The 288358-nt window shown below is 39.2% G+C and overlaps 9 protein-coding genes across 16 annotated transcripts in view; 4 read left to right on the forward strand and 5 right to left on the reverse strand.

The window, feature by feature from the left end:
• slc30a7 (solute carrier family 30 member 7) overlaps positions 1 to 4086 on the forward strand; it is a 22610-nt gene extending 18524 nt beyond the window's left edge. Inside the window, exons 9-11 of the mRNA XM_079807737.1 lie at positions 1014 to 1104; positions 2593 to 2742; positions 2842 to 4086. Of these exons, the coding sequence (XP_079663863.1) occupies positions 1014 to 1104; positions 2593 to 2742; positions 2842 to 2889 (289 nt within the window). The 3' untranslated portion in view covers positions 2890 to 4086. The remainder of the gene's footprint in view (positions 1 to 1013; positions 1105 to 2592; positions 2743 to 2841) is intronic.
• Positions 4087 to 8036: 3950 nt separating this feature from the next.
• Positions 8037 to 25547, reverse strand: dph5 (diphthamide biosynthesis 5). Its single transcript, XM_079808661.1, has 7 exons — positions 25171 to 25547; positions 22453 to 22577; positions 21320 to 21428; positions 15142 to 15262; positions 13569 to 13608; positions 10506 to 10609; positions 8037 to 10349 (listed from the first exon to the last, which is right to left on the reverse strand). Exons 1-7 carry the CDS (start codon positions 25303 to 25305, stop codon positions 10117 to 10119), a joined length of 867 nt encoding a protein of 288 aa, XP_079664787.1. The 5' UTR covers positions 25306 to 25547; the 3' UTR covers positions 8037 to 10116.
• Positions 25548 to 81872: 56325 nt separating this feature from the next.
• On the forward strand, positions 81873 to 85048 carry s1pr1 (sphingosine-1-phosphate receptor 1). The gene is made up of 2 exons (XM_079807516.1): positions 81873 to 82009; positions 82726 to 85048. The coding sequence occupies exon 2, from the start codon at positions 82926 to 82928 to the stop codon at positions 84012 to 84014; it is 1089 nt and encodes a 362-aa protein (XP_079663642.1). The 5' UTR covers positions 81873 to 82009; positions 82726 to 82925; the 3' UTR covers positions 84015 to 85048.
• A 1845-nt stretch (positions 85049 to 86893) lies between these two features.
• Positions 86894 to 95622, forward strand: zbtb37 (zinc finger and BTB domain containing 37). Of its 3 annotated transcripts, none has more exons than XM_079808035.1 (4): positions 86894 to 87415; positions 88391 to 89361; positions 91022 to 91121; positions 91331 to 95622. In XM_079808035.1, the coding sequence occupies exons 2-4, from the start codon at positions 88421 to 88423 to the stop codon at positions 91850 to 91852; spliced, it is 1563 nt and encodes a 520-aa protein (XP_079664161.1). In that variant the 5' UTR covers positions 86894 to 87415; positions 88391 to 88420; the 3' UTR covers positions 91853 to 95622. The 3 variants fall into 3 exon arrangements, with proteins under 3 accessions (XP_079664161.1, XP_079664162.1, XP_079664163.1); XM_079808037.1 differs by having other exon boundaries at positions 87344 to 87415; positions 88388 to 89361; XM_079808036.1 differs by having other exon boundaries at positions 86901 to 89361.
• serpinc1 (serpin peptidase inhibitor, clade C (antithrombin), member 1) lies at positions 94842 to 104625 on the reverse strand. 3 transcript variants are annotated; one of them, XM_079808040.1, is made up of 8 exons: positions 104313 to 104625; positions 101494 to 101852; positions 101199 to 101414; positions 100984 to 101121; positions 99139 to 99357; positions 98879 to 99053; positions 96395 to 96459; positions 94842 to 96310 (listed from the first exon to the last, which is right to left on the reverse strand). In XM_079808040.1, exons 2-8 carry the CDS (start codon positions 101845 to 101847, stop codon positions 96131 to 96133), a joined length of 1347 nt encoding a protein of 448 aa, XP_079664166.1. In that variant the 5' UTR covers positions 101848 to 101852; positions 104313 to 104625; the 3' UTR covers positions 94842 to 96130. The 3 variants fall into 3 exon arrangements, with proteins under 3 accessions (XP_079664166.1, XP_079664167.1, XP_079664165.1); XM_079808041.1 differs by having other exon boundaries at positions 94930 to 96310; positions 101494 to 101848; positions 104313 to 104554; XM_079808039.1 differs by lacking the exon at positions 104313 to 104625 and adding an exon at positions 102053 to 102988 and having other exon boundaries at positions 95141 to 96310; positions 101494 to 101848.
• Positions 104626 to 108193: 3568 nt separating this feature from the next.
• On the reverse strand, positions 108194 to 139097 carry rc3h1a (ring finger and CCCH-type domains 1a). Of its 2 annotated transcripts, none has more exons than XM_079808028.1 (20): positions 138992 to 139097; positions 133123 to 133555; positions 126539 to 126659; positions 124203 to 124448; positions 123945 to 124120; positions 123351 to 123551; positions 123009 to 123141; positions 122803 to 122921; positions 120542 to 120654; positions 120176 to 120463; positions 118632 to 118825; positions 118219 to 118550; positions 117977 to 118138; positions 117441 to 117587; positions 113833 to 114037; positions 113662 to 113746; positions 113462 to 113564; positions 113138 to 113269; positions 112792 to 112880; positions 108194 to 109989 (listed from the first exon to the last, which is right to left on the reverse strand). In XM_079808028.1, the coding sequence occupies exons 2-20, from the start codon at positions 133351 to 133353 to the stop codon at positions 109833 to 109835; spliced, it is 3234 nt and encodes a 1077-aa protein (XP_079664154.1). In that variant the 5' UTR covers positions 133354 to 133555; positions 138992 to 139097; the 3' UTR covers positions 108194 to 109832. The 2 variants fall into 2 exon arrangements, with proteins under 2 accessions (XP_079664154.1, XP_079664153.1); XM_079808027.1 differs by having other exon boundaries at positions 108699 to 109989; positions 112792 to 112883.
• A 520-nt stretch (positions 139098 to 139617) lies between these two features.
• On the reverse strand, positions 139618 to 158803 carry stil (STIL centriolar assembly protein; the record flags this gene model as incomplete). Its single annotated transcript, XM_079807109.1, has 16 exons — positions 139618 to 140834; positions 142446 to 142735; positions 142826 to 142970; positions 143098 to 143299; positions 143383 to 143509; positions 143579 to 144565; positions 144657 to 144783; positions 144914 to 145023; positions 146709 to 146856; positions 147227 to 147313; positions 147452 to 147535; positions 147620 to 147861; positions 156309 to 156490; positions 156591 to 156706; positions 158524 to 158631; positions 158718 to 158803. 16 exons carry the CDS (start codon positions 158801 to 158803, stop codon positions 140111 to 140113), a joined length of 3765 nt encoding a protein of 1254 aa, XP_079663235.1. The 3' UTR covers positions 139618 to 140110.
• A 3259-nt stretch (positions 158804 to 162062) lies between these two features.
• Positions 162063 to 202271, forward strand: eps15l1a (epidermal growth factor receptor pathway substrate 15-like 1a). Of its 3 annotated transcripts, none has more exons than XM_079808046.1 (26): positions 162063 to 162111; positions 166031 to 166072; positions 166191 to 166280; positions 166369 to 166416; positions 166488 to 166583; positions 166662 to 166727; positions 166822 to 166947; positions 171199 to 171258; positions 171407 to 171649; positions 171727 to 171884; positions 171969 to 172125; positions 174828 to 174890; positions 175463 to 175548; positions 177257 to 177289; positions 177420 to 177492; positions 178790 to 178951; positions 179038 to 179235; positions 179430 to 179594; positions 182297 to 182402; positions 182630 to 182680; positions 188990 to 189126; positions 189218 to 189278; positions 192052 to 192134; positions 192324 to 192414; positions 195147 to 195352; positions 199188 to 202271. In XM_079808046.1, the coding sequence occupies exons 1-26, from the start codon at positions 162085 to 162087 to the stop codon at positions 199332 to 199334; spliced, it is 2775 nt and encodes a 924-aa protein (XP_079664172.1). In that variant the 5' UTR covers positions 162063 to 162084; the 3' UTR covers positions 199335 to 202271. The 3 variants fall into 3 exon arrangements, with proteins under 3 accessions (XP_079664172.1, XP_079664174.1, XP_079664173.1); XM_079808048.1 differs by having other exon boundaries at positions 195147 to 195305; XM_079808047.1 differs by lacking the exon at positions 177257 to 177289.
• Positions 202272 to 207141: 4870 nt separating this feature from the next.
• Positions 207142 to 210003, reverse strand: klf2a (Kruppel like factor 2a). The gene is made up of 3 exons (XM_079808420.1): positions 209530 to 210003; positions 207978 to 208872; positions 207142 to 207874 (listed from the first exon to the last, which is right to left on the reverse strand). The coding sequence occupies exons 1-3, from the start codon at positions 209599 to 209601 to the stop codon at positions 207699 to 207701; spliced, it is 1143 nt and encodes a 380-aa protein (XP_079664546.1). The 5' UTR covers positions 209602 to 210003; the 3' UTR covers positions 207142 to 207698.
• Positions 210004 to 288358: the final 78355 nt, after the last annotated feature.

Here is a 288358-nt window from a genome sequence, read left to right on the forward strand (position 1 = left end):
ACACATTACCTAATGTTGCTTGACCACAAAGAGAGCTGAGTAGTCAGTAAAGCTATAGATTGTTGTGGAGCGTAGTGCTAATGTTACTCATCTATGCTCTCAAAGCAGGGCAGTGAAAGTCTGTGGCACCTGACAGGAACATTTCAGTCTAGTCAAGACACGACTATCGTGAAACCGAAGCCTTGTGAGTAACATGATTGCAGTTTTTATTGATTTATCAAAACGATGTTGGGGCAAAATAAATGAAAATAAATGAAATTGCCGTTTTTGACTTTTTAGGAAAGGCCACATTTGCTTTTCAACTTTGTGAAGGTCCTACTGAGACAACGATCAGCTTCTCCACTTTGGCGTGTCCCAAGCCGAGGCTAGGGTTTCAGGGAGGAGTTCAGGAGAACATGGGGGTGATAGAGTAGATTAGGGACCGGTAAAGGAGTCCAAACCAAGGAAGCCTCTAATAGTTCCCAGATGGAGCAGTGGTCAGGCCTTGAAGGTTTGAAAGAGGACTGATGACTTTGTAAGATGCTGGCCTAGCCAAGACCTAGCTTTGATGGGGCAGAAACGCCTGACTGGTTAGGAGAGAAATAGTCTTAGTCCTCTCCTAACCAGTCAACCGTTTCTGCCAAGTGATTCTTCTGCAGAATTGAATGGGTTTGGATGTCTATCCTAGTGTGTGTGCAGGGTTGCTTACCGGCGCACGCTCCCTACAGCTGTTGGAATGACATCAGCACAGCTCTCTCCTACTCCACCCCAACTGTAAGATGGGCAAGTTTATGTTGGACCATGTTGAGCATGCTCTGAAATAATCACGACAAACAAGAACTCTTTTCATTAGGATTATGACAGAATTTCCTCTCCTCAGCTTTACAAGAAGATGTGTCGAGCTGTAAAATCACAAACTGAATCATACCCGATGACATCTTTTAATGTGTGGCGTCCCTTCCTGTTGCCAGAGTTTGGCTTGTGCTTGGCGCTCCATTGAGTTCACTCATTTCTCACTTTCCTCTTTCCCACAGTGTGGTTCCTCTGCTCAGGGAATCCATTGGGATCTTAATGCAACGGACGCCTCCTTCTCTGGACCATGCCCTTCCTGAATGCTACCAAAGGGTGAGTCGTTTCCGTTGCCTGGATCCTGTTCTTCATATTTGGCTACTTGGTTAGACAAGAGTTTCATGATAATCTGGGATATCAACTGGAATTGTAGCCAAGTTGTCCCAAAAATGAACTAGCTAACCCAGTAGCCACATTAGAAGATTCTGGAATTGGACACCTCAGTGAGGGTTAGAACTTGCTGCAAGGTTGTCCTTAAACATTTCTAGATAATCAACGAATGTGGCCTTGACACCTTAATGACTAGTGTTGTCACGATACTGGAATTTCTAACTTCGATACGATACCTAAAAAAGTATCGATATTCGATACGATTTTCGAAACCACGGGGGAAAAATGCTGCATATACTGTCAAATAGATATTTTTTATATAATTTCTTTTTTTTCCCGTCTATTGAAGGTCTAGGCGATTTAAAAATGTCTTCTGAAGAGATCACTTTATATGATAAAGCTTTTAAGGTTTTTCTCATATATAAACGTCGATCAATTACCATTACAATTATCTCACAAATATTTGCTAACTAATAGTGTTGCAATAGCTACAGCACAAGGAAGCTTGATTTCAAATTGATTTTAAAAAGACGAGTAAACAGTAATGAAATAAGAACAAATAAACAAATTACTAACAATAGCGCAAATAAATACAATAGAATAAAGATACAAATTAAATAGACTGCTTTATTTTTTCAGGTAGCCTACGTCTAACAGTATTCATGTAAGAAACCGGAATTAAAAAAAAACAAAGTAATCAAATTTAAAATAACATTGGATAATCTTCATTATAAAAAATTAAATACAGATTAATCCATTAAAGTTACACAAGTTAATCAGTCAAGAGCAGTAAGTGATCGTTTGTCTTGCAGTTTGAATAATAAATAACTGCTGTCCCTTTAAGACCTGACGCACGCATGGATCCCAAACACTCCTGTTACACATTCTTCTGAACTGTTTACGACTGTGTTTACGTTAATACTCACCAAGATGGACATTGAGAAATTTTTTGAGTGTATTTGACCATTAATAAGCTGGAAAAAGGAGCTCATTTTTGCCCTTGTATGTCAGAGGCGGCTTTATTACGGTATGTGTGTGTGCGCTTCAGATGCGAGCGAAATCAGCGGGAATGGTAGAATTAACGTTATGTGCAATCCCGCACGAAATTCAGACCCGTCACGCCAACACTAACACGCTGTCATGAGGAAAAATCCAGCAGAACACGCGTTCGCCCTGTTTAGAGGGTTAACCGGACGGAATGAGAGGAGGCGGGTGTGTGTCAACTCGCTGTCGGTCGGAGAGGAGAGCGCGGCTGGTATCAATACTGTAGAAAAGGAATATCGTATCCTTTCAGATATTTCAGTATCGATACATATCGAAATATCGATATTTTTGACAACTCTATTAATGACCGTCAGAACCTCCTCAATTTGTCCCGTTGCAATATAGCCATTAACCAAGGCAGCATTTGCTAACCAGTAATGTTCTTTGCAGGTCCAGCAGCTTCAGGGTGTCTACAACCTCCAAGAACCTCACTTCTGGACCCTTTGCACAGACGTCTACATCGGCACACTCAAACTCCTCGTGGCGCCCGACGCAGATTCTAGATGGATTCTCAGCCAGACGCACAACATTTTCACACAGGTGGGGACTGTTGGAAAATGCGGCTTTCACAACATCATCCTACTCATTAAAGGTCATTTCTAAGTTTCCATTACATGATATTTTCTGCCCTGTGCGCAGGTTGGTGTCAGACAACTGTATGTTCAGATTGAAGTGGCTGCGATGTAGGAGTCCAACACACTTCTCCTGATCTTTGGGAGTCCTGGGACCAAAGGCCTTCTGTGCTGCTGTGGGGAAGTTCTCCACCTCAACCCATCTCTCTTTGGGTTTCTGTCGCTCCACCTCCATCTTGGATCAAGATGGAGCTGGTGCAGTCCAGCAGTCTGACTCCACTATTGCCAGAAAATGCCAACAACAACACCCGACCAGCTACAACAATCCGATGTTTCGAAGGGAAGCAAGAACTTGCAACATTTTTGCACCCTCTCGGCCATTTGAAGTTCCCCATTGCTTTTTATTTTTATGATCCCACAAAACGGTTTCTTTTCCTCTCAATTGTCGCCCTTTTCCATGATTTAGAATGGGGTTTTAATTATTGGTGGTATGAATGTGGAGTTCAGTGGACATTTGTAAAAAGAAACTAAAACAGCAGTATGTGATTCATTGACTCTTTTTTTTGTACATCATCGCCTGCTTTGTTTCGGTTGCACAGTTGTAAAGAGGTGCAGAGTTTGTTCGCTTATGCCATTATGTAAACATAAACAGATTTGCCTGCATTTCTTAAGTGCCTTTTTAAAAACGATCATGGACAATCGCTTGGACCGCGTTTGATGGTCAACATGAATGCGATGAAAACTGGATCTTTATGAGTTCTGTCTACAATTAAAACATTCCTTTGCATTTGGCTTTGCTGGTTAATGCATGGTGTATGAACACGTTTCTCAAACCTCATATCGACCGAATGACACAGAAGCAGCTGTTTTCAAACGTGAATCTAATGACTTGAATGGAAATTGTTAAACAGCTCCAATTTCATTTTTTTTAATGCACAAGAAGGTACAAACATCAGAAGCCAAGTCCGACATATTTGCAGTGAAATGTCAGAGGCTATTACTGTTTATTTCCTTTCAAGTAATAGGTGGAAACAGTTAATCAAGATCGGTTAGTCCTGTCTGGACACACAGACCTTTTCCAGTTTAAAATGGCTTGAGATTTCCTTCAGTGATTTTCTCCATATAAATAAACCTTTACCTTATGTTTCAGCTGCAATTATAAACCTGAGCTAAACCAAAAAAAAATATTCTGCACTGCAATGGGTTGAAGAAACGACATCTGCAAATGTTCAATTGCTTTTGAATGGTCCAATTATGTATTTTGAGTTATGATTATCTGGTCAATATTACATAAAACAAGTGTCAAACGCATGTTAGTTTTGATCATTTTTGGGGTAAAATATTAATGAACCACATAGTGATGTTTTATCAAAGGGTTATTAGTTCACCCAAAAATGAAAATAATGTAATTTATTACTCACCTTCACCCAAATGAAGATATTTTTGTTGAAATCTGATGGCTCAGTGAGGCCTGCATAGCCAGCCATGACATTTCCTCTCTCAAGATCCATTAATGTACCAAAAACATATTTAAATCAGTTCATGTGAGTACAGTGGTTCAATAGGCCTATTAATATAATAAAACGACGAGAATATTTTTTGTGCGCCAAAAAAAAAACGAAATAACGATTTGTATACTGATAACCGATTTCAAAACACTGCTTCGTCGAATCAGCGAGTCGATTCAAGTCAAAGTCACATGATTTCAGCAGTTTGACACACGATCCGAATCATGATTCGACTCGCTGATTCGATACTCCGAAGCTTCATGAAGCAGTGTTTTGAAGTCGGTTATCACTATATAAGTCGTTATTTCGGGGTTTTTTTGGCGCACAAAAAATATTTTCGTCGCTTTATAATATTAATATTGAACCACTGTCACATGGACTGATTTAAATATGTTTTTGGTACATTAATGGATCTTGAGAGTGTAATGCCGCGTTCCAGGCAACCCGTAACCCGTGTTTTTCCAACCTTCTACCCGTGAAAGTGGACTGGAACGGCAGTCAAACCCGTGACTTCCCACCCGTGAACTCGTACTAGATCGATGTACTCCCAGCTACGAGTTTTGACGTCACGTAGCCCGCGAAGCAACAATGGCAGCCCCCTACGGATGCAGAGTTTATTAAACAAATATACAAATAACATAAAATAAAAGGTATTACAGCTTTTCTTGCCGTCTGCGCTGTTTTTCTCCTCTGTTTCCCTCAAATAAGCAAGGAGTAAGCACCTTTGGCGATAGAAATGATTGTAAATGAGCATACACCCCGTACGGTCCGCCATGCTTTGTTTACATCTAACAACCACACAATTCCTTGCGCTCAGGCAGTTTGGCGTGACTTTACCTGGAACACTACAAAGTCGTGAGTCGTGGTTTGAAGTTGTAATTTACGGGCTCAAAAACCTGCCTGGAACGCAGCATAACCCTTTAACAACGTGCAGATAATTCAATCTAATTAAACACAAGTGGAGCACATATTAAGCTAATCAATTTAATCAACGATAAGAAGTGTAGCAGTTACCTTCTTTCGTTGACCCTTTTTATTTTAGCATCGCTCCACCCCCCCCCCCCATCTCCTCACTTTGATTTTAATAAACTCTTATTAGACGTCAACACGATCCATAATATAATACGGTCTAGTCCTAGACTAGTATCTCTATCTCGGAGGGGTGGGTTCGGGCCAAAATGTGTTTTAACTGTTCAAGAGGGAAATCATGTAATTGTGAACTCCTGAAAGGCATTTGGGTTGAATGCACTTTTCAACTCTACCACTGAAAGAGTATAAACAATTTCACACTGAAATTTCACTTCTCCTTTGTAAGAATGAACAATGTTTTAATCCTGTCCGTTGCCACAGAAACAGTTTCAACCAGTTCTTAAAATAATGTTAACTGAAACTGTTCTGCAAAAATGATATGACAAAGCAGGCCTTCATTATACTGCAGGGGTGCAAACGTGTCGCCTTTCGACGAATTCGCCGATAAAAAAAGGTAATTATTGTGATGAGTTTTTGAAAATGGAGAGAGGTCGGAGTCACTATCAACAGACTCTTATGGAGTTACATTACTCATTCAAGCGAGGTAAAAAACAACAACAACACACATTAACATGAGGTTGCTGTGCTGCGTGGTCAAGAAAACTTTTCATTTGCATGCGTTAAGCATTGCGGTGAAAAAAAGTAATTTTAAGCCCTTGAATCGCAGCGATTTCTGACCGCTGTCTGAGAGGCAGACACATTGAGTTATAATTGATGCTTTATTGGCCTTGAACGGTTAAATATACATACGTATGTTTCAAAATGGCCCTCTTTGCAAGTATCCTCGTGTAAAAAGTCATTTATATCTTATATGAAAGTAAACAAAACCGAAAGAAAAAGTGTAACAGTATCATTCACATTAATCAAACAAGAGAGAAAATCTCTCTGCTTTTGACTAATCCTCTTTTGTAACTTTAATCAGAGTAAATATATATTTCATTTACACAATGAAGACTATGTAGTGTTTTTATACACATGATTAATTTATACAATGCATATAGCATTTAATATTTGTTCTCCTGTAGTTTTTTTTTGTTTTGGTCCTATTGGTTGTAATTACTTGTTCTTATTTCATCACTAACCGTTTACTTGTCTTCAGTGAGCTTTAGTTTATTTATATATATATATGCTAGTAGTTTTTGTGATATTGACATTGTTGTTAAGAATTGTGAAATTTATATGGTATCAAAAATGTTATCATAAAATCCTTATTTTAAGCAAAAATAACTATATCTTGATAAATAGTCTATCATTATTGTTTATTGTGATATAAGACTTTGGACATATCATCCACCCCTATTAAGGTAAGCATCTGTTAAAGAAACATTATGATAAACTTTTAATATTTCAGTAATATGTCAAGCTTGAAACTATTAATTAGCTTGACATGGCCGACTTTTAGTTGGTGTTATTTTCACTACTAACATTACTATTTTGCCAATGAATGCAGCTTTACTATCATAACCATAACATAATAAAAATTAAAAAAATAGTGGGAGGAGGGGTGGATGGGGGTTTGGGTTCTTGACACCTTTTTCAGTCTGATGCTGCTCCATTGGGCTGTGATTATGGGGTGTGTTTCAACCGAACCAGGAAAGAAAATGCCCACTACAACCCATCAGAGCAACGGAGTAAGTGACGTATGTTGAGCGACGCATAGTTGTCAACAGAACTCTACATGCACGCTGGAAGAAGTAGAAGAAGAAGATGAGTGTAAACGATCTTTGCCGGTGTTGAAAAAAAGACATTAAGGATACACGGAGTACTTACCAACACGATCATCATTTTTGAGAGAAATAGTAAAGGTGAATGAACATACGAACAAGTTCTCCGTTTAGGATTAGAACGAATTCAACCCAAGCGCTCTTTGGTGACGTGGATGATAACGTCACTGTTGATCATCTGTCTATCATCGTATAAAGCCCGCCCTGACAATATTATTGGTCCGTACAGCTCTGGTTCGAGAATAGTTGCTTCACAACGGATCATGTCCAGACCTCAAATGTTGTGAGCGCGGCTAAATTCGGCTGGCATCCAGGCTACCCCTCATGAGTTTACACCCCTGAGTTCTTAAAAACAATCAAATATATCTAAAGAATATTTGGTTGTTAAAATGTTTTTAATTTTCTTTAAAAAAAAAATCAAGAACCACTTTATTTCTTTTTTCTTAAAGCTGCACTATGTAACTTTTCCGTCCAATAGAGGTCACCTGTTCAAAACAAAGGCATAGTTTGATGACGCCATGTTTGAGCGCAGAATCTTGAGACATGTTGTCTTCACCTCACAGCCGGTGGGAAAGAGTCGGGATAAGACTCGGGCAGAAATCATGTTCATGGATGAGATTATTAACATTACTGTAGTATGAAGCAGAGCAGGACCGAGTGTTGTGGATTTGAGCAAGGCCACTGGAGCGATTGTTAATGAGAAGTGCGGCGGGACTTTTATTATGCCACAGTCGCCGGCGCCACTTCTGGTCATGAGTATGAGGTAATGTAGCTCTGTTCATCATATTAGATAGTAGAGGTCGACCGATAGTGGATTTTACAGATACCATTAAGATAACTAGCTTGGACCGCACTTGCCGATAACCGATTAATCGACCGATAGTTTTTAAAATGGATACTGGATAAAAAAACATATTTAAAACAGTGCTGAACTTTGAAAATGTGCTAAATTAAAAACATATAAATATATTAAAATGAGAAGTTCTAACATAAATTCTTCAGAAAATATTTTAAACATTAAAATATTACAGGTCAAATTTGTTTCTTTACCTATAATCTAGAAACATGCATGTACATTTCATAGGTAACACTATGCAAGTCCCTATGCAACAAGGATGTATTAGCTTACATGAACTATAAGCATTATGCATTTACAGCATGTATTAATATGAGCCATACAATTGTACCTTGATCATTCATGTTAGTTCATAGTGCATTAACCAAGGTTAACAGATAAAAATTAAAACTCAATTTAATGTTGATATTAACATACTAACGATGAACAATACTTGCACAGCATTTATTATTAACCTTAGTCAATGTTACAAATGGAATCTTATTGTAGTGTTACCATTTCATATAAATCCAAACAGTCTGCTTTTTTAGTAGGAGATTATCTAATAAAAAACGAATGGGCTTCTGCATTGTTTATGTTTCTGTCGGCAGCATGACGATACAGTTTGCCTTCTCACATCACTAATTTTATATATGCAACATTTGGGTCGGACTTGCGTGTGTTTTTTTCCCACATTGTTTTAACTTCTTGAGGTACTGCTAATGTTAGCGTCCTCTCAGCCTCGTCGACAAACATACACAATGCTGTTATTTATCTGTTAATGCAGCATCTAGTCAAGAAATTAATTACTTTATAATGATTTGCAAACAAGTACTGAAGTGCTCTGTATTCATACCGTTTCGCTGGTGTGTTTTAAACATCTGATGTGTCAGCGCTCTCTGTGCAGCGTGTGCTCTCCAGCGCGCAGCCTCACGTGGTAATGTAAACAACACACGTGAGGTTTTTTTATTTGGCCTCTAGAGGCCGCTCTCGTGCTATATAATGCCAACAGACCCTTCTCAGAGCTCTTGCACTGTGTAATAACAGCGTACACGTCAAGTATAGGGAAAACTTTTGGATTTTTGCCGATAACCGATTGTTCCACCAATCAACTATCGGCAAAACCGATGAATCGGTCGACCTCTATTAGATACATTTGAGTGTGTTAAATGATGTTATGACGTTACTCTGTGCGTCCGTTCAGCGGCTGCTATGACTCTTGTTCACACTGCAGTGAGAGTAAAGCGTTTCTGCAAAATAAATCCAGAAACCGAGGGGAACGCAGATATGACAATTGCGACTCCCTCACACGTCCCGGTTCCTTGGTTAAAATAGCAATTTTCTCACGATTTACAAATAGTTGGAAACATTTGAGACATTGTAAGTACTCAACTGAACAAAATATATAACACTGGCCTAGTGGTTTTTGGATATTTTACTCAAATGATTTTACATAGTGCACCTTTAAAGGTGGAACCTTCATTTGAACCAGTGACTAGTTTCATGAAAGTTGGTGAATCTTGGGCTTTGACGGCAGTAAAAAAAAAAAGCAGATGCGTAGAATAATAATCTCTGAATTCAACACATGAACTCGTACTTGACTTTGTATAAACAAACGAGAAAGAGTCAAACTAGTTTCTGACTATAGCGTTGCTCCCTTTCTATGCAATTCATGCTGACAGAAATGAAATGAGAGATCACAAACAAAACCACAGATGTAGATGAAAACAGTCAGACCACATGTTGGGCGTTGATGTAATCAGTGGCAGCGAAATGAGTGTCTTTATTTGATGAAAATCGATCTTCATCCATTATGACACGGGCGGGTACGTACTCAAAGGAATCTCAGTATTCACTTTTATCTTATTTACATTCTTACTGAGAAAGTTCCATTAAGAAAGGCTCTTGGTACGGAAACATTATGCCAATTTCGAAGAAAGCTCAGTTTCAGAGGCACTAATGCAACCCAGATGCAGTTGGTCCACAATAACCTTTTCCATTTCCTCTATTATAATTCCATCATTGATTTTTTTGACAGCATGAACATGACTGCCACGCATCAAAACAACCATCCTACTCCCAATCTACATCTTGTGATGAAATGCTCAAAGTTTAAAGTGGTCCAATTTGATCTGGAACAACAATTATGTCATTAGCGTGTTCTTCTGACCCCCCGAAAGCTCTGGGCTCTCATGTGGGCCAACTTCTGTCCACCTTTCTCTTCTGGACCTCAAGCTTCTCGCATATCAGGAAACATATGTGGAACTATCGGTCGTCTTCAAGGTCTTCAATCCCTCGGGACCGCTGAAGAGTTTTAGCATGTCCACCTCCAGAGGGTGAAGGTGTCCGCTGATGATCATTGAGTGAAGTGGTCCTCCCAGGTCACAGGAGGCCAACTCACGCAGCGTCCCGGAACTGATGACCTGGTCCTCGGCTCCGACCCGAGCCAGACCAACACACACTGTGTCTTCAGTCATTGCTGCATTGAAAGAAAGAACAAAGAACATAAACACTGAAGCCAGCTTTCAATCAAATCTAATTCAATTTTCCGTCGATGCTTGCCAGTGTGAACTTGGCCAGACGTCCAGATGGTTCATTTTCATGCAATTCAGAAAGGTTTGCAAGAGTTTCTTACCTAGTTCCTCGTCCCGATCCCGTCTGTTCTGCACTATCTCCAGGAGTTGCTCAGCTGCCTGGGCGACAGTCATGTACCTGGGAGGCTCGTAAATCTTTCGACCCCTGGAAACAAAGTGGGCTTGTAAACTTTAAAGTGAGCAGAAGAATCCGGTGTCTTCTAATAATCTGTCTCGATCCCTGACAGTCGAAATTAGACCTGAGCAGTTAAAGGGTTAGTTCACCCAAAAATGTAAATTCTGTCATTATTCCAAACCCGTAAGACTTTCGTTCATCTTCGGAACACAAATTAAGATCTTTGGTGAAATCTAAGAGCTTTCTGTCCCTCCATACGCAACTACCACTCTGACACTTCAAAAAGTTCATAAAGAAATCATAAAACTAATCCATATGAATTGAGCGGTTTAGTCCATATTTTCTGAAGAGACTCAAAAGCTTTATATGATGAACAGATTTAATTCAATAAAGCTAATAAATCAAGCTTTTATTCACATATAAACCTCAAGTATGTTCACTTGACGTGCAAGAACCAATGAGGTTCATTCTTGTGTTACACATCACGTTTGAGCTTCCGCAAGAACCAATGAGGTTCATTCTCGTGTTACGTGGCACGTTTGAGCTTCTGCAAGAACCAATGAGGTTCATTCTCGTGTTACGCAGCACGTTTGAGCTTCTGCAAGAACCAATGAGGTTCATTCTCGTGTTACACAGAACATTTGAGCTTCTGCAAGAACCAATGAGGTTCATTTTCGTGTTACGCAGCACGTTTGAGCTTCAACAAGAACCAATGAGGTTCATTCTTGTGTTACGCAGCACGTTTGAGCTTCCGCAAGAACCAATGAGGTTCATTCTCGTGTTACGCGGCACGTTTGAGCTTCTGCAAGAACCAATGAGGTTCATTCTCGTGTTACGCGGCACGTTTGAGCTTCTGCAAGAACCAATGAGGTTCATTCTCGTGTTACGCAGCACGTTTGAGCTTCTGCAAGAACCAATGAGGTTAATTCTCGTGTTATGCGGCACGTTTGAGCTTCTGCAAGAACCAATGAGGTTCATTCTCGTGTTACGCAGCACGTTTGAGCTTCTGCAAGAACCAATGAGGTTCATTCTCGTGTTACGCAGAACGTTTGAGCTTTAGCAAGAACCAATGAGGTTCATTCTCGTGTTACGCAGCACGTTTGAGCTTCAGCAAGAACCAATGAGGTTCATTCTCGTGTTACGCAGCACGTTTGAGCTTCTGCAAGAACCAATGAGGTTCATTCTCGTGTTACGCAGCACGTTTGAGCTTCAACAAGAACCAATGAGGTTCATTCTCGTGTTACGCAGCACGTTTGAGCTTCTGCAAGAACCAATGAGGTTCATTCTCGTGTTACGCAGCACGTTTGAGCTTCAACAAGAACCAATGAGGTTCATTCTCGTGTTACGCAGCACGTTTGAGCTTCAACAAGAACCAATGAGGTTCATTCTCGTGTTACGCAGAACATTTGAGTTTCTGCAAGAACCAATGAGGTTCATTCTCGTGTTACGCAGCACGTTTGAGCTTCTGCAAGAACCAATGAGGTTCATTCTCGTGTTACGCAGAACATTTGAGTTTCTGCAAGAACCAATGAGGTTCATTCTCGTGTTACGCAGCACGTTTGAGCTTCTGCAAGAACCAATGAGGTTCATTCTCGTGTTACGCAGAACATTTGAGCTTCCGCAAGAACCAATGAGGTTCATTCTCGTGTTACGCGGCACGTTTGAGCTTCTGCAAGAACCAATGAGGTTCATTCTCGTGTTACGCAGAACGTTTGAGCTTCAACAAGAACCAATGAGGTTCATTCTCGTGTTACGCAGCACGTTTGAGTTTCTACAAGAACCAATGAGGTTCATTCTCGTGTTACGCAGCACGTTTGAGCTTCCGCAAGAACCAATGCGGTTCATTCTCGTGTTACGCAACACGTTTGAGCTTCTGCAAGAACCAATGAGGTTCATTCTCGTGTTACGCAGAACATTTGAGCTTCTGCAAGAACCAATGCGGTTCATTCTCGTGTTGCGCAGCACATTTGAGCTTTAACAAGAACCAATGAGGTTCATTCTCGTGTTACGCAGCACGTTTGAGCTTCAACAAGAACCAATGAGGTTCATTCTTGTGTTACACAGCACATTGGAGCTTTAACAATAACTAATCAGATAACTTGAAGTTGCAGGTGGTCCCAGAACATTGAGCAAGTAGGTGCCCATTAATGCAATTTACATCTGAGCTTTGAAGTAACATGCTTTGCATGCTTTACTTAAGGTGCATTAGCCATTAACGGGCCATCAGTCCGTCCTTGATGAAATCAGTCAATGTTAGGAAGCTGGAGACATGCTTTGAATTTCTTTTTGGGGCCATTTCCCCCTCCCTGCAGTGAAGGGCATCAACCTCACTGGACAAGCATCTGACTGTGACCAAAATCATGCAGCATATGGTTATTCCATTTCCGAGTAATGGTACAACAGTGCCAATAAATCTGGGAGACATTAGCACACTTTCCAGCCTTGAACAGTGAGCACGCACCAGGCCTAACGCTTGTCTCCTTATAGCGTACATAAAACCCATTTGGGGTTTATGTGGATTGGATATAAAATTACACAAAGTGCGCAACCATGGGGGGAGATAATTACAGGACACCAAGGAAAGAGCAAGGAGTTAACAGCCATCTTCTATGAGGAGAAATAACTCAAGTTCAACACCAGTGAAGGTTTTTCGGAAAGAGTTTGAAAGCAGACGATGAAGTTCCCTATTGCCGATAAAACATATTTCTGAAGGCTTCAGATGGGAAAATTATACTGTGGCAGTTCTGGAGGCGGCCCAAGGAAGGTCCATGATAACATATCATGCGTCCAAGTCAAACAAGCTACCACGGTTTTTACTGTTGTTATTTTTTTCCAGCTCAACCAGTCTGGCCCCCAGCAACTTGCATGAATGTTAACTCAATGTCTGCTGTAAACCACAAAACGCCCCTCCCGGAAAAGCACCACAGACATGATGTAAATCAGCAGAGCCCCCCCAACCCCACAGAAAATCAGAAAGTGAGAGTCTTACCTCATTAAATTCTCCATGGACTGCTCTTTGACTTTGATATCTGCGAAATAGGGGAGTTGTAAGTGTTGTACGATACAATAAGCTTGGGTTTTATAAACTAGGCCTCTCTGGATGTTACTGTCACATCATAAATAGTAGGTCTCCCCTCCATCTGGGGCTGTTAACCCCACGCAGTTTGGAATTAAGTACATTTTCAGACTGCACCTGAGAGGGGCCCATATTGAGAACAAAGCAAAGACAAATGTACAAATCATGACCAGTCATGTTCTCACACCGTGTCTACACCGAGAGCATCGACGCTAACCTCAAAATGATCATAAATAACAGACCAATCAGCTGAAAGTTCAAGGCTAGACTTCGGCTCTGTAAAATAGGACAATTTCTTTGTTTGCGTTGTTGATTTTAGAATAGCAATTTTTACATTTATTAACTTTACATTGTGCAAAATTTGAATTAATAGGCTAGATACCAGAAAATGCACATAATTAAGTAATTATATTTGGAGAGAAAAAACATCAGAATTGACAAAATTCAAAATAATTCATATTTATAAAAAAGGCATACAATTTGTAGATATTTGTACAAAACAATTGACGAAATTCATAAAATCCATTAATTAATGGTATTTGTAAAAAACAAAATCACTGACCAAAAAAAAGCTGTAGTTGTTGTGTCGCGTGCCTAAATTCGAAACAGAAAGGAAAGTAGGCACCATATGTGCCTAGACTTTTTTACATTTCCAAATCTATTAATATTTTGAATTTAATTTAGAAACATCAGCAAATAAATTGACCAATATTTGCCAGCTTGATTAATAGCCCATGTCTTGTTAGCAATGTTATGATGAATAGATGCTGCGTATAGTCCTTGTGTTTGCCTGTGTGTGTGTGTGTGTGTGTGTGCTTTTGTTGTGTCTGTGGGTTATTGTGTTAGATAAGGGCACTTGCGGCCAAGGGTGGACGGGGAGGTGTTCGATCCCCGCCTCCCTCTGTTTGCTTTTGAATAATGAGGTTAATAACACTGATCCCTCTCTTGCTCATTTTTGTCCTTGCTCTTGCGCTCCGACTCCTCAGCTGGGAAGCACCTGGGGACTCCCGCCCCTCCCCCCCCGGCCCCGCCAGCCAATGAGACACGACCACCAATCGTTAGACTACGATTTTACCAACATTCATTACCAAAGATGCCTTCCACTGGGAAATCCCACTGGTACTTTTGGGGGTTTATTGAGAGTTGGCTGGAAATCTCCACGGCACACAGATTTAAACGTAAATTATTTGCGACCATCTGCCTTGGGGGTACCAAAGCATTTGCAACGGGTCCAAGTTTAATATGCCCCCGAAGGGAAATGACTATTTGACGGGGCGTCAAAATACGGGGGTCGTCGCATCTGGTTTTGACACATTCATTCATCGCTACAGTGACTGTTAAAGATGCAACAAACATGCATGCATGAAATTGCTCGGGGACATGTGAGCTACGGGACAGACCGGAGAACATGCCAATTGTGCGACATCATATAACTTTCAGTCTAAATATAACATCACATTCACAAAGACTTGAAGGAAGTGCTTACCCAGCAGGCACAGCGTGTGCAGGCCCATATCCCTGTTCTTCTTGATCTTATCATAGAAGCTCTCAGGTCTCCACGTGTCCGTCCAAAACACAATGGACACCGTCTCCCCGAAGTTGTACAGCTAAGGAGGAAAACGCAATCACATGTTTAATTTACTCGCTCTACATCTATGTTTGCATTGGTCAGTGTGTTCACGTAGACCATTTTCAGCTCTGTTTCAGCGGCAAGGTGCTTCCTGTTATTCAGTAAGCATGACATCAGTGTAAACACTAGAGTGCCGCACAGCTGACACAACAAACTGTCATTACGTTATTTTACGTTCTATAGACCTTGTAAAGCACGTATTAGTGCGATGTGACCCATCCAGGGTTATTATAGATTATAACTAAAATAAAAACCATTCAAAAATTGTGGCTTGTAATAAAAAAAATGTTAAAGGTGGGGTAAGTGGTATTTCAAAAATGCTTTATAAAAGTGTCTCAGGCCGAGTACCAAAACAAACGTATAGCCAATCAGCAGTAAGGGGCGTGTCTACTAATGACGGGGAGAAGAGAGCGCTCAGTGCACGTCATTATTCAAAAGACACGACACAGGACGGACATTAGCCGAGCTACGACTGAAAGAGAGAGATGGCAGATAAAAACAAATGTGGAGGATGTCTGTGGAACAAAACGATCAGGCAAGAAGTCTCAGCTTTCCAGCACTGGAGAGAACTCGAGGAGCGAAGGCCGAGGTTGCTTTATTTCTTCTCGATAGGCGAGTAATATTGATTTTTATGTAATATACGCTGGATTTTGCTTGAATATGCTCGTGTGTCATGTTTGCTTGCTTGTCCATTTGCGATCGTATCGTCGTCCACTTCAGCGATGATAAAGAGCCGTTCATTTCACACCGTATAAACCTCCTCACTGTCAGCTCCCAAAGTGTGTCCGAAAAGTTCTAATATATGTTTGCTTCCTTTGGTTCCTCTTTTCATGATCGATTTAACCCTCTAATCTTGTCATAATTGTAATATGTCCGTTAGTTGGACTGTCGTGCTCGTGCTATCGAGAACTGTGTTTTTGGGATGTAAGGGATGACTTTTTCACTGAACATTCGGCCTGGATTACCATAGTAATACACATTGCTTTCAATTATTGATGACATCATACCCTCGGCCGGCTGGCACAGCAGATTCCGCCGTAGTCGTTGCCTGGGTTACGTATGTGTGGGGCGGAGCTATCAAAACAGGGGCGTGTTTGTTTTGGTGATTTGAAATCAACATCGGTTACCAGAAGGCACTTACCCCACCTTTGACTGAAATAAAACAAAACCAATTTTTTTTCAGCTGGTTACCAACATTTATAATTTTCAATTTGTTTAACTTAATGTACTTAAATAACTAAAACTGGAAAAAAATATATAAAAACTAGACATATATATATATATAAAAAACAACAACAACTAATAAATATGTCATAAACAAAATTATAAAAAATGCAACTATAATTTAAAGTGAAAATAGAAAAAAACAAAAATGAATTAAAAATATATTTGAAAAAATATAATAGTAATATAATAGTAATGATATACAATAATACGTATATCTAATAGAGCCCGACCAATATATCAGCGGGCCGATATTATCGGCCGATATCAGGCATTTTCCAAACTATCGATTCGGTATCAGCATTTATGATGGCCGATAAATGAATATTTAAAAAAATAATAAAAACGGACAAAACACTGCTCAACCACATTATGAGTGTTGGCGTTTCATAGTTTTTATACATTTTATTTATCAGAACTTTAATATATTTTTATGTTCCTCTGTTCTGTTGTGACAATAAAACAAACAAGTTTATTTTTAAACTATATTATCATATTATTTTAAAGAGGCTGAGGGATCATGAATAACTACAAATAACTAATGTAAGGGAAATCAATATACACGTTTCTGTTTTATCTATCTATCTATCTATCTATCTATCTATCTATCTATCTATCTATCTATCTATCTATCTATCTATCTATCTATCTATCTATCTATCTATATATTATATATATATATATATATATATATATATATATATATATATATATATATATATAGATATATATAGATATATATATATAGATATATATAGATATAGATATGTATATCAGCCGATATATCGGAATATCAGATTTTTTTTAAATCACCAAATATTTGAATCGGTATCGGCCTTAAAAATCCTTTATCGGTCGGGCTCTAATATCTAAAATACTAAATAATATAATATCTATTTTAGTATAGATACATAGGTAGGGAGTAATCAAACACCTGGTCAGTTAGTTTAGGTCGACTAGCGATCTGTATGTATTGAATTTTGTTTAGCTCTAATAAATTCAGTGGTGATGATTTAAAGGGATGAAATTTAGAGGCAGAACTTCATGGAGAGAGTTTTTATGAGGTGCCGCACATGATATGATGGAGAAAATAAAAACAAATTATGAATTTTATTCATTTATTCCCTCGTTTTGGTTAAATCGTGGCAATGGTGTATTTAAATTAAAACGAGGGAATTGTTTAGTACAACATGTCCTCAATTTAACTTAAAGACGGAATAAATTCATACGTTTGACGAACAATATAACAAAAATGAGGGAATGAATTTAGAAAAATGGCCACAAAATAATGTTGGAACAAATTCTTAAATCATGGCCACGATATCTTTTTTTTTTTTTGCAAGTTATGTGTGGGGGTCAGTAGGTTTTAGCATGCTAATTTTGAAAAAAAAAAAAATTGTCCATACAATGAAAGTCAATGTGGTCTAATGTTGTTGTTTTGGACCCCACTGACTTTCATTGTATGGACACAAAAAAGTTGAAACATTCTTCAAAATATCTTTTGTGTTCAGCAAAAGAAAAGAAGTCAATCAGGTTTGGAATGAAATTAGGACATAACTTTCATTTTCATGTGAAATATCCATATGAATTCAGCATGAAATGTTTAAAATTTTGCACGTCTCCCTTTTAATTTAGTTTTGACATTGTAATTTATATTCAAAATGTCACAACGCCCCATCGAAATGTCAGCTTTCTCTCTGGTGACTGGAATCATTTTGTCTGCTTAAACTCCACCCCTTTCTTACAATCGACTGCAAGCTCACATTGAGATCTGCCTAACAGAGGGAAAGATCTGTCGCTACTTCCACTTCGTTGTGACTTTTAAGATCGTCATTCAGAATCTATTACCTAATCCTGGGGAAGCAGAACAAAACTAATCCTTCTAATGAAATAATTCGACAGACAGTTACAAAAAAACAATACATACATGGGATGGGGAATGTCATGTTTTTTTCTGGCATCCCTATTTGTTGATTGCGTCCAATTAGCGCATCTTGATCTGCACCCAAACAGTAATTGCAAAGCGTGTGTTAACCTACCAAATCCTTTTGTAGCTGAGAGCGGCAGCTGCGGTAGATGATTTAGGACCTGCTTTTTCTACCTAAATAATATCTTTTAGAAATGGCACCACTGATCTCAGATCAACTGAAAATGCCTATCGTGAGCTTAGGGCGGCATCTGGGGCCTCTTGGTACACAAAGCTGCCCTGACAGGTCAATGCAGGGGGCTGTTATTGATGGCCACTAGGCTTCGTTGATAGACTCCGCTGGGACGCCTACAGCACAAAGGCCGTAATGTCGTTTGATCATTTTCACGAGAGACTGGGCACGAACGATGAGCGATAGCCAAGTACGTTCTCTGGAAAGCACATGTTGACAATGACACCATGGGGAAGCTTTGCATTAAGGTGCGTCGCGACATTTCGGCAAACTTTTGTGTAGCGATGTATGAAGCACAACTGACGTCACTTTCAAACCAAGCAGCTTTCTGTTGCACTGTAAACCCTAACGCTCAAAATAATTACTTGGTTTGAGTAGAGCTAACTCAAATTAAACTAATCAGTTCAATCAAATGAACTTTTATGAGTATTTAGAACTTCACAAAACAGACACATTTTAAGTAAGCTGAATTGTTTTGAGTTTTATGAACTTGTTTCTTTTAATTTTGACTAGTGTTGTCACGATACTGGAATTTCTAACTTCGATACGATACCTGGAAAAGTATCGATTTTCGATACCACGGGGAAAAAACTGCATATACTGTCAAATAGACATTTTTAATATGATTTATTTTTTGTCCATCTATTGAAAGACTAGGCAATCAAAAGATTGTTCTGGAGAGATCACTTTATTTGATAAAGCTTTTAAGCTTTTTTTCATGTACAACCATTACAATCAACTCACAAATATTTGCTAACTCAATGTATTTTTTTTACAGTGGGGTAATTTTGTTGCACACATCACAAGGAAGCTTGATTTCAATTGGTGAAATGAATTTAAAAAGACAAGTAAACAGTAATAAAATAAGAACAAATAAACAAATTACTAACAATAGCACAAATAAATCCAGTAGAATAAAGATACAAATGAAATAGACTGCTTTCTTTTTTCATTTAGGTCTAATGGTGCGTTCACACCAGACGCGAATGAAGCGTTTCGCGGGAGTGATTTACATGTTAATAGACATTCTGCGGAACGAATTGAGCGTTTGACGCGTGATATTCGTGCCACGTTAACCAATCAGGAGCTTGCTCTAGTAGTGACAACAATGAGGAGAAATTCTGTATATTAATATCTGGTTCAGACAACGAGCGCGGAGCGCCGCTGATCGCCTGGAGCTCACAACTCCGAAAACGCCAGATAAAATGTTCAAATAGGCACTCTTTTTATAAATAAACCACAGATTTGAGCTTTAAACAACTACATTATTGCCTGAAAAAGTCTTAAAACAACGTTTTGTCACACATCAGTAGAATTTTAACACACAGCCCATGTCAGCCATTTCTCAATGAGACGAACCGCCTGGCAGAAGCCCCTCCCATGACGCAAATTTGCATCTGTTGTGAAGTGAATGTCACGCGTGAATGAAGGTGAAGTGACGTGCGGCCAAGTATGGTGACCCATACTTGGAATTTGTGCTCTGCATTTAACCCATCCAAGTGCACACACACAGTAGTGAACACACACATCGTGAACACACCCAAAGCAGTGGGCAGCCATATTGGCCACCTTTGGGTTGCAAGTCCGACTCTCTAACCATTAGGCCACGACTGCCCCACAATGAAGCGAGTAAACTCAAAATGTTCAAGCGTCCAACTTCGCGCAAATAATTTGCGTCATTCGCCTCCGGTGTGAACGCACCATAACATTATTCAGGTAAGAAACTGAATAAAAACAAAGTAATCAAATTTAAAATAACATTGGATAATCTTCATTGTAAAAAAATAAATACAGATTAATCCATTAAAGTTACAAAAGTTAATCAGTCTAGAGCAGTAAGTGATCGTTTGTCTTTTTGTAGTTTGAATAACATTAAGAACATAGAGAGGGGCACGTTTATTCAGCTGCTGTCCCTTTAAGACCTGACGCACACATGGATCCAAAATACTGTTCCTGTTACACATTCCTCCTGAACTGTTTACGACTGTGTTTACGTTAATACTCACCAAGATGGGCATTGTGACATTCATTTTAAGTGTATTTGACCACTATTATTGAAAATAGGCTCATTTTCCAACGCCTCTAGAGTTAAACAGTTGAGTTTTACCCTTTTCAAATCCATTCAGCCGATCTCCGGGTCTGGCGGTAGCACTTTTAGCATAGCTTAGCATAGATCGTTGAATCTGATTAGACCGTAAGCATCTCGCTCAAAAATGTATCAAAGAGTTTTGATATTTTTCCTATTTAAAACTTGACTCTTCTGTAGTTACATCGTGTAGTACTAAGACCAACGGAAAATGAAAAGTTGCCATTTTCTAGGCCGATATATCGAAACTCTTTGGTTTCCACAGCTAAAAATTTTTAAATTGAGATTACATGATAATTTTAAGTGGATCATATTCATTAGTTTAAGGAGCTTAAACTTTATATTTCTTAACTTTTGAAAAATTGATGCAACTGATGAGTTTTGCTAACTTATTCGCGGCTAATTTGCATGACCAACTTGAACCAGGTGCGAAACCTGCGTGAGGAAATATTTCGCCCTGACACAAAACTCCCAATTCCGTAGATTCCTATTAAAAATGACTGGATTTCGCACAAGAAAATGTGCCAAATAACAGTAAATGTGACTGCACCTTTAGTCGTCTTACCTGCAATCCACAGCAGCCCACCGCGTTCATGATGGAGGCGTTGTGGATAACGCGATACCGTATCCCAGCATTCAGCGCTCGCAGAACCAGGTCGCTATGGGTTGTGGCCCTGGAGAGAAGCAAAAATGCGGGGGTTTTTTGCATACATGAACCCAAAACATGTGCCAACCGCAGATTGGCTACTTGTCAACATCTTTTCTCACTACTGTGTTGTGCCGTTTACAATGTGGAAGCAATCCAAATTGCGCCACAAACGCTTATCCTTTTCAATTTTGAATATATCATTAAACTTTATTAAACCCACACGTTCTTAAGAGCAGGAAAATGAGGAGTCAGACCCCCGTCCCTCCTCCCGCTATGTGGGCTTTGGTGGTTTGGATGGAAAACCGCTGGAGCCAAACGCTTCGCAACCGTGACTAGAAACGATAGAGACGGGAAAGTGCGGCGTAATTAGCTCATCTCTTCTGGAGAGTTCCCAAAGCACCCAGACTTCAGGCGTCCACATCCCACTTCTCGTAAGACCGGTATCATTGCAGCCCAGAGCATTGGTGCTCAACCACTCTGCGGTTCACATATTCTGAATAATAGGAAACTCTTCCATTATTTATCTTCTATTAGGCTATAGGAAGTGTATTCTGATGGGTTTTTGTTGTAGTTTTTATACTTATGGTTGAAAGGGAAATGTATTTTAAGGCGTGCAGGCTTTCAAGTGCACTTAATTGTAGTTAAGGGCACTATCAGAATCAAAATTAAACCAAATAAGTCTGAACATTTCCTCCAATTTTTCATGTAATTTCTTTTTTTTATTTCACAATCAAATGTGAATTGAACAGGCTTATGATGAAGCTTTTCAATAAAAGTGCAACATCTGAGTCATTGCACTTGTGGGATTGTGGGATAAGTGATGACAACGCAAGAGTGACTCAAAACAAGGGCAACATCATATGACAAATATGCACAGAAACCGCAAATGAAAGTTGCCAACTATATTGTTGAGGGTGAATTCTCATTAACAGTCTGACCGGATGTTTTAGTTGAGGTCAAGTTTGCAGTTATGGATCAGATGGATTAAATATGATTGTAAACAGCAGAGACGGGCTACTGTAGATTTTGAAGTAGTTCGTTTGTCTTACCCAAAAGGATCACCAACCACCAGGAACGCCACATCACTGACATCTGCTCCCTTCAGGATCTCATCGGCCTGTTGTTCCACCATATCTCTGTCTGCCAGCAGCAACTCGCGCCCATAATACTCCTCCTGAGACAGAAAACAATGGCAGCATAAATATATCAATATTTCAGATGATCATGTATGTGATTTCATATGTGGGTTTTTATAGCATTGTTGCACTTTTATGCTTAAATGCTTTGTATTTATTTTGCAGACAACTAATAACTTAAAATACATAGAATTGAATATCTTAATAGATGAGTTGAAACAAACCATGAAAGCAAAGGGAGATTTCATTTAAATAGTTTTGATTCTCAAAATATTACAAATTGAATTCCTACATTAAAGGACTTAAATACAAAATGTCCATATTCTTTCATTTTCTGAATAATATTACTTCTGATATGCTTTTGTGAGGCCAAAACTCCAAAATAGTCCCAAATGTAGAGTAAAACATCTTATAATCTGAAATATTGGAATAAGTACAGTTGCTTAAAGGGTTAGTTCACCCAAAAATGAAAATTCTGTCATTAATTATTTACGTTGGACACCCGTAAGACCTCCGTTCATCTTCGGATCACAAATGAAGATATTTTAGTTGAAATCTGATGGCTCTGAAAGGCCTCCATTGGCACAATGCACGGTTCACTCTCAAGACCCTTAAAAGGTACTCAAGACGTCGTTACAAAGTCCATCTCACTACAGTGGTTCTTAAATAACTTTATGAATCGGCGAGAATAGTTTTTGTGCGCAAAAAAACCCTAAATAACGACTTACGTAGTGATGACGATTTCAAAACAAGGCATCATGAAGCTTCGAAGCGTTATGAATCAGTGAGTCGAATCATGATTCGGATCGCGTGTCAAACCGCCAAACTGCTGAAATTTGGCGATTCAAACTGCTGAATCGACTCACTGATTCATAACGCTTCGAAGCTTCATGATGCCATGTTTTGAAATCGTCATCACTATACAAGTCATTATTTAGGGGTTTTTTGCGCACAAAAACTATTCTCGCCGATTCATAAAGTTATTTTAGAACCACTGTAGTGAGATGGACTTTGTAACGACGTCTTTAGTACCTTTTAAGGGTCTTGAGAGTGTAAAGTGCCATTGTGCCACTGGAGGCCTTTCAGAGCCATCAGATTTCAACTAAAATATCTTCATTTGTGTTCCGAAGATGAACGGAGGTCTTACGGGTGTCGAACGACATGAGGGTAAGTAATTAATGACAGAATTTTCATTTTTGGGTGAACTAACCCTTTAACCTTCAAAATACCCATAGGGTTAGTTCACCCAAAGATTCACACCAGAATGAACCTCAGTGATTCCCGCACGTCAAGCGAACATGTTTGAGCTTCTGTTTACCACAACTGATGTGTGAGTTGATGTATATTTATATGTGAATAAAAAACATTGGGGAAAAATTAACCTAGGGGTAATTAACACATGGTTACCGAGTAGATTGTTCTCTGCGATGCGTTTTCATGAAAATCGAATGTAAAGGGTTTTATCTCTAAAAACAGATTAGCTTATAATGCTAGTATATGGGGCATAGAATAAGTCAAATTAAATCGCTAGTTAATACCACTAACAAGGCTCAAAATAGCCTCACACTAACACGGTAGCATAATGAGGGTCCCTACATGCAAACCGAAGCATTGAGAACTTTGTAAGTGAACAAACAATTTAATAAGAAGATACTTTATAAAGACAGTACATTACGCGTATACAGACAGGAGCCATCTTGAAAAACAGTCACGACGAATAGAGCCACGAACGCTGTGCTAAGTGAGCTGGTCGATAGGATTTATCGCAGCTTAGCACAGCGTTCGTGGCTCGATTTCATTTTTCACCGGAGTTGTACTTTAAAGCAGCAGTCCGTAACTTTTAGCGCTCAGAACTGCATGCGTTTTGAGGAAGAACATTGCAGCCGGAGCTACTTCTCTCTGTTTATGTCTATGGCGAGTCACGCAGGGACTGTGCTCCTCCGCTGCGGTTCCTATCAGTCCGATCTGAAATAGTCCCAATATAAACACTTATCATAAGTGTACCATTAGGATTCAGGGTGAGACAAAAAACACGCTTTGGAAAATGGATTCATGTTGTACATTCTCATTATATCATTTATGTAAATATTGAACACGCAAGTCTTATGGGTTTGGAATGCCATTAGGGGGGGATTGATGGCATAATTTTCAGTCATTTTGTCATCAAGTGACAAGAAAACTATTAAACAGGGAATTACATCACAGAGGACACCTGTATAGTCCTTAAACATATCACATATTTTTTAACCTTTTATGAAAAGGCAATGCTTCGGGTCAAACTGAGTAACCAAAAAAAAAATAGTGTTTATGATGCAAACATTTATAAAACATATTTTGCCTTGAACTTTTATGAAATTACTAATTTTTACTTTTATTAGCACTAATATTAGAACATAACACAAGAACATAAATATCACAATTTATGGCATGTGTGTTTTAAACTAGTTTAAACGTTAAAAAATCATTCCAGGTATCATTATCTGTCATCAACCTGCATATTGCTGGTAAGTGAGCACTATCTCTATCTGAGGTCTCAAAATACAGCAATATTTCACAATGCAATCATATAGTCTTCATCGAGCTGTCAACCGCCAAGATTCAGACCTAACATATGTTTAATGATCCACATACCAAAGCTTCCTTCCCGACGGTCAGTATGGACGTGTAAGCCTCCAAATAAACGCGACTACACTGTCGGATGATCTCTAAACCTTTGACAGTGATGTCTTTAACATCGCCCAGACCAAGACCGATGAAATATAACATCTCTAGATCGGAGAACACAGCGGATTTCACCGTTACACGTCGCTAAAAGGCTAAATCACAAAATGACTCATTTAGAAGCGCTTTAAAGAATACAAAAGAGTTGTCTGTCAGTACAGTTTTACGGTCTTTTATCAGACACTTAAAAGCTTGCGGAATACATTCAGCTCTTCACCGTTCACTGTTGTTATTCAGCACTCGCATGCTACCACATGGAGAAACTGACAACCGCTGCCGTAAAGCGTAGAGCACTTCACGACAATGTCGCGTGATTTAACCATAGAAACAAAATAGGTGGTAGCCAATGGTGGCTGCAAGCTGGAGTGAACTAGACGTTCATTTAAAATCACATTTATTGTGTCTAGAATGTTGTACACGGTTAATAATTGCCATAAGCTATGTGTGTGTGTGTGTGTGTGTGTGTGTGTGTGTGTGTGTGTGTGTGTGTGTGTGTGTGTGTGCGTGCATACCGATCAGGCATTACATTATGACTACTGACAGTTGTAGTGATTGTGAATATCACTGATTATCTCTTCATCACAGCACCTGTTAGTGGGTGGGATATATTAGGCAGCAAGTGAACATTTTGTCCTCAAAGTTGATGTGTTAGAAGCAGGAAAAATGGGAAAGCGTAAGGATTTGAGCGAGTTTGACAAGGGCCAAATTGTGATGGCTAGACGTCTGGGTCAGAGCATCTCCAAAACTGCAGCTATTGTGGGGTGTTCCCGGTCTGCAGTGGTCAGTGTCTATCAAAAGTGCTCCAAGGAAGGAACAGTGGTGAACAGGCGACAGGGTCATGTTAACAAGTCCGATCCGCGGAAGCCCCACCTCGCAACTTACAGGACTTAAAGGATCTGCTGCTAACATCTTGGTGCCAGATACCACAGCACACCTTCAGGGGTCTTGTGGAGTCCATGCCTCAATGTACATACAATAATATATAATATACAAATAATTATATTTAATAAAGGCTTTTCAAATATATAATACAACACTGTAAAAAAAAATCAGGTCCCCAATTGAACATTTTCTAGTGAGCGATCACATCTAAAATTTTCAGTTGGCCAAATTTAATTTCTTGAATTTTAATTGAATTAAATTGCATCAATTCACAGAAATTCAATTTGGCCAACTGAAAATTTTGATGTGATCGCTCACCAGATTCATTTGGAGACCTGATTTTTTTTTACAGTGAATATTTACAGTAAAAAGGTGTATATGAAGAAATATTAGTGTTAATAATAGAGTAGTTTATACTGTTTAACTTTACTAACTAAACTGACATTTCTCTTTTTTTACTTTACTTTTATTGTTATTATAGCACATATGTGTCTTTGCGTGACCTATAATTGCCACACAGCTCACAAAACATTAATTTAGAATAAATTCTAGGTGTTTAATGGGCGAATTCTCACTAACCTTAAAAGCACAAATTCAGAGCAATTACAACCATATTGTGTAATTCAGTGCAAAAGTATAAATGATAGCCAAGTTCAGGGCTATTTACTGTGCTGTTTGCTGTTTACTCTGTAAAGCCATCAGTTTCACCCTCAAATGGCAGAGACACATTATAAAGATAAATGTGCACACAATCTTCCCCAAATACCATAGAATGCAACTTTTTATTACTTTCTGTGTTGTTGATTTATGTTTTGTGCAGCACTTTTAGTATTTGGAGCAGCATTTTTACAATGTTGTAGATTCCAGGGTGTTTTTTATGACTGTTTTGGGATTTATGATTGTTTGGATTGCTTGAAAAATTTGCATAAATCTTAATAATAATAATAACAACAATGATGCCAAAAAATACAATAATTCCCTTGTTGTCTAATGATTGTATGTAGGACTGTCTGCCTCTGAAGCTGTTGAAAATTCAAAGGCTCTGTATGACTCATAATGTGAGTCGGGATAAATCCATAGTCCTTAATAAACACGGTTTAGAAGACCTTGAGCTTGACCTGTTTTATTTGTAGGTTAATACGCTGTGAATTAGGGTGAGGACCTTTTGTTACAGACAGCTGATACCTGTAATGAATGAACACAAAGTGCAGTCAAAGGTCCTTAATCTAAATATAAGGCTTACAAGCCCTAAAGGCTCATGGACCATCTGGTCTCCACCCCCATTGAGCTTGTAACATGAAGTCAAGCAAAGTCATGTCAGATTTTTCAGGCTTTTACTTATTGGGCTGATTGACACAATTATTTAGGTCTATCTGTTTTGGGGCGAATGCAAAGTTTCTTGTGTGAACGCAAAGGTTTTGCGAATGAATGCAAAGTTTCTTGGGCGAACGCAAAGGTTTTTTGAGCGAACACAAAGTTTCATGGGGGAATGCAAATGTTTTTCGAGCGAACGCAAAGTTTCTTGGGCGAACACAAAGGTTTTTTGAGCGAACGCAAAGTTTCTTGGGCGAACGCAAAGTTTCATGAGGGAATGCAATGTTTCTTGGGCAAACACAAAGGTTTTGTAAGCGAACGCAAAGTTTCTTGGGTGAACACAAAGATTTTTTGAGCGAACGCAAAGTTTCATGAGGGAATGCAATGTTTATTGGGGAACGCAAAGGTTTTGAAAGCGAACGCAAAGTTTCTTGGGCGAATGCAAAGGTTTTTTGAGCGAACACAAAGTTTCATGAGGGAATGCAATGTTTCTTGGGGAACGCAAAGGTTTTGAAAGCGAACGCAAAGTTTCTTGGGCGAATGCAAAGGTTTTTTGAGCGAACACAAAGTTTCATGGGGGAATGCAATGTTTATTGGGGAACGCAAAGGTTTTGCGTACGAACGCAAAGTTTTTTGGGGAACGCAAAGGTGTTGCGAATGAACGCAAAGGTTCTGCGAGCGGATGCAAAGTTTCTTGTGGGAACGCAAAGGTTTTGCGAATGAACGCAAAGGTTCTGCGAGCGAACGCAAAGTTTCTCAAAGAAAGCAAAGGTTTTTGCGAGCGAACATAACACTTCTTGTGGGAACGCAAAGGTTTTGCGAACGAACGCAAAGGTTCTGCGAGCGAACGCAAAGTTTCTCGGAGAACGCAAAGGTTTTTGCGAGCGAACACAACACTTCTTGTGGGAACGCAAAGGTTTTGCGAATGAACGCAAAGGTTCTGCAACCAAACGCAAAGTTTCTTGGGAGAGCGCAAAGGTTTTGTGTACAAACGCAAAGTTTATTGGGCGAACGCAAAGGTTTTTGCGAGCGAACACAACATTTCTTGTGGGAATGCAAAGGTTTTGCGAATTAATGCAAAGTTTATTGGGGAACGCAAAGGTTTTGCGAATGAACGCAAAGGTTCTGCGAGCGAACGCAAAGTTTCTTGGAGAACGCAAAGGTGTTGTAAGCGAACGCAAAGTTTCTTGGGCGAACACAAAGGTTTTGTAAGCGAACGCAAAGTTTCTTGGGCGAACACAAAGGTTTTGTAAGCGAACGGAAAGTTTCTTGGGCGAACACAAAGGTTTTGTAAGCGAGCGCAAAGTTTTTTGAGCGACCGCAAAGTTTCATGGGGGAATGCAAATGTTTTTCGAGCAAACACAAAGGTTCTTCGAGCGAAAGCAAAGTTTCTTGGGGGAACGCAAAGGTTTTGCGATGAATTCAAATGTTTTTCGAGTGAACGCAAAGGTTCTGCGAGCGAACGCAAAGTTTCTTGGAGAACGCAAAGGTTTTGTAAGTGAACAGAAAGTTTCTTGGGCGAACACAAAGGTTTTGTAAGCAAACACAAAGTTTCTTGGGCGAACACAAAGGTTTTGTAAGCAAACACAAAGTTTCTTGGGCGAACACAAAGGTTTTATAAGCGAACGGAAAGTTTATTGGGCGAACACAAAGGTTTTGTAAGCAAATACAAAGTTTCTTGGGCGAACACAAAGGTTTTATAAGCGAACGGAAAGTTTATTGGGCGAACACAAAGGTTTTGTAAGCGAGCGCAAAGTTTTTTGAGCGACCGCAAAGTTTCATGGGGGAATGCAAATGTTTTTCGAGCAAACGCAAAGGTTCTTCGAGCGAAAGCAAAGTTTCTTGGGGGAACGCAAAGGTTTTGCGAATGAATTCAAATGTTTTTCGAGTGAACGCAAAGGTTCTTCGAGCGAACGCAAAGTTTCTTGGGGGAACGCAAATGTTTTGCGAGCGAAAGCAAATGTTTTGCGAGCGAACGCAAAGGTTCTTCGAGCGAACGCAAAGTTTCTTGAGCGAACTCAAAGGTTTTTTGTGCAAATGCAAAGTTTCTTGGGGGAACGGAAAACTTTTGTGAGAGAGCGAAAAAGTATTGAAATATATTTTAACTTTATATGTTCTTTTATTTTTCCTTTAGGGGCTCTTTCCTATTTTATTGTTATTTTATTTATCTATTTTTTAAAGTAAAATAAAGTAGTACAATAAAAGTAGAATATACTTTGTATACTTTGTAGAATGCAGATAATATAGTTAATATATTTCCAAAGTATAGTAGAGTAAAATAAAACAGTGTGGAGTAAAAGAAAGGAATTTTAGCATAGTAAGGTAGAGTGCTTCACTGTCATATGTACAAGTACATTGTCGTTGTTATGCATATTGATCTCTCATTGTGTTTACTAAGAGGCGTCGTTGTTTACCTCAACTCAAACTGACGTGTTAAGCACATCTCAGACTGAGGTATGTGTGAAAACATATGACTTGTCTCGAGGCCTCTCCAGTGGAGCTTCCTCACCATTTATAAAGAGCAGAATGGACTCCGTCAGTCCGCATTGTGCCAGGCAGAATGGGCTTAGTGGAGCCTGGCAAAGAGAGGGCTTTTTTTTGCACTGTGGGCTTTGGATCCGGTGCTGTCCATTCCACTGCCAGCGCTGCTCGCTGCCTCCTAGCTCGTTGCTACAGCAACCGGACCAGGCCAGCATCTGAAAACAATTTGGTTCTTAATGAGAATTTACTTTGCGCAAATGGTGGGAAAATTGGGGGTGGGAGAGGGAGAGGAGCAGGGGGAAAAAAGGAAGGAAGGAAGGAATGAGGCGCCTGGATCTTGCATACTTGTCATGTACTTATAAGGCATACTGGAGCACCCAGAGATTTATTTTTTTGTTGCATATTTCTTTATTTGTGCAGTACGAGCCCTTTTAAAAATTACCAAAAATATGTTGATACATTACAAAAACCCCAAGTTCGTTCCCAATCCTGATAAACAGCTCGCATTTTACATCATTTACGCCAACTAATGCCACTGATTTCTGAGTGCAACTTTATGTAATGTTTCTGTTGATGTCCTGTGTGTGTATGAGGGGCATTGAGCTCTTCACTGGATGGGGAACAACGCCAGCTTCCACTGGGATCCCCCCTTTGTACCCGTCTCTCTTTTCCCTGGTTTTGTTTGGACCCAGTCAGCCAGTAGCAAATTGTCCCAGCAGAAAGGGCCAATCTGGTTGGACTGTGGCGAGAGAGAGGTTCCCTACAGGAAAATTAACTGTTTATCATTGCCAGGGTCTGGTTGTACCACCTTAACATCAGCTCAGAGGACCTGGCGCCACTAGAGGACCAGAGGAGAGGTTGAGATAGGCGTGAAGGGGTGGAAATTTGGGGGTTTATCTCCAATAAATCAGGGCACTGCGGTGACTTTGAAATTTGTCTTGGCGGGAAATAATTGGGTGAATGTCACGAAAACATGTCCAGGTCACATTTTACCGCCAAAAACAAAACAAACAAAAAAATATTTTTAATAGGGCTGTCAAAAGATTAACCGCGATTAATCTCATCCAAAATAAAAGTTTGTGTTTACATAATATATGTGTGTGTACTGTGTATAATTATTATTTATATATAAAAACACACACAAGCATGTATATATTTAAGAAAAATTTATTATATTTATATTAGGGCTGTCAAAAGATTAATCGCGATTACCACATCCAAAATAAAAGTTTGTGTTTACATAATATATGTGTGTGTACTCTGTTAATTATTATTTATATATAAATACACACACATTCATGTATATATTTAAGAAATATTTGCATGTATATACTGTATATCCATTTATATAATCTGTAATATATATAAATATAAATGTTTTATATATAAAAATAATATTTTTTTCTTAAATATATACATGCTTGTGTGTGTATTTATATATAAATAATAATTAACAGAGTACACACACATATATTATGTAAACACAAACTTTTATATTGGATGCGATTAATCTTTTGACAGCCCTAATTTATATATAAAATATTTATATATAATATAAATTATATAAATGTATATACAGTATATACATGCAAATATTTCTTAAATATATACATGAATGTGTTAACAATTACATTGTTTGGTATTTTTCTCAATTTAAGTGTTGTTTAACTCTTCGTCACTGTTTTATCTCAGGACTTAAAATACCACGTTTTCTTAGTGCTAAATTATTAGCATGCATTACATAGTTTATCTTCTGTTGTTATAGTTATGACAGGAATGTCCAGTTTGCATATTAAACCAATACAAAACCCCCTTTTACTCAGTCGTCTCTGCGTCCGTACAAACAAACCCACAAACAATAAATAGCTGATAATGCCCAGATCTGTTTAAATAAACCAATAACAGGAAAAACGCCCCCTGTTTCCTATTCCTGTGCTCCGGGCATGAATATTCCCCCAGCGACCACTGCCTTCTCCCACGATTCTCAGTGGGAAGTCTCTGGCTCCTTGCGTACGTCGTCGCTGTGAGGCAGACGTGTCAGGGGAATACCGAAGAATGTCTTTTTTGGGGGTCTGTTGTGCTTTCACTCCCCACCTTTTCTCTGTAATCCTCCCTCTAGGTTATACATAGCTGACAGCATGGAGCTCTGAATAGCCACTAATAACCAATGGGACCAGAATGCAGAGGAAGAGAAAACATGTGCTTTAGTTTCCACTGATCCAGAGTAGTAACGGCCCACAGTTATGAACGTCATGAAGTCATGTGACCAAGTAACACATCTCTTTGATCCTTCAAATCCTTCTGGGATGTTCCATCAAACGAGATCGGATGAGTTTGCATTCAAGCGATGTGTGTTCAGAAATATTGGCTTTGGAAATTTCAGCTGGCGTTTTATCGCTAATGCAACAAAATGAAAGGGGTAGTTCACCCAAAAATGAAAATCATCCCATGATTTACTCATCTTCTTTCAGATGAACACAATCAGAGTTATATTAAAAAATATCATTGTACTTCAAAGCTTTATAATGGGAGTAAATGGCAGTCCAAAAGAAAAGTGCATCAATCCATCATAAAAGTAATCCATAAGTAATCCAAAAGTAATCCGACTCCAGTGGGTTAATAAAGGCCTTCTGAGGCAAGGCGATGGGTTTTTGTAAGAAAAATATCCATATTTAAAAATGTATAGACTAAAATAACTAGCTTCCAGGCAGAAGGCCTAAGCAAGTCAACTTTCGCCAAAAGAGTAACCCCTGACGCGATTTATGATGTAAGGATGTAAGAGTATCGAAAGCTTTGAAGCCTCTCGTGGTTCAAACAAATAGGGCATGGCAACAAACTCAAGCTCCTCTTCTTTTAAATTGAAATCCTCCGACATTTCACTTTAAAAATTCTCGTTTTAGACTTCTAGTTCGTGACCAGTGTTTTGTCTTGCTCGGTCAGTTAGTCTATAAAGTTTTAAATATGGATATTTTTCTTACACAAATGCATCTCTTCGCTTCAGAAGGCCTTTATTAACCAACCAGGAGCCGTGTGGAGCAGTTATATGATGGATGGATGCACTTTTTTGAGCTTCAAAATTTTGACCCAAATTCACTCCCATTATAAAGCTTAATATCACTCAGATTGTATTCATCTGAAAGAAGATCATATACACATAGGATGGCTTGAGGGTGAGTAAATCATGGGCTAATTTTCATTTTTGGGCGAACTTTCCCTTTAAGAGCAAAGAATGTGCATTGGGTATATAATGAATTATTTAGCCATGTATTTAAATGTTGCTTTTTTGCACAAACCAGTCACTTCATAAACACAGCTTAAGGCAAGGGGTTTGTTTTCATCAATAATACACAAAAAAAAAGATGTACAAACTAAATAGTTTAATCTACATTCACAATGAAACACATTTTGACCAAAATCGATTCAATTCTACCATGATTCTTTAACTGACATGCCCCAAACCAGAATGCAAGCCACTCACCTTAAAGGGGTGATTAACTGATAAATCAACTTTCCCTTGAGCTTTTGATATATAAAAAGGTCATGGTAATATAAGAATATCCTGGACATTTCAGAGCTGAAAACTTGTTAGTCAAAGAAAAGCTTTAATAGACACCAGGCCCAGCAAACAACAGGTTTTTCAAAGTGGGGATCTATGACGTCAAAGGGAGGCAAGCACCGCCTCAGCAGAAGAAGATCAACGCCTACTTCATCACTGCCTGTTTAGCCGCGCCCACCGATTTGCGCATGTAACATAGGTTAATCTTAATACAGTGCCATAGATCTAAAAGTAATGCAACACTTTTCACAATTAGTTAACCATGAGAACTGAAATTGTAAAAACGAGCTAAAAGAGGGAGTAATACTATTTCAAATTCAAAGACGTTAGCCAATCACAGCAGTGGGCGTTTACACTGAAGTCTCCCAGCGGACACGCCCCTTAAAACAGAGCATTCAAAGCAGAAGGCTAAAATCAGGGTAGGAAAAATTATGACAATTTTTGATGTAAAAAGCATTCTAACATTATAAGTGCACCTTAGGAAACATCATAAAACAATAAAAAAAACGCAGTCCATGACCCCTTTAAAAACATGGCCAAATGAGGCAAGCTTCAATGCTACTTTTCATCAACTTCAATACATGAAAAACTAAAACAAACTTGGAATGCTTTGTCGCGCAAGCCACTCGCCTAAAAAAACACGGCTAAATGTTGACAGCAATAGCCTTGTGGGAAGTGTGCCGACCTAAAGAGTTGTTGTATTTCGGGGAACCCAAGTTTGAGTCCCGTCTGCAGACGTTTCCCAATCCCGTCCCCTGCTTACTGTCCTATCATGATAGAGGCAAAAACACCAAAAAATTAATCTTTAAAAAAAAACCATGGCTAAATGAGGCAAGCTTCACTCAAAAAAATTATTCTTGGATTTACTTAATTTTTTTATGTCAACAGTTTCCACGTAATTGGGTTATGTTGAATTTAATTAACATTGTTTATTTCAGTAAACTTAGGTTTTTTACGTAAGGTTAATTCAATGCCATTTCGTTAAATCAGGTTATCATTCTTAATTTTGTCCAATTTAATTATTCTAAAATGATTATAAAAACAAAACAAGTAATCCAGTTTAATTTATTATTTTTATTTAGAGAAATACTATTTTTGCAACATTTACAAAACCTTTAACAATATCTTATTGGCTAGCCAGAAAATGGTTTTGTTACATCCATGGCATGCCTAAAGTAGTTATTATTAAAACAACTTTAAATATTTATTATATAATAATAATATTAGAAGGTCCTCACCCCAAGCACATGCTCTACACCACAATGGTAACCTCCAAAACACTAACATAACAAAAACTTTTAAATACCAACATAACAAAACATTAAGCATTAAAAAGTCTCACCATTTTCTCATCTTGTTAAAAATGCATCAAATAGCACTTTATTTAAACATTTACTCTCCGAATTCAGCCCCTTTGCAAAGCATGATGGGAAGTGAAAGTCTTGTTTGATTGGGTTACTTGATTGAAACATTTTATTTCAAAATTAAAACATCAAGTTATGTCAAAGAGTAACGGTTTTAAGTCAGTTTAACATGAATCAATTACATTTGAACCAAAAACCTGATATAAGTGTGTTAAATCAAGATGAATTGCTTAAATGAAGTGAACAGCATCATAAATCATTTTTTGAGTGTTCAATGCTATTTTCATCAACGTCAGTACACAAAAAAAGATACTAAACAGTATCATCGACAGTTACATTATAACAAATTATGACCAAAACTGATTATATTCGCCATGATTTTTTAACCGACATGCTCCCAAACTTGAAATGCTTTGTCGCGATAGCCTCGTGGGAAGTGTGCCGACCTAAAGAGTTGTTGCATTTCGCGCGACCTGAGTTTGAGTCCCGTCTTGCAGACATTTCCCAATCCCGTTCCCTGCTTACTGTCCTATCATGATAAAGGCAAAAATCACCAAAAAATCAATCTTAAAAAAAACATGGCTAAATGAGGCAAGCTTCAATGCTATTTTCATCAACGCCAGTACACAAAAAAGATATTAAACAGTAGGGCTGGGTATTGACACAAATTTCACAATTCGATTTCGTTTCACAAGCTTTTGATTCGATTCGATTTGATTTTTGATTCAATTAAATTCAATATCGATTATTTTAGATATATATCAGGTACAATACATGGCCAATTTTCTCAGGGAAAACAAATCTCTGAACTAATGTTGTAAACTATGGGAGTCAGTTGGTACTACATTAGCCTACTAATATTGAAGATAAAAATGAACTGATTTGTATACAAACACTTAAATTACACTAAATTGTTATTTTTTAAATAATAATAAAGTTATAATATTAACTTTACAATTACATAATCATATTTCTACTCCAATTAGTTTTTTTTAAATATAAACATTTGGCTGTCAAAAACTTGACAGATTTATAGGCTACATACATGCATTAAATATTGAAGAACATGACAGTCAATAGCCTATGTAATGTGGTGCATATAATTAGCAAAATACTCCTCTCTAGAGTTCATTTTTCTAGCTGACTAAAGCTGACAAACGGGTTTATGGACACTGGATATAGTTATTCTGAGGTAAATGTGACGTTACATGACATTGTTTACAAGCCGTTTTACTGACGTCTTTCTGCGGTTGACACTGATTGAGGTATTCTATATGACATGATACGGATTTCGGTAAGTTGTCCTGTATCTTTTAACACACTTTGAGGTGCTTATTCATGTTCATTTCGCGCTGTAACTGGTATTAAGGCGGAAGAGAAAATCCGTTCATGTGCATTCCACGCTACCGGTTCTCTTGAGCTGATCTGCGGCAGAGCGATCTCGCGCCAAATCGGTATTTATGCTTTTGAATTTCGTTAAAGAATAGACGTAATTTTAAATCTGAGACTTTGTTTCATATCAATAGTAATAAAGCACAAAGATTATTGTGATTTATTGGATGGGAGGTGCGCTTCAATGTTTATTTAATTCATTAACTGAAAACAGGATGCTTAACTGATTCTTGGGATTTAAGAATCGATATTGTTTTGTAAAAGTGAGAATCAATTAAAAGCGAGAAAGAGATATTTTTTTACCCAGCCCTACTAAACAGTATCATCGACAGTTACATTATAACAAATTGACCAAAACTGATTAGATTCTGACACTGACATGCCTCGAAATTGGAATGCTTTGTTGTGCAAACCACTGGCCTCAAAAATATGGCTAAATGTCAGCGGCGATAGCTTTGTGGTTGCCACGCGTTGCGCTTCTGGCGACCCGAGTTCAAGTCCCATCTTGCAGACATTTCCCGATCCTGTCCCCCTCTTTCTCTCTCACTTTGCTTCCTGTCTGCATACTGTCCAATAATGATAAAGGCAAAAACACCACAAAAAAAACTTTGCTAAATGATGCAAGCTATTTTCCATCAACATCTGTACACAAAAGACCAAAACGAAGCCTTTTTATCGACAGTCACATGATTATGACTAAAACTGATTAGCTTCCACCATTATTCTTCAACTGACACACTTTCTAACTGGGAAATTCCCATTGATACATAATCGCATAAGTATTATTTTGGGAACATACGGCAGCCATTAGAATTCGATTACGATAACATCCAACGTGTGAATGGACAAGTCCTGCTTTAATCGTACCTTGGGGAATCATAGCAATTTGAGACGAATCGAAACTGCTGGATGTGTCAGGTATTAGATGCCTCAAGAGTAATGAGCATGCATTATTAAGGATATGCACCATGTGTAAACAATGTAAGGTCATGAACATGGCGCAATTACACTACAGATTGTTTCGTGCGTTGGCCTGGAAAAGTCTAGAGCGACCAGGAAAGGCCTGTGGAATGCCATCCACTTCCAGTCAAGGGATGCGCTAGCCAGGGTGAGTCACTTCCTCGGCAGCTGACCTTTGTCCCGTTGAGCATGCCCTACAAATGCTATTGATATCAACACATCCTTCCACTGAAAACCCCAAAGTAAAAGTGAGATTCGAGAGTTCGTCCATGTTTCGGATATATCAACTCACACAACAAAGAGACCGTCAATGCAATGCCAAGTGCACACTTAGGTGGCCAGGTGCAGGAAGCTGCTTTAGCAACTGTTGGAAAGTCCCATGATAGTGTCCGAGCACTACTCGAAATATTCAGACGTATAGTGAAACTCCAGAGGAAACTGATTTTGATCAATATACGCTACTGCAAAAAAACAGGACTTAGTGGCACCACATGGCAAAGCAACTGAGGGAATGTGTGTGTGTGTCGCACGGAGAGCTCCTCTTAGCATTCCGTGTAGTCTTCATTTCCCATGCAAAGCCCTAGTGTTCAGTCCGTGCCTCCTGAATGAGCTCCTTTTGTGCGGTAATTGGAGATCGTTCTGTGGGGCTAACAAAGAGTTGCAGGGCCTCTCTCGTCTCTCCTCTGTCCCACTCTCTATTTTCCTGCCATCTTTCTTTTTTCCCTGTCCTCCTCATTACGCCCTGGTCTCTTATCTCTTGTGTAACGTATTGTGTAAAGATAGCTCAAAGCGTCTGTTTTCTATCTTTGGATAAGTGGTAGCGAGTGGCTTTCGTCGCAATCTTAGCATTTATTGGAATCGTGTTCCATTTTTGTGGTGCGCCATTTCCCCATTTGCCTCAATCAACGGGCTTCTGCAATTTCAATTGGCTGAAGCACAATTCCACAATCCCAGCTGACTAAACACGGGGAAAAGCAGAAGAATCCGGTTCGAGTTATGCTCAAATCCGTATCCGTACCTAACTTAATGTTTGTTTTGCAGACCTTACGCGGACATGAATCATCGTTGAGGTTTTCTCTGTTGAAAACACATCATCGTTTTGGTACCGATTGGAATGCCGACCATGGAAAATCCACAAAGTGCTCTCTGAAGTACATTAAAAATAAATAAATATGCTCTTGACAGTTATTAGAACCATACTCTAGTGAATCTGTAGTTGTTGTCCCTCAAGAATCTAGACAAATGACGTTCATGCTACTATTGTTGTTTTTAATGTTTCGGTTTTGAATACAGATATTTCTAGAAGTCACTGGCCAAATACACTGCAGCTAAACTCTTTTTCTGATTGTGACCTATTCTAAACTGAATTCAGATTAATCTCTCAATGCCTGCTCTATTTCTCTCCAGAGGTTATGACCAATAACAATGTTTAAGGTTTAGTACTCTTTTAAACTAGAGTTGCTTGATTCTCTTAACCACTCATTTGTTAATGCGGCTGTCTTGTTGTTGACGTCTTTAGTATTTTGATGTTTTGTTGTCTTCTCTTCACTGCAGAACCTGATTTTACCAAGTACATAATGTTCCAGGATCAACAAAATACACTATATTTCCAAAAGTATTGGGACACCCCTCCAAATCATTGAATTCAGGTGTTCCAATAACTTCCATGGGTACATTGGCATGCAGACGCTTTTACAAACATTTGTGAAAGAATGGGTCGCTCTCAGGAGCTGATAGGTGTACCGTGATTGGTTGCCACCTGTGCAATAAGTCCATTTGTGAAATTTCTTCACTAATAAATATTCCACGCTCAACTGTGATATTATAACAAAGTGGAAGCAATTTGGAACAACAGCAACTCAGCCACGAAGTGGTAGGCCACGTAAAATCACAGAGCGGGGCTATAGCTATAGTCAATAGCTACAGATCTCCAAACTTCATGTGGCTTTCAGATTAGCTTAAGAACAGTGAGTAGAGCTTCATGGAATTGGTTTCCATGGCCGAGCAGCTCATCCAAGCCTTAATCACCAAGTGCAATGCAAAGCGTCAGATGCAGTGGGGTAAAGGAATGATGACGTGTTCTCTGGAGTGACCAATCACGCTTCTCTGTCTGCCAATCCGATGGACGAGTCTGGGTTTGGCGGCTGCCAGGAGAATGGGACTTGCCTGACTACATTGTGCTAAGAGTAAAGTTTGGTGGAGGGGGGATTATGGTGTGTGGGTTGTTTTTCAGGGGTTGGGCTTGGCCCCTTAGTTTCAGTGAAAGGAACTCTTAATGCTTAAGCATACCAAGATATTTTGGACAATTTCATGCTCCCAACTTTGTGGGAACAGTTTGGGGATGGCTCCTTCCTGTTCCTGTTTCAGGAACTTGACTGGCCTGCTCAACCCGATAGACAACCTTTGGGATGATTTAGAGCAGAGACTGCGAGCCAGATCTTCTCGTCCAACATCAGTGCCTGACCTCAGAAAGTGCTTCTAGAAGAAGATTCCAATAAACACACTCCTAAACCTTGTGGAAAGCCTTCCCAGAAGAGTTGAAGCTGTTATAGTAGCAAAGGGTGGGCCAACTCCATATTAAACCCTACGGATTAAAAATGGGTTGTCATTAAAGTGATGCATGTGCATGTAAAGGCAGGCGTCCCAAAACTTTTGACAATAGTGTATGTTGACCGAGGAAGACGTCTAGCTCAGCAAAATCAGGATGTGTGCGTGTACTAGTTTGATGACGAAATTTACGGCATTTGTCTATATGTGCATCAAAAACTGAAGTATACCTTACGCTTTATATCAGTTCAATGTGAACAAAGCCAAACCAAATAAATAGATTATATAAAATACCAGTGCTGGGTAGTAACTGATTACATGTAATCTGGATTACGTAATCAGATTCCAAAAATGAAGTACTTGTAATTCGATTATATTACATTGTAAAAATACGTGGAATCGGACTACATTACTCTTTGATTGATTACATGATTACATTTTATTCTCACAATGGCAGTAAATTATTCATAATTCATTGATTATCCCTACTACAAGGTACATGAAAAAGTAATCTTTTTAGTAAGTGTTTTATTTTGATTGTTTTTATTTTAAAGTTATTTATTTTCATTTTTATGATTTCATTAATAGCTTTTCATTTTACTCACAAACCCCTGCAGTTCCATCATGAACCCCAGTCCGGGAAACCCTGACGTCAAGTAATATTTAAAGGAACACGCCGACTTTTTGGGACTTTAGCTTATTCACCGTATCCCCCAGAGTTGGATAAGTCCATACACACCATTCTCATCTCCGTGCCATAACTCTGTCTGACACACCCACCGCTAGCCTAGCTTAGCACAAAGACTGGAGGTAAATGGCTCCAGCTAGCCTACTGCTCAATAAGTGACAAAACAACACAACATTTTCCTATTTACATGTTGTTATGGCACGCACGGAGATGAGAATGGTATGTATGGACTTATCTAACTCTAGGGGATACGGTGAATAAGCTAAAGTCCCAAAAAGTTGGAGTGTTCCTTTACTGCACTTCATGTTTTTGATAATAAATGTTCTTTCTCTTTGTATGTTTATATCAATATGGTACGCGATTATCCTATTCAAGTCAATGTGATAAACAAGTTAGAAGTAATATAAAAGTAATTCCAAAAGTAACGTTAGTCAGATTATTACCTTAAATGTGTAATCAAATTTTGTCATGTAATTTGGAATCAGTAACTGACTACTCAGCACTGCGACATATACGATGCAAAGTTTTGGAGTGACAATCGCATTTAAATGCGGGAGTAAATCTTGCAAAGCTTAAAAAAAGACTGTCTAAACAAAAAACATAGATGCTAACAGTTTAACCCATATTTGTTTTCGTTTTATTTTTTGACCAAACTGATGGAAACGAGATGTATTATCCAGCAATGCTGGTGGGATCAGCTCACAGTTGCTAGATGCTAATGCTAACTTGTTCGAAAATATCTATTACCCACTTGTTGAACTGTTAGTATCCATATTTCTAGCTTGCAGCCATGAGACTCTCACATTCTATCACATGTGTTTGGGAGTTTCATTATGTATGTGGCAATTGTCTCACCGGCTAGTTTCGATATGATTCCCCCCATCATGATCCTAAATCATTAACCCACAGTATCACATCTCAATCCCTCCTCACAGCGACTCATTACAGTGAGTCATTCCAGAATCATGCGGAAAAAAGCCGCGGATGAGGCTGTGATACAGTACAAGCCATTATCTGCGGCATGTAAAACGGCCATTATCTGCGGCATGTAAAACAGCCACCTGTGGTCATCCCGCTCGAGTGCAGCCAAGTTTTTGATCAAACTCCATAAACTGAATCCATATGGATGTAGATCGTATCACAGCGTCATTTAGGGACAGCTGGTAGTAGCGCAACAGATAAGAGTGTCTGCTACTGTCGGATGTTATCATCAAACCGTCCCAGGAATGTCACTTCCACTTATATAACGCATCATTTACACACCAACAGCTGCCAAATAATCGTAGGCCATTGTGTTTAAAAGATTTTCAGTTTCACTGTGTTTTGTTCTTGTTTATGTACATTGAGCACATTGTGTGTTTTTGTTTGTTTGTTTGTTTGCGGGGGGTATGGTAAGAGAATGAGATGTCCTAAATGACAGAGTTTCCTGAATTTCCGGACAATCTGTTCAAAGGAAATTGAAGAAAAGTGCATTGTAAATAAACATTGCAGCATGTTTCACTGACATTGTACGCTGTCCCGAGTAAAGCAAAGTTTCCTGTTACTTTGAGCTGCAGACATTTACATAAACTAACTTTTTTTCCCCCTGAAGAAAATGTGAGAGGTGTTTGCCCATGCAGTACACTTTGTTATAATGCTAGATTGTTCTTGCGGTTGCTATGGTGTTGCTAAGGTGTTTTAAGTGATTGCTAAGATGTTCTTGTTTCTTAGGTCTCTAAGTGATTGCTATGGATTGCTAGGTGGTTGCTATGGCGTAGCTAGGGTGGTTGCCAAGATATTCTAGTTTTGTAATGATTGCAATGACACCTTGATAAGGTGTTCTATTAGGGTTGCAATGTGGTGTTGCTAGGTGGTTGCTAAGATGTTCTGAGTGGTTACTATGCTATTGCTTTGTGGATACTAAGATGTTCTAAGGGGTTGCAATGTTGTTGCTTAGGCTTTTGAGTGGTTGCTATGACATTGCTAAGGTGATCTTTTTATGTTTATAGTGATTGCTGTGGAGGTGGTTGGCATGGCATTGCTAGGTAGTTGATAGGGTGTTCTGAATGGTTGCTATGGGGTAGCTAGGTGGTTGATAAGGTGTTCTGATTGGTTACTATGGTCTTGCTATGTGGATGCTAAGATGTTCTAAGGGTTTGTAATGTTGTTGCTTAGGCTTTTGAGTGGTTGCTATGACATTGCTAAGGTGATCTTTTAGGGTTGCTAGGTGGTTGCTGTGGTGTTGCTAGGTGGTTGTTAAGATCTACTAAGTGGTTACTATGCTATTGTTATGTGGATACTAAGATGTTCTAAGGGGTTACAATGTTGTTTCTTATGTTTATAGTGATTGCTGTGGAGGTGGTTGGTTTGGCGTTGCTAGGTAGTTGATAAGGGGTTCTGAGTGGTTGCTATGGCGTAGCTAGGTGGTTTATAAGGTGTTCTGAGTGGTTACTGTGGTATTGCTATGTGGATGCTAAGATGTTGTACGAGTTTGCAATTTTGTTTGTTAGGTTTCTGAATAGGTGCTATGACATTCAGAGCCGGATTAACGCAAAGGCAAACTAGGCACGTGCCTAGGGCCCGATTGGCGGGATGGGGCCCAGACAGAGGGACAAAAAAAAATAAAAAATAAAATTAAAATGTACAAATGTCCTATCTACAATTTATTTCAATATTTATTAATTAACTAAAAATAGTGACGATGTTTATCTTAACCATAGACTGTTACATTACGTCACATTAACGCCAGCCCATGACTGTATTTATTATAATCAGGTCAGAGCGGGACAACAAAGCTAGCAGGCAGGTGTTTTGAGTAGGCCTAGGCTAACATTCAAGATGCTTTCTGTGCGGCAAAACGTAAAAAGAAAAAAATGAAGAGGAACAAAAGAAGAGACAGCGGGGGGCTTTATAGAAGTTTCTGTCGGGCAGCTGTGAACCTGCTCGAGTCAGCAGAGCCAAATGCCGAGCCATGCCCGGAGACGCGGCCCGAAGATGCGGCGGAAAATAAGTAAAACAACATTTCCGTGTCAAGTTTTATGCTGCGTTCACACCAAACGCGAATAGAGCGTCTGGCGCGAGTGATTTCAATGTTAAGTCAATGGAAAGGCGCGTTTACGCGCGTCTGGAGGTCCCGCGGCGCGGAAGGCGCGTTTCGCGCGGAACGCAGCATTAATGCTGCCTTCACGTGCTATCGGAAATTTGATGATTCCGACTTCTGAAGTCGTGATTACGAGCGCATTGCATTCAAGATTCAAAATGTGAGGGCGTTCATGTGCAATGTTTACCTAGGAAACTCGTATTTACGATAATTCCGAGAGCACGTGAAGGCAGCATACGTTACAAGAAAATCTAATTCAAAATGATAATAAAAGATAAAAACAAATGTAAAAAAAGAAATAAATCAATAAAAGAATAATGGCATGGCCCTACATATGATATAATAATCATGTATGGCTCCCATATTTGTACAAAGTCCTTTATTTTACTCTTGGAGATATAAGTCAGCCTTTCCAGTCCAATGCACTCTGAAAGTTCTTTTATCCATTGTTTTATAGAATGTGCTTCCATGCTCTTCCAGTTCAATGGCTCTTCTGGCATGTAACAATCCAAAGTCCAATAGTCTAGTGTGTTTCTTTGTTTGTGAGAAACCTGTAGGATATATTCCCAGAACACAAAGTTTGGCACAATGTGGTATTTTAAGATTAAACCGTTCTGACAAACAGTTTATGACATCCTTCCAGAACTTCTGTATATCAGAACATTCCCATAGACAGTGAATTAGAGTTCCTTTATAATTTTGGCATTTTGTACATATATCAGGAATATTGCTAGACATATGATTGAGTTTTTCAGGTGTTATATAAACCCTTGTCAACCATTTATACTGTAATAATTTAAGCCGCGTGTTTATGATTTGTTTTTGCGCTTTTAAACTTCAGTCCATTCAAATTCCTCTATTTATTCTTGAATGGCTTTCCTCTATGCGTTTAATTTGTCTACAGCAGACTCTTTATAGTTAGACATTATAAAATTATAATATTTTGACAATTGGCCCTTTTCACCTCTTTTTTCAATTATTTCCTTAATTAATGACAGTTTGGGAATGTACATAATATCTGTAGACCTGGAAGACATAAAACTTTTAAGCTGTAAATATTTTTTTTTTTTAAATGTTTTGAGGGAATCTGGTGTTTATCACAATTCTTGAAATGTAAGAAGTATACCATCCATATATACAAGTCTTTAATAGTCTGAATACCTTTAGTTTTCCATAGTTTAAATCCTCCATCCTTATATTTATTATTATTTATTGTTAGACAGTTTCTAAATGGTCTTGATGAATGTGAAGGGGTCATGTTTGCCTTCTTGTTCTTAATTACAACATTTATAAATGTTGTAAGCTATTGCATTTTGCAGAAAATCTTAATTAAATGTGTTGATTAAATGTAAACAGAGCAAATAAGATAAACTTATTTGCTCTGTTTACATAGTTTACTGATACCTATTGGTTATTTACTGGTACTACTGCCTTAACAATGACACCCCCAATGGATGAGGATCATTTAATAGCATTTAATAGAGCCATGTAATGACGTATAAATAATGAATAGCAAAAAATAGTCTGATGGACTGTTTAATATACAACAATTTGTAACCAAAGACTAGGCTATGTAAAATGTGAATTCACTTTTATTAGTAACTTTGGTAAGTTTCAGATTTTAATTCATAAATAACATCGATGGAGGGGGGCCCAAAAAATGCAGCCTGCCTAGTGTAGTCCATTTATTTAATCCGGCTCTGATGACATTGCTAAGGTGTTCTATTAGGGTTGCAATGTGGTTGCTGTGGTGTTGCCTGGTGGTTGCTAAGGTGCACTAAGTGGTTACTATGCTATTGCTATGTGGATGCTAAGATGTTCTAAGGGTTTGCAATGTTGTTGCTTAGGCTTCTGAGTGGTTGCTATGGCATTGCTTATCTGCAAAAAAAGCCCACCACAAAGTCCTGCCTTCAATATAAGGGATTTTTCTCTCTCTTTTTTATTGTTGTTTATTTTGTATTAGTTGTCAAGTTATAATGATACATGAGTCATGACTTATCATAGACAACTAATAAAACAAAGGAAGAAAGTCATAAATGGAGAAGGAAATAATGCAGAAAAGTACGTGTACACATCAATAGCATAGCTGTGATATCAGACAAGCTAATTTTAAACAACATCCTCTTCTTTGAGGTCTGAACAATAAAACCAAAAGCCACCTGAAAACCTTAACACTCTCTCTCTCTCTCTCTCTCTCTCTCTCTCTCTCTCTCTCTCTCTCTCTCTCTCTCTCTCTCTCTCTCTCTCTCTCTCTCTCTCTCTCTCTCTCTCTCTCTCTCTATATATATATATATATATATATATATATATATATATATATATATATATATATATATATATATATATATATATGGTGTTTGTGTATAATGCCTTATGTCTTTGTTCTAATGACAGATTGGCCCACTTGTATGTATAAAAACTTAGAGTGACCTTTGACCCTGTCTCTGGAGCTGTGTCTGGAAACGGCTGCAGTGTTACTGTAATAGGAGCGCACATTGTGGTCTGGGATCCTGACCACTAACCCCTGCCTTTCCCAAACATAAACACACAAATCACTGATGTGCTGATGTCTGCAGCCAACAGTGGATAAGAGGCAATGGAAATGACGCACATACAATTACAAATTACATAGAAGACCTTCTATATAAATTACGTTTTTTATGTGATAGCTTACTATGCACTTAAAGGCAGAGGTGGACAGTAACGAAGTACATTTACTTGAGTTCTGTACTTAAGTACACTTTTTGAGTATCTGTACTTTACATGAGTATTAATTTTTAGGGAAACTTTGACTTTAACTTCACTACATTTGAAAGACAAATATTGTACTTTTTACTCCACTACATTTCTATCAAGATCCTCAAAGTCGAAAGTCGTTTCTGTTGCAGCTTCGAAAGTCAGTGGATGATTTTTTCTTCTTTAAAAGTTTTGTTGTTGTTTTTTGCAGACAGCCTATCAGTAATCACTCTTGTATATGGTCATGTGAAGTTTCCCAAAATGTTTTGAACACTGATCTAGCAAAATGGAAGAAGGCGGTTCCTCTGTGCAGTGTGTGCACCCATGGCCAAACTTAAAAAGTATGTTTCAGTTTTCTGAAAAGATTAAAGATTAGTTTAGTTGGCAAACACTTGATGCATGTCTCATAAAATGTTCAAAAATGTAAACGTCTGGGAGAAAGAGAAAAGTAAACAGTTGGGAGAACATTGGATGTGTATCAGTGTATTGGATCCGTGCATTTGGCCTTATAGTGACAGCAGCTTTGTAAAGAGCTTTGTAACTTGTATACAAGTATTTAAATTAGTTTAAGGTAGTGTTATGCTAACATATCGAATGGAGCATCACTGACTGGCTTAAACCACCATGGGGGTATAATGTGCATTTAAACAACAATGCAACAATAATAAAATAATGCATTGACAAACTTAAGTACTTTTAATACTTAAGTACTTTTAAAAACAAATACTTCTGTACTTTTACTTAAGTAAAAATCTGTTTTTAGAACTTTCACTTGTAACAGAGTAATATTTGACTAGTAGTACTTTTACTTTTACTCAAGTAATAGAGTTGTGTACTTTGTCCACCTCTGCTTAAAGGGGAATTAATGGAAATTAATTAATTCAGGCTCATGTCACTCTGAACCTCTATGACTTAGACGCACACAAAAACCTGCACGTCTCCACGGATTAAACCCCTCAGTGTTTGTTATGAACACTTTCAGACGCATCTCCACTAGATAGTGTCCACCTTGACCTGATGACCGATAGCACACAGACGCAAAGGTTTAATATTTCATAAACTCATTTAAATTGTAAAAAGTTCATACATTTTCTATTAGTTTATGGTTGATTTCCTCTTTAAAGATGCTGCAGTGCTGACTAAGAAACCATGAAATAGATCTTTGCCTATTTGATAGTGTGTGTGTGTGTGTGTGTGTGTGTATTGCTTTGTATTGTTTTAATCTCTCAGTGGATATGGTCTCTGACTTAAATAGCAATGGACGTACATTTAGCCACAACTATGGATTAGTTTGTTGAATCAACAGCCATCTGAGGAAAATGCTGAGTTGTTTCAACCCATGTTTGGGTCAAATATGGACAAACTCAACAGTTGGGTTAAAACATTTCATTAAAAAATGTAAACTAACGGTTGGGTTTGTCCATATTTGACCCAAACAAGGGCTGAAATAACCCAGCATTTTTGCAGAAGAGTGAGCTAAACTGAATTGATGGTATATTTTATGGTATCTTAAATGGGTTTAGCTTTACACGGTACATTTTAACGTATAGGAAAGGTAGCAGTCAGTGCAAAATGGCATAGAGAAGTGATTGAGTCATGCCTGCTACAGGAAGCATTGCACTGAACTATGCCTTGATCTTTATCTGATGCACACAAATAAATCTGTCTGCCTTCTTGGTACCATCATTTTGCAGTCTTTACTATTTAGGCCCTTTGGCCCAGTCCAATATTATATTATATTACAACAGGGCTGCGTTCAGGCCGAACAAAATGTTGTAAAACGTTTTTTAAACGGAAATGGTGGTGCGTTGAATACCCTGTTCTGATGACGCAGGAGTTGCAACTATGGCAGCTGAGAAGGCCATTCTTTGTGTTCTTTTTAGGGCTGGGTGATATGGCCAAAAAATTATCTCGATAAAATATCAGTCGATATCGATAATTATCGCGATAAATGTAAAATATTTCTTTCTTTCAAATTTAAAGGCAGATTTTTGCTCCTAAGTGAAAGTTGTAGAAACCAGACTGTTAATTCACCCTTCGCCGGGAGTTTGATTGACAGGCGATCTGACCAATCATAATCCGCCATTCGCCGAATCCGCCATTTTTGTCTGACAAAGCAGTCAAGAGAGTTCGTAGATTAACGTTGGTGGACTTGAACTTGAAAAACGCTGTGTACTGACGTCTTTCCGCGGTTGAAACATTACTTCTGAAGTCCATTCATGTTTATTATTCATGTTTATTTGATACTATTTGATATTATTTGATAGCCTACTATAAATTAACTAGAAGGAAGAGATGATCGGTTCACATCACAAGCAGCTTTAACCCTCTGGGGGTCTTTATTTATGGGTCACACTCAGGGTCTTCGGGTCAAAAATGACCCAGTGGGCGGGATTAAAGGTACTGTTCTTCGTGATCCCATTTTTCAAACTTTAGTTAGTGTGTAATGTTGCTGTTAGAGCATATATAATACCTGTAAAATTATAAAGCTCAAAGTTCAATGCCAAGCGAGATATTTTATTTAACAGAAGTTCCCTTTCAAAGCCTACAGCGAACGGCCGGTTTGGACTACATCTCTGTACATCCTGCTTTAATGACGTCAGTAGAACAGTTTGTTGACTAACCTCCGCCCACAAGAATACGAAAAAAAGGGGGCGTGGCCTTGTTGCTCCCCCACGTGGAGTAGAGGAAGTGTTGCGTTCGGTTGCGTTTGTAGTGTGTTTGTCGCCATGTCGTCCAGACGCTGTTATTTTCATCCTGGAGTCAAATCACCTTTGTTTGCCCTTCAGGGGCTGTAGTTTGAGCACATGCATCTCTCCATTATGGTAAGAGGCATGACCTTTCCGGGCAATGTGTTTTTTTTTGTTCAATAATATTTTTTCTTTTCTTATTTGGTGTTTTGAGATAGTTTTATGATTAATAATTAATATTTATACAATAATTATGACCCATTTTTTCCCATTGCAGGGCTCCAGACTAACTTTTTTCACTAGGAGCACAGTGGCCCCCAACTGAAAATTTTAGGGGCACAACCAGAAATTTTAGGGGCGCACACCGTAAATCAACATGCTAACCAAATCTACTAATTTCCACTGTATTACTAATAGGGATCGGTATCGTTAAGGTTTTAATGGTATTACTACTCTTACCGATACTGCTTATCGATCCGGTACTTTAACAGTATTCTTATCGGTTCTTTTTATTATACTTAAAAAAAAAATTTTTTATTAAAAAAATAAACACAATTAAGAACATAATTAACATGGCTTTATAATCTGAAAAGTAAAATATCTATAGCAAAAGAAACCACAAAGTTTGAACAAAAATATAAAACATCTATTTTGTAAATGGACCAGTGTGCAGGCATTCGGAAGGTCTGCTAACATTAATATTACAGTAAAGAACAAACCTACAAAGAAGTCTAATAAAGTAATGAAATGTAAAATAACACTGCATAGTTTTCACTGTATAAATTGATAGATTAATGCTTATAAAAGCTTATAAAAGTTATTAATTCAAGAGATGTGAATTGCCTTTTGTTCGATTCGAATTAATGGCTCAATCGTCAGCAGGTTTATAGACGCTGCCCCTTTAAGACCGATCGAATGTAGAACTAATAATATCATATTCTCCTATTTCTCCAAACTATTTACGCCCATTTAATATATAAACTGTTAAAATAACTACTCTCCAATCCGGTCATTTTGACACCGGCTATTTGTTGTTTATTTGATGGTTTAGACGCGCACACGAAGCCTAAAATATTAAGTGCAAGTCGGTCCATTTCGCAGCACACACATATAAGCCGCCTTGAAGTTGGAAACCGCGTCTCTTGCGCGGATTATTGTGCATTTAATAGCTCTTTATTATCAAACACATCCCGCAGTTTAGCAACAGTAGAGACTGCAGTTTACAACAATCACTGAATCTGACGTTTAGTTTAGGTTTACTTTAGGAGAAATGACAGCGCAGCTGCGAAGGGAAGGATGAGCTCGACGAACACGGCTATAGGAATAGTTTTACCTCATTCCATCTTTTTATAATTCTTGGAAGCCAAAATCGAAAATAAAATTAGATTAATATCACAGCACATCCCTAAAGTTTAAGAAGACTAAACTTTTGTGTAGTTCTCTTGGCCATCGTCACTCATTAAAGCTGACGGTGGTGTTGTGTTCGCTGCAGCTCCACGTGACAGTGCTCGCTCGCTTTCTCTCTCTTCTGGATTGCGAATGGCAAAAATGCATCACGGACAAATGGTTTAATATTATCTCATATAGAAACGGCTGGCAAAGATAGAATTTGCCAGACATAACGTCTATCAATTATAATTAGTAAGTGTATTTTCTTAATTTCTCCAGTACCGACAGCAGGCAAATTTACTGGTCGCACATGTGCGACTGGATGTAAAATTCAGTCGCACACTTTAAAATTTTAGTCGCAAAATGCGACCATTTAGTCGCACTCTGGAGCCCTGCATTGAATATAATAAAAAATGTAAATATATATATATATATATATATATATATATATATATATATATATATATATATATATATATATATATATATATATATATATATATATATATATATATATATATATATATATATATAAATATATTTTTATTAAAGCTGTATTTCATTTTAGAGTCAAGCCTAGGCTTCATGAAAGCAATTTTTTAAATGAGATCGGTGCCATCCGGTGGACACAATAGCAAATTTTACCACTATAGTGGATCTTGCGTTTTATAAAAAAAAAAAAAATAAATCATAGCTTCATCGGAATGGTCCGAAAATTGGTGACTTTATTGGTACTTGGTATATGAACATCCAAAAAAATTGGGGACAGGATTTGAAAAGTGGTCGTAAAAAAAATAGTCACACTCAGGACCTTCGGGTCAAAAATGACCCCCATAGAAAATTAATGGGAAATTAGTTTTTTTTCTGCATACAATCTACAAATCAGCCAGGATGCAGAAAAAAGGACTCAACAGTGAAGGGGTGAATCTCTAAAACATCAAGAGTGCAAAACAGACAAAAAAAAACTCACACACACACACACTTATACACACAAAAACACACGCACGCACAAATTAACGCGTGCCATTCCAATAGCGTGTTTTTGTGTGTGTGTGTGTGTGTGTGTGTGTGTGTGTGAGAGTTTTTTTTGTCTGTTTTGCACTCTTGATGTTTTAGAGATTCACCCCTTCACTGTTGAGTCCTTTTTTTCTGCCTCCTGGCTGATTTGTAGATTGTATGCACAAAAAAACTCTATTTTCATATTTTTGCCAATTTCCCATTCATTTCCTATGGGGGGCATTTTTGACCCGAAGACCCTGAGTGTGACTATTTTTTTATGACCACTTAGACTTTTCAAATCCTGTCCCCAATTTTTTTGTGTGTTCATATACCAAGTACCAATAAAGTCACCATCCGATGAAGCTACGATTTTTAACATTTAAAAAAAAAAACTATTCGGGTCAGAAATGACCGAAGACCCCCAGAGGGTTAACTGAGGCACTACAGCGACCTGTCACCACACATTAAAGAGCCACAAAACGGTATTTATTGTTTGCATTTCTTTAAAAAATGACAACATTTTAGAGTTAAGACTTTGTTTCATATTAAAAGCAACCTGCTCTGTCCTGTCTGTCGGCGTGTTGTCAGTGTCCTCTTTGCTCTGCGATATGTTTTTCGCTACGTGTGAACGTGTGTGGTGTGAGAGCAACGGTAACTATTACTACTCTTTATTTTCAGGATATGACAAACACCACGTTTTTGAATTCCTTGCACTTTTCCAGTCATTTTTCTACTGGAAGTCTTAGTTTCTGCGTGTGCTAACGGGTGATCTTGTTTCATGAAACCGGTTTGTGTCGCCTGACTTTGGCATATATCTTCAGCTGCAGTATTAATAATATTACATGTTTTGTCTTAGAAATGCACATTTGACAGTGAGTTGACAGTAGTATCTTGAGTTAGGAGGATGCAGATGTAGGGTAGAGCGGGGCACAACCTAATGCTTTTTGACTTTCTCAGTTTGTGTAAATCCACTTGGGGTTCAGAGTATTTATTATTTCCCACATTCATTGCACACATGTCTAGTACAATTATGTGGTTTTGTTTCATTAATACAGTGTATACTTTTTTCTTGATTTACCCCGAAAGAATGGAAGTGAAATGTGACAACATGCCCCATAGGTGGGGGACATTGTAACATGTGGTGGGGCACAATATAACATGACCAAATAACAGCTTAAAATGTTACATGATATAATCAAAAAAATATACAAGACAAGCTAAAATATTTTGTCAACAAAATACAATTATTAACTTTTTTTAAATAAAATAATGGCATTTTTTAATCATTAAAAATATAAGGATTTTTGAGTTTGACTACAAACACATCGCTAAATACAGCTGTACAACATAGTTCAAAACATAATAATAATTAATTATGTTTTAATAATTTCTGAATATTAACTCAGTCATTATTCACCCTTTTCTCATGGTTTCTCAAATGAATTCATAAAAGTATAGAATATAATGGCCTATTTCTAATAGGGGCTCATTGTAATGCAGTGTTACAACGCACCCCATCTGCTCAACTGGGATTTAAATCTTGGCCGTGTCTTCTGCTGTTAGATCAGCATTAAAGAACATCTCAACTGTTAAATAACAGATATAAGATATAAGATTAAAATAATATCGGTTTTGTCTTATTTTAAATAAACACAAAAAAACAGATATGAAAACTAAACTTAAAGGGTTAGTTCACCCAAAAATGAAAATTCTGTCATTAATTACTTACCCTCATGTCGTTCGACACCCGTAAGACCTCCGTTCATCTTCGGCCCTTAAAAGGTAGTAAAGACGTCGTTACAAAGTCCATCTCACTACAGTGGTTCTAAAATAACTTTATGAATCGGCGAGAATAGTTTTTGTGCGCAAAAACACCCTAACGACTTACATAGTGATGACGATTTCAAAACAAGGCATCATGAAGCTTCGAATCGTTATGAATCAGTGAGTCAAATGAGCAGTTTGAATCGCCAAATTTCAGCAGTTTGGCGGTTTGACACGCGATCCGAATCATGATTCGGCTCACTGATTCATAACGCTTCGAAGCTTCATGATGCCTTGTTTTGAAATCGTCATCACTTTGTAAGTCGTTATTTAGGGTTTTTTTGCGCACAAAAACTATTATCGTCACTCCATAAAGTTATTTTAGAACCACTGTAGTGAGATGGACTTTGTAACGACGTCTTTAGTACCTTTTAAGGGTCTTGAGAGTGTAAAGTGCCATTGTGCCAATGGAGGCCTTTCAGAGCCATCAGATTTCAACAAAAATATCTTCATTTGTGTTCCGAATATGAACGGAGGTCTTACGGGTGTCGAACGACATGAGGGTGAGGAATTAATGACAGAATTTTCATTTTTGTGTGAACTAACCCTTTAAGTAAGAAATTTACTTTTGCTATGGTTAAATAAATGTTTAGTAATATCTTCCAGAGATTTTTTAATTTTGGGGCTATTTTTTCTCTAAATAATGTTGAAATGGCAACTAGTAAATACACTTAGTTTCGTCATTCTGGCATGCGTGGAAAGGGTTAAAATATACAACTTGTGCCCCGCGCTCCCCTACATTTATGTTCATCAACAAAAACACGGACATCTGTAAAAATTGTAACAACCTAATTTCTATATGGTAAAATGTAAATATTATGACTGAGTTTTATTAAAATGAACCATTGGTCTTCCATAGATTTAGATCATGATAACCACAGTTAAAAACACATATAGCTCTTCACTGCAGTGGTAAAATGTATCTAGGCTATATGGTTTCTACGGTCTTTGGGTGAAAAACAGTAGCCTAAAAACATTTAGTAGCCTATAAATACACAAATTCTATAGCAGGGTTGCCAACTTTATCGATATCGATCTTGATTCAGTATCAATTCATATGTATATAGCCTACTGTACATATAAGGAAAAATACGTTTATTTTAGCACTATTTTAAACGTTTCTTGGGTTAAATTATATGTGCTCGCATTTATTAATATTCACTTGTGTGTGCTTATATAAGTATCATTAGAGCGTAGCACAAAATCCCGGGCCCTATGCATAGGCAGTCCTTAAGGGCCCCCATGTTCCATGTTAAAATATATTCCAGACTTTTCAAGGGCCCTCTCCGCCCTTGGGGCCCTGGTAATCAGTACTGGTTTTACCCCCAGTCCGACGCCCCTGATCATTAAAAATATTAGGATGTAAGTTATTAACGTTTTAAAATTTCACATTTAAAGAAATCTAGTGTTTGATCATATCTAAATATTTATTAAAATGCAAAACTGCAATACTTTTTTGAGCAACTAGATTAGATTTGAGATAACACATTGTTGTTTATTATTTATTTACTCGAACGGTTATAAATGCAATATCACGCTTGTAGCCGTGCGATTTAGCTGTATATCAGCAGCACGTTGTGATGACCCACGGACCAATCACAGCCATGCTGATATTCAGCCATAGCGTGCTGCTACTTGTGTGATATTACTCATATATTATTTTATGCAGTATAGTATGCCAACGCAATCTCACGACCAATTCGTACGTATTTTACGAGGTGGCTAATTGGTACGAATTTGTACGTTTTGTCCAAACCCCAGTGACGGGTAGGTTTAGGGGCGGGGTTTGAGGTAGGTCATTCGTACGAATCATAGACTGTAAAAAAAATATGGACGTAGTGTCTGTGACGTCACCCATAGGATTCTGATGAGCTGTTTTGAAGTGTAAAGTAGGGACGAGCTGGCCGTTGCCATCTTGGCAGCGCGTCATCGCGTGTCACTCCCGGATAACAGAAAATGGGCAAAGAGGCGGGACGTGGGCGGAGCTGAAGTGACGTGATGACTAACAGACAGCATATAAATGGCTATCCACCTGTCACTCGAAGTGGCCACGCCCTTAATTATGCAGAACTTTAAGGCTTTATATAATGTAAATGAATGAGTTATAAAAAAATTCACCCCCCTCACAGTTGTCATGAAGGGCAAAATTAGCCATATAGACCGAAACCACAATTTGTACCAGACTGTAAACATGTTTTAATCTGCTGTAAAGTTGGGCATTTTAACACGGGGCTCAATGAGATTCTGCTCCCTTCTGGAGCCCTAGTGGCCAGTCGATGAATGGCAGTTTAAGTCACTTCCGTATTGGCTTCAAGAGAAACTGCGTGAGGTTGCCGCTTGTCAAATACGTACAATTTTGCCAAAAAACTCAAATAAAATATGTACGAATTGCCGTGAGATCGGGTTGGGTATGCATATACTGCTAAAAAAGTATTTAATATATTATTAGTTATTAATATATAACAAAATATAATCACAAATATATGTATATGTAGCCTATAGCAGAGGTGTGGAACGTTAATCCTTGCAGAGTTTAGCTCCAACCCTCAAAAAATCACTCACCTAGGCTACCAGTATCTTTAGTAATCCTGAAGACCTTGAATATTTTCAGTTGTGTTTGATTAGGGTTGGAGCTAAACTCTGCAAGAGAGTGGCCCTCCAGAATCAACGTTCCCCACCCTGCTATATATAGAGAGAATAAAATATGTATTAATTGTATGATTTTAGCACAGATTTTTAGACTGCAGTATGATAGGCCTTTGCATATTGCTGAATGCTTTGTTGTAATGCCAGCTTTTTGGCTCTTAATATATGACTTTATGACTCTGGACAGTGTTTAGATTGTCTGTAATCTTCTCCTAAAGATGTCTAAAGTTGTTTTGTCAGCACGTAATGATTCACACCTTCTGTCAACCAAATCTGTTTGCCAAAGTCTTGCACACCAGAGGGCAGAACCAGGTCACCACCACATTTTACCAACCCAAACAAAACCCTTCTGCTTCATCTTACATAATATCCATCCGTTTACAGTACATGTCAGTTCATCAGTTAATGTTTTGTGGCTTCAAAATCATGGCTGTTGCCCGTGAAATAAATGTGTGATGTTTATTTGATCAGTACTGTCCTTATTTTTTATTATTTTATTATTTGTAAATGGCAAATTGGCAAAAGATACTTTAGGTTTAAGGTGTTTTTTCATCAATTCATTACATATTCTTTAATAAATAAGTAATGATCTTATTCTTGCTCATTTTATTATCGGTACATTTTCATCACTGCATTGGCGAATGTGTGCATTGCTATTGTCCTCTTATTCTCTTTACCATTATAACGGCATCTTTTGTTTTTCCACCCTCAACATCTGGTCATCAGTGCTTTCCATGGTCGTAAGACAGAATTGAATTTTAATGACCAATGAGATGCTTTAATTATCACATGTTTACATATCTGCTTCACTGACCACGCCCCTCTCTCACTTTATTGTTTGTTTGTCTGACAGATTTCCTCCGTTGATATGCCTGATAATACCGGCACATTCACACGCAAACTCTAGACGGACACACAGGCAAATCATTTTGTTCACTTTCTAGTTGCACAGCAGCTTCCGTATTCCTGGTTTGTTTTAGTATCACAATTTCACTTCAATTGCTCAGATCCCAGCATCAGAAGAGCAGCAGCGGCAACAACCGAGGAATTCCGTCTTGGAAACAAACATTCTGCTCCTGGGTTTTCCATTAGGCCTACATTCTTCCAAAGAATTCCCATACCTGAGGCACTTTTGCTTCTGTCTGTTTTCACCTCTTTCTTTGATTAACAGTGGTATGTATCCTTTGGAAAGCTGCAAGGCTGTTTTCAATTCTGTATGTTTACGCAGACTAATTTAATGTGGTAAAATGAGACACATAAATGATAAAATCTCTTCCGCAAACATTAATGACCAGACTTGCATCCCTTGATTGTTTCCCTTTTCACCATTTCATAGTTTGGGAGGAAAAAACACTTTTTTATTGGCCCTTTCTGATTAGGGGAGAGCGGGGCACAACCTAACGCGGGGTTAGTTGTAACACACATGGTTTAACACTTTCCACACATGCCAGGATGACCAAACTTAGTGTATTTTCTAGTTGCCATATCAACATTATTTAGACAAAAATGCGTAAAATATAGCATTTTTTGCAGGTCTCTCAAAAATATTTTAAGAGGGAGTAGTCTGATTAATTAATACATTTTTTAAATTATTTATTTAAATATATTTAAAGGTTTAACAGTACATATCAATACAATATTTTTATCTGTTTATTTATATAAATTAATTAATATATTTTTTACCAATAATATAGTTTATTTATTTATTTATATCTTATATACAACAGTTTATAGTTGTATTCCAATAGTCTTATTTATGAACTTATTTATTTTAGTGCTGTCAAATCGAGTAATCGCGATTAATCGCATCTAGCATAAAAGTTGTCTGTATGTGTACAGTATATATATATATATATATATATATATATATATATATATATATATATATATATATATATATATATATATATATATATATATATATATATATATATATATATATATATATATATATATATATATATATATATATATATATATATATATTAGGGCTGTCAAAAGATTAATCGCATCCAAAATAAAAGTTTGTGTTTACATAATATATGTGTGTGTGTACTCTGTTAATTATTATTTATATATAAATACACACACATTCATGTATATATTTAAGAAATATTTGCATGTCTATACTGTATATACATTTATATAATCTATAATATATATAAATATAAATGTTTTATATATAAAAATAATATTTTTTCTTAAATATATACATGCTTGTGTGTGTATTTATATATAAATAATAATTAACAGAGTACACACACATATTATGTAAACACAAACTTTTATTTTGGATGCGATTAATCTTTTGACAGCCCTAATATATATATATATATATATATATATATATATATATATATATATATATATATATATATATATATATATATATATATATATATATATATATATATATATATATATATATATACTTTTATGTTAGATGCGATTAATCGAGATGAATCGATTTTTACAGCATTTATTTATTTGTGTATACATGTATGTATATTTTTTATAGGCCTACATTTAAAGGTTTAATATATACAAAAAATTTAATATAATATAAATAAAATATAAAATACCTATTTTATTTTACAAAAAAGGTTTAAAAATAGTTATATACCAACTATTGGTCATCATGAGTCAGTGTACGAGTGAATCAGTCTCTGTGTGACAATCATCTGTTCTTTTGTAGGTATGCTTCTGTGAGGACAAAATGACATCAGAGGACGAAGAGGAAGATTCACTTCACCATCATTACTCACAGCCTTTCCTTCTATCTCAACACTCTCCTTTGTGTCCTCTCGCCTTTAAGGGTGGAAAAAAGAAGGAAAAGTTGCCTCTCCACTGTTTTTTTTTGTTCTTTTTTCAGAAATGCCTCTCAGGGAGGCCTCCAGGAAATGACCATTTAGAGGCATAACCATAGTTGAGCCATTTTTCGAGGGCAACGCAGCTGAGGGGAACTATCTATAGATGATTGCAGAGTCACGATACAGGTCATATCCCACTGTATATTAGAGCTAGTGGCAACAAGGCACGTCTTGTCCGACACGTCCCACAAACCATGACTCCGATTCTCAGGAAAGACATGAAGATTTTTGCATCATGATTAATTGAAATGCGATGCACTATAGCAGTTTTGCTTTGCATTTGCAGACTATCACTCGTACCCGCGCGGGCAGCTCATTAGTAAATTACAGGCTCCGGATTCGAGCGAGCGGGGTGGGAGTCTCCTCCCTATGGGCGTGCTTTTGCTCGCTCCAATTCAGCAAAATCTCATTTCCATTCTCTTAGCACGCTTGGTTGGATCCCTTAATACGCCGCCCACCCTCAGTTTCCCCCTAAAGGAGCCTCGCTCCGAGTGCCCCATCACTAACAGTCCTCTGGTAACCAAACAGGGATACAATATTGGGTATCTTGAACTTCATTCCATGCCTTTCCACGTCTTCCCTTTTTTGTCTTTCCCCCATTTCGTTTCCTTCCCCCTTGAGAGTATGAGCTTTATTAATAGACCTAGTGGCTTTTGGGTCCTACAGCTGCTGGAAGAGTAACCCAGACTAGAAAAACTAGCATGAAATGACAGTGAAAAATCGGGGTATAAAGTTGAGCCTTAGTCAGCTAAGTCTAAAAAGCAATGTTTCTGCAAAGATGTAAAGTCGAAAGTGCACGATAAATAAAGTTGTCTCCCAAAAGAATCCACTGAACCGCCTATATGAGTTGTTTGTATCCCACTGCGTGACGGTTCTTCGTCAAAAGACATTTGCGTTATATGCCATGTTGTATGTTGTCCGCCACGAAAAACATGTCCTGCGTTCAAACACGTCATTTTATTGATGATGAGTACAAACGTGATTTCACTGACGTCTGCTTCTCGAATCTCGGAGTTCAATACGTAATTTTATATTGTTTACGTTTTCTGGCTTACTGGCTAACTCATGTTATTACTGTCTTACTGAAATATTTCTGCTAATCAGCTGTGGGCCACTATTACCTAAAACTGTTAGCCTAGAAATCTAGACACACCCTAGCGGCAGCAAATATCATTTACAGCCAGGGCGTCTAGCAACTCTCCGTTGGCTTGCGAGCTGGAAAAACCAAACTCTAGTCAGGCCAATCACATCGTGTATAGAGTTGGTGGGCGGGCTTAACATAATGACGGCAGCAGAGTTGCCAAGTATACTTCACAGGCTGTTTTTCATGTCCGCGGGTTGAAGTGACCCAAATTATGAGATATTTAGCCCCGGGAATGCGAATTTTAGTAGGCAACCATGCAAAAACCCCCACATATTTTACCCCCCAAATGCGATTGGGCTTGTTTTGGGCTAGTGTTGAGCATATATATCCATAATAAAGGCTAGATGTCTCGTCCACGCTGCTGGCCAATGGAGGTTGACGTCCGCACCTGGCGGCCATCTTGTCACAGGCAGCTCGCTCACTCGTAACATTGTTTTCATGGTGCTTGCACTATTTAAATAACCAAAACTTGCTCAATTTTCTTCCGATTTTCAAACTGTTTGGTTTGTTATAAACGTCAGAGATGTAGTTATGACACTGCATACTTATGAAAAATTATTCATAATTAGTTCAAGCATCCATAATTATAGCCACGTTAATAATGTTTGTAAGAAACCAAACCATTTGTAAATCCGTCAAGATTTCAGTGAGATAAGAGTTTTTGTGTTCATGCAGATCAGAGAAAAGAGAAAGCTTGCCTGTGACAAGATGGCCGCCGGTGATGACGTTAAGAGACTCCGCCGTAAGACATCTAGCCCTTATTATGAATATCTATGGTTTTGAGTTGCAATTGGGCAGGTTTTGTTGTGAAAACCTGGCAACCCTGGATGGCAGAGTTGCGGCGGTTCCGCGTGCTACTCGTAAACAAAGAAGCTGGCGAACGGCGGTCTTTCGAATTGGCTTTGGCCGCGACTCTGGAAGACTATGAGTTAAGCTTTTCTTTGAGAAAAGATCAAAGAACGGCACTGAAGTCATTCTTAAGAAAGGAAGATGTGTTCAGAGTTTTGCCGACCTGATACGGCAAAAGATTAATCTATCAACTAGCTCCGCTTCACCTTCTTCGTTGCTCTGGTTGGTTGTAGCGATACAACTGTTTATCCCACCCCTCGGATTGAGCCCTGCCAATGGTGTGTTCCCAGACCCAACATCTTGATGTGGGTCTGGCTTGTCAGGCCATAAAACTGTCTATTAATGCAGATTGTCTGTCATTCTTACTACTTTGAGTAAAGATAAAGGATGGAGCAAGATTTGTTTTTACAAACTTTAATGTTACATCAGTCCGTTAGTGCTGGGCTAACGTATGCATCGTTACTGATATAGTTCCCGCATGTGCACATGAGTTTGTTGATGGACGTACACTTATTAATGCTGATAGTGAGGAATTAAAGCTGCAACATCTCATAATGTACCTCAAAATGAGTAGAGTATCACTGAGAAACGTCCTGCTCAAGTCATCCTTGCGATGGAGGTTTGGGTTGAATGACTAGTTCTTCCAATGTTTCATCATCGGACTTGCGCTCGAATTGATATGGTAACATTGACATCATCGTTACTATCTTTACAGTGTACAATGGCTTAGCTTTAGGAAACCTCCGGAGCTGAAGTTCAGTTAAGGTAATGGGACGTGGGTTGTCAGCGGTAGACCAATCACAACAGACTGGGCCGTCTGGCCAATCAGAGCAGAGTATAGCTCAGGGAAGGGTGGGATTTAGAGAGACTAATTCATTTGTAGGCTGCGTCCGAAACCTGGAAAATGCTGCCTTCGGAGGACACAGATCAAGGTTGGAAGGCATCAAGTTACTTCCGAATCTAATGTTAGCTTCACTTCCTGTCTCCCGAGAGACCTTCATCTGATCGAGTTTTGTAAATAAATGTATCCTTCGCTGCCTTTGATACCCCACAATCCTGTGCGTTCCATTCTGTGACAGTTGAGCTAGAAAAAAAAGATGCCATCCGAACGTTGCGTTTGCTTGTCACGTTTTTGACCAACATTTTCCACTTCTGATTTCATTTCTAGTAAGAAATTACTAATGTAGTAATTAAATATTTGTTTAGCTCTCACCAAAGCTCTCTCTATTTTCCTGTAGATCATTAAACGGTTACGCTGCCTCAGAAGTCTGTCCGAAATCAATTTCTTGAGGTACCTTCGTGTACAAACGCTGCCTTACAAGTCATTGTCTGATAAGGCAGCGAGGCAACAAGTCAGCAGCCTAGGTTTTCGGACGCAATCATCGAGTCGTTTGAGATTGAGAATCATTGAACAGTGTGGTGTAATGTATATTATGAGAAAATGAAAGTTTTTTTTGTCCTTTGATGCATGTAAACCTGTTGTAGAAGACCTCCAAAACAAAACTAGGAACCTTAAAAATAGTAGGGCTGCACCGGTTGACCGGCCAAAAACCAGAACTGGCCGGTTTTTGGTTCTAACGCGCGATCGGCAACCGGACGGTTTTCTTTGTATTTTTCTGCCGATTTTTCCGGAAGTGCGCCCGCATGCACATACGCCTATATCACAATCATTCGCGAACGTCACTTGTGTGTTACAACCGGAAACTGGAGAACTGAGGGAAGAGACGAGATACGCTGAAGGGAATGAAGAGCCGCTTTCCTGCGCGAAGCGTCGATAGTGAGCGTTTGTTCAGCTCAGCTTCTCGCGTGTTGGATCGGATGGGAACGAAACAGACTAACTTGTGACAAAGCCGAAATACTTCTTTTTGCCTAAAGAAGAACATGCATGCACTTTTGAAATGAAATACTATCAGTTCTGTAGCCTATAGGATGATCATTTTTATTTTACCTTAAAATTACATTAACTTAATTTGATTTAAAAAGCACCTGCTGTAGCATCTTAGTTTTTTCATTGCACTAATCATTATTTAATTTAATATTTTGGAACAATTAAATACTTTGGTTTTATTTAATTTCACTGGTAAAGACTTTTTTTCTTTACACTGAATTTAAAAACAAATGCTGATTAAAGTAACATCTTTGTTTGGATTGCAGAATATGCAGTTGTTGCCTTTAATTTCACCTTTCAGCCTTTTAATTTCCAATTCAATTTCCCGTTAATTTCAGATTGCGGACTTGTTTTCATTAGCCAAAAGCCAATTTAGCCTGTTAAATACCAAATAAACATCTTGTTCATGTATACTTAAAAAAATGTATTCTGTAAAAAAAAAAAAATCGGAAATCGGTATCAGAATCGGCCAGTTTTCTTGAAAAAAATCGGTATCGGTATCGGCCATGTAAAATCATGATCGGTCACTAAAAAATAGCATAATGGGGCACTTTATTTAGACCACTTCTATTTGTGATTGTTATCAGTATGTGAGAGTTTCAACCAGAATAACAAAATGTGTTTATGAAAAACATACCCAACCATTAAATGTCATTTTTTTTTAAAAGAGGGTGAAAGGGTTTTGTATTTACTTAAAGGTGGACAGAATCGAGTTTGGTTTGAAGCTAGCAGTCTAATAGTCTATATCATTGACAATGTGCATCACTAACGATGACTGACGGATGTTTTGTCGGGACAGATGAAGATACATCTAGGCTGGCCTGTAGTTGGTTTGTTGCTGATTAGATTTAGACATCATTGATTATGCAGTGATTTAATTTAAATTCATAATGAACTTAGATATCATTGTGACGGGCTTGTGTCCCGAGATTAGGGCTAATGACGGAAGTAAACTGTCACATACCTGTCTTGTCCTGTGCAGCACATGTGGTGGTTGTTATTTTCCGTCCTAGTCTAGTTCCCACCCTCCTTGTTATCTTGTCATTGGTTTAATTTGCCCCACCTGTGTTCCCTAATCACCTGCCTCATTTGTACCCTTTAAATAGTTCCCTTGTGTTCTCAGTCCTTGTCGGTACGTTGTTCTGTCTACGTCTCCCTTCTCTGTGATCCCTTGGTATGTTCAAGTTATTCAGTTTTCTGTTATGTTATGTTTTTTCCCCCCTCGTGGGTTTTTTGGTTTTGTTTATGTTTATTTTATATTAAAAATCATTCCTTCGCGCACATGAGTCCTCACTTTAGTTTTCTTTAAGTTTCACGTGACATAACGTACCGACCATGTCAAGGACTCAGCGCAGGAATTCACGTCACCCACCAGCACCCACTGTCTCGTGCCCTCATTATGAGCGCATTCGCCGGTTTCAGTCTCTAGCGTCCCTCCGCCAACAAGGGGCAGATTTGAGGAGCTTCGCAGCCGAATTCCTGAGAGTGGCGGAGGGATTGAGAATGAATGAAGAGTCTCTTAAGGACTTTTTCTTTTACGCTCTCGATAAGCCTATGGACTGGATACTTAGGAGTGCGTATGAGAGGTGTTCATTCGAGACAATGGTGGAGGGGCTCGCTCGTATGCAGGAACGAGAGGCCAGGGAGAGGAGAACCATTCCGGTGGACCCTATTCCAGTTGACCCTGTTCCGATGGACTCGGTGCCGGCGGACTCGGTGCCGGTGGACTCTGTTCCGGTAGACCCAGTACCAGTGGTCTCTAAGCGGAGAAGGAGAAGGAAGGCTCCTTCCGTGGCGGTCCCAGTGGTCCCTGTTCCGGTGGTCCCTGTTCCGGTGGATCGTGTGCTGGTGGTCCCTGTGCCGGTGGATCGTGTGCCGGTGGTCCCTGTGCCGGTGGATCGTGTTCCGGTGGTCCCTGTTCCGGTGGTCCCTGTGCCGGTGGATCGTGTGCCGGTGGATCGTGTGCCGGTGGTCCCTGTTCCGGTGGTCCCTGTTCCGGTGGATCGTGTGCTGGTGGTCCCTGTGCCGGTTGATCGTGTGCCGGTGGTCCCTGTGCCGGTGGATCGTGTTCCGGTGGTCCCTGTGCCGGTGGATCGTGGTCCCTGTGCCGGTGGATCGTGTTCCGGTGGATCGTGTTCCGGTGGTCCCTGTTCCGGTGGTCCCTGTTCCGGTGGTCCCTGTTCCGGTGGATCGTGTGCCGGTGGTCCCTGTGCCGGTGGTCCCTGTGCCGGAGGATCGTGTGCCGGTGGATCGTGTGCCGGTGGATCGTGTTCCGGTGGTCCCTGTTCCGGTGGTCCCTGTGGCGGTGGATCGTGTTCCGGTGGATCGTGTTCCGGTGGTCCCTGTTCCGGTGGTCCCTGTTCCGGTGGTCCCTGTGCCGGTGGATCGTGTGCCGGTGGTCCCTGTTCCGGTGGTCCCTGTTCCGGTGGATCGTGTGCTGGTGGTCCCTGTGCCGGTGGATCGTGTGCCGGTGGTCCCTGTGCCGGTGGATCGTGTTCCGGTGGTCCCTGTGCCGGTGGATCGTGTGCCGGTGGATCCTGTTCCGGTGGTCCCTGTTCCGGTGGATCGTGTGCCGGTGGTCCCTGTGCCGGTGGTCCCTGTGCCGGTAGATCGTGTTCCGGTGGTCCCTGTGCCGGTGGTCCCTGTGCCGGTGGTCCCCGTGCCGGTGGTATCAGGGACGGCGGACACTGCTGTGCCGGAGGTGCCGATCGGGCGCCCCGCACCGCCCCGGCGCCCTGCTCTTCCCGCGCCGCCCCGGCTCCCTGCTCTTCCCGCACCGCCCCGGCGCCCTGCTCTTCCCGCGCCGCCCCGGCTCCCTGCTCTTCCCGCACCGCCCCGGCGCCCTGCTCTTCCCGCACCGCCCCGGCTCCCTGCTCTTCCCGCACCGCCCCGGCTCCCTGCTCTTCCCGCACCGCCCCGGCGCCCTGCCCTTCCCGCGCCGCCCCGGCGCCTGGCTCTTCCCGCGCCGCCCCGGCGCCCGGCTCTTCCCGCGCCGCCTGAACTCTGCTGGCCACCCTGGCCGTCCCGGCCGCCTGAACTCTGCAGGCCGCCTGAACTCTGCTGGTCACCCTGGCCGTCCCGGCCGCCTGAACTCTGCTGGCCACCCTGGCCGTCCCGGCCGCCTGAACTCTGCAGGCCGCCTGAACTCTGCTGGTCACCCCGGCCCCCCCGGCCGCCTGAACTTTTTGTGATCCTCGTCTTTCCCTTGTTTTCCCCTTCCTTTTCTGTTTCCCCCTTGTCTGTGCTTCCCGTCCCGCCCAGGTCTGTCCTTCCCGTCCCGCCCAGGTACGTCCCCCCCGCCCCGCCCTGGTCCGTCCCCCCCGCCCCGCCCTGGTCCGTCCCCCCCGCCCCGCCCTGGTCCGTCCCCCCCGCCCCGCCCCCCCCGCCCTGGTCCGTCCCCCCCGCCCCGCCCCGCCCCGCCCTGGTCCGTCCCTCCCGCCCCGCCCTGGTCCGTCCCTCCCGCCCCGCCCTGGTCCGTCCCTCCCGTCCCGCCCTGGTCCGTCCCTCCCTGGTCCGTCCCGCCCTGGTCTGTCCTCCCGGTCCTGCCCTGTTCTTGTGGAGCGTCTGGTAGCCGCTCCTTAAGGAGGGGGTAATGTCACATACCTGTCTTGTCCTGTGCAGCACATGTGGTGGTTTGTTATTTTCCGTCCTAGTCTAGTTCCCACCCTCCTTGTTATCTTGTCATTGGTTTAATTTGCCCCACCTGTGTTCCCTAATCACCTGCCTCATTTGTACCCTTTAAATAGTTCCCTTGTGTTCTCAGTCCTTGTCGGTACGTTGTTCTGTCTACGTCTCCCTTCTCTGTGATCCCTTGGTATGTTCAAGTTATTCAGTTTTCTGTTATGTTATGTTTTTTCCCCCCTCGTGGGTTTTTTGGTTTTGTTTATGTTTATTTTATATTAAAAATCATTCCTTCGCGCACATGAGTCCTCACTTTAGTTTTCTTTAAGTTTCACGTGACATAAACAAATTGTTTTTTGTAGCGCGCTAGAAACAAAATAAACCAAAATGCGTCTTTTACCGTCAGTCAGTGCACGTTAGTTTTTGTACATACAACATCAGATTAGGCTAGCCTATATGAAGAACACAATTAAACTAAAGTTTAGTGGAGAATAAGTCAGTTAGCCTACGTTACATTTCTTTGTTCGCACATTCTCCAGAAACCCTCCCGCTTGCCTCGTACAATTAAACGACTTGTTCTCTTTGTATGTCAGACCTCCTCTGTGCAATGTAAATGCAATGTTGATGTCTGTATAGATGATTAATACTCCTTTCATACACACCATATGTGTTTTGTGAACGCTGACATTTTTGCTTCAAGTTGAAGCGTTCATGATTGGATACACAAGCGCTTTGTGTCAAGTGCGTTCTTTCATATTATAATAAGCCATTCCTCTTCAAACTAATGTCAAAAATATGTAAATGATCTCGGTATTATTATCTGTGTGTATGGCCAATCTGTATCATGCCCACTGGCGTCTAATTAATGAAACACGCATTTATCAAAACAACCCGGTGTGTTATTAATGAACTTGACGTTTTCTTGTTTGTGTTTTACCAACGTCTTAACGGCTAGAAATGTCTAGGCTAGTGAAATGCTTTTACTCGTTTATAAATGGATTGAGAGGTATTCAGTAGACATATACAGCTACATTTGATTAATTCTACAGTTCATTTAACATTAATGGTTTGGTTTCAGTGCGGCAGTCAGATTTATAGGACCAGCCAGACTTCAAAATGGGTTTATGTCCGTTGGGATGAAAAAAATTCACTCATATTAGGCTATTTCTGTTTGATGGGACACCAGGTGGTGGATGGTTCTTCCAAAATTGAGGCATTTCGAAATGTATTTGCCTTCTGAACACTTTTTGATGTTCACCTTTTCCCAAGCAAAAAGGCGAATTTTCAACAAGCACTTTCCCACTCTGTTGCTCAACTTGTAAGTTTTAGCTCATGGTTCAATTCCTGGGGAACACGTAGGCCTACATATATAGTATACGTGTTTCAATTTATAATTTTCCATATTTTATACTAAATGTTTACCTGGATAAAAGTGACACTGAAGCTACAGGCTAATTACTATTATTAGCCTACATTGTGGTAATAGTTTACGTTATTCAAACATGTTAATGTTCATGGTCAGTTTATGGGAAGGTTGCATATGGAATTTTTAGAAGCATGTAGTTACTCCAGTGTAAAGTTTACTTTTGGGTATTCCCGGGATGTGAACCTGGTTCCAGATGTTCCACCTGGTATATGGCACTAGCCACATGATTATATGATGGGACTGGGCCAGGCTTTTGTGTTGAGGTTGTGGTGCTGGATTATACCAAAGGAACCAAGTGTAGGAAACAGGATTGGAAAATAAGAGCCAGTCTTTCAACAGGACGGTCATTACTGCTGTGAGTAATGGTTTAGTCATCTACTTGCATCCTGGAACATGTATCCTTTAATGTGCAACACTCAAGAATTCAGTCTCATATGGTTATTATAATGGAAACAGTGTTGCATTTTAGTGTACAAATGGACTTGAAGATACAGTCTTCTTTGACTTATGGCTTCAGTGTAATATTGGATTAGGGTAAGAGGAGATCGCTAGCTGTAACAAGCACGTCTGTGACTAAAGGAAAGCTTTAGCGTCTCAGCAGGGAGGCTTGGGTCATTATCTGAGCAGTCAATCTGTGGGAGGAAATTAGACAATTGCTTGAGAACTGGGTGTTTGTGAGATTTAAAATAAGGGGATTTCAACTCTTTTAGTTTTTTTTAGTGGTTTAGAAATGTCCCCTGACATAAAAGCGATCATTAGCCTACTTGAAGTGAAAAGTTCATGAAAAATTCCCATATATATATATATATATATATGTGTGTGTATTTTCATATATTATATATTTAAATTAACAATTTCATGTTGTAATTAAAAAAGCAGGCCTATCATATATTATTAATGATATAATAAATTATTAAATTAATTTATAAAGAGTCTAATAAGAGTTGCATTACTTTATTATATATGTGTAATTTTTAAATTTAATTACAGTATATGATACAGTACTTTATTATTAATTTATAAACACTGTTTATATTAATTTAATTGATATTTATGTAATTTGTATATATTTAATTATAAAATCTATACACTTTAATATATTAAATAAATTCATATATAACAATAAAATAACGTAATGCATTTGCTATGAGAATTGCAGAATTGATCTATATTTGTGTAATACAGTATTGTTATACAATTAATCGCATCTAATCTAAGAAAAAACAAATTGACTGGATTTAAAATTGACAGGATTAGCAATGTCCTCAAATGACAGCATGAAATTTTAATCCCAGTTGGATATGTCCTTGTGTGACACACAGGTTTTGAGATTATGGGATGCTAGAGACTAGCCCTGGAGAAATGGCATCATTGACGTGCCTACAGAAGAGCAGCATCCCATCCAGTTGTGTTTCCTCAACTTCCTTCCTTCCCTGAGAACTCGTAGTGAGTCAGACGGCTGCTGATAGGCTGGAAGTGTGGCGGAATATCGATTGGATTGAGTCACTGGAAAGGGAAAAAGTGGGAAGAGACGGTGACAATTATATATTAGGTGTGTTTATTGTGGCAGGTTTTTGGCATTCTCAGGAGGATAATATTTCTGAATGTTAAAATAGTGTTAATAGCGTTTTAATTATAGGCATTTGGTAAACCAAGCGATTACGATTGCTGATACTTTGGGTAGAGGTTTGTTAAAATCATTTAAGTATTAAACTTGTGTAGGTCTACCTTAAATCCCACAAAATAAAGAGAAAAGGCATGGTTTTACTTTTCTAAGCAAGTGGATTGACACATTTTGCCTGGCAGACACTAAAGTGGATGAAGAAAAACCCATAGACTTACATTAAAAAAGAGACATGGGACATGTTAGGCTTGTTTGTCAGCTGAGTTAAGGATATATTGTGTAAAGAAAGACGCAATGCAGCATAAAACCCAGCCTGCTCTGACCCACCTAAGCCCCTTGTATAAATACAGTCTGTGTAAAGACAGCCAACTTTGCAGTGTAAATTTTCGGTTAGACCAGTAGACGTTAGACCAGTCACCCAGCAACCATACAGAAAACCCTAGCAACACCCATAGGACACCTTAGCAATAGCAAAACCATAGGGCAAAAAACCATAGACGTGTTGAGAGATGACGCATTGAACCATTCCAGAAACATTGGCACGGCCGCCATCTTGGATCGGTCAGAGTATCGTCACTCATAGTAAGAATCAATGATGCCACAACATTGCACAGCTTCTGGTTGTGAAACCGCCGAGATTGAAATTCACGAAGAAATGGGATAACCTTTCATAGGTGAGAATGTGTTGGTTTGTGTTTTTATAGTGTATTAATTCAATATTACGGGTTTTTACTATGGTACTTTTTAATGTTTTTACCTTTACTATGGTAACTTTATAATGTCGTGTAGCTAATACTTTCATCTTGTTGTAGTCTATAGAGTGCAACAGTCATTTCTGGAAGTTTTTTTCCATTATTTTTCTCCATAGGGAAATAGTTAAAAACCTTTAAAGACAGCCCTATTGTGAGCAACGAGGTTGTTGATTGATGCTATTTGCTTCTGTTGAAGGCGAAGTCGTTAAAGGGATAGTTCACCCAAAAAAGAAAATCAGCCCATGATTTACTCACCCTCAAGTCATCCGAGGTGTATATGACATTCTTCTTTCAGACGAATAAAATCTGAGTTATATTAAAAATGTTCATGGCTAATCCAAGCATTATAATAGCAGTAATAGTTGCTCTGTTTTTGAAGTCCCTAAAAAAGTGCATCTGTCCGTCAAATAACGTGCTACATGCGGCTCCGGGGTGTTAATAAAGGCCTTCTGAAGCGAATCGATGCGTTTGTGTAAGAAAAATATCCATATTTAAAAATGTATTTCATTTTTTTCTATGGCTCTGCATCAGCCGTCCCCGCGCCATCACTTCCGGCGAATAAGGTCAAAATACATGCAAAATACCGGCACGATCATAGATATATATACATAGATTCCTCATTAGTGCCTGCGCGGATCGATCGAATGAGGCATCTACGTATATATATCTTTGATAGCGCTGGTATTTTGACCTTATTCGCCGGAAGTTATGGCACTGGGAAAACTAGATGACGTTCGTCTGATAAGAGGTAAAAAAAATAACAAATACTGTTCGGTTTCTCGCAGAAACCGATCGTTTCGTTTCGTGCCACGAACCGCAGGGTTTAATAAGGATTCGTATGTCTATTGTTTTTACTCTCATACTCTAAAATATCCCCATTGACATGCATTAAACGACTATCACGCTGCAACGGAGTTAAAAATCTTCATTTGTGTTCTACTGAAGAAACAAAGACACCTATATCTTGGATGCCCTGGGGGTAAGCAGATAATAAACATAAAAAAAATTGTTTTTGGGTGAACTATCCCTTTAAGGACCCAGTCTTGTACCTTTGTCTTTTTTATCAGATTTTTGACAACTTGTTTTGCTTCAAATCAAAGTTTCATGGCTTATAATGCTTTAACAAAGACTTTTTAAAAATCCCTCCCTATTTGAAAAAAGTATAGAAAAAATAGTTCCAGAACCAGCCAAGGACACTAAGGGGACAGGCACTAATGCACTCTATTATAACAGTAATTGTGTTGCTCCTGCTTTTGCCAAAACAGCCCTGACCCATCAGGGCATGAGCTCCACTAGACCCCTGAAGGTGTACTGTGGTATCTGGCACCAAGATGTTAGCAGCAGATCCTTTGTCCTGTAAATTGCGAGGTGGGGCTTCCATGGATCGGACTTGTTTGTTCAGCACATCCCACAGATGCTCGATTGGATTGAGATCTGGCGAATTTGGAGGCCAAGTCAACACCTCAAACTCATTGTTGTGCTCCTCTAACCATTCCTGAAGCATTTTTGCTTTGTGGCGGCGCATTATCTGCTGAAAGAGCCACAGCCACCAGGGAATCCCGTTTCCATGAAAGGGTGAACATGGTCTGCAACAGTGCTTAGGTAGGTGGTACGTGTCAAAGTAACATCCACATGGATGGCAGGACCCAAGGTTTCCCAGCAGAACATTGCCCAAAGCATCACTGCCTCCGCCGGCTCGCCTTCTTCCCATAGTGCATCCTGGAGCCATGTGTTCCCCAGGTAAGCGACACACACGGCCATCGACGTTATGTAAAAGAAAACATGATTCATCAGACCAGGCCACTGGTGGACAGGGGTCAGCATGGGCACCCTGACTGGTCTGCGGCTATGCCGCCCCATACGCAACAAATTGCGATGCTCCGTGTATTCTGACACCTTTCTATCAGAACCAGCATCAACTTCTTGAGCAATTTGAGCTCCAGTAGCTCGTCTGATTGATCGGACCACACGGGCCAGCCTTCGCTCCCCACGTGCATCAATGAGCCTTGGCCGCCCATGACCCTGTCGCCGGTTCCCCACTGTTCCTTCCTTGGAGCACTTTTGATAGAGACTGACCACTGCAGACCGGGAAAACCCCACAAGAGCTGCAGTTTTGGAGATGCTCTGACCCAGTCGTCTAGCCATCACAATCTGGCCCTTGTCAAACTCGCTCAAATCCTTACGCTTGCCCATTTTTCCTGCTTCTAACACATCACCTTTGAGGACTAAATGTTCACTTGCTGCCTAATATATCCCACCCACTAACACTTACACTTCACCTGTCAGTGGTAATGTTATTCCTGATCGCTGTAGATATCCATACATTCATACAAAATACTTTAAAAGTGAAAATTGAGTTCTAGTCAAGCACAAACTGAGACACATTGCTGGTGTTGTGAGGGACTATGGGAGACATCGAATGGAGAGGGGAAGAAAAGAGAGGGAACTGAGAGTGGACTCCACATAGTTTTCCCTGCGCCATGGCAACCGGTGTATGGAGCGGAGCGCTGGGATCTCCAGGCTCCAGTCGCTGACCCTGCGCTTCCCAGAGGAGCTGCTTCAGCGCTGCACTTCTTCACCTTTATGCTGCCTCTCCAGCTCAAATCACAATCCCACCCGTCATAAAAGAAACAACAGAAGTGCTCCGATATCTGCAGCGGGACACCGCCACAGCCTCATGGGAACGGGCTTTTTTTCAAATGTACTGACATAATAGTGGCAAAGCCCACTTTTGTCATCTTTATTCATAATACATTTGCTCTGGTTTTGTTTGCTTCTTATTATCATCAACCGTTTTGGCAGCTGGCAGTGAATGAAGTGAGTCAGCTGTTTCAACAGCCATTGTGAGATTAACTCTGATTGTCATCTGACTATTTAGCCCTGTGTAGTTTTAGCTTAGCATCTTCCGCTTGTGTTGCCCTTGATAAAAAGTCACAAATCGTCCCTCGGGGAGAATCTATGCATGGGTAATATTTTGTTTTGCTTTATTTTGAAATGTATTTATTTTATCTTATTTTATTATAGGCTATACGTTATGTTGTGTTGTATCTTTATTTATTTATCTATTTGTTGTATAATTTATTTAATTTTTATTTTATCTTGTTTTATTGTATATATTTTATTGTATTATGTTGTATATTTTTTATTTGTTTGTTTTATATTTTGAGCTTTATTTATTTATTTATTTATTTAAGGCTTTATGATTTTATTGTTATTTTGCCTTTCATTTTGTTATTATCTATTTTATTATTTTAATCTTTCTTTGAACTTTTAACTTAATGTACTATGATCTATTTTTCTCTTTATTTATTTATTTATTTATTTATTTATTATTGTGATGAAACTATCTATTTCCTTTATTTTATTAGCTTTTTATCTTATTTTATTTTATTATTTATTCTATTGTATTGTTATCTTTCTTTTATCATATTTCTTTTATTTTATTGTGTCTTTTAACTTTTTGTTATCTTAATTTATTTTACAGCTATTTTATTATGTTGCATCTATTTAAATTTTTTGTGTTGTAACTTTCTCAATGTCTTTTATTTGATTATTTTCGCTTTTTCATTTGATATTATTTTATGATTTATTCTATTGAATTGTGTTATATATCGCTTTTCTTTGATCATATTTTATTTTAGCTTTCTTTATTGATTTATTTATGGTTTTATTGTTTTATTTTAGTTTTTTATTTTATGTTATCTATTTTATTTTGTTGTTTTATTTGTTTTTTTTGTGATTATTTTAATCTTTATTTATTTTAGCTTGTTTATTTCATGTTATTATTTATTTATTTCAGCTTTGATCTTGTTTTATTATCAAATGTATTTTATTGAGTTGTTTCTTTATTTATTTACTGTGGTTTGTCTTATGTATTTAATGTCATTTGTATTTCTAACATTTTTTTGAATTTCTTTTTAATCTATTATATGTTTGTTTTCCCAGGCATACAGTATCTCTAGATGAATGTTGTATTCCAGCACACTTTCAAATTTGAAGGAGAATGCCCTTCACAATGATAGATCAGTTGCAGTCATAACTAGGTGCTGACATGGTTACCTTGGTTGTCCTTTAGTAGATTGCATTTTTTTTTTTTTTGCTTGATGCTTGGGCTCAGTTTTGACATTTGAGAGGACTGAGAAATCTGCTCTATGGTCAGCATATAATGCTGTTTTTATTTGACCCTGTTTATAATGACTATAGGGTCCAATATCTTCTTACATAACACTGGCCAAATCATGCGTACGTGTGTGTGTCGTGTCCTGCGTTTAAACACAAAGTCTTCTTTTGTTCCAGAAAGCCTCTGTAATAAACAGCTCTGCAGAAAGGCTTACACTGAGCTGAATCACACTGCGGTTGGATTTACCCTGGACAACAAAGAGCATGCGGGTGGCTTTCTAGACGTTGTTTAACTTTTACTCCGGCCCACATTACTACGGGTGCGTTTGTGTTGATAACCATGAAGTGACACTAACATGATTGCATGCTTTTCCTCACTCTGACTTTGGTGGGATGGTCAAAAGTTATGACTTGTGTGATGTCTAATGTGATTTAAAATGCATACCGAAATATTACATATTGGTTTTAAATGTATATAATTGATTTGGAAAGCACACTTTTGCATTCTACAGAGATTGCCCTTCAAAATCATTTACAGTAATTGTACTTTGTATATGAATATAATCACTGATTATCTCTTCATCACGGCACCTGTTAGTGGGTGGGATATATTAGGCAGCAAGTGAACATTTTGTCCTCAAAGGTGATGTGTTAGAAGCAGGAAAAATGGGCAAGCGTAAGGATTTGAGCGAGTTTGACAAGGGCCAGATTGTGATGGCTAGACGACTGGGTCAGAGCATCTCCAAAACTGCAGCTCTTGTGGGGTGTTCCCCACAGTGGAGAACTGCAGTGGTCAGTATCTATAACTAACAAATCCGATCCATGGAGGCCCCACCACGCAACTTACAAGACTTAAAGGATCTGCTGCTAACATCTTGTTGCCAGATACCACAGCACACCTTCAGGGGTCTAGTGAAGCCCATGCCTCGACGGGTCAGGGCTGTTTTAGCAGCAAAAGGGGGACCAACACAATATTAGGTCATAATGTTATGCCAAATGCCATAATTTAATATCATATTCCTTGTGCAAACTTCTTGACGTGCAGTGAATACATGTCTATAGGTGTTTAGCTATTATCTTGACAAGTGAAGCTCAACAGAAACAGTCGGGAAACATCATTATTCGGGAGAAATTCCTTCGTCGGCCCAGCTGGGCATGTGGAACTAATTACTGTTGAGGAATTTACACAGCAAGTGAAACTGAGAACATGTGCTGCGTGTCACGCAGTGTGTATGAAAGGCTGTAGCAGTAATGACGTTGTTATGAGCGTCTTCCTGTCTCAGGATTAATGGATGAAACCCGAGGTTAAGAGACAAGGTCACAAGCGTTTTGATTGCATTTGATTAATCACTAATGGCTTAACAGGAGTAAATACACGAAGACTCTACCTAGCATGTGCAGTGTTAATGTTTACGTCACATGATGTGCTAGCTTTGCCTGTGGGAAGCAAAAGGGCGCAGGTTATTTTTGGGATTTGGTTGTGAAAAAGAGGAGAGAGTTTGATTCTCATGATTGTTATCTGCTTTCGGCAGCTCCGCTCTCATCGTTCGACCTGTTGCTGACCTGGTTTTTGTGGACATTGCGAAGCTGTTTAATTTTCCTATCTAGGATTTCAAACAGAAATATCTGGAATAACAGAAAGAGGAGCTATATCTGTGCCGTGTTTCAGGGCGGGCAGCGTGACCTCGGAAACTGAATATAGCTGTCTCGCTCTCTTTCCTTCTTTCTTGGAACAATATGTTTTCCTTTATCAGTCACCTTTCCCATATTTGTCAGCTAAATCATGTCAGCCTGTGTAAACCCCTGGGCGGCCTTGTTAAAATAGCAGTATCACGTGTGTGTGTGTTGGCTGGCTGTAGCCTGTTAATTCATTTGTTGTTCATTTGTTGTTTCCTGAGATCATATTCCCCAGGAATGCTTTATGAGGTCAATTTGATGTAGTGACTACAAGTTACAGCCATTTTTATTACCCATGCCTGAAGGGGCACCAGATCTTTACACTTTTTCAAAGACTTTAGACTGTTTTGCAAGTGGCCTACATCTGGATTCAAAGAAACAGATCTGGGTTTAGTTAAACTCTATCGATAACATCTGTACCAAAAATATAGATTTGAATCAATGAATCGACCAATCAGTCAGTCAATGAATCAATCCGTCAGAAGGTCAATAAATCAGTCAGTCAGTCAATGAATCAGTCAATCCGTCAGTCAATCAATGAATCAATCAATCAGTCAATGAATCAGTCAATCCGTCAGTCAGTTTATCAATGAATCAATCAGTCAATGAATCAATCCGTCAGTCAGTCAGTCAATGAATCAACCAACCAGTCATTCAATTAATCAATCAGTCAGTCAATGAATCAATCAGTGAGTCATTCAATAAATCAGTCAGTCAGTCAATGAATCAGTCAATCAATGAATCAATCAGTCAATTAATCAGTCAGTCAGTCAAATGAATCAGTCAGTCAGTCAGTCAATCAATCAGTCAGTCAGTCAATCAATTAATCTATCAGTCAATTAATCAATCAGTCAATTAATCAGTCAATCAATGAATCAATCAGTCAATGAATCAGTCAGCCAATGAATCAATCAATCTGTCAGTCAGTCAATGAATCAATCAGTCAGTCAGTCAATGAATCAATCCGTCCGTCATTCAATTAATAAATCAGTCAGTCAGTTAATCAATCAATCAATCAATCAGTGAGTTATTCAATAAATCAGTCAGTCAGTCAATGAATCAATCAGTCAGTCAGTCAGTCAATGAATACATCAATCTGTCAGTCAGTCAATGAATCAATCAATCAGTCAATGAATCAATCCGTCAGTCAGTCAATGAATCAATCAGTCAGTCATTCAATGAATCAATCAGTCAGCCAGTCAGTCAGTCAGTCAGTCAATGAATAAATCAATCAGTCAGTTAGTCAATGAATCAATCAGTCAGTCAGTCAATTAATCAATCCGTCAGTCAGTCAGTTAATCAATTAATCAATCCGTCAGTCAGTCAGTTAATCAATCAGTGAGTCATTCAATAAATCAATCAGTCAGTTAGTCAGTTAATCAATTAATCAATCTGTCAGTCAGTCAGTTAATCAATTAATCAATCCGTCAGTCAGTCAGTTAATCAATCAGTGAGTCATTCAATAAATCAATCAGTCAGTTAGTCAATGAATCAATCAGTCAGTCAGTCAGTCAGTCAATCAATGAATCAATCAGTCAGTCAGTCAGTTAATCAATTAATCAATCCGTCAGTCAGTCAGTTAATCAATCAGTGAGTCATTCAATAAATCAATCAGTCAGTCAGTCAGTCAGTCAGTCAATGAATCAATCAGTCAGTCATTCAATGAATCAATCAGTCAGTCAGTCAGTCAGTCAATGAATAAATCAATCAATCAGTCAGTCAGTCAGTCAGTCAATTAATCAACCTGTCAGTCAGTCAATGAATCAATCAGTCAGTCAGTCAGTTAATCAATTAATCAATCCGTCAGTCAGTCAGTTAATCAATCAGTGAGTCATTCAATAAATCAATCTGTCAGTCAGTCAATGAATCAATCAGTCAGTGAATCAGTCAGTCAATGAATCAGTCAATCAATGAATCAATCAGTCAATGAATCAGTCAGTCAGCCAAATGAATCAGTCAGTCAAATGAATCAGTCAGTCAGTCAATCAATCAATCAATCAATCAGTCAGTCAGTCAGTCAGTCAATCAATCAATGAATCTATCAGTCAATGAATCAATCAGTCAATGAATCAGTCAGTCAATGAATCAATCAATCAGTCAAATTAATCAGTCAGTCAATCAATCAGTCAGTCAGTCAATCAATGAATCAATCAATCAATCAATCAATCAATCAATCAATCAATCAATCAATCAGTCAATGAATCAGTCAATGAATCAGTCAGTCAGTCAATGAATCAGTCAGTCAATCAATCAATCCATTTATTATTAATATTCTAAATATTTTAAAAAGGACATGTATTAATATTTTTTATATGGTTATTATTAAAAGTATTTTAATATGTAAACAATAAATGTATTTAATAATGTATTATTTATATATATAGTTGTTATTATTATTAGTTTCAATTAATTAATTCAACTTTATAACTATATAATTTGAATTGAATTATTTAATAATTATTATTTAAATGTTCATTTATTATTATTTAAATAATTCATTGATTTAATCATGTATTAAAAAATCTATAAAAAATATTTATGAATAATAATAATACAAATATATTAAATAATTGAAAAAATATTAAATTCTAAATGTAATCATTGTTATTATCATTATTAATTTTAATTAATTTAATAATGTATTATTTCTTTAATTGAATAAATTATTATTATTATTATTATTATTATTATAATTATTGTAATTATTATTATTATCATTAATAAGAATTGCCATTTAATTAATGATGAGGATTTTTTTTCAATTGTAATTCAGTAAATGCTACTGCTAATACTACTAAAAGTCTCAAAACAGTTGTGTCGCCTGCAGAAAATATGAATACGAGAGTTAAAACAAAATTATCTTTTATAAGTGTGTTAGTGTAAATGCATTATTGTATGTTTCTGTAAACTGAGGTATGAATTGAGATTATTTTTTATGTTTTACCTCAAATAGTCATGTGAGCCATGTGATGGAAACAGGATTTGTAATATTTTCTGCGTGGGTCAAACATCCTTTGGATCCACCAATCATCATTTTGGCACTAATTGTAAAGCTTTGTGATCCCGAAATGTGAACTGCAGCTGTGGGGGAAATACTTGCATAGTACTAAGTGCCGAAGAATGCACAGATTTACTGTTGACTGACTTATGCACGACGCTTCACACACTTTCCATGGAATGTTTACCTAATGGTCCGTTGTAATGCCCGAAAATCAACCACATTTTGTTGGCATGGGAATGGGGCGAGGAGTTGACAGGAAACACATGGCATGTGAGGTGAAAGGCTGGGAAGAGGAAAGAAACAAATGTCAAGACCTGCTAAATGTTGTGTAACCACAGTACATACATCACGCGCCATGCCAGGGTGCGCCGTTGCTCAGAATTGGGTTTTGAAGAACCGTCTAAGAAGACGCACCAAATACTTTCACCCCCAATGGGACTATTGCCTTTCCCTTTTCTCTGAAGCTGTGAAACAGTACCATAGGTGAAGTCAGAGAAACACATTTAAAAATACTGCTCCATGTTCAACTTTGCTCTCTTCCCACCCCCCCGATCCCATATCCAGCTGCAGGATTTCTCACAGCAGCGCCGGGTGTGTGAACTTCGACCCTTTGCAACCTTGACCTCTCGATCTGATCGTTGAAGAAGCTGCTTAAGATTCTGTGACTGAACACCTTATAAAAAACGCTAATAAAAACACCCTAACAAACACATAGCAACGCCCTAGCAACCACTCAGAACAACCTGGCAACCACTGAGTCTGTGATCACAGCATTTATTTTTTTTAACCTGTGTTTAGCTTGTGACATATCCAAGAGATTTATTGGTGGATGGATGAACAATGACTTTTAACACTTTTTGGGGCCACTTTATATTCATAAAGTATATCACAAGATGCAGATCACCCCTGACTGGGAGTGCATCTATTAATCCAACGATGAAGATGTTCCTTGGAGGTGTAAATCCCTGGACCTGCAATAGAGGTTTAGGGGCCATTGAGAGCAGTAGACCTGAACAGACCGGGTAGCGCATGTGATTAATGCTGAGCTGAAATTAGGCCAAATGGGGGGTAGATGAGCGGTCATGCTTGGCCAGCCCACCCGGTTCAGGTCGTGGTGTTTGGGGCGAGTCTGTTCGCAGCTGGGACATTCCCATAGGAAGAAACAAAAGAACAAGGGATATGGGGTTAATCTGAATTTAGCATAATGTGATTTGACATAATACAAATCAGATTTACTTCTATAATGAATATTTATATACACTACCAGTCAAAACTCTTATGCTCACCAAGGCTACATTTATTTGATAAAAAATAATAATAATTTTGATAAAAATAATATATAAAGTGCCGCTTGAAAGTTTGTGAACCCCTTGCAGAATCTGAAAATGGGAATAATTTTAACAAAATGCGTTATTTTTTATTTATTACTGTCCTGAATAAGATATTTTACATAAAATATATTTACATATAGTCCACAAGACAAAAAAAAAGAAGAAGCTGAGTTTATAAAAATGACAACGAAACATAATGCATTAAGAGCCGGGGGGTGAATACTTTTGAACAAGATGAAGATGTCCAAATTTTTCTTATTTTGTTTAAATATATATATATATTTTTATTTAGTACTGCCCTTCAGAACAAAAGATAATTGCTTACCTCACAATTTACCTTAATCTTCAAATTCAAAAAGTTTTCACCCCCTGGCTCTTAATGCGTCGTGTTTCCTTCTGAAGCATCAGTAAATGGTTCAACCTTTTTTAATAGTTGTGTAAATATGAAAAGATGGACCTCAAAATCATACAGTCACTGCTGGAGAGGGTTCAAATATACAAAAGATGCTGGAAAACTGAAGAACGTTGGATCAGGACAAACAAGGGACACAGTCGTGGATCATTCAGGGAACGACACAGTATTAAGAATCAATGGTTCATAAACTTTTGAACAGGGTAATTTTAATAAATTCAGCTATTTTTTGTGTTGTGGACCAAATGTAAACATCTTTTATGTAAAATATGTTATTCAGAACAGTACCAAATAAGAAATAACATGCATTTTGTCTATTATATCTCTTATTGATAAAAGTAATATATATAGTGCCGCTTGAAAGTTTGTGAACCCCTTGCAGAATCTGCGAAAATTTGAATAATTTTAACATAATGCGTTATTTTATACTGTCCTGAATAAGATATTTTACATAAAAGATGTTTACATATAGTCCGCAAGACAAAAAAAGGGGAAGCTGAGTTTATAAAAAATGACCCCGAAACATAATGCATTAAGAGCCGGGGGGTGCATACTTTTGAACAAGATGAAGATGTCCACATTTTTCTTATTTTGTTTAAATAGATATATGTTTTTTTTATTTAGTACTGCCCTTCAGAAGCAACAAAAGAATTTTTTTTACCTCACAATTTACCTTAATCTTCAAATTCAAAAAGTTTTCACCCCCCGGCTCTTAATGCGTCGTGTTTCCTTCTGAAGCATCAGTGAATGGTTCAACCTTTTTATATAGTTGTGTAAATATGAAAAGATGGACCTCAAAATCATACAGTCACTGCTGGAGAGGGTTCAAATATACAAAAGATGCTGGAAAACTGAAGAACGTTGGGTCAGGACAAACAAGGGACACAGTCGTGGATCCTTCAGGGAACGACACAGTATTAAGAATCAATGGTTCATAAACTTCTAAACAGGGTCATTTTAATAACTTCAGCTATTTTTTGTGTTGTGGACCAAATGTCAACATCTTATATGTAAAATCTCTTATTCAGAATAGTACCAAATAAGAAATAACATGCATTTTGTCTATTATATCTCTTATTTTGTTCAAAATTATTCACATTTTCACAGATTCCGCAAGGGGATCACAAACTTTCAAGCACCACTGTATACATAGAGAGATTTCTGCTGTAAGGTTATTATTTTGAGCCATTCATTATCATCCCAGTGTTTGAACTTCATTGTTTTGGAATGTATTGGAGAGCTTTGGATGCTGTGGAATAATAAGAGGGTAATGAGACTGAGGGAAGGGGGAGGGCTATGAAACTGGTGGGCTGAACTGCAGAGGGGAGAATTGGCTCTCCAGTCTCTCTCCAGTCAGAGAAAAATTACCCCTACAATCCTCCACACGAGACTCAGGCGATGCGATAAATACTACACCTTTGATATCTGGCCATATTGCATCAATATTGCAGGATTAAACGGTCGAGACGTTTGGTCTGGAGTTTAAAGGTAAGAGAAACTCTTCTTGTCCAACATTTAACTTTCTGAATGTAATGCGACAGGGATCTTAGCCGTCTGTAAGTCTTAAGTTTTAGCATAAAAGTTCGCAATAGACCGTTTTAAACGTTAGTGTAAGATATAACAGAATGGTTGAATCGTGAATACGACCTTTTTTGTCGCGATTTTGACATTGACTCTCGTGTCGTACAAATTTGACAGTTGAAATTAGTATTCACAAAATGATGTCAAGCGAATATAATTCATTTAACACTCAGTTTTCTGAGTTTAACAAAAAAAAGCTACTTATTAATTTGCTTTGCTTTTTTCTTTTACAGTACTCTACGAGAGTTTCTGTATAGGCTACAATATTATATATAATCTGAATTATATATAATCAGTTGTGGCAATCTCTTCTAAATTCGACATCGCTGAGATTATTATTTATATAGAGAGAATTATTTATCGCTTTTTCCCTGTGTTTTACATATACTGAAACTTTTCTACCACACCTTTTCATGTATTTTCTTCTCTTTTAATTAGTACATCAATTTTTCGTTTTGTGATTTTACTTTTATAATCGTTTTTGTCGCGTGCTTTAAAAATAATAATAATAACAATTAAACTGCGTTTCAATAAAGCTGTGTCCAAAACGTCAAGAAATATAAATATTCTATTATACTAATGCCGTTCATGTGTTCTAATTTATGTAAATGTATTTCTTCTAGTGTTTTCACGATGCAGTTTTTGGATTTGTGGACCGCATTCATCCTCTCTAAGGATTTTTACCTGACTTGAGAAAACCTTGCTTACATGACCTCATACTGAGAGGAGAACTGGATACCCAGCTTCCCCAGTCCACCAGCACCCCTCTGTGGCCTGTGTTGGGTTGCACATTGGATTTAAAAGTACCAAGCCAGTGCGAACCATGGATGACCTAATCGCCAGACACTACAACTTCACCGGGAAATTCCGCAAGGTCGACAAGGACCCGGGACTCAAAGCGGACTCTGTCGTGTTCATCATAGTTTGCTGCTTCATCATCCTGGAAAATGTCCTGGTGCTCCTCACCATTTGGAGGACCAAGAAGTTCCACAAGCCCATGTACTACTTCATTGGGAACTTGGCCTTGTCAGACTTGCTGGCCGGGGTTGTGTACACGGCAAACATCTTGCTGTCGGGAGCCAACACGTACAAGTTGACCCCGACGCAGTGGTTCTTCCGGGAAGGGAGTATGTTCGTGGCCCTGGCCGCTTCAGTGTTCAGTCTCTTGGCCATTGCTATCGAGCGACACCTGACCATGCTGAAGATGAAGCTCCACAACAATGGCAAAACGTGCCGAGTCTTCATGCTGATCAGCACCGTGTGGTTCATCGCCGCCATCTTGGGCGGCTTACCCATCATGGGATGGAACTGCATCGAGAGCATGAACAACTGCTCCACCGTTTTGCCGCTCTACCACAAGACCTACATCCTCTTCTGCACCACCGTGTTTAGCGTCATCCTCATGGCCATCGTCATCCTGTACGCCCGCATCTACGCCCTGGTCCGCACGCGGAGCCGCAAGCTGGTCTTCCGCAAGGTCTCCAACGGCCGAGGGAGCAACAAGAGTTCGGAGAAGTCCATGGCCCTCCTGAAGACGGTCATCATCGTGCTGAGCTGCTTCATCGCGTGTTGGGCGCCGCTCTTCATCCTGCTCCTGCTCGACGTGGCCTGTCAGATCCGCTCCTGCCCGATCCTCTACAAGGCCGAGTGGTTCCTGGCTCTAGCCGTGCTCAACTCCGCCATGAACCCTCTGATCTACACCCTGACCAGCAACGAGATGCGCCGGGCCTTCATCAAGATGCTCAACTGCGCCGTCTGCTGCCAACCGGCGGGCAAGTTCTCCAGGCCCATCATGGGTGCCGAGTTCAGCAGGAGCAAGTCGGACAACTCCTCCCACCCTAATAAGGACGAGCCCGAATACTCGCCCAGGGAAACCATAGTGTCTTCTGGGAATATCACATCTTCTTCTTAAAGGGACTTTCCTCTACATTTCCGTCTCAATCCGTAGCAAGTGTGTTTGTTCGGTCTCCTCGTCCTCAAGAAACCAGTGGAAGTCTTGGCTTTGTTTAAGACAGACCGCCTGTTGAAACTATTCTGCAACTTAGGGAAGCACTTAACCAACTGTTATTCCGTGTGTTTTTTTTTTGTATCCCAGTCAAATGGAGTCCTGTAGACAAGCACTTTTCGGGGGAATTCCTCCTTGAGAACCAACATAGGCATTACTGACTCGGTCTAAAATGGATTGATGTGAAACATACTAGCTTGTTTGTACTACATTTTTGGAATTAAATTGAAGAAATGCAGTCGCGAGGTACTCGTGTTTCTTTGAGTTAACACTACGGTATTAGGAATGTTATTTCGCCCCTGATCCAGAATGTATTTTGTATGTTTTTCTTCACCTTTCAACAAATAAACAGTTGTTGTAGAAGAGTGTGCATGTACATTAGCTGTCAATATTAATTTATCTTGAAACGGTTCCAATACATTTGAAACTTGGAGGGATGGAACTAAGTGTTGTGTTTATTAATTGTAAATATATTTTATTATTTTACTTTGATAGTATGCCGTGTGCTATAGCTTGTGCACAATGATCTGCTCTGCCGCCCAGTTGTGTTTGTGGGTTGCATGGCTCAACTCTAATGAAATGAATTCGGAGAATTTAAGATTAACGTCTGTGAATTTTCTGATGGCGTGCCACAATACAACAAAATTCCTGGTTTTATCAATGTACAGGCTTCTATTTATCCATATGCTCCTCATACATACAATCAAAATCATGAGCCAGTTTTCTCCTCTGTTCACTGTTGCACATTGTAACATCTAGCCTGTGTTTTCTTTTTTTTGTTCTGTTAGTTGTTAATAAATATTGTTGATGAAAAAGAAATCAGAGTTGTGATTTATATTTTAATGTATTGTTTAGTATTTAGAATTGGGTCCAGAAGTTTGAGACCATGCAGAATCTAATTTAAACCTGGAAATAAAGAAAACCTATTGGACAAAAAGGTCAAAATGCATCATTCTCGAATAATTCTGGAGAACATTTGACACGAAACAGTCAGCATCTACTGATATTAAAGGGATAGTTCACCCAGAAATGAAAACTCTCATCATTTACTCACCCACAAATCTGTCCTTTCTTCTACTGAACTCTAAAGAAGATGTTTTGAAGAATGTTGGTAACCAAACAGTTCATTGACTTAAAGGAAGTCAATGGGGACCAAAAACTGTTTGGTTACCCATATTCTTCAAAATATCTTAAGCAGAAGAAAGAAATTCATACAGGTTTAGAACAACATGATGACCGAATGTTAATTTTTTGGGTGAACTATCCCTTTAAGGCAGACATATTGATTTTTCTTGCTAATAAAATGAAACTCGCATTGTTATACTTATTAAATCATTTGTAATTAAGGCAAGGCAAGGCAAGGCAAGTTTATTTGTATAGCACAGATAAAAATATATTTAAAAATAAATTGATCATTAATGATTTAGAAAAGAAGCACTTTCTAGACTTTTTGACCCCAGAGTAGACATATAATATGATTAAATAGATACACTTAAATTATAAAACAGTTTAATAACTCATAAAGCGCATAAAACAATAAAAATGACTGTAAATGTAACTGATTCATTCAAAGTGGCAAAATATGGCATGTTCAGATATATGAGCAAAGAGCGCCACCTACTGTATACCTGCTGAAATGGCTTCTTCATAGCATCATAACTTTTGACACTTAATTTTCATAAATAATATTTCATTCGAATATCAAGCATAAATGCTTATCATGTACACATTTATGCTTAAAATACAAAATTACTTTTAAATGGGTGATATGTTATGTTTTTATGACACACTTCTAGTTTCAAGATGGGTATGCTACCACAAACAATTTGCTTTTTTATATTAATATTCTGTATATTTACCCTGCAAGTATGAGCATTTAGATTGTTGTTTGAGCTTAGATGTACATTTCCCTTTATACATCCATATAGCCTATGTTTTAATCTAAAAGATCAAAATATAAAATTATCAAACATGTTATGAATAAACTACCCATTTAGCTTTTTACCCCAGACACATTTTCCTCCTAAATAATTATCATTATACTTCATATTATTCTAGTAATAGCCTACAAATAAAATTCAACCCACTAAAATTGAAAACGCAATTTTTAATTTCTGCCTATCACTTGGAATTGCATTACTGATGAAGAACATTTAGATGAAACCCTCCAAATTTATAAAATAGAATGTAGAAATGGCAGAAAATATTGTGTTAAATGGTTAATAATAAGTTAAATGGATGGAAACCAAGATGTTGATATAACACGATGATGAAAGCATTCCTACAGTGAACCAAAGCATTACTATGACAAATAACAATAATTTGAATGGTTGTGAACACAATACAAATCACGGATGGTGAGATATGAATAATGGATACATTACGTAAAGAGTTTATTTACTTAAGACACATGACTAATATATTTTTTGAATGGGTTCAATGGGTTCAGTTTTATTGATGTCATGGAATGGGCCTGCACTGCTCTGCAACAAGAGTTTCTTTACATTTGTGTAATTTATTCATTAAATGCAACATATTAATGTTTATAACAGCATACAGTATTTCAGTAAGTAAATATCTCTTCGTTTATAGCTTCATACTCCCTCACACATACAAAAGAGGGAGAAACTGTCACCAAAAAATGCAACCAAACTCTTTACCCACTTTCACGGCGATGGTAAAGCAAAGGCATCATGGGAGCTTGAGTTCTTTTTGCCGAGTTTCACCATTGCTGGTTGCCATGGCTGCGAAGCAACAGAACTACATGTACCAGAATGCCATTTTCTGTACATTGGCTCATGTTATACATGGGGGAATAAGAGAGCGGCGGAGGAACCGAAAGCGACAGCAGAATCCCTGGCGATAAGTATAGCGATTAATAGCGATCGTGAAATGTGGGGAATTCAATGCCAAATCCCTCAAAACAGGGTGTCGTAAAAGGAAACTCGCATTTCGGTATTGTATTTTTTAAATATAAATTTGGCGTGGACCGGGGTAAGGCACCTCCCTGCCTTCTCTGCGCCGGGGTGTGTGCGTGTTTTTCGGGTAGGCTTCATCTCATCACCGCGCTGCAGTGTTACTGGAACCGAACTGAGGTGCCACGCCGCCGGTTACAGCTGCCCTGCGCCGTCGCCCGATACTATGTCAAAAACAGAGAGAGACAAAGTAACACTGCGAACCAATCCTACTGACCTATGCAATGAAAAAATGGCAACTTTGCTCTCTAACAGCTGTGGTTTGTAGCCATAAAGAAGTGCAATTGTGCCGAAAAATATAGTGGAGCGATTTTTGTGCCTGGTATTAAAAAGGTGAGGTAAAAAAATGCATCTCACTGCAAATGTAACTTTCTGTAAAAAAGGTCACTTTAAATTACAATGTTACAGTCAGTACTACTGTGTAATTACATAGCTACGGAATATTAATAATGACATATATGTGTGGTGTTTGTGAAACTGCTGGTAACTGCACAAGATTGTAATTAAATAGTTTGTTATCATGGCATATGTAGTTTTCCATCATTCAGAATTGTACTACAAGTTTCAACATTTAAAGTGTTACCAAAACGTCTGGTCAAATGTTAAAGAAATCTGGTCAATTGTTAAAGAAGTGAAATGTAAAATTTCTGCCCGTTGACTGAGATTTTGGATTTGCACTGCAAATGGTTTAGGGAGAAAATGTACAGTAATATGACTTTACAGGAAGTAGAAAGGGGAAATGTACCTTCAAGTCGTTGTACCACCTCGAGTTTGTGTCTTGAATATGTGTGCTTTGCAGTTCTGAACGGAAATGCCAGTCACATTTGTTTCAGCCAAACTTTTTCTGTGTCCAAAATCCCGTACAATATTCAATGAATAATTGACTAGGCTGACCAACATTCTTGGTACCTATAGCTCTCACACATGAAAAGAGACACCTGGCTAACCAGTTTTAGGCGTCAGCTTTTTGACAGCCCCTCAGTTTCATAAGACTTATGGGACTGAAATTTGGCCTCTGGCTGAACACCTCAGTCTCACCTACTGTTTCATAAATACTGCAGATAGTCCCACCCTTAACTCACACCACAGATTTTTTTTTTTTCAAATCAACCATCGAATGGTTGACTTATAGTTTTCTCTGTATATAAAGCTGGAATAGGAGAAAGTACTTTCTTACACATCACCTTTAACATTGTTTGCTAATAATGCAGAGTGTTAAGTCTGGGATTTTTTAATGAATTTTATTGCTCATCCAACTGTAATAGTCTTGTCCAGTCTCCTAAACGTTTCATTTTTTTTTGTCAGCAGCTTTGAAAAGCAACGCAATAGGCAGCCCGCATGGAACGAGCAGGAAGCATTCAACTTGATATTCCTGACTTCAGCAACTCCGTCCTGTCGCACCTGAACCAGTTGCGAATACAGGGACGTCTGTGTGACATCGTGGTCAATGTTCAGGGCCACAGTTTTCGTGCCCACAAGGTGGTCCTCGCCGCCAGCTCCCCTTACTTTAGGGACCACATGTCGCTGAGCGAGATGAGCACCGTGTCCATATCAGTGATCCGCAACCCAACTGTGTTTGAGCAGCTCCTTTCCTTTTGCTACACAGGACGCTTGTGCTTGCAGCTTGCCGATATCATCAGCTACCTGACGGCTGCCAGCTTCCTCCAAATGCAGCACATCATTGATCGCTGCACCCAGATTTTAGAGGGAATCCACTTCAAAATCAGTCTGTCAGATGTGGAGGAGGAGCTCGGGAACGGGGCCCACAGGACCACCAATCAAACCGTTGAGTCGGGAAGAGTCGGGACGGCGCTAAGTGGGTCCCGCTCCCTAAGTCCAAGACACACCAACTCCCGATTGATCAACACTGGGGTGATCAACATCCGCGATGTGAGGGAAGTCCGAGAAATCAGTCCCCCTGATGAGTCCATGAGCCCCCAGATAGTGGAGCACAGCGGCATTGGCTCGGAGGAGGTGGGATCTGGGAAAGAGCCCATTCTTCGTATTAACCGAGCCGGGCAATGGTATGTTGAGACGGGGACTGAGGTAGAGAGAGGTGGAGAGGAGAATGTGCGGATGGTGGAGGGGTTTCGGATTAAGACGGAGAGGATGGAGGAGTGGATGGGGGCGGAGACCCAGGCATCGGCGGAAGAGGGCAGTGGGACCGAAGAGGGGCCGACGGTGATGATTGACACCTCAGGACGTAGCACACTGATGCAGGAAGGAGGAAGAGGCGGGAAAGGTTCTCAGCCGTCCAGTAGCTTCAGTGAAACCGAGAGGTGTGTAAAAACTTTTGTTTAACCATCCCATTCCACTCTGAAATATGGCATATTGGATGGAGTTACAAACATTGTTTCATGTTGGTTTTAAGTAGGGCTGCAACAGCGAATCGATAAAATCGATAAAATTCGATAATTAAAAGAGTTGGCAACGAATTTCATTATCGATTCGTTGTGTCGCGCGACTATTATGCCCCTCAATAAGACGCGGAGATGTTTGAGTATAAAAAAAGCACGGTTGAGCGCAAAGCAGAGTGGAAGCGGGCGAGCCGTGCTGTACCCGTCGTACCACGCAGTGGAAAAGCAAACCGAGCCGAGCCGTACCAGTCGAAAAGCGCCATTAATAAATTGAAAAAGTGTGTTAATTGCAGCAAAAGCGACGCGACATGGCACGGGAGCACCACGGTGGTGATTCAGCTCCTAAAACGAAAACATCTTGGAGTCCTTGATGAGGAGGAAGGGAGTTCAACAGCAGGGTAACGTTCAGTCACTACAAAATCCCACTTTGTTTCCGTTTGGAAGTGAGGAGCGTGCCGTCCCTCCAGTAGCTCTTCTGGTGCTTGTTTACTCGTTATCCAGCTTGACAAGCATGACAAGTTAGCGTTAGCTTGTTAATAACAGTAGTAAAGCAGGGGTGGTATAGTTTGCAAGACTAAAGACACGTTTTTATTCACTTGCCTTTTTTGGCCCATTCATTTTTCAATCTGTTGCTATGTTCATTTCGTTGACAAATAATTTGTCAATATTTTAATCAACAACATTTTTCACAGACAAAAACGAGACGAAAATCAAAACCAGCTTTGAATGACAAAAACGGACTAATATCTATTGTCATTTTCGGTCAGCATTCGGACTCCATTAACCTGCTTCCATTTGTGCTCTTAATATTATTCAAACAACAAAAGACAGAGAAAAATCACCTCTTTAGTTTTAATAAGGATTCATTATATTTATTATACATTAATTATTTAATCCATATTTAATCTATAAGGAATGTTGTATGCAAGTTGTTTTAAAGAATGCATATCATTCATTGAAAATAAGACATTGTGTTCTTCTTTAGGAGGAGGAGTTTTATTTAATTGTTACATAATATTTCTTTATATGTCACAGCAGTTAAATCTGTGTCTGTATTGCATGTTTAAACTTTAATATCATTCATATTAATAGGTTAATACAGTAGATGTTTTATCCAGGAGTATATAACGGGTTTGGACATTTTAGAGAAATTCTTAATGCATTACAATTTAACTAAACCCATTAAATTTTGTTTGAGTGTGTGCGTCTGAGTGAAGTGTAGAGAACAAGTTCTAACATCCTGTTAAGTTTTCTGATTAGTATTTTTCTTTATAAAAAAAAGAAAATAAAAGATTTATAGATTTATTGTAGCAACTTTGCACTGTGAATTTGCACTGTCAGTTCTGTTTTTGAATAAAGGATTGGAAATGAATGCTTTTTTAAATTTGTTTCATCGATTCATTGAAAAATATATCGACAGATTAATCGATTATTAAAATATTCGTTAGTTGCAGCCCTAGTTTTAAGGTTTGAAAAATCCAGGTGTGACGCTTTAAAATGTGCTACATTTACCCCAAAAAACAATTGTATTCTGTCGACAAGTGTGCTGTAAAAGATTGAACCCGTACTGGCTTTCTTTCAGGTTTAGTCCAACAGGAAGTGTTGTGGTAATGGCTGATCGCCAGAGAGCCAAGAGTGAGTCCCCAGGAAGAGTTGACGATCAGAGACTCCCCACCTCACAGGTAGGGCATCCTAAATGTTAGGATTACATAGTTTCAAATCATATCAGTGAAGCACACCTTCCCAAGCAAATAAGAAATTTGCATCATGCTCAGAGCAGGTGGTGTGCCTAAGTTAGGAACAGTTCAAAGTGCGTTACAATTTGATTTCAAAGTGGAAATTGGGTGGGGATTATGAAACCAAACAATAACCTCTCACCTGTCCCCTACAGGGAGAGGAACAAGCTGTGTTTGACATGGGGGGATACGAGGAGTACCTACGAGAACAGGTAGGCGACCGGTGGTTCCGCTACAACCCCCGTCTCACCTGCATTTACTGCTGCAAGTCCTTTAACCAGAAGGGCAGCCTAGATCGTCACATGCGCCTACACATGGGCATTACCCCCTTCGTCTGTCGAATCTGCGGGAAGAAGTACACCCGCAAGGACCAACTCGAGTACCACATCCGTAAGCACACAGGAAACAAGCCCTTCCATTGCCACGTCTGCGGCAAGAGCTTCCCGTTCCAGGCTATTCTCAACCAGCACTTCCGCAAGAACCATCCCGGCTGTGCTCCACAGGAGGTGACCCACAGTGCCTCGCCCGAGACCACCACGGTCACCTCCCGTGGAGGCCAGAACGAAGACGAGTCGCCCTCCCAGGAGGAAGTGGAGGGCAATGGTGGAGGAGGGGGCCCCGGCTCGTCCTTCGGAGAAGGGGTCCAACCTTCAGTATCCACCACTGGGCCCGACTGAAACACTCGAAAGGAAAACATTGCAAGTTTAGGGAGACAAAGGACAGTTGGGTCCAACAGGACCATTTCTCGAGAGATCACTCTGTCCCTTGTCTCCCACCATCCACACTGAAATTGCAAGTTGGAAGGAGTTGAGCGAGCAGGAGGTTCTCAGCTGCTGTCAACAAGGATTGGGTAAAAAGGGAGAGTCTTCTGCGTCCTACTTGGACGAAGATCCTCTATTTTTTTCGTGACAACAAAGATGCAAGGAACAGTTTGCTAGGAATAGTATTCTCTAGGGATTTATAAATGGTATTTCCGCTTTAAACCGCATCTACCTTCACCATACAAACTGAACAGAACGTCAATATATGAAGACAAGCCACACTCCAACAACCTCACACACCACTGGATGCAGTGATTTTTGTTTTCTTTTTTTGGTTTTGTTTCTAGTCTTTCCTGTCTTTTATATGTTACGTTTTTTTTATATTTTTGTACTACTATAAATCTTTCAGGATAAACTAAAAGAGAAACTCTAGCTATGATTAGGTCGAATTGCGTTGAAATTGCCAAACTTCTCTGTGCCAGAAGAAGAGTTTTAAAATGAGGGGACATCGTAGTCCTTTGCTACTTTGCCTTGAGACAATCTTGATAAAATTTAGCTGGGGCTAGACGTTGCGCTCCCCAACCATGGCAAGCTTAGGAAAACGGGTTCAGTTTTTTATTAGGGACCCTCAGGTCTGACCTAACATCAGATTCTCGGTTTATTTTTTCGTCTTGTGTTAAGTGCCGATCCGGCCTGCCATAAAACCCGAAACGCATTTCTCACACTCAACACAAGGAAATTGTAGTTGTAGAACTTTGGGTTTATAACAAGAGACACTCAGATCATATTATTATACTGTTTAATGTTGGTGGTAAAACTGTGATATAGGCACGCTGGTGAAAAGATGATGGTAGAGTATAGCATGTTACATATGTATTTATTCACACTTAATTCCCGTTAAGGCCTTCATCCATCTCCGAGCTCAACAACTCAGCTGAATGTTGATGATACAGTTATATAAAACAGGAAATTCTTCAACCTCAGATAAGCTACAATAGACCGCTCAGTTACCTCTCTCACACATCACTACGCAATACCGATCCGTCGCACGCATATGCGTGGATGCACTCGGCCGATTTTTATGTTCAGTGTTTTTTTTCTTTCCATACTTTTCAACCGCTTTTAAGTCGCTCATTGAGATTCGCAAGTCTTGCTTTAACTGGTCTGATGATATTTTGTTTGAGCTGGGGGGAAGGGTCTCTATTCCTTTTTTATGTCAAGTCTCGCAGGCTTTGTTGTTGATGCCGTTTAGGAAAACGGAAACCGTATGTCTGTGATGACTGGGAAACGTTGAAATGCCACGGAATGACTTTGAGTGTAAGATTTCCCTTCATCTGATGGAAGGCACTTTAACCTTGGGGTCAGGTGCATTTACACTTGGCTTATGGACAGATGTTTCCAGCTGGTGCTATGACGTGAATTTACTGAAGTGTTCAGTAACCAAAGGAACTGAAATTTCTTGTGGAAGTTCTTAACCCTTAAGATTTGGAGGGGGAAAAAAGAGATTACATCAGGCACTTAAAGAAAGGCTGGGGGTGTTTTTTTGTTGGTTTTGTTTTTAGAATATTTGTATATCTATATACGTCACTTATGCATATTTAGACAAATTTATACTTGTAATAACTATACAGAGGCAGTTTCTAGAGCGATCAACAAAAGCAAAGGTGTTTTAAGCGAAAGTAAAGCTGTTATCGTTTTTATAAGGCTGTGAATCACACTTGGTTGTGACTGATTTTTTAGGGAAGGTTTGATGCATATTATAAAAATCAGCTACTGATATTTCCATTAGGGATTTTGTGCACCTCACTTCATATCATTACTTCTACCGTTACTCACATCTGTGAACACAGGTCAGCAGGTAAACACTTCTTACAAATATCAGGAACTCACTGTTTACTTTTTGTGTTTACCTTTTTGGGTTGTACCAAGCCGATTTTCTTACTTGGAATTCTAGCTCTGGGTAACTTGGGTCAGCAAATTTCACAAGGGCAGCAAAAGAAAAGGAGAAAAAACGACATAGGTAGGACATTTCCTCTCAGTGTAAATACCCATGCCTCAGAAACAGTGGCGGTGAATTGCAATCCTGAAACTGTATAATTTCACGGTTGTTGTACAGTGCAGAACCCAGGTAAAGAGCATGTTGATATTGCTTTTATTTGTCACAATGCAACCTCACGATAATAGAAAAGGGCAGATGATTTTGTCTGTAAACAACATACTCATAATCTAATATGTTACAATATATCAAGAAAATAAGTTCTTTTTTATGGCCTTTAAGTTTAAATTTAGATTTGAGGCATGGGCCTGTTTTGTGTATGCCAATCATATAAGGGTGATAGTGTTTTAAATTATCTCTATGTGAATTAATTCATTGCAATTTAATAACAAGGGATCTATATATGTAATCAGTCATTCCAATTATTGTACTGCACATTTTAGCAGTCTAAATTTAATCAAATTCATTTGAGTTTTAGGGCTAATGATAAATTTCAGCATGTTTTCCCTTTGTTGACCTTCAAAACATTAATGGTTGACTAACCTGCCTGTTTGTTTTTCATTTTAAACAATATTATTCATTCAAATATTATGTGTTTGGCTTCTATCTTTGTTTTTCGAGCTTTAAATGACATGACAGATGATAGATGTGTTGCTACATTGTATATATTAGGCTGTAATATTTCATGTTTCTGTACGACAATACATCTACTGCAGTTTATTGGTATTGACTGACCAAATTACGTCTAATCCTAACACAGTGTTACTGAATGTGTGGAACTACATTCGAAGCAATATTTCACCCCATTTCCAAAAGTTGCTTTCAGATAAAGTGGTGCAGAGTTAAAGCACACCATAACAATCGTATAAAACAACGTACGCATATTGGCAAATGTGATCAAATTTGTTTCAGCGATTATTTTTATTCGGTTCGTTTTTCATGGTCTGGCTTGTGAAAAGTGATACAGTGCATGTCTTCGTTTTTTTTTGTTTTTGTTGGGAAGACCGAAAGACAACACTGAGCCATATTTACGGAGTTTGTTCAGTCTTGTCGCAAGCCCCTCTGGAGCAAATATTTTGGAAGTGGACACTTCAATGCAAATAGCCTACATATGTATTTCAACACTTAGTCTGTCTGAATAAGCAAGCAAATGTGATGCATCGTCAAAAAGTTGTCAGTTGCTTTCTTACCTCAAAAGAGTCTTTGTACAAGGAAACAAGACATTGTTTTTCTACTGACCCTCAGTAGAATTTGTTTATTTGCATGTTGTTTGTCTTTTGTAATGGCCAAACATATAGACATTTCTAAATTTGCACCAAGAGAAGCCAAAATGTTGACATGTACGATTTGTCTTGCTATATTGTTTTATCTTGCAAAAAGCAATATAGTCTTTCCATGTGTCTTATATGTTAATCACTTTAATTTAAATCATACTTCAGAAAATATTTTATTTTACATAACCATGAGATTAAACAATATATAATAGGTATTTTATTCTTGAAACACAAGTCAAATTCCAAAACATGAGCATTATTATCTTAGAAGTCAATTTCTTAGATTTTATTAGCAAACCAATATATTTATTGAAATAGTAAATACGTTTAAAAGTCTAGAAATTATATTCATATGCGATATAATTGCTTATTTGAAATGAATCAGAGTTTATGATTGCTTAAAATTTGAGACTTTTCACGTTTAAAAAAGGTACAGGAATCAAAAAAATTTATCATTATTAATGTGAATGCCATTTTCACAATAACCACTATGTTTTTTTTCTTCCTCACTGGCAGTGTGTCAAGTCCATTCTTCTAAATAGAAATAAAGCACTTTAAGTGTAACTGTGAAGGATTTTGATTATGTTCTTTAAATGTATAATTATGTAAGCCCAGATTGTGTGATACTGCTAAACCCAAATTTCTAAAATGAAAAAAATAAACCTGTTTTATCCTTATCTTGTGCCTGTACATATTTTTCTTTCTTTCTTTTTCAAATCCTCTTTGCAACCTCTTGCTCCTCGATGTGTTTGTTTCCAGTGCTTGCGTGGTGGACTGACAAAAACAACATGTTGTTACAAATTTAATGCTCATTATTAAGCAATAAGGCCAGAAACAAGGCAGCCTTGTCAAGTTAAAAATTAGCCACAAGGATGATCAATAACCGCCCTCAGCCCGTCCTGTTAAATCCATATCCAATCCATATTAGCTGCTCCCACAAGGATTTGCGACTCGCCCGGTGAAGAGCAAGGCGTTGATACTGGACTCACGTATCAGCAGAAGGAAGGGCTGGTCCGCAACAAAAGAAACCCGGAAGAGGTTTAAGGAACGTCCGGTAGCCACTACTGCCGTGGCGGCAGTGGCCTCACTGCCTTCCTCATTCACCTGAAGAATTGGAAAATCAGGCCGGTTATGCTAATCATAAAAACATGGTACTTGATTTTACAAAAATTAATGAATGCATCTTACCTCAAGGAAGGCCTTATGGTAGGCATCAGAGATGTACAAATTGGGCCCACCACCGACAACCATCCCTAGTGCAACATGTCATGGTGAAAAAATTATTGTGCAGTCATCAACTCCAATACACTGCTCAAAAAATTAAGGGAACACTTAATCGTCACAGTATAACACCAGGGGTGCTTCTCATTTCTTATTTGTGCATCCTCGTTTCTTTTCTTTGCTTCCTTTCCTTGCATCTCAGCTCCACCCCTGTAGGATGTGAGGGAAGGCTGCAAGGAAAGAAAATGAGGACGGAGGAATCGAAGGAAAGCTTATTTGTATATTGGAATATTCTTGATCACTCAAGCGTGCATCCTCGCTCATAACTCCTCTGGAAGCTTCCTCACTCCTCGTTCCTCGCCTCGCGGTGCAATTAGAGAATCGAAATGTCCTTCAAGATGGCTAAGGCTGGAGGACGAAGGAGCACCCCGAATCAGTTAAACTTAAGGGATATTAATCTGTCCAATTAGGAAGCATAAGTGATCATGAATCAGGAACAAATGAACGTGACGACAGGTGCACTGGAGAAGCGACAGCAAGACAACCCCCAAAAGGGAATGATTTTGCAGGTGGAGGCCATAGACAATTGTTCTCTCCTTATTCTTCCTGACTGATTTGTCTTTAGTTTTGTGCTTTGTTAGCGTCCCTGTCACTGTCTGTAGCATGAGGCAGTACCTGCAACCCAATCAGGTTGCGCAGGCAGTCCTGCTCCTCCAGGATGGCACATTCATACGTGCCGTCGCAAGGAGGTTTGGTGTATCTTCAGTTTCAAGAGCATGGAGGAGATACTGGGAGACTGGCCGTTACACAAGGAGACCTGGACAGGGACGTAGGAGGGCAACAACCCAGCAGCAGGAGCGGTATCTGCTCCTTTGTGCGAGGAGGAACAGGAGGAGCACTGCCAGACCCCTACATAATGACCTCCAGCAGGCTAATGGTGTCCATGTCTCTGACCAAACTGTCAGAAAGAGACTTCATGAAGGTTGCATGCATAGACTGTAATAAAATATGGACGTAGTGTCCGTGACGTCACCCATAGGATTCTGAAGAGCAGTTTTGAAGGGTAAAGTAGGGTCGAGCTGGCCGTTGCCATCTTGGCAGCCCGGATAACAGAAAATGGGCAAAGAGGTGGGACGTGGGTGGAGCTGAGGTGACGTGATGACTTACAGACAGCAGACAAACGACAATCCAAGTCACTCAAAGTGGCCACGTCCTTAATTATGCAGAACTTTAAGGCTTTATATAATGTAAACGAATGAGTTATAAAAAAATTCACCCCCCTCACAGTTGTCATTAAGGGCAAAATTGCAGTTTAAGTCACTTCCGTATTGGCTTCAAGAGAAACTGAAGGAGGTTGCCGCTTGGTGGCATGAGGGCCCAACGTCCTCTAGTGGGACCTGTGCTTGCAGCTCAGCACCGTCACCTCGATTGGCATTTGCCAGAGAACACCAGAATTCAAGTCCGCCATTGGCACCCTGTTGTCATCACGGATGAGAGCAGGTTCACACTGAGCACGTGACAGATGTGAAAGAGTCTGGAGATGCTGTGGGTAGCGCTATACTGCTTCCAGCATGACCATTTTGGCGGTGGGTCAGTAATGGTCTGGGGAGGAATATCCTTGGAGGGTCGGACAGACCTCCATGTGCTAACCAATGGTTCCCTTACTACTGTTAGATACCGGGATGAAGTCCTCAGAGACGTTGTCAGATCTTATGCAGGTGCTGTGGGCCCTGGGTTCCTCCTGGTGCATGATAATGCCCGGGCTCATCATGTGGCTAGAGTGTGTAGGCAGTTTTAAGATGCCATTGACTGGGCCTCATGTTCCCCAGTCCTGAATCCAATTAAGAACCCCTGGGACCAAGTAGCACCACAGACTGTCCAGGAGCTCACAGATGCCCTGATCCAGATCCCCCAGGACACCATCCGCTATCTCATCAGGAGCATGCCCAGAAGTTGTCGCGAGTGCATACAGGCACGTGGGGGCCATACACACTACTGATTTACATTATGAGTTGCTGTGATGAACTTCATGCAATTTGGATCAGTTGGATTTTACATTGCTTTTTGGTATGATTTTGGTTTCCGTTGACTGTTGTCACATAATTTTGTTCTTAACAAATTATAGAATGTATATAAATAAATACTTTCTCATAAATTGAGATCCAATGTGTGATTTAAGTGTTCCCTTAATTTTTTTTTTGAGCAGTGTAGTTCGCATTGACAATGACATTCCTGCCATTTTTCGAGTCAACACACTTCCATACAGTAAAAGTTCATTGTAATAACACCAAGATCCCTAAAGAACCATACAAATAATATATATGACTTGTGCTCTTCATTCCTAGTCTTTTAGGTTCTACAGAAGGGAGCAAGTCATACAAGTTTGGAATGACATGATGACAAAAGGGTGAACTATCTCTAAACAATAGTAACAAGTTTTTAATGTCATACCTGGGAGACTGGCATTTTCCGGACTAAAAAGATCTTCAAGGCCCATTTTTGTCAGCTGCTCTTTGAGGCTGAAGCTGTCCTCGATACGGAAACGAGGAACCTGCACTGCAACTGTGGTCTCTTTCATGGCATTTAACCAGCCAACAAGTTTATTGAGGTTCAAGTTAGCCACCACCTTAATTGGATGCAGTTGTGTTATGTAAGCCTACAGAAGAAAATCTTGAGGAAAACATTTTGTTTATAGTTTATAATCGACTTACTTCCGACAGGGTTGCACCATCAGTAGGTAATATGAGAACCATTGTGATGTCACCACCATTGTAGGGCAATTCAAGGATCTTCACTTTGTCATCAGCAATTTTGGCGTACTGGAATTTCTTCTCTTGGTACATCATGAAGACTGGACACTTGTGCGTCTCGCTAACGTGAAAGTCTAACTTCGCGACATTTTGCTTATCAAACTTTTGTTTCCATTGACCCTGGAACACAAAAAACAGATTGTAACAGAGTTAGGGGGTCCAGTCCTGCTCTTGGAGAGCCACTTTTCTCCAGAGTTTTGCTCAACAAACCTGCCTGGAGGTTTGTAGTGAGCCTGAAGGCTTTGGGTGCTTCTCATTTATTTTTTGTGCATCGTTGTTTCCTTTCCATGCTTCCTTTCCATGAGTCATAGCTCCACCCCCATAGGATGTGAGGGAAGGATGCATGGAAAGGAAATGAGGACAGAGGAATCGACGGAAATCTTACTTGTACATTGGTATATTCTTGATCACTCGCGTCATTTCACAGCGTCATCAGCTGTGCTCAAGGGATCTGCTCTTATGTTGTTGAAGTTCGGTTATTTAAGAAATTCATAAACAATAATAATAACGCAAGATGCGCTGACGAAATATGTGAGATGTATTTTTAAACTGCAATGGTAAAGCATACATTTTAATGATTGTGACAGTTGTGAAGGGGGAGGAGAATTTATACGCGAGTCAGGTTTCTCGACAGACTTCCACAAAGGATACACCTGTGCATCCTCACTCAAGGCCCCGCCCAGCCTGGCTCCGCCCTCCTACGTACTTCCGCTCAATTTTCACCTTCCTTCAGTACTCCGTCTGGGATTGCTATATATTTTCTGTTTTTCCCCGAAAAATTTTAACCTGTCCAATCGGCGAACAGAGGGAGTGGCTGAGAGCGAGAACTAGTTTGATATGACATACGTCACGACCAAACGTTAGCGATAGGTTATGGCAGATCCAGAGTGGCTCTGGGTAGATCCAATAGTTTTAAACTTCATCAGAGTACCCGCCTTCAAGGAAGTAAACGCTTGTCAATGGAGAGTGGCCAGACTCTCTGTTCAAATGAAATGTACGAGAGTCTGGTAGGACCAGGCTAGGCCCCGCCCACACTCCCACAAAATCGGTTACTGCAGAACAACTCATGTCGGTGTGAAATAAACAGTTATGGAAATGTAGAAATTAAAGTTAAAGCTCCAATCGCCGGAAAAAGTTTGTTGGTGCCTCAGCGACTACTTCGCTCAGAGAAGCTGTCAATCACAGCTGTCAATCATGACATCACACCCCCATTTTTATAGCACCAAGTAACTAACTAAAACCAAACTTATTAAAAAAAAAAACCCTTGAACTTACATCAGTGTGATAAAAAAACGACCTAAAATGACAATTGATTTGAAGTGTAATTTGATTGTTCAGTTTGTCTCACGTCCCATTAGATAAATTCTAGCTTCTGTTCTATCTATAATTTGAGTATTAATTGGGGTTGGAGCCAAAGGTGCAGTCACGTCATGTAGTAATAACCCTAACCCTTCAAGTACTTGTAGAACTCGTAATTTTCTGAGAGTTACGACTTGTACCACATGGCTGCTGTATCACCTGACCACTGCAGATATAAGGTGCGTTCGACTTGAAGTGGTGCTGTGCAGACCGATCGGTGTATGACATCAGAGTAACGCGAGAGCAATTCGAAAGCATACAATGCTTTATTTATAGTTATTACGACATGGCGTGAACACAAACTCTGGAGGAAGGTAGCCCTGTAGATGGGGTATCATAGGGGGACAATTTCCATCTTAATAAGTACCTCTCTACAGCCTCACTTACTTTGAAGTAGATCGCGTTCACCAAGACTAATATGGTGTTGGAGTCTATTGAACCTTCAGGCAGGGTGTCTTTTATTCGGTTCTCCGTCTTGTTGGCAATCCATTCATTTATCGCCAGCCTCGAAGCATCTGGATTCTCCTAGAGGGCGAAACTTGAATGATTAGTATAAGGTCATGGATCAGATGCCCTACATTAGGAATTTATGGAAATGTAACCTTAAAATTGAGAGGCATCAACTTGGCTCCATAGACCATCTCGCTGATGTGTTGGAAGGACTCATTAAAAAGCGTAGATTTGTCTCCAAACAAGCGGTTTGCAGAGATCAGCTCTGTCGTCTCATGCTTTTTGCGGTATAGTCGACAGTTCAGCTTGGCGAAGAAGTAGTGAACCTGGTCAGATGTCTTCTCCTTTATCGAATCGAACCGAAACACCTACATGTTAAGGATAGAGAAGTTGTTGGCCTGCTTGAGTGATCGATCTTTATTTGAAGTTACAATTACTTGACCTTACTTTCATGAGCTGCTCCAGTGTGTTGTTACAAGCCCCTAGCTTCGTCATGGCGAAAGCTGTTGAGATACTGATCGGCGACAGAAAGATGTTTTCATCGTTGGACTTTCCCTCGGCAAGCTGCTTGAAAAATGACAGGGCGAAGAGTCCGTTGGCTTTGGACAGTTCCAGCACTCGAGGATTGGTGCCAGGTAGGATCTTCTCAGGTTCTTTGGTTGGTTGTAGCTCAGGATCCGAGTTGCGGTAGATGCACATTGGCTCCAATAGCTCTTTGGGCTTTGTGATGCAGATATCTTTGGTCGCCTGGACCGAACAGAAGGCAAGTACCCACAAAGCCCACGTACATGCCAATTTCATCCTGCCTAAAGTGGAATGGGAAACCAGCCCAGGAAAAGTAGTTCAGTGCAAGTTCTGGTGGCCAGTCAAGTCATAGGGTCAACAATGTCTGGAAAAATCTCAAATTCGGAAGAGTAGTGTAATGGAAAAAGGTTTGCTCTTTGCTCAAATAAAATCTGCATTGACAGAGTTAAATGTTTTTCCATTTTCCTGATAATTTACTCACCCCATGTCATCCAAGATGTTCATGTCTTTCTTTCTTCAGTCGAAAAGAAATTAAGGTTTTGAGGAAAACAATCCCAGATTTTTGGACTTCAACAGGGAACAACGGGTTGAAGGTCCAAATTGCTGTTTCAAAGCAGCTTCAAATCGCTCTACACGATCCCAGCTGAGGAATAAGGGTCTTATCTAGCGAAACGATTGGTCATTTTCTAAAAAAATTCATTAAAATGTATACACCTTTTAACCACAAATGCTCATCTTGCACTAGCTCTGCAATGCACGTCCACAACTTCACACATTACCTACGTATTCATGTTGGAAAGGTCACATGTGACGTAGGCGGAAGTACCCAGTGTTTACAAAGCAAACGTGCAAAGACTAAGGCCCTGTCCCAAATATGCACTTTTGGTCTTGTGGACTTACAATGGCTGCCGTGTGCGCATGTCCGTTAAGTCCATGAGACCCGTAGGGCAGGGGTGTCCAATCCTGCTCCTGGAGGGCCACTGTCCTGCAGAGCTTAGCTCCAACACCAATTACACTCTAAAAAATGCTGGGTTAAAAACAACCCAAGTTGGGTTGAAAATTAACAAACCCAGCAGTTGTAGCCTGACAAGCCAGACCCACATCAAGATGTTGGGTCTGGGAACTCACCATTGACAGGGCTCAATCCGAGGGGCGGAACAAACAGTTGTCTTTCTGCATGCAATTGGATAGCGCTACAACCAACCAGAGAGCAACGTGAAGTTGAGCTCGTTGCTGGATTAAACTTTCGCTGTATCCGGTCGGCAAAACTTCGAACACATCTTCCTTTCTTAAGTATGACTTCAGTGCCGTTCTTTTTTCTTTTCTTAAAGAAAAGCTTAAGTCCAAGTCTTCCAGAGTCGCGGCCAAAGCCGATTCGAAAGACCGCCGTTCGCCAGCTTTTTTGTTTACGAGTAGCACGCAGAACCGCCGCAACTCTGCCGTCATTATGTTAAGCCTGCCCACCGCCTTTATACACGATGTGATTGGCCTGACCAGAGTTTGGTTTTTCCAGCTCGCAGGTCTACCGAGAGTTGCTAGACTACACTCGCGGCAAATTAGATTTGCTGCCGCTAGGGTGCGTCTAGATTTTTAGGCTACAGCAGTTGGGTTATTTCAAGCAAACATTTAACCCAACCACTGGGTTAAAACAACCCAATTGCTGGGTTTGTCCATTTCCAACCCAACTTGGGTTGTTTTGAACCCAGCATTTTTTAGAATGTAAACACACTTGAACCAGCTAATCAAGGTCTTGCTAGCAATACTAGAAATTTCCAGGCAGGTGTGTCAAGTCAAGTTGTAGCTAAACTCTGTAGGACAGTGGCCCTCCAGGACCGAGTTTGGACACCCCTGACGTAGGGCGACTTGTTCCCAACAGACAAAGTGGCGTAACGTCACGAAAGTATGGACTTGTAGGAAGGACTTTTACCAAAAAAGGGTAAACCAACATTGTCGAAGTTGGAGAAAAGTTTTTTGCCCTTCTGTCGACATTTTTTTTTTTTAAAGTAAATGGCCAATTGCTAGATTAAGACCCTTATTCCTCGGCTGGGTTCGTTTAGAGCAGGGCTGTCCAAAGTCGGTCCTGGAGGGCCACTGTCCTGCAGAGTTTAGCTCTTACTTGCCTCAACACCCGTCTGGAAGTTTCTAGTATGCCTAGTAAGACCTTGATTAGCTGGTTCAGGTGTGTTTAATTGGGGTTGAAGCTAAACTCTGCAGGACAGTGGCCCTCCAGGAGCAGGATTGGACACCCCTGGTTTAGAGCCTAGAAACTGCCATGTGGACCTTCAACCCGTTGAAGTCCACTATATGGCGAAAAATCTTTGAATTTTTTCCTCAAAAAGCTTAATTTCTTTTCGACTGAAGACATGAACATCTTGGATTACATGGGGTGAGTAAATTATGAGGAAATTTTTATTCTGGAGTGAACTTTCCTTTAACAGCTTGCACATTAAAATCCACAATAATTACAAAGAAATAAAACCATATGAAGTTTATTTAGCATAGCAAACCCAATTTCGTCAATTTTGTATTTTATTAATCATACATTGCTAGTTTCCCAATCACAAATTAAGGTTCAAGTCAGTATTAAATTTTACTACCAATGGCTGATTCACTAATAAAGATCCACTTTATACTTGGATTATGTCTGAAGTGAAAAGTTTGAATCGCCACGACACTTTTACAAACAAAACTGCTCTTTTTTGATCAGGATATTTATTGGATTTATGAATCTTTCCACTTACCTGATGTTGTAGTTTTTTGCTTTCTAAAGACCAGTTTTTAAGGCAACGTTGTACTAAAGTAAGCAGCAAAGTGAAGCAAAACACTGCTCTCTGGACAGGTCAGTGCCCTTAAGAGTAGCTACTGGAGTGACTAAAGAGATGAAAATGTACACAGGACAACCTTTGAGCTATTGATTGGGTTTGTTAGGTTGGTCACAAGCAAAGCAAATATGATTCGTAATGTGAGATCCGTTCAAAACAATAATTTCAGTACAAATGTGTACATCAAATGTCTTCTGAGGCCTGAGGTGAAACTATGTTGTTGTTGACTGGTAACTTTAAAGGGTCTTTTCACTAGAACCTAGTGGTTGTCGTGCAAAAGGACACAAATTTGTAAGAAACACAAGAGAGGAAAATGGTTTACAATATCATTTAATCCATGCCAGAATCACTGCTGCACATAAAATACATTTCTTATTAAATAATTTTTTCAAGTTTTTTTATATCTAATTCAAAAATCCAGTTAGTAATACCCCCTGCCCTCTCAAAGAAAAGCAATTGTATTATACAAAAATGCAATCCAAAATTTCACACAGTGAATTCTTGTACAAAGAGAAAAAAAAGGTATTACAACTACATCCACATTGGAGAAATATTCTAACCATTCCTTAATGGAGTATAATATACAAACATTTATTTTCTTATTCAGGTTGAAGTTAAAGTGTACCTTAATTTAAGCAGTCTATCATGAGATAACATGGGAGAAATCATCAAAAACAATTATATATCCCAATGTTAGGAATCGCGGCGTAAAGACCACAATGCAACACCCCATCTCACGAAAAATAGTCAATACATGAGTGCAAGCGATGAGTTTCAGTGGGAACAAACATACAGAAATGAGGTGGACAGCACTCTCTTTGGACACACCTGAACACAAACACACAACCATTCATTTCAAAACTACTTCCTACAGCTATGAGCTAAAACACTAAAGCCTGTATTTGTGCACGACCCTTGTTTTCAAGTAACATTATGACTTCTCATAAATCTACTACGTGTGTATGTGCACGACGCATACTTTCCCCTCGAGACCGGGGAACAATATGTACCATTAATCATTTATCTGTGTGGGAAAACATACTACAATCTCTGGTGTTTCAGGCACTAAGTGTCAGAATTCAGATTTCAACCGTTTCCTACTTTCTCATGTTTACCATGTCTGACACTAATTAGTACTACATTCGTATTGAACCCTGAACACGATCGACAATCACAATAGGAAAAGGAGTTCCAGTGAGGAAACACTGAGGCTTTTTTATTAGACACTGATCATAAATACAACATTTTTTTTTTTTTAGAAGTCAGAATTGGGTGGATAAATCTCACAAATTTGTCATATTTCACCCCAAAAGAACTTTTAAAATGTTGCATTAAATAAAGCACATCTTTAGGACCATTTATTTTTGTGACCAATTTACCAAAATTTCATTATCGCAATAGAGACTGAAGATCTGAAAACCACGCCCAATGGCCGTCTCCATTGACTTTGTATTGCGTGAAGCGGTCTCCTTGTCAGGGTGTACAGCAAACCCAGAAGTTTTTATAAGCCGTTGACCCCAAAAACGAGCGTTTAAGGACAAAAAAGTGGATACAGGAAATTGAGACAAAAGCGCGACACTGAGAACTACACCCACTGGAGGGGAACGCAATAAGCGACAGGAAATATAATATAGAAAACTGACATTTGGATATTTGACTAACAGTGACAAAATGATTACTAAAGTGTCAGGATCCCATAATGTACCCATTCTTCCTGCTGAAGCTTCACGTCTTATTGCCTATATCCACTTTTGTCTCCTTAAACGCTCGTTTTTTTTGGGTCAACAGCTTATAAAAACTTATTTCTGTGTTTTATAGCTTATTTGCTGTACACCCAAGTCAGAAATGACAAGGAGGCCGCCTCACGCAATACAAAGTCAACGCCCGGTGTGGGCGTGGCCTAAATGCGCTCCGTCTCTACGGAAAAAAAAATCATAATACAGTAATAAAAATTACCAAAAAATAATCTGTATAAATTAAACTATAAATACTACATTGATGTATCGATACTTTTACATTTTTACAATACAAAGAATTACTTGTGCTTAAAGTCATGAAAATAACATCCACAAACAAACAAAAAATAAAAGGTCACAAAAATAGGAATCATTTAATGCAATACACACACACACACACTTTAACTTTGGGATGAAATGTGACCGTTTTTTTACATGTTTCATGAGATTTCGAGGTAAAACATTTTGGTTCCCTTTTCAAATCGATAGTGATTCCCATTGGCTCATCGGGCGATCATGTAAATGTTGCTTTGCAACAATAGTTTAAAACGGTTTTCAAACGGCCGACTTCAAATACATAATTTCGAAAGCACAAGAAATGGAGCCCTTCTGCGAGAGTGTTTTTACAATCTGCGTTTCGTTCGAGGAAACATCGAAAATCAGTCTCAGTTTGGTATAAAGGAATTGTGAGAACAGTAAACCTGGCCTCCGATAATGTCGTTAAACATCCCTCTCTGAATATCAATATCAAACCATGTCAAAATTTACAGACTGTCCTTGTTTTCCTGTTCCAGAACCCTAACATCAAAAGACCACCGTCACACCATGAAGCATGCTTAAATACTCAAGTTCACTTGCACGAAAGATACACAAAATGGCTACAACAACAAATGACCTGGCAATAAATTCCTTTATCTCAGAAAGGATAGGCAGTACTCAGTTTGGCGGTCTAAAAGCCTGCAGATTCGAAGAGATCATTTAATATAAATGCTGACTTTGACTGAGAAGAGTTGAATATTATAAATAAAGATGGTTCGGCTACATCTACACACCCAATATGTGAATAACTGCAGATCTGCATAAAGGCACAGTCCTGAAGTCTTCAAGTCTCGAAACAGACAATTGCAGTCCTGAAAACGAACAGAGTGCGCGATGCGACAAAGACGTTTACACCCAAATACACTTAAAACCGACCCTGAGATAAAGACAGGTGTTCCTATAAAACGACAAAAAACAAAGATGGCGTCACCCAAGTGAACCTAGGACGCATACTAGATCCTAAAAATTCCTACAAGAGCGTTTAAATCCGCCTTTTTTTAACCAAACGCCAATTAAGTTCGGAATCCATTTGGCTTCAAACCAACAACAAAAAGCTTCTGCTTTCCCGTTTCTTTCGAACTAATCTTGGGTAAATTCGTGCTATCCTTAAAAGTCTACACTGTGCATCACAGTTCTGATACCTAAACGCAGAAATATCCAATCTTGACGATTGCTTAAATGTCAAAAGCTCAGACCAAAGCCACAGTAATATCGTAATAACGTAAATAAAAACAATAGAAATCAACTCCAACTTAAGAGAAGTTCCACCAAAATAGGTGCTTTTAAGGTTGCGGTAGGATGTCTCAAGAGACTATTATATGCTAGCAGGAAAAATAAAACTAATTTCCAACTTAAAGCTAAATTATCGGAAGTGATGTCATCTCACCACCAAGGACGCAATCTAAATGGAAGAATGCAAGTTTGAGATTTACAGTGCAAGTGTTTTGATAAACCCGCCGCAGTGCTGACTGCAGATTAGCTAACGGAAATATGACGACGCGTTGTGCACTTTAACGAATTTAACAGTCGCGTTTTAATGCAATTGCCGATGAACATTGTATTGCGTCTTTGCTCATTGTTTATTTTAGCTAGTTTGACCAAAATCTTGTCATAAAAACGTCTGCGGATTCTACAAACGTTGACTTTTATACCCAACACCACAATCTATAAGCCATAGGCGGTCACTCTTGATGTTTTTATGCGCCTTATAGTAAATACATTTTCGTCATGAAAAAATACATTTTTGGTTGGTTCGCGGAAAAAAAAACCCCATTCCAAATAATGTGAAATATGGAAATATTCTTGATTAGTAAATTGGCGCTCTCAAAAGATGAAGAGTATAAGCCATAGGCGGTCACTCTTGATGTTTTTATGCGCCAAACGCCTTATAGTAAATACATTTTCGTCATGAAAAAATTAATTTTTGGTTGGTTCGCGAAAAAAACCCCCATTCCAAATAATGTGAGATATGGAAATATTCTTGATTAGTAAATTGGCGCTCTCAAAAGATGAGGAGTCCAACTCTTTCTAGTTCAAACAGTCAAGACAGGTCTCTGACAAGCTCTGTTTATCCCCCATCGGTATTTGAATGAAGTTGAGGAGGATTGTGATGTACACGATTGAGTCCAGCCTGTTGGGGAATTCGATCGAACCGACCCATCAAAACAATGTTCTTCAAACTTCAAAGACGAAACAGAGAATGAAGGAGAGTCTTGAGGCGGCTACAACTGGATCAAAGTCTTTTCTTTTTGCTCTGACTATACGCCACATCTTTCAAAGTAAAAAATGTGGCTTGTTCTGAAGATCGGAAGTTCACTGACAAAGTGAAGAGAAGTACATGCGCATTCTTACAACAGAACGCATCTTTATGCATTATCGTAGTGGCTTGCTTTCCATCCTCAGGATGGAAAATGTACGTGTACCCACTATGAAAAGAACCAGACTGACCTGGATTGTTATTTCTATCCATGTCCAGAAAAAAAAGAGGCTGAATAATGCATCCCTGAGGACATTACGGCAGATGATGATGATGATGATGATGATTACAGGCGGTTCAATCGAAATCCCACAGGCAGTGTAGTGTAATACACTGAAAACAATAAAAGAGCCATTTTTAGGGCTTTTGGGTTTGTTGGCATGAGTGCAATCGCAGTCAATTCGGGTAACATTTGGGTTACGAGCATTACTATAAATCACACAATAATGTGCATCATAACAATCACACTGTAAAAGCCAAAATGAAGCCTAATGTATGAAACATGATACTTTGTTTTGACCCTCCTGATAAAACAAAATGGTTTCTGATTGGTGAATAATGCAGCAAGCCTGCGGTTAAAGTAAAAAAAAAGAGTTTAAACTCAGAAGACAGAAGTGTAAACGCCACACCGAGCACAAACGAGAGCGTAACTACCGAAAACGTAGCACATTATGATAAAAACGCAATTTCGAAACCCAAGATAGTGGATTAAGGAGCATTAGGCAACATACGTGAGATCATGTTATATGTTGCCTGACAAATACTTAAGACTGAGGATATTTTGGATTCACCCTGATTTACGAGGCAATGAAAAAAGGCTTGTCTCAGGAAAAAGGATACAAAAGAAGAAAATACTCAACAGCAGATACTGCTGTAAAAAAAGGAGCTAAATCAGGGTATGATTGTGCAAGTCTGTTGAGGCACATGCACAGTGAATCCCATCCAAACTCCGCCCGTATTTGCCTGACGGGTGTTGGAGGGTCAGCGGAGGAAGCTAACGATCAGGGTGAAGCGAACGCATGCTGTGTGTTATACAGCGGCGATGGAGCATCCTGCTCCATGGGGTTCGACTGGTTACGGAGCGCTCCGGTGTTTTGCAGAAGGGGAATATGAGGTAGAAAGAGCCGGCTAGGAGTGGACCACTCCGTTCTTGGGCAGATCAGGGCTGCTGGCCACCTGTTCGGAGGACAAACTGAGAGATGACGTCTTGCTGGTCAGTGAGGACATGCTGCTGCTGACCAGACCGCAGTCTTGGACCAATCCGATGGAGCCGTTTAAGCCCTCACTACAACCAGAGAGAGAGAGAGAGAGAGGCGCAATGAGAACTACTGTGATGGACACAATAAACCACATATACAGTACCGGCCAAAAGTTTGGAAACATTACTACTTTTAATGTTTTAAGTCTCAGAAAAAATACAGAAAAAAAAGCCATATTGTGAAATATTATGACCATTTAAAATAATGGTTTTCTATTTTATTATACTTTAAAATAGAATTTATTTCTGGGATCAAAGCTGAATTTTCCTCAGCCATTACTCCAGTCTTCAGTGTCACATGATCCTTCAGAAATCATTCTAATATGATGATTTTTTATCAATGTTGGAAATAGTTGTGATACTTTAAGGATTCATTGAAATATTTATTCAAAATAGTAATAGTAATATGATTTCTATCACTTTTTGAATCAATCACACATCCTTGTTTAATAAAAGTATTCTTTAACCCCAAACTTGTATATTGTTACAAAAGATTTATACTTTAAATAAATGCGGTTTAAAAACTTTGTATTCATCAAAGAATCCTGAAAAAAGTATCACAGGTTATAAAAATTAAGCAGCACAACTGTTTCCAGCATTGATAATAAAGCAGCTTATTAGAATGATTTCTGAAGGATCATGTGACACTGAAGACTAGGGGTGTAACTACACATCTATGCCACGGTTTGGTTCGGTTCTGTTTGCTGTGGAGTCATTGTTCATTGCAGGGACCAGCAATAATAACACTAGATTCCCTTTTAACTTAATAATAACAACAGCAATAATTTAACTTTATACAAAGCTTCACGTTTTCTTTAGAGCAGTTAGCATACCTGAGTACACTGTAGACCATTTACCATTTATTTTTTAAAAAGCAAATTTCATAAAAATGTATGACACACAAGTAATGTCCCACTGTAGCCTACTTAAACACATTAATTGTATGAATATGACTAATACTGATGAATAAATAGGCCTATATGTTAAATATATTAAATAGCAGTTTTTGTTAATACTATAAAGTAGCCACCACACTAATTAAAAAATCACAAAATAACAAAGTGAAAATAAAGTGGCATTTTGTGGTTATGGAAACAACAGTTACCATGGTGAATACACAATACTTAATGAACTGTTAATGAAACATGCAAACTGCTCCTGATGAACAGAATGTACATCATAACTGCATGTAAATCCTTCCCAGCTTCCCACACGTCGAACCAGTTATGTGATTTATTGGTACTTTACTTTTATTTCACAACTTACAAATGGACATCGTAACGTTGGACGCTATTTAATCCAATGTCAAGGAAGAAAAAAAATATTTTGTGGCATAAGGTGAATGAGAGCTGGGTTGGGGAAGCAGGGGGCGGGGCGTGTTCGGTTCAACATGAGATGATCGCGGTTCGAGCCGTGGGTGGTGTATCGCGGTTTTTCGGTTCGGTCTGAATGTCATTACACCCCTACTGAAGACTGGAGTAATGGCTGAGGAAAATTCAGCTTTGATCACAGAAATAAATGACATTTTAAAGTATATTAAAATAGAAAACCATTATTTTAAATGGTAATAATATTTCACAATATTTCTGTACTTTTCTGTATTTTGGATCAAGCAGGCTTGATGAGCATAATGCTGCGTTCACACCAAACGCGAATAGAGCGTCAAAATCGTGTCTACCACGTCTAGTTGGACGCTTGAACATTTTTAATCCATTCGCGCGTACACGTTTGAAGCGAAATAGACGCGCGTTCAAGGCACTCCAGGAGAAATATGTCAGAACACCACTCTGCCTCTTTTCATTTTCATTAAAAATATATATTAAACATTAATAGCCACACAAATGTGGTCCAGGCAACTCCTACATTATCTTCACTGCATGTATATATAAATATCCTAAAAAATAAAAGTTATGAAACTTCTCTTTGCCCTCAGTCAAAACGATTTGGCAGACAACAAATTATAGATTCATGACACCAAAGATCGTCCTTTAGATCCACACAAGACGAACCACTACAGGACATCAGAGTCAGCGGCAGACGTCAGAAGGACTGGCCGAGGAAAGGCTGCTCTCGCCGGGGTTAATGAGCGCTGAGCACCCGGTGATCGACTAGATCTCCAAAAATGCAAGATTTTTTTTTTTTTTAAATAGGCACTCTCTTTACACATAAACCACAGATTTGAGCTTTAAACAACTACATTCTCACCTGAAAAAGTCTTAAAACAAAATTGTGTGACACAATAGTAGTATTTTTAAATTATGCAGGGTTTCTCATCACGTCACTTTACCACGTGACCGCAGCGAGCAGGCCCCTGATTGGTTAACGCCGTGCGAATTGACGCCAAAGTTAAACATTTTCAACTTGCGCGTCAGACGCAAATTCGCTTCAAACGCGAGAATGCACAAAAAGCACCATTCGCGTGAAATGCGTCCATCGCGCCGCGGGACCTCCAGACGCGCGTCAACGCTCCTTTCCATTGACTTAACATTGAAATCACTCGATCCTGACGCTCTATCCGCGTTTGGTGTGAACGCAGCATTAGAGACTTCTTTCAAAAACATTACAAATAGTAATATTTCCAAACTTTTAACCGGTACTGTATGTATCTAAATTTCATTCAATGTAGTGGATGCAAGTATTTCTGAAAGCAAATTATTGGGTGAATCTCCCAAAACTCGTCAGGCAAAATTTCACACCAAAATAAAGAACAAATAAATACAATTCACACACCTGAAATGTTACTGTTAGGAAAATGTATACAAATGAAATTTTATGAAAATTCGAATTTTGATTTAAATAATTTTAGTAAGGTTCACTGTTATATTTCACCTAAGAGTTAGTGGGTGCTCCTCTCGTTGCAAAGCATGTTCGTCTTGTCCATTTTCGACTGAGACCCGCTTGTACTTGCCATCGTGGTTCTCCTGAAGGCAAAATAATTCAAGCTCAAGCACAGTGATGGAAATCACATGATTTTATCACTTCCTGAAATTCAAGTAACTGAAATTATATTGTACAATACAAAAAAAAAAAACACACTACTTTTACAAATGACCTTGCTTAAAAATGGATTTCCTGCTCAAGACACGGCAGTGGCCTCATGAATTATTCACAGGTAATAGAATATATTAATTATGAATAATTTATAGAAGCTCTATAAATGGCATGTCTCACTAACCATGGCCATCTCCTGTGTCCTCATGTCGATCTCTCTCTCCACCTGGTGCAGCTCGTGACTCAGCTGTTCACTGGACAAATTCCCACAGGACCAGTCCACTCGAGACGGCTGGGACATCACTGAGCTCGGCTTCTGCCAAAGGAAAGGTTGAGATGCTGAATCATGATATTTTTTACATTACACGCGCACACACACACACACACACAGTCCTGGTAAACCCTACGTCATGGGGACAAAACGTCCTCGCAAAGATGCCATTTAGTTGGATCGGACATGTTGTGAACAGGCCTTTAAAATGACATCCAGGTAGATGGACAATCTCACCTCTGGGCCGCGGCTCTGAGTCTGTTGGCTGATTTGCTGGTTGACCTGCTGAAGCTCCATTCTCAGCTGCTCACGCACCTGCACGGCAGGGGATAAACTGGATCTGCGGATGAGTGGGAAATATTTTGCTCATTTAGGACACTTACAGATTAAGACTACACTAAATCCAAGCAACTGCTTGTAAAGAGCGGGCGACATACCGCTCACTGAAGTGCCCCTGAGTTGCTTGGTGCGGCTGGTAGGAGTCGCCGCTCCACCCGCTTTGGTTCACATAGGTGTAGTCAGCTTAAAAGAGAGGACAAAGACCATTAAAATAAACCGCAATAATCATGCCGCCCCATTAGCAATGCTGATACAAAGCAGGAGTTTACCGGCGTGTTTGGCAGAGTTAGGCAAGGGTGGCATCGTACTGTTTGGCGGGTAGCCCGGTTTAGACGTGCGCGAAATGGCTCCAAAACGAGACACGGTCGGCAGGGAGCCAAAGGGAATGATGGGGTCGTCGTCTTTCACGTCTGCCGCTCTGCGTTGAAGCTCCAAGCTGTGCGCTCTCAGACTTTTGCCTTTGTCTAAATTTTGCTGGGAGAAAGGGTTACAATTTAGCTGAAGAACTCAACTAAATCAGAATATGTCTCTACTCATTTACAGCATACCATCACTTGAATATTTTCAACTTCATTGGTCAAATATTTAAGAATATTATCAAACCGTTCACATGGAATAAGCCTGAACCATGAACAAAACTCACTGGTGCTCTGTTAATATATATGGCCTTTGGTTTGTCAACAGTATGATTAGAACAAACTAGACAGAATAAACACTGATAACCTTTTGTATTGGAACAGCCGCCGAAAACAGCTCAAATTTGAATGTGAGGGAGAAAACTCGAAAGCCTTTCAGCTTTCATGAACTCAGATTTACATTTTCTAATGCAATCCTTGCCCATAGAAAATTCGAAATTATGATGCTAAGGAGATGTGGTTGGATGCCAGTAGGGGTAAACAACATTTACGGGATTAAAGTCGACTAGTCGCTGATGATGTCATTAATGAACAAATAAGCCTGGACCGCGAGCTGAGACTCGTTGGCTTGTTTACAGCCATGGCATATGACACAGCTCTTTCCACAAGGCTATTGCTCTGTTCTTATTGTGATTTTTGGTGGTTAGGCTACAATGCTGTATTCGTCATAGACATGCACCGAAAATTTCCGTAACACCCCTAATTCCTATTTAATCAAATGTCAAAGAAGAAACATTCGTTTTGTGACATAAGGTAAAGTGAGGTCAACTGCCGGGGCAGCAGGGGCCTTTCGGTACGCCATGAGAGTACCGCGGTATGCACCGTAGGTGGGTTTTTCACTTCAGTTTGAATATCGTTACACCCCTAATCTTGTGGAGTGCTCTTGGATTATGAATTTATTTGTCATTTCAACTATTGGAAACGGAGCGTAAAAGTGGACTTCAAAGATTTCTTATCCTTTTGTGCCCTCTATAGACCATGATCAGCGACTAGTTTATGTCAAGCTTAACATCCCAGGTGAAAAATATGTACTATTAAATGCATTAAAAATGTACTTGAGTATGTTTTTAGTACAATACAAATATACTATAATGCATTTTTAATACATTTAATATTACGTCTTTTTCACCTGGGATGCCATTGCAGTAGGCCTGTCGCAATAATCAATATATCGATATATCGCACAATATATGTACATGACCTCAATACTTTTTGTGATGCAATATATCGTCCATTATGTTTACATGATAATGAATGTCACCAACATTTTACTCGATTGTGCTGTCATCTTGTATGTTTTCCGTGATGGAGGCGAAAGTGGTTCTCGGGCAGTTCCTTCATACACAGAGCGGTTATCGATAGGTGAAAAAAAGGCGCCATGTGAGGCGTTATAGTGTTTTCCTGACAACTAGGGATGCTCCGATCAGGATTTTTGCTGCCGATACAGAGTACCGATTTCTTGTCATGGTGATCAGCCGATACCGATTCCAATGCTTCACTATTTGTAAGCTCTCTGATCACTGTTAACCTTTTTTTCAGATTATTATATTTTTGTTACATTTTGTATGGTAATTATGTACTGTAATGTAACTTGTTTTAACAGGGTACTAAATAATCACAAAAATTATTCATTATGCAGTGAACATTTTAATATGCCTTTTAAATGGGGTTTCTGCATAACACTATGTATATCAGGATACTTAATAGGGCTGTATTTTCTACGTTTTTCTATTTGGATTAAAAAAAAAAATCTATTTATTTTAATAGTTTTTTCACATCCTGCCCAATGATGTCCTAAAAAAATGTTGATATAGAAGGCTATAAACAAATACAGTGAATGTAATGTAGGCATGTATTCATAATTTTGTTTTTTAATTCACTGATCTAAAAATGAAAATAAAAACAAAAGCATATTAGCCTATATTTGATTACCCAATTATAATGGTCACTTCCATAAAAATATACATACTTGTAGGTTTAAAATTCTACATAGGCACATTTATTGTCCAACAACAAATATTTTAGAAATATGTATACTTTAGTCAGAATTATTGCGTTCCTATCCTATAGCTCTCCGTCTGTTTGCCGCGGATCAGTGTTGCCAAGTCCGCAATTTTCCCGCGGAATTGGGCTACTTCAACACTGTTGCCACGGGCTGTTTGTCATGTCCGCGGGATGAAGAGACCCCAATTATGTGATATTTAGCCCCTGGAATGCGAATTTTAGTAGGCAACCATGCCAAAAACCCCCCACATATTTTACCCCCCAAATGCGGGGTGGGTTTTCTTGTGAAACCTGGCAACCCTGGTGCTGATGCGAGCGGCGCTCGCGGAAGTCTGAATTTTAGCGGAGATTCACATGCAGAAGGCTCGTTATCTCATGACAGAAAAATTGACATTTTTGCATTACTTCCTAACATTTACAGATGGAGAATATCCCTGTGAAATGTAAGTTATGCACAGAGGAAAGCACCGCATTTCAAACTCATTAAACACCGCAGGTATTTATCTGTCTGTCAGCAAAAGTAGGCTCTCTCTCAGAGCGTCTGACAGTGACAGGACAAGCTGCTTTAAACTATAAGTTACACGTTAACAATATCTTGCCAGTTATTTTAAAGCCTTTAATATAAAACATGTGTCATGTTTAGGACAAATTGTATCATGCACTTTCCCTGCATCAGCTCACTCTGCGTACTCCGCTATTCTTCTGAACGGCATTCGCCCATCCCTTAGGACCGACTGACCCGTGTTCAACTGCTGTTCACATGGAACCGTTCTCCACTTCTGCCTTCAAAGCTCTCGTTTGAATATTTGCTACTGCTACAATCTACCCCACGGGTACGCCCTCACGCGATGACGTCATCAAATTGCGATCGGTTCGTGAGATCGGCCAAGTTAGTGAGTACCGATCAGTCATAAAATATGATTATCGGCCGATACCAATCTCTGGCCGATCGATCGGAGCATCCCTACTGACAACTACTGACAGTTTGGAAGAATAAGCCCAAATGGACTCGATTTCAAAGCCGCAATCCCCTGTTCCGGTGCACATATAAATGTCAGCGCAGAATGACGAGTGTTAAAGCCGTTTCACAAGGGAAAATGTTTATTTACTATTTATTCAATTTTTTTATTTTTTTTATTTAGGATAATATATTTTTTACCCTTAATTTCCATGATCTAAAGAATTAAAAAGTTGTCATTTGACAGTGTGTAGGTCTACTTGCATTATTAAGCAGTTATATTTAGGATTATATATATATTCAGTGGCATAAAATAGTCTTAAAATGACAATAATATCGCACTTTCTAGTGAGTTTTGTGAGGTTGCTTACAGCCCCAATTCAAAAGAGCCCATTACAAAGTTTCTATAATATTCTGTTCTTGTCTATGGCAATTTTATAACCAGGCAGGTGAAAATCTTAGAAATATACCCGCTTAAGAATAAACAGGCAAAACTTACTGTTTCCATGGAGTTCATGCCCTCTTTGGACTTCATATCCTTGCTGCCAATGTAGGAACCGAAGGTGTCACATGACCAAGGGGAATATGGGGCAGTGTAGTCCTGTTCCCGGAAGTGTCCAAAACCGTGGGAGTTCTCCTCCATGTACTGTGAACAATACAGACATGGCAAGTCATTACCAAACAGAGAATTTAAAAAAAAAAATCCATATTTAATTTACTAGTTTGTAGGGCTGCACAAATTGGCTCCATTTTGTGATTATATATATTAATACGACTATAACATTTAAATAATGCCAACAATAATAATTATTATTAAATAAAACCATCACTAATATTTCACTGTCCAAATAATACGTATAAGTAAAATATAACCATAATAATTATTATATTTCATTTTACATTACAAGTGTAAAATTACAATGCTAGTATTTATGGCTGTCTTCAATTCTGAATGTTGAACCATTGTTTTAGATTAAAAGTGTAGCCCTACTACCTTCTGAACTATTATTTTTGTGAAATATTCTTCTGGCTTACATGGTTCTGTCCCCTCATCTCTTGAGGGTAGCTGGGGTCATACGAGTGCGAGGAGCCGAAGGGCGGCGGGGAAGCGACCTTTCTCTCCTCCAGCTGGGCCATGATCTCCTGTCTGCGACGGTGCAGATAGTCTAGGGAGGGCTGTGCTCGCGTGTAGGCATTCTGGGGAACACATTATCATGTTTTCTTTAGGTTCAAAACGGGGCCGGTGCAGTTAAAATATTGTAAGCAACGAATCTTACCCTGTGGTAATTCCTGATTTGACTGGAGTGGTTATAGTTCTCTGAGCCGTATCTTTCCTGAGCTGATTCTTGCCGGGGCTGTAGTGGCGGGGGAACGTCCGGACTCCTTCGGACCAGTTCCTCCTGTGGGGCGAATGTCTGGGGATGGGCGTAGGCTGAGTGGCGACGGCCGTCGTGGTGCGAAGGGTATCCGTAATGGGAGCTGGGGTTGGCATACTGGTGTTTTGATGGGTAGGAGCTGGGATAAGAGTCTGGATATTGTGGCATGCCTGGATCTGGAGCAGGATGACGGGCGTAACGTGGGTGGACGTGGTGGTGGGGATAAGGATTACCTGTTGAAATTAGGAAAATGTTAACTTTTTCCTATCTAAAAGTGCTACATAATGTGTTAAAAAAAAATGGTGGTTTTGTACCTTGAGAGTACTGGGGGGAATCATACTGGGCGGATGATGGCGGCGGCGCTCTAGTTTCAGGGTAATACAGTTCAGACTGGTGTGAATATGGGTAAGGAACTCTAGGCACAGCAGACATGTGCTTCGGTCCGACTGGGCCATCGCCGGCCACCCTAGAATTTAAGAGCATTCCAGATTTTGGGATGGATTCCAATCTGCAAATCAAAAGAGAAAGTGCAGTCACAATTCAGCTCAAATATATCCATTTATTCATTTATATGGCAAGCAGCTGTGTAACGAGTTTAAGTAAGGGATAATGTACATGCAGCCGGTTGTTATCGCAGAATAAACCCCGACAGAGTGATCAGGACCCCGACATGAAGCGGAGTGTCTCAAGTAAATTACACACAAAATAGTGACACGAAATAGAAATAGTGTCACAAGTAAATTAGACACGAAATAGTGACACGAAATACAAAAAAAAAAAATCCACCTTTTAATAGTAGAAACTATTTACAGTACAAACCTTATCAGGAACTTACTCAAAAACCTTACGAGGGCAAAAAGGAAAAGAAAAAGAAAAATAATCGTTCATTAATCGTAATCGAGGCAAAATGTTCAATTAATCAAGGTTTTTATTTTTGGTCAAATCGTTACAGCCCTACCCCCTAAAGGACTGAAAAAAGGTACTGTTGGGTCCTGGAACCGAATTTCGTATACCGGTAATTAAAATGTGAGCAGTACCCAACCCTAAAAATATGACAATTATATATTAAATATAATTATTAGATGACAAACACGAAAATGACAAAAGAGAGAAAGTATGTCTTGGTAACAATCTGAAATAAAATAAGCAAAAGCACAGTTTCTAAAATGAAAACTGAAAATATAAAAGCCAACTCAAAGTATTACTAATAGTATATAAATAATATGAAATAACACTGATGTATAGGCTATTAGTCTATTCAAAAAATAAAAGTGCTGCTGCTGCTACTACTACTACTATAATAATAATTAATTAATAAATAAACATTTGTTTTAAATAATGACACTATTTTTGATCAATTATTTATTTTATTTTAAACGTTTAAGTTTTTAATTATTACAAATATTAATATTTTACAGGTAATATTTACCATATTTTTATTTTTCACATAGCTCTTTATTTTAAGAAAGGAGTCCTTTGAGAGGGGATCATAACATTTGAGGATCTGTGGAGTCAAAAAGTCTGAAACCCCCTGTGCTTAAGTAGGTGAGCTTGATTTTACCCAAGAACAACATGTTCCTTCAACATCCTTGTTGATCCTGGAACAACATTTCAATCAACCAATCAGATTAGAGGGATAGTTCTACAGTTAATGTCAAGTTTAGGCTTACAACAAGGATTTTACATCAGTGTTATTCACATATCATCTCCCTCTGATGTGAGGGATAACTTATGGGTAGGGTTACATTTAAGAGTAGGGATAGGCTTATTAATGTTGGTCCAGGATCAACAAAAGATGTCTTACTTGGCAAAATCACAGAGACCGTGCCAAGTAACATCAATCAATAAATCCACTCACGAGTCTGGAGGTGAGCCAGGGGCACTGAGGCTCCCCGAGTCCATCTTCCCCGGTTTGTGTGATGGATCATAAGACGGGTCTGAGCCTCTGGAAACCAGGTGGGCCAGAGCGGATCCAGGTCCTGCTGCTAGGATGCCGTTGGTGATGGAAGAGGATTTGCGTGGAAGACCCTCCATCGGCAGCCCCTCGTCAGGTAACAGCCCAGCGCCGAGGTCCATCTCGTTCAGCTGGGTCAGGGACTGACTGAGCTGCCGGCGCAATCCCAAACGTTTATTCATCTTACGGTACCTGTCGTCAGAGAAGAGAAGGTGAAGCTGGTGCTAGTGCGGTTTCCGTAGTACTTAACGCACTTGATGTGTCACTCACTTTTCAAGCTCTTCTTGAGAGTGAGCGAAGGTGCAACTTGCTCCGCGAGGACAGCCACCTTTTTGTTTCATGTCCCGACACATGTAGGTCTTGTATTTGCTGTGCTGAGGTGGCTGTGGGCAGGAAGTGAGATATGTTTACTCATATTTCTGTGCAAGGTATTTGCATGTTTGCAACCTGCAAAAACACGAAGGCTGCGATCGAAATCGCCCCCTATACCCATGAATGAGTGCAGTCAATGTGTGGACAGCACTACGAATGTCTGTCCCCTCAAATAGTGCCCCATTAAAGGGTATAGGGGACAATCTCGGACACACAAAGTTTCTAAAACTTAAATTCAAATTGAAAACATAAAAATACAAGCTAATTCCAAATAGTAAGAAATACTATAATAGTACATAAATATGTAAATAACATTGATGTATAGACAATTAGTCAATAACTGTTTCCATCCACCTATTTATATACACATTTTGGGATATTGCATAAAAAAAAAAAAACACTGAATGGAAATGCCAGGATGCACATACATTAAAAAAAAAATTGTGCACTCAATTAAGGAGGCTAATTTTTTTTTATTTAGATAAGAAGACAAGTCCATACACTACAGAGGAAACACATTTACCGAAGTAATCCTTCGATGCGCAACAAAAAACTTTGCCTCAGAGGATAACTGGATTAACCAGCGGACCAATCGCATTGCACAACATCTGAAATGTTGGTTTGATCAATGCCTGAGCTAAAGTCTGTCATCAAAATGATTCGGTATAGTTAGTATAGTGGGTATACTAGCTATAGTTACCTTTAGTTATAGATACTGGGGTCTCACATGATTGCGTCCCCAAAAGAAACATGCCGTTTATTGCGTTTCATCTGTGCCCTCGGAGACACAAGTAATTTATGATGTACGAAAAAGAGCCACAGGTTTCTGAAATTTAATTTTTAGTGACGATTTTGTTATCTTGAACACATGGGATGGAAACAGTGCTTTATTCGCAAATGTTTTAGCAAATTATTCCAAGTTCAATTCGCATAAAAACAGCTATTATTAGAAAATTTTGAAAAAACTAAACATTGTGCTTCTGCTACTAAAATAATAATAAATAAAAACCATTTTTTGTTCTAAATAAATCATGAGAAAATTCTGATTACTTTGATCAATGATTTAAAGCTATTAACTCTTTCCTCTCCAAACACAGATTTTTCCGTTATAGACCCTTTTCACAGACTGTGATGACGCGTTTTAACAGTAAATCCAGCAACGTTTTTTGTATTTTCATTTAAAAAAAATCTATGCATATTTATAACCCTAATACTTTGTATTTTATTACTTTTGCATCAAATTACAAAAGACAAGTTACCGCTGCTGTGGGGTGTTTCTAATACAGCGTCTATGGGAGTGATGGTAAAGTTAACATATTTCTCTCTTTTGACTGCCGTTATCAATCTCACTCTATTTTTTCCCTCTTTTTGAAAGTTGTCAAATCACTATTGTGCCGCTTTTCTTTTGCTATTTGAGCAAATGGGCAAACCAAAAAATATTGAACGTATTCTCTCATTCACAGCTATAATATTTAACCCAACTATGACGACTTCCGCTCTGAGAAACCCAGAAATGTGAAAAGGGTCTATTTGTGAGAAAACACTTCCCTGCCAAACACAGAATTTTCCGTGTTTTCACTGTTATATGCTAGGGGGCGCTATTAAGCATCTTCTGAAAGGGTACTGAATCTCCTGATCAAAACACAGATGAGGAAGACGAAAAAAAACAAGCGATTGTATGCAAGCAGGTGCATATGTAAAATAACGTGATCGTCAACATTAAACATATAAAATAAATTAAAACTGTCTAATGTTGCTGAATGAAATGTTGACCCAGGACGAGCTACAGGACTGTGTGAGCATCAGTGTGATGGACTCGATCTATTCCATCTATGTTTGATCATCGCTCTGAAAAAAACTTGATTTTTTTCAGGTTTTTGTTCAAAATGTTGCTTTTTTTTTAGACTTACCCATATTTAAGTTTTGATTAAAAAAAGGAATGCATGAAGCTAGAATAAAACCTTTGTTTAAAAGCAGAGGGTCTGTTCTTTCTTTTGATATATAGCATGCATTTTGTTGTATATTGTATATTCATACAACAAAATATTCTATGGGCCATTATATTTGTGTGAAAATGATCAAAACACTGACGGGGAAAGAGTTAATAGTTATTAAATAGTCAAAGTTAATATATTATGTTTTGCGATCCGATTACTGACCTGCTGCTGATCACCTCCCTTCTTGCTATGGTTCTGGATGAAATCCACCAGGCCGTGAACGACGGTCCGCACCGCTTCCAACCCTTTGGCTAGCTGCTCCCACGTGGGTGCAGGAGCATCTATCAGTGCAAAAGAAAATCAGTCATAAAAATGTATGTTTTTATGAATGCATAACAGTTGTCCTGGCAAAGAGCTGGCCGACAGACCTGGGCTGGGGTCGATGTCGGCCAGCAGCTCCAGATGGGGTCTGAGGCGGTTGAGATTGGCTGGATCTCCGGTTCTCTGAAGGGCAATGGTGAGTTCCTGAACACTCTGAGCAAAGGATGCTGGTGTCTGCAGCTGAAACACACAAAGCCACATAAACACATACTTCACATACCAACAGACAAAATCAACATGTTTTTATGCACGATGTGACGTTTGCTACACCCTAAATGCGCTCTCTACACAGGGAGGGGTGCTACTGGAGAATTTAAACATGCAACACTGGGTAGTACCTACAGCACCACCTAGTGAAATCTTAAAATAATACTTTTGCAAGTTCATACCTTGTCTATTATGGACTGCATGTGGGACTTGTGGGACTGGTCGCCGTACAGTAGAGATGACCACTGGTCAGGGGCGATTCGCAGTCCGCCCTCCATTGCAATCTGAACGATCTGAGAGTCGTGTTCTCTCCGAAGAGCCTCGTATGTGCGAAACTCCTCCTTCAGCTGCATCAAGGAGGAATCCTCATCACGTTTAGTGACCTAAGGTTAGAACAAATTAAATGTTATATAATGAACACACAAAAAAATCCGATTTTTCAGACCATATTTAACCTAAATGGTTCATACAGAATCATTTTCAGAATTATATTTGGTATAGTACAGCATCTGTTAATATTTTATTTTCTGGTTTTTGTTTTTTCAACGTGATAACATGCGTTTGAGAAGAAACCTGAAACGACACATATTTGCATAGTACAGTCTGATTTAGACGATCATTTGCACCTTTATCAGTTGCCGGTAACAGTTTTGCATAATGAAAATGTGCGCCTTGAATTCATTCAGTCGTGTTCGACACTACACTTTTGCCTTGAAAACACTCTGCTCCAAACTGCGAGGGAACCCTGAATATCATCACGGGAAAAGTAGAGGCACCTTAAAGCAGGAGGCCCTGTAGAGGAGCTGCACCACGTGTCCTATGCTGGTTTTTGAGGCCTGAGGAAAACGTGGTTCGAGTCTCTGGACCACAAACAGGACCAGAACCTTCCGTGAGAGGGCCGAACCATCTTCCAGAGCGAGAAGAACCAGCTTCAATGCTTCTTCCTGCATGGCTTTTGGACGACAACCAATTTTTGTTAGTACCCACAAATTATTTCACCGCCCTGCTATCATGTTGTCGTGGTAAAATCTTACCAGGGCCGAGAAACTGGCAGCCTCTGGCTCTGACGGCGGCCCACAGGTTGGAGGAGAGCTGCTGGGGGTTCTGGTGCTGGAGGATGAGCTCAGTGACGGTACGTTCACCGAGAGAGCGGGCCGCCCGCATGGCCCGGATGCGGCCCTCCTCTTCCACCAGCTGGCAGTGCACCAGAGTCACCAGTTTCCGCTGCATGGGTCTGCTGAGCACGCTCTGAGCGACGCCATTCAGCCCTGCGCCTGCGCCTGCACGGACCAAGACCAACAAAAACAAAGTGTTAACTGATTACTAAATTACACGAAGGAGGATAAACATAGTGAATTGTTAGTTATTCAAACAATTAAAAGTCAATAAATAACAACAATAAAATAAATCACAATTCAATACAATTAAATTTAAAAAATATTACAAAATTTAAAAAAGTATTGCATTTGAAAAATATTAAACTATTTTTTGTTCCTTTTTTTGCTGTGCAATCACAGTCTAATTATGATATCTTTATGCATGTGATGATACATGAACATTAAACGATAAACAAGGTGAATTGTTAGGTATACAAACTACTTTAACGAGTAATAAATAAATTAGTAAATAAATAATAACAATTAAATTAAAAAAGTAAATAAAATTACATTAAAAAAAAAGTTTTTTTGTTCAATTTTGCGGCGCAATCTAATTATGATTTCTTAATGCATTTGATGAATTGTTAGGTATCCAAACTATTTTAAAGAACAAGAAATAAATGAATAAATAATTACAATAAAACAAATAAAATTGCAAAATAAATCAAAAAAGAAAATATTATATAAAAAATATTAAACCATTTTTTGTTCCTTTTTGGCAGTGCAATCTAATTATGATATCTTTGTGCATTTGATGACATATGAATGTTTATGATGCATTACTTAAAAATGATAAACAATGTGAATTATGTATTAAAACAATTAAAATGTTTATGATGAATTACTTAAAAATTATAAATAAGATGAATTGTTAGGTATCCAAACTATTTTAAAGAACAATAAATACTAGGGCTGTCAAAAGATTAATCGCGATTAATCGCATCCAAAATAAAAGTTTGTGTTTACATAATATATGTGTGTTTACTCTGTTAATTATTATTTATATATAAATACACACACATTCATGTATATATTTAAGAAATATATGCATGTATATACTGTATATACATTTATATAATCTATAATATATATAAATATAAATGTTTTATACATAAAAATATTTTTTTCTTAAATATATACATACTTGTGTGTGTATTTATATATAAATAATAATTAACAGAGTACACACACATATATTATGTAAACACAAACTTTTATTTTGGATGCGATTAATCTTTTGACAGCTCTAATAAATACATTCATAAATAATTACAATAAAACAAAAAAAAGTGAATAAAATTACTAAATAAATATTGTATAAAAAAATATTAAACCATTTTTTGTTCCTTTTTTGCAGTGCAATCTAATTATGATATCTTTGTGCATTTGATGACATGTGAATGTTTATGATGCATCACTTAAAAACGATAAACAAGGTGAATTGTTAGGTATCCAAATAATTAAAAAAAATAATAATACATGAATAAATGTATTACAATCAATAAAATATTACAAAATAAAATGAATTGAACATAATATAATATTACAAAAAATACTGAAACTGTATTTGTTCTTTTTTGGGGTGCAATCACAATCCAATTATGTATTATGACTCACTTAAAAACCATAAATGCTTTAAAAATAATAATAATGTAATGCAATTCTTTTTGCGGTGCAATTGCAATTATAATTACATTTTTAATGCTTTTGCTGACGTATGAGTTTTGATGATAAATCAATGGTTAAAAACTAGGGCTGTCAAAAGATTAATCGCGATTAATCGCATCCAAAATAAAAGTTTGTGTTTACATAATATATGTGTGTGTACTCTGTTAATTATTATTTATACATAAATACACACACAAGCATGTACATATTTAAGAATTTTTTTTATATATATATATATATATAAATATATATATATTATATATATAAAACATTTATATTTATATATATTATAGATTATATAAATGTATATACAGTATATACATGCAAATATTTCTTAAATATATACATGAATGTGTGTGTATTTATATATAAATAATAATTAACAGAGTACACACACATATATTATGTAAACACAAACTTTTATTTTGGATGCGATTAATCGCGATTAATCTTTTGACAGCCCTATTAAAAACCATAAAAGCATATGCCATTGCTAACTTATAGTGAATAAATGAACAAAAGGGGTGATGTAAAACGGCAGGCACCTCTGGTGTTGCTCAGGGGTTTGAGATAGAGCGCCAGGTCTTCCACACATGTGCGGGACTCCTCATAGTGCTGGACGTCCTCTGCAGCTGTCAGTAAGGTGACAGGGGGAGGTTTGGTTACCTGCAGGAGACAAAACAACAGCAACAACACTTGTCTGTTACCATACAAAAGATAGTTCTCCTCGACAAGATCTTAAAAGCATTCTTCACATAACTGAGCAGCATTTGATGGGGCTGTGAACATTCCTCTTTCACAGAACACGTTCACTCCTACAGCATCACGCTGAGCAGCCATTCTCATAACAACACGTGATTTATCTCCAAAAACAGAGAGCGGAACCACTGTTTTAACCATGAGCTCGGGCTGACGTGGTTATGAGGTTTGGCTGATTATTGTTCATGTAAATAACTGCATTTCTGAGTGCAGACTGAAGCTTTACGTCGGAAACTTTAAAATGGCTAATTATACAGGATTATCATATAATATTCACTACTCTTTGAATTTTTTTTAAAGAAATTAATACTTTTAGTCAACAAGGACACATTCAATTGATCAAAAGTGACAGATAAGACATGTATACGTTTGCATTGTAGATTATCAAACATTGATCAATCTTCACGTTTATAATAATAATAAAAAAATGAATCTGCAAAACTTTAGTTTAGGGTCAAATTCTCACTTACTGGTAGCTTATTAGCATGACTGTTTATTAGTACTTATAAAGCACATATTAATGCCTTATTCTGCATGACCATCCCTTAATCCTACCCAATACCTAAACTTAACAACTACCTTACTAATTATTAATAAGCAATAATTAGGAATTTATTGAGGCAAAAGTCGTAGTTACTAGTGTTAATTCTACATTAAACTAAAGTGTGACCAACATTTCTTTTCACCATAAAAAATATGTTTTGGACATTTGTAAATGGTAAAATGTTTGACAATTTAACATGAACAATACGATTTTAAATATTAAAATATGAAGAAATACTTTCAAATATTTCTCTTTTTCATCCACTTTGTGATTGTCAAGCCTGATTTCCATGCTTGCTGTAATTTTTTGGGACCCATCCCAACTGAATAATATATTAGTAGTAATATTAGTAGTAATAACTACTATTTTTGGTCATTTGCATGAATAAAAACCTTTGAGTTTCTGTGTAGATGACAGATTTTTAAACAAATATTCCACTGGGCAGAATGTCATGAATAATATGATTCGAAATACTGAAATATGAAGATATTATTTAAAATATTTCTCTTTTTGGTGAATCACATTTTCCATTTTTGGGACCCATCCCAACAGAATAATATATTAGTAGTAATAGTAATAGTAGTAATCATTCTTATTTTCCAATAGTAATATTTTCTGTGCTAATTTCTTTACTTTTTTGTCATAATTTTAAGGCAGTCTAGACTTTTCTGCATGTAGATGACACATCGACACGCTGCTCATTTCAGATTTGGACAAACCTTTAACCAACCAAAATATCTGCAGTTACGCAAAATGTGAAAGCGTGACATTTTTGTGTCATCTTAAATCCCCTTATTTGAATGCAGTGTCCGATGAAGCCCTCAGTGACTGTGCTCATCTTAAATAATCATGACTAGACGATTATGTAACAGTTTTGACAGTCATACCTGTCTCTGAGTGTGTTATTTTTACAGACAACGCTGGGAATGACTGGCAGATGTTAATTCAACTTCCTGGTTCTCTACTGGCTGTGTGAGAGGAGAACCAGTGTGTTTTACGGCCTTCTGTCATGCATTCTCACGCTTCGGTATGTCACATCAGGGCCGAAATCCAACCAGACCGGAACGACTGCGAGCTGATCTTTAGAAACCCGACGCCCTGAGCTCCACCTCTCCATGATGCACATGACACGTTCTGCTCGTCCTCTTGATTCAGAATGGATGCAGTAAACACTGATAAACACACTCCACCTAAAATACAACTTCTGTACTGTACTGGTTTTTTTGGCCCTGTGCCTTATGCTGCGATTGTTATCAAGGTAATTTGAAAAGGGAAAAAAGTACAATGTTTGAGTGACAAGGAACCACTGTAGTTTTACTTCCTCATCCTCGTTGTTTAGATTGAGACTGGGGTGGGGAGAGGGACAACTTCCTCCATATAAGGCAAACAAAGTCAATAAAGTAAACGTGTTGTGCACTGGGCCGGCACGTAGAAGTGCATTAAGGTAGTGTTTCCCAACCTTGTTCCTGGAAGCCCGCTAACACTGCAAATATTTATGGTCTCTCCTAAAGATCTGACGAGCTGAATCATGCGTGTTTGATTCGGAAGAGTTGGAAAATGTGTAGTGTTAGTGTGCCTTCAGGAACAGGGTTGGGAAACACTGCATTAAGGCTGTCACATTTACCATTGTTCTGCACATTCTTCGCAAGTGAAATCCAGTCATTTCGATAGGAATGAGTTCACACTAAGTTGTGTGTGAAAGCAAAAGGTCTGGCTCGTGTTCAATTTGGTCATGCAAATTCAGGAGTTTTTGGGGATTGCATGGGCATTGTAGCTGTGCATTTAAGTGCCGGCATGTTTTTTGTTGTTCTGCACATTTTTGAGGGTAAAAAAGTGTTTTTATTAGGGATCCATGCAATCAATTTTGTGCAAGGGCGAAAAGTTTCTCTCACAGACTCCGCTCATGTTCAAATGGGTCATGAATTTGCAAGTTTCAGGGCATGAGAATTGTAGCTGTGCATTATGGTACAATCACAGTTTCCGTTGACAGGCGAAATCCAGTCATTTCAATAGGAATCCTTGCAATTAGGAATTTTGGTGTGCGAGTAAAAAGTTTCCCCTTGCAGATTTCGCTCATGTTCAAGTTTGTCACGCGAATTCTGGAGTTTTCCGGGCTTGCATGGGAATTTTTAGCTGTGCATTAAGACAGGGGGTTTTTAAACTTTATGACGCCAAGGACCACCAAATATGATGATCCTTTTATGAGGGACCCCCTTCCTAAAATCCATCAATTTATTTTTATGTATGAAAAAACAACTGTTAGATAAATAGTAAGTGTGACATTATAAATACAACATATTGTTTCCAAACTTAAATTGGCTATACTTAAATGTTGGATGTATAAACCTGAAGAACATTTTCTATTAAAAATTATTAGTATGAGCATCTTTCACAATAAATTAATGTAATCAGCTTATGTAATGCGTTAAGAAAACTGCCTTACAACCCCAGTGAGCGAGATAAAGGGGACTATAGTGAGAAAAACTCACTAGAAAGATACAAAGCAAACATATATAATTCTGGCAAGTATGTATACGGCAAGAAAGAAGAGAAACATTTAGAAATTAAACAGTTCGAATGTTTGGAAGACTTTATCCAGTTTTGCTTTGTCTTTTTCATCTCGGAAATTTTCTGGGGACCCCTTAGAACCTTCTGGAGGACCCCTGGTGGTCCCCGGACCCCAGTTGGAAAACCACTGCATTTATGCTGCCTTCACGTGCTATCGGAAGTTTCCTACTTCCCACTTCAGAAGTCGTGATTACGAGGTTGTTGCATTCAAGTGCTTTGTTGTCGGAGTGAACAGGAATCATGGTTATTCTTGCCTATTTATTGGGAAAATCTTATTAAAACCAACATCATATGTAGTGTCCCATGCACCGACAACCATATAAACATTCCAGATAGTCCGCTTTCTGCTGATTCTGTCATTTCAGTCAAATGCAGGATATTTTCGCTGTGTACCAAACATACAATACGCTTCATATGATTACTCTTACATGTAAATATGTACTACATTAATTTCAAGACAAGACGACCTAGCTGTTTTGGGAAAAAAACAATAAAACCACACCTGCCACAGCATTAGTTCTCCCCGCCACCATGTTTAAAGCTTATGACACGCCCATCTCGGGAATTGGGGTATCAAAATTATTTCCGAACTTCCCAGTGGTAAACACGACATCAGAGGGCGTTCATGTGCAATTTTTACTGAGGAAACTCGTATTTACGATAATTCCGATAGCACGTGAAGGCAGCATAAGATAAGATCACATTTACAGTTGACTGGCGAAATCCAGTCATTTCAATAGGAATCCATGCAATTGGGAATTTTGTTGGGAGCAAAAAGTTTCCAATTGCAGATTTTGCTCATGTTCAAGTTAGTCACGCGAATTCTGGAGTTTTTGGGGCTTGCACTGACATTTTAGCTGTGCATTAAGGTGCCGCCATATTCATTGTTGTTTCGCTAATTTTTGAGGGTGAAATCCAGTGATTTTAATAGGGATCCATGTGTGGGCGAAAAATTTCCCTCGCAGACTCCGCTCGCGTTTAATTGGGATTGTGATTGCATGGGAATTGTAGCTGCGCATTAAGGTGCGGTCACATTTCTCATTAGCGGCACAACGGATCGCAGTTGTGATTTGCGGATTAATTTCTAAGTTTAACCATCACAAAGTTAAAGAGAAGCTTGTTTCAGATGTGAACACCGGATCGATTCTTCTTTACCGCTTCGTTGCGCTTGAACGGACGCACAAAATGATGTCAAAATACCCATCTCGGGTATTCTCTCTGTTATGTCTTAAGTGAACATCATCTCGCAGATTCATGTTCAATTCGGGAGTTGCACCCGCATTGTAGCTACTAAATTTCAATAGAAATCCATGCGGATAAGAATAGGAATTTTGCGTGATGGTGTAAAGTTTGTCATGCAGGTTATGCATATGTTTAGGCCTGTGCCGATTGGTCGATACCATCGACGCTGTTAATTAGTCAACGTCAATATTTTTAGTCGACTGGGTAAGTTGGGTACGATATGAAATTGTATTAGTACCGGTACTTTAAAAATGACAGCACTCAAATAAGAGCAGTATTTCTTAATCTGCGTCGATGTGTGACAGCAGGAGTGAGGACGTGTGTGTGAGCTCAGCTCCACCGTACACTAAACAATGGAAGCAGAACATTCAAATATATGGCAACAAAAAAAAACAAAAAAAAAACGTTTTTTGCCATGGTATCGATTCAGTATCGGTATTGAGGTATTTTAGTCTGGTATCGTATCGAAGTTATAATTTTGGTATCGTGACAACACTATTCTATAGGGGTGTGCATTGGCACTGCCCTCACAATTCAATTCGATTACGATTCACCAGTTAACGATTCGATTCAATTCGATTCTACGATGCATTGCGATGCATCAAAATTTTACTGCACACAACAAGGCACATTTTTAATCAGTCATGAGGCAATACAAGCAGTATGATATTGAACAACAGATTTCATTGGCTGCTATGTGTGTATTATCACTCTCCTGTATCTTTGACATAAATGTCATTAAATAAAATAAAATATAAGAAAACATAAATCACTGTTTTCAGTGCTTTGAATGAGAAATGTTTCTCTCAACATGGTTTGTGAAGTTAGTTGTATTGCCAACGTGCTTGATTTTAGTGTGGCAGGTTTTACACACCGCGTAAGTCTTGGCTAGTTTCCCATTAACTTCGTAGAATCCGAAATGTGCCCAGATGTCCGCTTTCCAAGCTTTGGGTGCGTTTTTAATTATCCGTCTATAGCGGTCATCTCCCTCCGCCTCAGCCATCTTGATTGTTGTTGTTGTTATGACCCCAAGTAATTGAAACTTCACAACTTTATTGTCCAACTCAAGGCCAGAAAATAAACGGTGACATAATCGATTATGGCACTTTGCTGCATCGATGCTGAATCGTGCATGCCCCGCATTGCGATGCATCGCCGAATCGATTATTGTTGACACCACTACTATTCTATATAAAAAAGTATTTGCTGATATTCTCTTTTTTTTGTTATGTTGGTTTACAAATTTGTACCTTTTTACTCTTTTAGTTTTACATTCTGTCAAGGGCTTGTTTACGTTTTACTTTTTTTTTATAGTACACAACTGAAGGCCAACGTTGCAAGTTAAATTAAATGTTTTTAAGTAAAATTGTGATAAATTAGTCGATAGATTAATCAATTAACCGATAAATTAGTCGATAGATTAATCAATACAAAAAAAGTCGTTAGTGGCAGCCCTACATATGTTTAAGTTGGTCTTGTGAATTCACCGCAATGACAAACAGAAAACAGCTTGGTTTTAAAGTGACTTTTATGGCTGCGTTTACACTTTGAATGCATTAACGAGAGAGCGTGTGTGAGAGAGTGAGTAATATTGAAGCTTGTTGGTTTAATTACACCAAAGTTATCACCTCATTGATGAGAAATATAATGTAGCTTTCAGTAGTGAAGCCGTTTTATTTATAAAACCAGCTCCTGAATGTTTCTGTGAGCGCGCAATTTCTTTCCTTTATAAAGTGTCCACCTCAAAGCTGCGAGCGAGCGCATCTAGGCACATCTGCTTCATAATACAACATTAAAAAGCTGTATTTGTGGACAAACGTTTCGCCCTGGCCTTGTGGTGGCTTAGGATTCAAAGGGGAATTGGATATTTGTGTTTAGACGCAAGTCGGATGTCCAGATATCGGATATGTATCTGATTTAAAACCACTTTTGGAAGGGACTCAGAACGGATGCGAAAACATTGGATCTTGAGTGGATTTTTGTGTTTTCACGTGTGCAACAAACTAGTAGACTCACCTGGCCGCTGACGAGCTGCAACAGCGCAGTGTTGACGGGCAGCTGCTCGATGTCCGTGCTGATGGCGGTCTGGTCGAATGGGCAGGCCTTGCGGTGCAGTTTGTTCAGGCACATTTTGCACACAGTGTGCCCGCAGCCCAGGCTGATGGGCTTGCGGTGGCTCTCCTCGAAGGTTTGCGTGCAGATGGGACACAACAGAAATTCGGTCCATTGCGGGGCTTGCACGGGCATTGTAGCAAAGCTCTTGTGATGCACCGGTCCCCAAGATCTTCTCTTATTGCTGCATTTGTATCAATGTGCGTTTTGCGTAAAGCGATACGGCGGTAAGTCCTAGAAGTTCCACTGGAACCGATAAAGCTCTTCCGAAGATCACAGTTCTTAAATAGTTCCTGGCATTGTGGGGGCGTTCAGCACATAGTGTGAAAAACATACCCTGCAAGACAAATAAAAAAAATGTATTAGAAATGAATGTTAATTGTGTCTGCACGCATTACATTATTCAAATAAAACATCAAAAATGCATTTCAACTACCATACCTAAATTGAGCCTTATTTATGATATAATAAATATATGGTTTTTTTATGAAATATTGCAGTGTTTATAATAAATGATTTACCTGTGCACATATTTATATGTGCCCTCGTATTTTTTTAAATCAAAAATACTTCCCCTCCCTCTTGCAGCGACATCTCTACTCTGAGAATGTGTTTACTGGCACGAGGGCGGGACAACCTGTCCCTCACATAAGATCGACCAATAGCAAACCACAACCATCCAATCAATTCCCGATGGACAAAATCAAATCCCGCCCTACATTTTTTCCTTGTTCGAGAAGCCGTTTCACATCAAGATAGGGAACAAAAGACTATTGCAACTTCCGTTTCATGTCGACTTTAAATAACTTAAAGGGTTAGTTCACCCAAAAATGAAAATTCTGTCATTAATTATTCACCCTCATGTCGTCCGACACCCGTTAGACCTCCGTTCATCTTCGGAACACAAATGAAGATATTTTTGTTGAAAGCTGATGGCTGAGAAAGGCTTCAGATAGGCCTCCATTGGCATTCAGTACATTTACACTCACAAGACCCATAAAAGGCACTTAAAACATCGTTACAGAGTCCATCTCACCACAGTGACTCTACAATAGGGATGTGACGGTGAGGAAATTTTCCCACCGGTTAATTGATGTGTGACAACACCGGTAATACCGGTATCACCGGCGGAGGCTTTTAAATCACTCAATTCTATCTAACCGAAAGTAACATGCACACGACCGCTCTGAACTGAAAACGCGCCAGTGTTGCGTATTCACACACCGTGAATGACAGCTCGTCTGTAAATGCGCGCTCTGTGAGGCCATGGGTGCGTCTCAATCAGTTCCCTAGTTCAGTAGTCAGGGCACTGCACAAGCATTGATCAGTCTATGATTGAGATGCACGCCATGAATGAATAACAGTTCATCCGTAAAGCCTCGTTTATACTCGACGCGCCCGCACGAGCGCGAGGGTGCGCGCGGCAAAAATAAATAGCCTCCGTAGCGCAGAGGCTCGCACTGCGGAGCCAGGCGAAAGTAAACAATGTGCGCTCTGTGCGGCCGTGCACATTTCGGTTTTGAATTAGCGCCAATTCGGCTGCGGGTTGCTTGAATTGTGGGTTCATTAGCCTATTATTTTTAATGAAAAACACAACAACAAAACAAATGACAAACTCCCTTAAATAGGCGCTTTTACGTTTCGCTTTGAAACCAAATCTTTCGTGATCATCTCAGTCAGCTCCTCACTCTTAAATCTGATGAATGACTCCTGCCGCTGCCGAGACTCACGGTCGGATCCTGCTTTATTAAGCAGATACGTTCAGTTTTTATTTGTATTGTCTGTTCTCTAACCGAACAAAATCATTTTATTACTATAAAAAAATCAAAAAGACGGTGGGCAAGTGATGTAACCGGTGTTGAGTCTGGACACCGGTAACACCGGCAACATCGACTATCGTAGCAAGCCTACTCTACAATAATTTTACGAAGCGACGACAATAGTTTTTGTGCGCAAAAAAAAAAAAACGACTTTATTCAACCTCTTCTTGTCTTCCGTGTGTGCCTCCACGACGCATGCGCGAGAATATGACGTAGCGCCGGGGTTCGGGAATCCATGGAATGCACACTTTAGTCCCATTTGAGAACTACGCCGAGACCTAAAGCACGATCAATGTAGAATTCAACAGCTTAGATACGCGCGTCTTCCTCTGCTTGTTAACAAATCGCTTCTGAGTCATGTGTCCGAACGCCGGATCTGCGTAATATTCTCGCGCATGCGTCGTGGAGGCACACACGGAAGACAAGAAGTTGGATAAAGGCGTTATTTAGATTCGTCGCTTCTTAAAATTATTGTAGAGTCACTGTGATGAGATGGACTTTGTAACGACGTTTTTAGTGCCTTTTCTGGGTCTTGTGAGTGTAAATGTACTGAATGCCAATGGAGGCCTTTCTCAGCCATCAGCTTTCAACAAAAATATCTTCATTTGTGTTCTGAAGATGAACGGAGGTCTTACGGGTGTCGAACGACATGAGGGTGAGTAATTAATGACAGAATTTTCATTTTTGGGTGAACTAACCCTTTAATGTAAAAAATACTCTTTCACAATATTAGTTTTAGTTTTCTGGATACAGAATATAACCAAAAAGGTTTCAAATGTGATAACCAGCCTTAAATTAAACATGAAAATCCCAGAAAATAACACTATATGGCCCTGAGAAATGCAATCCTGTTATTTAAACGGTCAATAACACATTAACAACATAAAAACACACAAAAATAACATCATAAACTGCATGATCTAAAAATAAAACAAAACAAACGAAAAGTCTACAAGAGTAAAACTAACAAAAAAAATTAACTAAAAAGGACAAACGGAAATAAAATCATTGTTCATCTTTTTACACAAATTGTCACACTGAATTGAAATAATATATTCAAATTATTAAATCAAAGATATAAGGAAAATTCCAGGGAAAAAAATATCCGATTCATACTGGGAAAAATAAGTTTTTTATATCGGTTTAGTTAATGATCAAGAATAACGCAAGGAAACTTCCTTCAGTAAATCAATTCTTTTGTTGAAAACAGAAAAAAAACAACATGAATAAAGATTACAATCACTAGTGCATAAAAACCGCTCCGTCATCGTAGACGCTCTTATCACTGACCCGAGTACAGTAGGTTTATTTTGGTATCAAAGAATACCAACCAGGCAAGATCTTTTCGGCCATCATCACATTTAAACCTTTTGGCTTCAGCCTGACAACGCCTCTCCAGCACGACAACATGAGCTCGATGAAACATTCAGTCCCGGGAAGTTCAGAACAGCAGAAATAACCTGACTCATCATTTATTACAGCTTAGTCTGTGTACCGTACCTCAGTGCTGCCCAATATAGCCATTATATAACCAAAACAACACCTCCACAGCACAAAACCGAGGGGATTTCAAATGACTAATAGTGAGTAAAGTGCAATTGCTCCGACCGCTCCAGCGGGAGACATCACAAGGAAGCGTTTAAGCTGAAATCAGGTTATGTACCCCGAGCAGTGACTCATCAGACAAACATCAAAGCTGCGTGAACATGTTTTTAGGACCAGGAAATGCAGGAATTCTGACCTATGGGGAACAGAAACATGAGCCATAACAAAGATCACGGTTTCTACCACATGCACGGCAGTTGCACACTCATGCCTCGGTGACAAAGGGAAGCTGAAAATAAAATAAAAGGGTATTACACCGAACACCCGTTTTCTTTCTGAATGTCGGAAAAGGTGTACAAATCAGCCCTGAAACTATTCAGAACTCCACCTAAATCGCAATGACGCCATCAAGAACTTTCGCAATGATTCCTGCAGGTGTTTTTAGCACAAGTTATGTGCAAGAGTGCGAACTGAACCCTAGAAAAATTTAATAAAAGGTTTTATTTGTATATAATAATATAGTATAAATATACAAACATGCACTGTCTTACCCTAATGGGTGCGTATATATGTTAGGTTCAAATATGTGCTGTTATTTACAGCAGCCACCCATGCGAATAAGGCACTTCCTCTTGTGGCAGCCATAAAAAGCACCGTTTTAGGTAGCCACACCCACTCATTTTTCTTTCTGTCATAAATTCACTTGTGCCAGGATTTCTCTATAACTATATTTAAGTTTGGTGGGCGATTGAGGAAATGGGAACCCCCCTCTCATTCACATATATACATATATACACATACATACACACACAAAAATATATATAGCTAGCTTATTAGGATGATCACTATCTATCTATCTATATGAATGTGTGTGTGTGTGTGTGTATGTGTATATATATATATATATATATATATATATATATATATATATATATATATATATATATATATATATATATATATATAGTGTGTGTGTGTGTTTATATAACTGTATCTCCAAAAAAAGGAATTGACGTCAAAAATGCAGCGTAATCATGACATTGAGACCTGTTTGTCAACTAGATGTGACTAATGTAAAGGTAAATGTATTTCATATGAATCAGAAAGGTCGGCCACATGCCTGACAATCATGTGTGCGATTTGAAAAGAAAAATATGTTCAGATGCCAGTGCAGTCATGGAAAAAAAAAATTACCTCAGTTCAAAGCATGTTGAGACTTATCTCCTGCCTTTTGTCTATTGGAAACCCCCTAAAGCAGGTTAAAAACATTTTAAGCATCACTTGATTATCTGGAGTTTATTTATAGAACTCAACGTGATTTAATAATAACTACAAACTATATCCTTCCTACATACTGTGCTAAGAAAAGGACAATACGCACGTGTGCATCATCACATTCCTATTAAATCTTAGCTGCCAAATGAAACAAATCAAATGGATGATTGACTGAGAATTTCTTGGAGGTTCATTTGATAAACACTTCTTGAGAAAATCTGATTTCTGTGTAATATTTCGAATAACATCGAACCCTTCGGGACAGGAAGGAAAGAGACAAAGCCCTTTGACTAGAGCTGGATATAGCTGAAATATAATAGAGCACTCACGTAAAGCTTTAAATATACAGAACCCAAATTAACCTTTAAATATATACAGTATATACAACCTACTCGTTTATATAGCTAAATGCCACGCTATAATGAAGAAACATTACTTATTTTAACAGCTCAGATTGTCAAACTGTTATGCTAGTCAGCTAGCAGGTTAATAAATAGCAATTTCAAATAAAACAAAAACACTTTACTAATACCTACCAAGCAGCAAAAGATGTTTTCTACATATAAACATTGCACATCAAATTTAACCTAATATAGATGTGCATTTGGACAGTTTAACCCGATCTGAAATTTGAATATTAAACAGCTAGCTGGTGTGCTAACAAAACAAAGCTTGTAGCGTTCAGCTAAACGTCATTTGTTCAGTTAAAACGGAAGTATCGTGAATCCCTTGATATTTGTAACAATATTTTGTTAGTTTAATCGTTTTAAAAGCATACAAACTAAAAACTAACCGATGAAAAAATACCGTTTCTTAGTTTCTTACTGAATAATGTGCTCGTGAGCGTTAGCATTTATGCTACGCCGGTTGATGCATCTTAGGTAACGCTTACAACGCTCGTTTGTAATAGTTTTAGGCAGTTCAGTCGAATTACACCTATATTTAACAATATTCACAGCAGAAATTTCGATTTTGGCGTTTTAAATGCGATTGAAGCTCTGCTGCAGCATTCCTAAGCTATACACTCGTCACATTGTTTTAGCATCTATGAACGGTATATATATATATAAAAAAAATACAGAACCTAAAAGACAATAAACGTACATGATGTAAGCAGTACAGTATATACTCACAATATTTGGTTCAGCTCAATCTTCACAGAAGAAGGGCGAGTTTCGCCTGCTGCTGTAATGAAAGTTTCTTTGGACTGTCTGTGTGAGTCTCAGTGCTCAAGTGACTGAGAGAAGTCCAGGATTGCGCAACCGGAGATCATCCACAGATCAAGATCGTGTCCTGTATGGAGTTAAGATCCCCAAAAGATACGTTGACATCATTGGTAATGTCCCAAAAACGGCTTTCTAGGTTTTGAAACACAGTCTATCATTGATGAGCCTCTTTATACTTGGTAGACAAGGGTGATGAGAAACTCATAGGTTTTGTGTAGCTTTTGTCTACATTCATAACAAAAGTTTTGAAGAAAATGGTCACCACCATGAAGCCAGCAAGTTCTAAAACGGTTGCTAATGTTCTCCAAATGGTGTTTAGTAATGTGCTGTGTGGTTGCTAGGGTGTAGAAACAATCCTGGGAGGTAACTTACCAGCCCAAGTCAAAAGAGCCGCCTTTCAGGCCCCTAGATACTTTTATGTAAATCTATATGGTTTTGTTGCCAGGTGTGTTTGCCAAACACAGATGTGTTTCTACAGATCTACCAGGATATGTGAACACGGTTGTGATGATCAGAGATAAATCTCACAAAATGAAGTTATATAAAAGAATACGTCATTTAATTAAGAGACAGATACATGTACATAAAGTCATTTAAAAAGAACATACAAAACAATAAAAAAAAACTCTGAAATTGTCTGTGCCAACTTTAGGTAAATCAGCGGAGTCAAGTAATGCCAAAAACAAGAGAAGATTTTGAATTTGAAAGTTTAAAATTAGTAAAGGAAAATGAAACGATACTTAATACTTAAGTGAGTCACTTCATGGAACTTTACTCATTTGCTGACACACAGAGTCATTAGGTAAAGAAAAACACCTTCAAGCTTTCACATGAAATAATAAATACAAAAAACATTATGTCCCCTTTGGGTTAGACAAAACAAGAAATACTTAAAAGGGTCTGTACACTTTTAAAAAATAAAATTGTGTTATACTATGTAAACAAGCACATTTTTGAGGACTGCATTAAAACATTCCTTGAATCCCTTTGACACACAGAAACAACCCTTTGGGAAATGGTGACTTTTTAGAAGAGCTTGGGCAGCTGCCGTAACCTTCTTAGATCCAGGAAATTTCCCACTGACCCCTGAGGCTCCGGGACGTCCTGCGTCCTCAGGTTTTCAGTTAGCGAGGACCTACGTTGAGGCAGAACATTCTTTGCGTCATTCTCCTTCTCTGGGTTTGTCCCGCCACGCATAAGCAGCTGCATTTTGGGCCGCAAGTCTCGAATTAACTGCTCTTGAGAGTCAACAGGAGTCGTGTAAAGATTTGCAACTGCCTTGTTTGTAATGTTTTTGAGAACCGCAGCACTTTGTTCTTGGCGGTCTTGCCTAACGCTCACGTTCTTGGACGTTTCGTACTGTACGGAGCACCCGAGAGCGGAGTCCACCATAACGGCATCCTCTTGCTCTTCCTCGCTACTGTTTTCTCCTTCAATCAGTCCGTATTTCTTCATGTACTTGCAGGTAGCTAGAGACATATTGCTGGGGGACAGTATACTGAGTCCAACGCTGCTCTTTTCAGCAGCGGGTCTTCTCAGGAGAATTGCGCTGGGGTCTGGGTGTGGGCTGGAGGACTGACCGCCCAATGAGAGTCTTGACAGTTGCGAGTCGCTTAGGTACTTAAGTGCAATAGCGTTGGCCTCCAAGCTGAGGTCTACACTGCCGCTTGGTCCCCAAATGCTGGTCCCCACTGGTTCGGAAAGAGCTAGTCTTGAAATCACTGCAGCAGGGTTTATGCAAGCGAGGGTACTGAAGAACAAAAATGTGTTAGAAACATAACTTTTAATAATAATGCTTTGATTAAAGGGTTAGTTCACCCAAAAATGAAAATTCTGTCATTAATTACTCACCCTCATGTCGTTCGACACCCGTAAGACCTCCGTTCATCTTCGGAACACAAATGAAGATATTTTAGTTGAAATCTGATGGCTGAGAAAGGCCTCCATTGGCATTCAGTACAATTACATTCCGAAGACCCATAAAAGGCACTAAAACGTTGTTACAAAGTCCATCTCACCACAGTGGCATTACAATAATTTTACGAAGCGACGACAATAGTTTTTGTGCGCAAAAAAAAATATCTAAATAACGCCTTTATCCAACTTGTTCTTGTCTTCCGTGTGTGCCTCCACGACGCATGCGCGAGAATATTACGCAGATCCGGCGTTCGGACACATGACCCAGAAGCGATTTGTTAACAAGCAGAGGAAGACGTGCGTATCTAAGCTGTTGAATTCTACATTGATCGTGCTTTAGGTCTCGGCGTAGTTCTCAAAATCGGGCTAAAGTGCGCATTTCATGGATTCCCGAACCCCGGCGCTACGTCATATTCTCGCGCATGCGTCGTGGAGGCACACACGGAAGACAAGAAGAGGTTGAATAAAGTTGTTATTTTGATTTTTTTTGTGCACATAAACTATTGTCGTCGCTTCGTAAAATTATGGTAGAGCCACTGTGGTGAGATGGACTTTGTAACGACGTTTTTAGTGCCTTTTATGGGTCTTGTGAGTGTAAATGTACTGAATGCCAATGGAGGCCTTTCTGAAGCCTTTCTCAGCCATCAGCTTTCAACAAAAATATCTTCATTTGTGTTCCGAAGATGAACGGAGGTCTTACGGGTGTCGAACGACATGAGGGTGAATAATTAATGACAGAATTTAAATTTTTGGGTGAACTAACCCTTTAAACAATCTGTCAAGGCCTGTTCACACCGGGACGATTTTCGCACGCGTTTAAATCGCAGACGTTTGACGCCTCGGGACTAAAAAAAGGGTGCCAATGTGAGTGTGCACAACGACGCGCAAAACGGCAGGCGTAAAAGCATCATTTTTAAAAAAACGCCTCGGGTTTGTTTTTTTATTTTGACGCGACGCGTTAAAAACTGTCCGACCAGGCGACCAATGAGATCGGCGCTTTTGTTCATGTGCCTGGATCTGCTGAAGTGACAGTAAAACACGACTGGGTGGCGCTCAAGCACAAAACGCTCTTGCCGAGCACACATTGATACGACGAAGAAGTAGTAAGTAGACAAAGAAGAAGATGAGCTGCTAATGCTGCTTGCCAGTTAGTAAAAAGTGTGTGAATGGTTTTGGCCATAGACATAATATATCTATGGTTTTGGCAAGCACGTAAATACTGTCTCTCTTCTTCTTCTGTGTGACAAGCGAGTGTCAGAAGCGTAAAGTGCCGCAGCACTACCTTGTGTACCGGGAGTGCCATCTACTGAATGTGCACGTTCACTCGGCGCATCGGCAGTGAAAATCGCTTGGGTGCGAACACTCAAGACACGCCGAAAAACGTCACGAAAAACGCTGGCGATATTCGTCCCGGTGTGTACAGGCTTTCAGACTACATCTGTACCTGGCACTCTCCACAGTTGCACGTGTCATCTTTGCCTGGGAAGAGTCCAGGTCTACGTTCACCCCGAGCTGTTGGAGTTGTCTCAATGTTGCACTTAAGACACGGTCCTGATCTGGTGGACTGGATCTGTGCTTTGCTTTTTGAGTTTGGGTTATGGATGTTGTCTGTGATTTCCTTGACTGATGACCTACAGGGGACAGGCTTTGTCTGTTTGAGACAAGACTCTGTTGGTCTTGCTCTATCTTTTCAGCTGCAACAGTGGAGTCTTGCAGACGACTTTGCACCTGACCCTGGAGCAGGAAATGAAATCAAAGATGGTTGTGGCAATTTCAAATTAAACATATGAAAATTGCAACTAAAGCATAAATATTGGGTCATACCAGGAGTTCTTGGTAAAATCTTGGGTCGTCCATTTCTCCATGTTCAGACAAATCTTTGCTCTGTGACTGCGAGTGATAATACATGCTAGCACTCTCTCCCAACACTGGACTCTGAAACGAATGGGCTCCAAAACCAGACGACATGCTGCATAAGACAAATAAAGTCACGATAAACATCAAACATGGCCTGGAAAACAAAAAACATATAGCGGCCTTCTACAAACCATGTATACAAGAATTCAAGAGGTTAACAGTTGCTAAAATTTCATTACTCGTGTTGAGGAGATGTTGGATGTAGAGGAGATCCAGGACTCTGCTTTTCGGAGTAATGAAATGCATTTTCAGATCCGAGTCTGGAAGTGACTGTACTATCGTTTTGACCTTCAGACTTCGGATCCATCTCAGTTTGCCAATCCAGACTTGAGGCCTCATGTGTGGGGGCCTCTTGGGGAGCGGCCCAGAACAAACTCGCCCCTAAATAACAAACAACGTTAGACAAGAACTTCAAGACATTGAAAGGAACTGATAATAAATGCAACAACCTTCCGTCATTGTACCTGTTCCTACAGCAACACTGACACTTGTTCGTTTAGGTGGAGATGTTGGCGTCTGATTGGCTCTTTCCTGATGAGCATCATGTTCACCTGGCGTTGTTTTGCTCTGAGACTCAAGGAGTTTTTGAATCTGTTGAGGACAGTCAGTTAACAACCAGCGAAGACAGGTCAACGCAAAAACCATTCAACTAATACGAACCTGGAGTTGAAGTAGCTTCAACTGACGCTCTTGATCCATGAGCATCCTGTATGCATCAGCAGGAAGGAGACCCACAGGGGTGTCCTGGACTTGGCAGCACTGGGCTTGACAGGAAGGGACTTGCTCAACAGTACCTTTGTTGGGGTTAACTGTGGGGACACACGGACTGGGGGATGGAGAGTAGTGAACTGGAACAGTAGGATGGCAAACAGGACTTTTTGTTGGAGATATGCGACAACCCAAAGATTGCCGAGAAGGCGAGAGGCAGTGATCCCCAGTTGGGACGCTCTCAGTGCCACAATGAAAACCACAAGGATTGTGCACAACGGTGGGATACACTGGTGGCCCTTGCCAGTTGTTATGATACATGGGAACATGGGTGGGTTGGTTGGTGCAGCAGCTGCAAGGATTGGTGGCTGGGGTGCTATGGAAGAGTCTGTGTTGGGACGGATGAGGGATGGGGGTCTGGTTAGGCATTACTGAACTCTTTCTGGCACTGCTGTGACCCGATGTTGGAGGTCCAGAATAAATCGATTGGGGTTTGGTTTGAAAACCTTGCGAAGAACGGTGCCTTTGTTGATGAAAAGAGCCATTTGGCGAAGCAGAGTTCTTTGTTGAGGAAGAAGATGAAGACGAGGATACGGATGATGCTGACGAGCCATCTCTTGATCTTATTGAGGGCAGGGATTTTCTACTCGCATTGGGTTGTGGTGTTTGTTGTCCTGGATTAGGATGTAGTTTGTTTTTCGGCTGAGAGAGGACGGGAGTTAGTGGTCTTCGGATTGGGGGAGGTCCAGGGGCGCTACCCTGTTCTGAAGGTCTCAACACTGAGAGGCCCTGGTGGGCAGGACTAATGCTTCTCCGCTGAACATTTGAAAGTCTATGAGGAACAGGAGTTGAGTCTTGTGTATTAACAAGACTCGCATCCAAAAAGCTGCCATCTAATACCATAGAGAGTTCTGGAACTGAAGGATGAACACGCCTAGTCTGAAGAAAAAAGGAATATTTGAACCTGTTAATGGGAATCTATCTGGAATAGAGAGGTATATCAGGGGTGCGAGGCCAGAAGTTAACAAACCTGCTGACTGACAGGATGAGGGTTTGGAGATGGCCGAGGAGAGAGGTCTTCATCTTCTACACCTGAGTCATGATCACTGATAGACAGTTTATTCTGAGGAGTAGCTGAAGATGCTGCAAGCGTTGTCCTGATAAGACAAAGCAGATGTAGTGTGTTATATTTCTTCTTGCTTTGGGAATATTGTATTCTGTCAGATACACTAAACAGCCAAACACAAATCTCAAAGTTGAAATTTTAGAGAAATAAAAAGACTGTACCCTGTTAACACAGTCTGAGAGAGGACTTCCTCAAACAGCACAGTTTCCTGATTTTGGTTCTCAGCACTGAGCTCAAATTGTAGAGGTCGACCTTCTGAAGGCTCTACATTCTGTATTGTAAAATATGTAATATGATTAAAAGCTTAAAAATTAAAGCAATATGTACTATACAAAAAACAAAGATCAATTGGAAAAACACAATTGCTCTAGAAATCAGGGCTCCAGACTTGGACACCAGCATTTTGCGACCAAAATTTGAGAGTGCGCGACTGAATTTTACATCCAGTCGTACATGCGACCAGTAAATTTGCCTGCTGTATTTGGTACTGGAGAAATTAAGAAAATACACTTACTATTTATAATTGATAGACGTTATATGTTGCAAATTCTATCTTTGCCAGACGTTTTTATATGAGATAATATTAAACTATTTGTCCGTGATGCATTTTTGCGATTCGCAATCCAGAAGAGAAAGCGAGCGAGCGCTCTCACGTGGAGCTACATCGCACAACACCACAGTGTTTGGTCACCCAAAAATGAAAATTCTGTCATTAATTACTTACCCTTATGTCGTTGGACACCCGTAAGACCTCCATTCATCTTCGGAACACAAATGAAGATATTTTAGTTGAAATCTGATGGCTCTGAAAGGCCTCCATTGGCACAATGGCACTTTACACTCTCAAGACCCTTAAAAGGTACTAAAGACGTCGTTACAAAGTCCATCTCACTACAGTGGTTCTAAAATAACTTTATGAATCGGCGACAATAGTTTTTGTGCGCAAAAAAACCCTAAATAACGACTTGTATAGTGATGACGATTTCAAAACACAGCATCATGAAGCTTCGAAGCGTTATGAATCAGTGAGTCGATTCAGCAGTTTGGCGGTTTGACACACGATCCAAATCATAATTCGGTAAGAGTAGTAATACCGTTAAAACCTTAACGATACCGATCCCTATTAGTAATACAGTGGAAATTAGTAGATTTGGTTAGCATGTTGATTTACGGTGTGCGCCCCTACATTTTCTGGTTGTGCCCCTAACATTTTCAGTTAGGGGCCATTGTCTGGAGCCCTGGAAATATTAAAGGGTAAGTTCACCCAAAAATGAAAATTCTGTCATTAATTACTTACCCTCATGTCGTTCGACACTCGTAAGACCTCCGTTCATCTTCGGAACATAAATGAAGATTTAGTTGAAATCTGATGGCTCTGAAAGGCCTCCATTGGCACAATGGCACTTTACACTCTCAATCCCCTTAAAAGGTACTAAAGACTTCGTTACAAAGTCCATCTCACTACAGTGGTTCTACAATAACTTTGAATCGGCGAGAATAGTTTTTGTGCGCAAAAAACCCCTAAAAAACGACTTATATAGTGATGACGCTTTCAAAACACGGCATCATGAAGCATCGAAGCGTTATGAATCAGTGAGTCGAATCATGATTCGGATCGCGTGTCAAACCGCCAAACTGTTGAAATTTGGCGATTCAAACTGCTGATTGCAAACCGTGCATTGTGCCAATGGAGGCCTTTCAGAGCCATCAGATTTCAACTAAAATATCTTCATTTGTGTTCTGAAGATGAACGGAGGTCTTACGGGTGTCGAACGACATGAGGGTAAGTAATTAAGGACAGAATTTTCATTTTTGGGTGAACTAACCCTTTAATTTAATTCATAATCAGATGACACAAATTCAGTACAGGTTGCATGAAAAGGGGAACAATGTTTCCTATCGACCTTGGCGTATTCAGATTTAATTTGTAAAGTACAAAGGCATAGACAGACCGACCTTGTAAAGTGTGAACGACTCTGTACTGGTGAGCAGCTGAAAGCTCATTTGCTGCTGCCCGACACATGGCTTACACTGGTAGAACTCCGGATCCCGGTGAGTCAGAGAATACAGGACCACCAGGAAAGCGCCTCCCTCTGACATCACTCTGGATCAGATGTAGACATGAATTTTTTATTTTGATGATAATAATAATTTTTCAGACATTTCACAAAGACTGTAGCATTTAGTTTGATTTACACTTACATGCAGGGACAATTTAAGAAATAATATTAAAACAATGCTTTCATAAACAACAGATTAGTAATCAAAAATATCAATAAAAACAAAGATTTTCAGAATGCATTTCATTTCTGTAATATGATCGGCATCATGGGCTGTAATACCTCTGGTTACAACTTTTCATTTAATTTGAAATATTAATCAGAATAACTTACACAAATTGTGTTGCCTTTATATTTGAGCCCTTCTTGGAGCTAACTGACAAAAGACAAAGAGCAGATGGATGGGACACTCACTTGTCTTGGAGGGCGGAGCTGTGCAGGTACCTCAGACACCACGCCCACACCAGGGGATTATGGATGTGTGTAACGCCACTCAACCATCTGCCGCAGGAGAACAACTGTTACACACCTACTCTGAACATCTTGCAGAACTCAAAGCATGTAATTAATGGGGCTGAATTATAATACCTCCCAACAGTCGGAATAAAGTAGTAAGAAAGTCACCATTTAAGTACTTACATTCCTACTAATGGGAGAGTGTAAGCCTTCGGATCAGATTCAAGTATGAGGAGAAGTTTCCTAGTCTGATCCATAGTTAGAAACCTGAGACAGAATGTCACATTTTAAAACACAAAATATTCTGAGGACAAAACATGGCCATATAAGCAAATAGAAGTGCTTCCTTACCCACGTTTCCTGCTGTTTTGGGCCACACCTGCAGGGCTGCTGAGGTTCCTGGCCAGTGCGGTAGGGATGACGGGCACTGCCCGGACAGGGACGGCATCTAGCGTGCAGGCCAGAGTGACAGCCGCCCAGGACAGGTCAAAGGTGAGTCTGTCCATGTTCTCAGAGCAGCTGAGACGAGCTCGCAAGGTGAGGAGTTTGGACAACTCCAGGATCTCTTTACTGCAGCAGAAATGTTGAAGCATCTAGAAAGAGACATGGAAGTAAGCATTAGTGGACCATCTTATTGTACATCAAATTTAAAATATGATTTCTGGACAATTCTGGAATTAAAAACATTTAGTTTACCCCTGCCACCCAAAAAAGGTTTTATTTGAATTTAAAGAATGAAACGGGGATTAACTGAAAGAAGTCTCTTTCTACATTCACACTGAAAGTCTTGGCGCTTAATTCTGATTTTATTCCTCAGATCCCATTTTTTTTGTTTGGCTGTTCACAATGTTTTTTAAAGGTAGGGTAAGACATTTTTTTATTAACCCCCTTTGTTATAGTGGTTAAAACTCTCTTTACATCCTAATAGCAATCAATAATAGAAGTGGTCTAAATATTAAAACATGTACATATACAGTGCATCCGGAAAGTATTCACAGCGCTTAAAGGATTAGTTTACTTTTAAATAAACCTTTGCTGATAATTTACTCACCCCCATGTCATCCAAGATGCCCATGTCTTTCTTTCTGCAGTCGAAAAGAAATTAAGGTTTTGGATGAATACATTCCAGGGGTTTCCTCCATATAATGGACTTCAATGGGCCCCAAACAGTTCAAGGTCCAAATGACAGTTTCAGTGCAGCTTCAAAGGGCTTTAAACGATACCAGACGATGAATAAGGGTCTTATCTAACCAAACGATCAGTTTCTGTGAGAAACCGAGCAGTATTTATGCTGTTATTTTACCTCTTTTCAGACGAGCGTGATCATCTCTGAGCTCCGCCATAACTTCCGCTAAGTGAGGTCAAATACGATCGTGGTCATAGATATATCGATCGTAGATGCCTCATTCTACTGATCCGTGCAGGTGCTAATGAGGCATCTACGTATACATCTATGACCACGCTCGTATTTGACCTCACTTAGCGGAAGTTATGGCTGAGCTCAGAGATGATCACGCTCGTCTGAAAAGAGGTAAAATAATAGCATAAATACTGTTCGGTTTCTCGCAGAGACTGATCGTTTCGCTATACAAGACCCTTATTCATCATCTGGTATTGTTTAAAGCCCTTTGAAGCTGCACTGAAACTGTCATTTGGACCTTGAACCGTTTGGAGCCCATTGAAGTCCATTATATGGAGGAAACCCCTGGAATGTATTCATCCAAAACCTTAATTTCTTTTCGACTGCAGAAAGAAAGACATGGACATCTTGGATGACATGGGGGTGAGTAAATTATCAGCAAAAGTTTATTTAAAAGTGAACTAATCCTTTAATTTTTCTCCACATTTTGTTGTTACAGCCTTATTCCAAAATGGATTAAATTCATTATTTTGAATGAGCAGGGTTTTACTTCAACTGCTCAGGTATAATCCATTTCCGTAAAACTTCAGTATTTTATTTTATATAAAATAGCGGTGATGTTTCCACGCAATTAAAGCGTTTTATTTCAACAGTAGTGACAGTGGCGTAACTTTGTTTTAAAAAGTGGGTGGGACAGGTGTGTGTCGGAGGTGGTATGATATAGCATTGCTAATACAATGCAATCTCAGATATAAATATACAATAACAATTGCAGAAATTGCATTGGGTTTTATTGATATAGAACTCATGTTTAATGTGATAGTTTCATTCTTGCATCTATATATTGTTATTGGCGAGATTTTTCACGTGAATAAATGCATAGATTCTGGAAATTTGTTTGTATTGTCTAATGGTACATTTTTTGTTGAGCGTGTCAGAGGTTCTGGGTTCTAATCTGCCCTTGAATAGTTGTTTTTTTCTTATCAAAACCGAATATCATCAGAGATTGCATATCAAGCATTTTTGTTTTGTGATTTCACCGAAACAAATAGAAAGTCTCATTAACGGCATTAAGCGATAGATTAAAGCGCTCGTCCGTGTGAAGACTGCACACAGTGTGCTGTGCACGAGCCACAAGAGAAATCCGCGCCACTTATAACAGCGGCAACAAGTGCCAGATCGCCTCTTATTTAAAGCCGCACTAGGTAACTTTTGCTCTCGGGCTCCCCCTACAGTTGTGAAACAGTATTGTCCTCTACTACTGTCGTAAACGGTCACTCTACATCAGGGGATGCATCGCACGTGCATTTGTTGACATGACAACTATGATAGCCCTGAACTCTGCAGGAGTTCACATGCAGGTGTTCTGCTTGTGTCGCGTGTGAAATGTCTTCATCCCAGGTACAGTGGCATATGTTTCAGCATGTCATATGAATACAATTTCATGGGTTTTATTTTTTTTCAAACGCCAAATGATCGCGATGCTCACGTTTACAAGCCAGCGTCATTATAGTAGCCTAGTCTATTGGTTCCCGTTTTACAGAATCTATATGATACTTCAATTCAATGTTTGAGTGGTAGGTAATAACCATATATCGTCAATATTATAATATCAAGCTACCATAGATAAATCTGCAAATTCGAAAAATCGATTTGCACTAAAGCTTGAGGAAAGACAAATAAACCAATATCACAGACATGTTAGGTATCCTAAAATATGATTTTGTATGTATTACGTATTTACTTGCAAGAATGTAGCCCCTCCTCCTTCAGCTCACGCCAACGAGCAAACGCTGACCCAATGCTGATCCTCGTCCTGCCTTTAATCCCATGACTTTCTCGTTTCCTCTTTTTGCTTTCCTCAGACAAAACCTTTGCTTTCTTATTTTTCTGTGCTGCTTCGGCCATGACTATAACATTCGGCAAACAAATGATTTGCGAGCGTTTTTTTCACGCACGTCCGAATTTAAGGAAGTGGGGATGGTGGTGGAAGTGACGTATATGCCGTAAAGCAGTCTAATTTTGTAGTTCTTTTTGTTCTCGGGTTACTACCCGAAACCCGAAGTTTAAAAGTACGATTAAAAACGATACAGACCCCGTCAGGCTATGGCAGACGTGTCATTCAACCTATTGTAAGTCGATGTATCATCACAAGAGTTTTGAAAATATATTATGAAGGTTGAAAAGTTACCTAGTGCTGCTTTAATAAACCAATGAAATGATGCTCTGCTAGTTAACTGGAGAGATTTTGTATGTATTGGGTAGGTTCATCCGTGCCGCGAGAGGTTTCAAAAAGTAGAGACAATAGTGACCCTGGCAAAAAGTGGTGGGGACATGTCCCACCCATCCCACCCACAAATTACGCCTATGAGTAGTGACCACGGTGACTTGGCAGTTGACAATGGCTTGAGCGGTTTGACTCTGTCATCTGCTCATGAGACCGCAGTGGCCGTCCTGAGGAGAGCTCAAACGTGGGCAGCTCAAACGTGTCAATGAGCTATGGACGGAGCGTGAGAGAAATTCAGTGAAGGTGGTAAAGAGTACAGCGTGTGCCTGTGAAGGAGAGCTGTGAGGGGGCGGATGATGACGGCACAACCAGGGACGTCGTTAGGCCTATTTTAGGGGGGCTGAAGCTACCCCAAAAGGTTCCTACGCCCCCTTAAATGATAATAAGAACAACAATAACAATTTGACATCAATAACCGTATCCTCATTCATATTTAGACGCAACAAATTATATATATCCAGCTACAAAAAAAAGCCGAAAAGTCGGAAGTTGGACGGAAGTACAAAGAGTCGTTGTGCTATCAAGATGATGCACCACGTCTCGTTGCATTGGTGTGAACTGTGGCAGCCTTCAGAGCGTTGCAGACCGGAGCACTACTGCAAGTAACTGGAGGATTCATCTCGTCTCGTCGTTACCAAGGTTATAATCGTTAACGAAAATGAACGAAAAAACTAAAACTAGGTGGGTTGTCGTTAACTGAAATAAAAATAAAAACAAGGCATTACAAAAAAACGATAACTAACCAAATCTGTAATGTGTGTTTGGCAAAACAAACTAAAATAAAATTATTGATTAAATGACCGTAGTTTTCATATTTATCAATGTCTTTCATTGAGCAAATAACATTCAGCTGCATTTCCTTTGCCTGCGTCTCTTACTCACGCGAGACACACACACACACACACACACACACAGGGCTCTACGCTAACATTTTTCTTGAGGAGCACTTGTGCTCCTAATTTAAAAAAATTAGGAGCAGTCAAAAATTTAGGAGCACTTTCTGATCAATAACACACATTCCAATTATAACTTTCCCATTACAGGATGATCTTTGTCCCTTTAAATTAATGCCCAGGGGCATTTTTACCATTATAAGAGCAATGTTTTCTAATCTTATTAAATGTATGCATCATCTTTTGTCAATTTCGTAAATTAAAATAGAAAAGTTGTTTTTAAAATGTTAATTTAAACAATCAATTCAGTTAGAGCAATAAGACACAATCAGACTGTAACCAATCTAATTAAATCAGCATCAAAAGATCAATCTTTACACTGTAGAAGTGGCACAGCAGCTCTATCTGAAGTGCTGTTTAGACACATTTACATAGATTTAATGCAGCTCATGGGTAAATAATGTTGTATGAATGTTTTAAATATAAGTTTTTGAATTTATAAATAGGCTATGTACAAGTTAAACTTAAACTTAGTTAAAAGATTTCTATTTTAAATAAAAAGTCCATGCAAAGTATAAATATGAAAATAAAACAGCCAGTAGGTGGCGTCAAGTCTATGTGCGAGTCGTTCATTAAATCGTTCAAACTCAGATGCATTCGATCGAAACGCTTGGAGATGCGCAACAGTTCTGATGTAGTTTTTATTTTCACGAAATAAACAGTATTGTGGCTAAAACGTTGTTACTTAATTTCAACTTGTCTATTGGACTTTTTTTTACAAGATCAGTATCACATTTGCAATCATTTCAATACTCTGTCCGTGACTTTAGGCGCTCTGGAGCTTAATAAACAGAACTGCAGGCGTCTCGCGGAAGAACACTGCAGCCGGATCTACTTCTCTCTGTTTATGTCTATGGCGAGTCACACAGGGACTGTGCTCCTCCGCAGCGCTGCGAACCAAACTGGAATTGAATAGTCAGAATATAAACACTTATTGTATGTGTACCGTAGTGATTCAGGGTAAGATAAAAACACGGTTTGGAAAATTGATTCATAATGTACTCACTCATACGCATCTAGTCATTTTTAAACACAATAAATGTTATGGACTGCAGCTGATAAAGATTAAATCAAGAACTCATACAGGAGCGTTTTTAAATTATTTTCTCCTAATTCATTTTTGGTGGCATTTTTGCCCCAAGCCCCTGTTAATTTCCGACCTTGTTTATGATAATCCAAATGTGGTATTTCTAGTTAATTTTGGCTGCAAAGAAACATCAGCGCGAGCCGCGAGGCGTCTGGTAAGTGCATGGCCGCGTCACACCCGTTTCACCCATAGACCGTGGTTTCAATCGGTGAAGTGTTATTCCTTCGCACACATTTTTTGCATATGCTCTGCTGACAGAAGGCATGAAAAGCAGTTGATTGCAGCACGAAACATAACAGTTGCTCAATCAGTCAGTGTTTAGTTTTTAGTCCAATTGTATTATACATCTATTCATGAGAATCGATCGGGTCACTCGCACCAGTGCGCCTAAATATATTTTCGCAGTCGCACGCATTAATTTTCAGGCGCCCAAAATGGTCGCTATGTAGAGCCCTGATCTACATGAGAAAGAGTGTTCGACGTTGAAAGCAAGTACGCGAAAGTTTGGTATCTCGTGAACACCTTTACACAATCACACATTAAAAAGTGGTATAAAAATATTTTTAAAGGTGAACTATGTAGGATTTTTGCAGTAAAATATCCAGAAACCACTAGGCCAGTGTTATATATTTTGTTCAGTTGAGTACTTAGAATATCCCAAATGTTTCCAACTATTTGTAAATCGTGAGAAATTGCTATTTTAACCAAGGAACCGGGACGTGTGAGCTCTGCGTGTGAGGGAGTCGCCTGTCGATTGCGTCATCTGCGTCACCCTCGGTTTCCGGTTTTATTCAGTGAAACACTTTACTCTCACTGCAGTGTGAACAAGTGTCATAGCAGCCGCTGAGCGAACATCATAACTTCCTTTTCAACACACTTAGATATATCTAATACGATAAACAGAGTTGCGTGACCTCAAACTCATGACTGGAAAAGAGGAAGTGGCGCCGGCAACCGTGTCATAATAAAAGTCCCGCCGGCGATTATGCCATAATAACAGTCCTGCTCTTCAATCGCTCCTGCGGCCTTGCTCAGCTCCACAACACTCGGTCCTGCTCTGCTTCTCTACAGTAATGTTAATAATCGCATACATGAACATGATTTCTGCCCGAGTCCTATACTGACTATTTTCCACCGGCTGTGAGGTGAAGACCACATGTCCCAAGATTCTGCGCTCAAATGTGGCGTCATCAAACTACGCCTTTGTTTTGAACAGGCGACCTCTAGTGGATGGAAAAGTTACATAGTGCAGCTTTAATTCAGAATATAATTTTGTCAGTGTATTAAAGGTCCCGTTTTTCGTGTTTTTTTTTAAGCTTTGATTGTGTTTACAGTGTGCAATATAACATGTGTTCATGTTTCGCGTGTAAAAAAACAGTATTTTTCACACAATTTACTTTCACACAATCTGTATACCACTGTTTTCACTGTCCTCAAAACGGCTTGAAAGATTTCCCTGTTCTATGAAGTCCCTCCTTCAGAAATACGTAACGAGTTCTGATTGTGCCAGCGGTTCCTGTGTTGTGATTCGACAGCAGCTTGGGGCACGCAGAGCGCACATTACCGGAAAGGTCACGCCTCTCACCATAACGGGGATGCATGCGCTCAATGATCTCTAAGTACAGCGTCCCTGGGAAAGCCAAACAAAGGTGACTTGACTCCGGAATGAAAATAACAGCGTCTCGACGACATGGCAACAAACAAACTATACGAACGCAACCGAACGCAACACTTCCTATTCTCCACGAGGGAGCAACAAGACCACGCCCCCTTTTTCACGTACTCTTGTGGGCGGAGGTTAGTCGACATACTGCTCTACTGACGTAATTAAAGCAGGATGTACCAGGATGTAGTCCAAACCAGCCGTTCGCTGTAGGCTTTGAAAGGGAACTTCTGTTAAATAAAATATCTCGCTTGGCATTGAACTTTGAGCTTTATAATTTTACAGGTATTATAAATGCTCTAACAGCAATATTACACACTAACTAAAGTTTGAAAAATGGGATCACGAAGAACAGGACCTTTAATGTCGACCCGAGAAGTGATTGCTACTTTAGAAAGTTAACTAGTCGCAAGTTTGAGGTAAAATGCACTCGGGTTGTCGATGTCAAAACACTATATAAGCTGTGATTCAAATATGAAATAATGTTATGTCATTAGGCTATTGTATAGGGTGTGAAAATTGTACAGCTGTGGTATTTGTATAGGTTTAGCTCAATTTAGGTTTAGCTGTATATTTGTATTTTAGCTCAAAAATGGGTTGAATACATGCGGTTCTGTGCACCGACTATATACACGCTGTGATTGGCCTGACCAGAGTTGGGTTTTTCCAGCTCTCAGGTCTACCGAGAGTTGCTAGACTACACTCCAGGAAAATAAATGTTCTGCCGCTAGGGTGCGTCTAGATTTCTAGGCTATCGATTCTTAGCATTTTAAATCGATTATAGACCGAAATCAACGATTCGCGATTCAAAAATACATGTTTCAACATCGATGCAGAGATAACGAGTGAATCAGCCCTATGATCTAGACTCGAGTGATGTAAGTCGCATGAAATCTAATAGGACAGTTCAGATTGAGGTCACATGTGGCCCACATCAGAATCAAAAAGATCAGATTCCATGTGGTTTGGCTGTTCACACGGTTACAAAAAAAATGTGGGCCACTTTTGCCTGCAGTCTGAACACAGCCTTATGTTCTTCAAAGGTTGGATTTATTTAATCAAATACATTGAAAACTGTAATATTGTAAAATATTACTACAATATAAATAAATATCAATTTTCTATTTTAATATATTTTAAAATGTAATATATTCCTATAATTAAAGCTGAGTTTTCAGCATCATTAATTACTCCAGTCTTCAGTGTCACACGATCCTTCAGAAATCAGTCTAATATGCTGATTTGCTGAAGAAACATTTCTTATAATTATCACCAAATGTTAATATTTTTGTGGAAACCATAATACATTATTGCAGGATTTGCAGCAATTACTTGAAACATTTTTTTAATGCCATTAATTTAATACATTCTTGCTGAATAAAATAATTTCTTCCAAAAAAAAAACTTTGAATTGAAGTGAATATTAAAATGTGTCTTATATTAAAATCACACATCCAATGTTAAATTAAGAACATTAAGAAACCACGCCAGATGGAAGCAGTGCCACACACTTATTATAATCACCTGTCTCTAAGGAACACTGTGTCACAATCAGGGCAGCTGTTACTGACAGGTTACAGGGTGAAGTTGACTACTATTATGCCCCCATAATTTGCCATAGCAACGAGAGGAAAGCGCCCCAGCCATTAGATCCTAAACATGTGCCGTCAGCAATTCTCAGATCAGTTACCTTAAACGAGATGTTCAAATCCTCCCCAGAGTGCACCGTGCTGCCAGTAACATGCTGGGCTTCAAATACACACGGCACAAGGATGTCTCCGGGGAGCAGGGCAGTTGGTGCTTTCCCAGGACATCCCGTCTGCTCTCTTCCCGGATCAAAACGATCCAGGGTTATTGTCACACCTTCCTCATCTAGGAAAATAAGATCTAGTCACTAAAACACATCTAAATATGAAATAATCATTGTAAGATATCCAAATACAGGCTCTCTCAGGAAATGCAACATACTAACCGCTGTCTACTGCCAGCGTTCCAAGCAGGAAACAGAAAAACTGAGGCTTGTTGGTCTGTCTAGCATGCCGGTGAGCTAAACGTAACGCTTTTTCCACAAGTAACAGTCTTGGATTCCTGAAAAACGCCAAATGTTACAGAGAACATAGAAATCAGGACTTTTTTCCAACAGTGTTTCACAAAATCCTCAGATAAGATCTATTAGAAGTCGTCTTCAGTAATTGCAAAAGCTGAAATATAATAAAATATTCGATGTAAGACAATTTATTTCAGTTAGTTCGAATTTTTGAAGGTAAAAGTTGAGGAACTACAATGACTAAAAGTATTAAAGTTAAATGTGAATATAAAAATAGAAAACCATTCCATTTCCATTTGTTAACGTTAATATTTATTAATCTGTTAACATTAGTTAATAACAATACAAGTGTTCGTTGTGAGTTCATGTCTGCTCACATTCAATAAATAATATTAAAGGGGTCATGTATTGAGAAATCAACTTTCCCTTGAGCTTTTGATATATAAAATATCATGGTAATATAAGAATATCCTGTAAGTTTCAGAGCTGAAAACTTCCTTGTTAGTCAAAGATAAGCTTTTATTGACACCAGGTCCAGAAAACACTCGATCTCAGAATGTGCCCGGCTCTGACGTGAGAGTGTAGTGAAGCACCGCCTCAACAGAAGAAGAAAAACGCCTGATTCTGTAGCCCCGCCCTCCGACTCGTACCACTAACATAACACAGGCCTACATGGAGCTAAACCACATGGAATTTCTAAACATACCACATAAGCTTCATTCGGATTCCAATATTATGAATGCATGGAGGAGCGTTTGTTCCTTCATTTCACCACGGATTCGTTTGTAAACAAGAGACTGGATTTGCAGACAGGATGAGATTGAGGACTTGATATTTGAAGGAAAAATACAATTGCGGAAGTTGATCATGCAATCTGCAACGTACTGATGCGTACTGGTGTCTGTGTGTGTGATACACGGTTTGCGCTTATATCCACCAATCGGGCGGGCCAAGTAATAAAAAATAACATTCCAATCAATCGCGGGTGGATGAGAGATAAATCATTGTGTTTGTATGATAAAGATGTTTTGCGAGCCCAGTGGGACGAATTATTCCGGTTGCCGTTTTCCCACCTGCTTCAAAACAATCCCTCACAGTGTACCCGCAAGGAGCCGAAGCTCATTAAATATGCAAATATTATCCAATCCTAGCTGTGGGCGTTTACTTCCAAGTCTTCAGTGGTATGCCCATAAAATCCGAGCGTGCAGGAGAGAGCCTATTACTTATTCATTATGATGTTTTTTTAATGTAAAAACCACGCAAACATCATAAGTAGACCTCAGACAACAGTGTAAAAAATGAAAAAGCCAGTTCATGACCCTTTTAACAGATACTACTTTTGATTTTAATAATGTATTAGCAAATATTGAAATTTACAAAATTTCAACAATTTATAAAAAATGCGTTAGAAATATTTGTCATTGTTAGTTTGTGTTAACAAATTGGAACATTATTGTAAAGTGCAGTTGTGTTACTGAAAAATTAATACAACTGACAAAGGTACAAACAAAGTTACTAAAACTAGCAAGTATACAAATATTAATGAATAATACATAAACTGTAGTAAAATAATCGGATGGGTTGCGCGACTTAATTTATTTTCACTATGACTGCGAAGAAATGTCCAAAAATCGATTTAATTGATTAAAATATTTAAATAATCACAGCAACACACGACTCTAGGACAAAATAAAACTAAATGCAAAATACATTTTGCTTTCATCATTCCTATTAGTACCTGAAAATTGATCAAGATTGTGTTTTTCCCCCAGTACGTAATCACATGACGTCGATGGTGAAAATATGTTTTACCCATAAACTTACATAAATGACAAATACAGATGACAGAAAGACTCACCTGTAATATGAGAAATGCAGACTGACAACATCACCACTGGGAGATGGATCCCAGAGAGAGACTTTAGATGTTGGGAACGTCAATGGAGATAGGGCATTATCCGATGATCTTAAAAACATGAAAAATCATTACTTTATTGAACAAAAACAACGTTTTAAAATAGTGGTTTGTGTTCAATGCATGAGAAAGCTTACCTGAGGTTTTGAAGGGTTTCTGTTCTAAGACTGTTCTCCAAGATGTGGGCTGGCAACCCTTTAAAATCCACTTGAACACGATTCATCCTGTGGAAAATATGATTTTTTTAATGAACGAAAGCTGAATTAAATCTGATCACGAGTCAATTTTTGCTTGAATAGTGCGCTTTCAAAATATCTTAGATGCTCAGATTGGATGTTTTGATATTATGTTTGGCAGGTTGGGTGACTTAGCTTACATGCTAACATGACAATACTACTAGAAACACTTAAAAACCTATAACACATCACTTAAAACGTCTTATAACTGAGGCAGGACATTTAATAGCTTACCTTTGGGCTGTTTGAACGCTTTTCTCATGCCTTCGTCGTGTTTTAATCGCGACGCTGCAAATTGTGAGCGTGAGTATGGACCACAAATGTGTTGAAACTGTCCACCCAGCGCTTCGAGCGGTATTAACCGCGCCAAGACGCGTGTAATGACCGGTGAGTTAATAATTGAACTCGTTTAACGTGCCAGAAAACGGAGAAATGCCAGTTGTTGTCAATAAACAATGAAATACAAGACGAATGCATTCAGCAAACGCAACAACTCGAAAATAAATTGTGGCGCTGTTTCCAGGTTCCAATGGCGGGGCGCTGCAGCAGGGCGGCTCAGCCAATAGGAATCCACTTGTGAGGGACACTCGACCAATCAGAAAAGAGGAACCGGATCCCTTGCTTGCGGATTGTTTTTGAATGGATATAGTATTAGCGTACTATTTTACTCGAGAATTCAGCTTTTTGAGGCTGTTTATTTATTTATTTTTAAACAGAAGTATGTTAACTGCTTTGAATATATTTAACAAAATTTTATTCTGATTTCATGGGTCATCATAAACAGATCTGACATATAAAGTAGGCTATAATAAATAAAATATATAATAAAATACTCATTTTAAATTGATACTTAAATTAATAATTATTTAATCCATCCATCATCCACCCACCTACCCATTTGTCCATCTATCAACCTAGTAATTTATTCATCCACCTACCCAGTTGTCCATCCATCCACCTACTCATTTGTCCATCCATCCATCCATCCATCCATCCATCCATCAACCTACTCATCCATCCATCCATCCATCCATCCATCCATCCATCCATCCATCCATCCATCCATCCATCCATCAACCTACTCATTCATTCATCCACCTACTCATTTGTCCATCCACCCACCTACTTGTTTGTCCATCCATCCATCCATCCATCCATCCATCCATCCATCCATCCATCCATCCATCCATCCATCCATCCATCCATCAACCTACTCATTCATTCATCCATCCACCTACTCATTTGTCCATCCATCCACCTACTCGTTTGTCCATCCATCCATCCATCCATCCATCCATCCATCCATCCATCCATCCATCCATCCATCCATCCATCCATCCATCCATCCATCCATCCATCAATCTACTCATTCATTCATCCACCTACTCATTTGTCCATCCATCCACCTAGTCATTTGTCCATCCATCCATCCATCCATCCATCCATCCATCCATCCATCAACCTACATTCTCAAAAAAAAAGGTACAGTGGAGGTACAATTTTGTTCCTTGGGGAACAAAACGTAAAATTGTACCTTTAAATGTACACAATTGGTCCTTAGGTACAATTATACCTGAAACCCTGAAAGAAATAGAAGCTCTAATTGAGAATTAACAGAGGTTTAGATGTTGATGTTTTATTGAAAATATTTGGTCATCATTATGGTGATCAGTGTTTACTTTAGTTGAGCAGTTTAACTCTTGGCTTTTTATGTGAGTTTGTGGTTTTTGTTACAGTGTTAACAAAACACATACTCTGTTCAAATCAAAAGAAGCCATAAACAAAAATGACCATGAAGAAAAATGTTTGACTAAACTCACCACTGACTAAAAATATGAATAAATAATATTCACCAACAATACTTTCTTGCCACAGATCAAACATTCTGCATTTAGATTTTTAAATACATTCTAGGGGGGAAAAGGTTTAGATGCACACAGATATCAAGAATCAGCTAATGAATCTCAACAATGGTGACATACTTAATGCTGCAATGCATGCTGGGAGCCATGAGTTTTATAGTAGCCGCTTAGTAGTGGCTTAGTAGCGTTGGAGCTAAACTTTGCAGGACATCAGGGACCGAACTTGCCTACCCCTGACTTACAGGTACAAAACCGTACCCTTAATGGTCCCACCCCCGTGACGGACACTTGTATCTTAAAGGGTACAATTTAGTACTCTTTTTTTTTTTTGAAACTGTACATTCATTCATCCACCTACTCATTTGTCCATCCATCCACCTACTAGTTTGTCAATCCATCTATACATTTGTCCATCCATCCATTCATCCATCCATCCACTTTTAAAAGTAATGCGTTACAACATTGGGGTACTCCTAAAAAAAGTAATGAATTACAAGTTACTTTTTATGGAAAGCAATATTACACTTTATGTTGCCTTACTTTTCTTCTCCTGTGTTCAGCTTGTTTTTCTGTTATTTAATAGCGAAAAACAAAAGTTATATTTTTGGAAAATGTTGTTTTGTGGCATTTTAAACATTTTATTTCAATCCTTAATGCAAATTAAAAAGATTAGGCTATAGCAACTCAAGAAATAACTTGCACTATTGATTGGTTTGTAAGTTATTATTATTATTATTATTATTATTATTATTATTATTATTATTATTATTATTATTAGTAGTAGTAGTAGTAGTAGTAGTAGTAATAGTAGGATCATCATCATCATTATTATTATCAGTGTTGTGTGTAATCCATGTCATTATTTCTTTTCCCTTGAAAAAGTAATTTTGATGTAATTTAATTACAGTAACTTGTGATGTAATTGCATTAAAAAATGTACAGAACAATTCTATATAAAACAATAGTGGATTCTAAAGAATGTTTTTATGTAACCTTCTCCCTTCAAATACTTTGGTCAGTTCAATAATAATTTTTGCAGTTGCTTATCATTTATTTGAAAGAATGAAAATAGCAGTTTCATGTCTTTGTATTATTCAACTGGTCGATGATGAAATGGGATTTAGAAAGTAGTAATTAGTAGCTAATGCAATACTTTTTAGACAGAAGTACAGCATAATTACACTGTTGAAGATGTAGTAACTCATTTATAGATTGTTTTTATTAGAGTAACTTACCCAACACTGATTATTGTTCTTGTTATTATTATCATTAATGACTATTATAAGTATATGATGATGGGTCATCATGCCATGATGGGTGTCTGTCTGTGTGAATGGATGAACATCCAGCTCCTCTTCAGCCCCCCTCATTCCCTCACCCGCTGTTTCCGCAGCAACAGGGAAAAGATGGCAGCCCTCGCGACCCTCACTCAGGTAATACCAGCTAAAAACACCCATTACAAGGAAATAGTGAGGCAAAACACCGATATGCACAAATAAATCTAAGAATTAGACACAAATCGATCCCATTATTTGCGCTACCGGGTCGTTTGATTGACATTTATAGGGAAAATGTCACGGGCCTCGTCAGTCGGGCTCAGATTGCTAACCGATTAGCTCGCTTTATATCGCATGTCTGTGGTGAAATACGAAAACAACAATGTATTTTTCAATGAAATTTGCTTTAAACCTTCAGTAGCAAGAACATATAACGATAACGGACATTTATATGAATGAGAAAGGCAGTAAACAACTGAGTTGAACTAGTGTAACTAGCTAGCCGCAATATATCAGAACATCATGAACACTTAAAAACTGTCAGAACGCTTTACATATAAAGTCACAATTTCAGAATATGAGTATAGTGCAATAATAAAAGCTACTAAATTATATTGAACAACAATGTAATATAGATGTTAACGCTCATATATGATAATGGGTGTTGAACCGCTAGGTTTTAGCTTAGCGGTGATGGGAATTAACGTTAGTGGGAATCAGTAATCTCACTGTACTGTCTGCCTGATGAACAGTAATGGATTAAATTATATAGGAATACAGTTATGTGCACAACACATATTAGAATAAATATAAAAAACCGAATTATATATATTATTATTGTGCATTATCAGTGTTATTTTAGTATTATTTATATATTATAATAGTATTTATTAATATTTTGAATCAGCCTTTTCTTTATTTTTCACTTTTTCACTCATTTAATTTTAGGTACAGTTTTAATAATTTTGTTTTGTGCTTATTTGCCAAGGCAACAATTCTAACATTTTTACGTTTAGGTTTTGAATCTAATATTTTTTATTTTATTTTATCTCAGCGTCATTTTAACGGCTTTAGTTAAAGGGATGGTTCACGCAAAAATGAAACTGTAATATTTACTAGTAAATAGTAGGCTACTAACTACTTAAATTCATAAACACAACCATATTAATGTTTTTCTATTTAAATTAATTTCTATGAAAAGATTTCCCACAAATTATGTGTTGTGTATTTTACGGTAATCAAATGAAGACATTCAATTTATTTATCTTTTAATTTAATTAAACTTTTTTTGTCAAACAAAGTGCTGCACAACTGAGCTTTATACAGTTAAAATGAAGATAAAATAAATAAAGTTTTGATAATTTATTATTATTACGTTGAGACGTATGTAAACTCTACTGTACAACAGTAATTTATTTGTCCAGTTAAACAGAACTTTTATTTTGACGGGTTGCCGTGAAGACCTTTGAGTTTCTGTGTGTTTATGATATGATGGTCGTTTTTTTTTCTCAAATGAAACGGTAAAATGCTCACAAAAGTGACTCTCAGTGGCTCTGGAGATGACGTTTGTGCGTTCATGTCCTCATATGAGATGGCAGAGATGGAAACAAGCGACTGTCACGAGTGAGTAAGTGTGTGTGTGAGTGAGAGAGAGAGAGAGAAAGAGAGAGAGGTAAATTAAACCACAGACACTAGTCTATATCACCAGATGCGTTCTCAGTAGGGATGGGCAAAAGTGGTCGAGTAATCGAGTACTCGAACATGACAGCGATAATCGATCATGAGAACGATGATCGCCCTGAAAATTTTTTGTCTCTTTTTTTATTGGTTATTGCGTCGTTTTGCGCGGTACCGGAGGTCTGATTGGTTAGCGTTATATAGCACGCCTCCAGACCGGCGAAATAAAGTGAAACTGAGGCGTGCACTGCAGTGATGTCTGGAATCACTGTGATCATTGAATGGTTAGTGCAAGATGCGCCAATCTGTCACAGCCTACAGCATTATAATGAGAACACGATGATGCTGCAAATTCTCTGTGCTTAGTTCCCCGTGTATCAGCTGATAAGGGAAATCCACAGAGAAACTAGCGAGAACACTCAGACTAGCGCGTGAAGTTCATGTGTGCATTCGCGTCCTTTTCTGCAGATGCACGTTGTAAGATTACTTTTATGTTGTCTATATCTGATTAATCTAATATAAAACGAGTTTGGTTGAGCTTAATAAGCTAGCAAAGCGCTGCCGTTATACGGCTGTTGTTCATTCTCTTCAGTTTCAGCTCAAATGCATATTTCATGCTCGACATGATGGTTTAGAGACGGTCATATTCTTTTTAGATAGGCAGTAGACTTAGTTTATTTGAAGTTGATTTTCATTATAAGTTCGAAAACGCGCAGTGATGACGACTGTAAACGCTTCGATCATGAATAATAAAATTAAGTGCATGATGTGCAGAGTCAATCTGTCAAAGCATTATAATGAGAACAATATTTTATTAAAATGTTGTTTCTGTGTGCTTTCGTTGTCCGTGTATCAGCGTTGTTAAGGGAAGAGCGCATTCAAAATGTTCCGTTTCAAACCCTTCGCCTGTAAAATCTAGCACGCTAAAGTTCACGTGCGCATTCACGTCCTTTTGTGTTGATTTATGTCGTAATAGGTTCATAATAATCTTCATATTAATATTGATATAGGGTGCGTTTGGTTGAGTTTATTAACCAGCTAGCAAGCTCTGCAAGGTGGTGTTATTTCACAGTTTCAGCTCAAAGGCAAGGCTCGATATTATTGACTTGGTTATTTGAGACCGTCATTTTATAAAGATGTTTCTTTTTCAAAGACATTTATGCATCATAATCTAGCAGTTATTTTTTGTTTTATATGTTCATGTTTCATGTCACGTTTGTATTTGTCAACAACCATTTTCATAACAGTATATTCATTATCTCAATGACGGACATGCCCCGCCCCCTGCACATGCCCCGCCCCCGAGTACTCGAGTACTCGTTTTTGAGACCTATCGATGATCGAAATGAGAAATTGACAAAAATGCCCATCCCTAGTTCTCCGGTACCAAATTATTTAATTTTAACCGGTACTCGGTAGTACCGATGTAATTCGGTCGGTGCCCTTAAAAGTACAGAGTTCGGTACCCAACCCTAGTCAATGGGGACCAAAAACTGTCTGGTTACCAACATTCTTCAAAATATCTTCATGTTCAGAAGAAGAAAAAACTACTACATGCTCGCGCTGCTTGACTCTGACCTGAAGCGCGCGCAGCCGCCTTTCACTCAGACAGATCGTGACGCCAGTTTCGCGGATTATTGAGTTTGAATGGCTAAAAATATGTAAAAATGCACGTCCTGGCGAGTATTCAGGTAAACGCAGTCGGATATGTCTTTAGTGAACGTACACAGAGTTGAATGAGAAATCGGATGTGTTACAATGAATTTGGTCCGTGCAGCTCTTAAAGGGCCGGACCTCATATTCTGTGTGAAGCAGGGCAGGAACATGCCGGACAAGTGAGTTTTTAGGGTTTCATTTTTTTGTTTGTTGATAAAACAATGAATAGTAACTTTTACTGTTTTCTGTTTCCATGGTATCGATGCAGTATCGGTATTGAGGCATTTTAGTCTGGTACTGTATCGAAATCATAATTTTGGTATCGTGATAGTAACATATAGTAACACTATTCTATATAAAAAGTATTTGCTGATATTCTCTTTTTTTTGTTATGTTGGTTTACAAATGTGTACCTTTTTATATTTTTACTCTTTTAGTTTTACATTTTGTCAAGGGCTTGTTTACATTTATACTTTACTGAAGGCCAAAGTAAATTAAATGTTTTTAAGTAAAATTGTTGAAAATGATTGTGATAAATTAGTCGATAGATTAATCGACAAAAATAGTCGTTAGTGGTAGCCCTATGAGGGTGAGTTAATGACAGAATTTTCACTTTTGGATGAACTATCCCTTTAACATTTACATAATAGTAAAATCAACATTAAAATTTCCAATATTCAGGCATATTTGCCATATACCATAATTCAATGTATTTATTCATAAAAGTTTCTCTTTCTCTTAGCTGTCAAGCGGGAACCCTGTATATGAGAACTTTTACAGACAGGTAAGGCTTAATTCTGTTATTCTCATTTTGTATCATAGTGATCTTCTTTTTTTAATACATCAATCTTTTTTTGCTGCAAAAACCATAATTCACCCTCATTTATATGTGTTTTTTAAAGGTCGACCCAGGAAACACGGGGAGGGTTGGACCTACAGAGGCTGCCTTGTTCTTGAAAAAATCAGGCCTGCCAGACATCACACTAGGAAAGGTTGGTGTTTGGGTAAATCAATGCAAAATTTGTTCTGAAATGATGCTTGGATATTCATAATCCATAATTACCTCCTGTCTCTTCTCAGATCTGGGATTTAGCCGATCCAGATGGCAAAGGTTTCTTGGATAAACAGGTAAAGTATCATAAGAGCATCAGTCAGGATCAGAAACTGAATGCTAACTTGATCCCGTTGTGGTTTATCAGGGATTTTACGTTGCTCTGCGACTCGTGGCCTCCGCGCAGAGTGGGCACGACATCAGCCTTTCCAGTTTAAACCTCCCCGTTCCCCCTCCAAAATTCGTAAGTCTCAGGATTTAGGGTTGAAATCATTGTATCCCATGCAGTATGAGCTCACAGACGTTCTCCTTTCTATTCTAGAAGGACCACAACAGCCCGTCGCTGAGTTCTGTGACATCAACCAATGAGAGCCACTGGGCTGTGCGGGTAAGTTATTTTGATTGGTTATTGGTTATTAGACTGCAAATTACTAAAGTGTTTATGAATATTTATTCTAAATCCTCTTTGTTTGATCTTTCAGCCTGAAGAGAAGAGCAAATTCGATGGTATTTTTGAAAGTCTTGTCCCAGTGAATGGATTGCTGTCCGGTGAGAAGGTCAAACCAGTACTAATAAACTCCAAACTACCTGTGGATGTTCTCGGAAAGGTACAATTCAAATATGTACTTAAAAAAATAAATTAGACCATCCATTCATCCACCTGCTCATTCATTCATCCATCCATCCATCCATCCATCCACCTACCTGTTTGTCCGTCCATCCATCCATCAATTCATCCACCTACTCATTCATCCATCTATCCATCCATCCATCCATCCATCCACCTACCTGTTTGTCCGTCCATCCATCCATTCATCCATCCATCAATTCATCCACCTACTCATTCATCCATCCATCCACCAACCCATTTGTCTATCCATCCATCCACCTACCCATTTGTCCATCCATTCATCCATCTATCCATCCATCCTTCCATCCACCTACCCATTTGTCCATCCATCCATCTACCCATTTGTCCATCCATCCATCTACCCATTTGTCCATCCATCCATCCATCCATCCATCCATCCATCTACCCATTTGTCCATCCATCCATCCATCCATCCACTTACCCATTTTTGTACCTATCCACCTACCCATTCATCCATCCATCCACCTACCCATTTGTCCGTCCATCCATCCATCCACCTACCTGTTTGTTTGTCCGTCCATCCATCCATCAATCCATCCATTCATCAATTCATCCACCTACTCATTCATCCATCCATCCATCCATCCATCCATCCATCCATCCATCCATCCATCCATCCATCCATCTACTCATTCATTCATCCATCAATACATCCATCCATCCAACCATCCATTTATTCATCCATCTACCCATTTGTCCATCCATCCATCCACCTACTCATTCATCCCTCAATCCATCCATCCATCCACCTACTCATTCATCCATCCATCCACCTACTCATTCATCCCTCAATTCATCCATCCATCCATCCATCCACCTACTCATTCATCCATCCATCCACCTACTCATTCATCCCTCAATCCATCCATCCATCCATCCACCTACCTACTCATTCATCCATCCATCCACCTACTCATTCATCCATCATCCATCCATCCACCTACTCATCCATCCATCCATCCATCCATCCACCTACTCATTCATCCATCCACCTACTCATTCATTCATCCATCCACCTACTCATTCATCCATCCATCCACCTACTCATCCATCCATCCATCCATCAATTCATCCACCTACTCATTCATCCATCCATCCATCCATCCATCTACTCATCCATCCATCCATCTACTCATTCATTCATCCATCAATACATCCATCCATCCAACCATCCATTTATTCATCCATCTACCCATTTGTCCATCCATCCATCCACCTACTCATTCATCCCTCAATCCATCCATCCATCCACCTACTCATTCATCCCTCAATCCATCCATCCATCCATCCACCTACTCATTCATCCATCCATCCACCTACTCATTCATCCATCATCCATCCACCTACTCATCCATCCATCCATCCATCTATCCACCTACTCATTCATCCATCCACCTACTCATTCATTCATCCTTCCATCCACCTACTCATTCATCCACCCATCCACCTACTCATTCATCCATCCATCCATCCATCCATCCATCTACTCTTTCATTCATCCATCAATCCATCCATCCATCCATCCATTTATTCATCCATCTACCCATTTGTCCATCCATCCACCCACCTACTCATTCATCTCTCAATCCATCCATCCATCCACCTACTCATTCATCCATCCATCCATCTACTCATTCATCCATCCATCCACCTACTCATTCATTCATCCATCCATCCACCTACTCATTCATCCATCCATCCATCCATCCATCCACCTACTCATTCATCCATCCATCCACCTACTCATTCATCCATCCATCCACCTACTCATTCATCATCCATCCACCTACTCATTCATCATCCATCCACCTACTCATTCATCATCCATCCATCCATCCATCCATCCATCCATCCATCCATCCATCCATCCATCCATCCATCCATCCATCCATCCATCCACCTACTCATTTATCCATCCATCCATCCATCCATCCACCTACTCATTCATCCATCCATCCATCCATCCATCCACCTACTCATTCATCTATTCATCCATCCATCCATCCATCCATCCATCCACCTACTCATTCATCCATCCATCCATCCATCCACCTACTCATTCATCCATCCATCCATCCATCCACCTACTCATTCATCATCCATCCATCCATCCATCCATCCATCCACCTACTCATTCATCCATCCATCCATCCATCCACCTACTCATTCATCCATCCATCCATCCATCCATCCACCTACTCATTCATCTATTCATCCATCCATCCATCCATTCATCCATCCATCCATCCACCTACTCATTCATCCATCCATCCATCCATCCACCTACTCATTCATCTATTCATCCATCCATCCATCCATTCATCCATCCATCCATCCATCCATCCATCCATCCACTTTTAGAAGTGATGTGTTACAATATTGGGTTACTCACTAAAAAAGTAATGGACTACATTACTTTGTTACGTTTTATGGAAAGCAATGCATTACGTTGCTATTTCCTTGCTTTTTCTCACCTGGATTGGGCTTGCTTGTCTATTTTTTAATAACAAAAAAACAAAAGTTCTATTTTTGTAATTATGTTCAACACTCTTACTTCAGCAATAAAAACAAAAAATGAAACACAAATTTGATGTTTATCAAGTTATTTTTGCTTATTAGTATGGTTAAATTGGATCATCGAAGGTTGGCAGCAAAGACATTGGTTAATAAAGACTAACTACATAAAGTATATTTGTGTCTATAAGTCTATAAATGGGGAAAAAAAGTAACTCAGATATTTAGTTGTAAATGTACTATATAAAATACAATACAATGGTAATGTAATAAATACTAGGGATGTCCCGAGCCGATGGCAAGGATGGTATTGAGTCCGATTTAAGCGTGTTTTTTTTAAACTGATCATATCGGCTATCCTAAGCCCAAATGTGCATGTGACGCGCGAGAACTAATGAGGTCTGTTGTAGCGCATAACGCACGTTCTTCCGTTTAGCATATTTTAAGCACACTTTTGTAAGTACTTGAAAGTAATTTATTTACTGTTTATTTTTATCTACCGTCAGACTGTCTGAGACAGTACACATACTACATATATATATATATATATAATTTATGACTACACAGTCTGTTTACAATGTCCATTGTATCAGATGTTTACATCTACCTATGTCTTTATACGGTGTGTGTATGTACAGTATCTGTCAAAAGTTTGTAAACATTACTGTTTTTAATGTTTTTGAAAGAAAGTCTCTTCTGCTCTTCAAACCTGCATTTATTTGATCAAAAATACGGAAAAAACAGTAATATTGTGAAATATTATTACCATTTAAAATAATGGTTTTCTATTTTAGTATACTTTAAAATATAATTTATTCCTGTGATGTTAAGCTGAATTTTCAGCATTATTACTCTTCAGTGTCACATGATCCTTCAGAAATCATTCTAATATGCTGATTTATTATCAATGTTGGAAACTGTTTTATAACCTGTGATACTTTTTCAGGATTCTTTGATGAATAAAACGTTAAAAAAAAGAACCGCATTTATTTTAATTAAATATCTTTACTATCATTTTTATCAATTTAACACATCCTTGCTGAATAAAAGTATTAATTCCTTTCAAAAAGACTGACCCCGAACTTTTGAACAGTAGTGCATATTACAAAATATTTATATTTTAAATACATGCTGTTCTTTCTCTTTAAAAAAAAAACTTTTTCATCCAAAAATTTTGACAAAAGTATCACAGTTTATAAAAAATAGCAGCACAACTGTTTCCAACATTGATAATAAATTAGCTTATTAGAATTATTTCTGAAGGATCATGTGACACTGAAGACTGAAGTAATGGCTGATGAAAATCACAGAAATAAATTATATTTTAAGCTATATTCCATTATTTTAAATTGTAATAATATTTCACAATATTACAGTTTTTTAATCAAATAAATGAAGGCTTGATGAGCATAAGATACTTCTTTCAAAAACATAAAAAATAGTAATGTTTCCAAACTTTTGACCGGTATGTAGATCGATAGATATAAAAAGTGAGAGTTTTGGCAATAATTGTATTATTTACAGTCATGCTAGTATTGGATTGGGACAAAAAACTTGATCGGGACATCCCTAATAAATGCATATAATTGAATACTCATTAAAATATTTATTTGCAGTTATTAATATCACATTTTAAAATGTAATTTCAATAATACATATAAAAAATATCATTATTATATGACTATCTGATCAGGTGTGGGATTTGAGTGACATCGACAAAGACGGACACTTGGACAAAGATGAGTTTGCAGTGGTGAGTCATTTATTTATGTGCTATTATAAAATCACATACTACATATAGTTATTTAAGCTTATTGTGTGGAACAGAAAACTGTGTGTGTGCATGAAGTATGTACTAAATGTGCCAAAATGTTCAGCATACAATACAAATGTCTGTCCAGGCTATGCATCTGGTGTACCGTGCCCTGGAGAAGGAGCCCGTGCCCTCCGTCCTGCCCTCCTCTCTCATCCCTCCATCTAAAAGGAAGAAGTCCTCAGGGTCTCTGTCCAACATGGTGCCAGTGTTACCAGGCAGCCCACCGCCACCTAAAGACAGCCTGCGCTCGACCCCCTCTCACGGCAGCATGAACTCTCTCAACAGCGCTGGGAGTTTGTCCCCAAAACACACCCTCAAATCCTCACAGGTATTTTCCCTGCGTTTTCATGTTTAAGTCGTACAGAAGAATCAAAGAGGGTCTGATGTTTTAACTCTTATCATCAGCATTCGGTCAACTGGGTGGTACCAGTTACAGACAGAGGGCGCTATGATGACATCTTCCTCAAAACCGACTCTGATCTTGACGGCTTCGTCAGCGGCCACGAAGTTAAAGATATCTTCATGCAGTCCGGCCTTTCTCAGAACCTCCTGGCACATATTTGGTACCTTTTAAAATCTGCTTTTGATTGTTCTTCTCTCTTGCTGTTGTGATTGGCACATTCATCACTTCCTCTTGTCTTTGTCAGGGCTTTGGCGGACACTAGGCAAATGGGCAAACTCACACGCGAGCAGTTCTCCTTAGCCATGTATTTCATTCAGCAGAGAGTGAGCAAAGGCTTGGACCCTCCACAAGCTCTGACTCCAGATATGATCCCACCATCCGAACGCGGCACACCTGGACCTGTAAGTCATATTAGCATGTTAACAACTGCACGCCCATCATGGGCTTCTGCACCTGACTGAAATTTTGTAGGTTTGATTCCCAGAGGAAGTGATCCATGATTCATGAAGACTGTCCATGTAATAAGTGTACAGTCTTTAAATGAGCATCTTCCAAATTACTGCTTGAGTGAAATGTCCTTTATTATCTTTTATATCTATTATTATTTATATATAAATACACACACAAGCATGTATATATTTAAGAAAAAAATATTATTTTTATATATAAAACATTTATATTTATATATATATTATATATTATATAAATGTATATACAGTATATACATGCAAATATTTCTTAAATATATACATGAATGTGTGTGTATTTATATATAAATAATAATTAACAGAGTACACACACATATATTATGTAAACACAAACTTTTATTTTGGATGCGATTAATCGCGATTAATCTTTTGACAGCCTAAATAAATAAACAAATAAATATATATATATATATATATATATATATATATATATATATATATATATGTGTGTATATATATATGTATATATTTATTTATTTATTAGGGCTGTCAAAAGATTAATCGCAATATATATATATATATAGTACTATGCTAAATAAATACTTTTTAATAACACATAATATTTATTTTTTATTTATTTATTTATTTTTGTAAAAATTAATTTGAAATGAAATAGAATGAAACATAAATATTAGACAAATGTAAAAAAAATACTATAATGGTATTTAAATAATACTAAAATAACACTGTCCTAGTATTTTTGCCCAAAATCAAAAGTAAAAACAAGACCTTATGTTTTGCATAAAGAAAATGCCTATTTTTGACATCATTTTGCGTTGTGACATTCTTTTTTAAGCAAAAATATATTATTTAGATGAATTATCTGTCATATCTGTCATGTCATATATATATTAGTGCTGTCAGTTAAACGCGTTATTAACGGCGTTAACGCAAACCTATTTTAACGGCGTCAATTTTTTTATCGCGAGATTAACGTTCTTTTTGGTCTAACAAACTTTGTAGTTTTTTCACATGCTGTTGCAACAACTAGTAACGTTAGAAAAACTACAACACCACTCCGGATGTAGCTAGACCGGAAACAAAACATCAGGCACGCTGCGGCTGCCCGCACTCGTTTGGGCCATTAAAAGAGTAGACGTGGATGGCAAGCGTGAGACGCCGAAATGAGAAACGTATTAAGCCATGGTTTAACTCAGGGGTCTTCAACTAAAAGTGCTTGTCTTGAGCGCTGCTTTCTGCTCTGATGGTGCGTAGCCTACACACCAGACGCGAATGAAGCGTTTTGCGCGAGTGATTTAAGTCAATGCAAAGACGCAAATAGACATTCTGCGGCGCGGATTAAGCGGTGTGCATGTCGCGTCATTCGCGTCCGGTGTGAGCGCACCATCAGTCTCTTCTTCACTGCATGCTTGACCGCGCGTCTGGGTCTGAACGTAGTAACAGTGAGCATTGCAACGTTAACTGTTTCATTATGTCAAAAGGCTTCGCGGTCCGGATGGACGCATCTCGCGGTCCGGATTCGGACCGGAGTTCACTAGTTGGCGACCCCTGGTTTAACTGCACTATAGGCGGAGTCCTAGTTTACCTTGCATGTGCACTTTGTAATTTTATTTTGTATCACCCTGTTTTGATCCCTTAGAAAGGGCTGTTGAAGGGGCTGTTTGTGCAACAAAGTATTTGTTTCACCCTTTTATTGATGGGCAGTGTTACATTGTGTGAGATTATTTGCTCCAAGTGAGAATGTTGGTGTGAAATCGAACACTAAAGTATGCCAATGTTGTTTTCAATAAAACAAACATTTGAACAAAGCAAGCCGATCCACTTTTCTATGTTGATAAGAGCATTAAAATAAGAAAAAATAATGGGACAAAAAGAAATCAAGGGACATTTAGAATAAATAAAAATGTGCGATTAATTGTGATTAATTGTGAGTTAATAACTATGACATTAATGCGATTAATCGCGATTAAATATTTTAATCGTTTGACAGCACTAATATATATATATATATATATATATATATATATATATATATATATATATATATATATATATATATATATATATATATATATATATATATATATATATATATATATATATATATATATATATATATATATATATATATATATATTTGTTGTACTGAAGTGAATTTAAATCTAGAATAAATCTCATTCTGATAATAAAATAAATCTCATAATACAAAAAAAATCATCCTGTCCATATACAATGATTGATGAAAAAAATATATTGTAAATTTCATTAAAATCAGCATAATTTAAATACAACAAATAACTTAATTTTAATAACACATAATATTTATTTTATTTATAATTTAATTGTTTTGCATTTCAATCTGAAACAGTCACAGTGAAAATAAAGCTGGAAAATGCAATTTCACATTTCAGATTAAAAAAATAAATAAAATAGTTATATATATATATATATATATATATATATATATATATATATATATATATATATTATTTGTATTTATTTTTTTGTATGTAAAATTAATAATGAGCAATGTGAACTGAAACAATATCTCTTTATAATTGAAATTAAATGCAGAATTTTCTTGCTTTAATGGGTTAATGTGAAACAGCACAGTTTGGTCCCTCATTTTGAAGAGCTTCCTCTGTTTTTTTCAGAGTCTGTCAGGATATATGACACCAGTGGGCTCTGAGATGGCCGCACTTAGCGAGATGCGCCGGGTAAACAGCCTCATTATCTCTCTCTCTCTCTATCTCTCATTCTTCCACTACACTTTATTTCCACTTAAGTAGCATTTGTCGTATTTCTCCAGTTAGGATTTCAAACCCTGAACGCTTAGATGAAACTGTAGTCATTCACAATACATCAAGAGAGCCACTAACATCTTATCACAAACGCAATCCAAATATCTCACCAAACAATCTTCTGTTCCTTTCCATCCACATTTCAATGCTGCTGATGTTTTATGCCGTTATTCACTGGCTAAAATCAGGCAATAATGTTCAAGTTATGGGTAGGTAACGTTTAGAAAAAGACTGAACAAATGCTTTCGATGGTCTGTTTGCCGAGACGTTGAGTTGGAAAGCATTTGTGAGAGATCCAGTGCTGTGAAATGGTGCCGTGTCTTGACTTCCCCATGTTTTGAGCATCAGAGGTGGAAGACAAGCTCGTCTCTGCTCCCGTGTGGTGGCTCCTTGCTGTTCTCTTCCCTTCTGTTTGTGTGGTGCTGTGCTTATGTGTGGTTCAAATGCATCAGGACTGACTTTATTTGCTGGACCCTCCCCTCATACAGGACAGCTCCAGCTCTGTGGGTTCAGGCGAGTTCACCGGGATTAAAGAACTGGACGAAATTAGTCAGGAGATCGCACAGCTGCAGAGGTAATACAATACACTGGCGCTGGGATAGATTTGAATTGCTAAAAGAAAAAAGTTATTTTTTTTTTCTTTCCATTGAATGTTTTACTACTATTTAAAGGAACACTCCACTATTTTTGAAAATAGGCTCATTTTCCAACTCCCCTACAGTTAAACAGTTGAGTTTTTGAAATATTCAGCCGATCTCCGGGTCTGGCGGTAGCACTTTTAGCATAGCTTAGCATAGATCATTGAATCTGATTAGACCGTTAGCATCTCGCTCAAAAATGTATCAAATAATTTCGATATTTTTCCTATTTAAAATTGGACTCTTCTGTAGTTACATCCTGTACTAAGACAATTTGCGATATGCCGTTATGGTTAGGATCGATACTCTCATTCCTGCGTAATAATCAAGAAACTTTGCTGCCGTACCATGGGTGCATCGGCGCAATGATATTACACAGCACACTAAATATTTAAAATAATCAAATGTGACACAATATTTATTCTTTTGAGCTTTCTATTCATCAAAGAATACATCATATTTATATATATTATTATTATTATTACAATGTTTATATAAACATATATTAAAAAAAATGTAATACATTAATAATAATATAAAATCCGTGTGTGTGTGTGTGTGTGTGTGTGTGTGTGTGTGTGTGTGTGTGCGTATATATATTAGGGCTGTCAAAAGATTAATCACGATTAATCGCATCCAAAATAAAAGTTTGTGTTTACATAATATATGTGTGTGTACTCTGTTAATTATTATTTATATATAAATACACACACATTCATGTATATATTTAAGAAATATTTGCATGTATATACTGTATATACATTTATATAATCTATAATATATATATAAATATAAATGTTTTATATATAAAAATAATATTTTTTTCTTAAATATATACATGCTTGTGTGTGTATTTATATATAAATAATAATTAACAGAGTACACACACATATATTATGTAAACACAAACTTTTATTTTTGATGCGATTAATCGCGATTAATCTTTTGACAGAGTATAAGTATAAGTTTTTATTTTTATTTTTATTAGAATTATATTAATTAAATAGTATATTAAATGCATGATTAATATAACACATTTTAAACATGTATTTGTATTATACTTCTATGCTGAATATATTATTTATAATTATATATGTGGAAATGTTTCTGTTTAAATCCATCAACAACAAAAAAAACTGATGGAAAACAGATACGTGGCAAAAAGCAGTGTGGTTATAAAAACTGCAAAGTGAATATTTGAAGTTCTTTAAATGTATTTATTTTTTTTAGGTTGAAATTGTGTATTGCTAAACAACTTGCTGTAAAGCAAATTAAATGTACGCTTAGCCTCACAAAAGTTTGGACTTTTTAAAACAAAATACACTTTTGTGCCATTTTCTATATGAAGAGGCGCACCATTTTGCCAACTCCCATTTTTGTTGTCATTGGCCCACCACACAAAACCTAGAATATTTGTCCTTTCTGAACAGTTGCCCTATAGATGACCCTGAAATGACTCTCATGGTCACATGCACACTTCAAAGGAAACTTAAAGGTACCTGAAAGCTCTTGGTGGTGGATGAGTTTCCCTCTCCCTGACAAAACCTCATCTCCCGTCCTTCCCCTCTTCACAGTGTCCGTTTAATGTGTGTAGTTCTTTTTTATGAAATCTCTTGTTTCACTTGCCTATTCATGCTGCCTCAGCACTCTTGCTTTCACACACTGGGATACACTCAGGTAAAACCCTCTCTTGGCTGTCACGGTTCTTGTTTTGTGTGTGTGTGAAGGAGGCAGGTGTGAGGGATGTTTTCTAGGTGCCAACAGTTGATAACGGTTTTCGTGTTTCTTTTTATAATTATTTCAACAGAGAGAAATACACTTTGGAACAAGACATCAGAGAAACAGAGGAGGCTATCAGACACAAAACCACAGAGGTTCAGGTAAACCTGGCAGTGCAATTATTATTATTTATTTATTATTAATTGTTATATATTAGTAATTATAAAAATAAACTTAAAGTATTAATATATTTAAAAGTAAATATGTTTTAATTTATTATAAATAGTATTAGCGTTATAATTATATTAATAATAAAATATATTTAATGTATGTAAAGTATTTTATTATTATTCTATGATACAAATTTAAAAAATACATACTTAAACTTAAATACTTTAATGTATTTAAAAGTAAATATATATTTAATATAGTACTATAATTATTATTTCTATTATAGCTGGGAAAATATACTAAATAACTAGTAAAAATAACTCATCTTATTATATTTTATAAATATATTATATTTATTAAATATTCTTGATATTTTATTAATTGTTTTTTAATAATGTTAGTATTAATATTTAAGATCATAATATTAGATTAAGACATATTTATGAACATATTTAAAAACAGATTATAATTAAGATTTTTGTATACAGAATTAAGATACAAATATTTGTATTATAATTATATTAATTATTACATATATTTTATTTAAAAGTATTTTGTATTGTTCTATGATAAATATATTAATTATAAAATATATTTAATGTAATAGTAATATAATATGTAAAGTATTTTTTTAATTATTATTCTTTGATAAATATATTAAAATTTCTAACTATTAGTTAAAAATGTTATATATAGAAAGAATATTTTTTATATATTAATATTAAATATTAGTTGTATTACAATTAGGAAAATATATTTAATGAATTATAAATATTTAAAATAAAAATACATTTATAAATATATTTTTCTATTATAAATTTAATTAAGCAAAACTTATATAATATATAATTATTGATATTTGTTCATTTTAAATTATAAGTATAATTAAGCTAATAATTGCTCTATTATTGTATTATATTAATGCATTTAAATTATTTTTATTATAAATTATATTCAGAAGTATTTTTTGTGTATACAGTATATACATGCAAATATTTCTTAAAAATATACATGTATGTGTGTATTCAAATAGTATTTACATAATAATTATACACAGCACACACACATACAATATGTAAACACAAACTTTTATGTATTATTGTTCTGATAAATATATTAATATTTGATAAATATTTAGTTTTTAATATATTTATATAAACACAAAAGGATGCGAAAAGTATTACTAATATAGTCATATATTTAAAGGTAGCTGTGTTTTAAATTTCTTTTAATATGCACAAGTTATATGTTGGTGTCATTGCTCACTGGATGCGGTTTGATTGACAGGAGATGCAGAACGATCTGGACCGAGAGGCATCCAGCCTCCAGGAGCTTGAGGCCCAGAAGCAGGATGCTCAGGACCGGCTGGAGGAGATGGACCAGCAGAAGGCGAAGCTTGAAGACATGCTAAACGACGTACGACAGAAGTGCCAGGAAGAATCGCAAATGGTGAGCGAAAACAAACAAGACAATTTACTAGATCTTCAAATGACATGTTGATGAATGTTAAACCGATCCACTCTATTTCTCTTCAGATCTCATCCCTGCAGACCCAGATCCATTCGCAGGAGTCGGACCTGCAGAGCCAAGAGGAAGAGCTGGGCCGGGCCAAGGCTGACCTGAACCGCCTGCAGCAGGAGGAAGCGCAGCTAGAGCAGAGTCTACAAGCTGGCAGGATTCAGCTAGAAACTATTATAAAGTCCCTCAAAGCCACACAGGACGAGATCAACCAGGTTGTTGCTTTGGAACAATTGATGTTCTGAATGAATACACTAGGGGGAGACAAACCTCTAAAGATGTCCATTATATCAAATGAATTCATGCAAATTGGATTACTTTAATTAGACACCAGAAACTGCTATATTTAATAATGTCAGAAAAAATGTAAGCATGTAACAGATAAAGCTGACAGGTGTGCATGTTGCAGGCACGGAGCAAACTCTCCCAGATCCAGGACAGCCAACATGAAATCAGTAAGAGCATTGAGCAGTACAGCAGCACTCTGAACGGGACCCACGGGGGCAGCATGACCAACCTGGCCGACATGAGTGAAGGCTTCCCAGAGAAGGAGAACGGAGGTTTCGGGGCCATGGTGAGACGTCTTACTTGATCTTTGAAGTGTTTAAGGTTGTAATTTAGGCTTATCTGCTTAGAATTGCAATAAACCAAATTTGATTGTAAAATGTTTCATTTATTTTTTGAATACGCAGTACAAGCAAATTGCACAAATTTAGAATACACAGGGTTTTTCCTGGCTCAAAATGAGGTGGAGGTGGTAAAATCCTGCTTGGCCCGGCCGACCCCCGGCTTGCGTTTATGCCGATTTTTGTGTGCTTCGATCATTAAATAATTATTAAGTTATCATTTTGCAATGTAAGATTACATCTAACACCTTTTAAATATTTAAGTATTTATTAAATTTAGTACATAACTGGAACAATCACAACAAACTGGCAAAATAAAAGGGTTATAAATGTATCATTCATATATTTCTACATCACTATTGAATATCTATACATCTGTGTTTGTGGAATGAATGGTCTCTTTTATTTGATAAACACAATCCAGAATCCACTAAAGTACACACTAAGTTACTTCATTATAGAGAAAACAATACATTAATAAAAAATATATAATCATAAGTTATGACAAAAATATATATTAAAGAGTGGATTGTTACAAAAATTGCAATTATACAAATAGTAATAGTAATTATTGAAAACAATCTTTGGACTAATTTGATCAAATCTAAACATGTTAATAAAAAGGTACAAATTACTTTGTGTTCCTATAAAATACATTCAATTTTATATGATTAGATTTATATTTATAATATATATGAATGTAAATAAGTACATATAGTCCTACACAATTTTTTTTATTGTAAATGTAATGTGCAGCTTTTTAATGAAACAACAAAGATATGAGAGAACAAGGTAGGCTTTTAAGAATCTTTCAGTGCACAAAATTATGATAATATGAAACGCTTCAAAACAGAGCAGCACAAACCTTTCTATGTGCACAATCCTCTTATGCGCATCCTGGGTGCAGAATGATGCGCTTCAAGCAACATGAAGCTGCGTGAGTGCGCATTGAAAAGTTCACGGCACAAAGAGAAGAGATGTTGAGCGCACAAATCCAAGTTTATAATGTATATCTGTCTGACTGACTACTGTTTCTTAACAGTTTTAAATTCCAGGTATTGTGTGTGTGATGCTAATTATAGTCCTTGTGTTGTCACCTGGTAGCGTGTACAACATTGTTCAGAAACAGCTAGATAAAAGATAGTCATTTTATGCAAATCCACAGCCCTTTCAAGTATTATAAGGGGAATGATAATGAAGAGAGTTTTACCGTGCTCCCTGTCCTAACCAGACGCGCTGTTTGAATGCTTTAGATGGCTTTGTACCAGCAAATCACATCAGAATGATTGCTGAAGGGTGATGTGACAATATATTATTCTGATTATTTAATTATCACGACAGACGGAGCGGCACGAAATTTGACGGAGACGGCCGCCTCGTAATTCTCTATGCAGGAAAAACCCTGAATACAGTATTAATAGTAGTATATAGCCTTTATTCGTATGCATGATGATCTGCTCAGTCAGGTTTGTTCCATTAAAACCTTTTTTTATTTTATTTTATTTATTTACAAGCTAATTTTTTTTTCTAAATATGTATTTATATGAATCTATAATACTTGTATATATTTGTGTGTACAACTAAAAAAGTTTTATACATACAGGTAAAATGATTTAATAATAAAAAAAGATGAAATATTAATAGTAAAAAACATTTGACACATTGTATGTGTCTAGGTGGTATTTATTTATTTACATTTTTATTATTTTTATTATTATTAATTTAAATTTTGAAAAATATATACTTTTTATACTTACTATAAACACATAGAAATATGTATTTGTATGTACAACTAAAAATGTTTGTTGTTATTATTAACATTTTAAACACACACACACACACACACACACACACACACACACACACATATATATATATTTAGATTTAATTTAAAATTATTTTTATAATAATTATAAAACACACACGCATATTTATATACTTATTTATATTTATTTATATATATATACATATACACACACACACGTTTTATATTATTATTAATGTATTACATTTTTTTAAATATATGTTTAAATAAAAATTGTAATAATAATGCAAAAACGTATATTTACACACACATGTTTTGTATTATTTATTATATATTATTACTATTTATCATATCTGACTGAACTAATGCTCATATTCTCATACTGTCACTTATAACAGATCGTGTTTTTCTAAATTAAGCTCAATAACCAGAACATTTCTGAACAAGCAAGAACCTCACTCCTCATGTGATTGCGATTGAATTCCTGTGGACGTTCTCTGATTTCTGATGGAGAACTTTGCTTGCTTTTCTTTCTGAATTATGCCTCGCATGCAAAGGTACAATTTGGAAACCCAACACTGTTAACAGATCTTCTTATGTTATTTGGAACAGCTGAGGTGCTGGCTTAAACTGTAATTTGTAGGCACAAAATGACTAAAATTTATACTTCAGGGTTCTTATTTCAAGTATTTTTTCCACCACTTTTCATCTCATTTGAGCCGAATATTTTCGCCTGGACCTCTAACATAGTGTTGGCCTACTTAGACATTCCTAGACAAAAGCTAGAATTCTAAGTCATAACCATAAAATGAATGTGACGAGATTTCTACAATGTCTTCCAGAAAGAAAACACTCTTGGCTAATGGTAATTTAAACGCATTACAGGAGGACCCTTTCAAAGTGAAGACCACTGTGTTCAACAGCGCTCCTCAGGAGATGCACACGGACCCCTTCCAGTCTGAAGACCCATTTAAAACAGACCCATTCAAAGGTTGGTCGTGTACTTTCTTTACTCTTTCTCTTTTAATCGGCTCAAATTAAATACTTCTCTTCCTTAGCGAAGGGTCTGGATGCTATACTAACAGTTAAGTTGATTAGTTAGGGTTCACCATGGCAATAAGTAAATTCCTGTTGTGTGTCACATTTGTGGGGCCAAGCTTTTGAAGCCTTTGCGATGTCTACTAAACGCATCTCCCTCTTTCTTTTTGTTTGTTGTAGGCGATCCATTCCAGAATGACCCATTCTCAAAGCAGCCCTCGGCAGTTGCAGGTATCCTGTTCAATATATTTATGTGTATATTAGGAGTTGAACGAGGCAGTGGGCGGAGCTAAAGAGTCACAAGCACACACACACACGAAATACATCATGGCATTATCCCTGCATAACTTTCGATTCACTATACGTTCGTGTTGTTTACATTATATACACTTACGCGCCGATTGCCAAAAAAACACAGATATTTGATGCAGTTTCACTCATGACCAGGAACAAACAAACACACTTGCACAGCTCCGGAAAAACAAACTACATCCACTGTTTCCTTAATGCTGGGTTATTTGGGAAGCTAAAAACAAAATGTCAGCGCTGCCGACGGTTTGCACGACGTGCGCTTGCGCTTATCCGGGAGAAGTGCCCATACAAGGAATTTCGCCCTTTATGATGTCATACAGGGCCATACTCGGGGGAAAAAACTTTCCGAAACGTATACGAATCCTGAAGGAGCACAGAAATACTCCGTCATACGTCCAACTCATTTTGGGAAATTTGGGCCATGTTAAGCATGAGAATCTAACTCTTTAACAGTGTAAATAAGTCAGAATGCATGAAAAAGCATTAGATCCCCCCTTTAAGAGAATAGGGACAACCATTTTAGGCCATGCGCCGGGTGTGCCGACCGTTTTTCCCGTTGTTAAACTAGCAAAAGTGGACTTGCGACGTGCGTTTTAGCTCAGATCGTTAATATAGGTCCCAAAGACTTGGGGTGCTTTCACACTAGCAGTTTTTGTGCGTTTGAGTTCGGTTGAATTGACGTCAGAGTTCGGTTCGTTTGGATGATGTGAACGCGGCCTTCCGAATTTGGGTGTGTACCTGCGAACCGTACCCGAGTCCGCTTAAAAAGGGTGGTCTGGGGTACGGTTCATGTGAACTCCGGTACGGTTCGCTGCTAATGTGAATGCAAACAGACTAAATCGCGAAAGTGAACCGCTATTAATGACGTATGATTTGATAAAAATGTGTGTTTGTGTGTGTTTCACTCCCTTTCCTGGGAAGCGTGACTGATGTACTGCAAGCAGAGAGCTGTAGATCTCATTTCTACTCGTCTTCAGTGTTCTTTAGAGCATTTGCAGTACATTCGCGGCAGATAGTGCCATTACATACTGAAGCTTTATGCTGCGTTCACACCAAACGTGAATAGAGCGTCTGGCGCGAGTGATTTCAATGTTAAGTCAATGGAAAGGCGCGTTGACGCGCGTCTGGAGGTCCCGCGGCGCGGACGCGAAATGGACGCGAATTGAGCGTCTTGCGCGTTACACGCGAATGGTGCTTTTATGTATTCACGCGTTTGAAGCGAATTCGCGTCTGACGCCCGAGTTGAAAAATTTGAACGTTGGTGTCAATTCGCGCCACATTAACCAATCAGGAGCCTGCTCGCTGCGGTCAAGTGGTAAAGTGACGTGATGAGAAACCCTGCATAATTTAAAAATACAACTTTTGTGTCACAAAATGTAGTTTTAAGACTTTTTCAGGTGATAATGTAGTTGTTTAAAGCTCAAATCTGTGGTTTATTTATAAAGAGAGTGCCTATTTAAAAAAAATTATCTTGTGTTTTATGACATATTTCTCCTTGAGTGCCTTGAACTTGAACGCTGCGGACGCGCGAATGCATTCAAAATGTTTGCGCGTGAAACTAGACGCGGTAGACGCGATTTTGATGCTCAATTCGCGTTTGGTGTGAACGCAGCATTAGAAACAAAACCAACGGTTCAAAAACAAAAATATAAAAGTGAGGTCCAGGCAATCGAACCAAGTGTGAAAGGCTGAATCCGAAATCGCCCCCTATACCCTTAAATAGGGCACTATTTGAGGCGACAGCCATTTGTAGTGGTGTTCGAAACCATAGTGGACGTTATTGAGAGCACTCATTCAATCCCACAATTAGGGCTGGGCGATATGGCTGAAAACTGTATCACGATATAAGTGTTTCATATCGGTCTATCGATAATTATTGATATGTTTTATGACCCATTTAAAATAAGGACCAGGAGAAAAATATTTTACATTTAAACATTTTTATTTTAAACTTAACCTTCCTCTGATTATAACCCCCTCAGTTATAAAGGCAGAAATGTCAACACAACCATGTAACACTCAAATAATTAAAATATGAACACAAGTTTAAAATCACAATGAACACTTAAAGGGTAAGTTCACCCAAAAAAGAAAATTCTGTCATTAATTACTCACCCTCATGTCGTTCGACACCCGTAAGACCTCCGTTCATCTTCGGAACACAAATGAAGATATTTTTGTTGAAAGCTGATGGCTGAGAAAGGCTTCAGATAGGCCTCCATTGGCATTCAGTACATTTACACTCCCAAGACCCATAAAAGGCACTTAAAACGTCGTTACAAAGTCCATCTCACCACAGTGGCTCTACAATAATTTTACGATTATTAAAATTATATAATCGTAATTATATAAACCGAAACCATAGTGGACGTTATTGAATGCACTCATTCTATCCCACTTTGCACCGCAATAACGAGTGTTTACAGCTGATGTACACACAGCGGCTGTCCGAATTCGCTCACTTGTTTTCATTCACTCCTTCAAGTGAACTGTACCAGTAGACTAAAGTAGGGAATAGTGATTGAGGGTTTAGGGGGCGATTTCGGATTCAGCCAAAGTCGAGAATAGCACACACGAACGAGGCGCGCGCTGTCAGCGGAGGCTCGCGCTGTCTTGGTGGGGACGAGGGTCAGATTTATTAAATCCAAAAAACTGCCATACTGTCGAGTTGACTTGTTTTCCTGTTTTATCATCAATTTCCTCGCTTGCTGCGGCAATAATTTTCCACTTCTCACTCCGCGCCGGTTCTGTTTACTGAAGAATTAATCCAACACGAGACAACTATATGGCGCAACCAAACAAGATACAGTTACCTGATTGGCTGTTAGCTTGTCAGTTTCTACATTGCTAGGTTACCAGAGAGCGAGTGCACTTGTTCATGCAACCAAACTTGCTTCACAACCTCTGGTTTCTTCCGACGAAGAAAAAAAAAAGATCAAACGTTTTATCGAACACATTTTTTTTATTGATATCGATTATGTGTCTATGGCGATACATATCGTTATCGTTTTATCGCCCAGCCCTACCTACAAAGCACCACTATAACAAGTGTACAGCCGATGTACACACAACGGCTGTCTGAATTCACTCACTTGTTTTCATTCACTTCTTCAAGTGAACTGTATTAGTGGACTAAAGTAGGGAATAGTGAATGAGGGTTTAGGGGGTGATTTCGGATTCTGCCTCTCGCCACCTACTGGCAGTATTAGTTTCTTGTTTAGAGTATCATTTCATAAAAAAAAAAAAAATTTTGAGAATCATATTTTGGGGATAGTTGACCTGAAAATGAAAATTCCATCATCATTTACTCAGCCTTTTTGGTCTGTAAATATATCTACCGTAAAACTTCAAATAATAGCCGAGTCCCAAATACACGCCTGTCTCTTTTAAACGCCTGGTGTGACGACAGGTTTGGGTAAATAAAGGCCGGTCTCAAATAGAGGCCGGGTCTGTTTTTTAGTATCGGGCTGTATTTGATCTTCTCAAACCCGTCAGATCGTCTGTTCTATGTTTTGTAGGGCTGTAATCAACCAAAGAAAATCTTGGTCGACTGAAGTCCTGAAATTTTCGACTAAAAATCGACTAAAAATGACGTTAGGAAAAAAAAGTTAAATTAATTAGCTGCGCACTGTGCGCAGTACTTGGTAGCCTTGTTGTCTGCATAAATGAATATAAATAAACATAAAAAACTAGTAGGCTATTTGCAGTATATTAAATAGTTTTTGAGCTGATTATTTTGCACTGAAATGAGTCTGACACACGAGTCTGTCAGCTCTGACAGCGGTGCATCACGTGCACCTGCGCAATATCATAGCCTATGATTTCCCAAAATATAGTACTATTGTCAACTAGATATCATCACAAGAACTTTTGAGGAATATGCAACATAATTTAGACAATTGTTTTTGTCATATGTATTATAATAACTGACAGACAGTATAATTTCAGCCGCTCTGTGCAGCTCGAACATAGGATCAGCTGAGCTCAGCTTCGCGGCTGAGACACGAATAGACTATTAACTTAAAGCTTTTACTCTTAAACACAAAAGGCACGTCCACTTTAATAAAAAATGAATATTTATTAAACAAGCCAGATCAAGAGCAGAAAAAACGCTCTCACAATTAAATAAATAATATAAGTTACAGAAAACTAGCCTTCTTCAATCTGTCTCTCTTCTCCAGTGGGTTGGGCTAATCCAAAAGTGAAAACAATGGGGGTGTTTTGAAGACAGACTGTTAGATGTGAAACAGTGGTGCTCTGAAAACACCCCCATTAGCAATTAATGCTTTCCACCTGTTGAAATGAACGCGGCGCGGCAAAACTGATGAAATGAACGCGGCAAAACGGACAGTACAGATCCACTTTTGCGGCACGACTGAAGCGTGGTGTTGTGACGCTTCCCCTCATGTGTGTGTTGATGGGCGTTCCTCAAGTTTACCGCTATGGGCGTGCGTTTGAGCCAGCGGGGAATGAAAAACAAAGGACCGGCGAGAGACTTCTCTTCTTCGCCAGTTGGTTGGGCTAATCCAAAAGAAGTGAAAACAATGGGGGTGTTCTGAAGGCAGACTGATACCTGTGAAACAGGGGTGCTCTGAAAACACCCCCATTAGCAATTAGTGCTTTCCACCTGATTAAATGAACGCGGCGCAGCAAAACTGATGAAATGAACGCGGCAAAAACTAATTAAATGAACGCTGCAAAAAATCGACCAATCAAAATTTTGGTCGAGCCATAACGTATCGACCAATAATCGACTAATCGACTGGGAGATTACAGCCCTAATGTTTTGATTAAATTTCACGTGACAGACGGAACCGTTCATGAAGGACTCATCACTATGGCAACATAACAAAGAGGTTAACGAACTTTCAGTCTTCAGTTTTTCTTAATTCTCTCAATACCACCATGGAGAAAAGTATAATTTGACATTTAAGCTGACAGTTGTCAAATTTCTAGCGTGGGTAAAGCTGGATACGGAGCGGCTGAAAAATTCCTTTAATGCTTGCGCGCAGACGTGCGCGTGTGTTTGTGTGTGCGAGGGAGAAGGAGGAGATATATTTCATTAACTCTGGGATGTTATCCTTAGGTATGTGGCCTGACAGTAGCTTCTGATGGAAGCGAGGTTCACCTTATCCATTGTTTCAAAGAGGGAGAGCCGTGCGCATCTGGGCGGAGCTGTTAGTGCGAGCAAGGCAGGCAGAGTTAGCGGAGGCTGGAGAGGGAGAAGTGGAGGAGGAATTCGCCCATGAACTTGAATCAAGAATCGCGGGGATGATGATAGTGATGAATATAGTAATTTTCTATCACATGATTGCAGTTGTTTTACAGGGTAGCCTTCATTCTTTCTTGTTGATGTGTTTCGGGCAACAAGTTCATACGCTCAATGGATTTTAGCTGTAACTTATATTGTTCTACTTCTGCCCATTGCTGTCACATTGTTTCGTTTTTTGTGCTGCCAATAATCTAAGACATTTCTTACATTAAATTATTTGTTAAACACATTCGAATTAATTATAAATAAAACGTAATATAATGTGGTAACCTCAACACTACATCTCACACTAAATTAAAGGCCTGTCTCTTATAGACGCCTGTTTCAAATACAAGCCGGTGCAGTTCGGCGATTTGGGTAAATAGAAGCCCGGGCTATTATTTGAAGTTTTACGGTAAATACCAATTCAGATGCAGGTTCTGCAAAAATGTTGGCTGTTGTATCCTAAAAGTTTATCTGTAATAAATGAAATGTCGAATCAAATCAAATATTTATTTCTAAAACAACTTTTTGCAACGGCTTTTCTCATTTAACATAATTTCTCAGTCAAATTTGATTAATTCATCTGCATGTAACTAATACGATTAAAACTTTTAATCGCGTGACGGCCTTATAAATAAATATAGATCATTTAAAATACATTTAAAAAATAATAAAAGCCATGTAATGATGCATGTAACAGTTCCCATGCCAGAAAATGTTTAAAATGCCAATATTTCATTTCTGTTTATGAAATACACCACGATTCTTGCACAAAGCTTCATGGTATTGAACATCATGGTCAGGTACCTTGACACAGTTCCCCCTTAGTGATAAATGAGGCTTTCAGTTCCCCAACTCTCATAAAATGTGGCCTGAAAATAGAAATATGATAAGATAATATAATGTAAATGATGATGATATTTAAATGCAAGAAATTCCCCTGGACAGTTACATTTATCTCTAAACTCTCTCAGATCCTTTCGGCGGAGACCCTTTCAAAGAAACCGACCCGTTTAGGACCTCTTCTGAAGATTTCTTCAAGAAACCCTCAAAGCCGGACCCCTTCAGCAACGCCGATCCTTTTAGCAAAAGTGCCACTCTTCCCTCAAAGGTACCCTGGATATCAACATCATCACATTAATCCCCTTCAGGTTTGAACTTTTGACACGTCTCCCAACCATCTCCCTTCTTCTGTTTTTTAGAGTCATCATTTCTCAAGTAACGACCCCTTCAGCTCCACCAGCCCCAAACCAAAAGGCCAAGGTACCGTTTGCACGTCTCTCACTTACTTTGCTGAATCATATCATCCCCGCCACTCCCTTTCTTTGAAGGTGCTGAGCAAAGATTAGCGTCGTCGATTTTTTGCACACAACATTCTTGAACCTGTGAAACTGATCTGGCATCAGCTGAAAATGCCTCGTTTTCTCTCGCAAACGCCCTTGAGGGACATGCTCGGGGTGCATTACACAACTCAAGCAAGATGAAACTTTAACACCTCTTGCCCACACTGTTGTCTTTTTTACAAAGACCACTCACAGAACAATTTGAGAGAGCATGTGTGAAGAAGCCGTCAAAAGAGTTCCCATGCTATACGTCCGCTTGAAGGCCCTTTGGCTGCCCCAACTATGTGAAATTCCTCTGCAGTTTCAGTAAACAGTTAATGCAGCATTGTTGAACGCTGAGGCGATGCCAGGAAATGCTCAGCACATTTTTTTTTAAACCTGTGGGTTGAAAGTAAAAAACTAAACTTTGATGCTCGTCTTGTTTTTGTTTTGAATTTTTGAAATGGAAAATTAATACTCCTAATTGATTGCTTCAGTATGCTTCTTATTGTTATTATGTTACTATTGTGGTTAAGGGAAGGAGTATATATTTAACCACATTTATTGACCTAAATAATGGAATAAATGTCATTTATTTATTAAATTAGAAATTAGTCAATAAATGTCTTAAAATAAATACTTCAGAGACCCTTGACCGTTATTTTAAATGATAATAATATTTCACAATATTACTGTTTTTACTGTATTTTTGATCAAATGAATACAGCTTTGGTGAGCAAAAGAGACTTTCAGAACCATAAAAAAAAAATCTTAAAGGGATAGTTCACCCAAAAAATGAAAATTAGCCCATGATTTACTCACCCTAAAATCATCCTAGGTGTATATGACTTTCTTCTTTCAGACGAATAAAATTAAAATCGGAGTTATGTTAAAAAAGTCCTGGCTCTTCCAAGCTTAAAGGGTTAAGTTCACCCAAAAATGAAAATTCTGTCATTAATGACTTACCCTCATGTCGTTGGACACCCGTAAGACCTCCGTTCATCTTCAGAACACAAATGAAGATATTTTAGTTGAAATCTGATGGCTGAGAAAGGCCTCCATTGGCACAATGCACGGTTCACTCTCAAGACCCTTAAAAGGTACTAAAGACGTCGTTACAAAGTCCATCTCGCTACAGTGGTTCTAAAATAACTTTATGAATCGGCGACAATAGTTTTTGTGCGCAAAAAAACCCTAAATAACGACTTGCATAGTGATGACGATTTCAAAACATGGCCTCGCGAAGCTTCGAAGCGTTATGAATCAGCGAGTCGATTCAGCGGTTTGAATCGCCAAATTTCAGCAGTTTGGCGGTTTGACACGCGATCCGAATCATCATTCGGCTCATTGATTCATAACGCTTCGAAGCTTCATGATGCCGTGTTTTGAAATCGTCATCACTATGTAAGTCGTTATTTAGGGGTTTTTTGCGCACAAAAACTATTCTTGCCGATTCATAAAGTTATTTTAGAACCACTGTAGTGAGATGGACTTTGTAACGACGTCTTTAGTACCTTTTAAGGGTCTTGAGAGTGAACCGTGCATTGTGCCAATGGAGGCATTTCTCAGCCATCAGATTTCAACTAAAATATCTTCATTTCTGTTCCGAAGATGAACGGAGGTCTGATGGGTGTCGAACGACATGAGGGTAAGTAATTAATGACAGAATTTTCATTTTTGGGTGAACTAACCCTTTAATAATGGCAGTGAATTATGTCGTTTTTGAAGTCCATAAAAGTGCATCTATTCATCATATAACTACCCCACACAGCTCCGGGGGGTTAATAAAGGCCTTCTGATGAAAAATATCCATATTTAAAACTTTATTGTCTAAAATAGCTAACCGGCGGATTGCCGTACGCATCGTTTTACGACGAAAGAGTAACCCTTGACCCTTGACGCATGCGTATTGACAAACGCAGAAGCGCAGAGGATAGAGCAAAACAAAACGTAGCATCGGGGGTTACTCTTTTAGCGTGAGTCGACTTACGTACCGCTGACCGCTGGAAGCGAATTATTTTAGTCTATAAAGTTTTAAATATGGATATTTTTCTTACACAAACGCGCCACTTAGCTTCAGAAGGCCTTTATTAACCCTCCGGAGCCGTGTGGAGCAGTTATATGATGGATAGATGCATTTTTAAACGACACGACCATTCACTGCCATTATAAAGCTTTGAAAAGCCAGGACATTTTTAATATAACTCCGATTTTAATCTGAAAGATTAATGTGATATACACCTAAGAAATAAATTTAAATTTTTGGTCGAACTAACCCTTTAAATATTATTTTAAATAAATTAAAAAATGTATGCTCATTTTAATACTATAGTGAATGATCACTGAAGTATTTATTTGGCCACTTTTATTGGCTTATGTTTTATTTAAATACATATTTTATTAGTACTTTAATTAACATTTTTGTGATAATAAAAGTGGTTAAAAAAAATCAGTGACCTGTCCTTGAACTTTATAAAAGGTTTTTTATTTAAAGTACTATCGAGATCAAGTAATACTGAAGTAATTTACCACTTTTATTCACAGAGAACAGTGGGAACAGGATAAGACATACCCTCAAATATCATATCACATAATTTAGCATTTTCTTGACTTTTAATACTATTACAGGCTGTTTTGAAATACATTTTTGACATACTGTAAGATGCGTTTTTCTGTGGCGACATTGCCTCATTATTTTTTTCTGCCGATTCCAGATTTCTTCGGTACTTTGGACCCGTTCGGGAGCAGTTCGTTCGGCAGCAATAGCGGTTTTGCGGATTTCAGCCAAATGTCGAAGGTAGTGATCACCTTTCATTTGTTAGGTTTGCATCTTAAGCATAGTGGAGCTTCACTTTCTCATGCGATTGCAACATGACATTTATAAGATGTCGTTTTGATTGATGTTCCACTCATAATTTGCGCGGTTTGCACCTTATGTGTCTGATAGCGGCCCTCTGCTTCTCCTTTCCGCTACGATTTAATACAGGGCTTTGTAGAAGACCCCTTCAGCCGAAAACAAGACATGCCAGCTCTCCCGCCCAAGAAGAGCGTGCCCCCACGGCCCAAACCACCCAGCGGTAAGCGTTTAACCTTCATCAAGCAAACGGTGACCCATTTCGAAAAGGTCAATACAAGGTGATTAATCAAACTAGTTTTTAGGATCTCAAAGTAAACGATTACGAAAACTATACACAGCTGTTGTGCCGGGAACCCGGTGCAATAAACAACATGTAGACAAAACAAGCCATCTAAACAACCAAAAGATCTGGAGAATGTTGTTTGGGTGGATCACTTTTCAAAAAAAAAAAATCTTCATAGTGCAGCATTAACATCTCTTTGAACTAGTTATTTGTTAGCAGTGGACGTAAAACAGCTTTGAACAGAAAGTCGTTGACCTCAGCTCACAGTTTCACATTTTAGAAGTCTTGGTACTTTCAGACCAAACCGAATTTTGACAGTCCATAATGATATCTAAGACATCCTCGCTCTTCCTCCATTGCTTGTCAACAGGAAATAGAGGTACAGCCTTGATATGTTTGGTTAAGATGTACATTTTTTTTAGTTTTCCAGTGCGCAATGGCGTGTTCTTATCTCCGTCCAACTCCAAAACGGCGCATAAACAAACCTGAATGGAAGATAAATTTATCACAAAATGAAACCTGCGGCGTTTCCTCTCTGCAGTCGGCAGTTAGAGGAAAAGGCCAATCTGTGCAGCTCACTCTTTAGTTTTTTTGCAGCGGCATGTTTTTTTTTTCATCCTAGAAAACAAGGGAGTGTTTTCCTGGTGTAACCGAGGTTTAAAGTTGGGTATGGAGGTTAGAGAGAGAGGTTTGTTCGGTGTGCTCAAGGTGGTATAGCTAACATGCTTCGATGATCTGCGGTTAGCTTGCACTGCCAGCATTGTATGCTGATCTACACACCCCTCCCCACTTCCTCTCTCTCTGTGTGTGTGTGTTTACACACACTAGTGGGTAGTGTGGCCTATCTGCCACAACTTTTCACACTGTGTATTTGACATTTTCCCCTTGTTCTCCTCTGTCAAAACATATTTCAAACAATATAAGTGGCGTTAAATAGTTTATCCCATCATATGTTGATGTACAATATATGTTTCAAGCAGTAACGTTATTAATGGCAATGGTATACTAAAAAAAGAAAAGAAAAAGAAAAACATGTAAAATATGCAATTGACAAGCAGTATTTTGCTGATTAATTCAAAAATTTGTTTTTCTGGTATTACTTGAATTTTAAAACGCAAGCCAAAATGATTTAGCAAAATTGAAGATTCTTTTATTTCTCTTAATTCAATGTATAGTTAAAGAGCACTGCTTGTTTTTTGACCTCTTTCCCTTAGCAGGGTGGAGTCTTTTTTTGCGGTTTAGTATTCCGTTTACTGACAGAAAGAAACTGATTGCTGGTCTGGTATAAATACAGCCCTATTGAACATGCGGTTAACACCTTTAGAGGAACCAGCAACCAGTTTAAAGTTCTCACGAGCAAGTGAATGCCAGTCTCTGCAATGGTGCAAGAGAGGAAAAAAAAGAAGTATTCATAAGCATTTTTTTAATCCGAAGATCCTCGCAGGTTTGCGATTGCGCAAATTTCTATAATAAGCAAATTGCTTGTGCAAGGATTTGCTTTCCTATAAAACGAATAACCGCGCTTGAGCCATATTTAGTGCTCTTGTTGGGTGTTGAAAGAGACCGACATGTCAGTGTTGTTTTGCATTGAGTTACCGCATCATACACGCTTGAACCACTGTGGGTTTTTTGGTTGAGCTTGCGGAAAGATATATGTGCAAATGACAATTATTTGATTATTGTTTTTTCAATAATTGAATATTATTAAGAGTTACACTACCATTCACAGGTTTTGGGTCGGTAAGATATTTAAGAAGTGTAAGATATAAGTCTCTTCTGCTCACCAAGGCAGTGTTTATTTATCGATCAAAAATACAGTATTTTGTTATACAAATATTATTACAATTTAAACTGTTTTCTATTTCAATATATTTTGAACTATAATTTATTCCTGAGTTTTCAGCATCATTCCTCCAGTCTTCAGTGTCACATGATCCTTCTTACTGCTTAAGAAACATTTATAATTATTATCAATGTTGAAATGAAAATCTGATGAATGGAAATACTTTTTTTTGTGACATTTAAATGTCACTTTTGATCAATTTATTGAGTCCTCGATGAGGGTTGGGTATCGTTTGAATTTTAACGATTCCGATTCTTATCGATTCCTAATTTCGATTCCAATTGGGTAAAAAAACCTTAGATATCAATCACATTTATTATTAGGCTATTATTGCAGAAAAACACTTCATTGTAGCTGAACACAATGAACAAAAATCAACAGGCTAGCAACTTTTGCCTATGGTTTAACAATGCCATAGCAAAAAAAAAAACCTTCAAGCGTTATTAAAGACAAGTAAACACTCAGTAATTCAAAAAAGAACAAATAAACATATTAGCCGTTGCACAAATAAATACAATTGAACAAAGATAGGATTGAAATAAACATTTTCAGGTTGGTACAGAAACTGTAATCAAATGTAAAATAACACTGCACTTTGATAAAATATAGGCTATACATTACAAATATAGTTATTCTGCCTAGAACAGCAAGTGAATTTTCTCGTCTTTTGTTGTTTGAATAACGTCATCAAGAAAATCTGCCGTCAACGACATAACAAGAGTATTTTGACTGCAGGAAATTTCACCTAGCACAACGGAAATGAAACGCATCGGATGGTTTAGACACTCTGTAAGGCTTTTCAATGAAAATTGCTATTTCTCAACAGGTAAAAGCACTCCTGTAAACGTGCCGGGATCCGCCGATTCGGCCAAGACGAGCGATCCCTTCCAGCCCTTCAGTGCCGACCCCGGCGATCTGTTTCAGAGTAAAAAGGGGGTGGGAGACCCGTTTAGTGGCAAAGACCCGTTTGCTCCATCTGCCTCAAGTAAAGCCTCTAAAGACTCTTCATTGGGTTTTGCTGACTTCAGCTCTGTAAGTTGAGCTTAGTGATACTCTTCTCTTGTCCGGTCCACTTGTTTCTTTCCAAAATCGAAATAAACCCAACCAACAATCCAAAAAAAGTGCTTTCTAGCGATCATCAGTGAGGTTTCCTAGAGCAGACCGCACCATTGGCTTCTGTACCGCTCAGTATGTCGCCTTGTGCCGGCTACTCATTTATTTTCCTCCATGTCTGCAGTCCATCTATCTGTGATTAACTCACCAACGCACAGAATTCTGGATAATAAGCCCTAATCAAGCAGCCAGACATCATCTCTCTCTTTCAGTGACTCAAATACAGTTGTTTGTGGCGCACATGGCTATGATGTCATCTGTCGTTTTGCTCAGCACTTGCATGGGCTTGTGGGAAGAGGAGCAGTCGCACTTGGTGATACCAAGCGTCCTCGGCTAAGCTAATGTGGCTGTTCTTCTGTGACTCTTTTTGTTAGCTTTTATGCAAATGTGTCTTGTTTTTTTTGTTTGTTTTTTTGGCGGAATGTACTTCGAATCAAGATGAGATACTATATAGTTTATGCAAATTTTAGTTGGATGGTAAAAATGTAGTATCTTGCAAAACAGGGTTTTAAAATGATCAGATATTTTCCTGTTCACATGCAAATTTAAGTGGCCTACAAAAAAAGTCGATGTGAAAATGTCAGTATTTTTTGCTTAGTTTGCATTTTCTCGATACCCAAAAGAATGTCCTCTTAAACAAAATGTTGCTTTTTATACGACATTTTTTTTATGTTGTCAGTGTTTTAGCTTTATTGTCTGCAAAATGGACCATCTAATTGGCTCCTAAAAGAAACCTGTTTTGCTAGCGTCAGTGTTTAAACCATAATCAGTGTTCCCAGTGTCGGTATTTTCAAATGTCATTAATGCGAAAGTTTGTTAGCTAGAACAAAACGTCAGTGTTTATAGTTTTATTGTTGTGTGATGTCAGTATTGTCGCTTCTTTTTTTTTTTTTTTGTCTGCTAAATGAACCGTCTGATTGGCTCCTAAGACTGTTAATTTTCTTGCATCCTGAAAGTTTGTTTGCTCAAACAACATCAGTGTAATCAAAGTTCGTAATGTCGTCTCCTATTTCGTCTCAAATTTCAATAGTTTGTTAATTTGAACAAAACAGTATTTGTTTTACGGATGTGTCTGTTGTCAGTATTTTCGCCTCATGGTGCGCAAAGTTGAACCGTCTGAACGTTGTTCGTTTAAAGGGGTCATGAATTACCTTTTTTTTTTTTTATGTATACTGTTTTCTGAGGTCAACTTATGACGTTTGCGTGGTTTTTACATTCAAAAACATCATAATGAATAAGTAATAGGCTATTCTGCCCTGGTTTTGAGGCTCTCTGAAAAACGCTCGTTTTTTATGGGCGTGCCGCACTGAAGACTTGGAAGAAAACGCCCATGGCTAGGATTGGATAAGATTTGCATATTTAATGAACGTCTGCACGCTTTGAAAGCGTGTGGGAAAACGGCAACCGGAATGATTCGCTCGCAAAATGTCTTTATCAAACACAATGATTTATCTCTCATCCACCTGCGATTGATTGGAATGTTATTTTTGTATTACTTGGCCCGCCCGATCGGTGGATATAACGCGAAACGCGCGCGTGCGGTGTGTTGCACTATTCCTGTCGTATACAATATAGAAGGCACAGCATTGTGTTATTATCTCAATATGTCTGCAAATCCAGTCTCGAACCGTGTCTTGTTTACAAACGAATCCGTGGTGAAATGAAGCGAACAAACGCGCAATATCTTACGCACGTGAGCTGGATTTTCATTAAAAATAAAGTTCAACCACTCATTCCTAATATTAGAATCCGAAGGAAGCTTATGCAAGGGCAATATATTACTCTCTTCGGCATGTTTATTGCTAGGTAGCGCAATCTGTTTTGCTCCACGAGTCGGTGGGCGTGGGTACAGAAGCAGTCGTACATATTTATCTGTTGAGGCGGCGTTTCGCCACACGATGACGTCAAGGGTCGACATATTCTGAGATCTCTCGTCAATAAAAGCTTTTCTTTGACTAACAAGTAGGTTTTCATCTCCGAAACTTCCTCAAGGGAAATTTGATTTCTCAATTCATCACCCCTTTAAACAAACATTAGTGTTTGTAGTATTTTCCCAATATCAGTATTTTGTCATCATCCTGCAATGAGAAACGTAAATTTTGCGCAAAACCTACGTTCATTCACTCGAACAAAAATCATTTATAGAATTACCAATGTTGGTCTTTCTTTCTTTTTGTTGGTTCTTTCTTATATCAAACAACTCTGCCTTGTAATGGCATCCTGCTGAACTAGCTCTGGTTCTCACCGTTCTCTTATCAGTCATCAGTTCATATCTCAGAAGTGTGGGCAGATTATATTGACATATCTGCCGTTTAGTAACACTTCCACAGGTTAGTGGAACAAGCATAAGCATTATCTTTATCTTCTCAACCAAGGTGTTTTCAGCTCACTTGAAAGTTGTTTTAGGAGGAGAAAAATGACTTGGGTCCATTTTCGAAGTTGATTAGGGGAGATCGTTTGACGTGGGAAGTGTCAGTATCACTACTCAGCTCTCAGGCTGTTGTTTTCCTCCGCATGGGATCAGTGTGCGCTCCATACTGCAAATCCGCTTGATCCTAGAGCCACAGTGTTTGACGTAGCATCATTTTCATCCGCCCTTCCTCCTGTCCTTAGTATCGCTGTGCATGACTTGGGTGCAATGGACCTGCTAAACCATCTCTCATTTACCATGTGACCAATTACCCCCTGGAAGAACGATGATTGCATTGTTTACAACGAAAAGTACGACTTTGTTTAACTTAATGTTTCCCACCCCACAAGATTTGTAGCTAGACTTTAAGTATGCGATAGTAGAACAAAAAACATGACAACTAATAAATCATTTTAGACTTCCAGGGTGGTTTAGCAATGCTCTCATTCACCTGTAGTCAGCTTAGTGTGCATGTTATGTTGCATATTTTACAGCTATTTATCAGTGTACCCGATTTGAAGCTCTCAATTGAAAAAGCTTTGTAATGTCTTTTCCTTCTGTCATTTTCTTGCTGCATGTGATCAATGCACGTTCCTTTTCCTGTCCTTGACATCATTGGCTATTTACGACCAATTAAAAAAGGTCCATCATGAGTCATCCAGTGGTAGTAGTCTGTTGGTGTTCAATCGGCATTTGTGTGCAGTTCGGTGGATGGTTGCGTGGTAGTTTGGTGTAAATCTCTTTTGTGTTTTTTAAATCCATTCCTCTCTTGCAGGAACTGAGCGAATTAAGGTAAGATCTGTCTGAAAGTGTGGTGAATCTTTCTTGTCTTTTGCAATCTCAATTGAAGAAGTCACTGAATAATGTGACCGAAAGTGTTCAAAATGAGCCATGCATGCATAAACTTTTCATTTGTATTTTGTACACATGCAAGATCAAGCTGTGCACTTTTGATTTGATGTAGTGATTTGATTTTAATGACATTTTCAATCTCTCATCAGCGGATATTGAGCAAATTGATTTCTGTACCATTATAAGCACCGAACCGATTTGTCTTCCATTGTTTGGACAAACAGATCCTTCCCCAAACTCACGTCATTGGTTAATTCAACGTCAAATGGATCGGTGTCGCTAATGGCACAGAAATTGCACACTTAAATGTTTATTGATGACTTCTAATCTCAAGATTTAGCATAACAAGTATTATATTATACATGCAAATATCTATGTACCAATTTAGGACATTTTAAACTGGATCAGTTCAGACCGCAACTTCAGTGATTCACATCCCCAATTTGGGACCGATGGGTCTTAATGTGGCGTGTTCCTGTTTTTCCGGCCCAGTTTGGTAATGAAGCCCAGCAGATGGAGTGGGCGAAGCGGGAAAGCGAGAGAGCGGAACGGGACCGGCTGAAGAGACTTCGCCAGCAGGAGCAGGAAGACCTAGAGCTGGCCATCGCTCTCAGCAAAGCCGAGATGTCCAACGCCTGACCGCCACCAAACCCCCCCCCCCCCCCCAGATCCACCCTTCTGTACACTACAGCGATGATTGTGTGTGTGCGTGATGGACCAAGATTTAGTACATGCAAGTGGGACACCATCCCTGACAGTTTCAACCTCTATCCTTTTGTGTTCGTGTGCAGGAGGTCGGCCTATGGTTTGTGAATCAGCTAACTCACTCTACATGCACTGCATTAACCTCTCAGATGGAGTATATCGTTTATTTAAAGCGTATTAGTGTTTGTGTGAATGTGCATCAACAGAGCCATGGACATTTAAAGACCACTATTGGTCTCTGCAGATCATTATCTCCACTGGTGGGGAAAAAAGGGACTGAAACCGCTAAGAAAGTTGCGGTTTGATCCTGGGTCGAACCAGAAACTTGAATTACCGACGCTACACTCCACCCCCCCCCTACGAGCCCTTGAGCAAGGCACTTAATTCCAGGTTTCTTCCCAAATTCAATCGCTGTAAGCATACTGTAAGTTGATTTGGATAAAGAGCATCTGCTAAATGATAACTTACTGGCTCTGGCTGTAGGCAGTATAGTACACACTGGAATTACAGCAGCGCCTGCAGACTAAACGTCTGTAAGGAGCTCTTGACGTGACGGAAAGCTGAACGAACGGCGGTGCGATTCTTCAAGAGCGGTGTTCGATTCAGAAGTGAACTTGTTTTCTTTCACAGTACTGTTCAGAGGAGAAGGATCAGCCAAGCTTCTACAACTGCACTGATTTCTTATTTATTTTGTATTTTATTTTACCATGTTAAAAGATTTCGCTGGTTAACCACTGCAGGACTCAACAGTAAGGTTTTTGGGGGCCCTCACGAAAAAAAGTTTTATTTTCCATCAAATTTTCCATCATCTTCAAAATGATAATTTACAAAAATCTGTATCGTTTTTATCTATTCTATTTATCGATTTATTGATTGCTCTGTTGTTCTAAATATCATTCTATCTACTGTTCTTTCATACTATCGATCTGTTGATCTATTGCGCTATCTCCACTGTAAAAAGTGACCATGCGTAATTGAAAAAATTAAGTTATGGGAACTTAATTTTTTCAATTACGCATGGTTTGTTCACTCACTTTTTTAAGTTAGGTCAACTGATCACTTTTTACAGTGTATCCTTTCATCTAAATTTATGTTCAAGATTAACAAGTCAAGATTTTCTGTGAAAAGGACACAGCTGGCCCACATTTATTGAGCCAACCTTATTGTTGAGTTCTGCATTATGGTCTAATATTTGGTTGCACAAACAAAAACAAATGCCTCCGTGAGGGAACTGATAACGGATTTTGCTGGTTAGATTTTTCGCCATCTTCGATCCGTTACCAAATTTGAATCGGCATAATCCGTGGTATAGTAATATAGCTTGAACCCGTAAATAAGCCCAGATGGAATATGTGAAACTTTTTTCAGTTTTTTTTTTATTTCTTTAAATGCGAAAATGTGTTTTAAACAGAGTCAGGATTACTAAACACCTTTTGGTAGCTGAAAGCACAATCAAATTAGCCAACATAAACTAATGCAGCGATGCGAACTCTGTGAATTTAGGCGCAGTGGATTCCATTGAAAAACTGGCAATTGCTGTTGTCTTTAGCTGCTTGCTTTGCCCTAACTTTAGTCAGTATTGAAGTTGACTTGGTGATGGTACTTCCTGGCACTTTTCAAACTTGTGTTTTTGTACGACTGAATTATCGTGCTACATATCAACTTTTTTTTTTAGCGTACCTGTTCTTTTTCAACTGGTACTATTAACACATTTTATCTGTGAATGATCTGTATTTATTCATCCAACCTTGGATCATTGGGATAGCCGTTTGCTCCTCACTTCGGTTTGAATCTGTAATGTGGTTGGTCATTACAGGTCAAATTTTTCTGCGTGATTGATGCTCACGTCCAACATTGTGGACACCGATATTGTGTAATGTTAAGACGAACAACTGTGACATATCTCAGTACACTGCTAACTTTCAGCTACGTCATCTTTCTGTCACTTTTTAGAAAAAAATGTGTTCCTCTTTTTTTCTTTACTCCCAGTTAGCTTGTGTTTTTTTGACCGCAAATAGCTGCCCGGCACTCCTTGGTCATGTTAGTGTCACACTAAACAGTGTTACTTTGTTTTACTTATTTAAAATGCGTAAAATGTATTAGATGGAGCCTAGCTCACAATGACACTCGTGCGGTGGTTTTTGAACCTTGGTCCAGTACTACACTAATCTTTAGTCAGTTGAGCGTTTTTAATAAAACCGTATGTCTTCAGGACTGGAATCGAAAGCCGGCATGTCCCAAGACACAGATAACATCAGTTTTTGGCCTATGAAGGGTTTTATGACGCAATATAGGCCAGGAGTGGGTTATTCATGCACAGGGGGCTTTGGTCCCGGCTTTTCTGCCTTTTACTGTTACAAATAGAACCATTCAAACTAAAAAACAAACCGCAAACATTTTGTTAGTGCTCCTTTTATGCTGTATTTGTCCTCTATACCTCCATTGTGCAATAGTTTGTATATTTTATTTGTTGTAATACCTGTACATTCATTTAATGTTTTCATATCCTGTTTTATTCTCCATATTTGTTCTTTTTTTTTATTAATAAAAGTGAATATTTTTTTAGTTACGGCCATTTTTGGGCATATGTCCCATAAAACTCGAGCTGAATGCATTCCTTTTTGGCCTGCCTTTAACCCTCGCCTGTGTAGATAAGAGCGATATTAACCAGATAGAGAAATGCATAAGAGTATACAGAAACCATGTATATTATGTGTTATATTTGTCCTAATATGATACTTGTAACTCGAAACATTTTAAGGATGTCAGACTGCATTGATAGTGATTTAGTGATGCTTGGATTCCTTTGGAAATGTTCATGCTCCGTATGTTGTCCCTTGATTTCACAGAATAAACAAAAGATAACATTTCAGACGCGTGTATATGTCACTCTATTCAATTCACATGTTCATCTCAAATGGTGGAACCCCAAAATTTATTTTTTACAGATGCTCTTTACACAAAATGTGTGAATGTCACTGCATTAGATCAAACCCTAAGGTTTCAATGTTTTTTTGGTTCTTTTTTAGTTTGTGTTTGTTGAACTTGTTGAGCTGTTCATTCGTAACTCATAGTGGGGAATTTTTTTTGTGCAGATTTTAATAGATTTTTTTTATTATGGTCTTTGTTTTCAAAGTAGTCTCACAAACTTAGCGTAATGTAACTGCACCTTAAAGGAACACTCCACTTTTTTTTGAAAATAGGCTCATTTTCCAACTCCCCTAGAGTTGAACAGTTGAGTTTTACCATTTTCAAATCCATTCAGCCGATCTCCGGGTCTGGCGGTAGCACTTTTAGCATAGCTTAGCATAGATCATTGAATCTGATTAGACCGTTAGCATCGCGCTCAAAAAATTACCAAAGAGTTTCGATATTTTTCCTATTTAAAACTTGACTCTTCTGTAGTTACATCATGTACTAAGACCGATGAAAAATGAAAAGTTGTGATTTTCTAGACCGATATGACTAGGAACTATACTCTCATTCCTGCGTAATAATCGAGGAACTTTGCTGCCGTACCATGGGAAAGATATTACGCAGCACTGAAAATAGGCTAACTTCCGTCAACATAACCAACGTAACAACCTGCTTGCACAAGGAGCATGCTTGGACTTTTTTCAGGCGCTGCGTAATATCATTGCGCCGCTGCACCCATGGTACGGCTCAAAGTTCCTCGATTATTACGCAGGAATGAGAGTATAGTTCCTAGCCATATCGGTCTAGAAAATCACAACTTTTAATTTTCTGTCGGTCTTAGAAGAGTCAAGTTTTAAATAGGAAAAATATCAAAACTCTTTGGTCCTTTTTATGAGTGAGATGCTAACGGTCTAATCAGATTCGGTTATCTATGCTAAGCTATGCTAAAAGTGCTACCGCCAGACCCGGAGATCGGCTGAATGGATTGGAAAACGGTAAAAATCAACTGTTTAACTCTAGAGGAGACGGAAAATGAGCCTATTTTTTAAAAAAGTGGAGTGTTTCTTTTAAGTAAAAACATGTCCATAGTTAAATCCAACGTAATCTCACGGTAATTTGTACATATTTTACGAGGTGGCCTATACGTTTTCATATGATTGGGTAGGTTTAGGGGTGGTCCTTCCTGATGCCGCTTTTTGAACAATCGTACAAATTTGTACGAGTGAGGTCGTACGAATTAGCCATCTCGTACAATACTTATGAATTGCAGTGAGATCGGGTTGGTTAAATCTGATGAACTAGTTCTGACAAGGAAACTGAATTCACACTAGACTGGGTAAACCCAGCCCGATCTGCTGCCGATTTGATTTCGCCTTGCAGCTCAGTCTGGAAACCTGTACATTTTTCTATTCTGCTTCCGTTACAAATCTGCGGGACCAATCACAAACTGGCTTATCCACCTGCTGCGCTATTGGCGGGTTTAACACGATGACGACCGTCATTCCAATTCCTTTGAACCTCTCGACGATGCTCAATGGCGCACAACCTGCAAAAATCGCTCGATGCCTTTGCTGCTTCTTCAAACCGCTGATCAATGCTACAAACCAACACGTTTGTTGACACGTTTCCTGTCTGGAAAAGTACATCACCCGGATCGTTGGTCTGATTGGTTGAAGGACTATCCAATTGCGTACCGAGTCATTTGAACTATGCCCGTTGATCACGCCTCTTGTGGTCTGATTGGTTGAAGGACTATCCAATTGCGTGCCAAGTCATTTGAACTATGCCCGTTGAACACGCCTCTTGTGCAGTAGAAAATACAGAGCAGACTTCCCAGACTAATGTTCAATCTTAAAAGATTGAGCTTGGTTTGGTGATAGCCAGAAAAACTTCACACTTCAGACCAGTTCAAATTGTAATGAAAATCGTTTGGGGAAAATGTTGTAAGAAAAGGTCTAGCATCAATTGTTTGCGAATCCTTCTCCTACTCTTTCATACAAATGAAGTGTGACTTCAGCTAAAAACTTGTTGGGATCATTATTTAGGGGTTAAATTGTGTCAGCATTTGTTTTTTCTTAGTAGGCCCAAGGTGCAACGGTAGGGCAAGTTCTTGTTTAATAATGCATATTAAATTGCTTTATTGAAACTACTAAAACCAGAAATCCAATCTGAATTCAAAAGGACTGAGTCATACTTGCATAGGTTCTAGTTTCTTGAGGACTTCCTTGTAGTGGAAACTGTATCCAGAGAACCTGCACACGGAATATTAACTGTAACAGGAAATTCCGAGATTGGTATTTTAACTTGGTGTGCTCGTGAACTTTGGTTATCAAAATGCGACTCCTGATGTTTATTCCACATGCTCAAGTAGTTATTTTTGTTGGGAATGCTTGACGTTTCTAATAACTAGTGTACGGAAAACATCTTTGACCCTGGTGAATACATATCTCGACTCTTTCCTTCATAAGCAAGGAGTTTCTGGGAATAATGGCTACATGTCAAGTGAGACAATCCAGGTGTGCTAATAACGCTCTTTTTTTACCAGAGCAAGGTGAGTATGTTAAATGCGACACACATGTACATGTTGAAGGTCCGGATGGGGTCATCATTGTAATAAGATCCTCCGTGTGTGCTCACTTGGTTGATTGGATTCAAGGGGACCCTTTCACGGACTTGAGCGTATTGACAGCTGGCTGGGAAATGTTGGCCCTTGCGCCAAAAATTGCTTAGAACCGGTATTGATTTAAATCAGCGTGTTGACTAATCGGACCTTGATCTGCTCGTGAAGAGCTCCAGACGCGAGCGACCCAAGCTGGATTTTGTGTATTTAATCAGCTGGGCCGGAGCCGGGAAACAAGGGCTCTCCACCGAGTAATGCTGCCCTGGGGATGTTGCGGTGCACTGACGGACACTCTTCTGCACTCCACCAGGACCGTCAGCAGAGGTATGCTGGGAAATGTAAGCCAGATGGCCACTTTCCATTATGTTGTCACACAAATGTGCTTTTTTTTTTTTCTTCAACCATGGGGATTATCATTTTTCAGTCTTTGTTTTGTTGGTGCTGAGGAACTGACATATAATGTTATTGCCTCCCAATGCAGCGATTCGCCTGGATTTTGATGGTTTGTCCCAAGTTGGCGCAAATGACGTACGAAACATCATGTCCTGACGTCGTGCTCCATGGGAAGTATCACTACAAAAAGCTTTTGACAAGTTGCACAATGGACAAAAGGAAAGTCACAGTAAGATGATTCCCGTGCAAGTCCAGCAGGTGGCAAACTCTTCCCATGACATTCCCAAGCTTCTCAAAGGAATCTGCACCCAATGCAACTACACGGGCAAAAAGATACTTGGTGATACAGCAAACTTCCGATTAATTTTCCCATTACAATCTCATTCTTTTTTTGATTGAATAAAGATTGAAAAAAAATGTTTCTCTCCAGGTGCGGCTATAATGATTGATCCAAGAACAGGAAGTGGACTTCAGTTAGTTTGGTGGGTACATTTTTGAAGAGAACTCAGAGAGGTTTCCCATCTAAGGTAATTTATAGTTTGTGTTTTAAAACGTTTCGCCGCCGGCGTGAGGAATACCCTCAAGACATTAATAATATCATCGCTCACTCTTCCAAGAACGTAAGAGAGTCTTGATTTTTATCTTTCCGCATGTAACCCGAGGAGCTTTCTGGCTTGAAGCCAGGCAATTAACATAATCCTAAATGCATCATTGGTGGTGTTATCAGTTTCTTATGTAGGTTAAAACAATTTCCTAGGTGAATAGTGTCAAATCTCGGGTGTCTCAAGGGATGTAACTTTTGTAGAGGTTCATTGGAGGATTAGGGAATAGTTGTAAACTGAAACGGCACACATTAACCTGGCTGATTTATCAACTATACAGCAACTCCGAAAAGTGATCTGAGACCAACCTGAAAGTGATATGAAAATGTTTTTCTTACTTCACAAAGTAAGCCATCCATTGACACAGTTTTAGTTCCTCATTTCCTCAAAATAACCAAGCAGTGAATACCTTTCAAACAAGTGAGCGGTATAATATTTCCATGCCACTGCACAGGGCCCAGAAAAACACAAGAGAAAGGTATAAGAGTATTATCATACAATAGAAAGATGTGCTTTGTTTTTTTTCTTCATGTGTTATTGGATGGGATTGCTGCTTTGTGACCTGAATATACCAACTCTTATTATTGAGCACCCGGAGGACAGTCTTTTTGTTTAATAAAGAACATTTAGTGCTCAATTCACATAAAGACTTTGGTGCTTGAGCTCTTGATATGTATTTTTATCTTATTGACTTTACAGCGCCTGTGCAGTTGAATTTCTTACCCCGACTGTAAAGGAAGAAATTCGAACCAGAGACTTCACCCACGTCTTCCGTTGTTTTTCCAAAGCGTCTCGCTCTTCAACTGTGGTGTAGCCCTCTGCCCAGACATGGCTATATTCAGTCTCAACAATTATGTAAATGCGATGTTTGTATTTATAGGTCTAGCCGCAGCTCTCTGGCATGGCAAAGTTGCAGCTGGGAAAGATTGCAATCTCCCTCAAGGCTTGTAACATCTAACCTTGGGGCGATACCACGAGATCGAGAAGATTGAACATATCGACAGACACAAATGTTTATATCTCAATTAAGTTTAATATGTACATTAAGTACAATATTTACAGTGTATAAATTATGTACATAAAATGTTTGGTCCAGAACAACTCACATAGCCCTTATCATGTCATCCGAACATGGGACAGTCTGCAATTCACGTTAACAACATACAAACCGTAAGAATACGTTAGAAAAGAAACCAAACAACCATAAGACCCTGATTTTTAAATGTTTATGTCGATAAATGCACAAATTACTTCAAACATTCAGTTAACGCCCTCTTGTTAACTTTTAAGGCAGTTTTGAAAGAAGAAAACATTGTCTTACAAAGCTTATTTAGTTTCTTGAAACAATAGCATACTTTTTTTTTTTAAATGCCAAGAGTATTTATGGCACTCGTGAGATGTATACATGAATTAAAAGGCACTGTGGTGATGTCCATAGTACATCATGTTAACTTAAACACATTTTACTGTCTGATTCCAGTTCCGTCTTGAGGTTTAGGTCCAGCCTAACATGAGTCGAACTTGTTTGGCATTTGTCAAGCTCTTTGGAAAATAGCAAATATATTTAGTTTCTTAAAAAAAAAATCTGTAAAGAAATGAAGTGTAGAACCAGCTACAAGACTTGTGGAGGATTCAGCAATAGGTCAAGTCAGTTCATGTTTCCTCTTTTGTCATACTTTAAATAGGGGGTACAGACAAAATGCTTGCTTTGAACATCCATGATGTTCATTGTTCAGTGCGTTTAGTCCAAATATTCAGAGTCCGCTCCTACATGTGGCGTTTCATATGGAGGGCGAGATGGTCGGACCGGGAGAAGGCGCGCTCGCACAGATGGCACTGGAAGGGTCGGTGTCCGGTGTGCTTGCGGAAGTGACGGGTCAGTTCATCGGAACGGGCAAACTTCCAGCCACAGCCTTCCCAGCTGCAGTGGTAGGGCTTCTCGCCTAGCGAAAGAGAAGAAAAAACATGTTAATATTTATCCGTTTTCAGCAATCGATTATCGTCATGACATTTCAAAGTGCTCAGTCAACTGTGATGTTTGTTTACCTGTATGCGTTCTGTGATGCGCCTTCAAGTGGGAACTTTTGGTGTAGGTTTTGCCGCATCCAGAAAAAGTGCAAGTGTGAGTCGCCGTCCGTTTCCTCGGCCAGGTGCGACGCCCCCTCTTTGGTTTGGCGTCCATCTCCAGAGGAGATGAGGGCGGTGTCAGAAGTACTCTTTGGTTGGCGTTGGGCATCCCGAGCCCGTCGTCGCACACGCTGAAGTGATGTGCATTCGGGTAAGGCAGCTGCATCTGTGGTGGGGCGGCATGGGGAAACCCCGTGTTGCCTTGGTAAGCCTGCGTGAACGTCATCGCATGGCACATCTGTGACTGACAGTCTGTGTTGATGAGCTCCGCGGGGCTCTGCGGTGGGGTCATGCTGCCTGCCCCCTGGGGTGAGTTGGCCAGTCTTGGCTGCTCGTAGGACCTCATGCATGCACCGTTGCCCTCCTGTTTGACTTTAGGAACCATTCCTCGTACAGGTCCATAACTGTCCATGCAGGGCTCCACTTTGATACAGTCTGAAATGTCCTGATTGGGGAAGACAGACCTGACCAGGAATCTTCCCTGGGTGCTGTTGGGCAGAGATTGCTGGCAGTAGGTGTCTACATCGGATTGCAGAAGCTCTGCCATGAGGCTGGTGGTATACGGCGGAGGTGACGCGTTGATATCAGGCACTGAGTATGCGGTCGGGTTGTACATGTTTCTAGACTCTTGCATTCTGAAATCGCTTCCCATACCGAGTCCGAAATGATCAGAACCCGCAGTGTTGGCCAGAATAAACTCCAGATCCAGATATTTATCGAGATCTTCGTCGTCTGTTGCTCTGAGGTTGTCCATGTTTGATATGTCAGCTATGCAGCTGAGATGCATGGACCTGTCCAGTTCATCCTTCCACCTCTGCAATGGAACAAATTGATTAAACTTACTTTGAGATTTGAAGAGCCAGAATGCACAAAATAGTTCTAGTATCATTACTGTGCTAAATTTTTAAATGCGGTTGAAGTCCATCTGGCAAATCTCAAGTCTTATAGTACTTTAAACAAAACATGAACGGTTTTCTTATACATTGTGATGTAAATATAATACAACGTGATAAATGATGACAATTATAATACAACAATCGAGCAGCTGTTGCTATGGTTACGTCAAGAGCGAACGCGATTTATTTTTGCGAGCATACCCACATGGAAAAATACTATAGTATATTATAGTAAAATTACTCTAGTAAATACTATAGTGTTTTTGAACCAGGTACTACAGTAAATTGTAGTATATTATAGCATTTACTACACTTTGTTAATTTACTGTAGTATATTTACTATAGTACGGTTTAAAAACACTAGTATTTAGGCTACTAGAGTAATTTTACTATAATATACTATAGTATTTTTTCATGTGGGTATTGCAATATAACTTTAGTAGTTCGTGAAATTGTTTGTAAAAGCTGTTAAAATGTGTGTATACATACGTGTATGTACAAATAACTGCATATGGGAGTGAAGAACTAGCTACATAATCATAATAATGATGTGAAATGGAAAAAGAAATACTCACGTTTTCCCAGCATTTTTCCTTCTGTGCTGAAAATGTGGAAATAGACGGTAAAATTGTTCCACTCAAAGCCATTTCCAGTCGTTCCAGTCAAATAAAAAGCTTCAAAATCGGGGACCAGTTGCAATCCCTCCAAGAAACTTTGGTTGTAGTGCACTACAACTCGGTTTCTGCTCTTACACTCTTGTTTCACACTCATGCAGCAAGTATGAGTGGTAGAAGACCTTATCTTATAAATATCACGGCAGTAGAAGCTGGACCAATTGTACGAAGCGGAGGAAATACGCACTATCCGTCCCTAATTTTAGCCTCGCTATATAGCTGCTGCTCTCCGGCTTGTGCGCCTTTCGTCTTGGATGGTGAGAGCGCACGGGCTCCTTCTTTAAATCACCGGAGTCTCTCCACGCCCCCTCGGTAAAAACGAGTTAAACGAGTACAACATGATGATCCCTCCTCTTCTCTCTCTCTCTCTCTTACCTTTGGGGAGAAAAGAAGCAGAATGGGAGAAAAAATACACATCATTAACACGTTTAAAGATGAAAAGTGTCGATACCAATTGCGCGCGCCACTGTGAGCCCTCGAGACACGTAGGATAAAACAAAGGGGATTATGACCTCGGGCATTATTGCATTTTAATAATGCAAAATTTGCTGGCTCAAGAGCAGATAAAATGAACCCATTTAGCCCCAGTTTTTTTTTTTTTTTCCACGTAAGTGAACACATGTATTTAACTCTATACATTTCCCAAATCAAGTTAGTAAAAGTATGCGTTTTATGTTCGTGAAGTAACATTAACATTTTTAACAAGCAATTGTTCGGTTTAATTTTGTATATTTTATGACATCATAAATAATAAAGACATTTATGTTTACTTTGAAATCTGCAGTTTGATGTTGTAAACCAATCAGTTACTTATTCAAAATGGGGGTCTTTGTTTTCCTACTTCTAACAAATGTAACCACTGACAGTATTGTGATAATGATTTACATAGCCTATATATATATATATATATATATATATATATATATATATATATATATATATATATATATATATATATATATATATATATATATATATATATATCTAGAAGAAGAGCTATTAAAAGAGACTTTAAATGTGAAAAAAAAAATATATATATTAACATGAGCCTTGTAAAAATGTTCACATGAAGTCAACACAAGTATGCCCTTTCATTTATAGTTATTTTAGACGCGTTAAACTCCATTTTGTTCACAAATGTAAGCTTGGGATTAGTTATAAAGTCTATAAAAAGCCACTGTTGAAGTGATACTGCGTCTGCACTGCATTTTATGACGTAAGTGTGTGATGTTACTCCTTGCACCTGCAGCCGAAGCCACAACTTTATCGCATTTGCATATCATTGGACCGAATTATTAACAATAACACTGACTCTTGGTGCATTTTAACACCCTTTCAGGCTCCAAATGTATCTTTGGTATCAAGCTCTAAACAAAACACATGCCATTAAGCTCTTAAAACCCCTTTCATTTGCAAATAGAGCCCCCCTCCCACCCCCCCCCACCCAACCCCAATAGCAGGTATCGGGTAAATTACTTCAGCTACGAATAGATATTTTTAGCTTCCAGCAAATTGCAAGGTCCAGTCACCCACAATCCAGTACAAAAGAAAACAAAATGGTGGTTTGTGTGAAATTACATCACTTCTCTATTTTAGTGCATCAAAAATAACACGTAAATGGTGAGAACGTTCATGAGAGTCCAAATGAGGTGCAGGCAGGGTGCGACGTGAACCGTTCAAAGTAGAAATGAATGCTATTATAACGTAGCAACACGTGTTGTGACTGCGTTTACTGTTCAATTCATCCTTTGCACCTTTCTAGGAATCAGTTGATAGCTCAATTTAGAGGTACAGTATGTTACTTGACGGAGAATGTTGACAAGGCCTAAGAATGTCAGAAAAGGGTGTAGTTTTATTGTACTGTACAACTAGTTCTCCCCTTAGGGCTGCACGGATCACACATTAATAAGTTGCTCTGAACGTGTGTGTAGGAGGTTTCTGACACACCCTCACACTCCACCAGTACAGGTAGACTCTTTAAAAATAAAGGTTCATTATTGGCATCTATGGTTCAATGAAGAACATTTTACATGCACTCTAAAAATAAAGGGTCTTTACCTGCATGGACGGTTCCATGCAGAACCTTTAATATCCATACACTCTTAAAAATAAAGCTTGCAAAAGTGGGGTTTCGCAGTAAAGAACCATTTTTGGTTCCCCAAAGAACCTTTCATTCAACAGTTCTTCAAATACATGAAAATGTTAATAATCTGAAGAAACTTTTTCCACTATAAAGAACCTTTTGTGCAATGGAAAGTTCTTTGATACCAATGAAGATTTATTTCTTAAGAGTGTGGAAACTTTACATTACACAAAAGGTTCTTTAAAGTGGAAAAACAAGTCTCTTCGTATTATTTAAAGTGTTTTTTTTACTCTAAGAAAAAAAAGAGATTATTTTAAGAACTGTTCACTGAAGGGTTCTTTGGGGAACCAACATTTTTTAATATAGTGTATACAGGCTAATATGCTGTCTTGTTGCTTCACCCAAAAAGGAAAATTCTGTCATTAATCACTCACCCTCATGTCGTTCCAAGCCCGTAAGACTTTTGTTCATCTTCGAAACACAAGTGAAGATATTTTTGATGAAATCTGAGAGATTTCTATTCCTCCATTGACAGCCTACGCAACTACCACTTGACGTTTGAAAAAGTTCATACAAAGATCGTAAAACTAATTCATATGAAATGAGCGGTTAAGTCCAAATTTTATGAAGAGACTCAAAGGCTTTATATGATGAACAGATTGAATTTTGGCGTTTTTTTCACATTTAAACATTGATAAGAGAACATAAACAGAAGCTCTACCGAACCTTCTTGATGTGTGAGAACAAACCTCTTGATGAAGCTCAAACATGCTGCGTAACATGATAATGAACCTCATTGGTTCTTGCGGAAAGCTCAAACGTGCCGCGTAACACATGAGAATGAACCTCATTGGTTCTTGCGGAAGCTCAAACGTGCTGCGTAACACGAGAATGAACCTCATTGGTTCTTGCGGAAGCTCAAACGTGCTGCGTAACACGAGAATGAACCTCATTGGTTCTTGCGGAAAGCTCAAACGTGCTGCGTAACACATGAGAATGAACCTCATTGGTTCTTGCGGAAAGCTCAAACGTGCTGCGTAACACATGAGAATGAACCTCATTGGTTCTTGCGGAAGCTCAAACGTGCTGCGTAACACGAGAATGAACCTCATTGGTTCTTGCGGAAGCTCAAACATGCTACATAACACATTAGAATGAATCTCATTGGTTCTTGAGAAGCTCAAACGTGCTGCGTAACATGAGAATGAACTTCATTGGTTCTTGCGGAAAGCTTATGGAACTGGTAAAGTGGTAGTTGCGTAGCTGTCAATGGAGGAATAGAAATCTCGAATAGAAAAATGATGACAGAATTTACATTTTTGGGTGAACTTTCCCTTTCATTACAGTTCTGTTCGGACAAAGAGATATAGAGAAATACCTCTAGATTTCCGCCTTTTATGTGTTGTATCCATGTCAGTATCTTTGATCTTTATCAGTTTGTCAACTTGTGATGTGACTGTCAATGGATAATCATTCACTTTCCCTTTCAAACGATTTGTAGTTTTGGAAAAAGATATTGTGCTTTGCGTGTGAACTGAGATTAAGTTACCCGCTCGGCTTCAAGCATTTATTTGGAAAAAGTTTTTTTTTTTTGGTTATCCAGTGTAATGCATAGTTTGCTGCTTGAGTCAAACCCTGGGAAACACCTGCTCTTTCTTCACAGCGGGACGGCGTTGCGGCTGCCCTAGGCCCTGCTTTCGAGAGAGAAGGAAACCGAGAGTCCTGCCAGAAAGTGCGCGAGTGAGAGTTTGAGACGGAATGGGATTCTGAGCAGGCCTTTATATACGCAACTATTTTTAACCCCACTCCCTCTCGCCTATCACAGGGCTTCCTCTCTCGGACGTTCAGGAAGCAAGCCTGGCTCAGCTTCCTGCCTGCACGCCGGGCTTTTCAGAGCCAATCAGGCTAGGATAGCGCTGGGATGATCAGGCACTGACTCAAAAGGAAAAAGAGTTAAAATCATGCCACATATTTGTGTGATTAGATTTCAGTGGAGCAAGTGATTGTCTGAGAGGGAGTTTGACATGAAGCTCATGTTTTTTGAGCATGTAAGATTCATGATCAACTCGAACTGAAACCATTTGTGTGTCATGCTGCCACTAACAGTATTTATTTCCCCTTAAACTGTGTTTCCCAATATTTTTGTCTCATGTACTGCCACAACCCCATCAGTAAGTGTGTGTGTGTGTGTGTGTGTGTGTGTGTATATATCTCCAAATGTACAATAACGGTTATGTACCGATACTTAAGAATACTAATGAGTAAATGTTTACAAATTAAATTTGACTTCCACTTAAAGGGATAATTCACCCAAAAATGACATTTCTGTAATTTACTCACTTTCAAGTTGTTCCAAACCTGTATGAGTTTCTTTCTTCTGTTGAACATAAATGAAGATATTTTGAAGAATGTCGGCAAAGACTTTATATATAGGAAGACGGTGCACTCCGATTATGAAAGGGAAAAAGTGCAACGCCCAATTTGGCGAATAAGCCCCGCCTTCTAAATGAATGAGCCAATCGTTGATAAGTGCCGTTAGAAGCTCCGGTTCCTATAGAAACATTCAGTGTTTTGAGACGCGTGCTTAGGACTGCGCAACAACTTAGTTCAGGCTGAAAAATTCAGTTTTTTGTCATGATTCGAGCATTTATCAACAAAATGTATGGGACGGTTGTCAGATTTCATTGGTGATTTCAAATTTAATTAAATTTAATCGTAAGCTTGGCGAACAGAATTTGATGTTTCCCCATTTAAAGAGATAGGAGCTGCACTTGCATGCCTGAGAGGCATTTCAAAGATGGCCGCCGAATGAAATTACATGTTTAAGACTTTGGCCCTGTCCCAAATGGCACACTTCATATGCACAAAATGATTAATGGGACACCCTGCGGTCTCGTGGACTTAATGGACACGCGCACGCGGCAGCCATTGTAAGTCCACAAGACCGTAAGGTGTCCCATTTGTCATTTTAGGTCTCAGAAGGGTGCTCGTGAACGCCCCCTTTTCGGTCTATGGCCGTGTCCCAAATGGCACCCTAAACCCTCACGGTCTTCCTCTGAGTCCGCACTTTCAAGTCGTAATGCCGCTTTGACTGCCGGGAAGAAGTTCACTGTGTAACCCACACCAGTGCGGGCTCAGCAGAAGTGCGCATCGAGGGCGTAAATCGACCTCAAAGGGGGCGCTCGCGAGCACCCTTCTGAGACCTAAAATGACAAATGGGACACCCTACGGTCTCGTGGAGTTAACGGATACGCGCACTCGGCAGCCATTGGAAGTCCACATGACTGTAGGGTGTCCCATTTGTCATTTTAGGTCTCAGAATGGTGCTCACGAGTGCCCCCTTTGCGGTCTATGGCCCTGTCCCAAATGGCACCCTAAACCCTCACGGTCTTCCTCTGAGTCCGCACTTTCACGACATAATGCCGTTTTGACTGCCGGGAAGAAGTCCGCTGTGTAACCCGCACCAGTGCAGGCTCGGCAGAAGTACGCATCGAGGGCGTAAATCGACCTCAAAGGGGGCGCTCGCAAGCACCCTTCTGAGACCTAAAATGACAAATGGGACACCCTGCGGTCTCGTGGACTCAACGGACACGCCCACGCAGCGGCCATTGCAAGTCCACAAGACCGAAAGTGCACATGAAGCGTGTCATTTGGGACAGGGCACTGGTGTTACGTCATGAAAGTGCGGTCTTGTAGGAAGGCCGCAAGGGTTTAGGGTTCCATTTTGACAGGGCCAACAGTTGATGGTCCCCATTGACTTCCATAGTAGGAAAAAAAATACTATGAAAGTCAATCGGTTACCAACATTCTTCAAAATATCTTCTTTTATGTTCAACGTTCAACATTTTTGGGTGAACTATCCCTTTAATGCTCACTTCTCTCCATCCTCTCACTTTCAAGTCCCGCCGCTGTACATTCTTTTCATTTGGAAATACGCCACATTATGAGTTTCAAACAAATTCACATTGATTCTAAGTACCACCCTGGTGTAGACTGCAGCTAAAACACTTTCAAAACCACTCTGTTTACCGACGACACTCAGAAATGCATGTCTGTATATTCTCAGGTCAACATCAACAAGGAGTTTCATAAACATCTCGCTGTAGCCTCCATCTCCTCGAGGATGGAGGAGGAGTTGACAGCGCAAGATAGATCGTATTCCGTGGGGGAGTTTTTCCAATTCAGTTTTTTTCCCCTGTCGGTTCATGTGGATTTAATTGGTTTGGTAATTCTCCTGAGAGGCGGCCAATTTATAGCCTGTTAACACTTGACATCATGCAGGTCGTGTGTTATGAGCGCAATTTGCGAAGTTGGCTGTGAAATATGTTTGCAGTGAAGATATTTACAGCAATTCATCAAGAATGATTTTTTTCCTCTTCTTTATAATGTCCAGACGACATCCTAAGCGGTCCATTTTGGCCGTGGAAATGAAAGGACAAACTTATCAGTGGCTTCTGGAGAGCATGTTCCTAATTTTTTGTTATTTTACGGCCTCAAAGTTTTACAGGGTTTGATATGGTGTTGATTCTGTGGCCCGTGGAGAAAACGGACTACGTCCAATCTCGGTCACAGCTGTAGCTTGACCGAAACATAAATTGAAGTCATGTGCGATTTCAGTCAATCTCCAAACAACTTTTCTTTTCCTCCTCGTCGAAGTGATACCATGAGAACATTACAGAATTGTGTTGTGAGTGATGAATCCAGAGACGGCGGATTGGGAAATTATAAGCTTGGGCTGAAATGTTTTGCAGTCGAACCTGGCAGCGTTCGTGTAATTTCAACATCTCCCTGTTTCACTGTTATAAGTCTTAAAGCCACAGGAATTGCCATGGTGGGCTGCCAAAATCCAGTTCCTTTTTATGCAGGAGTAGGAATTATGGACAAAGAGAGCGAGGGAGTTACAATAGAGAGTTGAGTCTCTAAAACCAGGCGAGTTTTTATACGCCAGCCTGACCACAAACGTGTCCGCGTTTCCTTAAATCTTGCCAGCTGCGTAAATACACCAGCCTGCGCTTACACACAGGTCCCTTTCTATTCCGTCTTTGAACTCCTTTCGTCCACGTTGTGACTGTAATGTCATGTATACACCTAAAATGGATGGCCCGAACCACAAATTCACCAGACATTCCTGAGCTGCACGACCCTCAAGGTTACTAGTACTCAGAAATGTTTTCATGATAAAGGTACATCGTGATACGAATTAAATATGTCCCCACACACCAGGTTGTTTTTTTTCCGTTGGCACGTTGCGAACCGTTTAAGTTCAATTAAGGTGTCTATTGTGTGCCACCATTCATGTTTACTGTCTTGCGCATGTACTGTACTCTATGAAGGCACATTATTATTGAGGAATGCAGTGTGGTATGTCTTTCCCTCCTGTCAGAACGTAGTGACACACATTCGCCTCACATGAATTATAGCTCTCAGGCAACATAAACTCTTCGTGCACAATCGTGCGTTTGGGAACAGCGAGTTCTGCGGTTTTTCTCCCAGGCCATTCCTGATGGTTTTCCAGGATTATTGTTGAGGCATGCTAAGTTTGAAAGAAGACATGCCAGGCTTGTGTTTTTAAATATTCTCTCCATTAACCCGTTTTTGTTGGACTGATTCAATGTATGGGTATGTACCAATGTGCATCCCCTATTGAACATTTTCAACAAAGTACAAAAAAAGTGTTTTAAACACTTAAAAGTTCCAGCATTGGAGTTTGATTGTCAATGCGCTTTTTGGATATGACATGCGCATTCAGATCTTGGAGACTACTAAAGAACCGGTGATATAATCAGGCATAGCTGGTTCTCCAGGAGCAGGACTGGGAACCACTGCTGTAGAAGACCATCTATTCACTGATGATCTGTTATCAAGTGATACCTATAACTATCTGAAGAATCTATTATGAAACAAATAATGGTTTTGGTCTACAAAAAGGCTACTCAAGAACTGTAGTGAAAAATGATTGGAATCTGGAAGGTGCTGCAAGGTAGTGCAAGGTAGTTTATTTAGTCTTGTGTCAAATTTTTGTTTTTAGTAGGCTATCATATTTTGTCAACCTTGTGTTTTTTTTTTTGTTGTTGTCAAGTTTTAGTTGACTAAACGTCTGGGCCAGGCCCGGTTCCAGGATCAAATCTCTGAGGGTGCTCTAGTAAAGTGCAGATAGGCTAAGCACCATAGCAGTGTACTGTGAGAAATGTATGATTATTTATTTACAAGTCATCACTTTTACCAATAATTGGAATTTCAAAAACATTTTGCTTCAAATTGTCTATTAATCTGCCTTTACATTGCTTTAATGCGTTACTAGTATTTTAACATGTCATCCTGAGAACCAGAAAAAAAGCCCCCCCCCCCCCCCCCCCCCCGGGTATTACATTGTTTGGAGCATAAAAAACGAATCGATTAAAAAAAAAAAAATCCTATTATATGCTATATCCTCTGCTCTGTAGAGGACACCAGAACCAATTTATTGAGAAAATTAAAAGACGTGAATAGACAAACAATGGGATTTTGTTTTTCATTCACCAATCAATTTTTATGCTTCAAGTTTTATTTTTTTTATCCAAACTTCTGAAAGATACAGAATAACTGGATTTACCATTTTAGTTCATGCAATATGTGTGTGTAAACATGGCCATAAATTCCATTCCCATTCTAGGCAATGCATCTATACACTGTATCTAGTTTGCATCTTAAAGGGTTAGTTCACCCAAAAATGAAAATTCTGTCATTAATTACTCACCCTCACGTCGTTCGAGACCCGTAAGACCTCCGTTCATATTCGGAACACAAATGAAGATATTTTTGTTGAAAGCTGATGCTGAGAAAGGCTTCAGTTAGGCCTCCATTGGCATTCAGTACACTTATACTCCCAAGACCGATAAAAGGCACTTAAAATGTCATTACAAAGTCCATCTCACCACAGTGACTCTACAATAATCTTACGATGCGACGACAATAGTTTTTGTGCGCAAAAAAAATCAAAATAACACCTTTTTCCAACTTGTTACTGCCTTCTGTGTGTGCCTCCACGACGCATGCGCGAGAATATGACGCAGATCCAGCGTTCGGACAGATGACCCAGAAGTGATTTGTTTACAATCAGAGGAAGACGCGCGTATCTCAGCTGTTGAATTCTACATTGATCGTGCTTTAGGTCTCGGCGTAGTGCTCAAAATGGGGCTTAAGTGTGCATTTCATGGAATCCCGAGCCCCGGCGCTACGTCATATTCTCGCGCATGCGTCGTGGAGGCACACGCGGAAGGCAATAACAAGTTGGATAAAGGTGTTATTTTGATTTTTTTTTGCGCACAAAAACTATTGTCGTCGCATCGTAAGATTATTGTAGAGTCACTGTGGTGAGATGGACTTTGTAATGACATTTTAAGTGCCTTTTATCGGTCTTGGGAGTATAAGTGTACTGAATGCCAATGGAGGCCTAACTGAAGCCTTTCTCAGCCATCAGCTTTCAACTAAAATATCTTCATTTGTGTTCCGAATATGAACGGAGGTCTTACGGGTCTCGAACGACATGAGGGTGAGTAATTAATGACAGAATTTTCATTTTTGGGTGAACTAACCCTTTAATGTGTTTTGGGATAATATGTCATGTAAAAAGACGTGTAATAATATTTTCATAAGAATGTCTTATATTTCATAATAATATCCCGACCCTTAAACTGTGTATGTTTTCAGAGAAATTCACTCAAATACAATATCTTCTACAGAGGCAAAACCTCTATTCTGGGTCTATTCTGTGCAGAGTGGCATTTTTATTTAGATGTCACTTCCGAAACTTTGCTGCATGCAATTGGCCGTCGGTCCTCTTAGCAACAATATTTTTATTTAATGAATGTTATAGACTGTAGCCTCGAAAGCGAGCCAAGATCGCTATATACGATCACTAAAATGCTGTTGCTTTGTCAGTTCATCGCGACCTCACAAAGTTCCGTTATAAAAAGGAAGTTATAACAATAAATCTCTTACTTACATCGTGTCTTAACTTTGTTTGTTAATGAGAGGTTTCGCGAGCTTGCATTAACTAAAAATGATAAAAACTCTGCCCTTTTGAGCGGTGAGATTCTGATCGCGTTCGGTAGATCAACAACTATCTGTGATTGGCTACACTACTCACCGCTGCAAAAATACGCTGTAAATAGATGCATGTGACGCTCTCTTTTTTCATTATTTTTTATTATTACGTGGCCCTAATTCTCTTCTGTAGATTTGAGTCTAGGTTTATTCAATTAAAACTTTTAACATTTTTGTCATTCTGCATGATGTTTAAATTGATAATCTTGAGTATTTTGTCTTCAGATCATCGTCGGCGCTTCTGCGGTGTAGAAAGAGCGCGTGCGAATGGTTGACACTCTGCAAGGTTTAATGCTGCCTACCGTAATTATCGTAAATACTAGTTTCTTAGTTAAAAAATAGGACATGAACGCCCTCTCAAGAAGTAGAACATTGACATCTGGCTTTTAGAGTAATATTTCGACTTCTCTTTTTTTCCGTAAAGTTTTTATTTTATAACCACATTTCAGTCTAGTCTTCTATTTTCGCTAAGGATATTGCATGTTAATGAACTTCCGTCCCGTCATCGCCTCGTCTTGAACAATGGGGAAAAAAAGGTTGTTGACGAAATTTTTTCGTCATAGATTTGTTAACGAAATGAACACTTAATGAGGTTTTCATTATTTGTTCTAGTAAACATATAATGTTTCAAAATATTTAAAAAGGTTGCACTTTGTTTTACAGTACTAGCAAATACCTAAGAAAGTACTGGTTAATATAAGGTAACTACAAGGTTTAGGGTTAGTACCTAGTTATTACCCAGTTACTGCTATTACGATAAGAAGTAAGTACATGGGGAACAAGACTGTAAAACAAAGTGCTACAAAAATTCTTGATATCTTACACAGCTTTTATATATATATATATATATATATATATAATTTATTTTTTTGCCTACTGGAACTACTTTTTTGCAACCAAGAGTTCACAGAACTTTTTTCCTTGTGCAATCCGTGAAAAGGTCTTTATAGATTATGCAGTTGCTTCTCGAGTAAATGTATCTTGTTTTAACTATCTTTTAGAGGCTTTTATTGGAACATAAAACTGGAAATTACTTCTTTGTAGTGTAGGAAAGGTTTGCAAGCATGTATGAAACGACGCAAGGCCTTGCGAAAATGGTCAATCCGGCGACTAGAAGTTGTTGCTCTAACATCCATTGACCAATTTCAGCTTGTAAAAAGGTGGTGCACGGTTCTCGTTTTGCAGACTTAGACGTTGTCAGAGACATATTTTGTTGGTCCAGGAACAACATTCCTTCCTGTCTGAAAATTTAATCCTAACCATATCCCTACCCCTAAACACCCTATCCCTAAAATCAGAAGGAAAAGATAGGTGAATAACACTGAATAACACTTAGAAGCACCTAACCCTGGTTTGACATGAGCAAAGATATTGATACAGGAACTAGTTTTACCTGGTAAAATCAGGTTCTGCAAAAGTGGGTACAATTATGTTTTCGGAATTCCAAATTGGTATTTCCCAATTGATTTCAAACATACATTGTATGTATTTTTTTCCATCAAGCGCTGAGTTCTTTATTGCATAGACAACCTTAAGATGCACTATATTGCCAAAAGTATTGGGTCACCCCTCCAAATCATTGAATTCAGGTGTTTCAATCACTTCCATGGCCACAGGTTTATAAAATCAAGCACTAGGCATGCAGACGCTTCTACAAACATTTGTGAAAGAATGGGTCGCTCTCAGGAGCTCAGTGAATTCAAGCTTGGTACTGTGATAGGTTGCTACCTGTCCAGTAAGCCAATTAGTGAAATTTTCTCAATACTAAATATTCCACGCTCGACTGTTAGTGGCATTAAAACAAATTGGAAGCAAATGGGAACAACATCCACTCAGCCACGAAGTGGTAGCATACCTAAAATCACATGCTGAGGTGCGCAGAAGTTGGCAACTTTCTACAGAGTCAATAGCTACAGACCTCCAAACTTCATGTGGCCTTCAGATTAGCTCAAGAACAGTGAGTAGAGCTTCAGGGAATGGGTTTCCATGGCCAGGCAGCTCATCCAAACCTTACATCACCAAGTACAATGCAAAGTGTGGGATGCAGTGGGGTAAAGTATGCCGCCACTGGACTCTAGAGCAGTGGAGACGTGTTCTCTGGAGTGACCAATCACGCTTCTCTGTCTGGCAATCCGATGGACGAGTCTGGGTTTGGTGGTTGCCAGGAGAACGGTACTTGCCTGACTGCATTGTGCCAAGTGTAAAGTTTGGTGGCGGGGGGATTATGGTATGCGGTTGTTTTTCAGGGGTCGGGCTTGGCCCCTTAGTTCCAGTGAAAGGAACTTTTAATGCTTAAGCATACCAAGACATTTTGGATAATTTCATGCTCCCAACTTTGTGGCTTCCTTCCTGTTCCAACATGACGTCAGTCCATAAAGACATGGATGAGCGAGTTTGGTGTGGAGGAACTTGCCCTGACCTCAACCCGATAGAACACCTTTGAGCGGAGACTGCGAGCCAGGCCTTCTCGTCCAACAACCAATGGTCAAGAATGTATTCTACATACATTTGCAAGTAAATGTATGTAGTTTTAAGTCTTTTTTGGATTCTTTTACTGGAAAATAAGACTGGAAAAGTACTTTTTTTGCAGTGTGGGAATGGTGAATTAAAGGATGTAGAGGAACGATATGATGCTTTGCGAAAGTGACGACCTCAATTCGACTACCAAAAGTTTTTGCAACACACAACATCCGTTTTCCAATTCCCACTGGATTTCAAACACACAGGGCATTTCCACACCCTCAAAACGGTTCTTACGCGTTTTCATCGGGATTTCTCTTGCACATTGATTGTGAACATTACCATTTTTGGTGTGGACAAATTCTCTTTCTTTGCATGCACGAGCATTGAAAGCAAAATCATGACAATAGAAGGAAAAAAGGTTCATCACACTTAATCACATCAGATAGCGGTTAGCAAATATCACCATTTCAGATCTTCTGACTCATGTTTTTTGGAATCGGTTGGATAAAGCCCCACATTGAAGTGCATGTGTGACAGTTTGATTCTCTCGACAAGCAGACGGGGTGTAGTAAACAGATCGAGCTCTTGTAAAGCTGTGTTTTTCATTTTTAGTGTGAGCCAGGTATACCATTTTGTGGTTTTGCACAATGCTTGATCAGATAGACTAGGCCTCCTTGTACTATCGGTTCACACTTCAGCCTGGTGCATAGTGCATAGTGTGTGTGTGTGTGTGAGCGAGGGTTTTCAGCGTATGCCTTTACAGGATGTGTGGTCTGTTAAACCGCACCTCAGTTTCAGTGAGACCAGCTTTCATAGCAACCATGTGCCCCACACCCAAAGCTGCACACTCTCAGCGAGATGCTAATGTCACTTTTTGTCACCTTTGTAAGACAATGACTTCTTTTTGACTTCTTGTTGTGTCAGAGAACTCATCTGGTTAGGGCTTCTCTGCGAGGGGTTTGCTGCACAACACTTTGGTCCTATAATTTCCATCTTCCAAGATTATACTTTGAAAACAAAGGAAATAAAAGTATGATAAATAACACGGAGGAGTAAAACGATAAACACTTCCTCTGTGGTTTGCATAAAGGCCTGATGTGCTGTTGTATTCTTTGAATTCACTTCTATCTCACTTCATCTGAGGAACGAGGTTATTTGCTACGCTGGTTGCATAATGTATAAAGGTGTTGCCTGTAATAATTCAAATGATAAATCTTCAGTAGATCAACAGTGATATCAGGCGTGCTGTGTAAAAGCGGAAACACGAGGAATTAGCTATTAAAAGTCACATTGATCAGCAGGTGGGTTGGATTAATAGCACTGAAAAAAAAGTGTTGCGGTTCAGTCCCCTTCAGTCCCTTCCCATCATGCACTGGGGCATGAATAATTAATATGGCCGCATTGAATGTTTGCTGGTTTTATTCACACTGTTGTTGACTTAGTTATCATGTTAAGTAACATATGTCTTCTGATGTCAGGATGAGTTTGTTTTTCTGTTTAAAAAGATCATGTAGTTGCTGTTACCAATCATATGTTTAGCATTCAGGTCTGTGTGTCACATTTTAAGGTATTTTGTGTGTGTTTTTTTCTTGTGTTCAAGTGTTGTGCTCATGTGTTTCAAATTTTATTATTTATCATTTTATTGTATTTTTATTATCTTATTTATTTATATATATATATATATATATATATATATATATATATATATATATATATATATATATATATATATATATATATATATATATATATATATATATGTGTGTGTATGTATGTATGTACGTATATATATTATTTTCTCATATTTTGTATTTCTTGCATATCTTTTGTTATTTCTAATAAGTATTTCACAATCTGCTCAGTTACTGGGATTTTCACGCACAACCATTTCTAGGGTTTACAAAGAATGGCGTGAAAAGGGAAAAGCATCCAGTATGCGGCAGTCCTGTGGGCGAAAATGCCTTGTTGATGCTAGAGGTCAGAGGAGAATGGGCCGACTGATTCAAGCTGATAGAAGAGCAACTTTGACTGAAATAACTACTGGTTACAACCGAGGTATGCAGCAAAGCATTTGTGAAGCCACAACACGCACAACCTTGAGGCGGATGGGCTACAACAGCAGAAGACCCCACCGGGTACCACTCATCTCCACTACAAATAGGAAAAAGAGGCTACAATTTGCACGAGCTCACCAAAATTGGACAGTTGAAGACTGGAAAAATGTTGCCTGGTCTGATGAGTCTCGATTTCTGTTGAGACATTCAGATGGTAGAGTCAGAATTTGGCGTAAACAGAATGAGAACATGGATCCATCATGCCTTGTTACCACTGTGCAGGCTGGTGGTGGTGGTGTAATGGTGTGGGGGATGTTTTCTTGACACACTTTAGGCCCCTTAGTGCCAATTGGGCATCGTTTAAATGCCACGGCCTACCTGAGCATTGTTTCTGACCATGTCCATCCCTTTATGACCACCATGTCCCCATTCTCTGATGGCTACTTCCAGCAGGATAATGCACCGTCACTTGAACATGACAATGAGTTCACTGTACTAAAATGGCTCCCACAGTCACCAGATCTCAACCCAATAGAGCATCTTTGGGATGTGGTGGAACAGGAGCTTCGTGCCCTGGATGTGCATCCCACAAATCTCCATCAACTGCAAGATGCTATCCTATCAATATGGGCCAACATTTCTAAAGAATGCTTCAGCACCTTGTTCCATCAATGCCACGTAGAATTAAGGCAGTTCTGAAGGTGAAAGGGGGTCAAACACAGTATTAGTATGCTGTTCCTAATAATCCTTTAGGTGAGTGTATATATATATTTTTAAATCTGATGACTCAGTGAGGCCTGCAAAGCCAGCAATGACATTTCCTCTCTCAAGATCCATTAATATACTAAAACATATTTAAATCAGTTCATGTGAGTACAGTGGTTCAATATTAATATTATAAAGCGACGAGAATATTTTTGGTGCGGCAAAAAAACTAAATAACGTGATAACCGATTTCAAAACACTGCTTCATGAAGCTTCGGAGCGTATCGAATCAGTGTGTTGAATCATGATTCGGATCGCGTGTCAAACCTCGAAATTGCTGAAGTCACGTGACTTTAGCTGATTCGATATAACGCAAGATTCACGAAGCAGTGTTTTGAAATCAGTTATCACTATATCAAAGTCGTTTTTTAAGTATTTTTGCCGCACCAAAAATATTCTCGTCGCTTTATAATATTAATATTGAACCACTTTACTCACATGAACTGATTTAAATGTGTTTTTGGTACATTAATGGATCTTGAGAGAGGAAATGTCATTGCTGGCTATGCAGGCCTCACTGAGACTTCGGATTTCAACCAAAATATCTTCATCTGTGTTCCGAAGATGAACGGAGGTCTTATGCGGAGGTGAAATGACATTATTTTCATTTTTGGGTGAACTAATCCTTTAAGTTTGCAGCTTGACCTTATGGTCTCCAACAACAAAAGCTATGAAAATGTTTTCCTTCGTTTTTTGAACATCTACAAACTCATTTTTTACAGTGCACCGGTGTGTGTCACAACCGTATGCAGCCATTTGTTCAGCAATACCACTAATGACCTACAAGTTACAGGGGTTGATGTGAAGGCTAGAGCGGCGGAGGGTCTAGCTGGGTGTTCCACGTGCAAGCACCAGGCGGCCATGTGTCTTTAAACCCAATAGCTGTTTTATTAGAGCAGTAATTACACGTCAGCTAGATGGGGGGTCGGTCGGCGCTTCAACAACAGAGGGACCTCAAGGCACTTGCAGCCACTTATTACAGCTCAGATCAACGTCTCGATATAATGGCCTCAAACCGCTAGCGTGGCTTCTCTCGGGGGGTTTGAGCTTTGAATATCACTTATCTGGGGTCTGACAGTGCCTTCCTGCTCCGAGCCGACTGTCCCCTGATCTGTGATTACACCATAATTAAGCGTCTGCGTGATGGGACATCAAACAGAGCACAAAGTGTCTTTTTTGGTGTTCTCTGCACAAGATCAGATGCAGTGGCTTCTGTTCCGCGAAGGAAATCGGTGAAAAGTCACAAAGGCATTCAAATAACCGAAGCTATGAGAAAATGACTCATAATATCACACAATAAGATGATTCGGCAACAGAAAGTGCCTGAAATTGCTCATTGCACTAATGAAACGTGCACAGATGTGGCACTTTTTTCACTCCCTCGGAAACGTGGTGACTTTCAGAAGCGGTAATTACTTCCTTTTAACTGTTAGATAGGTAGAAAACGCAAGCTTGATATAATTCATGTCAACCTTTAACATCCCATTACACAGAAGGTTCTTTATAGTGGAAAAGGCTTCTTTAGATGGCGTCTTTTGGGGAACCAAACCCTCTATTGAAACCCTTGTGTTTTGAAACCTTGTGCTTAAAATCTGCACTTTAGCTCCCAGCAGGCGGTTCTGCTTATGCTAACGTTGATGTAACGCTTTCAAAATGTTTGGCTCGGACTGTTTACGTGGGATCATATGCTTTTCTCTTACATCAGGGCCAGAGCTCATGTCTTTCATTCGCTTGCATCCAAGTGCCAGCACAACGTAATCATAAGTTGCCCATGTGAGAATGTTTTTAGATTTACGAAGTAGTTACTTAGCAACACCAGATGTTTATAGGCTGATGTTGGTTTGGTTGCGTCAAGAAAATGCATGTTTTTAACCTTGTGTCAGTGCAGTGAGATCACAGCGGAGTACGTTTCTGCTGAACTCATTTATGCACACGATGAACTTAAGCCAAGATGAATTCCTCCGTGGACATTGTGGTCACCTTATCTCAGAGAAAACATCTTGCAGAAACTCTGCGCTCGTAAATCTGGATCATCATGATGAGCTCCAGTGAAGTGGACAACCTTCTGTTTCCAAATGTTAATTATCTGATCCATCAACTTTGTTCATTTGATACATATCTGCCTGCAATGTGAAGACATCATCCTCACCATCCAAAGAGTTTTAAAACACAAACAAGATATTCTTCATTAAATGGTGCATTTAATTGTGTGCTATAATATTCATAACAGTTCCAAACTTGCCAAGTATTTCAATTAATGCAAGACGTTGAGTGTTTCCTGTTTTTATTCAACCCCTTTTGTTTATATTTGCTCTGGCTCGAGATTTAGTGAAATCTTACGACTCTGCTGTCGCGCTTCAGATTTCAACCAATGATAAGACTTTGTTTTCCTTCAAAATGTAAGTGAAAGCAGGTGTGTATGAGTGTTTTCCTTTTGAATTGTAACCACTTCCCTTTCACTTTGCGTCTGCAGATATCTGAAGTCCGTTCTTCTTCTTACACCCTTACAACTAGTGTTGCTAACATACGTACGGAAACACCCATTCCTGTCAATAGGGCCTCTGATAGAGCTAGTACACATTTGTAAAATAACACTCATTCCCATATACAGTAATTGTTACTTTTTAAATTTAAAAATGGCTCGCATGGTTCGTTTCAGTGGTCTCAGAGGGGTTCATACTACTATATAAATGTCCCACATGCTTAGTTATTGTGGTTTGCTTTATTGCATCTGCTTTATTTCACTTATTAGTAGTTTATGCCTGCTGCCAAGCACCTATATCTATTGACAGCATTTCATCAGATTAGGAATGAGAAGATTAAAGGGATAGTTCACCCAAAAATGAAAATTAGCCCATAATTTACTCACCCCCAAGTCATCCGAGGTGTATATGACATTCTTCTTTCAGTTATATTACAAAAGTCCAGGCTAATCCAAGCATTAGAATTGCAGTAATAGTTGCTCTGTTTTTGAAGTCCATAAAAAGTGCACCTGTCAGTCAAATAGCGTGCTCCACCCGGCTCTGGGGTGTTAATAAAGGCCTTCTGAAGCGAATCGGCGCGTTTGTGTAAGAAAAATATCCATATTTAAAACTTTATGAAATAAACTTTCGACCGACCGCATTCCGTGGAAAAGTGTTGAATGTTGAAAGTGAAACTCAAGATGCGTTTGTGACGTCATGACGAGTGGACCTGGTCGCGTTAGTCTTTCGTTCAGCAGGGGAACTTTCAACAATTTATCCATAAATTGAACAGGGAAGGCGGTCGGTCGAAAGTTTACTTGATAAAGTTTTAAATATGGATATTTTTCTTAAACAAACGCGCCGATTCGCTTCAGAAGGCCTTTAGACCCACCCATAGACCCTACACTCTAAAAAAAAAAGGTGCTATATGGCACTAAAAGTTGTTCTTGGCTCGTAATCATAGGGGAACCACTTTTGGTGCTATATAGCACCATATTTTAACATGTTCTGTATATGGTAGCAGTGCTATTTAGCACCTCAGTCAGCGGTGCTATATAGCACATCATCCAAAGAACCGTTGAAGAACCGCTGAAGAACCACTGAAGCACCAAGATTTGGTGCTATACAGCCCACTCTAAAAAAAAAAGATTCGATTTGGCACCAAAAATGGTTCTTGGCTCGTAATCAAAGGGGAACCTTTTTAAGTGCTATATAGCACCAATTTTGGTGCTTCAGCGGTTCTTCACCGGTTCTTTGACTAAGGTGCTACATAGCACCTCTGAAGAACCACTGAAGAACCACTGAAGCACCAAGATTTGGTGCTATACAGCACTTAAAGTGGTTCTTTGGCTCGTAATCATAGGGGAACCACTTTAAGTGCACTCTAAAAAAAAAAGGTTCTATATTGCACCAAAAATATTTCTTGGCTCGTAATCATAGGGGAACCTTTTTAAGTGCTATGTAGCACCAATTTTGGTGCTTCAGTGGTTCTTCAGTGGTTCTTCAGAGGTTCTTCACCGGTTCTTTGACTAAGGTGCTATATAGCACCTCTGAAGAACCACTGAAGCACCATAATTGGTGCTATATAGCACTTTAAGGCCCAATCCCAATTCTATTTTATACCCCTTCGCCTTCCCCTACCCCTACACCTACCTGTTCCCCTTGCCCCTTGAAACAGAGTGCCAAGGTGTAGGGGTGAAAATATTCCCCTAAGAAATGGGACACCACTACTATACCATTACACGTCATACCCCGTTTAATTTATTATAATGTCCTGTGACATTTAACCAGTATGAACAGCAATGAAGTGTGTATGCTATATCTCACAGAAATCAGGCGCGAGCACGTTTTGCGCCGTATTTGGACTTAATAAATTGCCGCTCGTTTTCAGTTCAAAAACATATGAGCCAGAGTTTCCTAAGATGATACAGAATGATACAGAACATACAAGACTAGTGAAGCCGCTTTCCATTGGACCAAACTGTTCTCTTTGTTTATTAACCGTTCCATTCCGTGCTGATCCGAGCCGACCGGTACGGAAATGGTTTTGTTTTCTATTTTGGTGCTGCGATAATGTTCATACGTTATACTTCAAGTAAGTCGTTGCCTTGGTAACGCGAGAGTTTACAGACGATATGTGATGTAAATATCGACTGCGTTATGAAGGATGACCAGATATATATTTTTAAACTATTATTAATATGTGTTCAAATCACCCAAATAGTGCGTTTAGCAAGCTACGGAGAAACGGGCAGCCAGGCGACACACAAGTGATCGATCCCGAGTGGCAACACACACACATTCTAGCAGCACGGTAGTCGGTGGAGTGAAACTCCTCATACCCCTTCGTTCGAGGTGTGGTCCTGAAAAATCTTCGTTTGAAGGGCTATCTGGCCCTTCCCCTTACCCCTACCACTCCAGCCAAAAAAGAATCGAGACACCCCTACCCCTTCACGTGAACGCGCAAAACGAAGGGATAGGGGAAAGGAAGGGCTAAGGGGTAGAAATGGGATTGGGCCTAAAAGGTTCCCCTATGATTACGAGCCAAGAACCATTTTTGGTGCCATATAGAACCTTTTATTTTTAGAGTGCACTTAAAGTGGTTCCCCTATGATTACGAGCCAAAGAACCACTTTAAGTGCTGTATAGCACCAAATCTTGGTGCTTCAGTGGTTCTTCAGCGGTTCTTCAACGGTTCTTTGGCTGATGTGCTATATAGCACCGCTGACTGAGGTGCTATATAGCACCATATCTTAACATGTTCTGTATATGGTAGCGGTGCTATATAGCACCTCAGTCAGCGGTGCTATATAGCACATCATCCAAGGAACCGTTGAAGAACCGCTGAAGAACCACTGAAACACCAAGATTTGGTGCTATACAGCACTTAAAGTGGTTCCCCTTTGAAATAGCACCATTTTTTTTAGAGTGTACCCTTGAAGAAATCTGGACAGAAGAGGTTGAAAGTGGACAAAAGAGACCAGGTGTAAATGTGTCTCCCTCGTCTATGTGATACAACCAAAATGCATCTTAAAGGTGCAGGAAGCGATTTCTGAGAAATGCTGTTGAAAGCGGATCGGACTGAGCACCAAAACACACTTTAGTCAATCAGCAGTAAGAGGCGTATACACTCATTAGGTGGATGTGCCTGTGTTGCACTGTGTTTGGGAATTTGTGAGCGGGGCTATGTTTGTTTTGGGGATTTTAAATATCGACAGCATTTCTCAAAAGTCGCTTACTGCTATTTTAATACTGGGTGTAAACAGGGCCTTAAAGGACTCTTTCTATTGGCAGTAGTGTGTGAGGGAAACATGATTTAGCTTGAAGACAAAGGCATTTTTTGTATAGCTTGGAGATGAAAGCTGTTGTTTCATTGTGATTTTATGCCTTTTGTTCTTTTCGCTTTGATATCTTAGCAGCACTATGAGATGTTAAATGTTTATCAGTGTTCATCTGCTTACATGATTGGGATGAAATGAAACACAATCTCTTTTGTTTTCTTTAGAGCGTTTGTTTTGGTGGCTTGCGTCTGTGTGGATGGACATTATTTTGGAAGGAAGTGGGCCTGACAGATGTTGGTGTCTCTCTGGAAGCATGGTGACGCTTTGAATCTCTGTGGTAAGATCTCAATCCACAGTCATGCAGAAAAACAAGCGTCTCTCAAGGCGGTTCTGCCCAAAACCCATTTCACTTAGAGCTCAACCTCCATTTTCCCTTTTGCTTCACCATGTCACACATTTTTACTACGTCCCAGTCCATTGCATCAGCATAGCGATCCTCAGCAGTCATTTTCCTCAGGATGAATAAACATCGCAAACTGCCATGAAGGGTTTGTGCGCTCTATACACACACATTCAGGGCTGGTCTGAGACTTGTGTTGAGAGGTTAGGCCTTTTCAATGAGTCGATGCAGAAATGAAACAAGACTTTATTGCAAAGTGCTGATTAGTGGTTTCATTCAGTCAGCGGCACCTGCTGTTTTCTCTGATGTTCCTGTAAAGTAGAAGTCCATGCAGTATAGACCCTCAATTATGTTGTATTCTCTGACTACGGGAGCAGAAAAAATGGGAATATGACAATAAAGTGTACGTTTTTGTAGGAGGTGATCTCACTTGTTTATATGGTACTGTACTATAAGTAAGCCATTTGGTTCATTTACCAGAAGACTGAAAACCCTGTGGCGCTTTCAACGTTTCTCTGTTGTCTAGAACACCTGTAGAAAACTATCTGTTAGCTTTCTAATTCATCTCAATGGCAATTGATCTGCTAGCACGGGACCCTCCAGAAGTATATGATTTGATGGCTACTGAAATCTACTTAATTTTCATCCCAAACTGGATTGTATTCACGTATTATTTGGGTCCGAAACCCAGTGAACTTGCTTCATCAAAGCAGCAGTTGTTCACCATTGTTGGTTGGAGAAGGCGGAAAAATGCATAGCGTTGCTCACCTCACTTTTATATTTTGGTTTTTGACCCTTTGGTTTTGTTTCCAAAGCCTAAGCACACAACGGCACTTGCATCTTTCTGCCACGAATGTACTGCACATTTTTTAAAGAATGCGGGAGTCCATTTGTGCTGAAGGCAAGCAGAAATGAAATATACATAATTTCTGCTTTCAGTGCGTCAGTCACGCTTGTCAAGAAAGTGAGTAAGAACACACAAACACGGTTTTATTGAATCATCCGTCAACAATGGTGGTTCACTTCCAGGATTTTGTATGATTGCGTTCATATCAGCAGTGAACTGTACTGGAGTTCACATGAACCATATCCCAGACCACCCTTTTTAATGCGGACTCGGGTACGGTTCGCTGGTTGCGCGCCCGAGTTCGGAAAAAACGGCGTTCACATCATCCAACCCAACTGAACTCTGATGTCAATCGAACCCAGGTGTGCACCAAAAGTGCCAGTGTGAAAGCACCCTAAGTAACAGAAATAGTATGATTCCAGCCGGACTAAATGTAAAAAAAGTGAATAGGGCTCGGGCGTATGACGTCATTACTTTGCGTGGCGGCCATGTTGATGGCCTCATTTGCTGCTACTCGGACTACTCCGCACTGTTTATAGACGCGCTCCCTCTCAGTCGTGTGTCTTAATTTGGCGTTATTATTGGAAACCATGGTAAACCGTTGCTGCATTGTGGGGTGTAACACTAGATCACATAATCGCCATGGGAAAAAGTTCGAAAATGGATTAACTGAGTCGTCGGCTCGCTTGGATCGCGCTTGTAAGACAAACTGTTACCTGGGGATATGGTGTTGGCTGATCGCGGCTTTGACATAAAGGACAGTGTGGGACTTATGTGTGCCGAGGTAAAGATCCCTGCTTTCACAAAAGAACGCTGTCAGCTGATGCAAGAGATGTGGGGAGCACAAGAAAAAATGCCCACCTCCGAATTCACGTGGAAAGGGTGATTGTAACCGTCCGCAACAAGTACACTATTTTGTCAGATAAAGTACCGATTCACATGGTGTTGCCAAGCAAGGACGAAGACATGACATTCTTCTATAAGATTGTGTATGTATGTTGTGCTCTGACAAACATGAGCCCTAGCGTTGAAATAAAATAAATGTGCATTAAATACAGCCATAAGTGTCTGTTGCATCCATACCCACAATCTTCAAAATAAATATACTTAAATCAATATAATGTGCAAAAGCAAGAAGTGTCACACAATCGCAATAACCGTATAATGTGCAAAAGCAAGAAGTGTCACACAATCGCAATAACCGTATAATGTGCAAAAGCAAGAAGTGTCACACAATCAGATATTTTTCAGTGTTTATTTGCAAGTAGTGCAACCCGAGAACACAGAACGGTGCAGAATGCTTCAAGGTAAAAGGTTAACGTTACATAGGCTTCATGGTCTGCAGCTCCTGAACCCATCCATTTGTGAACTGCAAATTTCATATGAATCCAAACCGTTAATAGTTCCAATTTTGTCCATATACCGGTCCCTGGCTTCCCTATTTAACGTATCCCGGTAAATTCCACATCCTTTTCGGGATTTTAACATAGTTTTTCTTTCTCCCAACTCTGCTTTTCCTCGTTCGATTTGCTGTATGTTTACATTCGCGAGGCCATCAACATGGCCGCCACGTCCCAGAATGCAACGCAGCGCCCGAGCCCTATTACTAGGGTTAGTTCATGACCCTCAAGCCATTCTTGCTGTATATGACTTTCTTCTTTCAGCCAAACACAATCAAAACATATATCAAAACTTTATTTGTCAATGACCCATATATCTATGCTTGTACTGGCATTGTTTGCCTGCTATTCCAACCCGATCTCACTGCGATTCGTACATATTTGTATATGTATTTGACGAGTTGGTATGATTCGTATGATTTCGTATGAATGACATAATCTCAAACCCCGCCCCTAAACCTACCCATCACTGCAGTATAGACAAATCGTACAAATGAGTGAGGTCTTATGAATTTGTATGAATTAGCCACTACAAATACGTATGAAATGGTCGTGAGATAGCGTTGGCTATTCACTTTCCTATATAAATGTTACTTCGTACAATCTTCTTATCACGTTCCAACAAAGATGATCAAATATTTACTCGGAATTGCTGTCCTGCGGCGAAATGTGGATAGTTGTGTTTTAGATCATAATGGCAAGTGTGACATGGACGCACCAGTGAGTGGTGGGATATTTTGCAAATTAAATGATCATGGCAGAAAGATAGCTTTAGAAAATTATGATGTCTGGTCTTTCTGTGAGCATTTATTACATTTTACGCATGCACATTTTCAGATGTTTCAATGTGTCAACTTGTGGAAAACGGATAAATACATTAGTGTGGATGGAAAGCGTCATTTTCAAACACATCCAGATTAATGTGGATGTAGCCGTATGTGTAGCACTCAAAAACACCTTGATTCCTGTGGTTTGACTAGTAGGGAATTTAATTACTAGGGTTAGTTTATGACCCTCAAGCCATTCTTGGTGTATATGACTTTCTTCTTTCAGCCAAACACAATCAAAACACAATAAAAAACATCCTGGCTTTTCCAAGCTTCATAACGGGAGTGAATAGTAACAAATAGTACGATTTTGAAGCCCAAAAAAGTGCATCCATCCATCATAAAAGTAATCCATACGCCTCCAGGGGGTTAATAAAGGCCTTCTGAAAAGAAGCGATACATTTTTGTTGGAAAAATATCTGTAATTATAACTTTATAAACTGTAATCACCCCACTTCCAGTAACGTCTGTCTGCGCGTTGACGAGAGAGTCGAGTTCTGGCGTATGACGTAGGGCGTAGGTGAGAGTAGACGCATCTCGTGGTTCAAACAAATAGGGCTGGGGAACAAACTCAAGCTCAAATTCTCGTTTTAGACTTTGGACTTTTGGAATTTGTGAATTTTTGTTTTGCTGTATCCTCTGCACTTCCGCGTTCGTCAATACGTCATACGTCGGGTCAGCTCTTCTGCTGGGGACTCGACTCACGTACGTTACCGTAAGCCAGTAATTATAGTTTATAATGTTATAAATAGAGATATTTTTCATACAAAATCACATTGCTTTGCTTCAGAAGGACTTTATTAACCCCCTGGAGCCGTATGGAGTACTTTTATGATGGATGGATGCACTTTTTTGGACTTCAAAAAAAGGTACCATTCACTCCCATTATAAAGTTTGGAAGAGCTAGGATATTTTTTTAATATAACTCAGATTGTGTTTGGCTGAAAGAAAGTCATATACACCTAGGATGCCTTGAGAGTGAGTAAATGATGGGATAATTCTCAGATAAAGTCTGACTGAATTTGAACTTTTAAAGAACATGTAAACAAATCTACTGAAATATTGTCAAGTTGCATTTTTGTAAACCAGCAGTACACATGTGCTTGTTTAGCAACTATATTATTACCTTTGCAAGCACAAGCATGGATTATTATGGGTAACAGCTGGAGGTTTTGCAACAGGAGTCTACCACTAGCTGGTACTAACTCTGACTGATTTGGCAGTCCTGGTAGAATCGTTTGTCTTGAGACATACCATATGCGAAGATAGCGTGCTTTTCGACCTCAGCCAAACCGTGATGATAGCGATAAGTAAGTTCTGATTGGGTTGGCGCAGTGCAGAGTCGTGTGCTGTAAATCTGTACCTCCATGTCATGTTGTATTAAATGTTAATGCGTTGGAACTACACGATTGATAGCAGAAGAATGCGTCCGAGCGGGAGTATTCGCAAGCCCCTGCCAGGAGTTTGATAAAGCGGCATGTCGCGCACTGAAAGTTGAATCTTTCTTGAATGTTTTCTTATAACAGAGCGCATCGTGAGTTCCCAAGAATGCTGAGAGGATCCGAACATTAGCCCGCACACAGCATTCTCCTAAGGGGAAGATGTCGAAGTGAGGGGAGGAGGGGAATTGCTCCATCCAGTGCTGTCAAAGAGCTGCCAACTCCTGTTGGCCACACATCTGCTGTGCATTAAGGCCTGGACTCTTCGGTGATGAAACCCAGCCTTGGCTCGCAGGGGGAAAGCCTGTGATTGGAGCACTGGCGCTCTGTCGACTCCAGGGCTTGGAGCCCAACTCAGCCCTACAGCTGGGTGGGTTTCCCCCTCTGTTGCCATGGTTTCCCTGCAAACACAAAAATCAGGCGCCTTGCAAAAGCATCTGGGCCCCCTCTCTTCATGCCTCAGTGTTACATCATGTGGATTCCAGCACTTTATCTTCCCCTGGTTGGTGTCCATCTCCCATTGCGTCCTCGGGCAGACCCACTCTGTTTTGATAGTTTGGTTTCTGTTGAGCTACTACGAATAACCCTACTAATTGGGATTTGGAAATTGCAAGGACATTTATGGCACGTCCACATTAATCGGGATGCATTTGAAAACACATTTTTTGGCCTTTCATCCAAACTGAGACAGCATTTTTGTCTTGCAAAAGTGGGTACATTTGAAAACGCAGTTTTCACGTAGTATGAACTGTTCAAAAGGGAGGTATTTACACTCTAAAAAAAAAAGGTTCTATATGGCACCAAAAATGGTTCTTGGCTCGTAATCATAGGGGAACCTTTTTTAGTGCTATAAAGCACCAATTTTGGTGCTTCAGTGGTTCTTCAGCGGTTCTTCAGAGGTGCTATATAGCACCTTAGTCAAAGAACCGGTGAAGAACCTCTGAAGAACCGCTGAAGAACCACTGAATCACCAAATATGGTGCTATATAGCACTAAAAAAGGTTCCCCTATGATTATGAGCCAAGAACCATTTTTGGTGCCATATAGAACCTTTTTTTTTGTAGAGTGTAGAAACGGTGATTTGTTTTTAGTCATATTATGGATCCCATACATGGGCCAATGGCATGCATATTTTTTTGTCCAAGTGCATTATTTCCTTTTAAAATAATGTTCCTTTTTAAAATCTTATGTGGTGCAACTGTCCGAACAAATGAACAAACTAAGACAACTATTTAAAATGGTGTCTTAAAGACACAATATGTAAGATTTTCTGATTAAAAATATCCAAAAAACACTAGAACAATATTATATATTGTTGACTTGTTGACCCCAAATGTTCCAAGAATGTTTAAATCCAGATAAATAAGCAATTTTAACCAGGACATGGACTGTGTCCATGCAACGCCTAATGACATCATACCCGCGTTACCCTCGATTTCCGGTTTTAAACTCTTCAAAATGTTATTTAACAACTGAAAACTCTGAAACTCTAAAATATGCATTACATCCGTTTTGAAGAGATGAAAAACACCTGTTTTGAAGCTTTATTTGTCAATGACCCATATATCTATGCTTGTACTGGCATTGTTTGCCTGCAATTCCAACCCGATCTCACAGCAATTCGTACATATTTTACGAAGTTGCTAATTCGTACGAATTTGTACGACCTCACTCGTACGAATTGGTACGATTTTTGCTAAATATGTATTTAACCTCAAACCCCGCCCCTAAACCTACCCATCACTGCAGTATAAACAAATCGTACAAATTAGTACGAATTAGCCACTTCGTACAAATACGTATGAGTTGGTCGTGAGATAGCGTTGGCTATTCCCTTTCCTATATAAATCTTACTTCGTACAATCTTCTTATTACGTTCCAGCAAAGATCACCAAATATTTACTCGGAATTGCTGTCCTGCTGCAAAATGTTGATAGTTGTGTTGTAGATCATAATGGCAATTTTGAGTGCGACATGGACGCACCAGTGAGTGGTGGGATATTTTGCAAATTAAATGATTATGCCAGAAAAATTGCTTTAGAAAATTATGTCTGGTCTTTCATTTTTCATTTTACGCATGCACATTTTCAGATGTTTCCTTGTCAACTTGTGGAAAATGGATAAACACATTAGTGTGGATGGAAAGCGTCATTTTCAAACACATCCAGATTAATGTGGATGTAGCCTTAGAATGTGTAGCACTCAAAAACACTTTGATTCCTGTGGTGAAAGGTACATGTACCACTAGCAAAAGGATCATGCAGCTGCGCATACCACTTTGGTATCCCACACCTGCCGCTGCTTACAAAGAATCAGGTCAGTGTTAGCTGCATGCACCATTGTGGTTTTAGCAGAAGTGCTAACTCAAGCCCGAGTGTTTGTGGCAACCCCTTGTAAAACAAAAGAACAAGTGAGCATCTGCGCACAATGCGGTCTGGAAGCAGCCAAACATTGGTACACTTTACTCTGCATTAGGGTGTGGAACTTAACCAGCTCAAAATCTCAGGGTAACCTATGATTCGTGAACATCTAGTGCAACGGTTTGATAATAAACCTAGATGTTGTTTTAGGACTGCTCAAGTGGGAAATAGCCCTTTGTCCTTTCATTCAACTTTGATGACAAATACTCTTCGCATGACAAACTTCCCCTTCCAAGCAAGTTTTCTAAGAGTTCCAGCTTGATGGAAAGTTGCAGAATGTGAACTATAATGATGGTTTTAGACAGTGTTTCAAGCCTTGTACGTTGATGCTATCCAATTCCACATTCCCCCAAACCAACTACCCAATAGCCCAGAAGGAAATAGTTTTCATTACATTCTTGACAATTAAATCAGTTATTGTGGCCCTGACCTTTTTACTGTGTTGGAAACATAGCTGCACGTAGCCTACGTTTCGCATGAAAGAAATGTTTTTGAATAAGAAATGTTACTATCAGAGCAAATTAAGTTCCACCATTTTGTTTTTGCCATTCTTAAAAACTCACTCATTTATATGGATGGATAGATGGATAGATGGATAGATGGATAGATAGATAGATAGATAGATAGATAGATAGATAGATAGATAGATAGATAGATAGATAGATAGATAGATAGATAGATAGATAGATAGATAGATAGATAGATAGACAGATCATATTAGTATGATTTCAGAAGGAGATATATATATATACCATTTCCATATACTTGAGTTTATTGTTAATTGAAGTTGAAAACAAACCAATAAATTGGTGATTAAATGGAAAGAATGCAGTAAACGTTGACTTCTGGAATATGGTGATGCAACCGCATGCGACACCTCTAAAAAGACAGGTGTGAAATCACTCGTAAAGCCTTCACACTTATCTCTTTAACCTGTCTCCCCTTGTAAAAAGCAACAAAACAGGTGGAACATACCTCACAGTGTTAAGCAGGTGGACAGCTATGACACAAGAGGAAAGAATTGGGCACTGGTGTAAACAGATTTTAAGAGAAGAATTGCCTCATTGGATCCATAAACTGGTGAGCTCCCAGACCGCAAACTGATCAAATCACAGGAACTACTTTGATGGCAGTCCATGAACTAGAGGATCCAGTTCCCATGAGTCTCTTGCCTGCATATCCCACATCAGTATTATCTTTATTTATTTTTCCAAACACTCCTTTTGATGTGTCTTTGCTATGGAAAAGCTGACGCATGGCCACAATCTGTTTTATTCTGGATACTTTGCATGCTTCCAAAGGCCTGTGAACAATAATGTGATTGAATAAATTATGTAATTTAAGTCTTAAGTAGCTATTTTAACATGGTGCAACCATTTTGTCATCCCCATACACTACAAAACAAAACAAAAAGTTGCTGCCTTAAATTTGTAAGTACAATCAACTTGGATGTTTAAGTCATTTCAACTCAGATGACATAAAACGGATTTTAGTTCTGAATATTGTAGAGCTTATGAAAAAAGTTAAGAGTTAAAGCAATGTAAAAATATATATTGTCATAACTTTTTTACAGTGTAGTATTGGCAGTGATTGGAAATATTTTGTGTGGATTCAAAAATGTTGAGTACTAACTTGAATTATGTGTGCTATTATTTTACTTTTCGCACAGATGATAAAATGGGCAAATATCTTATGAGGGGCTGGAGCCATATCTAGAGATCACAATGTCATGGAGACTTCGGCTGGGCTCTTTTGAAGGCAAGCAACCACTCAGAACATTTTAGCAACTGCATATCAACCACTCAAAACACCCTAGAAATCACAGCAATGTGCTACCTTTTCAAAGTTATTTTGGTTTGCAGCAATGATTGGCGACTAGCCCACTCTTGTACTCTGTTTATAGAGCAGAAAGGGCACATCAAAGAAACATTAAGTATATTTGGCTGGAAATCGAAGCATACAAAAGATCAGATCTTGATCATGTGTGTTTTACTTCCATGTGTCACAAAGCTAGCTACCCTGCTTGACAAGCTAAGCTAGGTTCAAGCTTAGCCAGGCTAGTAAAAATTCCTGGGTGCAGGTGTGCGGCAGTAAAGTAAAAGGGCAAAGCCTATTTTCCACCACTGCTTTTCCACTACGGCAAACCAACCGTCACTCTCACCAGTAACCATGACTCACACAACGCTCGCAGACAACACTGTAACTTTTCAGTGTTGAGCCGCAAAAACAGGTGTCACAGTAGCCGATGACAAATGCCGTATGTCATTCTGATCAGTAACCACAACACTTGCAACATACTGTCACTCCTCAATGTGAGTTCACGGCAAGATATCCAGGCCCACCAAACACTCGATTGTCATTTATGAAGAAAAACATTTTTCCGCACAGAAAAACTGTTGCTAACACGCCCAGCGGGTTTCATAGACTTCAGGTTTTATAGAGAGGCTCAAAATGTACTAAACGTGTTGCTTTTTGGATTAAATTAACTTTTCACATTTATCCTGGGTAGGAATTGGCAAATACTGCCATGGAGCGCCAGTAGCCATGTTTTGATTACGGAAACGTTGATAGTTGTTGTTGTAGGCCCGCCGTTTGGAGCAACAGGCGCCTAGTAATTGTAACATGCATTTTCAATAAAAGCCTCCTGATTTCTCACAATCTATATTTGCATGTGTTTTAAGACAACCCGATAAGACAACTGCTGGATTTCCCAGCACTGATAAAGCATTACAGACGTAATCGTGACTCTCAGTAGCTTGCTAATGAAGGGATTTCAAAGCCTATAGCTGGTGTTGCAATTACAATCACTCTCTTGTTGAAAACCCTTGTGTATACACATTTCACTGTGACGCCTTGAGCTTTGTGTAAGCGCTCTTTGATTGATACCAAAAGTCTTCCTCACTCTCTACTTCCGAACAAAAACATTTGTGGTGCCATTTGATGAAAAGACGTGCTAATTTGGTCAACAAAGTGCACGGAAATCACTGTGAGCAAAAACGATATATCTTATCTGCACCTAAAGGGTAAATATTAGTACTTTATATGGGTGATTCTATAATTGCAGGTACATTTGGTGTCAAAAGTCATTATTTTTTTCAAATGGTTACTATATTTTGAATTATTTAAATAATGCATTACTCATTGTCATGGATCCCAAGATGTTACAGGCCATATAATATTTTCTGTAAAAAGTGTCTTATATAGCTGAAAATCGTGATTTCCAAATTAGTCAGTGTATTTTTTCCATTACACTCACCTAAAGGATTATTAGGAACACCTGTTCAATTTCTCATTAATGCAATTATTAGATTAGATTAGATTAGATTCAACTTTATTGTCATTACACAAGTACAAGTACAAGGCAACGAAATGCAGTTTAGGTCTAACCAGAAGTGCAATAGCAGCAAGTGCAGGATATACAATGGATGCGTAAGTGCAGGACATGGATATGTACTGAATATGTATAAATATGTATAAATAGAGAGACGTTATTACTATAAACAGAACTGAATTTACAGGTGAATATGTACAGTGAATAAATATACAGATGGCTATTACTATAAACAGAATTTACAGGTGAATATGTACTATGAATACAATATACAGATGGCTATTACTATAAACAGAATTTTACAGATAGAGGTATACAATAATATGTTAGGCTAATATGAGGAATAGCAGTGGATTAGGGTAGTGCAATAAATTATGGACAGAGCTATCCGGAAAAAAAAGTGTAAAGTGCAGTGGAAAGTGGTTGCATATTACATTTAGAAGTACAGTGCAAAAATGCAAATGTAAACATTGGTACTATAAATACAGTCGGCAGTGCAAATGAGCATAATCCAGTTAAGATATGGCAGTGTAAGATGCATATGTAAACAGTTGTTACTGTGATAAACAGTCGGTAGTGCAAATAACAAAGTGAAGGAAGATGTGAGGTAGGAGAGTTATCAGTTTATGAGGGAAGTGGATCAACGGGGGTTTGAGTTCAATAAAGAGACAGCTCTGGGGAAAAAACTGTTCTTTAGTCTGCTGGTCCTGGTCCGGTGGATCCTGAAACGCCTGCCGGAGGGCAGGAGAGAAAACAGTCTGTGGGCTGGGTGAGAGGAGTCCTTGAGGATGCTGCGAGCTCGATGCAGGCAGCGTTTCCTCTGGATGTGCTCGATGGCAGGTAGTGGAGTCCCTGTGATGCGCTGGGCAGTTTTCACCACCCGCTGCAGTGCCTTGCGCTCCGCAACAGAGCAGCTCCCATACCACACTGCCACACAGTTGGTCAGGATGCTTTCTATTGCGCAGCGGTAGAAGTTCACCAGGATAGCCGAGGAGAGCTGATTCTTCCTCAGTGTCCTCAGGAAGAAGAGGCGCTGGTGAGCCTTCTTGACCAGGCTGGAGGTGTTGGTCGTCCACGACATGTCCGCCGAGATGTGGATCCCCAGGAACTTGAAACTGGAGACACGTTCAACAGCCATTCCATTGATGTGGATGGTGTCGTGTGTGCCTCTTGACTCTTTCCTGAAGTCCACGATGAGCTCCTTCGTTTTGGTGGTGTTGAGGAGCAGGTTATTATCAGCGCACCATGTGGCCAGGTGCTGGATCTCCTCCCTGTAGGCGGTCTCATCGTTGTTGCTGATGAGACCAATCACCGTAGTGTCGTCCGCAAACTTGACGATAGAATTAGATCCATACACAGGCTTGCAGTCGGCGGTGAAGAGGGAGTAGAGAAACGGGCTTAGCACACAGCCCTGTGGTACACCAGTGTTGAGTGTGATGGATGTGGAGCAGGTGAATCCTGAACGAACATTCTGGGGTCTGTCAGTTAGGAAGTCCAAAATCCAGTTACACATTGAAGTGTTGATGCCCAGGTCTCCAAGTTTAGCTATTAACTTGGATGGGATTACAGTGTTGAATGCGGAGCTGAAGTCAACAAAAGCATGCGTGCATACGTGTTCTTATGGTCCAGATGGGTGAGCACAGAGTGCAGTGCCATGGAAACGGCATCCTCTGTGCTCCTATTGCTGCGGTAGGCAAACTGGTGTGAGTCCAATGTGGATGGTAGAGAGTCTTTTAGGTGTTCCAGGACCAGCCGCTCAAAGCACTTCATAACGATGGGTGTGAGTGCTACAGGGCGGTAGTCATTAGGGCACCTCGGGTTAGAGTGTTTTGGCACTGGCACAATGGAAGTGCGTTTAAAGCATGTCGGTACAGCTGCTTGGGCAAGAGACAGGTTGAAAATGTCTGTAAAAACCCCAGCGAGCTGCTCCGCACATGCCCTGAGCACACGTCCAGGGATGTTGTCTGGTCCAGCAGCCTTGTGTGCGCTGATCCGGCTCAGTGCCTTGCAGACATCTGTGGAGGAGAGTGTGATTGGTGGGTGGTCAGCTGAGGGTTTGAGCTTGGTGGCAGTTTCTCTGTTGTCTCTTTCAAAACGAGCATAAAAGTAATTTAGCTCGTTCAGGAAGTTGACATCAGTGGCTGCGGGGGTGGAGTGGGGGGGTTTGTAGTCACTGATGGCCTGGATGCCCTGCCACATGCGTCGAGGGTCAGAGTTGGAAAAGTGACCCTCTATCTTTAGCTTGTAGCAGTGCTTGGCCTTTTTGATGCCCCTCTTCAGGTTTGCCCTGGACGTACTGTAGGCTTGTGCATCACCTGATCTGAAGGCAGTATTGCGTGACTTCAGCAGGAGTCGAACTTCCCTGTTCATCCAAGGCTTCTGATTAGGGTATGTGGTGATCTGTTTCTGGGTTGTAACACTGTCGATGGTGGTATTGATATGATCCAATACAGAGGAAGTGAATGAGTCAATGTCCGTGTGAGCGCCACTGGTGGCTTGAGAAGCAAACATACTCCAGTCTGTGTTTAGAAACCTTTCCTGGAGTGTGGAATCAACCCCCGCAGGCCACACCTTGATGGTCTTTACTGATGGCTTCACACGGTTGATGAGGGGTGAATATTTGGGTGATAGAAACAAAGAGAGGTGGTCTGACTGTCCCAGGTGGGGGAGGGGTGTCGCAACGTAAGCTCCAGCCATGTTTGTATATACATGGTCTAAGGTTTTGTTTCCTCTGGTGTGGCAGGAAACATGCTGGTGAAACTTGGGTAGCACTGACTTTAGGTTTGAATGATTAAAGTCACCTGCAACAATAAACGCAGCTTCCGGGTGATCAGTCTGTTGTTTACTGATGGCTGCGTGAAGTTCTTTCATAGCAAGCTTGGCATCAGCATCCGGGGGAATATAGGCTGCAGTGATAATAGTGGAGGTGAACTCCCGCGGTAGATAAAACGGTCTACATTTAACCATGAGAAACTCCAGGTTAGCTGAACAATGACTCCCAACAATAGCAGAGTTTGTGCACCAAGCTTTGTTAATATAAATGCACAATCCACCCCCTCTGCTCTTCCCGGAGCCATCTAGTGTTCTATCCGCCCGGAGTGTGTGGCGTCCCGCTAGCTCAATAGCGGTGTCCGGTATTCCGCTGTTTAACCAGGTTTCAGTGAAGATTAGGACGTTACAGTTCAAAAGTTTCTTACTGTGTGTAATGCTGAGTCGAATCTCCTCCATTTTGTTCACTAGCGATCGTACATTGGCAAGGAAAATGCTGGGTAAAGAGAGCCGGTAAGGAGTTAGCCTTAGCTTAGCTCTTAGACCTCCACGCTTACCCCGTCTTTGTTTACGATCACAGCGCCGCCTTCTAGCACTTCCGCCCGGCCGGGCAGAGCGCATCGCCTCGGGCGTCCTAGCGATCTCAGGAAGGAGTTGAAGATTGTCCATAAAACTGTCGGAAATTCGCAAACCAATATCCAAAAGCTCACAGCGGGTGTACGATGTAAAAGCACAACTGTTCTGTACGAACAGACCCGAGATGAACAAGAAAAATACTGCAAAATTGCAGAATCTGGAGAGACGCTGAGCCTCGCGATCTACTCGCGCCGCCATCTTGGTCGAGTTTGTTTGAGTTTATATCTATTATCTAATCAACCAATCAAATGGCAGTTGCTTCAATGCATTTAGGGGTGTGGTCCTGGTCAAGACAATCTCCTGAACTCCAAACTGAATGTCAGAATGGGAAAGAAAGGTGATTTAAGCAATTTTGAGCGTGGCATGGTTGTTGGTGCCAGACGGGCCGGTCTGAGTATTTCACAATCTGCTCAGTTACTGGGATTTTCACACACAACCATTTCTAGGGTTTACAAAGAATGGTGTGAAAAGGGAAAAACATCCAGTATGCGGCAGTCCTGTGGGCGAAAATGTCTTGTTGATGCTAGAGGTCAGAGGAGAATGGGCCGACTGATTCAAGCTGATAGAAGAGCAACTTTGACTGAAATACCCAATCGTTACAACCGAGGTATGCAGCAAAGCATTTGTGAAGCCACAACACGCACAACCTTGAGGCGGATGGGCTACAACAGCAGAAGACCCCACCGGGTACCACTCATCTCCACTACAAATAGGAAAAAGAGGCTACAATTTGCACAAGCTCACCAAAATTGGACAGTTGAGGACTGGAAAAATGTTGCCTGGTCTGATGAGTCTCGATTTCTGTTGAGACATTCAGATGGTAGAGTCAGAATTTGGTGTAAACAGAATGAGAACATGGATCCATCATGCCTTGTTACCACTGTGCAGGCTGGTGGTGGTGGTGTAATGGTGTGGGGGATGTTTTCTTGGCACACTTAGTGCCAATTGGGCACCGTTTAAATGCCACGGCCTACCTGAGCATTGTTTCTGACCATGTCCATCCCTTTATGACCACCATGTACCCATCCTCTGATGGCTACTTCCAGCAGGATAATGCACCATGTCACAAAGCTCGAATCATTTCAAATTGGTTTCTTGAACATGACAATGAGTTCACTGTACTAAAATGGCCCCCACAGTCAAAAGATCTCAACCCAATAGAGTCTCTTTGGGATGTGGTGGAACGGGAGCTTCGTGCCCTGGATGTGCATCCCACAAATCTCCATCAACTGCAAGATGCTATCCTATCAATATGGGCCAACATTTCTAAAGAATGCATTCAGCACCTTGTTGAATCAATGCCACATAGAATTAAGGCAGTTCTGAAGGCGAAAGGGGGTCAAACACAGTATTAGTATGGTGTTCCTAATAATCCTTTAGGTGAGTGCATGTATCATTGTGTAATCTTTTTGTAATATTTCATTTTTATTAAATAAGATACAATTTTTATTATTTTAAATTGTAATTATAAAAGCCCAGTTTCCTAATTTACAACATTCTATTGTAAAAAATAATAAGTATCTTATAAAAATGTCCATAAATCTTGCGTCAATTCTGTTACCGTACCATACTTTGCCTTTAAATTAGTGGAATTATCTCCCACAACTGTAAGATACAGGAAATGATGTCACTTTCTGAAGACCTGAAGCACTGAAAGGTGTGTGTGTGATCTCTCTGAGATAATATTTGAATCTTAAAAAGTTGTCAGAAATGCCCAAATTGTTACCACAATATCAAAAGGAAACCAGAATTGATCACCGATCATACAGTGAGTTGTTTAAAAGTCTTTTAATTATGATTTCATTAGTGCCTCTGCTCTTAGCATTTATGCTAGCAAGTGGAGTTTTTGGCTAAAAAGTTCAAATTTACATGGTCAATTCTGTTACCGTCAAACTTACCAAGGTATGCAACAAAATTTACAAGTAACAGAGTTGACAAACAATACTAAAAATAAATCATTTTTTTCTTTAAAAGTAAAAAAGGAAGTAACTCATGTTTTGGCAACACTGAATTATTAAAATTGTATTTTTTCATATAAGATACTGGAAAAAAAAAATGTCCTACCTTTTTTGAAATGCACAATATATCTCCAATTATAGAATCGGTCATATGTACTAAGGTACTCTTTATATGTATTATTTAGGAGTTAAGCTCTGAGCAGGGGTTTAGTTACCCTTTAAAGGTACTAACATTCACTTTTAGGTGGAGATACCCATAAGGGTTTACTTGAGGGCTCGAGAGAAGACTGTCAAAAAAAGTGTAAAAAATGTGACCTGACTAAAGTATCCTTGTGTAGCTTATCTACTCCTAAAGGGTGCATATTAGTACCTTAAAGATACATATTAGTACCTTACAGATACATATTAGTACCTTTTAGGGGTAGATCAAGTACAAAGATTACATTTTGGGTGTAAAGTCCCGGTGACATAATGTTTGGGATGGTATACTGGTATTTTTCTACTACATCTTTTACTTGAAAGCTTGAGTTCATATTTTTTTACCTGTTTGGGGCAGTACCTCTACCCCTAAAGGGTTGTCTATTAGTGCCTATGGCGCATATTAGTACCTTAAGGATATATACTAGTACCTTATATGTACCATTAAGGTAATAACACATATTTTCGGTGTAGATAAGGTACATTTATGCAGTTTTGAGGGTATTGCCTTAGTGAAATTATAGTATTTCCCATACAGGTACAATTTTTGGATGGTATACTAGTAGTTATCCTCTACATTTTTTCCTTAGGAGCTTGAGAGAAGCCCAGATTTAGTAAGTCATGAGCAATGAAAGGTCTTGTGCAACACTAACTCTTGACTGATTTGCAGTCTGTAAGCCTTTGTAAAATCCCTTTGCATTACTCAGTTCCCATTTTACCAGGAAACTTCGACTACCAACTACCTCATCCTAGCTCTGCCGCATCGACTCTAAGCAAGTCTGCTTATATAGTCTCTCCCAAAATAGCTGCGCCCTCATTGGTGGAAAAAAAGGTTCTCACTGAATCACTTCGGACCAATTAGAGAGTAGCACTTCCTGTTCTGCGAAAGATGTTTCCTGTTGATAGCCAGGCGCCGAGGGACAAGACATTGCAAAGCTGGCCGTGTTTTGCTGACCTTTGTGAGGTCTGTAGAAACACTGTTGGTGATAGCAGCGTGCCGTGTGCAGGAACACATGGCCCCGTCATCTGCGTGAGAGCCAATGTTTTGGTCCGAGTGTAAACACACACGCTGATGAGGTGCCTTGACTGTAAGCACATGTGTCTACGCTGGCTTCCCGGTGGCTCGCTGTGACACTAATGATACATCAAGGTCTTTTCTATTTGAGCTAGTAATGCATTAGCAAAGAATTACAAGCACTAAACAGCGAGTGATTGTATACAATGGGGAGTTTGAGTGAGTTATTTGTTTTCAACAGCCTTGGATCGTGATTCCCAAACTTGCTCAAATTTTCCAAAGAGTCTCCCTTAAGGGTTGACAAGGCAAGGCTAAAATCTGTCGCTTTCATTCAAGATGTTTATGTAAAGTTGGTGCATAAACATCCTCCATTTATTACCAAGAAGTGTTTAGAAGCTTAGGGTTATTGATCAAACCGGTCTTCAAAAAGGATCGATTTCGAAATGGGTTTTCCAGTCTGACAGCACCAGCCACCTGGTGTCCCTTTGGGTAGCGACCCACACTCAGCTGTTTTGTTTAAATCTTCAATCCGAGGGCTTTTTCAAAGTCATCCAGAGCCGAGCACAAGACGTCCAGGATTCAGGAAACGGCGTAGTATCCTGAGACCAATCTCTTGGGGAAAGGTCTGAGTTCTCCACTGTGAAAACATTGCGTTTCCTTGTTCTTAAAACGGACAAAATGAATGGCTAAAGCCAACAATACGACTTTCACAGCACTTTTAAGGGGAACTGCCACTTAAAAAGTGCATTTCACACATACTTAAATGCATGGTCAGTTGTGTGGCGTTGTTCTCTTGATGTATTACGCAAGTTAGTGGATTTATAGACCTGCTACAAGCCTGTTGAACTGGTTATTAATATTGGTAAACATTACTGTCCCTAACATTTATATTTGTTTAAATATAAGCATTGGTTGACAGTTCTGAACTCTTGTTTTCAGTTTCATATTATGGTAACACTATTTTCATCATTCTGTTGACTATAAGTAACTTTGCAACTACATGTCAACTTATTCTAACCCTATTAGTCTACTAATACTCTACCAACACTCTAATGAAAGTTAGTAGACATAACATTTTTAAGTACAATCAACTTGGATGTCTAAGTAATTCCAACTTAAATGACATTAAACTGACTTAAATGAACTGAATCTTGTATAATTTATTTTAAAAAAGTTGTTTTTCACCATATGTTACTTCAGAATGTGTAAAGAAGAGTGGAACCCTTATTTCTTTAGAAATTACTTTTAAATTGCATTTTTGTTTTCAGTGGAAAGCATGACAATTTCATAATATGTTAACTGTTAAAATATGATCATTTTTGGTCTTTTAGCATTGCATATCACAATCTACACTAAATTAAAATACTTGACATTGGCATTGATTACATGTGTTTATACCATGACATTGTTGAGTTCTTGATCCTTATTGACCGAGAAACACTCTGAGGTGTTGTTTAATCTGAAAGTTCACATTACTGTAAAACATTTTTTTGTAATTTTTACTGTAAAATATTGTAAAAACGCTATGGAAAAACACTGTTCATGTAATTTTAGAAGTAAAAAAAAACAAATTAACATATAATTTACAGTCAAAAACTGTAAACTGACATTCCCTATGCGACTACACATTTGAAGGCATTTTGTTGAATATTTTTGGTTATCAGTAATGCACATTTGTGTTTCATGTTACATCTTCTGTTGTTTATTGCACTATACAAGTCTTATGTGTTACCATGATGGTGTTTTGTGTTTGCGTGAATGTGCACCTTCTATATACTAGTAAAGCTACTTGTGATTAACTCATTCATGATTATTCTTGTGGCTTCCTCTTTTACCACCTGCGGTATTATGGTGGTTGTCAGTAAATGATAAAGGTACAAAGCCGATTTTAGTAGCAGTGTGCATTGTTGAATTTACTGGTTTAAATTAAAATATTCTTGTTTGTAAATTACAGTTGTATATGGACAGGTTGTTCTGTAAATATGTTTACATTTTTACTAGTGCTGGGCAATCGATTAATCGTGATTAATTGTGATTAATCGCATCCAAAATAAAAGTTTGTGTTTACATAATATGTGTGTGTACTGTGTAGAATTATTATGTATATAAATACACACTCCTTTATATATTTAAGAAATATTTGCATGCTGTATATATTTATATAATTGATCTCATATATAAATATATATACATGCATGTGTGTTTATTTATATATACATAATAATTCTACACAGTACACACACATAACCTATATTATGTAAACACAAACTTTTATTTTGGATGCGATTTAATTGTGATTAATCGATTGCCCAACACAAATTTTTACTGTTTTTACAGATTTATTCTGGCAACCACATCTGTCAAAATTATACTTTTTTTGGTCCATATCTCTAGCCTGGCTCCGCCCTCCTACGTACTTCCGCTCAATTTTCATTTTCCTTCAGTACTCCGTCTGGGATTGCGGTATATTCTTCGGTTTTCAATGGAGAGTGGCCAGACTCTCTGTACAAATAAAATGTACAAGTCTGGTAGAACCAGGCTACCATATCACTGTCCATAGCAGACTTTATGAGGACGCACGGCTCACAAAATTAATTTTATCATAAAAATTCAGTAAATGTGATGTGTATTTTAATTGTTAGCTACACTAAACAAAAAGCGAGAAGTTATAGAAACTACCACACTTGTTTATCCTGACTTTTCTTTAATGTTAGACTCGTTTTTTTGTGGGGCTGTTAAACTCATTGAACTCTAAGGTCTAAAAAACCTTTTGTTTTTTAACTTCACACCAAAACTTCACACTGACACACATACATGTACATAGTTTCACACACAACTATCACTTGTATCCTAAGCATGCATGCAATGTGCTTGCGGCTTCAACTTTGACTTCATGTATGCATAATTAACCCTGTTGAGTTTTATTCTACATACATTATTTTTGTAATTGTTTGTTCATATACATTTTAGATTGCACTTTCAGGGATGTACAAGGAGTATAAATGTGTGGCTTTTTCTTTTCACAGCAGTGCATTTGATGCATGCATGTCACACTATAGGACAATGAACTCGTTCCATGTTACTTTCTGCTTAGTTTACCAGCAAATGAGGCGCATATGAATGAAACGTTCTCCTTTTTATTTTCACGCCGCAGGTTGACGTGGGATTGCGTGGAGCGATGACGTCCTTTCTTTGTGTGCCAAGAACTGTTCTGATAGGAAGCCAAACTAGCGCTAGTCATTGAAGACGGCAGAGTATTTACCAAAACGTTACGGTAAGCACAATGGGCCTTCCTTTTTTATCATGTTCACAGGAATCACACACAGAGGCCTTTTCTTTTTTCTCAAACAATGGATGATTACTACCAGGGCCTTGGCTTGACATTCTCACATTGTGTCGATGTTTGAGTGTGTATTGAACTCTGCCGGTGAGGTAATATCCTCAGCACAGCAGCACGTTTGATGTTTGTTGCATTGAAACCGAGACTGAACATTGACATCATGGCTAATTTTGGCTTGCTGTACAATACTTCTTGGTTTTCTTAATACGTGGTGGCATATCAGATAATTGGCAGTAACTGTGGCATCCTGTGCAAATTAACCTTTGATGGCGCTAGGAAGTTACTGTACACAAACCCACACCGCTACTAAAAGTGACAGATGGTAAGTGAAGTATCGAATCGGCCTTTGAGAGGGAAGGATTGCTATATTGTAAACATACCTGTACTGTTGACCCACACTACATAAAGGCACTTTGGACGAGTGCATGTGCCATAAAAAGAGTCCTTTGTGTCAAAAACAAAAGCTTCAGAGCTTTTCTTGCACCTTTACCTACAGCTTTACAGTTATTTGGTCAGATTAATGACTGTAGAAGTAAAGGCTTGTGTTTACCCTAGTTGTGTCCTGCTAAATGGCTACAAAAACACTAGCGTTCAAAAGTTCGGGGTTGGGGTTTTAATGTTTCTAAAAGAAGTCTCTTATGCTTACCAGGGCTACGTTTATTTGATCAAATGCAATATTGTGAAATATTTTTAGCATTTAAAATGACTGCATTTTGATATATTTTGAATTCTGATTTGGTGCTCAAGAAACATTTCTTACTAGTATCAATCTTGGAAACGGTTTCACTGCTTAATAGTTTCGTGGAAACCATGCTACCTTTTTTTTCAGTGATTGCTTGATGAATAGAAAGTAAAAACCAGCATTTATTTGAAATGGAAATCTTTTGTAACACATGTCTTTGCTGTCTCTAATGCATCCTTGCTGAATAAAAGTACTATTTTCTTAAAGGGGTCATGAGTTGAGAAATCAACTTTTCATTCAGCCTTTGATATGTAAAAGTTCATCGTGATATAAGAATAAAACTGAAAACGTCCTTGTTAGTCAAAGAAAAGCTTTTATTGACCCCAGGCCCAGCAAACGATCTCAGAATGTGCCAAGGTGGGACGTCAGTTTGTGGTTAAACACCGCCTCAACAGAAGAAGAAGTAGGGGAGCGCGGGACACAACCTAACGCGGGGTTAGTTGTAACGCGCATGTTTTAACCCTTTCCACACATGCCAGGATGACGAAACTTAGTGTATTTACTAGTTGCCATATCAACATTATTTCGAGAAAAAATAGCGCCAAAATTAAAAAATCTCTGGAAGATATTACTAAACATGTATTTAACCATAGCAAAAGTAAATTTCTTATGTAAGTTTAGTTTTCATCTCTGTTTTTTGTGTTTATTTAAAATAAGACAAACCTGATATTATTTTAATCTTATATCTGTTATTTAACAGTCGAGCTGTTCTTTAATGCTTCTCTAAACCAAGACACGAGCCGCGATTTAAATCCCAGTTGAGCAGATGGGGTGTGTTGTACATGTTACAATGTCCCCCACCTATGGGGCATGTTGTCACATTTCACTTCCATTCTTTCGGGGGTAAATCAAGAAAAAAGTATACACTGTATTAATGAAACACAACCATATAATTGTACTAGACGTGGGCAAATAATGTGGGAAAAAATAAATACTCTGAACCCCAAGTGGATTTACACAAACTGAGAAAGTCAAAAAGCGTTAGGTTGTGCCCCGCTCTCCCCTACGCCTGATTCTGTAGCCCCGCCCACCGACTCGTGCACGAAATGTAACATAAATAACATGGGCCTACGTGGAGCTAAACGGATCGCGCTACCGTTGTTGGTTCATTGTGCTGCGATTCATGATCAGACTCGGACATATATGGGCCAGGGCTTGCAAAGCCCAACGTCCCGGGGCTATGTGTTTTCCAGACGGGCTACCAAAACGGAAGCCCGTCGACAGGCCAGTGAATCTTAAATAGTGAAATAAAATTCCTTTCTTGATGTGCATTGTTCACTCTCTTGACTTGATATTTGAAGGAAAAATACAATCGTGGAAGTTTTGATCATGCTGATTTGTCTGACTCTGCAGTTAGGCTTGTACATATGTGTGTGTGTGTGTGTGTGTGTGTGTGTGTGTGTGTGTGTGTGTGTGTGTGTGTGTGTGTGTGTGTGTGTGTGTGTGTGTGTGTGTGTGTTAGGGATGCACGGTTCGCGGTTATATCCACCGATCGGGCGGGCCAAGTAATAAAAAAAACATTTTGCGAGCCCTGTGGGTGAATCATTCCGGTTGCCGTTTTCCCACACGCTTCAAAACAATTCCTCATGTGTACCCACGGGGCAGAAGATCGCTCATTATAATATGCCAAGCTTATCCAATCATAGCAGTGGGCGTTTACTTCCAAGTCATTATGATGTTTTTCAATGTAAAAACCACGCAAGCGTCATAAGTTGACCTCAGACAACAGTAAAAAAAAAAAGGCTAGTTCATGAAAAAAAACTGACATTTTGCAGCATTGTCATTGTATATCATCTGTCTTGTATATTTAGACCTCAAATAACCTAAGCTGAATAAGACATACTGTAGTGTATGTAAGACCAGTTTGGTGAATGCAGTTGCAGTCATTCCAGGTAACCACAGAGTACAGGATGAGAATGTATTCATTATTTTGTTGACGTTTTTTTTCTCCGAATTTTGGAGCATCGTACTTCTAGGAGAATGCAGTTCTAGAAATTCCAGGTGATCACAGAGTACAGGAATTCAGAAGGGTTGAGAATGTATCTGTGCCTTAGTCAATTTAAGTTGCTCTAAGCTAAGACTCTCTTGTAGGAGGTTTATTCTCAAAACATTGATGTTTTGGAGCATTGTCAATCCAACAGATTGTCCTGTCCGACACTCATGCCATCGGTTTCTCCACTCCCATTCATCTTTTTGCATTGTGCAGAAAAAAACCCGCAGTTTAAACTAGTCTGGTTTTCTGGTCTTAGCTTTTGCCCAAAACCCCTTCTAAAACCAGCAAAACAGAACAAAATGCAAGATCCTTTAAAGACCAGAAAATCATTAGTTTGAAACTACTTTTTGACCTTTTATTCTTAAAAAAAAAAAAAACAGACCTTTGACTTTTGACATTGTTAGTCCATTTATCCTGTGTACATATTGTGTCTTTAGACCTCAAATAACCTTACCTAAATAAGACAAACTGTACTGAACATTAGGACCAGTTTGGTGAATGCAGATCCAGGCATTCCAGGTAATCACAGAGTACAGGATAAGAAGGTATCAATTATTTTGTGCGCAGTTGTTTTGACGTTTTGAAGCATTGTCAATCCAACAGATTAACTTGCCCCAAACCCTTGCTACTGGTTTCTCCATTTCCACAAATGTTTGTCCATTATGCTGGGAAACAAATGGCTTAAACCAGCCTGAGATGGCTTTCTAGCTTTTTAAAACCAGTAAACCAGACCAGATGGCAACGCCAACCAAGAGCAGAAATCAATCTTAGGTGGTTTTAAGCTACTTTTTGGATCTTTATTTAAAAAAAACGTTGACATTTTGCAGCATTGTCATTCCGTTTAGCCTGTGATTATCTTGCGTCTTTCAACCTTAAATAGCTTGAAAAACATTGTACTGTTTATATAGCACAGGTTCGGATGTAGTTTTAGGAATTCCAGGTAATCAGAGTACAGGATCACAATGTAACCGTGCCTTGGTCAATCTGTGTTACTCAATGCTAAGGCCATCTTGTAGGACACTTATTTTATGGTTGTTTATTTTTCAAAAATGTCGAATTTATGTTGAGCATTTGCATTTTTGCAGCACTGTCAATCTGTTTAGCCTGTGCACTTTTAGGTAATGCCTTAAATAAGACATACTTTACTGTACATTGTGATCAGTTTGGTGAATACAGTTCCAGGCGTCCAGGTCATCACAGCATACAGGATCAGAATATATTAAAACTTTTATTCTCTGAATTTAGACATTTTTGGAGCATTGCAATTCCAACAGATTGTTCTCTCTCAAACATACCATTGGTTGCTCCACGTCGTCCGATGTTTGTCTGTTAAGCTGGAAAAAAGATGGTATTCTGGTTTTAGCTTTTGCCCAAACCCCATCTAAAACCAGCAAACTAGACCAGACTGCAAGATCAACTAAGATCTTTTGTGGTTTTAAGCTAGTTTTTGGACCTTTATTCTCAAAACATTGACATTTTTGCTGCATCGTCAGTGTGTTCAGCCTGTGCACATTGTCTATCTTCCGTCTTTAGACCTCAAACAAGCTAACGTAAATTAGACATAAAGTACTGAACATTAGGACAGGTTTGAAGAAGTTCCAAGCATTCTAGTTCACGTCTGAATATAGGATCAGAATGTGCATCTTCCAACCTTAAATAACCTAAAGACATTCTGCACTGTACATTAGCACATGTTTGGAGAACATAGTTCTAGGAACTCCAGGTAATATCAGAGTACAGGATCACACATCCGTGCCAGAACAGATTGCAAAAAAAACCCCAAAGAACCTTTCAGCGAACAGTTCTTACAAGACCCATTTTTTTCGTAGTGTAAAGAACATTTTAATAATCTGAATAAACTTTTCCACTATAATGAAGCTTCCATATTAAAGCTTCTTCAGGGAACCATCGATGCCAATAAAGAACCTTTATTTTCAAGAATGTAGGCAGTTTTAAAGTTTCATCCCATAATTTACTCAACCTTAAGCCATCCTAGGTGCATGACTTTCTTCTTTCAGCCTTTCTTGCGTCGGGTCAGAGTTCACTCTTCCGCTGGAACGTCTAGTGACCTCGCGTACGGCCATTACCGGAAGCCAATGACTATAAAAGTTTTAAAAAGTTATAAATATGGATAGTTTTCTTAGAAAAAGGCATCGCTTCACTTCAGAAGGCCTTTATTAACCCCCTGGATTACTTTTATGATGGATGGATGCACTTTTTTGTTTTTATTGTAAAATCTGTGTTACCGTTCACTCCCATTATAAAGCTTGGAAGAGCCAGGATATTTTTTAATATAACTCCGATTGTGTTTGGCTGAAAGAAGAAAGTCATATACACCTGTAATGGCTTAAGGTTGAGTAAATCATGAGGTCATTTTCAATTTTTGGTAACCTTTTTGGATCTTAATTGTCAAAAATAGTGACATTTTTGCAGCACTGTCAATCTGTTTAGCCTGTGCACTTTTAGGTAATAACTTAAATAAGAAGTACTTTACTGTACATTGGGATCAGTTTGGTGAATACAGTTCCAGGTCATCACAGCATGCAGGATCAGAATATATCCACTTTTTTTTCTTTTATTCTCAGATTTTTACATTTTTGGAGCATTGTGATTCCAACAGATTGCTCTCTCTCAAACAGTTGCTCCACGTCCTCCAATGTTTGTCTGTTAAGCTGGAAAAAAGATGGTTTTCTGGTCTTAACTTTTGCCCAAACCCCATCTAAAACCAGCAAACTAGACCAGACTGCAAGATCAACTAAGACCAGAAATCCATCTTTGGTGGTTTTAAGCTAGTTTTTGGACCTTTATTCTCAAAACGCTGACATTTTTGCTGCATCGTCAGTGTGTTCAGCCTGTGCACATTGTCTATCTTCCGTCTTTAGACCTCAAACAACCTAACGTAAATTAGACATGTACTGTACATTAGGACAGGTTTGAAAATGTCCAATCCTTGGAGAATAAGATGGACGATCTTAGAGCCAGGATAAGTTTTCAACGGGACATGAGAGACTGCAACATCTATTGTCTGTCCGAAACATGGCTCACGCCAGCGGTCCCGGATACAGCCGTGACGCCGTCCGAGAACTTCTCTGTTTTTCGGATGGACAGAACAGCCGAGGCCGGGAAATCTAAAGGCGGTGGAGTGTGTTTCATGATAAACAAGAAATGGTGCGATCCTAGGAACATCTCCATTCTTTCGCGATCCTGCTCGCCTCACTTGGAACATTTAACTCTCATGTGCCGGCCTTTCTACCTGCCGAGGGAGTTTTCCTCGGTCATCGCTACTGCCGTTTATATTCCACCACAAGCAGACACGGGGCTGGCTTTATCTGCCCTCCATGATGTGACCAGCGGCTTCATAAACAAACACCCCGACGCTGCTTTCATCGTCGCGGGTGATTTTAACAAAGCAAACCTAAAGAAAGTATTGCCAAACTTTCACCAGCATGTATCCTGTCCCACACGAGGAGCAAACACACTGGATCATTGCTACTCTCCGTTTAAGAACGCCTACAAAGCTCGTTCACAGCCAGCTTTTGGCAAATCGGACCATGCCGCCATTTTCCTCACACCGGAATATAAACAAAGGCTCGTTCAAGAGCCCCCGGTGAGGAGGGAAGTCAAACGCTGGTCATCCCATTCAGAGATCACGCTACAGGCAGCTCTTGATGACGTCGACTGGGACATGTTCCGCGCGAGTTCTGAAGACGTCAGCGAGTTCACAGAAGTGGCGCTCTGCTTTATTAACACACTGACAGAGCAAGCCACACAAACAATAACTATAACGTCCTTCCCTAATCAGAAACCGTGGGTGGACAGTTCAATTCGCACTGCAGTAAACTCGCGCACCACCGCTTACAATGCCGGTCTCCAAACGGGGGATATGAGGGAGTACAAAGCTTCTTGTTACGCCCTCCGGCGCGCCGTTAAAGCCGCAAAACTCCGCTATAAAGACCGAGTGGAATCTCATTTCCAACTCAACGACTCCCGGCGGATGTGGCAGGGACTGAGAACCATCTGTGCTTTTGGAACTAAATCCTCTGCAGAGGTGAGAGCTGATCCGTTGCTGGTGAACGAGTTAAACTCTTTCTACGCTCGCTTTGATGGTAATCGCGGCAGCGCGACTCCGGCGAGTGACGCGTCAGAGAGAGTCCCTCAGAGCAGCAACGGTCACGTGATCTCTGTCTCGGAGGACGAGGTTCGGAGGGCACTCAAACGTGTGGATGTCAGGAAAGCTGCTGGGCCGGATGGTATTTCAGGTCGTGTTCTGCGGTCCTGTGCTGATCAGCTCGCAGGGCTCTTTACATCCATATTCAACGAGTCCCTTGCTACATCTGTTGTCCCCACCTCCTTCAAACGATCCTCCATCATCCCTGTACCTAAGATCAGTAAACCCTCTTGCCTAAATGACTATCGTCCAGTGGCTCTCACATCTTTAGTCATGAAGGTCTTTGAGAGACTCATTAAAAACAACATTTGCTCCTCCATTCCTGACACTTTGGACCCTCTTCAGTTTGCCTATCGTCCCAATAGATCGACTGAAGATGCCATTTCTCACGTCCTTCACTCCTGCCTCACTCACATCGACAGCAAAAGTGGGAACTATGTCAGGCTGCTATTTATTGACTATAGCTCAGCCTTTAACACCATAGTTCCCATTAAGCTAACACACAAACTCCTGGATCTAGGCCTGAATTCTTCTCTCTGCCTCTGGATTGAAGATTTCCTCACTGGCAGACCCCAGGCGGTGAGAGTAGGCCAGTTCACCTCCACCTCCATCACCCTGAGTGTTGGAGCTCCACAGGGCTGTGTGCTGAGTCCCCTGCTCTACTCTCTCTACACCCATGACTGTTTGTCCACACACAGCTCCACCTCGATCATCAAGTTTGCTGATGATACTGTTGTCCTGGGTCTCATCTCCAACAACAATGAGACGGCATACTTGGACGAAGTGGAGCAACTGACATCATGGTGCCAGGACAACTGTCTCTCTCTGAATGTTAACAAGACCAAAGAACTGATTGTGGACTTCAGGAAGAGACAGCATCGGTCATACTCCCCTCTCATGATCAGCGGGACACCGGTAGAGAGAGTGAGCAGCTTCAAATACCTGGGTGTGAACATCTCCGAGGATCTGACCTGGACTACACACATCCAGACACAGGTGAAAAAAGCCAGGCAAAGACTGTACCACCTGCGCCAGCTGAGGAAATTCAGGGTTTCACCAGCCATCCTGAAAACTTTCTATCGAGGGGCGATAGAAAGTGTCCTGACTCAGTGCATCACAGCGTGGTACGGGAACAGCACCAGTCACGACTGCAAAGCCCTGCAAAGAGTGGTGCGCTTATCCGAGCGCATCTCAGGCTCAGCTCTCCCGTCTCTGCAGGACATCTACACCAAACGCTGCAGAGGTAGAGCTACTAAAATCATCAGAGACATAAATCACCCTGCAAACTCTCACTTCACCCTGCTGCCATCTGGTAAGCGCTTCCGTAGCCTGATGGCAAAGACTGAAAGACTCAGGAGGAGTTTCTTCCCCCAGGCCATCAGACTCCTGAACTCAGTCACGTGACTCACTTCACCCCCGCACACACATAAACATACAGTCTTTTAACATTAACATCCACATACTGCAATTGCACTGCACTTTACGTCCCTATTGTTACTGCGTAACAACCTGTAATAAACCTTGCACATTATACTTCTTTATATATACATATTATATATTTTATGTTAACCACTTATTTTTAAGTCTACAGTTTATCTCACTTATCATATCCACATATTTTTTATATTTTTATTTTTATCTTATTTCCTATTTTTATCTTTTACTTGATTTATTTATAATTCTACTTATGTTAATACTTTTTATTCTAATTTTATTCTATTTCTATTTAATATCTTGTAACTGTTATTTGCACTGTCCATGGAGCGGACCTGTTTACATTTCACTGCCAGTTGTATATTGTGTATATAACTGTGTATGTGACAAATAAAACTCTTGAATCTTGAATCTTGAATCTTGAAGAAGTGCCAAGAATTCCAGTTCACGTCTGCATATAGGATCAGAATGTGCATCTTTCATAACCTAAAGACATTCTGCACTATACATTAGCACATGTTTGGAGAACGTAGTTCTAGGAACTCCAGGTAATCACAGAGTACAGGATCACACATCCGTGCCAGAACAGATTGCAAAAAAAACGAATCCATCACACACTCTTCGGTGCCAAAAGGGTGTTTGTGCAGTGATGCAATAGAAGCATTTTTGGTTCCCCAAAGAACCTTTCAGCGAACAGTTCTTACAAGACCCGTTTTTTTTTCGTAGTGTAAAGAACATTTTTAATAATCTGAATGAACTTTTCCACTATAATGAAGCTTTTGCGAAATGGAAAGGTTCCATATTAAAGCTTCTTCAGGGAACCGTCGATGCCAATAAAGAACCTTTATTTTCAAGAATGGACCTTTATCTTTAAAATCATTGACAGTCTGACACATCTCGTGTCTTTAGACCTCAAATAACCTAACCCGAGTAAGACATACTGTACTGTACATTAGGACAGGTTCGGTGAAAGAAGGAAATCTAGGTCGTGTCTGCATAGAATGTATCTGTGCTTTGAACTGTTTGTTCTAATAACGTGTAATTGGCTGATCTGTGTTATGCGCCCGGGGCGCTTGCTGCTTCTTATTCTCCATGTGAAGATACTTTTAGTTCCTCGATGAAAGAATGATGAAATTAACTTTGTACCGCAAACACAGTTTACAACAAAGGCACCTGAACCTGTCAACCTGAACCTGAATATGTTTGTGTTATGTTCCTGTACGACCACAGGTATGACTAGAACATGATTAAAAACCACGTCGGTCTATAAAATGATCAAAACTCAATCAATGCTGCCAAAGCCATATCAACTTCTTAATATCTAACTTGTTGCATGGCAACCACGTGTTTGTTTGGGTTTTGATCTGAAGCGCAGTCAATAAGGGAAGAAAAGGAGCAATGGACTTGCAAGCTTTGAGCCTGGAAATGTATTTCACCATCCCTGTCGCATTCCTTCAGATCGTTTGATGAGAACCACTCACTGGGAGAGAGAAAAAAAGGCTCTTACTTGCAAGTGTTTGCTGAATGAGTCATTTGCGGTGTGGGTACATATTTGTGAAAGGTCTCATAATGACAACAGTGCGAGTGACAGGCTGAACAGGAAGCCCAGCAGGAACCTTTGCACATAGAAGTTCTGGCACAAACAGAGCAGCAGTTTTTTTGATATGCTGACCTGATGGTAGGGGGGAAATAAACCGTTTTTGAAAAATGTTAGTTAATGATGTAAAATGCATATGAAATATTTAGGATTTTGCACTATTTCTGGGTCACATCGACATTTGTGATTGGATGTAAATGATTTATTTCGATGTTTTTGTTAATTGATCCACTTTATCTAAAAGTTCCAAGTGTATAAATTGGATTTGGAAATAGTTTTCACTGTAGTTGCATTGCTTTTGTGGTACAGCATTGTAATATGGCAAAGTTAATGCTTTCTCAATTTCCTGTTAATTAATTTAATTCCTGCATGAATAACATACTATTTTATTTTATTAATTGAAAGATAAAATTAGCGTTTTTGTATCATTGCCCATAGTGGCACAAAGCTGCTATATGACAATGTTTGCCTAAATTTTTTTTTTTTTAAATCCATCCATCCATCCAAATCCCATCCCGCCTCACCTCACCCTACCCTACCCAATCCCATCCATCCATCCATCCATCCATCCATCCATCCATTGTTTGCCTGAATTTGAATTGTATTTTTTTTAAATCCATCCCAATCCAATCCATCCATCCAAATTCAATCCATACATCCCAATCCAATCCACCCATAAATCCCAATCTAATCCATTCATACATCCCAATCCAATCCATCCATCCATCCATCCATCCATCCATCCATCCATCCATCCATCCATCGTTTGCCTGAATTTGAATTGTATTTTTTTTAATCCATCCCAATCCAATCCATCCATCCATATTCAATCCATACATCCCAATCCAATCCACCCATAAATCCCAATCCAATCCATCCATACATCCCAATCCAATCCACCCATAAATCCCAATTCAATCCATCCATACATCCCAATCCATCCATCCATCCATCCAAATTCAATCCATACATCCCAATCCAATCCACCCATACATCCCAATCCAATCCATCCATACATCCCAATCCATCCATCCATCCATGCCAATCCATCCATACATCCCAATCCAATCCACCCATACATCCCAATCCATCCATACATCCCAATCCAATCCAATCCAATCCATCCCAATCCATCCATACATCCCAATCCAATCCACCCATAAATCCCAATTCAATCCATCCATACATCCCAATCCATCCATCCATCCATCCAAATTCAATCCATACATCCCAATCCAATCCACCCATACATCCCAATCCAATCCATCCATACATCCCAATCCAATCCACCCATACATCCCAATCCATCCATACATCCCAATCCAATCCAATCCAATCCATCCCAATCCATCCATACATCCCAATCCAATCCACCCATACATCCCATTCCATCCATACATCCCAATCCATCCATACATCCCAATCCAATCCATCCCAATCCATCCATACATCCCAATCCAATCCATCCAAATTCAATCTATCCATCCATCCATACATCCCAATCCATCCAAATTTAATCCATCCCAATCCATCCATACATCCCAATCCAATCCATCCATCCAAATTCATCCATACATCCCAATCCAATCCATCCATCCATCCAAATTCAATCTATCCATCCATCCATACATCCCAATCCATCCAAATTTAATCCATCCCAATCTAATCCATCCATCCAAATTTAATCCATCCATCCATCCCAATCCCATCCATCCCAATCCAATCCATCCACACATCCCAATTCAATCCATCCCAATACATCCATCCATCCATCATCCAAATATATATATGTTGTTTTTTAAAGAGCTATTCTGTGTAAAAAATAAAAAAGTGTAAAGAAAATGTCACCATTAGAGCATATTATTTAATATTAATATTTATTACACTTAATATTCAACAATATTACTGATCTGACTGCACTGACTCTATTGGATGAGAACTGAACTGAGCTAGACGATGACCACTTTTATCTGCTGCTTAATAGATGAAAATAACAAAATTAATTGATGATCTTTACAACGGAACCAAATCGACACTGAACTGACTTCCCCAAAACAATGACACTTTTTTTGTGTGCAGAAATAAACTCTTATTGCATCATTTTCCTGTTATCACTTTAAATCATTTCGACTTGTTCTCCGATTTTTAGATCCCAGTACAAACTCATGCCTCGAAGTGGAAAAACAACATTCCATGCTGTCAAATGTCCTGGGTTTCATTGTCACAAGTTAGGAATAACTTATGTGCCTTGGAAATGGCATTCGGGGTCTTTGTGTTTAACCGAGCCCATTCAAACAGGGTCTAAGCAACCGGCGGATGTGTGAAGGTCACCCTGAGGGTAGGAGCCTGATGGGCCGCACGTGTTTACCTACTCATCAACAACAAAAGATAACCATTGCGAGCTTAACCGTGCATGCTAGTTTAATGGAGTATGCAAAGGATACACTTTTGTCTGGCTACAGCCGTCATCAACTGTAAACGCTGTTTTTGCCCTAAATTACAGTGTTATGCCCGTGCCAAGTCAACAATTTTCGAGACCGTCGCTACGCAAAGCCTTTGAGGTATAGTTACAGGCCATAAAACGTAAGACGCAGTCAGGTTTATTGTGTTGGAGCCCAAACGCTTATTCCTTTTGCACATTTACATGGACCGAGGGTGTGTTCGGACTGATTTTTTTCCCCTCTAGTGAAACACACGTCTTTGTTTATCTGATATTTTTACCCCCATCTCACAACTGTTTTCGTAGGTGGTTATATTTATAAGCCTTCTAAAAGCACTAATGGAACGAACGTGTTTACATTGTCATAATACATCAGTAAATGGACCATTCATTTGCACGGTGCCCACACGTCAAGTGTGAGTTACCTGTTTTGACTCAAGTTGGGCACAGATAAAGTGATAGTAGATCAACTGAATGGGTGACGTAGGAGGCCTTATCACCTAGACGAACGTCTGGAGCACATAGTAGTCGAATATTTATGGAAGAAGCCTCCGCGACTTGTCTTTGAGTGTCTCCGGAGTGCAACCCCGCAGTTAATCTTTGTTTAACCACCCCCCCTTCCAAATGAGGGTTTCAACCGTCTACTTATAAAAAGCAACTTTTCCCCTCAGTTTATTAGTGCTTTTGGGAGCTGTGGAAAAACTGTGATGTACCTGTAAATTTGATAGCCCACAGGATGAAAAGAAATTATTGGAAATTAGCCTAAAGTTACAGCTAATTTTACCATAAAAGACTACTGTTAAGTATTTTATGGGTTTGCGCTGTAAAATACCAGGAGCTTGAATTCAAAGAACGCTGTACACTTGTATTTGCTGTGTAAATAATTTAATGCTCTGTGAAACATTTTTAGATCCCCGAATGAGTGATTGAGCTGGAAGTGGATTACGGTGCTGATATACGATACGGCGGCGCAGTTGGAATTGCATCTAACAAGGTTTGCGTGGTGTGCAAGTCCAAAAGGAAAGTCTAAATGTTCATGTAATGCTTCACATTGAAACCTATTCGATTTCAGGTTCCTCGCGCCAATGCTTTTAGATGCTTTAGACCACCAGGACTTTACTAGATTTCCCCCCTCAGACACACATGACAAGTCTTCAAAATCTGGTAAACCCCTTTGCTTTAATCATCCTACTACGCTTAACCGCACTTAAGGGTTTAACGTTCTGTAGAAACTCTCAAGTGTAGCCCTGGATGTTGCAGTTGGTGTTTTGCTCTCAAGTCTCGCTTCATAAAAGGAAATGCAGAAACTTGCGAAGATGATTGATCTTCTGTCAATCTCATTGAGTTTCGTTAATAGCACCTTTTTCACACTCTGCCCATCGTGCGGCCCACGCAGAGTAAACGTGTCAGGGGCCGTGTGTGTAAACAAGATTATTCAAATGTCAAAAAGAGATCCAACACCCTGTTAGATAGTGAGCTCGGTTTGTTTAACCTGCTTTGTTTGCCTTGGTCATTTAAGAAAGATATTGCATTGAGCAAATACGACTCAACTAATTACAGTTTCACGACCACTTGAGGAAAACTGTGTCTAAAAGTTCACTGCATTGCGTGATTTTTATTTTTTTTCGAGTGCAAACTACATGTTATGTTGTTTAATTAAAAGTTGTGTCGTTCCAAACCTTTATGACTTACTTTCTTGTGGGAAGCAAAACAGAAGATATTTTGAAAAATGTTCTGGCTGCTCTTTTCCATGCAATTACAATGGAAGCTGAGGCTTTAAAGTACTATAAAACTGTCCACATTTATGGCACTTTTATACATACAATAAAGTACACAAGCCAGACAATTGCTTTGTGTGAAAAACAGATGTTGTCACTGAAAATGTTGTTCATGAGAGAAGTAATGACGTCCAATTCTTGAATGAATCGCTCATGATTTGTTTATCTTTCGTACTAATTTCATTCTCAAGTTCGGCTCACTGAATCAATGATCTGTTGTGGTTTTAGTGTTAAAGGGATAGTTCACCCAAAAATGAAAATTTGATGTTTATCTGCTTACCCCCAGGGCATCCAAGATATAGGTGACGTTTTTTCTTCAGTAGAACACAAATGAAGATTTTGAACTCAGTCGTATAATGCATGTGAATGGTAACATGCATCTATGAGAGTAAAAAAACATTTTAAAAAAGTCAAATTTAAGTTAAACCCTGCGGCTCGTGACGACACATTGATGTCTTAAAGGGTTAGTTCACCCAAAAATGAAAACTCTGTCATTAATTATTTACCCTCGTGTCGTTCGACACCCGTGAGACCTTTGTTCGTCTTCGGAACACAAATTAATATATTTTTGTTGAAAAAAAATGGCTCCATTGGCAGCAATGACATTTCCTCTCTCAAGACCCTTAAAAGGTACTAAAGTCGTTGTTACAAAGTCCATCTCACTACAGTGGTTCTTCAATAATTTTATGAAGCGACGAGAATAGTTTTTGTGCGCAAAAAAAAAAAAAATTTAATGCACGACTTTATTCAACAGGTGCTTGTCTTCCGTCTGGGCCTCAGACGTGAACTCACGAAGCACCACGACGCATGTGCGAGAATATGACGTAGAGCCGGCGTTCGGGCATCCAGGAAATGCACACTTTAGCCCCATTTTGACCACTACGCCAAGACCTAAAGCAAGATCAATGTAGAATTCAACAGCTTAGATATGGCGCGTCTTCCTCTGCTTGTAAACAAAGCTCCTCGCTCCCAAGTCATGTGTCAGAACGCCGGCTCGATTCTCGCGCATGTGTCGTGGTGCTTCATGAGTTCACGTCTAATGCTGCGTTCACACCAAATGCGAATAGAGCGTCAAATTGCGTCTAGTTGGACGCTTGAACATTTTAAATCCACAGTGAATTGGACGCGCGTATAAATTGAACGTTTGAAGCGAAATAGACGCGCGTTCAAGACGCTCCAGGAGAATATGTTATAAAACACCACTCTGCCTCTTTTCTTTTTCATTAAAAATATATATTAAAGGTCCTGTTCTTCGTGATCCCATTTTTCAAACTTTAGTTAGTGTGTAATGTTGCTGTTAGAGCATAAATAATACCTGTAAAATTATAAAGCTCAAAGTTCAATGCCAAGCGAGATATTTTATTTAACAGAAGTTCCCTTTCAAAGCCTACAGCGAACGGCCGGTTGGGACTACATCCTGGTACTTCCTGCTTTAATTACGTCAGTAGAACAGTTTGTTGACTAACCTCCGACCACAAGAATACGCGAAAAAGGGGGCGTGGTCTTGTTGCTCCCTCGTAGAGAAGAGGAAGTGTTGCGTTCGGTTCGGTTCAGTTGCGTTTGTCGACATGTCATTCAGACGCTGTTATTTTCATCCCGGAGTCAAATCACCTTTGTTTGGCCTTCAGGGGCTGTAATTTGAGCGCGTTCATCTCCCCGTTATGGTAAGAGGCGTGAGCTTCCCGGGCAACGTGCCCTAAGCTGCTGTCGAATTACAACACGGGAACCCAGGCACAATCAGAACTCGTTACGTGTTTCTGAAGGAGGGACTTCATAGAACGAGGAAATTCTCAGGCCGTTTTGAGGACAGTGAAAACAGCGGTATACAGATAAGTAAATTGTGTGAAAAATACTGTGTTTTTTTACACATGAAACATTAACACATGTTATATTGCACACTGTAAACACAATCAAAGCTTCAAAAAAACACGAAAAACGGGACCTTTAAGCATTAATAGCCACACAAATGTGGTCCAGGCAACTCCTACATTATCTTCAATGCATGTATATTTAAATATCCTTAAAAAATAAAGTTATGAAACTTCTCTTTGCCCTCAGTCAAAACGATTTGGCAGACAACAAATTATAGATTCATGACACCAAAGATCGCCCGTTAGATCCACACAAGATGAACCACTACAGGACATCAGAGTCAGCGGCAAACGTCAGAAGGACTGGCCGAGGAAAGGCTGCTCTCGCCGGGGTTAATGAGCGCTGAGCGCCCGGTGATCGCCTGGATCTCACAAGTCCACAAACACAAGATTTTTTTTTTTAAATAGGCGCTCTCTTTATAAATAAACCACAGATTTGAGCTTTTAAACAACTACATTCTCACCTGAAAAAGTCTTAAAACTACATTTTGTGACACAATAGTAGTATTTTTAAATTATGCAGGGTTTCTCATCACGTCACTTTACCACGTGACCGCAGCGAGCAGGCCCCTGATTGGTTAACGCGGCGCGAAGTGACGCCAAAGTTCAGATTTTTCAACTCGGGCGTCAGACACTAATTCGCTTCAAACGCGTGAATGCACAAAAAGCACCACTCGCGCATATCGCGCAAGACGCTCAATTCGCATCCAATTCGCGCCCATCGCGCAGCGCGAAATGCGTCTATTACGCCGCAGGACCTCCAGACGCGCGTCAACGCGCCTTTCCATTGACTTTACATTGAAATCACTTGCGCTAGACGCTCTATTCGCGTTTGGTGTGAACGCAGCATGAGGCCTTTTTTATTTCGCACAAAAAATATTCTCGTCTCTTCATAAAATTATTGTAGAACCACTGTAGTGAGATGGACTTTGTAACGACGTCTTTAGTACCTTTTATAGGTCTTGTGAGTGCAAATTACATTGCTGCCAATGGAGGCCTTTCTGAGCCAATGGATTTCAACCAAAATATCTTAATTTGTGTTCCGAAGACGAACAAAGGTCTTACGGGTGTCGAACGACATGAGGGTAAGTAATGACAGAATTTTCATTTTTAGGTGAACTAACCCTTTAAGACACGAAACGATCGGTTTGTGCGAGAAACCGAACAGTATTTATATATAATTTATTACCTCAAATACCCCACTATGTCCAACAGCCTTGAGTGTGCGATCACTTCCGGTAAGTGAGGTCAATTCACGATATGACATAGAGATACGCATGAGAGATCACTTCTGGTACTTGCATTAACTACGCCAGAGCGTGTACAGACCTCACAAGTGATCGCGTGCTGAAAGCTGTTGGACATAGTGGGGTATTTGAGGTCAAAAATAATATAAATACTGTTCGGTTGCTCGCACAAACCGAACGTTTCGTGTCTCAAGGCATCAATGTGTCGTCATGAGCCGCAGGGTTTAATTTGAATTTGTTTGCATGTTTTTTTTATTTATGTTTTTAACTGCAACGGTTGGAGTTAAAAATCTTCATTTGTGTTCTAATGAAGAAACAAAGTCACCTATGGATGCCCTAACCTTTTAGGGTGATCTATCCCTTTAAACAGTGACTCACGAATGAATCAATCTCGAGTTTTTTTTAATCTTTTGTGTCAGTTTGATTAGTTCAGTTCACAAAATGTTCTAAAATATTCACTTGGGGAAAGATAATCAGAGAATAATGACTAAAATGGGGTCTGTTCCTCACAAAACTATGACTTCAGAAGGTTTGCAATATGGTGCATGTGTAATATGGATCACTTTTATGGTGCTTTTGCATCTTTTTTGAACTCCATGGAGAAGAGCTACTTGTACCTTGTAGTATCTTGTTTAGTTTTTTTTCACAGAAGAAAGTAAGTCATGCAGGTTTGGTATGACACGAGAATTAGTCAATTAATTTTTGGGTGAACTATCCCTTCAAAACGAACCAAAATGACAACCAACCCGAGTCAAAAGAAGCGCAAAGTGAGCTGTAGGTATTTGTTGACTTTTCTTTTTCTCATCAGAGGTAATGCTTGTCACTCTGTTGTTTTCAGGCCTTCCTTTTCACATTGTTGAACCTCTAATTTGTGAAGGTAAAGTTCAAAAGATCACCTAGCGCATAATCACGACTGTTATGTCTAACTCGAAGATGTTTTGTTCTCCAAACTGAGCGCTGAGCAAACATTTCCATTCAATTGATCTGTTGCGGTGAATTCTCTGTCAGTTCGACTTGTTGCTTTCAGCCACAACTTTGGTGGGCTCCTGAAGCGCACGCACGCATGCAAACACACACACACACACACACACACACACACACACACACCGTCCTCTGTTTCTCTTTCAAGTCAGGTGTAGACGCATAATTATGTGCTTCATTCAGGCCTTTAATACAGGCCCAATTTTCAGAGTTGTAATGGACGTTCAGAAGCTGTTAGTGTTTTTACCGTTTACATCTGCAAGGGGGTTGAAAAAGCGACTTGACCCGAGGTAAAACAGACTGTGAAATGACAGTCATCTGACAGGAACAAAGACCAGATAGACAATATGCCATGATTGAATGACTTTTGACTAATATTTTGACTAGTGTGCAATCTTTCATCAAAGTTACAGTTCAATAAATATAGATGTGCTGAATAAATGTTCTTAAATAACCACAAAAAGGTGAAAAAATGCAGAAAAGTGCAGGTGCAAACCTGTCACTCATCGTGGTCTTAGTTAACATGTCTCATGCTGTAAGTAACTTTAGGTTTTTACACAATGTACTGGTATTGTTAATACAGGTTGGATTTCATGAAGATAATGCATTCAGACAAGATCGACATCAGTCATGCATATGGTACGTACCTTAAAGGAACACGCCGACTTTTTGGGACTTTAGCTTATTCACTGTATCCCCCAGAGTTAGATAAGTCCATACATGCCATTCTCATCTCCATGCCGTAACTCTGTCTGACGCACCCACCGCTAGCCTAGCTTAGCACAAAGACTGGATGTAAATGGCTCCAGCTAGCCTACTGCTCAATAAGTGACAAAATAACGCCTACATATTCCTATTTACATGTTGTGATGTATATAGTTACATGGTGTACTAAGACCGACGGAAAATGAAAAGTTACGATTTTCTATACCGATATGGCTAGGAACTATACTCTTATTCCTGCGTAATAATCAAGGAACTTTGCTGCCGTACCATGAGTGCAGCGGCGCAATGATATTACGCAGCGCCTGAAAATAGGCTAACTTCCGTCAACATAACCAACGTGACAACCTGCTTGCACAGAGAGCGTGCTGGGACTATTTTCAGGCGCTGCGTAATATCATTGCGCCGTTGCACTCATGGTACAGCAGCAAAGTTCCTTGATTATTACGCATGAATGAGAGTATAGTTCCTAGACATATCGGCCTAGAAAATGGCAACTTTTCATTTTCCGTCGGTCTTAGTACATGATGTAACTTTACACATAACAACATGTAAATAGGAAAATGTTGCCGTTATTTTGTCACTTATTGAGCAGTAGGCTAGCTGGAGCCATTTACCTCCAGTCTTTGTGCTAAGCTAGGCTAGCGGTGCGTGCGTCAGACAGAGTTATGGGACGTATAGAGATGAGAATGGTATGTATGGACTTATACTCTGGGGGATACGGTGAATAAGCTAAAGTCCCAAAAAGTTGGCGTGTTCCTTTAACTCAAAGCATTTGTCGAATTGCTCAGCATCTTATAATGTAGTTTCAAATCAAGTCAAGTCAAGTCAACTTTATTTATATAGCGCTTTTAACAATGCAGATTGTTTCAAAGCAGCTTCACAGCGTTAAACAGGAAAATAATGCAACATAATTTGATTCGGCTGTACAGCCGCTCAGGAGAAAACGGTGATGTCATCTCGCTCAGGGGTTTTCAAACCCCAGGGGTCCTCCAGAACCTTCAGAAAATAAAAAGACAAAGCAAAAATGGATAAAGTCTACCGAATATTCTAACGGTTTCATTTCTAAATGTTTCTCCCCTTTCTTGCCGTATACATTCCAGTATTGTATATGTTTGCTTTGTATCTTTCTAGAGAGTTTTTCTCACTATAGTCCCCTTTATCTCGCTCACTGGGGTTGTAAGGCAGTTTTCTTAACACAGTACGTACTCTGCTTGCATACACTTATTGTGAAAGTTGCTTATACAAATAATTTTTAATTAAAAATATTCTTCTTCGGGTTTATACATCCAACATTAATAGCCAATTTAAGTTGGAAAACAATATATTGTATATATATATGTATTTATAATATCATATTTTTTTGTATAAATAGATGGATTTTAGGAAGGGGGTCCCTCATAAAGGTTCATCATATTTGGAGGTCCTTGGCGTCATAAAGTTTTAAAAAAACCTGATCTAGTTCATTTCAATTATCATACAGTGACAATGTGGGAGGTCAGTAATTTAGTTGATGTATTTAATTTAGTTTAGTAATTTAATTTATTTGGATACTTAAGTTGAAAATTGAATGTCTCCAACTGAGCAAGCCAAAGGCGACAGTGGCAAGGAACCATCAGGTGACAATCTTTAACTTAAATCTTTAAACTTTAGTATTCATCCATGAACCGGGTATTTTGATAGTTTGTGTGAACAAATGTCAGGCTTCAATATTTTCGGGATTGCTAAGAAACATTAAAAAACACTTTTGTTTGTTTTGCCTGGCATCCACCTGCCTTGATTTTATTTGTTTCTCAGCCATTCTTTCTTAAGAGTGCAAGACCTATGACTAATATTTTTTTTGTTAGGGAGTTTTTCTACTCATGTAGCAGTAAAATAAAACTCCAGGATTATGAATGTGACAGAAACACTGCTGGAAGGGGTTGAGTTTCATGGGAATGAGGACAACTAAGGCGCCTGACCCAGTACACAAAATCTATGCAACATCTTTGTTTTTTTGTTTAACCATTTTGGCTCAACCAAATTAGTTTGCGTTTATGACATGCCTTTAAATGCATGCTCCCACCTTCAGGAACGGTCAACATTCTTCTAATAATCCTGCACTTAAAACAAAAGTTTAAGTAAAATAAGCTAATAAATGACAGCCTGTCATGCTAGTAACCACATAACTTGCTCTTTCAGTGTGTTGAACGCCGGCCCAGATGCAGAGATCCTGTAATAATCATATTGACTGAAAAATGACCCTTAGGGGAAGTTTAGTTTGCATGGGAACACTGTGATCTCTGGTTTTGTCTCGGAGGAACATCGAAGAAGGTACACCGGAGTTGTTAAGGATGAAAAAAAAACTTACAAGACGCACTAAGGTCAAAGCAATTAGCAATTACAGTTGGGGAAATGGGCACTAAAATACATGCAGAGGCATCAAAGACGTCTCAGCAATAGCGCAGTTCAAACACCTGCCTTTGAGCATTTGTACAAGGCTGTAAAATAGCGTAATTATGACTATTATCATTTGTAATCTTACATAAAAGAGTATTGGTTTTCTAATAGTCAAGCAGGGCAGAAGGTGCTAAAACTACAAGTCAGAGTTTCCTTTCATGTGGTCAGCAGTTGTTGTTTTACCTTTCAAGTGCCTTTCTAACTGTGGGAACATGTTACAAGAGATGAGAATAATGTTAGCTAGCATGTGAAAACCTTTTCTTGCCGATCCCCACAATCTGCGCCAACTATATTTGCATATGCATGAGCAACTTCCTTTGGCATAGCATTCGGTTCTCTTGATCGATCATACGGCCATTGCTCCGCAATGTGGTTATGATTAGCAAGATCTGCGACAGCACCTAGGGGTCGGTATCTACCTTGGAGCCTCTCCTGATGCCCACCTGCACTCACAAGGCAATGTTTTGCTGATGGGGAAGAAAAATTCCCCAAGCTTCTCCATTTCTGCCCCTGTAGATCTTGGCCCGTCAGCGGCTAGTGTGAGCAGGATTTGAATGCTAATGCTAAGGCCTGGGGAGAACAGAGAAGGAGATGGGTTATTGTTGCATGTTCAGGTTAAGACAATAAACTGAAGAAAGACGAGAGAGCAGGCAGCGCATTCCTGCTGCTGTAAGCTCCGGCAGTTTCCCACAGGCTCCCACTGAAAACCTGCGGAGGGGAAAATATTTAGCTTGGAGGTTCACACGGCAGCAAAAGCAGGCCAAGCTAAACCGCACGTATGATGACTACGGTTGGGAAGGTGGAGGCGGAGACGCCGACAGACGGTTGCTACGGTACGCGAGAGAGTCTGGAGCCTGACCTGACATTCCAGTCGCACCGTCAGCATGTAGACTGGAGAAACTTAATAAGGTACGCTGAAACTCTAGCAAGCTGGTTTTCCACACAAAAATGGCCAGAAAGTTGACCATAACTGAGTTGTTACAGGAAAATTAAGGTCAAGAGGGTGAATTGGGAGTTTTGGTATTTGGTTTGTGGTCGATTTCCCTGTACATTCTGACGGCTGTTTCACACGGTTTTAGCTACTGTACACTCTACTGTAACTTTTCAGGGTACAGCAGCTTGTCACTGGGGCAGTCCCCTTAAAAACACATCTTTGTACCTTATTTACCTCTAAAGAATTCATAGTAGTACCTTAAGGATTCAGATATTAGTACTCTATAAGGTAGTAATATGCATCTTTTAGGGCCCAACAGTTTGTTTTTTACGTTATTTTCCCCTAAAAGTGTCACAGTGGTACCTTAAAGGTATATAGCCTACTAATATACACCTTTTAAGGGTACAACAGCTGTTCACTGAGTACCTTATTTACCCCTATAAGAGATTTATAGTAGTACCATAAAAGGTTAGTTCACCCAGAAATGAAAATGCTGTCATTAATTACTCACCTTCATGTCATTCCAAACCTGCAAGACTTCAGAGCTTCAGAACACAAAAGAAGATATTTTAAATCTGAGAGCTTTCTGTAGACTTCATTGACAGCCTACGCAACTACCACTTTGACTCTTCAAAAAGTTCAGAGATCATAAAATGAATCCATATTAATTGAGTCAACATTTTATGAAGAGACACACGATTGCTTTATTTGATGAACAGATTAAAATTTAAATATAGATTTTTATTCTCATATAAATATTGATCAGTGAACATAAATATTGATCAGTGAACATAAGCTCAACCGAAATTGCTTGATGTGTGAGAACAAACCTCCTGCAGAAGATCAAACGTGCTGCGTAACACAGGAATTAACCTCATTGTTTCTTGCAGAGGCTCAAATGTGCTGCGTAACACAGGAATTAACCTCATTGGTTCTTGAGGAAGCTCAAACGTTCTTCGTAACACAGGAATTAACCTCATTGTTTTTGAGGAAGCTCAAACGTTCTTCGTAACACAGGAATTAATCTCATTGGTTCTTGTGGAAGCTCAAACGTTCTTCGTAACAGGAATTAATCTCATTGGTTCTTGAGGAAGCTCAAACGTTCTTCGTAACAAGGGAATTAATCTCATTGGTTCTTGAGGAAGCTCAAACGTTCTTCGTAACACAGGAATTAATCTCATTGGTTCTTGTGGAAGCTCAAACGTTCTTTGTAACAGGAATTAATCTCATTGGTTCTTGAGGAAGCTCAAACGTTCTTCGTAACACGGGAATTAATCTCATTGGTTCTTGTGGAAGCTCAAACGTTCTTTGTAACAGGAATTAATCTCATTGGTTCTTGAGGAAGCTCAAACGTTCTTCGTAACACGGGAATTAATCTCATTGGTTCTTGAGGAAGCTCAAACGTTCTTCGTAACACTGGAATTAATCTCATTGGTTCTTGTGGAAGCTCAAACGTTCTTCGTAACACTGGAATGAACCTCATTGGTTCTTGTGGAAGCTCAAACGTTCTTCGTAACACTGGAATTAATCTCATTGGTTCTTGAGGAAGCTCAAACGTTCTTCGTAACACTGTGTGGCGAGGTGGACGAGCAAGAAACATGGGAGGAGCGAGCGAGATCGGTGTGCGTGATTGAGAATGAACGTCACCTGCGAGGCACACCGGTCTCGAGTCCTCTCATGAGGGAGCACGGAGCCATAAAAGGACGAGCGACTCCACTGAAGGACGAGAGAGGACCAGGCCTGGACTTTAAGTTGAGTTTTATTTATGTTTTGTTTATGTATGTGCGCAGCAGTCGTCCGTGAGGGGCTGCCGCTTTTACTTTCATTTTGTGTTCATTTACTTTATTAAAGCTGTTGAATGTTCGCCGGTTCCCGCCTCCTTCTTCCCTCACAAACAAACTTTACTACACACTGGAATGAACCTCATTGGTTCTTGAGGAAGCTCAAACGTTCTTCGTAACACTGGAATTAATCTAATTGGTTATTGTGGAAGCCCAAATGTTCTTCGTAACACGGGAATTAATCTCATTGGTTCTTGTGGAAGCTCAAACGTGCTGCGTAACACGGGAATGAACCTCATTGGTTCCTGTGGAAGCTCAAACGTGCTACATAACACCGGAATGAACCTCATTGGTTCACGCACGTCAAGCGAACATGCTTTAGCTTCAGTTTACCACAACTGATGTGTGAGGTGATGAATGTTTAAAAGTCTAAATTCAATCTGAATTTGGAACGACATGAGGCTGAGTAATTAATGAGAGAATTTAAATGTTTGGGTGAACTATCCCTTTAAGGGTACGTATTAGGTACTATTATGCACTTTTTCAGGGGTAGATAGGGTACAAAGGTGTCCTTTTAAGGGTACTGCCTCAGTGACAAGCTGTTGTACTCCAAAAGGCACCATTTTTTTCTTAGAGTGTAAGGGCCGAAAATAGGTTGTTGAGTCAATTTGACGTTCTTTTATAGAGTCAGCCGTTTCAATGCTCCAGTTCTGGTCCATAGTATTTCAAGAACACCAGCTTGTCTTCTGGCACACAGAGCCACCGTTTCTCATCAGTCTTCCTGAGATTTGGAGGAGAAATGCTTTGCAAGTGAGCTGGAAAACATTGTGAAAGCTTGTTGACGGTCAGGTGCGGGGTCGCCGGAGTCTACGATCCATGACTCCCTCTTAACCTTGGCAGATAAATTAGGTTTCTGTGGATCCGGGGTTCTTCAAAGAATCCTAATGGAGATTAGCAAGCAAGAGTTTGACCTGGTTAATTACCCCTGCAACTACTGCAGGTATAAATGCAACCCCCCTTTCCTTTCTGTCCACCCCCGAAGCGTTGATAACATCTCCCTCCGCCATGGACCCTCAGACTACCTCAGAGCTTTAACATTGTGCTGCTTCCCTGAAGAAAGCATTCAGACAGGCTGGAGACAGCACTCACTAAAAATGCCTATGTAGAGCAGAAGCCTTCTTTTATTAAGCTAATTAGACCTTGTGGAATAAGGAGGCTGGAGGAAAGTGCACCCAGCTGCTAATAAAATCAGCGCCCTGACATCTTTAAACACCCGAATGCTGTGTTTATCCCTTTTCTTTAATAAATACACTTCAAGAAGTGATGCAGATAGGATACAGCATTAGACAATAAGCCTAATGTAGACTTTTCTCAAGTGTGTTGATATCAAAATTTTTCTCTGTTTGATTGTTGCAACCAACCAAAGAGCTAGCCTGACTTACTCAGATTCTGGTCAGAATATGAGTCTGATGCTGCTCCATTGGGCTGTGATTATGAGGCGTGTTTCAACCATAGACTGTAAAATATATGGACGTAGTGTCCGTGATGTCACCCATAGGATTCTGAAGAGAAGTTTTGAAGCGTAAAGTAGGGTCACTCCCGGATAACAGAAAATGGGCAAAAAGGCGAGACGTGGGCGGAGCTGAAGTGACAAGATGACTAACAGACAGCAGACAAACGGCTATCCACCTGTCACTCAAAGTGGCCACGCCCTTAATTATGCAGAACTTTAAGGCTTTATATAATGTAAACAAATGAGTTATAAAAAAATTCACCCCCCTCACAGTCGTCATGAAGGGCAAAATTAGCTGTATAGACCAAAACCACAATTTGTACCAGGCTGTAAACATGTTTTTTTCTGCTGTAAAGTTGGGCATTTTAACATGAGGCTCAATGAGATTCTGCTCCCTTCTGGAGCCCTAGTGGCCAGTCAATGAATTGCAGTTTAAGTCATTTCCGTATTGGCTTCAAGAGAAACTGGAGGAGGTTGCCACTTGGTTTCAACCGAACCAGGAAAGAAAATGCGGGACGCGATTTGTCCCGTATTTTACATAGGTCCACACATAGTTCAATAAACAATTTTGTAGTGTGGAGAATACTGATAGCAAATATAAAGAAACCAATTTCACAATGAGTAGAACAGGAGCTCATTTGAAAACGTGGTTGCATTTTTTTCTTTTTTCATCGTGAATAGGTGTCCCTTATTTTGCCACACTGAAGGTGGCAACCCTAAGAGACGCTCTAGCGACTGATGAGGTTGCAGCCTCCTTGTTAGGGCGTCCGACTCTCTTGCCGGCGGATCTGGGTTCGAGTCCCGCTTAGAGCGGGCGGTTCGGACAGGAGGGGTTACATTAGTGCCATGACCCAGATGGGAGTGAGGTTTAGGGGGGTGAGTGTAACGGAGGCCAGCTAGTAGTTGCTGTGTGAGTAAACCTCACTCCTCTGATCTCAAGAGACGTCTAGTGACTGGCGCTAGAGGTTGCAGCCTTTAGCCTCCTTGTTGTCCGACTCTCATGCCGGCGGACCCGGGTTCGAGTCCCGCTTGGAGCGGGGTGGTTCGAACAGGTGGGGTTACACATATATGAACAAGTTCTCCATTTAGGATTAGAACGAATTCAACACAAGCGCTCTTTGGTGACGTGGATGGTTGCGTTATCTGTCCATCATTGTATAAAGCCCGTCCTGACAATTTGATTGGTCCGAACAGCTCTGGTTTGATCGGATCAAGTCCAGAACAAACTTCCTGACCTCAAATGTTGTGGGCGGGGCTAAGTTCGGTTGGCATCCAGGCTACCAAAGAGCAACACTACGGGGAAAAACTTCTATTGGACAACCATGTATATATATATATATATATATATATATATATATATATATATATATATATATATATTGTTTTTGATGATCCCAGTAGTGCCTTCAGCCACTCTACTTTCTAGATCATCTATTGGTCAAACACTAGTAACATCCACTGGTGAATTATTCAAAATAAGGTCAGGAATGTGTGTTGAGAAAGTAAATGGAGACCAATTGGATTTTACTTCATGCTGATAAAAATGAGCGATTCTTTTTGATATCCCCTCCAGCCTAGTTTTTCACTGACCATTCTCTATTTTTCCCTGTTCCATTCTTTAGATTAATTTCAAGCATAAGTGACTCGCTGAGAGCGCAAGGTCTGTATTCTTTATCATCCTTCTCATTTTCCCCTCTCGGAGTTCAGGAAAAACATTTGGGAATGTTTGAGACTGTCCGTTTAAGAGTGTAACTGAGGACTCTTCTTAAATCTGTCAGCGTCTAATTTCAGCCATGAGATCCCAATTAAACCCTGTGCCAAAACATTTACAGCATACGGCACAAGCACCTGCTGATTATTAATATGTCCAGTTGTATATCAGAGGATGCGTGTCTGAGGAATTCATTCCCTGTGGACCTCAGGAGCAGACAGGTGCTTCACAGCTGCAACAATGGAATTCCAACGGCTCTGACAAAAGAACTTATTTAGATCACAGACGAATGGAATCGCTGCTTTTAGTTCTGACCTACTCAGCTTAAAATTTACACCCCATGACTCCCATGTAGCTCTAAAGGAATCCCATTGTTTTCTGCCGTAAGACATTTGAATAGACCTTTCTTCGGGACCAAGCTCTTGGCCGTTTTCCAAACCCATTGTTATGCGTTTTATATTTAATGTTTCTTCATGTCATCTTGGATTTCAATCCAAGTCAAGTTGAAGAAAAAAAATAAATGAAATATTCCATTAATTTCGCTAAACCTCCAGTGATGGGACCTGAAACAGCATCCCGAGCTCAAGTGTGGCTGAACGGTGACGGGTGTGAGGCCCGAATCCATTACGACAACTTTCCTGCTGTTGATGCTTGTTTGCTGGCAGTCAACACTGAAGTGTTTTGGCAGTCTGATGGTCTCAGGTTGCACTTATTTTCTGTGTGAGGTCTACAGATGGTTTTGAATCGTTGCCCGAATCCTCCCCCGTTGAAAAGCAGCGATATTATTTCGGCGGAGCACAATTCATCTCATTCCTTACGTCTGGAGATGTTGCATCAGTGTCTCTTGGGGATTGACTGGCTTTACAAACCTCATTGCGAAAGATTTAATGAGGAGGATTTAGTCAACCTCAAGCGACAGAGTTAAATTTTCCTATATTGTTTATGGAAAACAATTGTCTTCACATGTTTGAGTCATCCAAGTGATGTACACAGGATTGTATTATTGTTTCATGAGAAGATGTTATGCAAGTAAAGCAATTCGATGAATTTATTTGAGCGACTAGTTGTGGTTTAAAAGTTTAATGTGTGAGTCATGTGAGATATTTGTCATATTTAAACCAGATTATGTTTTACTGAGTGCGGCTATTCTTGTAGTCAAAGTGCCTTCGTTTTTTGATGCATGTACAGATCTTTTTGAAGTTTTCAACTAATATCTTTCTCATACCCTGCAGATGCTTTGCATGTATGCTAGTAATCATGTCTTTGGAGTTCAGGCAGGTAGCAAAAATGATAAGTGTACAAGGCCTAAAATATGAAATTATATATATTTTTTAATAAATTAAACATTAAAATTAAGTATAATTTTAAAAAAGTCAATTTAAAATATCAATTTAAAATATTTAAATTCTAAAAATTTAATTTGACATTATATTTTATATATATATATATATATATATATATATATATATATATATATATAGTTTCCAACTATTTGTAAATCGTGAGAAATTGTTACCAAGGAATTTTAACCAAGGAACCGGGACGTGTGAGGGAGTCGCCTGTCATTGCCGTCATTTCTGCGTTCCCCTCGGTTTCCGGTTTTATTTTGCAGAAACGCTTTACTCTCACTGCAGTGTGAACAAGTGTCATAGCAGCCGCAGAGAGAACGCACAGAGTAACGTCATAACATAATTTTCAACACACTCAAATGTATTTAATATGAAAAACAGAGCTGCGTTACCTCATACTCATGACCGGAAAAGCGGAAGTGGCGCCGGCCACTGTGGCATTATAAAAGTCCCGCCGGCGACTGTGTCATAATAAAAGTCCCGCTGCTCGTGAGGCTTGTGTTGCGTTCAACACGAGTTACCATTTTAGCACTTCTGGTTCCATAGTCCCAAAGTCAACGGGATTTTTAAAAGGGGTTTTGGTTAAATGGCTGAAATCGTCTGTGGTGAACACAAGCTCAAGACACTTTCATGTTGCCACACCTCGTGATTTTTTAAAGCTGTTACGTGTCTGGAAAAGGTGGTTGCTAACAAGTGGCTAAATGAGACTACAGAGGCTGTCGAGGAGATTAAACGTCATCACACTAAACAAGTAAGCTCCGCTTTAACAACCTCATTATGCTAATAATTGTGCTTTTATAAACTATTCAAACTCAAACATTCTGGAAAGATGTTTAACTGAGTTTTCGAAAGCTGTGATGGTGACATTGAATCCGTGGGACTGCGGTGTAGTTCGTTTATAGCCTACTTTAAGCTTTTTACTTATGGCAACTGCATTTAGGCTTCAAACTTCATAAAAGTTGTATTCATCTGTGAAAATGATCTTAATGGACAAAATGTGCAAGTATCATAAACTTTTGTTGATCACAGAGCTTGTTTTTAGCAAAAATCCAAAAGCCTTAGGGAAAATCCTATTGGGTTTTTGTGGAGGGAACCAGTGCGATGCTAACTGCCGGTTGGCCTACAAAGTGGTGTTATACCTGCACCAGTCTATTGAATTCCATATTAAGAAAAGAAAATACTATGGAAGTCAACTGTGGCTACCGTCAACTGTCTGGTTACCAACATTCTTCAAAATATCTTCTTTTGTGTTCAGCAGAAGAAAGAAACTCATACAGGTTTGGAACAACATGAGCGCGAGTAAATGATGACAGAATTTTCATTTTTGGGTGAATTATCCCTTTAAGCTCTATTGTGTCATACACTACGTATATTATGCCATACTTCACATATTATACTGCTCATGATAACTTTTGTTAAGTAATTCAATAAATAAACCCACTTCAACAGCTAATTACTCTTCGACAGCGATGTCATATACAGAGTTCAGAGTTCAAATTCTAATGGCTGTGTGCTTGTTTCTCTGGCGCATAAGGTCAATTCACCTCACAAATTCCTTACTTGACTGATAAATTTCAGTCAACTTCACGTTTTTTAGTTTCCATTTAGCCTCCCACAGCTTTAGGATGGCGTGTCTAGTCCTGGCTCATCTCATGACGAGACTCTGATTTCCTGGCTATCATGGCCTACAGGAACTTCGGTCTCTGCTCAGTCCATAGTAAGTGGCTGCCATTTCCTCCCATCTACAGCCTGGCCTCGGGGTCTTGGAGAGCGAATGGGCCGTCACCACAGGATATGTGTAATCAGCTGATAGGGGAACCATCAGAAGGTCTGGGCACGGAGGGTAGATGGCACATCTGTCCTTGGCACCCTCAAACCCAAACAAATGTCACCGGAAATGAACACTGATGACTGTCGTTGAGTTGGATCATACAAAGAGAAAATGAAAGTTTTAAAGCAGCTCATCTAGCAGCTCAAGGTGAACCATTGAGTTATTTTTATCTACCATTCCAAGTTAAAAGGAAAACTCTGGGTTAAGCTCAATCAACAGTACTTGTGGCATAATGTTGATTTCATTTCCGCTTGTCCCTCTTTTTCTTAAAAAAAAAAATAGGGGGACACTTACAATGGCACTTAAACATTTAAAGTTTGACATCAACCTTCTTAGTATTCTTAATCAATTCATTATAAAAAACATAACAGGAAAATGAAATAAAAGAATGGCTGTTTTCCCATTCGTTTTTTGTAAAAATTGTATAGGGTCACTAACGACCCGAGGTGTGTAACAGTGTAAGTATATTTTTTTCTGCACAACAATAATCTAATCTTTCATGACTGAATAAGTGCAATTCACCTTTATTCCAAAAGGACCGATGTCTGATACACAATGATGATGTGACGTTTCACTCATAGTTACCGCAGGCAGAAAACAAAAGAATAGGCAAAACTTGAAATGGCTCAGCGATTTACTGCAGAGCAAGCACTGAACGCAATCAAATATTAGTGTCGCTGTCACTTGATGGTGGATCTGGTGAAGAAGCTGTCAGCGAACCAAATATTGATTTTGAAGATGTTGAAAATGAGTTTTTGAGAATATGAGCCAGATGCTGAATGTTCTGGGAAATGAGCTCTGAAGATAGTATAGACTTCAGATTACTTGGCATTACTTGGAACAGCCACAAAAACGTCTGTTTATGCCGTGGGGGAAAACAACCCATTCGAATGAACGCGCGTAGACCTTGTTAGTTGCTTTATCTTTTGTAATGATTTCGATTGATTTTTGCTTGGTGCAATGCCGAAAAGTTGCTGTGTGGCGTTCTGCACCTCTAAGGCCCCGATCACACAGAACGCGTTTTTCAGGTTCGAAAACGCGAGGCGCACTGCGCTGCCTTTATTGGTTAACGTTTTTTCATTGACAAAAGAGCAGTGCGACGCTGTTTTTTTTTTTACGTTGCTAGGAAACCCCTGAATCAGCTGTGCTGTCAATCTAATCAAGGTAACGGTCACCACAACGGAAAGTCCGCCTCTCCATTCATTCGATTGGACAATAGAAAAAAACGCGATGACGTCGGGCGCTTTTACGCTCAGAGTTGACCTTTTTTGAACTTCATGCGCTCCGAACGCTCCTTCTAAAACGCGAGGCGCAGCAGTCAGTTAAAACGCGAGACGCCCGGGGCGAATAAGCAGCGCGCATAACGCTCACTGCCAACTGAAATCTATTCAAAAGAGGTGCCTCTCGCTGCAAAAAGCGTTTTGTGTGATCGGGGCCTAATGGTGCGTTCACACCAGATGCGAATGAAGCGAATAAATCGCGCTATTCGCGCGTAGTTGGACGCTTAAACATTTTGAATTTACTCGCTTCATTCGCGTGTGACATTCACTACAGAACAGACGCACATTTGCGTCATGGGAGGGGCTTCTGCCAGCTGGCTCGTCTCATTGCAAAATGGCTGGCATGGATTGTTTTAAAATACGCGAATAAGCTCAATTTGCCAGCTTTAACCAGCTTGTAGTCTCAATAGAGTGAATTCAGGGTGATTGGGACACCTTTTCCAAGTCATCTCAATGGCAAAAAGTGTCCCAATCACCCTCAAATCACCCTATGTATAGCTCAAATTGAGTAAAGAGCGTTTTTTACAACTTACCAGATTGTCCGACCTCCTCACTCACTTTCTTCCAAGCAAGATCCTTTTTATTCCTGTTTCTATAAAGTACGTACAGCTCCGGGTATCCACATATGATTTTCTCCTCATTGTTGTCACTACTAGAGCAAGCTCCTGATTGGTTAACGCGTTGCGAATATCCGCCAAAGTTCAGATTTTTCAACTCGCGCGATTCACGCTCAATTTGCGCCACGTCATTCGCACCACCGAATGTCTATTCGCGTCTTGACATTGACTTAACATGTAAATCACTTGCGCAAAATGTTTCATTCGTGTCTGGTGTGAACGCACCATCATAAGTTAAATCTGAAGTTTTATACTGCCGAATAACAGACGGAGCCGTTCGTCAATTCCCGAAAGCCTGTGCAATACGTCCATTACAATTAAACATTTGCACTACACGGTGATGTATTATTGTAAAGATGAAAACATAAGAGATTTCATTACTGCAATCGCAAAAGTTTGTTTTTTACAAAAACGCCAATATAGTCAATAGTTTGTCACGGGACTCGAACTGCATCAAAAAGCAGTCAACTTATCATTAAAGCAGTTTTCACGCAAGCTATCACATAATGTGTGAGGCTATTAATGTACAAAACATTCAAAAGTCTTCTTTATTTCATCAAGGGAAGGTCTGGGCTCATGTTTGTGCTTCAAGCTTACAAGCTGATATAGTCCAAATATTATAGCCTACTTCATAAATATCCAGTCTTTCGATGAAGACGGTTGCTATAAAAAAAACAAAAAACATTGCTATTGTCAGTAATTTGAGAATAGTATTGTGACACTGACATGTCAACTTCAAATTTGTTTTGTAAAATGTAAATGCTGAACTAATTCATTTGTGCTTGGCTGAACTAACAAGAAAAACGAATAAATAAACAGATAAAGCTACATGCAAGACAACAGAAACCTGATGGATGTCTAAACTTTATCTAAACCTGATGTGTCATTGATGCCAAACAGCTCATCATATAACTGGAATTTAGGCTTTTGACAAATGTTTGTTAAACGTGGAACTGCGGTAATTTAACGTTTGACATTAGACTGTGCATTTCATGTTTCTATTCTAGCCCAAACAAAAACATGAACAAACGCCCTTTGCATTGCACACGGCATGTTCAGAAAAACATTTCATAGCACAAGACTAGTTTTATCATCATTTTAAAATGTTAAATGTGATTTATGAAGTAGGCAAGTGATATTTGTGGGAGCAGCATGCATTTTGACGAGAAAATTACACCTCTGGCCATTGCGTTGGGTCCTTTTCCAGTCACAGATACTGTACGGAAATTCCAACCCAATACGGCTCAGTTTTTCTATGAATCTTGCTCTGTCAAGTGGCAGAAGTGGTTCTAAATAGGCTATACTGGGTTAAACCAGTGAGGGGGAATGGGCTGTTTTCCCCCACGACACGCCCCCAGCAATAACACAACACCGACCGAGTCTATAAGACATCCATTCAAACTGAACCCTTTCAAGCTCTAAAAGTTATTCTTCAGTAATTGTTATTCTAATATCAGGAGAGTTTATATTATCGCGACAGGTAGAGATCCATCTGTGTTAGATATAGATCCGGGTCGCTAAAGACCCGAATATGTAATAATGATTGGCGAAACATTCACGCATTTAACCTCTTAACAGTCACCCCCCTTTTTGAGAATAGTCATGAAAATGTACTATCCAAACGTAAAGGGCTGTAATTCAAGAATGCTTTGGAATATAGACCTAAGTTTGGTCTTGTTTTAAAGAAGACTCGGTACTCGGCAGATTATTCTTGAAGTGAAAGCATTTCAAAATATGAAAGTACGAAAAAGTTATGAAAGTTTAAATTTACTGTAAATGAAAAATACTGTACAAAATTTTTTTTTAATATAAAATACAAAAAAATGTTTACTCTAAAATTACTGTAAAATCAAAGCCATATGTCTAACCAAGTTGTGTTCCAAATTTGAAGTTGATATCACAAAAATTAAAGTCCCTATGAGATTTTGTTTAGGCGCTATACCAAAAATAGCCACCGGGTGTCTTACATTCCATTGATTGTTTTATTTTAATGCATTTTCCTGTAAATTTCTGTCCAAATATCACTTCCATCACAAAACAGTCACTAAATATGTAACCTTGAGACTCTTTCCGACGATATGTGTTTTGTCAAGATTAGAAAAGATTTTGATTATAAAGTAGTTCAAATACATTTTGTAATATGAAACATGACACGGCCCACTAGGGGGAGGAGCCTTGTAGAAGAATTTAGAGTACCGTTTCCATGGTAACGCAACGTCTGATTTCAAAACGGTTTTCACAGGATGAATTTTGAGTTCGTAAGCTTTCGAATGATACCTAATTTATGATAATTATCTAAATATATGATACGGAAAAAAGGTGATACAAAAAAAGAGCACCAGGCGTCCCGCCAGCCAGGTTCAATATTAATATTATAAAGCAACGAGAATATTTTTGGTGCGCCAAAAAAACCAGAAATAACGACTTATATAGTGATGGCCGATTCAAGTTTCGGAGTGTTATGAATCAGAGTATCGAATCATGATTCGGAGGGTCAAAGTCACGTGATTTCAGCAGTTTAGCGGTTTGACACGCGATCCGAATCAAGATTCAACTCGCTGATTCGATACGCAGTGTTTTGAAATCGACCATCACTATACAAGTCGTTATTTCGTTTTTTGGCGCACCAAAAATATTCTCGACGCTTTATAGTATTAATATTGAACCACTGTACTCACATGAACTGATTTAAATATGTACATTTTTAGTACATTAATGGATCTTGAGAGAGGAAATGTCATTGCTGGCTATGCAGGCCTCACTGAGCCATCGGATTTCAACAAAAATATCTTAATTTGTGCTCCGAAGATGAACGGAGGTCTTACGGGTGTGGAACGGCATGAGGGTGAGTAATAAATGACATTATTTTCATTTTTGGGTGAACTAACCCTTTAAGGGTTCAAATAAAAATAACTTGCTAACCTTTTCTGTGTGATTTTATATCCAATTTTAAAATGTTGTCAGCATGACAACACTGTAAACCCTAAAAGAATTGTAAACATTGATGTAAACAGCTCAACAAATGCTTTCAACTGAGCTTAACTAATTATTTGCACTTTCATGTTTAATTTTGCAAGAAAATATCATTGGTACTTGCCGTTTCTTTGTAATTATTTGTGAAATTTACTAGCAACATTTGAGTGAAAATGGTTTCAAAGTAAATCCTACCTACACAAAAAATTTTTCAGTGAACGTGCTATTAATTACCATCAGGAAACATATAGCACACATTTCCCCTTCAGCTCCTTTCTTATAATCTTGGGTGCTTCGGTCGGATGGGAAAACAAGCTTGTTTCATGGTTGCCACGGAGAGAGGGGCCCAAACAGAGGAGATGTGATTCGATACACGTTTATTTTCTCCAGCTCGCATCTCCCTCCTCAACAGGGGCGCGCTTTCGAGCGGCCGTCTTGCGAAGGACAGGCGTGTCCGTGACTCTCTTCCAGGGTATTTTCCAGCCGCCATGTTAACTTGGCCTGACGACAGCAGAGTCGACAGCAAATGAATTTAGAGCTTGTTACGGGCCAGCAATAATCACTGGCATGTTCGGATTTCTGTCTCTCGAACCGCAGAGAAAACACTCCGGCTGATCAAGAAAGAAAACAGGGAGAGGATTCCCGCCTGACGGACGTCAGCGATGGCGTAACCTTGGCGCGTGTCTTTGTGCATGCGGAGTGTCGTCAAGATGACTGAGGCTCGTTTGGAGACGCTCCAGGCCTGGCGCAGAGCTCCCAACTGGTGGAGTTGGTGGAGAACATGGGAATGTGTTTGGATGGCGACCACGCCAGAGGGTTGCCAAAGTCCACCTGCAGGTTGTCCTCGTGGTCTTTAGGGCGCAGAGGGACTGTAGGCCGCCCTCCGTCAGCGAGAAACCGCCGATCTAGTCCAATGGGGGTCACCACAGTCAGCCGAATGCTGTAATGAAGCCCATATGTGGACGCCACAAGCATCTTGATCAAATTGGCAGCTCTCCCTATATTCTTTCTCTCTGGCTTTCTCTTCTTTCCCCTTTCTGTCAGCCTGCTGAGAGCAATTATCTTTCCCCCACCTTTCCAATGCAGAAAGAATCCTCTCAGTAAAGACATCACTTCCTGTCTCATCTCACAGAGAGGTCTTAGGGGCCGTTTACACAACACCGTTTTCAGCTGTCTGTTTTGGTCGTTCATTTATACGTCAACGGCGTTTTGGGGGCCGAAAAAAACGCGAATACTGTTATCGTCTCCATGTAAACTACAAAAGCACGAATTTGAGAAAATGGTGACATCGTGCGCATACGTAATACGTGTTCATTCTATAGGTGCGCCGTTTTCACTGGCCTGGCATAAATAATGCCGCGTTTTTAATAGTTTTCACGGATCCTCGTGACCGGGGATCATTTTGACAATTTTGACGTCTATACGAGAAAAAAGCAAAGAAAAAACGTTCCGTTTTTAGTATCGTTGTAGCCAGACCCACATCAAGATGTTGGGTCTGGGAACACACCATTGGCAGGGCTCAATCCGAGGGGCGGGATAAACGGTTGTAGCGCTA

This window comes from Gobio gobio (assembly GCF_949357685.1).
Source record: "Gobio gobio genome assembly, chromosome: 24".
Lineage (NCBI taxonomy): Eukaryota > Metazoa > Chordata > Actinopteri > Cypriniformes > Gobionidae > Gobio > Gobio gobio.

Coding starts and splice junctions, on each gene's coding strand:
- rc3h1a (XM_079808027.1), bottom strand. CDS start 133,353: ATGCCCGTGCAAGCCCCGCAATGGACCGAATTTCTGTTGTGTCCCATC. Junction 120,655..122,802: donor AGGGAGGTGATCAGCAGCAG/GTCAGTAATCGG, acceptor TCCTGCCCACAG/CCACCTCAGCACAGCAAATA. Junction 117,588..117,976: donor AGATGAGGGGACAGAACCAT/GTAAGCCAGAAG, acceptor TATTGTTCACAG/TACATGGAGGAGAACTCCCA.
- dph5 (XM_079808661.1), bottom strand. CDS start 25,305: ATGTTATATTTCATCGGTCTTGGTCTGGGCGATGTTAAAGACATCACT. Junction 22,578..25,170: donor CCGTCGGGAAGGAAGCTTTG/GTATGTGGATCA, acceptor TTTCTGTCTCAG/GAGGAGTATTATGGGCGCGA. Junction 13,609..15,141: donor GCACACGCTGTGCCTGCTGG/GTAAGCACTTCC, acceptor CCTATTTCGCAG/ATATCAAAGTCAAAGAGCAG.
- eps15l1a (XM_079808046.1), top strand. CDS start 162,085: ATGGCAGCCCTCGCGACCCTCACTCAG. Junction 162,112..166,030: donor CCCTCGCGACCCTCACTCAG/GTAATACCAGCT, acceptor TCTTTCTCTTAG/CTGTCAAGCGGGAACCCTGT. Junction 179,595..182,296: donor ACGGAGGTTTCGGGGCCATG/GTGAGACGTCTT, acceptor AACGCATTACAG/GAGGACCCTTTCAAAGTGAA.
- serpinc1 (XM_079808039.1), bottom strand. CDS start 102,075: ATGAACATCTTGGATGACATGGG. Junction 101,415..101,493: donor CACTGGAGCAGCTCATGAAA/GTAAGGTCAAGT, acceptor CTTAACATGTAG/GTGTTTCGGTTCGATTCGAT. Junction 96,311..96,394: donor ACCATAAGGCCTTCCTTGAG/GTAAGATGCATT, acceptor CCAATTCTTCAG/GTGAATGAGGAAGGCAGTGA.
- klf2a (XM_079808420.1), bottom strand. CDS start 209,601: ATGGCTTTGAGTGGAACAATTTTACCGTCTATTTCCACATTTTCAGCA. Junction 208,873..209,529: donor AGGAAAAATGCTGGGAAAAC/GTGAGTATTTCT, acceptor GTTCCATTGCAG/AGGTGGAAGGATGAACTGGA. Junction 207,875..207,977: donor GCATCACAGAACGCATACAG/GTAAACAAACAT, acceptor CTCTTTCGCTAG/GCGAGAAGCCCTACCACTGC.
- zbtb37 (XM_079808035.1), top strand. CDS start 88,421: ATGGAACGAGCAGGAAGCATTCAACTTGATATTCCTGACTTCAGCAAC. Junction 89,362..91,021: donor AGCTTCAGTGAAACCGAGAG/GTGTGTAAAAAC, acceptor GCTTTCTTTCAG/GTTTAGTCCAACAGGAAGTG. Junction 91,122..91,330: donor AGAGACTCCCCACCTCACAG/GTAGGGCATCCT, acceptor TGTCCCCTACAG/GGAGAGGAACAAGCTGTGTT.
- s1pr1 (XM_079807516.1), top strand. CDS start 82,926: ATGGATGACCTAATCGCCAGACACTACAACTTCACCGGGAAATTCCGC.